This window comes from Emys orbicularis, chromosome 6, assembly GCF_028017835.1.
Source record: "Emys orbicularis isolate rEmyOrb1 chromosome 6, rEmyOrb1.hap1, whole genome shotgun sequence".
Classification (NCBI taxonomy): domain Eukaryota; kingdom Metazoa; phylum Chordata; order Testudines; family Emydidae; genus Emys; species Emys orbicularis.
This window is the reverse complement of record NC_088688.1, coordinates 135,484,420-135,765,481: the sequence shown is the minus strand read 5'-3', so window position 1 is coordinate 135,765,481 and position 281,062 is coordinate 135,484,420. Positions and strand designations below refer to the sequence as shown.

The 281,062-nt window shown below is 48.0% G+C and overlaps 4 protein-coding genes across 4 annotated transcripts; 2 read left to right on the top strand and 2 right to left on the bottom strand.

The window, feature by feature from the left end:
• The first annotated feature begins 53,250 nt into the window (after positions 1-53,250).
• TMOD1 (tropomodulin 1) lies at positions 53,251-130,833 on the top strand. Its single transcript, XM_065406330.1, has 9 exons — positions 53,251-53,370; positions 73,831-73,987; positions 87,736-87,855; positions 104,704-104,793; positions 123,845-123,975; positions 126,388-126,495; positions 126,830-126,973; positions 127,361-127,505; positions 130,769-130,833. Exons 1-9 carry the CDS (start codon positions 53,251-53,253, stop codon positions 130,831-130,833), a joined length of 1,080 nt encoding a protein of 359 aa, XP_065262402.1.
• A 5,334-nt stretch (positions 130,834-136,167) lies between these two features.
• On the bottom strand, positions 136,168-165,039 carry TSTD2 (thiosulfate sulfurtransferase like domain containing 2). The gene is made up of 10 exons (XM_065406328.1): positions 164,752-165,039; positions 164,302-164,510; positions 158,770-159,098; positions 157,582-157,690; positions 155,049-155,174; positions 153,766-153,871; positions 147,801-147,919; positions 146,980-147,138; positions 138,553-138,691; positions 136,168-136,420 (listed from the first exon to the last, which is right to left on the bottom strand). The coding sequence occupies exons 2-10, from the start codon at positions 164,467-164,469 to the stop codon at positions 136,194-136,196; spliced, it is 1,482 nt and encodes a 493-aa protein (XP_065262400.1). The 5' UTR covers positions 164,470-164,510; positions 164,752-165,039; the 3' UTR covers positions 136,168-136,193.
• Positions 165,040-167,625: 2,586 nt separating this feature from the next.
• NCBP1 (nuclear cap binding protein subunit 1) lies at positions 167,626-212,258 on the top strand. Its single transcript, XM_065406327.1, has 23 exons — positions 167,626-167,659; positions 170,798-170,886; positions 172,239-172,339; positions 174,322-174,478; positions 174,959-175,066; positions 178,331-178,452; positions 179,234-179,303; positions 181,543-181,758; positions 184,698-184,795; positions 185,854-185,917; positions 190,125-190,235; positions 191,847-191,911; positions 193,448-193,510; positions 194,023-194,097; positions 196,005-196,108; positions 198,985-199,107; positions 200,959-201,061; positions 204,114-204,207; positions 205,293-205,396; positions 206,610-206,724; positions 209,874-210,017; positions 210,448-210,561; positions 211,551-212,258. Exons 1-23 carry the CDS (start codon positions 167,626-167,628, stop codon positions 211,662-211,664), a joined length of 2,388 nt encoding a protein of 795 aa, XP_065262399.1. The 3' UTR covers positions 211,665-212,258.
• A 23,293-nt stretch (positions 212,259-235,551) lies between these two features.
• Positions 235,552-251,367, bottom strand: XPA (XPA, DNA damage recognition and repair factor). The gene is made up of 7 exons (XM_065406214.1): positions 251,297-251,367; positions 250,875-251,026; positions 245,009-245,119; positions 241,125-241,230; positions 239,593-239,758; positions 237,329-237,446; positions 235,552-235,783 (listed from the first exon to the last, which is right to left on the bottom strand). Exons 2-7 carry the CDS (start codon positions 251,014-251,016, stop codon positions 235,635-235,637), a joined length of 792 nt encoding a protein of 263 aa, XP_065262286.1. The 5' UTR covers positions 251,017-251,026; positions 251,297-251,367; the 3' UTR covers positions 235,552-235,634.
• Between the last annotated feature and the right edge of the window lie 29,695 nt (positions 251,368-281,062).

Sequence of the window (281,062 nt, the reverse complement as noted above, 5' to 3'; positions counted from 1 at the left end):
AATATTGCCATCGTTATTACTGTGTGCTCCATAATATCTGTGAGAGTAAGGGGCAGACGTTTATGGCGGGGTGGGAGGTTGAGGCAAATTGCCTGGCTGCTGATTACGCGCAGCCAGAACCAGGGCAGTTAGAAGAGCACAGCAGGGTGTGGTGCGCATCAGAGAAGCTTTGAAAACCAGTTTCTTGACTGGCCAGGCTACGGTGTGAAAGTTCTTTGTTTCTCCTTGATGAAAACCCGCCCCCTTGGTTCACTCTACTTTCCTGTAAACCAACTGCCCTCCCCTCCCCCCTTTGATCTCCGCTTGCAGAGGCAATAAAGTCATTGTTGTTTCAAATTCATGCATTCTTTATTAATTCGTCACACAAATGGGGGGATAACTGCCAAGATAGCCTGGGAGGGTGGGGGAGGAGGGAAGCACAGGGGTGGGGTAGTTGTAGGGGCACCCCCTAGAATGGCATGCAGCTCATCATCGAAGCGGGATGTCTGGGGCTCTGACCCAGAGCGGCCGTTTGCCTCTCTGGTTCTTTGGTAGGCCTCACGCGGCACTGCTGCGGGTCCCTGTTATAACCTCTGTCCTTCATGCCCTTGGAGATTTTTTCAAATATTCTGGTATTTCATCTTTTGGAACAGAGTTTGGCTAGCACGGATTCGTCTCCCCATACAACGATCAGATCCCATACCTCCCATTCGGTCCATGCTGGAGCTCTTTTACGACTCTGGGACTCCATCATGGTCACCTCTGCTGATGAGATCTGCACTCACCTGCACCTTGCCATGCTGGCCAAACAGGAAATGAGATTCAAAAGTTCGCGGGCCTTTTCCTGTCTACCTGGCCAGTGCATCTGAGTTGAGAGTGCTGTCCAGAGCGGTCATAATGGAGCACTCTGGGATAGCTCCTAGAGGCCAATACCATCGAATTGCGTCCACACTACCCCAAATTCGACCCAGTAGGGTCGATTTCAGCGCTAATCCCCTCATTGGGGAGGAGTACAGAAATTGATTTTAAGAGCCCTTTAAGTTGACAAAAATGGCTTCATCGTGTGGACGGGTGCAGGGTAAAATTGATCTAACGCTGCTAAATTCGACCTAAACTCGGAGTGTAGACCAGGGCTCAGTACAGCTGAAATGCGGCGCTCTGCCCGACCCACAGGCTGCAATGCTGCCGTGGTAGCCACAGCGCTGATTTGATGGATGCCTTCTCAGCGGGTGCTGTTGCCACTTTCTTACACTTGAAACGTGCTTAAAGGGACAGGGAGGTGTTGAGGGGGGCCTGGGCTGGGCTCACTGCCTTAAACTGCTGCTAGGCTCCCTCCTCTGATCCTGAAAAGGAGTCAGCAGAAAACTGCCCATCACCCCCTTCCTAACCTGGGCAGGAACGCAGCGCTGCTGCTTCTGCACACAACAGTTCCAGCAGGGCCGCTGGGTGCTCCCTTGCCACACTACATCTGGGGGGATCCCCCTGGGCTCCCTAGCTGCTGCGATTGGGGGTGGGAATCCCCAGCTCCCCAGCCGCATCCTGCAGGGAGGGAATCCACAGCCGCTCAACAGGCGCTGGGGGGATCAACGTTGCCAGTCAAAGGAAGCCCCAGCTTAAGAACAGCCCTGATTAAAGGAGCCGCCCCCCACACATGCAAGACGCATCCCACACTGCCCCACACAAAAGAGCAGCCTTAGCCTAGCAGAGGGTTCACAACAACAGCCACCTTGAAATGACATATGCCAGGCTCCTGACTGGGCCTTGAAATACCATAATGGAGCAGAGCCTGTTTCCAGGGCAAATCCTGGTGCTCCCAGCCAGGCAGGGGAAGGGAATCATTGATGCCTTCTCGCTGCAATTCCAACCTCAGACAGGGGAGGGACAGTGCCTCTGCCTTCCCAAAGAACATCCAATCACTTCCTGGGGTGCTCAGCAAGGAGAGCGTGTGGCTGGGATAGTTATTACGTGGGCAGTTGTGTGTTTGTACCATGGTGAGCTGTCCGTGTGGGACCGTCACAACCAGCGTGTCAGCGCTAGTGTACCTGGGATACCTGTTGGTGCTAATGGACTGGGGTTTGCACACCGTGCACACATGCAGGGTACATGACTGGCCAGGAGAGGTGGGTGTGTAAGGAACAGAGGCCAGGCCCAGGGGCAGCAGGTTTGTATAATTTTTGCTGGTGCCCAGAACGGGTTCAAGTCCTCCCCCCACCCCCACCTGCCTAAGGCTTTGGGAGGTAGTTTGGGTGCAGACTCTGGGCTGGGGCAGGGGCTTGGGGTGCAGAAAGGGGTGCAGGGGCAGGCTCTGGGGGGGATTTGGGTGTAGGAGGGGGTGCGGGCTCTGGGAGGGAGTTTGGGTGCGGGCTCGGTGCTGGGGCAGGGAGTTGGGATGCAGAAAGGGGTCCAGGGGCAGGCTTTGGGAGGGAGTTTGGGTGCAGGCTTGGGGCTGGAGCAGGGGATTGGGGTGCAGAAGGTGGTACGGGGCAGGCTCTGGGAGGGAGTTTGGGTGCAGGCTCTGGGCTGGAGCAGGGAGTTGGGGTGCGGGAGAGGGTGAGAAGTGCAGCACTTACCTTGGGTGGCTCCCGAAAGCGACCCGCACCCCCATCTGGCAGCAGCTCCTAGGCGGGGGGCCAGAGGGGTCTCTGCGCACCGCTGCCCGCAGGCACTGCCCCTGCAGCTCCCAATGGCGCTCGGGGGAGGGGCAGCATGCGGAGACACATATCCCCGGGCCACAGGGACGTGTCGTCCACTTCCGGAAGCAGAGCGGATGGGCAGGAAGCTGCCTTAGCCCCGTTGCACTGCTGGTGGCGGTGGGGGCCCCAGGCCCTTTTAAATTGCAGGGGCGGCAGGCGGGGCCGGGCGGATGCTGAGAGGGATGCTCCGGGGGTGGCAGGTGGGGTCAGGGGAGAGACCTGGCCCCAAACTTTGGTGGAGCCGGGCCCCCATGCTCTCATGTTGGTGGAGCACGGGCACCACGGGCCCATACAACTCGCCGCCCCTGGCCAGGCCTACAATAGGAGCACTTAGCTAGAAGCTAGAGCACTGCTCTACTGTACGGCCGAGTGTTCTTAGCCAAGCTAGCTTATCCCAGCCCAATCGCGCTTCTATCAGTATCTTATCCAGCGCCTCCGAGCAAAATACGCTCTACTGGCAAACCCCACATTTTCCTCCCTCCCTCTCCCAGCCCCACTCCTATCCCTCTGCTCTGCAGGATCGCCGCTTTCCTTCCTCTTCCCTAGGAGCCTGGCTCCCCATCCCCCTGCCCCCCACAATCCACCTTCCATTCTCTAACCCTACTCCCTATCTAACCTCCCCCTGTTCAAAGCTTCAGCAAAGCCAGTTTTCCTGTGGAGTTGATTTGGGCTTCTTTAAAATGTGGCGTGTGCTGGAGTTTTTTCTTCCTGCAATGGGGCGGATAGGAAGTGGACACAATATCCCCTGAACCTCCCCCTGCACAACAAACCAGGACACCCTTCTTTCCCCTTTCACAGAGCCCCAGGAGAGAACGGCACTGGGACTCTAGTGATCATGATGTGGTGTCATAGCTGTTCACATTTCTTTGGTTTTACACATCACCAGCAGGGAGAAGGGCCATTGCAATGACCATGCAGAGCGAGCGAGGGGCTGGATGGACAGGTCTCAGCTGAGCTCCTTTGGGCACTAGAAGACATGTTGATACCATAGGCAACTTTGTCATTTGCTAGGAAGTGCCTTCTCCTCCTGCCCCATTACCTTTGGGTTACGGCTGCCCCTTCCCCGTGCTGTTGGCTCCTCTGTCTCCTGCTGCTTCTCATCCACTTATCCCCCAGTTTTTGCTACTCCTTCTTGCCACCCCTCTACTTTTCATCCTTCCTGCTGCTGCCTCAACCCCAGTTTGGTATTCCCGCCTCTTTTATCCACCCCACCCCTGCCCTTTCATCCTTTTGCTGTTACTTCCTCCCACTCTTTGCTGCCCCCGCCATCAATTCGCCTCCTGCTGCTGCTATCCCTGGCCGTTGCCTCCTCCCCTCCCGACTACCTGGTGATCTTGTTCAGGAAGACTGCCTGGAGGCTGAGTTTGAACAGCCAGAGACCAGAGCTATTAGAGGGGCACAGCATGGGGCCATAAGAATCAGGGATGCCTTGAGGCAGCGATTTGAAGCTGAAAGCCACTAATATTTGTTGCTATGCTCGGGATTGCAGTGCTTGCAATGCTAGGAGGTGATTGGTGCACATGATGCAAGAAGGGGCCTTAACATAATTGTATGTTGCTTTGCAGTGCTCTTTTTGCTTTCATTTAATAGAATAAAGATTGCTTTCAAACAAACACAATTCTTTTATTCAAAGACAACAATCAGAGGAGAGAGTCAAACAAAAAAATTCATCATCAGGGAGGGGGATGGGGGAATGGAAGGTCTCAAGAGGAGGAGGGGTCCCGGGATGGCTACAGATTTGTGTATGTCCAGGGATCATACCCAACCTTCTCCTTTGGAGTACGATGCGGCGGGTGCTGTACTTCAGCAGGGCCAGACTGCAGAGGGCTGGGTGTTGAGTGCAGTGGGTAGTGGGAGGCCACACTGCTGGACTGTGAGGAGGGAGGAGTGGAATGCTGCGGGTAGAGAGTGGAGCCAGGAGGTTGATAACAGTGCGTTGGCAGGGGGGAGGGGGCAGCGCATGGGAAAGAGTTTTGCGACAGCGGCAGCAGGGGAGGGCGGGCGCAGAGCTGCTCGGTTTGAAGAGCTAGTATCACCTGGATCGTGTCTGCTTGGCGCTCCATAACTGTTAAGAGCCGCTCTGTGGCTTCTTTCTGGTGTGCTGCACTCTCCTTTCGGTCCCTCTTCTCGCTGTCCCGCCACTCCTTCAATTCCTGTTCCTCGGCGGTGGAGAGCATCATAACCTCACGCAGAAAGTCGTCCTTAGTTCTTCATGGTCACTTTCTAATTGTGCGCAGCCGTTCTGCCGCCGATAAGGGAGGCTGGGCTCCCAAGGTCATCTCTGTGAAGTTTAAATGCTACATTTTACAGAAGCAGTATTGTTTGCAACACAGACAACACTGATTCAGTGCTTTAAAACACAGCCAGTACTCACACACCTGTCACTAACTGGCTGACGCCAGGCAAGCACACATAAGCCACAAGACCCCCACAATGGTGAGTAGCCGTAGGGGCAGGGGAAATCACTGTCCCCGGACCCTGCTGTACACTGGGCACGTGGCTCTTGGGCACTTGGGGAGAGCCAGCACTGTAGGGTGGGCTTGATAATTATTCCTGTCCCCATACTTTCCACAGGATGTGTTCATTATGGAAGATATCACGCTGCTGAGGGTGAGCAGGGAATCAAGGGAGGGTCTTCTCCAAGCCTGTGGCTTCCGCCCTGGCCCCATGCGGCTAGCCTGTGTGCAGCAATGGTCCCCCCCACTCCAACCCGTGACGGCACAGTGGCACAGGAAAGTTACCGTTAATGGGGCAAGAAACAAAGCAGCTCTGCCGAGGAACCTGCGGCAGCGGATTGCCCAGTATCTCCACGAGAGTTTCCTGGAGATCTCTGGGGGACATTCCCATGAAGTGAGGGAGTCTATCAACAGCCTGTTCTGTTGCTCATACTAGGCATGAGGTGGGAGACAAGCCTGATTTCTGCAACCCTCCTGCCCCCAACAACTCGCTTCAGCAATTCCCAAAATCAGATCCACTTACCAGGGGCCTCCTCTCCTGTTTGCGCTTCGCCAAGCTCCGACTGCTGTGACTGGCTAGGCTCCTCCGGGGTAGAGAAGAGCTCCTGACTGCATGCATCTCTGACCTCCGAGCCATCCTCTGCCTCTGGGTCCCCCTCCCCCTCTTCGTCCAAGATTGTCTCCTCCTGGCTCGGTCCACTCTCGACTGGCAACGAAGCCAACAAAGTATGGTGAGAACAGGCATTGTGGGACACCTCCCAGAGGCCAATCGCAGCGCTGTAATCACCACGGTGTCTACACTGGCAGAGCAGCGCTGTAGCCCCAGCGCAGAAAGCTCTACGCCTGGTTTTTCTGCGCACAAAGTGGCTTGGCAGTGTGTAACCCCAGGAGTTACAGCACTCAAAACTGCTTTACTGCGCACAAACTTGCCAGTGTAGATGGGGCCTTAGTCTGCTGCAAAGTCAGAATCAATACCAAAAAAATCTACCGTAGCAAAGCTACCAGTTGCCCTCAGATTGACATCCGCCAAAATAAAGAAGTAGAAAGATGCAGATTATTCAATGAAGAAGTTGTGAAAGTAAGTTTCCCTAAGAACTCAGCCACCAAGGCTTGGGAAAGCTTAAAAACTACCATGTATAAGGCTGCTGTTAACAGTGTTTGGCAAAAAATGCAAGAAAAACACAGACTGGTTTGAAGAGCATTCTGAAATCCTTCTACCACTGGTTGAGAACAAAAGGACAGTGTGAACCATCTACAAAAAATCTCCCAACACCATAACACTGAAAAATGAGAAAGGCTTGAAGAGAAATACAAAAGGAGGCCAGGAGGTGTGCTCAAGATTTTTGGCTGAAACTCTGTGATGATATTCAGAAAGCAGCTGATGCAGGTGATAGTTGTGGAATGTACGAAAGCATCAAACGAGCAATTGGTCCAAGCAAGAAGAAAACAGCTCCGCTGAAAGATTTAAATGGAAATATCATTATTGATAAATGAAAACAACTTATAGAATGCTATATTCCAGTGAGACTGAAATCAAACATGAGGAGCTCGAAGGATTAGCACACTTCGAAGTTATGATCAATTTGGACAACAAGGCTCCATTAGAAGATTTGCAGAAAGCCATTACATGGATTCCTGGGAATAAGGCATCCGGCAACAACTGGTCTCCTGCTGAAATTTACAAACGTGCCAACGATGAGCTACTCCAAGGGCGCTGTAAAGTTATACTTCTCTGTTGGAAAGAGGACGTGGTACCACAAGATTTCTAAGATGCTCGGTTTGTACAATTATACAAAGACAAGGGGGGATAGAAGCAACTGTGATGACTATGGAAGAACCTCCCTGTTGAACATCATCAGAAAAGTTATCACTCGCACAATGCGCCCTAGGCTGCAATCTGTAGGTGAAAGAATCCATCTTGAGAGTCAATGTGGTTTTTGCTCAGGATTCTCCACCACTGATATGATATTTTCAGTTAAAGCAACTACAAGAAAAGTGTAGAGAAAAACAAATACCACTGTACATAGCCTTCATCAATCTGCCGGAGGGATAGCTCAGTGGTTTGAGCATTGGCCTGCTAAACCCAGGGTTGTGAGCTCAATCCTTGAGGGGGCCACTTAGGGATCTGGGGCAAAATCAGTACTTGGTCCTGCTAGTGAATGCAGGGGGCTGGTATATCTCCAGATATTATTATTACTCAACAGACAGGGCTTTTTTATTGTTCTGAAGAAACTGTTTCCCCTCTCTCCCCCCCCCCCCCCACAAATTGTAGAACATCATTCGTTCATTACATCAAGAAATGAGGGCAACTGTACCGTATGGAAACAGAATCAAACACCTTTGACATAAGTAACAGAGTGAAACGGGTGTGTCTTTGCCCCCATGATCTTTAACATCTACTTTTCAGTCTTGCTTTTACATGCATTTAAGGACAGCAATGATGGTGTTTTATCTTCAAACCAGACTAGATGGAGTCTTGTGCAACATCACAAGGCTTAGAGCAGAGAGCCAGGTGAAAGAGCTGGTTCTGGTTCCTGTTTGCGGATGACGCCGCTTAGTTGCCCACAGTGAATCTTCCCTGCAAAATCTCTTAGGTAGATATTCCATGTCTTGCAAGAGCTTCGGGCTGACAATTAGTTTCAAGAAGACTGTGATCATGTACCCAAAGGTGGAAGAGCCAATGCCTGACATCACCCTGGTTTCATCGACAGGTTTTGTACTTGGGTTCTACAACATTCAGAATGAACTGACTAACAGAATCAGAAAAGCAGCGAAGAATTTCAGGCTATTACAGAAATGTGCACGGAATAACTGAAAACTATCGATCAAGGTGAAGATGCAAATCTATGAGACTTGTGTGTTGTCATCCTTGCTTCATGGTTGAGAAACGTGGACTACATATGCCAGGCACCTCAGGAGGCTGAACAGCTTCCACATGAGATGCCTGGGCAAGATCCTGAAAATCAAGTGGGAAGACAAAATACCAAAGACGGAGGTGCTGTAGTGCGCAGGACTGACACTTAGAAACCACGCTGAAGAGGAGGTTGCGATGGCTCAGTCATGTCAGGAGAATGGGAAGAGACCGTATCCCCAAGAATATTTTGTACAGCGAGATTCGAGATGGCTCTAGAAAGAAGGGTCGCCCTTTATGGCAGTACCATGACGTGTGCAAGAACGATATGAAGTCGTTCAACATCACTGTAGAAAGCTGGGAGGAGCACGTCGAGTCCTGTCCAATCTGGAGGGAGTACTGGGTTCAGCTCAGCACGATCCAGGGGAGGGAAGCAAAGCAAGAAAGAAGAAAGCAGCGTGCTGTAATCTTGGATTTTAACTCCGATAACACATGGAGCTGTGAAATTTGTGACAAGCTGTGTGGCTCCTGAATTGGGCTTGTCAGCCACAAGCAGATTCATCAGGCACCTGACTAGACCTCTTATATATACACCTGATAATCCGTGGATTGACTGTTGTCTATATATATACACACACAGACATCGGACAAGCCATTGTGGACAAAAGACTTTGCTGATTGCTTCCCTCACACCCCGGAAGAGGGTATGTGCACAAGCCCTCTTCCCATTGCAGCTTGAATGCTGGAGGAAGGGAATAAAATGCCCGTTAAGGAGAACTTGGGATCTTTCTGCTGTCTGGACTCTGAGGGGCAAAGATTTCTAAACATAAGCAAGAGATCCCCATGCTGCTTGGGGTGGGTTAGCCCCAAAGGACATGAAAGCTTGCTTGTTATGGAAGCTTCTATTACCTTTTAAATTAAAGATTGTACCTCATTGGTGTGAGTATGTTACCTGCTTTAACCTTGTAAATAACTCGTTTCTTTTTCCTAGTTAATAAACCTTGAGTTAGTTTATTACAGGATTGGCTAAAAGTGTTGTCTTTGGTCTGAGATGTGAGTACAACTGACCTCGGGTAAGTGACTGCTCCTTTGGGACTGGGAGCAACCTTAATATTGTGATTTTTGGTGCAAGGGACCATCACAGAGGCAGGCTTGCCTGGGCGGCAAGATAGATTGGCATACCCAAGGGGACTGTCTGTTCCCGGTTGAGGTTGTTATAGTGCCTGAGGGTATGTCTACACTACGAAATTAGGTTGAATTAATAGAAGCCGGTTTTATAGAAATCGGTTGTATACAGCTGATTGTGTGTGTCCCCACATAAAATGCTCTAAGTGCTCTAGTCGGCGGACCGCGTCCACAGTACCGAGGCTAGCGTCGACTTCCGGAGCATTGCACTACGGGTAGCTATCCCACAGTTCCCGCAGTCTCCGCCGCCCATTGGAATTCTGGGTTGAGATCCCAATGCCCGAATGATGCAAAACAGTGTCGCGGGGGGGGTTCTGGGTACATGTCGTCAGGCCCCTCCCCCTCCGTCAGAGCAACGGCAGACAATAGATTCGCGCCTTTTTACCTGGGTTACCTGTGCAGACAACATACCACGGCAAGCATGGAGCCCGCTCAGCTCAGCTCACCGTCACCATATGTCATCTGGGTGCCGGCAGACGTGGGACTGCATTGCTACACAGCAGCAGCAGCTAACTGCCTTTTGGCGGTAGACGGTGCAGCATGACTGGTAGCCTTCATCGGCGATCTGGGTGCTGGCAGCTGTGGGGCTGGCAGCCGTAGTGCTGCATTGCACCAGCCCTTGCCTTTTGCCAGTAGATGGTTTATTACGACTGGTAACCGTCCTCGTCGTACAGCAGTGGCTGGAACTCCGTATGTCCCCCAGTCCCCCATCCCCCCAGTCATATTCTGCTGCCTTCACAATGATGATGATGGCTATCAGTCGTAGTATGCCATTTTCTGCCAAGCGCCCTGTTGGATCATTGCACATTAGCAGAGTCTTACCTGAGCAGCAGATCGTGCAATAGGCCTGAAGGCCATCATCATCATAACTGCCAAGCGCCCAGTATTTGCTGCCAAGCACCCAGAAGATGCCGAGGGCTATCAGTCATGCTGCACCGTCATCTTAAGATGTAAAAAATAGATTTGTTCTGTATTCATTTGCTTCCCCCCTCCCTCTGTGAAATCAACGGCCTGCTAAACCCAGGCTTTTGAGTTCAATCGTTGGGGGGGGCCATTCTGTGTGACAGTTGTTTGTGTTTCTCCCTGATGCACAGCCACCTTTGTTGATTTTAATTCCCTGTACCTGTACGCCATGTCGTCACTCGCCCCTCCCTCCCTCCCTCCTTCCCCTGGTCCGTCAGATACTAGTTTCGCGCCTTTTTTCAGACCAGACGCCATAGCTAGCACTGGGATCATGGAGCCCACTCAGATCACCGCGGCAATTATGAGCACTATGAACACCACGCGCGTTGTCCTGGAGTATATGCAGAGCCAGGACATGCCAAAGCAAAACCAGTACCAGCCGAGGAGGCGATTGCAGCGCGGCCACGAGAGTGATGAGGAAATGGACATGGACATAGACCTCTCACAAGGCACAGGCCCCAGCAATTTGGAAATCATGGTGTTCCTGGGGCAGGTTGATGCCGTGGAATGCCGATTCTGGGCCCAGGAAACAAGCACAGACTGGTGGGACCGCATCGTGCTGCAGGTGTGGGACGATTCCCAGTGGCTGCGAAACTTTCGCATGCGTAAGGGCACTTTCATGGAACTTTGTGACTTGCTTTCCCCTGCCCTGAAGCGCCAGAATACCAGGATGAGAGCAGCCCTCACAGTTGAGAAGCGAGTGGCGATAGCCCTGTGGAAGCTTGCAACGCCAGACAGCTACCGGTCAGTCGGGAATCAATTTGGAGTGGGCAAATCTACTGTGGGGGCTGCTGTGATCCAAGTTGCCAGGGCAATGAGAGACCTGGTGATATCAAGGGTAGTGACTCTGGGAAACGTGCAGGCCATAGTGGATGGCTTTGCTGCAATGGGATTCCCAAACTGTGGTGGGGCCATAGACGGAACCCATATCCCTATCTTGGCACCGGAGCACCAAGCCACCGAGTACATAAACCGCAAGGGGTACTTTTCAATGCTGCTGCAAGCCCTGGTGGATCACAAGGAACGTTTCACCAACATCAACGTGGGCTGGCCGGGAAGGGTACATGATGCTCGCGTCTTCAGGCACTCTGCTCTGTTTCGAAAGCTGGAGGAAGGGACTTTCTTCCCGGACCAGAAAATAACCGTTGGGGATGTTGAAATGCCTATCGTGATCCTTGGGGACCCAGCCTACCCCTTAATGCCATGGCTCATGAAGCCGTACACAGGCAGCCTGGACAGGAGTCAGGACCTGTTCAACTACAGGCTGAGCAAGTGCCGAATGGTGGTGGAATGTGCATTTGGGCGTTTAAAAGCGCGCTGGCGCAGCTTACTGACTCGCTCAGACCTTAGCGAAAAGAATATCCCCATTGTTATTGCTGCTTGCTGTGCGCTCCACAATATCTGTGAGAGTAAGGGGGAGACATTTATGGCGGGGTGGGAGGTTGAGGCAAATCGCCTGGCCGCTGATTACGCGCAGCCAGACACCAGGGCGGTTAGAGGAGCACAGCATGGCGCGGTGCGGTGCGCATCAGAGAAGCTTTGAAAACGAGTTTTGTGACTGGCCAGGCTACGGTGTGAAACTTCTGTTTGTTTCTCCTTGAAGAACCCTCCGCCCCTCCCCCCCCCACCCGGTTAACTCTACTTCCCTGTAAACCAACCACCCCACCCTCCCCTACCCTCCCCCCTTCGAGCACCACTTGCAGAGGCAATAAAGTCATTGTTACTTCACATTCATGCATTCTTTATTAATTCATCACACAACTAGGGGGATCATTGCAAAGGTAGCCCGGGATGGGTGGGGGAGGAGGGAAGGAAAAGGACACACTGCAGTTTAAAACTTTAACTCTTATTGAAGGCAAGCCTTCTGATGCTAGGGCAATCATCTGGGGTGGAGTGACTGGGTGGCCGGAGGCCCCCCCACCGTGTTCTTGGGCGTCTGGGTGAGGAGGCTATGGAACTTGGGGAGGAGGGCTGTTGGTTACACAGGGGCTGTAGCGGCGGTCTCTGCTCCTGCTGCCTTTCCTGCAGCTCAACCATACGCTGGAGCATATCAGTTTGATGCTCCAGCAGCCGGAGCATCGACTCTTGCCTTCTGTCTGCAAGCTGACGCCACCTATCATCTTCAGCCCGCAACTTGCTCTGTTCATCCCGCGATTCAGCACGCCACCTCTCCTCTCGTTCATATTGGGCTTTTCTATAATCAGTCATTGACTGCCGCCACGCATTCTGCTGTGCTCTGTCAGCGTGGGAGGACATCTGTAGTTCTGTAAACATGTCATCACGTGTCCTTCGCTTTCTCCTTCTAATCTTCACTAGCCTCTGTGAAGGAGAAACATTTGCAGCTGGTGGAGGAGAAGGGAGAGGTGGTTAAAAAAGACACATTTTAGAGAATAGGTACACTCTTTCACGTTAAATTTTGCTGTTCACATTACACAGCACATGTGCTTTCGTTACAAGGTCGCATTTTTCCTCTTATATTGAGGGCCTGCCGGTTTGGTGTGAGAGATCACTCACGCAGTGCCAGGCCACAGATTTCGGCTTGCAGGCAGCCATGGTAAGACACAGTCTTTTGGCTTTTTTAACCTTCTTAACATGTGGGAATGGTTTCAAACAGTAGTGCTCTCATTTCCCATACCAAGCACCCGTTGGGTTGGGCATTTAAAATGGGTTTGCAGCGTAAAAGGAGGGGCTGCGGTTTCAGGGTTAACATGCAGCACAAACCCAACTAATTCCCCTCCCCCACACCCAATTCTCTGGGATGATCACTTCACCCCTCCCCCCACCGCGTGGCTAACAGCGGGGAATATTTCTGTTCAGCAGAGCAGGAACGGGCACCTCTGAATGTCCCCTTAATAAAATTGCCCCATTTCAACCAGGTGAACGTGAATGATATCACTCTCCTGAGGATAACAAAGAGCGATCAGGAATGGATGTTGTCTGCATGCCAGCAAACACCAGGACCATACGCTGCCATGCTTTGTTATGCAATGATTCCAGACTACGTGCTACTGGCCTGGCGTGGTAAAGTGTCCTACCATGGCGGACGGGATAAGGCAGCCCTCCCCAGAAACCTTTTGCAAAGGCTTTGGGAGTACATGAAGGAGAGCTTTCTGGAGATGTCCCTGGAGGATTTCCGCTCCATCCCCATATACGTTAACAGACTTTTCCAGTAGCTGTACTGGCCGCGATTGCCAGGGCAAATTAATCATTAATCATTAAACACGCTTGCTTTTAAACCATGTGTAATATTTACAAAGGTACACTCACCAGAGGTCCCCTGTGTGCCCTCAGGGTCTTCGGTGAGTTCGGGGGTTACTGGTTCCAGGTCCAGGGTGACAAACATATCCTGGCTTTTGGGGAAACAGGTTTCTCCGCTTCCTTGCGGCTGTGAGCTATCTCCTCCATCCTCCTCTTCCGAATCCTCTTCCCTGTGTGTTTCTCCAGTGAGGGAGTCATAGCACACGGTTGGGGTAGTGGTGGCTGCACCCCCTAGAATGGCATGCAGCTCCGCGTAGAAGCGGCATGTTTGCAGCTCAGCCCCGGACCGTCCGTTTGCTTCTCTGGCTTTGTGGTAGGCTTGCCTTAGCTCCTTAATTTTCACGCGGCACTGCTGTGCGTCCCTGTTATGGCCTCTTTCCTTCATGGCCTTGGAGACCTTTTCTAATATTTTGCCATTTCGTTTACTGCTTCGGAGTTCGGCCAGCACTGATTCATCTCCCCATATGGCGAGCAGATCCCGTACCTCCCGTTCTGTCCATGATGGAGCTCTTTTGCGATCCTGGAACTCCATCACGGTTACCTGTGCTGATGAGCTCTGCGTGGTCACCTGTGCTCTCCACGCTGAGCAAACAGGAAATGAAATTCAAACGTTCACGGGGCTTTTCCTGTCTACCTGACCAGTGCATCTGAGTTGAGAGTGCTGTCCAGAGCGGTCACAATGAAGCACTGTGGGATAGCTCCCGGAGGCCAATAACGTCGAATTCCGTCCACACTACCCCAATTCCGACCCCCCAAGGCCGATTTTATCGCTAATCCCCTCGTCGGAGGTGGAGTACAGAAACCGGTTTAAAGGGCCCTTTAAATCGAAAGAAAGGGCTTTGTTGTGTGAACGTGTCCAGGCTTAATTCGATTTAACGCGGCTAAAGTCGACCTAAACTCGTAGTGTAGACCAGGCCTGAGGAGTTCACACTTGTTACTTGGTTGGTGAAATTGCAGCAGCAGTTTTGAGACAATATTTACCATTTGTAACCCTAGATACCCTGTATTCACACTCTACACACCACTGCAATAATATGTGTACAAAGTATGACTTGTGGGGTATCATAGGGAAACTAATAACATGCTGGTTATTAACATTGTAAAATGCATGTGACATTATGAATTCCCTCTATAAGAGGATGAAAGCGTAGCTATATAAAGGTGATAAACAGGTTGGTTGTAGACAAAGGAATGTGGGTTACCTCCATTTACATATTAGCCATAACAAAGCGCTCAAGCTAAGCCAGTAGGGATGAGCTTGAGCCTGACCTCAAGAGACAGAGAATTCGCTCGGCTCCTGCACCCCAGAGACACGGGAGACTGACTCGCCAGGAGGCCTCGCTGCCTTGGAAGACAGAAACGATCCCTTTGGGAATATACGGAACACAGAAAGACTCCTCCTGCAGCCTTCACCTTATGGCAAAAAATAAACCCAGAGATTTGATCTCTTTGATGGTCTTGGCCAGGGTGGGAAGGAGACTGGGTGAGAGAAAAGCCACCCTGAACAAAGACAAAAACAAGTGGTTTTTTTCTTTCTTTCTAGCTGTCGGGTTAAGTTAGGTTAAGCAGAAAGGCTAGGATGACAGAAAGTGACGTCCAGAAAAAACTGGAATTAGCCAGATTTGAAGCTGAGGAAAGAATAAAAGAACATGATAGACAGCTGGCCAGGGAAGAAGCTGCCCACAAGAGAGCTATGGAGGCAGAAAATCCAGGATGGAGGCAGAAAAAGCCAGGAGAGAAACTGCCCACAAGAGAGCTGTGGAGGCAGAGGAAACTGCCCACAAGAGGGCTAGGGAGGCCCAGAAGCATGAACTGGAGTTAGAGAGGGCAAGGGCTAAGCAGAATACACCAGACAACCCTAGCAATCCTTCTCCAGGTACCGCTTCCCATCCCAGAAAGTTCCCCACCTACAAGGGAGGCAATGATACAGAGGCCTTCTTAGAAAATTTCGAAAGGGCCTGCCTTGGGTACAGCATCTCTACAGATCAGTATATGGTGGAGCTGAGACAGCAGCTCAGTGGACCCTTAGCAGAGGTGGCGGCTGAAATGCCTAAGGAACACATGAACAGTTATGAACTTTTTAAAAACAAGGCCAGAATTAGAATGGGGCTAACACCTGAGCATGCCCGTCGGTGGTTCAGAGCCCTGAAATGGAAACCAGACATGGCATTTTTCCGACACGCCTACCACATTGTAAGAAATTGGGATGCCTGGATATCAGGAGCAAGTGTTAAATCTCTGGAAGATCTGTCTCTACTAATGCAAATGGAGCAGTTCTTAGAGGGTGTTCCTGAGAAATAGAAAGGTACATCCTAGGTGGGAAGCCCAAAACTGTAACTGAGGCGGGGGAGATTGGAGCCAAATGGGTGGAGGTGGCAAAAAAGAAAAAAAACTAGTAGCAGTTGGAGCGAATATCAGAAGGGGCAACCTGAAAGAAAACTCTATCACCGGGGCCAACCCAAGGCCCCCACCTACATCCCAAGGAAAACCCCAAACCCCTTATTGTCCCACCACACCAGTCTCCAGCAACCCACCTTGCCCCAGTGATCAGTCAGCTGGGCGATGTTTTAAATGTAATGAGCTGGGGGATGTGAAGGCCAACTGCCCCAAGAACCCCAACAGACTGCAGTTCATTACACCAGAATCACATCAAAGGTCCCCAGATGCCTCCGAGATACCCTCAGAGCAAAGAGAAACTGTGAGAGTGGGAGGGAAGGAGGTTATCGGGTGGAGGGACACTGGAGCACAAGTGTCAGTTATCCACCAATCCTTAGTGGACCCCAAATTCATCGACCCAGAGACCCAAGTGACAATTCAACCCTTTAAGTCAAACTCTTTAAACTTGCCTACAGCCAAGTTACCTGTCCAGTACAAGGGCTGGTCAGGAATGTGGACTTTTGCAGTCTATGATGATTATCCCATTCCCATGCTGCTGGGGGAAGACTTGGCCAACCATCTGAAGCTAGCGAAGAGGGTGGGAATGGTCACCCGCAGCCAGACTAAGCAAACCTTCACACCTAGCTCCATTCCTGCACCTTCTACAAGGGCCCCGTCTGTGTTACCAGAGACCCAGACTGAGGTGGTGGAACTGGACCCCATGCCCATGTCTGTGACAGCAGTAGTGGATCCAGTCACAGAGACCCAGACAGAGCCAGGCCCAGAACCGGAACTGGCGAAGCAAACAGCACCAGAACTATTGCCAGCACTGAATCCAGCACTTGCAACCCCATCTACAACTCCAACGCCAGAGGGCACCAGCGAGCCTGCACTGGCAGAAGCAGCAGATAACCCTACCCAAGAGGCTCAGCCAGAGCCTGAAATACCACATAGTGCACCAGCAGAGGGCGGTTCACAGTCAACGGAAACAGCCCCATCACCTACATCACTTCCAGAGGGACCAAGCCCAGGTCCATAATTCAATGAGGAACTGATGTCTCCAGCATCAAGGGAACAGTTCCAGGCCGAGCAGGACTGCAGCACGGAGCAACCCACCGCCTCTCAGCTCTTCTAACTGATCCCGGTTTGTTGTAGAACAAGGACTTTTATACAAGGAAACTCTTTCTGGTGGACACCAGGAAGACTGGCATCCTCAAAGACAGTTGGAGTTCCAACTAAGTACCGGGTAAAGCCCACGATCATCCTAGTGGCCATGCTGGGGTGAACAGGACCAAAGACCATTTGGGGAAGTCATTCCACTGGGAGGGAATGGGCAAGGACATTTCTACTTATGTCCGGTCTTGTGAGGTGTGCCAAAAAGTGGGAAAACCCCAAGACCAGGTCAAAGCACCTCTCCAGCCACTCCCCATAATCGAGGTCCCATTTCAGCGAGTACCTCTCTGGTCACTCGATTACAGACCTCAAAGTCGCAATACTCCAACAAAAAAACTTAAAAAACAGACTCCAATGAGAAACTGCAGAACTGGAATTAATTTGTAAACTTGACACCATTAAATTAGGTTTGAATAAAGACTGGGAGAGGATGGGTCATTACACAATGTAAAACCTATTTCCCCATGCTAATTTTTCCCCCTACTGTTACTCACACCTTTTTGTCAACTGTTGGAAATGGGCCATCCTGATTATCACTACAAAGGTTTTTTCCCCCCTCCTGCTAATAATAGCCCACCTTAACTGATTACCCTCATTACAATTGGTATGGCAACACCCATTTTTTCATGTCCTCTGAGTGTGTGTATGTGTGTGTATATATATATATATATATATATTATATATATATATATCTTCCTACTGTATTTTCCACTGCATGCATCCGATGAAGTGGGTTTTAGCCACGAAAGCTTATGCTCAAATAAATGTTAGTCTCTAAGGTGCCACAAGTACTCCTGTTCTTTTTGCTGATACAGGCTGACACAGCTACCACTCTGAAACCAGTCTAATCATTCTCTTGGATAGAAGCTGTATCAGAGAGCCAAGTTCCTGATAATGTAGCAGTGTTGATTCTGAGTCTAATCAAGTGGTGGTTTAGCAGTGCTGTTTTCAGAAGTCAGAGTCCAGATCGACTCCTAGGCTCAACGTCCGAACATGCCGATACGCGAGTCACTTTATTTCATTTCAGCCAGGATCGACGGGGGGGGGGGGGGGGGGGGAGGGGGAAAGGCATGACAAGTGTTTTGGCCCCCCTTTTCTAGGGCCTCCCTAAAGAGCTAAGCAGGCAACCCTGCATAGGGCTGTTTGGAGGCCTTGGCAGCTGCCTCAAGCTCCAGATGCCCTGACAAAATCCTGCAACCCTCACACCCCGACCTTCACTGCATACGCCTGGGCAGCAGTATGGGATGTGCCTCGGGTCACTAGCAACGTCCCCCAAGGAGTCTCTACATGTGGATTTGACTCTCTAACAATGGCTACAATGACCAGCATGCCCCCTGCTAGTGGCAAGCCATAGTTTGAAAGTGAATCTACTTGTTTAAAGGGGGAAACAGTTATCATTGTTACCGATCAGGTTAGGCTTGGTTGAAATAATTGCTTAGTTCTAAGTGACCACGTGTAATAATCAGGCTGTACGTGACAGAACACAGCCTGCTCCACTGCAGCACTGCCACACTACTGCCATGAATCTGCTGGGGTGGCACAAAGCCACGCTAAAGCCTGATCCTGCAAACGCGCCCCAGTGAACGTTCCTTAGCTCAGGAACCCCCTGAATTCTCTGAGGCTCTGACACCCCGCTGTGAAGTTGCACCCTATATGATTTTATGAAAATATGCTGATGAGTGTGAATATAATGTAATGTGACAAAGTTCCTCCTCTACCTTGGTGGGTCCTGCGCTTATTGGCGGATTTGCTCCCTTCACAGATTCACCCTGTGGGTCAGGAAACAGTCCAGAGACCTTCCCCTCTGGTAGAAGCTAAAGTCCAGGTCACTTCCTCCTGTGTTTGATCAGGAGTTGGGAGGTATGGGGGGAACCCGGGCCCGCCCTCTACTCTGGGTTCCAGCCCAGGGCCCTGTGGACTGCAGCTGTTTAGAGTGCCTCTTGGTACAGTTGCACGACACTTACAATTCCCTGGGCTACTTCCCCATGGCCTCCTCCCAACACCTTCTTTGTCCTTGTCATAACTATAAAGGGAAGGGTGACAGCTCTCCTGTGTACAGTGCTATGGAATCCCTCCTAGCCAGAGACTCCAAATCCTTTTACCTGTAAAGGGTTAAGAAGCTCGGGTAACCTGGCTGACACCTGACCCCAAGGACCAATAAGGGGACAAGATACTTTCAAATCTTGGGGGGGGGAAAGGTTTTTGTGTGTGTCCTGTGTTTAAGTTGTTGTTCGCTCTTGGGACTGAGAGGGACCAGACATCAATCCAGGTTCTCCCCATCTTTCTAAACAAGTCTCTCTTATTTCAAAATTGTAAGTAAAAGCCAGGCAAGGCGTCTTAGATTTACTTTGTTTTCTCAACTTGTAAATGTACCTTTTACTAAAGTGCTTATCTTGTTTGCTATACTTTGAACCTAAGACAGAGGGGATTCCTCTGAGCTCTTTAAGTTTGATTACCCTGTAAAGTTATTTTCCATACTGATTTTGCAGAGATGATTTTTACCTTTTGCTTTAATTAAAAGCCTTCTTTTTTAAAACCTGATTGATTTCTCCTTCTTTTAAGATCCAAAGGGGGTTTGGATCTGTATTCACCAGGAGTTGGTGAAAGGAAGGAGGGGGGAAGGGTCAATTTCTCCTTGTTTTAAGATCCAAAGGGGGTTTGGATCTGTATTCACCAGGAAATTGGTGAAAGGTTTCTCAAGGCTTCCCAGGGAGGGAATTCTTAAGATGGTGGCAGCGGACCAGAGCTAAGCTGGTAGATAAGCTTAGAAGTTTTCATGCAGGCCCCTACATTTGTACCCTAAAGTTCAAAGTAGGGATACAGCCTTGACATGGTGGTAGCGGTGGGATCGTTTTAAACCCAAAAGCCAGTAAGAGATTTTTTTTTCCTTCTAGCTGCTTGGAGAGCAGAGCTGAAGGTAGATGCGTATCTTATCTCTCCTTGCCTGAAGGCAGAGGTGTTAAGTTTTTTTTAACAAGGTCCTTTGTTAAGAGAAGGGTTCAATTAATGAGCAAACGACTGGTAAAAGGAATTTACAAGCTGAATTGTTTTTTTTTTCTTTTTACATCCTCGTGAGTAGCTAGTTAGAAAGTCTCTGTTAACTCAGCAGCAGCCAGAGCTGAGTACATCCCAGTTTCAGTCAACTGCAGAGGGGTGTGGCCCAGCACAGGAAAGCAGGAAAATGACTACCAGTGAAGCAGCTAGCAAACTAGAACTGGCCAGACTAGAAGCAGAAGAAAATGAGAAAAAACATCAGAGACTACTTCAAATTAAAAAACTCGAGAAAGAAGCCAAAGAGGAGGCCCACAAGAGAGAGATGGAGCTGGAAAAAGCCAAACATGACAGAGAAGAGAAAGCCAAACAGGAGGCCCATGAAAGAGAAGAGAAAGCCAAACAGGAGGCCCATAAAAGAGAGATGGAGCTGAAAGAAAAAGAGATGGAACTGGAAGCAGCAAGGACTAGGCAGGGTGCATCAGACCATCCTAACAACTCCTCTCCAGGTACCACTTCCCATCCCAGGAAATTCCCCACCTACAAGGCAGGCGATGATACTGAGGCCTTCTTAGAAAATTTTGAAAGGGCCTGCCTTGGATACAACATCCCTCCAACCCAGTACATGGTAGAGCTGAGGCCGCAGCTCAGTGGACCCTTAGCAGAGGTGGCGGCTGAAATGCCTAAGGAACACATGAACAGTTATGAACTTTTTAAAAACAAGGCCAGAATCAGAATGGGGCTAACACCTGAGCATGCCCGTCGGCGGTTCAGAGCCCTAAGGTGGAAACCTGATGTGTCATTTACCCGACATGCCTACCACATTGGGAAAAATTGGGATGCCTGGATATCAGGAGCAAATGTTAAATCTACGGAAGAGTTGCCCTTCCTATTGCAAATGGAGCAGTTTTTAGAGGGTGTTCCTGAGGAAATAGAAAGGTACATCCTAGATGGGAAGCCCAAAACTGTAACCGAGGCGGGGGAGATTGGAGCCAAATGGGTGGAGGTGACAGAAAAGAAAAAAGCTAGTAGCAGTTGGAGCGAATATCAGAAGGGGCAAGCCGAAACAAAACCTTATCACCGGGGACAACCCAAGGCCCCACCCACATCCCAAGGGAAACCCCAGATGCCTTCTCACCCCACCACACCAGTCTCCATCAACCAACATCGCCCCGGTGATACCTTAGCAGGGCGATGTTTTAAATGTAATGAACTGGGGCATATAAAGGCTCACTGCCCCAAGAACCCCAACCGATTACAGTTCATTACACCCCAATCACACCAAAGAACCCCAGACCCAGATGCCTCTCTCATACCCTCGGAGCGAAGGGAAACCTTGAGAGTGGGCGGAAAGAAGGTTATCGCTTGGAGGGACACTGGGGCACAAGTGTCAACTATCCACCAATCCCTAGTGGACCCCAAACTCATCAACCCTGAGGCTACAGTGACAATTCAACCCTTCGTGTCACAGTCGGTAACCTTGCCTACAGCCCAGTTGCATGTCCAGTACAAGGGCTGGTCAGGAATGTTGACTTTTGCAGTCTATGACAATTATCCCATTCCCATGCTGCTGGGGGAAGACTTGGCCAACCATGTGAAGCTAGCCAAGAGGGTGGGAATAGTCACCCGCAGCCAGGCTAAGCAAGCTTTCACCCCCATCCCTGTTCCTGAGCCGTCCACCAGGGCCCCGTCTGTGTTACCGGAGACCCAAACACAGGTGGTGGAACCGGATCCCCTGCCAACGACTGCAACAGCCGTAGTGGATCCAATCCCAGAGACCCAGCCAAAGCCAGTCCCAGAACCGGAACTGGCAACGCAACCAGCACCAGAACCATTGCCAGCACTGAGTCCAGCGCTTGCAACCCTGTCTACAACTCCAATGCCAGAGGGCACCAGCGAGCCTAAACTGGCGGAAGCAGCAGATAACCCTACCCAAGAGGCTCAGCCAGAGCCTGAAATACCACATAGTGCACCAGCGGACAGCGGTTCACAGTCAATGGAAAAAGCCCCAGCACCTGCATCGCTTCCAGAGGGACCAAGCCCCAGTCCACAGTCCAAGGAGGAACTGATGTCTCCAGCATCAAGGGAACAGTTCCAGGCCGAGCAGGAAGCAGATGACAGCCATCAAAAAGCTTGGGCAGCGGCACGGAGCACCCCACCGCCTCTCAGCTCTTCTAACCGATCCCGGTTTGTTGTAGAAAAAGGACTTTTATACAAGGAGACTCTTTCTGGTGGGCACCAGGAAGACTGGCATCCTCAAAGACAGCTGGTAGTTCCCACTAAGTATCGGGTAAAGCTCTTAAGCTTAGCCCATGATCATCCCAGTGGCCATTCTGGGGTGAACAGAACCAAAGACCGGTTGGGGAAGTCCTTCCACTGGGAGGGAATGGGCAAGGACGTTGCTAATTATGTCCGGTCTTGTGAGGTGTGCCAACGAGTGGGAAAGCCCCAAGACCAGGTTAAAGCCCCTCTCCAGCCACTACCCATAATTGAGGTCCCATTTCAGCGAGTAGCTGTGGATATTCTGGGTCCTTTCCCAAAGAAGACACCCAGAGGAAAGCAGTACGTACTGACTTTCATGGATTTTGCTACCCGATGGCCGGAAGCTGTACCCTTAAGCAACACCAAGGCTAAAAGTGTGTGCCAGGCATTAGCAGACATTTTTGCCAGGGTAGGGTGGCCCTCCGACATACTTACAGATTCGGGAACTAATTTCCTGGCAGGGAACATGAAAAACCTGTGGAAAGCTCATGGGGTGAATCACTTGGTTGCCACCCCTCATCACCATCAAACCAATGGTCTGGTGGAGAGGTTTAATGGAACTTTGGGGGCCATGATACGTAAATTCGTAAATGAACACTCCAATGATTGGGACCTAGTGTTGCAGCAGTTGCTTTTTGCCTACAGGGCTGTACCACATCCCAGTTTAGGGTTTTCACCATTTGAACTTGTGTATGGCCGCGAGGTTAAGGGGCCATTACAGTTGGTGAAGCATTACGCCTTCTCCAGGAACTAACATTCTAGACTTTGTAAGCAACCTACAAAACACCCTCCGACACTCTTTAGCCCTTGCTAAAGAAAACCTAAAGGATGCTCAGGAAGAGCAAAAGGCCTGGTATGATAAACATTCCAGAGAACGGTCCTTCAAAGTAGGAGACCAAGTCATGGTCTTAAAGGCGCTCCAGGCCCATAAAATGGAAGCGTCGTGGGAAGGACCATTCACGGTCCAGGAGCGCCTAGGAGCTGTTAACTATCTCATAGCCTCCCCCACCTCCAACATAAAGCCTAAGGTATACCATGTTAATTCTTTTAAGCCCTTTTATTCTAGAGAATTAAACGTTTGCCAGTTTACAGCCCAGGAAACTGATGACGCGGAGTGGCCTGCAGGTGTGTACTATGAAGGAAAAAGGAATGGTGGCGTGGAAGAGGTGAACCTCTCCACGACCCTGGGACGTCTGCAGCGACAGCAGATAAAGGAGCTGTGCACAAGCTTTGCACCGATTTTCTCAGCCACTCCAGGACGGACCGAACGGGCATACCACTCCATTGACACAGGTAATGCTCACCCAATTAGAACCCCACCCTATCGGGAGTCACCTCATGCCCAAGCGGCTATACAAAGGGAGATCCAGGACATGCTACAGATGGGTATAATCCGCCCCTCTACCAGTGCATGGGCATCTCCAGTGGTTCTAGTTCCCAAACCAGATGGGGAAATACGCTTTTGCGTGGACTACCGTAAGCTAAATGCTGTAACTCGTCCTGACAACTATCCAATGCCACGCACAGATGAGCTATTGGAAAAATTGGGACATGCCCAATTCATCTCTACTTTAGACTTAACCAAAGGGTACTGGCAAGTACCACTAGATGAACCCGCTAAGGAAAGGTCAGCCTTCGTCACCCAGGCAGGGGTGTATGAATTCAATGTACTCCCTTTCGGGTTGCGAAATGCACCCGCCACCTTCCAAAGACTTGTAGATGGTCTCCTAGCAGGATTGGGAGAATCTGCAGTTGCCTACCTCGATGATGTGGCCATTTTTTCTGATTCATGGACAGAACACCTGGAGCAACTGAAAAAAGTCTTCGAGCGCATCCGGCAGGCAGGACTAACTGTTAAGGCTAAAAAGTGTCAAATAGGCCAAAACAGAGTGACGTACCTGGGGCACCAGGTGGGTCAAGGAACTATAAATCCCCTACAGGCCAAAGTGGATGCTATCCAAAAGTGGCTGGTTCCAAAGTCAAAGAAACAGGTCCAATCCTTCTTAGGCTTGGCCGGATATTATAGGCGATTTGTACCACACTACAGCCAAATCGCCGCCCCGCTGACAGACCTAACCAGAAAGAAACAGCCAAATGCAGTTCAGTGGACTGATAAGTGTCAAAAGGCCTTTAACCAGCTTAAGGCAACACTCATGTCTGACCCTGTGCTAAGGGCCCCAGACTTTGACAAACCGTTCCTAGTAACCACAGATGCGTCCGAGCGAGGCGTGGGAGCAGTTTTAATGTAGGAAGGACCGGATCAAGAATTCCATCCTGTCGTGTTTCTCAGCAAGAAACTGTCTGAGAGGGAAAGCCACTGGTCAATCAGCGAAAAGGAATGCTACGCCATTGTGTACGCGCTGGAAAAGCTACGCCCATATGTTTGGGGACGGCGGTTCCAACTACAAACAGACCATGCTGCGCTACAGTGGCTTCATACCGCCAAGGGAAATAACAAAAAACTTCTTCGGTGGAGTTTAGCTCTCCAAGATTTTGATTTTGAAATACAACACATTTCGGGAGCTTCTAACAAAGTGGCTGATGCAGTCTCCCGGGAACGTTTCCCAGAGTTAACTGGTTAACAATTGTTTTTGGAATGAAACATACTGTTAGTTTTTATATAATCAGTAGTATGTCTAAAGGTACGTGTGTCTTATTAACTCTGGTTTCTCCTAGAGCTCCAGGAAAGAAATCACAGCCAGTGTGGAACCAAACGTCCAACACTATCTGTGATTTGGGGGGCGTGTCATAACTATAAAAGGAAGGGTAACAGCTCTCTGTGTACAGTACTAAAATCCCTCCTGGTCAGAGACTCCAAAATCCTTTTACCTGTAAAGGGTTAAGAAGCTCGGGTAACCTGGCTGACACCTGACCCCAAGGACCAATAAGGGGACAAGATACTTTCAAATCTTGGGGGGGGAAAGGTTTTTGTGTGTGTCCTTTGTTTAAGTTGTTGTTCGCTCTTGGGACTGAGAGGGACCAGACATCAATCCAGGTTCTCCCCATCTTTCTAAACAAGTCTCTCTTATTTCAAAATTGTAAGTAAAAGCCAGGCAAGGCGTCTTAGATTTACTTTGTTTTCTCAACTTGTAAATGTACCTTTTACTAAAGTGCTTATCTTGTTTGCTATACTTTGAACCTAAGACAGAGGGGATTCCTCTGAGCTCTTTAAGTTTGATTACCCTGTAAAGTTATTTTCCATACTGATTTTGCAGAGATGATTTTTACCTTTTGCTTTAATTAAAAGCCTTCTTTTTTAAAACCTGATTGATTTCTCCTTCTTTTAAGATCCAAAGGGGGTTTGGATCTGTATTCACCAGGAGTTGGTGAAAGGAAGGAGGGGGGAAGGGTCAATTTCTCCTTGTTTTAAGATCCAAAGGGGGTTTGGATCTGTATTCACCAGGAGTTGGTGAAAGGAAGGAGGGGGGAAGGGTCAATTTCTCCTTGTTTAAAATCCAAGGAGTTTGGATCTGTATTCACCAGGGAATTGGTGAAAGGTTTCTCAAGGCTTCCCAGGGAGGGAATTCTTAAGATGGTGGCAGCGGACCAGAGCTAAGCTGGTAGATAAGCTTAGAAGTTTTCATGCAGGCCCCTACATTTGTACCCTAAAGTTCAAAGTAGGGATACAGCCTTGACAGTCCTCACTACCGGACCTTCCTCCTGATGTCTGATAATGCTTGTACTTCTCAGTCCTCCAGCAGTACGCCTACTCACTCTCAGCTTCTTGCACTCCTCTTGCTCCCAGTTCCTCACACACACTTCCTCTCCTCTGGCTCCCCCTGGCTTGACTGGAGTGAGCCCTTTTATAGCATCAGAGGGGCCTTAATTAGAGTCAGGTGCTTAACTGCCTCACCTGACTCTTAGCAGGTTAATTGGAGTCAGGTGGTCTATTAGCCTGGAGCAGCCCCTGCTCTGGTCACTCAGGGAACAGAAAACTACTTATCCAGTGGCCAGTATATCTCCCTTCTGCTACTCTGCTGTTCCCAACTGGTCTGGGTCTATCACATATCCCTCCCCCCTGCTCAACACCAAGGGGTTGGGCAGCTTGGGACGCCAGACAGTCTACACGTGATAAGCCCTCAGCGTTGCCATGGCAACTCCCTGCTCTGTGCTGTATGCAGAACTGGAAAGGTTGGAGGGATAAGAACCACCTGGTTACCCTTGTGTTCTTTTCCTTGTTCCATTGCATCCATTGAAGAGGGGCATGGTCGGTCACGAGGACAAATCTGCGCCCCAGCAGGTAGTAACGCAGCATTTCCATGGCCCATTTTACGGCGAGGCATTCTCTCTCTACCACTGCGTATTTTTGTTCCCTCGGAAGGAGTTTCCTGCTGAGGTAGAGAATTGGGTGTTCCTCTTCCCCAGCCATCTGCGACAGGACAGCCCCTAACCCCACCTCGGATGCATCTGTCTGAAGGATGAATTCCTTGGTGAAATCCGGGGCTATCAATACGGGGTTACTGCAGAGGGCAGTCCGTAGGTCTGCAAATGCCGTCTCTGCTGCGTTGGACCATCTGACTGGATCCGGACCACGGGCCTTCACTAAGTCGTTAGGGGACTTGCCCTTGTGGCAAAATGGGGAATGAAACGCCGGTAATACCCCACCACCCCTAGGAATGCTCGGACCTGCTTCTTGCTACTTGGTTGTGGCCAATTTTGGATGGCCTCTAACTTGTTCAGTTGAGGTTTCACCAGACCTTTTCCTACCACGTAGCCAAGATATTTGGCCTCTGTGAACCCCACAGCACACTTAACAGGGTTTGCCGTAAGGCCAGCTCGCCTGAAGGTATCAAGGACCGCCCCAACCTTCAAGTGGGTTTCCCAGTCTGGGGTATGAATCACCACGTCATCCAAGTAGGCCGCAGCATAGCTGGCATGGGGGCGTAATAACTTGTCCATGAGGCGCTGAAAGGTAGCTGGGGCCCCATGTAATCCAAAAGGAAGGACCGTATACTGGAAAAGACCCTCTGGTGTAGAGAACGCCATCTTCTCCTTTGCATCTTCAGCTGGGGGAATCTGCCAGTACCCCTTTGTCAAGTCTAGGGTCGTTAAGTACCGGGCATTCCCCAGATGGTCTACTAATTCGTCTATGCGGGGTATAGGGTAGGCATCAAACTGGGATATCTCATTTAGTCGCCGGAAGTCATTGCAGAACCTCGTGGTGCCATCAGGTTTGGGCACCAACACTATTGGGCTGGACCACTGACTGGGAGATTCTTCCCATCTCCAGCATTTTCCTGACTTCTGCTTTTATTTCCTCCCTTTTGGCTGCTGACACCCGGTAGGGCCTCATTGTTACTCTGGCCCCAGGGTTCGTGACGATGTGATGATATGTCCCAGTTGTGCGACCCGGCTTTGTTGAGAATACGTCTTGATATTGGGCGATCATCTCAGTTACCTCTTTCATCTGGGCTGTCGTTAGATCGGGAGACACCCTCACCTGTCCAGGGTTTTTGTTCCCTGGGTGTAGGTCTTCCCGAACCACTGTGCATGCCTCTCGGGTATGCCAGGGTTTCAGAAGGTTGACATGATATATCTGTTCTAGTTGTCAACGTCCCGGTTGTCGCACCTTGTAATTTACTTCCCCTACGGGTTCAACTATTTCGTAGGGGCCTTGCCACTGGGCCAACAGCTTACTTTCGGCCGTGGGTACCAGTACCATTACTTGGTCACCGGGTTGAAACTGACGAACCTTGGCTTGATGATTGTAGTAGGTTTGCTGGGCCTCTTGGGCCTTTTCTAGGTGCTCCCTCACTATGGGAGTGACCCGGGCTATCCGGTCCCTCATCTGTAGCACATGCTCTATTATGTTCTTCCCCTCACTGGGTTCCTCCTCCCAAATTTCCTTGGCTATATCCAGGATGCCTCGGGGGTTGCGCCCATATAATAACTCAAAGGGGGAAAACCCAGTTGAGGCCTGAGGTACCTCCCGGATAGCGAACATAAGGTAGGGTCCCAATCCTTCCCGTCCCGACTTACCACCTTCCTTATCATAGCCTTGAGGGTTCGGTTAAACCTTTCTACCAACCCATCAGTCTGCGGATGGTAGACCGAAGTTCTCAGGGTATGTATATGGAGAAGTGTACAGAGGTCCTTCATTAGCTTTGACATAAATGGGGTTCCTTGGTTAGTTAATATCTCCTTCGGTAGCCCCATTCGGGCAAAGATCCCCACCAGCTCTTTGGCTATAGTTTTAGGGGCCGTGTTCCGCAGGGGGACGGCTTCTGGGTAGCGAGTAGCATAGTCCAAAACAACAAGTATATATTGGTGGCCCCGAGCCATCTTCTCCAGGGGTCCCACTAGGTCCATGGCTATTCGCTCGAAGGGGACCTCTATGATGGGAAGGGGTACTAAGGGTGCCCTCAAGTGGGGATGGGGACTGTGCAGCTGACACTCCGGGCAGGACGCACAGTACCTCCGCACTTCTTCATGTACTCCGGGCCAGAAGAACCGTCGTAGGACCCTGGCCAAGGTCTTCTCTACCCCCCAAATGTCCCCCAAAAAGAGGAGCATGGGCAAGTTTTAATACAGCATTCTGGTGTTTTTGAGGTACTAGGATCTGCTGTACCTTCTGCCCCTGTACTGGTGCAACCCAATATAAGAGATCCTTCTTCATTATGAAGTAGGGTCCTGGTCCCTGGGTTTTCCCTTCCACGGGGACCCCATCTATTTCAGTCACCTCCTTCCTAATGTTGTCGTACCTTGGGTCTTCCGCCTGGTCCCGTCCAAAATTTCCTCTCCTGGGGCTAATCTGCCCAAGATCTAGGGGGCCAGTCTCTGTTGCCTCTACTGATTCAGAAGTGTTAGGGTAGGGGTCAGACTCAGGTGCTTCTCCCTCCTGCGTGGCCTCCTTTTCAGCTGCGCGGGTCCGCCTACCTACAAGAGCGACCCTCTGGCTTTGGGTCAGTATTCGGGTTCCCAAGGCCTTAGCTGCCCTTCTTTCCCTTTTTGTCTTTCTACCCTGTCTGGGAGTGGAGAACAAATCTGGGGATATTTCAGAGAAGATTGGGGGTTGACAGTCTGCTGTGGATGCCTCATCAATTTTAGGGTCCCCATCTTTCTCCAATCCCCCTACTGGGAGTAAGTTTCCAAACCCTGGGAAGTCCCTCCCTATGAGCACTGGGTATGGGAGTTTAGGGACTACACCTGCTGCTACCTCAGTAGTGTTCCCCTGAATCTCGATTTTTACTGGGATGGTAGCGTAATAACTAACTGTCCCATGGACACAGGTTATCCCCGTATGCTTAGCCCACAGCAGCTGACTATGCTTCACGAGCTTCCCCGAGACAAGCGTGTTAGCACTCCCCGAATCGACCAGTGCTGTGGTCTCTACCCCATTTAGTTTCACTGGTCTGGTATACATATGTGGGGTTAGTGAGACCCCCACAAGGTGGATTAGGGAGCATGGATCTGCCCAGTTCCCCAGGTTACACTGCATAGGCTCCTCAGCACTGGGACACTGTGCAGCTATGTGTCCCCATTCCCCGCAGGCATAACATCTGTATGGAGCCCTAGGCGTTCCCCGGTCTCTTGGTTTGGGCAGTCTAACATCCTGATCCTCTTCTCCCACAGTGCGCCGACTCTTTGTGGCCTCTAGTGGGCCTTCAGCCCCTCTCTTTTTCCACCTGGGCCCTCTTGGTGGCCCAGTCACCCGAGCTTTGGGGCTTGGTGCTGCTAATTTAACCCGGGGTGCCTCTTCCTTAACTGGTCGGGTCAGCTCCCTTGCCATCCTTCGCCTCTCTACCAATGCGATGACCTCGTCATAGGTGCAGGGTTCGTTCTGGCTTACCCAGGCGCGAAGGTCTGGCGGTAGTCCCCTCATGTATTGGTCAATGACCAGAACCTCTAATATCTCTTCCGGATTCCGGGACTCAGTTCGCAACCACTTTCGTGCGAGATGGATGAGGTCATACAATTGGGACCGCGGGGTTTTGTTTTCCTGGTACCTCCACTCGTGATACCGCTGGGCCCGCACTGCAGTCATTACCCCAAATCTGGCCAGGATCTCTGCTTTCAGCTGGGGGTAGTCTGCTGCAGCCTCTTCAGGCAGATCATAGTAGGCCTTCTGGGCCTCCACACACAGGAATGGGGCAAGGATGCCAGACCACTGATCTCGAGGCCAGGCCTCCCATAGGGCTGTCCTCTCAAAGGCCAGAAGATATGCCTCTACATCATCCTCCCGCGTCATTTTCTGCAGCCAATGGCTGGCCCGTATGAGCCGCATCCCATCATGGCCACGGTTCAGCTCTGTAAGGGTCTTTACCTGGCTTACCAGTTCTCGCAACATAGCTCAGTCTTGAGCAGCCTGGTCCATCAGCAGGCGATTAGTCTCTTGCTGCAGCCGCACTGCCTCCTGTTGGGTGGCTGCCTGGACACGGGTAGCCTCCTGATGGGCCGCCGTAGCTTGTATCAGTGCCCGCACTACGTCATCCATTGTGGTGAAAAAATAAATAAACCCTCTCCTTTTTTTTTTTTTTTTTTAAATCACCCTCCTTCTTCCGCCGTGCTGTGCACCCCAAATCCCACTCCTGACACCAGTTGTGACAAAGTTCCTCCTCTACCTTGGTGGGACCTGCGCTTATTGGCGGATTTGCTCCCTTCACAGATTCACCCTGTGGGTCAGGAAACAGTCCAGAGACCTTCCCCTCTGGTAGAAGCTAAAGTCCAGGTCACTTCCTCCTGTGTTTGATCAGGAGTTGGGAGGTATGTGGGAAACCCGGGCCCGCCCTCTACTCCGGGTTCCAGCCCAGGGCCCTGTGGACTGCAGCTGTTTAGAGTGCCTCTTGGTACAGTTGCACGACACTTACAATTCCCTGGGCTATTTCCCCATGGCCTCCTCCCAACACCTTCTTTGTCCTCACTACCGGACCTTCCTCCTGATGTCTGATAATGCTTGTACTTCTCAGTCCTCCAGCAGTACGCCTACTCACTCTCAGCTTCTTGCACTCCTCTTGCTCCCAGTTCCTCACACACTTCCTCTCCTCTGGCTCCCCCTGGCTTGACTGGAGTGAGCCCTTTTATAGCATCAGAGGGGCCTTAATTAGAGTCAGGTGCTTAACTGCCTCACCTGACTCTTAGCAGGTTAATTGGAGTCAGGTGGTCTATTAGCCTGGAGCAGCCCCTGCTCTGGTCACTCAGGGAACAGAAAACTACTTATCCAGTGGCCAGTATATCTCCCTTCTGCTACTCTGCTGTTCCCAACTGGTCTGGGTCTATCACAGGAACTAAAATAGGCTTCATGCAAAAGGTCTCTTGTAAGGTATCATTACAAAGCTTATTATCCTATTTGTATGTATGTATCATTCTTGTATCTGAAACTAGAAATATAACTCTGAGGCCTATTGTAATTATGCAAAGTGTGAGCCATTAATGGTGATTTGGATTCTTGATAGCGCCCATTAACCAGGACAATTGTCTGCAGATGGCTGTGTTTTACCTGTAAGTCTTCCTGTATACGTGTATGCTGGCATGTGAGTAATGAAGTCTTACAGTGACATGTGATCATGTCACCTGAACTAGAATCCATCTTTAACCTGGTGCTTTTCCATTGAGAAGGAGGGGTGGGAACCCAGAGAGGGACAAAGGATTCCCACCTTGTGCAAAAGATATATAAATGGGTGGAACAGAACAAAAGGAGAAGCCATCAAGAGGAATCCCCTAGCTACCACCTGAGCTGGAACAAAGGCTGTACCAGGGGGAAAGGATTGTGTCCAGACTAGGAAGGTGTCCAGTCTGTGATAGAAACTTATTGAAACATCTCTGAGGGTGAGACTTTATCTGTATTCGGTTTTCTTACTGTATTAGGCTTAGACTTGCGTGTTTTATTTTATTTTGCTTGGTAATTCACTTTGTTCTGTCTGTTATTACTTGGAACCACTTAAATCCTACTTTCTGTATTTAATAAAATCACTTTTTACTTATTAATTAATCCAGCGTATGTATTAATACCTGGGGGAGCAAACAGCTGTGCATATCTCTCTATCAGTGTTATAGAGGGCGAACAATTTATGAGTTTACCCTGTATAAGCTTTATACAGGGTAAAATGGATTTATTTGGGGGTTAGACCCCATTGGGAGTTGGGCATCTGAGTGTTAAAGACAGGAACACTTTTTAAGTTGCTTTCAGTTAAGTCTGCAGCTTTGGGGCAAGTAATTCAGACCCTGGGTCTGTGTTGGAGCAGACGGGCGTGTCTGGCTCAGCAAGACAGGGTGCTGGAGTCCCAAGCTGACAGGGAAAGCAGGGGCAGAAGTAGGCTTAGCACATCAGTTGGCAGCCCCAAGGGGGTTTCCGTGATCCAACCCGTCAACACCTGCTCTTTGGTGGTGGACTCCGGTATCACCACTGCTGCCATTTGGGACAGGAGCCTGGCCGATATGTCTCTCAGCTGACAGCAGCAAACATGGGCCTAGGATAATGCACCCAGGTGTTCCCGCCACAGACTGGCACTGCAGGGTTGTTGCAGTGAATGCCCTTCTCCAGTGCCCTGTGCCCCGTCAGCCTGCTGCTGTGGCACAAGAAAAAATGGAACCACGTGGGGAGTTATTTTTATTACTAGGGGAAATCTGGCAATTAGCGTGCAAAGCCTCCAGGCCCAGAGTGCTCCCACCGGCAGGGCACAGCTGGCTCATAAGCAAAACCAACAGTTTGCTTTTTCCTGGAGCACCACAGGCAGCAAGCCACAAATGCCATTGACATAGTCACACCTGCAACGCTGCAAGTCAGGAGTGCTGCGGGGGGATGGGCTGGGTAACAATGTGGGGGTGGGGAAGGGGTTGGAGTGGGGGGCTGTAGTTGGGCATTGGAGAGGGTGGGCGGGTGGGATTGGGTTTGAGAAGTGGGGGATTGGAGTGTGGGATTAGGGGTGGTGGCAGAGGAGGGTGGGAATGGAGGCTGGGGGAAAGGACTGGGGCAGTGGGGGTTGGAGGTTGGAAGTACGAGTAGGGTCTGGGGTGGAGAAGATAAATGGTGGGATTAGGGGATGGGGAGGGTGATGGGGGTGCTGGAGAGAGTGTTTAGGGTCCAGTGAGGTGAACTGGGGTGGGCGGGTTGGAAATTGGGATTAGGGATAGGGGTAAAGGAGGGTGGGGTTAGGGTCGGGAATGGGGACTGTGGGCATTGGGCAGTCGGCAGGTGGGATGAGGGTTTTGGAAAGGGGATTAGAGCAGGGGGCTGGAGGTGACTATTTAGGGGCTCAGGAAGGGGATGTGGGACAGTGGGGTGGGAATAGGGTCTGAGGAGGGAGACTGGAGGGTGGCATTTGAGATTGAGGATTGGAGATGTGGGGAGTTTGAGGGGGATTAGGGTCTACAGAAGGGAATAATGGGCGGTGGGGGGTTTAGTGGGTGGGATATGGGGTCTGGATTGGATGCTGGGTGTTGGGGTGGTAGGAAGGCTGGATTAGGATTGGTGAGGGGGATGGAGTAGTGAGATTAGGTTGGGGGAAGGGGATTAGAAGCAGTGGGGGTTTTGAGGGTGGGACAAAGGTTGGAAAGGGATTTGGGGTGGCAGGGGGCTGGAGAGTGGCATGAGGGGCTGGGGGATTTGGCACAGTATGGTGGCTGTGGTGTGGGATTATTGTCTGGGGTGGGGATTAGGGGCTGTGGGATGGGGCAGTGGGGTTGGAGGGCAAGAGTAGGGTATGGAGAGGGGAACTGGGTAGTTGGGGGGTTGGAAGTTGGTATTCGGGTTGGGGGGTAGTAGATGAGATTAGGGCCTGGGGAGGGGGACTACAGCCAGTGTGTGGGGGGGTTAGTGAGTGGGATTATGGGCTGGCTATGTGGATTGGGGCGGTGGGGTTTGATGGATGGGGAATGGGATTGGGGCCTGGGTGCTGGGAAAGAGGCTGGAAGGTTGCTAGGGGCGGCTGGGGTAGGATTAGGTCTGGGGTGGGCATGAAAGGTCGGTGGGGGCGGGATTAGGGTTGGGGAGGGGGTGGAAGGTAGATTGGGGCGGGTGGAGGGGATTAGGTCTGGGGTGGAAGTGGAAGGTAGATTGGGGCGGGTGGGGGGATTGGGGCTGGGGTGGAGGGGGAAGGGAGGGTGGGGGGATTGAGGGTGTGGAAGGGCGGGATTGGGGCTGGGGCGGTTTGGGGGCTTGTTCTCCCCACGCCACCCGGGGTCCCTGTAACGCAGCCGTGGCCAGCGCCCGGCGCCCCCGCGTGGGCTCGCTGCGCTCCCGGAGCCCGGCCCCCCGCTTGAGTGGCAGCCGCGGGAGGCTGCGGCGCGCCCGGGTTCGGAGCCGCCTCCCCGGCAGGACGCGGCGCAAATCAGCGCATCTCGCAGCCTCCGGCAGGACGCGGCCGCCGCAGCCCGTGCGCCCCTGGCCGTGCGCCCCGAGCCCGGTAAGCGCCGCGCCCGCGTGTCCCGGCCCCCAGCGCGCCCCGCGCCCCCCGCCCGGCGCCCCGCAGCCCTAGCCCATATCTGGGCAAAATATTCGGCTGTCACCAAGCGGGACCGAGCGGCAGCGCAGCGGCTCTATAAATAGCCCCCGGCTGGCGCTGCTAGCGAGGCGCCGCTGCAGGGCCGGGCCGGGAACGGGGCACAGGGGCTGGAAGCCGAGGAGCTGCCCGGGAACCACAAGCGGGGTCGGGGTCCTGCCCTTCCTGCCCACCTGTCAGGGCTGCGCGGACCTGGGGGGTGTCCCGCTTTGCCAGGGGCGCGGGGACTGTAAGTGATGGGCCCCTGGGCAGTGCCAGACTGGAGCCCATGGCTGGATCATCGATCCCAGTCCCATGCCTCCCCCAGATGCTTGAAAGGGGAGTAGGAGACTCCGTGCAGTTCTGGGCTAGCCTGGCCTAGGGAGAAGCTCCTCCGAGCCCCAAAGCAGGCGGTTAGAGCCTTTAACAAGCTCTGGTTATTGGTTTAACTTTTACCACTGAACTTTACCAGCAAGTGCTCAACGCTGTTCTGAACCCTGCTGAGCTCACGCCCCGCCCGACAGTTTATTTTCTATTTGTTTCACTTGGTATAACACGTTGGATCCTCAGCCCTGGCAAATGCCCTAAAGAATGAGCCTGACAACAATTTAATGAGGCACAAATTAAATTATACCCGCACTTCCAGAGAACCTGATAGCCACAGTGAAGAGGGACTTTCATGAACATTGATTGGCATCGGTTCCAAATATCCATGAAACACACAGATCCCCAGCTCTGCCCTTTCTGTACATGAGGTGCCTAGTTTATTTGTTCCGTTATTTCTGTAAAGCGCAGCTGTTCCCTGGACTTAATCTTTGCCGTTGATATAATCGTCACTCCCAATCTTGATTCAGGGCTTGCTGCCTGTGGATAGTGTGACACATGACACATCCATTTTCTGCTTACAACTCTTCCACAGAACTTCCCCAGGAATAGTATTCGGATCTACTTGATCAAAAAAATCAATCTGTTAAAATGATGTAATTTGTGAGCCTGTCCTTGTACTTTTGGGCATTGTGAGTGGTGTTTTGTTAGTAAATGGCTTGCAGAAAGAGGACTCTTCTTCATGTTTAGTGTGTTGAAAGTATTTATAAGTGTAGAGCACTTAGTGAGGATTGATGCCACTTCCCCTCCCACATCTTTGGGAATGTTAGGAGCCAGGTCCTAACACCCCACAAAGTAGTGCATTGTGATTTGTTACCCATTATTTCTTGAGCACTTGTTTTGATCTGTTTCACAGTATTCATATCAAAGGCAGTCTGACATAATTTTTCAAGTAAGGTGTCATGAATCACTGTGTTGCAATCACCCTATTCTCTGCTTCTGCTAAATTTGTAATTCCTTCCCCAAAAGCAATTCTTTGTGATTTATCCTTTGTAAATCCATTGCCGGTTTATTGTCCATGATTTCATTCTCTTCCAAGCACTTGCATATTTTTTAACTCAACCTGTATTTCATTATTATAGTTTGAATTAATGATTTAGCTTAATTAAATATTATAGGCCAGATTTTCTACTCATTACACCAGTTTTCTGCTGGTGCAATTCCCGTTATTTCATGGAGCTATGCTGGTATGGAACCAGTGTAACAGAATGGAGAATCGGGCCCTGTACTTAATTACTTACAAGCTATTTTAGTACAAAGAATTTTAATTTTAGCTCTGCAGTTCACCTGTAATTAGAATGTGTGCTGCTGCAATGCCATAATCCGTGTTACTTTTCAGTTAAGATCAGACATAGCAGTAGGCGTTTAAGGACCCCAGTAATTAATCTCTGAGGTGCATTCGCTTCAACAGTTTCTATCTATACACATGGATCTTATATACATATATTCCATTTTAATGAAATGTGTTCCAGTGGAATGTGCCATTTGACAGCCCCTCTCTTAATCCAGAGAACAGGCATGGACATTCAGCATTAATGTGCTGGGTCAGATCCTCATCTGCTGTAGTGCCACTGACGTCGACTGGCTTGGAGCAACACCAAGTTACACCAGCTGAGGATCTGCCTCTTTACCTTTGCAGTTCACCCTATGGTGCAGTTCTAGTCTGAAAAGTGACATCACCTTAGTGTGTAAACTTGGGCCTGTGTATATTCAGATTCCTGTACACTTATGTTCCTGGCTAACAAAAGTTTTTATCCCTGTAACCCTTCTTCCAAGTGGTGTTGGCAGCAAGAAGAGCCAGGTTCAATAACAGGGGGGCTTAGCATTACAAAACAGAACCATCTCGAGCCCCCTCCCAGAAATCTGGGAAAACTAAACACCACCTCTGGGTGCTTCTAAAGCTACATCTACTCTAGAGGCTGGGGTTCTGGTTCCCAGCTGGAACAGACATACTCTACTCCTGGGGGAATTCTACACCAACAAATTAAAAATTCTGCACACAATATTTTAAAATTCTGCAAAATTCTGAATATTTGTCAAAATCACACAATATAAGCACAATATAAGTTTCAATTATTTTGGCAATTTATTTCAAAATACCTGTCAACAAGTATGTCTGCAACAATACAGACAACAAAAAAAGATTCAGGAAGTGATTTTTGACAAATAGATTCCTTACTAGGCATATTAATACAGAACTCTGAATAATAACTGCAGCACCTCTCCAGCAGAATGCATTTTCTATGGGGGAGAAAAAATCTGCGGGGGACCTGAATTCTGCATGTGTGTAGCGGCGCAGAATTCCCCCAGAAGTAATACTCGCGCTAGGTCTCATTGAGCAGCAAGGTCTACAGCAGGGGTCGGCAACCTTTCAGAAACGGTGTGTCGAGTCTTTCATTTATTCACTCTAATTTAAGGTTTCGGGTGCCGGTAATACATTTAAACATTTTTTAGAAGGTCTCTCTCTGTCTATATTATATAACTAAACTATTGTCGTATGCAAAGTAAACAAGGTTTTCAAAATGTTTAAGAAGCTTCATTTAAAATTAAATTAAAATGCTGACCTTACGCCGCCAGCCCGCTCAGTCCGCTGCTGGCCTGGGGTTCCGTTCACCTAGGCCGGCAGCGGGCGCTGAGTGGGACCGGAGGCCGGGACCCCGGCTGGCAAGGGGCCAGCAGCCAGAACCCCAGACTGGCAGCGGGGCCAGCGGCTGGGACCCCAGACAGGCAGTGGGCTGAACGGCTCAGCCCGCTGCTGCTCAGCCCGCTGCCGGTCTGGGGTCCCAGCCCTGCCCACATAGAGTGGGTACCTACCTTCTCCCTGTTTTAGCCCATTCTCTTCCTCTCTCTCTGCACTGAGGGTGGGAGTGCACTGAGCACAGGGCTGGGGGTGAAGGAGCAGGCTGGGGGTTGGGGTGTAGGGTCTGGTGTCTGACGCTCGGGGGAGGAATGCTGGGAGCGAGGATTCTGGATTCCTAGGTTTCCAGCTGGGCTCTAGTTGTTCGAGGGGGTGGGGGGCAGACGGAGACTAGGGCTCCGGACTCCTGGGTTCTGCCCTCAGTGCCAGAGGGGAGCGGGGTCCAGTGACCTGGGGTGGCGAAAGAGGCGTGACCCAGCTGTTCCCAGAGTCCAGCAGGCAGTGAGCCGCAGCCCCCGGGCTCAGGTTCGTGCTGTGGGATGCGGCCTGCCCCAATACAGAGACACCAGCCCCTTCCCGGAGCCCAGGAGTCCCAACTCCCACCCCGCTCCCCGCCCTGCCCCAGTACAGAGCCGAGCTCATCCCGGCACCGGGGCTCCAACCCTGGGGCATCCTGCCTGAGTCCAGGGAGCGGGGCCGGCCATGCTCAGGGCGGCCGGGCGCATGGCGCAGCTGGGACCCAAGACCCTTCCCCACTTACAGGCCTCGCGGGCGCTGCGACTCCTGTGGGGCCGGGTCCCTCTTCTTACCCCTGCCGGTGGTGCCGCTTCCCGGACACGCTAACCCGGAAACACAACCTCCCACTGGAAGTGACAGAGGTCAGCAAAGCATGTGCAAATGCCGGCGGGAGGGGCGGAGAAGAGCGGGCCGGGCCGGATTTTTAATGGCACGCTGCTGCCTGCTGGGGTCCCGGCCACCGGCCCCGCTCAGCCTGCAGCAGGCTGAGCGGGGCCAGCGGCTGGGACCCTGGCAGGCAGCAGCGTGCCATTAAAAATTGGCTCATGTGCCATCTTTGGCACGCGTGCCATAGGTTGCCTGGTCTACAGCATGGGCTAGCCGCCCCGACTACAAACCCACCTGAATCTGATGGTTATGAACTCTGGGCAACTAGCCCATGCCACTGCTGCCTGTGCTACCATGGCTACACTACTGTTGTTGGCACACTAGCTCAGCTGAGATCTAGCGTGAGTGTATCTATGCGAGCTGGGAATCGCATCCTTAGTTTGCAGTGTAGATAGTGTAACTGTAGATTAAGAGGCAATACTGCCCCCTCACAGCACTGAGTCATGTATAACTAGTGAGAACTTTTAGTAAGGGGAGAGGGAACACCTCAGGCCGCCTCAGTTCGCCTTATGGTAAGGCCAGCCCAGCACAACAGTGACCCAAAGTACCTCCTCCTTAGTGACTAAGGTTCCAGTTAGGATGACCCCTCTAAATTAAGGCACAATAAATAAATTAAAATAGGCATATTAAGTATAGGTCTGCTGCCCTTTCCTCATACAATAATGATAACATCATTTCATTACCCCTGCATGAAAGACTTAAGTGAATTTTAACCCCAAACAGCCAAATTGATCACTTTGGCAAAGCATGTGTGCAAATACGATCTGCTCCTGAGGTCTCTTCCCCCAGTTCCTCAATGGAAGGCAGGGGAGAGCTCAGTCAGACCTCTGCTCACACTCCTGTTAGAAGAGCAGACAAGAGCTGAGGCACTTCTGGGGAGCTGGGTTCTGTTCTGGCCCATGCATCGTACAAGAGGAAAGGAAAGTACAACGTGAGTCAGTAGGAGCCCTTGGTTTGCATGCAGGGCTGGCAGTTAAGAAATTAACAATGGATCTAGAATAGCTAGCCTGCCCCTTTGGTTTCTTACCAGTCTTGGAGCCCAGTCCATCTGCAGTGTTCCCGTGGCATTCAGTGGGAGTTTCAAAGGGGCAGCAATGTCAGGATTGGTCTCACAACCTGACCACAACAGTGAGAGTCACTCTCCCCATCTGAGCAGTGAGAAACCATAGAAATGTGAGCCCACGAGGCTTTCCCCAGCTCCAGCCATTGGATCTCCTGGGGGTCTAATGTTTGCTACGTTTTCATCGAGACTGCCGAAAAGGCAGCCACAAGTGTGCCAAGAACCCAGAGCACCGACACGCAAGAACTTCCAAGAACTACTTTGCAAAGCAAAATGTACTCTGGGGCCTACCTGCTGAGCTAGCCGTTATCAAAATACAATCCTGGCACCTTCCCAATGTAGCTATGATGCAATTAGCTCAGCCTGGGTGCAGATCAAACAAAATCTCTCTTCCTGAGCACCTTCTCCATCCCCACTGCCTCTGTGCTTGCCATATTTACACTCACCCGTGGGATCAGTTGGTTTTTGTAATTGGCGGGAGCTGAACTAGGAAGGTGCACAAAGACGGGCAGCAGCAGTGAGTGAATCAACAGCATAAATAAATAGGGGCAGAAGATGTGTGCCCATTCTTGAAATGTAAGGGATCAGACTCTGTCCTGACTTCCACCCTGTGTAATCCCATGTGCTCCTATATGGTCACACAAGGAAGCTTGGATAGGGCAGAATATAGCTCTCCGTTCTGCAAAGGATGCGTTATTTAGTGGTATTTTTGCAGTGAGTCTCTCTGTAGCTTTGTCTCAGCCTCCTGTGTGTTAGAGGCAGAAGTGTGGACTTAAATTATAATAATATATGGAGATATACCTATCTCATAGAGCTGGCAGGGACCCTGAGAGGTCATCGAGTCCAGCCCCCTGCCTTCACTAGCAGGACGAAGTACTGATTTTTGCCCTGTATTCCTAAGTGGCCCCCTCAAGGATTGAGCTCTCAACCGTGGCATTAGCAGGCCAATGCTCAAACCACTGAGCTATCCCTCCTCCGCTTCTCTGGAGCAGAGAAGGGGTGTTTGGCACAGTCGCCAGGGTCCATATTTCTCACTTGTTAAAAAGGTACTTTCCTTTCTGACTAAGAGAACGAAATCAGCCAGAAAACAAATCAGCGCACACATGTCAGAAAGCAGCCCCGTAAAAGGACGGGTCTTAGATATTTATTCTTGCTCTCCAGACCAAAGACTTGACACTTGGTAATAGTAAAAAATATTCACATCTCAGTAAGCACGCTTCATTTAAAGCTAGTGCCTGAAATTAACTGCTCCACAGCCCAAGTGGGGAGCATGGTCTAGGGCACTGCTCATGGGACTGGGAGACAGAGAGCATAATTCTCCAGGGCCCTGCTCCTTGTGTCGTTGTTAGCACCTACGCAACGTGCATGTAAATGGTCCCGGATCAGAATGGCTACATTTTACACTCATCAGCACAGGTGTAAGTGACAACACGAGGTGCAAGGCAGGAAAGAAACATGATCAGAGAAGCCTATTTCTGAATATGCTTACACCAGTGTAAACTCTCTAGATTTCCTCCTGATTCAAACCAGTACCAATGAGATCAAGCAAGGATCCTCCTGAGTTCTAGACCTGACACTGCCACTGATTTGCTGTAAGTCCTTGGGCAAGTCGCCTGGGCCCAAATTTTCAGAAGGATTCACTAAGAACCTGATCCAATGTCTGCTGGAGTCAATCGGTGTCTTTCCCTGCCTATGTCTCCAGTGGGTAATGGATCAGCCCCTAATTCTGGGCACTTCTGCTTGAGACACTGAGGTCCTGGTGTTCCCAAAATGTGGAGTGCTCACAACTCTAACAGAAGTCACTGGGATCTGTGAGAGATCAGGCTTCCTGGGATCCATGATCTAAGGGTCCAAAATTAGAACATTTAAGGCCCTAATCTCTCTGTCTCTTCAGTGTAACCCCCTGCCCCCTCAGTTTGTGCCTTAGATATAACCTGCCCCAGCCCATGCAATTAACACTACATGTAGTCACAGAATGTTTGGTTATCATTAACTTATAATGATTGGGCACCTACTGTGTATCCAATGTATCTCTTGTTTATCTCGCAAATCATACTACGGGCCAAAGAAAAAGCAAAAATGTTTGCCACAGCTGCAAAGAGGGTGATTTATGTGAAGTTTATATAATTTAAAAATAATGGTTCTGACTTATGACTCAGCTTTTACTTCACTCCTGCAAAGGGATCATATAAACCAAAACACTGCACACGCCCATGAGGAATGGTCCTAGACCTAGGGCAATCCAGAGCAAGCCTTGCACAACCCACTAGTGAAATTTAAAAACAAGGCTGAATTTAGAACGTAGAGCATTTTGCTGCACTTCTCTCTGAAAGTTGGCAGCTTGTCCTGTCATCATCGATGCTTTTACTTATAAGGACTTAGTCAACTGGTGTCACATTAGGGAAAAAGCTCCCTTGTTTGCTTCTCCATCTGTAAACCTGGGAGATATTTTCCTATAGATTTTTGGCTTTTGTCAGGCAAGCAGTTATTTGTATCCCTCTATTTCCAATCTGGAGTGGTAGCTCACACTGCTCTGATCCGTTTACCTGTTGCTTTAGGATGTATTCAGTGATTGCCATGGCTCTGGCAGTAATAATACCTAGCAGTTACCTAGCTCATCTCATCCGCACAGTGCAAAATGCTTTGCAAAGGTCAGAATCTTTATCCCCATTTTACAGACGGGGAAACTGAGGCATAGGGTGACCATGACAGTTCTCATTTGTCCTATGGATATCTGTGCTTCTCCTGGTTCATGTCATCTTCTTTACCACAGCAAACACTGAAATCTGCATGGCAGCTCAGGTTGACAATAAGATTTATCAGAGGGACAGCTGTATGAGTACTCGATCTAGGCTACGATCAGTCGTGACTGATCAATTACACAGGAGCAGAAAGAAGCCTGCCAAGATGAGGTGTTTACAGTCTCAAGATCACAACTCTTTGTTTCCTCTTAGCACTTTCGTGTAACTAGAATCCAGATGACCTCTGAATGGTATATGTGCTGCTGTTCTGTAAGTGATGTACAGCGTGAGACCACCAGGGAGTGAAAATGAATGGGGCTGGTTACCAAGCATGAGACAAAATTGTCAGTACTATAATGGAGCATCTTCAAGGGCTATAAATCATTCCTGGTTCTGAGGGTCGTTTTGTGTTTAAATTTGTATGACTATGTGCTCTTGTGTGTGATCAAAACCAATTCTTAAACACAAAACCAACCAAGGGATTTAAATGTAAAATATTTAACCAAGGTTGGGTTATAGCTGAGATTTCAAAGGCCCAAACGTCTGGGAATTCAGGGTTAGGGTTCCAATAACAGCCCGAGCTTGGCTACACTTCAGAATACATTGCAAAGACTGGAAATAAGGTGCAAATGTTTAACTGACGGTTTAATTAACCAGTGGAACAGCTCACACAAGGGCATGGGAGATTCTCCATCACTCGGAGTCATTAAATCCAGCTAGAGTCTCTTTATCAAAGAAATGCTCTAGCTCAAACAGAAATGATCAATTTGATACAGGAATCGCTGAGTAAAATTCTCTGGTGTTTGTTATGTGAGAGGCCATTGGGGGAGGAGTGTGGTTGAATTTCCTGACATTTGTGGATTTAGAGCCACATCCCTAGTATGGCACTAGCGTGGTTAATTCTTTTTGTGATTAAAATATGTGAGTGAAGTTAGCGGGATCCTCTCTGGATGCCCATGGGACCAGGTGCCGTTCGGGCAGACTCTGTCAGTGCCCTGGCTGGTGGTTCAGTGTGAGAGAGTAGGGAGGGACCAGGGGCTGCAAAGGGGAGATTCGCAGAAGGTGGGTGCCTTGCACTGTTGGGAAATCCAGCCGTGAAGGGCCGCACCTGGCTCTGGTGGAGAGTAGACTGACCAGCTCCTCTGGGCTTGTTCCACACTAGCGAGGCAGACCTGTAAGGGTGGCTCTGCGAGGAGGGGGGTGCTTAGAAAGGGGAACCTACCACAGAAAGGGGTGGAGAACAAGGTGAAGACTGCTCCACCTCAGGGATGGCTGACCACAGACTGGTCAGCCAGGCCTCACCGCCCCAAAGCTGCATGGCCCAGTGGGAAAGCAGGGTGTCCCAAGAGGAGGGGCTGGAGGTGGACCATGGACCCTAACTGAAGACAGTAGACCAGCTGATCAACGAAGCCCCCAGGGCTGGTCCCAGACAGACGGCTTAAGAGACAGGGCACCTTTGCCTTTCTTTTCTTTTTCTTTGACCCCCTCTCACAAGGAGAGCGAGGGAAAGGGACCTTTCTTGTCTTTGGTTGGAGAACCCTTTGTGTACTACAAACAGGGAGGTCATTATAAATAACTTGAATTGGGGACTGTGGGGACACAGAGGTGCCCCAGCCCCACACAAGGCCCCTGCTGCGTGTCTCACATTGGGCACCCATAATCCCCCATCACCTTCACCAGTGTTGGCCATTTGCCTAGGGGTCGGAGAGGTGGTTTCCTGAGGGACAGGCTGTTGGCTCTCGCACGGGGCCATCTTGCTCCACTTAGGCGGTCTATCCCCAAACCAAACCTCATACTTCCCTGTTATACTGCTAGTGCCCCAGGCATGTTCTCTGTGGTCATAAACACTGGCCCTTCACTTCCACTACGCTAGCAAATACTTCAGTCGGCCGGGAGAGACTTCCTCACACATTGCTCGGCCTCTGGGGATAGCAGCTCGGGTGCTCACACCTGTCCTGGGCAGTCACAGCTGCGAACTTTGCTCTGTGCTGCTGGCCTCAGATCACTCCCTCGCGGATGCTTTTGAGACCTGTAGGAGTCTGACACCGAACTCTGAGACACGCTTTCCAGCAGCAACGTCCCAGGCTGCTGTCTGCAATCAAACCCTTCCCCCGCCTTTGTCTCCCTCTCAGTGTGGGTGAGGTAAAGGTTAGATTGCTGCAGAGTCACTTGCTTTGCTGGTCTCTGTCTGTCTTGTGCTAGGTGTGGAGCCACATCCTTTTGTTACGGAGACAGGAACCACATCAGAGTTAAGGTTGCAACCAACATAGGCATTGCCACCCTGGGTCAGTGCAGGCCGTCAGGCACAGGAAGTGATTTCGAACCATGACGCGGATGTCAGCGTATCAAATGAGCTAATTCAGTCTGTTTCTCTTGAGTTATTCTACTTTCACAGTAATTAAAATAGGCACAGCATAAAACAGGAGCCAGTCCTGAGACATGCACAGTGCCCTCAGTTCCTATTGACTCAGCACTTTCATAGAAACATAGAATCATAGAATATCAGGGTTGGAAGAGACCTCAGGAGGTCATCTAGTCCAACCCCCTGCTCAAAGCAGGACCTAATCCCAACTAAATCATCCCAGCCAGGGCTTTGTCAAGCCTGACCTTAAAAACCTCTAAGGATGGAGATTCCACCACCTCCCTAGGTAACCCATTCCAGTGCTTCACCACCCTCCTAGTGAAATAATGTTTCCTAATATCCAACCTAGACCTCCCCCACTGCAACTTGAGACCATTACTCCTTGTTCTGTCATCTGCCACCACTGAGAACAGCCTAGCTCCATCCTCTTTGGAACCCACCTTCAGGTAATTGAAGGCTGCTATCAAATCCCCCCTCAGTCTTCTCTTCTGCAGACTAAATAATCCCAGTTCCCTCAGCCTCTCCTCGTAAGTCATGTGCTCCAGCCTCCTAATAATTTTTGTTGCCCTCCTCTGGACTCTCTCCAATTTGTCCACATCCTTCTTGTAGTGGGGGGAACAAAACTGGATGCAGTACTCCGGGTGTGGCCTCACCAATGCCGAATAGAGGGGAATAATCACTTCCCTCGATCTGCTGGCAATGCTCCTACTAATACAGCCCAATATGCCATTAGCCTTCTTGGCTACAAGTGCACACTGCTGACTCATATCCAGCTTCTGATCCACTGTAATCCCCAGGTCCTTTTCTGCAGAACTGCTGCTTAGCCAGTCGGTCCCCAGCCATGGGATTCTTCCTTCCTAAGTGCAGGACTCTGCACTTGTCCTTGTTGAACCTCATCAGATTTCTTTTGGCCCAATCCTCCAATTTGTCTAGGTCCCTCTGGACCCTATCCCTACCCTCCAGTGTATCTACCTCTCCCCCCATCTTAGTGTCACCTGCAAACTTGCTGAGGGAGCAAATTCATCCCCTCATCCAAATAATTAATAAAGATGTTGAACAAAACCGGCCCCAGGACTGACCCCTGGGGCACTCCGCTTGATACGGTCTGCCAACTAGACATCGAGCCGTTGATCACTACCCGTTGATCCCGACAATCTAGCCAGCTTTCTATCCACCTTAGAGTCCATTCATCCAATCCATACTACTTTAACTTGCCGGCAAGAATACTGTGGGAGACTGTATCAAAAGCTTTGGTAAAGTCAAGATATATCACATCCGCCACTTTCCCCATATCCGCAGAGCCAGTTATCTCATCATAGAAGGCAATCAGGTTGGTCAGGCATGACTTGTCCTTGGTGAATCCATGTTGACTGTTCCTGATCACCTTCCTCTCCTCCAAGTGCTTCAAAATGGATTCCTTTGATACTTTGCAGGATTGGGCCCAGGGCTGCCCAGAGGATTCAGGGGCCTGGGGTCTTCGGTGGCGGGGGGCCTCCGCTGCCGAATTGCCGCCGAAGACCCGGCACTTCGGCGGCAGGTCCCGGGGCGGAAGGACCCCCTGCCGCCGAATAGCCGCCGAAGACCCGGAGCAGAAGCTCTGGGAGCCCGGGCCCCGCGAGAGTTTTCTGGGGCCCCCGGAGCGAGTGAAGGACCTCGCTCCAGGGGCCCCGAAAAACCCCTGTGGGGGCCCCTGTGGGGCCAGGGCAAATTGCCCCACTTGCCCGCCCCCCCCGGGCGGCCCTGATTGGGTCCAGCCTGCCGCATTAGGACCATCCAAACTAGACATTAACATGAAAATAACAATGAGAATCTCCTCCCATTCAGTCACCCCCAAAGCCTATCCCTTTCTCTGAAACCCAGCAGAGGGGGTCTGCTTTGCAGCTGGCCCAGAAGGCTAACCAGTCTGGAGTTGGGAACAAGGGCCCTGCATGAATGACAGACACCCTTCCACCCTCCCTGCTCAGCAGCACTGGCCTGGGTGAGAGATGTCTGAGCACTTTGACGCTGCAAATCTACTTAAGCAACATTGGCGATTAGGAGTACTGGAATCCAAAGCTGTTCCGTTCGTCCAAGTGCCAGATCCGGGAAATGCAAATACAATTGGTGCTTCCTTCTCCGGACTCCCGGGTAATATTATTCCTGCCCTCGATATGCCTGGCCCCAATTTAGCAATTTAAAACAGATGAGTCCTGCTAGTGGCTCATCCCTACTGTATCAATCCTGAGCTGATGTCGTCATGCCTGGAAAATTGTGACTGCTTTTGAATGGGATTGTGTAAAGGGTGTGATTCTGCAGTGCATAGGGCACACAGACTTCGAGCACAGGAAATGAATGTTATATTTGAATTATGATCACAAACGTGGGAAGCAAAGTATTTGACCAGCTGACTGCCTTAAACTTAACACCATGCTGTCAAATTTTGCATGTTTAATGTTCACTTTTGTGACCAGTGTAAAGATTATTTTTCTAATTAGAATAGCAGTTGTGATACAGGAAGTTCTTAGTTAATGAAAATTAGTGGGGAAGTAAAATATATCCTAAAAGTGCATAATTTGCTTTGGATTGGTTTGGGAAAAGCTAGAGAAGTCTGGCTAGGACTGTGAAGCACAAAAGAACTCAGAGAAAGTGAAGAAGCTAAAATCAAAAAGGCAAAATGGTCATTTATGGAGATAGGGAAAAATTCCAGTTTAATGAAAAGGAGGCAGTATTTGAAACATATGGGCTCATACATCATCCTCTTCCAGATGCTACAGAAGACAATGGCAAGAAAAGATTCTCCCCCCCCCCCCCGCCCCTTGAAATTGATAGGATAGGTGATGTTTGTAATGTGTTTAAAGACATCTAATTTCCACAGGACCTACGTGAAGGGACTTAAGTGCTTTGAAAACTTTATGTATTGAAAGCAAACTTTCCGCTGAAAAATATAAGTAAATATATTTTTAGCTATGCCTGGGTGCATATACGTGTTTGTATTAGCTATTATTTCAGGTTGTTATAATACATTTTTAAATATCTAGAGTTTTAAAAGAACTAAATCTTAACAGCTAAGGCCTTGTCTACACTACGAGAGTACTTCGATTTTAGTTAATTCGACTATGTGGAATCGATATTACTAAGTCGAACGTGTGTGTCCACACTAAGGACAGTAATTCGACTTTGTGAGACTTTGTGAGTCCACACTAACGGAGCAAGCGTCGACATTGGAAGCGGTGCACTGTGGGCAGCTATCCCACAGTTCCCGCAGTCCCCGCTGCCCATTGGAATTCTGGGTCGAGCCCCAAATGCCTTCTGGGTAAAAAAATGTGTCGAGGGTGCTTTTGGGCGCCTGTCGTCATCCGTCCGTCACTCACGCCCTCCCTCCCTCCCTCCCTGAAAGCGCCGGTGGGAAATCAGTTCGCGCGCTTTTCTGATTACTGACAGCGCGGACGCCACAGCAGTGCGAGCATGGATCCCGCTGCGACCATCGCTGCAGTTGTGGCAGTTCTCAACGCCTCGCAGCTTCTCCTCCACCTGTACCAGAGGCAGCTGCAGATCAATCATGAGAGGAGGCTACGGCACCACCGTGACGGCATGAAGTCGGACACTAGCTCCGACCTCTCTGAGAACATGAGACCCAGCGCCCAGGACATCTCGCTGTCACTGGGTCTTGTTGATACTGTTGAACGGCGATTCTGGGCCCGTGAAACAAGCACAGAATGGTGGGACCACATAGTGCTGCAGGTCTGGGATGAATCCCAGTGGCTGCGCAACTTTCGCATGCGGAAGGGGACTTTCCTCGAACTGTGTGAGTTGCTGTCCCCTGCCCTGAAGCGAAAGGACACCCGGATGCGGGCAGCCCTGACTGTCCAGAAGCGAGTGGCCATAGCCCTCTGGAAGCTCGCAACGCCAGACAGCTACCGGTCCGTCGCTAACCACTTTGGTGTGGGCAAGTCTACCGTGGGGGTTGCTGTTATGCAAGTAGCCAGGGCAATCGTCAAGCTACTGCTATCTAAGGTAGTGACCCTGGGAAACGTGGAGCTCATCAGAGATGGCTTTGCCGAGATGGGATTCCCAAACTGCGGTGGGGCTATAGATGGGACTCACATCCCTATCCTGGCACCGGACCAACAGGCCAGCCAGTACATCAACAGAAAGGGGTACTTTTCCATGGTGCTGCAAGCACTGGTGGACCATCGGGGACGTTTTACCAATATCTACGTTGGATGGCCTGGCAAGGTTCATGACGCTAGGGTGTTCAGGAACTCTGGTCTGTATAGACGGCTGCAGGAAGGTCTTTACTTCCCGGACCACAAAGTAACTGTTGGGGATGTGGAGATGCCTACAGTCATCCTCGGGGACCCTGCATACCCGCTAATGCCCTGGCTCATGAAGCCCTACACTGGCGCACTGGACTCAGGGAAAGAACTATTCAACTACCGGCTCAGCAAGTGCAGAATGGTGGTGGAGTGTGCTTTTGGCCGTCTCAAGGGGAGATGGAGAAGCCTACTCACTCGCTGTGATCTCAGCGAGACCAATATCCCCATTGTGATAGCTGCTTGCTGTGTGCTCCACAATTTGTGTGAGAGCAAGGGGGAGACCTTTATGGCGGGGTGGGAGCTTGAGGCAAATAGCCTGGCTTCTGATTACGTCCAGCCAGACAGCCGGGCGATTAGAAGATCCCAGCGGGACGCGCTGTGCATCAGGGAGGCTTTGAAAGCCAGGTTCCTGACTGAGCAGGGTCTCCAGTGACTGTTCACTTTGTGGACACAGATACTGAACCTGCCCCCGTTTCTTTACCCAGTTACTGTTGACTATCCTTCCAAGTTACATACCCCCTTCCCCACCTTCCCAACAAATAAAATCTGTTCCATTTTGTTACTGAACAAGGTTCTCTTTCTTACTGTTTTCGCGGGAATGTTTTAAACCGGGGACGCAGACTGTGGCGGGGGGCTGGTTTATTGTTTTGATGCAAATGATGCTTCTAAACTCCGGGAATGACAGGCTCCGCAGTGCTGGATTGGTTGTTTCAACGCAGCCTGCCAGCAGTCCTGGGCGGGACTGCATGTATGTGTCGGCCAAGTGACTTTCTGGCAGGGGGCGGAGGGTAACAGATCCCCTGCTGCGTGGCTCTGTGATCCAGGATAAGGACCGCGGCAGAAGATCTGTAACTGCCCTCCCCCGCCACAAAGTCACAGATCAACCCCCTCGCACCCCAGAACATGAAAACCGCCTCCCAGACTGACCAGGGTAACTGGTGACTGTACTGTGTATGTGTCCTGATGCTGGACCTGCCCCCGCCTCTGTAGCCTGCTACAGGTGACTGTCCTGTCCAAGTAACAAACCCCTTCCCCCCCTTCAGACAGAATCCCCTCTAAAAGACACTCTCGGAAACAGTACTTAACAGAAACAGATGTTTTATTATGAACCGCACATGAAAAGGGGGGGAGGAAACTTGGACGTGGGCTATTGTGAGATGGGTAGGAAAGGGCTTTTCAAACTTTGGAACGAGAGCCTTCCATTGCTGCAGCAGTGTGCAGGGGCCGACTGAAAGTTTTAACGGCCCTTGCCGCCCCTCCTTCTTTGGACTTTTGGTGAGGGGGGTGTGGGACTTGGTGGCGGGGGAGGGCGGTTAGAGATAGACAGCAGCAGGGCTCTGTCCTCCTGCCTCCGGTCTTGCAGAACATCCACTAGGCGCCGGAGCGTCTCCGTTTGCTCCCTCATTAGTCCAAGCAGGGTTCGAGTAGCCTGCTGGTCCTCCTGGCGCCACCTCTCCTCCCGTTCCATGACTGCTCTGTGCATTTGTGACAAGTTCTCCCTCCACTGTGTCGTCTGGGCTGCCTGCTCTCGTGAGCACTCCATAAGTTCATAAAACATGTCTTCACGCGTCTTTCTCTTCCTTCTCCTAATCTGCGCTAGCCTCTGGGAGTGTGATGCCAGGCTGGGTTGGGAGACAGTCGCAGATGTGTCTGTGGGAATGGGAAAAAGGGAGTAAATTCCTGAGACAGATAAATGAAGTTGCTAACAAAGAACATAGTCTTTCTCTGTGAACAACACCATGCACTGGACCTTTCACATGCGCACACAGGACAAGGTCGAATTTTCGGCCCTCGCCTTCAGTGCCTGGGGTCTTGCAGTTGCGATCAGAGAAGCGTGGCAGGACACCTCTACTTTTGTTGCAGGAAAACATGGTAAGCCGTAGACTTGTGGCAGCTTAAAAATGTAATAGTAGCACTGGGCTCCTTTCGCACTGAATGCAAGGCCACTCTCTGCTGGCAGCAATCAGGGAAGCATGAGCTCTGCCCCTGTCCCACCACCTCGCGGCTGTCCCCGGGAAAGATCACTGTATGCTGCCCCTCTGCCGCCTCCACCGCGTGGCTGTAAAGCAGTCCCAATACTAACATTCCCCTCCCTAATTTAAAGCAGGGCGTCATGTGCGATATAACTCTAATGAGGATCTCGGAGAGCGAGAGGGGAAGAATGCTTCGGGAGACCATGCAGAGGCCAGGGCCGTATGCCGCCATGCTGTGCCGTGCCATGATCCCAGACTACTTACTGGACTCATGGCGTGGGAACGTGTGTTACCACGGTGGACCAGTTATGTTAAAATTACATGTTTAGATGTTTAAAGCACTCACTGCTTGATCCTTCCCCTGATTCGGTGTCCGGGGTAACGGCTGTGGATGGTTGGTAGGGGATCTCGGTAAGGGTGATGAAGAGCTCCTGGCTGTCGGGGAAATCAGTGGTGCAAGCGCTGTCGACTGCCTCGTCCTCCTCATCTCCTTCCTCATCTTCCCCGTCCGCTAACATTTCCGACGAGGAACCGGCCGTGGACAGTATCCCATCCTCTGAGTCCACGGTCACTGGTGGGGTAGTGGTGGCGGCCGCACCTAGGATGGAATGCAGTGCCTCGTAGAAACGTGATGTGTGGGGCTGGGATCCGGAGCGTCGGTTTGCCTCTTTGGTTTTTTGGTAGCCTTGTCTCAGCTCCTTGATTTTCACGCGGCACTGCGTTGCATCCCGGCTGTATCCTCTCTCTGCCATGGCTTTAGAGATCTTCTCGTAGATCTTTGCATTCCTTCTTTTGGAGCGCAGCTCTGAAAGCACGGACTCATCGCCCCACACAGCGATGAGATCCAAGACTTCCCGATCAGTCCATGCTGGGGCCCTCTTTCTATTAGATTGCACGGCCATCTCTGCTGGAGAGCTCTGCATCGTTGCCAGTGCTGCTGAGCTCTCCACGCTGTCCAAACAGAAAATGAGATTCAAACTGCCCAGACAGGAAAAGGAATTCAAATTTTCCCGGGGCTTTTCCTGTGTGGCTGGTCAGAGCATCCGAGCTCGAAGTGCTGTCCAGAGCGTCAACAGAGTGGTGCACTGTGGGATAGCTCCCGGAGCTATTACCGTCGATTTCCATCCACACCTAGCCTAATTCGATATTGCCATTTCGAATTTAGCGCTACTCCTCTCGTTTTCGAGGAGTACAGAAGTCGAATTTAAGACAGCTCTATGTCGAATTAAATAGCTTCGTGGTGTGGACGGGTGCGGGGTTAATTCGATGTAACGGCGCTAAATTCGATATAAACTCCTAGTGTAGACCAGGCCTAAGTCTCCATTATTGGCTATTTTGTTAATTCCATTTAAATGTATCAATTACTGCACTGAGAGGTGATAGCATCTCCTCTCTCTATATATATATCTCATTATTTTATATTAAGTACATGAGAAAAAGCCTGGCTCATAATTGACAAATCATATGGTCAGTTAGTAAGTTTCCATTGTTTAACTTCTCAGAGGTAAATAATATTAAAGTGTAGAACTACATTAACCGATCAGTTCACATATGCAGATAAATGCATCACGATGACATGCATCATTTCAGCAAAGCTTACTGAACTTTGATGAGCCCCTGAGTTACATATGCTGTCTATCTGCTTCCTGATTGGATCAGGAGTAAATGATAGCATCTTCCGGACTTCTCTCTTCACCTCCCATTTAGAAAGTTATTTAAAAGGAAAACTGCTGCCCTTCTGAGACTCATGGCCTTAGTCCAGATTTTCAGAGATTCTGAATGTGTGCAGAAATGCATAGAGCACCAGATTCCGCCACACTTCTGATCTCGACCATTGCTTTTCAGTAGGGCTAGCCACAGGGGAAAGTATTACTCAGTTTGAGTAAGGTTACCAGAATTAGATCCCATGGGGAGTTTTTGTTTTGGTGAAAGTAGTGATTTATTGTCCCTCCAGGAAAAAATATGGACCAAGGTAAAATTTGGTCAATATATTTTTCTCTGCTCAGTCAGTGCTGACGTTCACCTTAACAGAAGTAAATTTCTAGTAATGCTAGTAATGCTCAGAATGCTAAGTACTTCCGCACAGCTGCACTGTGAGACTAGAACTCAGAATGTGAGCTCATGCTGCCCTTCTACTTGCTTCTTATACATCTGCTGTTACACAGTTGAAGAATATCTTGCATTCTAATAACAGTAGTGGTGCGAGCTCAGTTTTCACTTTGCCTTTTTTTTTATTATAGGTCACACTTCAGCAAAAAACGTGAGACTTTAAAAACTGAGATTTCTCTAAAATGTCGTACAGACAGGAATTGGAGAAATACCGCGATCTGGATGAGGATAAGATCCTTAGTGCATTGACAGAAGAAGAGCTCAGGACACTGGAGAATGAACTGGAAGAACTAGACCCTGATGTAAGTAGATTTTAAATGACCTCTAGATGGTAAATTCTGAGCAACAGTGGCACAAACCTTTATATCTTTTGGGGTGGATCTATCAGTATTTACTTCTTTAATCTGCTAAACTCTCTGTCCATCTCCTGAAACTGTAGTTTATATGGTCTGAATTCATGACTTTGTGTGTTCTTTTTATTTCATTTAATGAGTTATGTGAGAAATTTAATACCTAAGCAATGTAATTGCTCCTCTGAAAAATACAGGCCATTCATGCTGTTACACAAGGTCTTACTCCAGTTTCTCAGTGCTCCTGTGAATACAATAGCAGGTGAAGCCAAGCAAAATCTGGAACTGGAGCAGAGGTCTGGGGGGAGGGATAGCTCAGTGGTTTGAGCATTGGCCTGCTAAACCCAGGGTTGTGAGTTCAATCCTTGAGGGGGCCACTTAGGGATCTGGGGCAAAATCAGTACTTGGTCCTGCTAGTGAAGGCAGGGGGCTGGACTCAATGACCTTTCAAGGTCCCTTCCAATTCTAGGAGATAGGATATCTCCATTAAAGTGCAGTGTTACTGAACCAGCTCTTTTCTGCTGTGATGGGTAAAGTGCCAGCTTAGACGGAGGGCCAGAGTCTGCTAACTTTAGTGACATCGAGCAGTTTCTTATTATGCTAGCAGTCCCATTGATTTCAGTGGGATCACTCAGAGCCCCTATTCGGTGTAAGGATGGCGGAATTGGGCCGTACGTTTGCATCCTGTTTAAAAACCCTCCCAGCCCTGTCCCTGTCTGTAGAACTCACGCCCACAAGATCCAGATCCCAAAGAACCTACAGTATGTGTGCTATCCCACTGACTTAGCTAGGTGATAATTCATTGTTCTTCCTGCAACACTGTCTAGAACAGCAGCTGCTGCCACTGCCACTGAGCCTGGGCAGAGAGTTCAGAACATTAGCATCCCTGGGCAGAAGCACTCCTGCTGATCCCAGCTCCTCGGAGCCTGTTTAAAAATACCCTGGCTCCAAGGAAATGGTGAATATTCCACCTACTCTGCATCAAGCTTTCTTGGAGATGGCACAACGGACTTGGACCCTCATCCTGCAAACCTGTACACACATGAGTAGCCCCGTAAGTTCATGGGAATTGTGCAGGTGTGTAAAAGAAAGCAACTCACGTGCATAAGCGTTTGCAGGGTCCAGGTCTTAGTGAGGACTCAGTAGTTTGCCTAGTTCTAAGAAAACATTTGCCTGCTGAGCACATGCTGTTCAATGTTTGGATGGCATAACTCTGGGCTGTCGAGCCTGTAGGGAGGACAGGGCTGGATTCCATCTTTGTTTATAGTCCATGAGTTGGGATATAAATTCAGGACCTCGTAGTCCCCTCAATCCACAGTGGATCCCCCACTGCTGTCAAGGGGAGGTTACACACCGAACATAGGGAGAGTGTGCCCTCCAGGCAGTCTACCCTCTCGTGTTTATTGTTTATTCAGTCCCTTATTGTGACATTCAGCATCACGCTGAGAGAATTTAGGCTCCCTTTAAGCCCTGCTACTGCTGCTCTTTATCCTTCTGCATAGCCTGCCCTCCTTTCTCTGCATCTCCTCCCTTCTTTCACCCACATTTCCTCCTTCCCGGCAGCAACTCCCACTTCTCCCGGGTTTCGCTCCCACCCCGTCACTTCCCCTCCCTGTGTCCATTTCTGTGTCTGGGAACTAGGGGTAATGATACTGACCTCCTTTGTGAAGCTCTTTGAGATCTAGGGCCAGGAAGTTCTGTATAAAAGCTAGGTGTTCCTGTTGCTCCCTGTCCACCCACTAACACGATCAGCAATAGAATAGTTAACGTTGACACTGACGTGTCATCCCTCGGCTTTAGAATGGGTAATGCAATGAGGTGAATAGGGACTGGGAGTTTGCCCTTTTGAGTCACTGTTCCAGGCTCTCTGCAGATTCTGGCAGATGTTGCTGCGTGGCTTACACTTGGGCCACATTTGGAAGCTAATCTCTGCAGGCATGAGGGCTAGAAACTTACTTCTGTAAATGAAAATGGAGATTCTGCAGAGACAGGTGCACTACACAAGTCCATGCTAATGTGATGCAGGAGACCCTCTACCAGCACTTTGCCACTGCAGCAACCGCAATGGGAATACATTGCTTGGTCTCCAGTGCAGTGCATAAGAATGTACAGTGGAATCTCAGTTTTACAAACACCAATTTTACAAACAACCTGTCTACAAGCCATTTTTCCTGAGAGAAAATACAGTAATCACATAACAAAAGTGATGTCACTGAAGAACAAGTCAACATCCTTTCACATTCCAGTGCCTTCAATGCATTGGAAATCGCTTTGCCGAGGTCTGAAGGACAAGAAGAAGACGTCGCGGTGCACCTACTGTCCTCTGCAGATGATCCATTTTATAAACGTTTTGATTTTATTAACTGCACAATCACCAATTAGTGTGTAAAACGGGGGTTCTACTGCAGGCTGACTGATTTGAGTCACTAGCTTCCTGATACAGTAGAACTCCTATTTTGATTATTTTCCCCCCATGGGGAACAATGGTTTGTATAACTGGTCGTTCGTAAGACTGGTGCTCATCAAATCGAGGTTCTAGTGTGTGGAGTAATGCGTGAGGCGGGGCTGCAGGAGAGAATAGGAGTGACTCTGTCAGATCATGGGTTCTGTCGTATACCTCTCCCATGTGACATTCATGGTAGCATGGCAGGTGGGCACTCACTTGTACATGATCGATAAAAAGGCAGGCCCCTTTAATAGCAAACTGGGGTTTAGGGAAGGCAACAGCGTGCAGGTTCATAGAGTGGAGCTCTGTGGCGACTAGGGTGACCAGACAGCAAATGTGAAAAATCGGGACAGGGGGTGGGGGGTAATAGGAGCCTATATAAGAAAAAGACCCAAAAATCGGGACATCTGGTCACCCTAGTGGCGACCAGCCCTTGCAGACAGTCCAGCAGACATGGGGTATGAGGAAGGTGTGGGGAGCATCGCCCCACTACACTCTACTGTGGACCTGTCGCTGGTGCAAGCTAGTGCCAGGCTGCTGGCCTGACTGCTCCTGGGCACTTTCCTTATGGCAGCTTGCAAACCCTCCATGATTTGTCTTAAGAGCTGGGCCTGGCTTGCTATCTTCATTGCCTGGTACATTGCAGGCCCCGGGTGTGTGTAGTTCCATCCGCAGCCTCAGTCTGTCATCATCCTACAGCTGCCTCTTCATCCAGTTTCTCCTGCATTGCTTCACATGCTGCCACTATCTCACTGCGTCACCAGGAACATTTCACTTTCGACAAGCTGGGCAGAAGCAGCAGCCGGAGCAGCCATGGTGATCTGCAGGGCCCCTTTGTGTTCACTCTAGACTGGCATTGAGGCAAGTGTATTGTTCTGCCATGCTTGCTCCTGTTGAGTAGTGCGGTAACTCCACAATTCGTCCTGCTGATTTCAAAGGGAACAGAGCCCGGAGTCAGCATGTGGTTAACTCCCACTAAGCTTGATCACATACTTAACTTCAAACACACGTTTAAGTGCTCTGGACCATGGGTTACTGATTGCGGGTAAACGTTAGAGAACCTAGTCTGAGGTGTGTAGAGTGATGCTCGTTGGAGTCAGGAAAAGCACAGGAAGGCAGAAGGAGTGGCAGGTCTGAGAATGTGCGAGGGAAGTTGACAGTCCTTCTAGGTGGCATGACATCAACATCACAGTTAAGCAGCTGGGCAAGAGGTTATCCCTCCAGGCGCAAGGTGAATGGAAGAGAGATTACAAGTGGAGTGGCCCAGGAGCACGTTGTAAAAAGTTATCCTGATGTACGGGACAGTTCCAGAGAGAAGGACACGTATTTACCTCATTGTTCACTTCTGCTCCCAATCTGTCTGCACCCAACTGGGGTCTCAGTCTGTGCCCCAAAGGGTGGCCAGACTAAGACAATCTTTTTGTCCTGTGTCTATACAGTGCCAAGCACGGTGGGGTCCTGGTGCACGACTGGGACTCCTAGGCACTACAGCAGTACAAATAATGATTTATGTGGATCCTAATGTATCATCTGTATGTGGCAATAGAAAGATCCCTCTTCTGCTATAGTGTCTGCGATTGTTCATTGAGAGAAGGCCGGCGCGACTGGGGATGTGCCCAGTAAAGGGCAGTTTGGTTGTGACAGAGAACGAAGCTGCTGCGGGGTAGGTGCACCCTGTCATGGAGGCATTCTGAGTGTGTTCAGGCTGCAGGGTCCTGACCATCAGAGCTGGCTGAAAAATTTTGATGACACTTTTTTCCAGTCGAAAAATGCTGTTTTCTTGGAACCAAAATGTTTCATGGGAATGTATCAATTCAACAAAAATTACCTCGGGAAGAGGGGAACAGCCCCGCCCCTCCCCCTCCCGAATAGCCAGTAGCCCTGTGATTAGCGCACTCACCGGGTATGTGGGAGACCCTGGTTCAAGTCCCTGCTCAGCTTGAGTCTAACTGCTGGGCTATAGAGCTGGTCTCTGTCAATGTCCACTGCAGTAGAAGGGGGCCAGTCTCCTTGGGGACAGGCTGGCTCGAGTGGCCAGGAGGGAGTTCAACTAACAGCAATAGGGGAGGGTAAAAAGAGGGAAGACCTGAGCACTCAGCACAAAATTGAGATTTGAGAATAAAATTAATCAAGGAACCAAAGGCACGAAGAGAACAAATTCTTGAATAGCCTAGACAGCAGCGCTGTGAACCTGGGGCACAAACAACAGAATTGCTCATTTATTATTAAAACCTAGTGGGAGCGCCACCCCTCTCCGCTCCTAGCGTCTGCCCCGGCTGCTGGCTCTGTGCCTGGGAATCCGGCTGCTGGCCCCATACCTGGGGATCCAGCTCTGCTTCCGGCCGCGGCTGACAGCCCCGCGCCTGGGGCACCGGCTGCCAGCCGAGGCTCCGCTCCAACCCCCACCCACAGCTATGGCCCCAGCCTTGGCTCCCTTACCCCTGTCTGCGTCCCCTGGCTCCAAGGGGCGGTGTGGGGGTTGCAGACAGGGGTAAGCGGGGGTGCGCAAGGTAAATTTAGGGACCACTGCCGTATTGGTTAAAAAACTGGGTTAGAAGGGAAGTGAAGGCAGTTATAAAAATATATATATTCTAGAAAATTGATAAAGGAAGCAAAGGGACACAAGGAGAATCTATGGCTAGCAGAGTTAAGGACAGGAAGGAGTTTTTAAAGTATTTTAGGAACAAAAAGAATCCTGACAATGGTTTTCATAGAATCATAGAACTGGAAGGGACCTCGAGAGATCATCTAGTCCAGTCCCCTGCACTCAAGGCGTGATTAAGTATTATCTAGACCATCCCTGACAGGTGTTTGTCTAACCTGCTCTTAAAAATCTCCAATGATGGAGATTCCACAACCTCCCTAGGCAATTTATTCCAGTGCTTAACCATCCTGACAGTTAGGAATTTTTCCTAATGTCCAACCTAAACCTCCCTTGCTGCAATTTAAGCCCATTGCTTCTTGTCCTATCTTCGGAGGTTCAGAAGAACAATTTTTCTCCCTCCTCCTTGTAACAACCTTTTATGTACTTGAAAACTGTTATCATGTCCCCTCTCAGTCTTCTCTTCTCCAGACTAAACAAACCCAATTTTTTCAATCTTCCCTCATAGGTCATGTTTTCTAGACCTTTAATCATTTTTGTTGCTCTTCTCTGGACTTTCTCCAATTTGTCCACATCTTTCCTGAAATGTGGCACCCAGAACTGGACACACTACTCCACTTGAGGCCTAACCAGCGTGGAGTAGAGTGGAAGAATTACTTCTTATGTCTTGTTTACAGCATTCCTGCTAATACCTCCCAGAATGTTCGCTTTTTTTGCAACAGTGTTACACTGTTGACTCAAATTTAGCTTGTGATCCACTATGATCCCCAAATCCCTTTCCGCAATACTCCTTCCTAGGCAGTCATTTCCCGTTTTGTGTGTGTGCGCAACTGATTGTTCCTTCCTAAGTGGAGAACTTTGCATTTGTCCTTATTGAATTTCAACCTATTTACTTCAGACCATTTCTCCAGTTTGTCCAGATCATTTTGAATTTTAATCCTATCCTCCAAAGCACTTGCAGCCCCCCCCAGCTTGGTATCGTCCACAAACTTTATAAGTGTACTCTCTATGCCAGTGGTCCCCAACCTTTTTCAGACGACGAGCCACGGAGGACCGTGGCGGCGGACAAGCATCCGCCGAAATGCCACCAAGAAGCGGCAACGTCAATAGGCGTCGCCGCCGAAATGCCGCTGACAAGCAGCAGCATCCAGAGGCATCGCCGCCAAAATGCTGCCAAAAATCGGTGGCGACGCCTCTGGATGACGCTGCTTGTTGGCGGCATTTTGGCGGATGCTCGTCCGCCGGCCCGTATGCAGGCGCACTTAGATGCCCCGGTGGGCACCGCGTTGGGGACCACTGCTCTATGCCATTATCTAAATCATTGATTAAGGTATTGAACAGAACCAATCCCTGTGGGACCCCACTCATTATGCCCTTCCAGCATGACTGTGAACTACTCTGTGGGAACGATTTTCCAACCAGTTATGCACCCACCGTATAGTAGCTCCATCTATGTTGTATTTCCCTACTTTGTTTATGAGAAAGTCATGCGAGACAGTATCAAAAGGCTTACTAAAGTCAAGATATATCACATCTACCGCTTTCCCCCATCCTGTTACCCTGTCAAAGAAAGCTATCAGGTTGGTTTGACACAATTTGTTCTTGACAAATCCATGCTGACTGTTATTTATCACTTTATTATCTTCTAGGTGTTTGCAAATTGATTGCTTAATTATTTGCTCCATTATCTTTCCAGGTACAGAAGTTAAGCTGACTGGTCTGTAATTCCCTGGGTTGTCCTTATTTCCCTTTTTATAGATGGGCACTATATTTGCCCTTTTCCAGTCTTCTGGAATGTCTCCCGTTTTCCATGACTTTTCAAAGATAATTGCTAATGGCTCAGATATCGCCTCAGTCAACTCCTTGACTATTCTAGGATGCATTTCATCAGGCCCTGGTGATTTGAAGACATCTAACTTGTCTAAGTAATTTTTGACTTGTTCTTTCCCTATTTTAGACTCTGATCCTACCTCATTTTCACTGGCATTCACTATGTTAGGCATCCAATCGCCACCAGTCTTCTTGGTGAAAACCAAAACAAAGAAGTCATTAAGCACCTCTGCCATTTCCACATTTTCTGTTATTGTCTTTCCCCCCCTCATTGAGTAACAGGCCTACTCTGTCCTTGGTCTTCCTCTTGCTTCTAATGTATTTGTAGAATGTTTCCTTTTATGTCCCTAGCTAGTTTGATCTCGTTTTGTGCATTGGCTTTTCTAATTTTGTCCCTACATACTTGTGTTATTTGTTTATATTCATCCTTTGTAATTTGACCGAGTTTCCACTTTTTGTAGGACTCTTTTTTGAGTTTTAGATCATTGAAGATCTCCTGGTTAAGCCAGGGTGGTCTCTTGCCATATTTCCTATCTTTTCTACGCAGTGGGATAGTTTGCTCTTGTGCATTTTTGTCCATTACTAGATGAAAATGGTAGAATAATCAATAATAATGCAGAAAAGGCAGACATATTCAATATGTATTTCTATTCTGTATTTCAGGGGAAGAAGCAGGTGAAGTCATATCATATGATAGCACTCTCTTCATTCCACTAGTAGCTTAGGAGGATGTTAAACAACAACTGCTAAAGTTAGACATTTTTAAATCAGCAGGGCTAGATAACTCAGATCCAAGAATTTTAAAAGAGCTGGCTGAGGAGCTCACTGGACTGTTAATGTTGATTTTTCAAGTATCAGGGGTAGCCGTGCTAGTCTGTATCTACAAAAACAACAAGGAGTCTGGTGGCACCTTAAAGACTAACAGATTTATTTGGGCATAAGCTTTCGTGGGTAAAAACCTCACTTCTTCGGATGCATCCGAAGAAGTGAGGTTTTTACCCACGAAAGCTTATGCCCAAATAAATCTGTTAGTCTTTAAGGTGCCACCAGACTCCTTATTGAAAAATCAACAACAAGAAGTTTTGTGGAACTGTGGAAGTTCCAGAAGACTGGAAGAAAGTTAATGCTGTGCCAATATTTAAAAACGGTAAATGAGATGAGCCTGTCAGTATGACATCAATCCCAGGCTAGAAAATGGAGTAGCTGATACAGGACTTGATTAATAAAGAATCATAATGAGGGCAATATGATTAATGCCAATCAACATGGGTTTATGGAAAATAGATCCTGTCAAACTAACTTGTTACCTTTTTTGATCAGATTACACTTTGGTTGATAAAGGTAACGGTGTTGATGCAATATACTTAAACTTCTGTAAGGTATTTGTCTTGGTACCAGATGACATTTTGATTAAAAAACTGGAAAGAAATACATTTAACATGGCACACATTAAATGGATTAAAAGCTGTTTAACTGATTGGTCTAAAAATGTCATTGTGAACAGAGAATCATCATCGAACTGGTGAGTTTCTATTGGGGTCCAACAGGGGTCTGTTCTTGGCCCTCCGCTATTTAACATTGTTATGAATGACCTGGAAGAAAACATAAAATCATCATAAAGTTTTCATATAAACCCAGAATTGGAGAGTGGTAAATAATGAAGAGGGCAGGCCACCACTATAGAGCGATCTCAATTGCTTGGCAAGCTTCGCACAAACTAACAAGATGTGTTTTAACCTGGCTACATGTCACTGGATACCTCCAGGAACAAAGAGTGCAGGCCGTACTGACAGGCTGGGGAGCGTGTCCTAGAAAGCAGTGATTCTGAAAAAGATTTTGGGGTTGTGGTGATGGATAATCAGGTGAACATGAGCTGCCAGTACGACGTTGTGGCCAAAAGGGCTAGTGAGATCCTGAGATGCATAAACAGGGGACTCTCAAGTGGCTGTAGAGAGGTTATTTTATCTCTATTTGGCATTGGTGCATTAATGCTGTGTCCAGTTCTGGTGCTCACAATTCAAGAGGGATGTTGATAAATTGGGGAGGGTTCAGAGAAGAGCCACGAGAATGATTCAAAAACCTGCTTTGTCGGGTATGTCTACACTGCAAAGAAAATGTCAGGGCGCCGAGTCACAGAGCCAGAGTCAATTGACTTGAGCTAAGGCTGCAGAAAATAGCAGTGCATACGCTCCCACTTGTGCTGGAGCCTGGCTCTGAGGCCCTCCCCCTCCCTGGGTTTCAGAACCGGGGTCCAGCCCGAGTGGGGATGTCTCCACTGCTGTTTTTAGTCCCACAACCTGAACCCCACAAGCCTGCATCATTTGACCCGGCTCTGAGTCTCAGTGCTATGGGGTTTTCTTATAGATTCATAGATTCTAGGACTGGAAGGGACCTCGAGAGGTCATCGAGTTCAGTCCCCTGCCCTCATGGCAGGACCAAATACTACGGCACGCGAGCCGATTCTGAATGGCACGCTGCCTGCCCGGTGAGAGGAGAAGGAGGAGGAGGGGCGGAGGGGCCGGAAAGCGCCATGTTGGGGGAAGAAGGGGGAGGAGGGAAGCTTGGCTGCCGCAGGACCAAGCTTCTGCCTCCTGCCCCCGCAGGGGAGAGCGGTGGGGTGGGGGGGTCCCGGCCCCCCGCCCCACTCAGCCCCCCCGCCCACCGCTCTCCCCTGCGGGGGCAGGAGGCAGAAGCTTGGTCCTGCGACAGCCACGCTCCCGCCCCATTTCTTCCCACAACGTGGTGCATTCCGGCCCCTCCTCCTCCCCCGTCTCCCTGCCGGCGACGGCCCTTGCGAGGGGCAGGGGGAGCGGAGCAGAGCCGAGTGGCAGCGTGCTAGCTGCTCCGTAGATCAGGCAGAGAGAGGTAGGGACGGGCCTTGGGGAAGGGGGTGGAACAGGGCATATCCCTCCCAGCCCCCTGCCGTGAGCCGCTCAGGGCAGGGGGCTGGGAGCACCCCCACGAGCCAAGCACCCTAGCCCTCTGCCCTGCACCTCCACACACCCTCCAGCCCTCTGCACTGACCTCCCCCCAACACCCAGCCTTCTGCCCTGCACCCCCACAGCCCCCAGCCTTCTGCCCTGACCTCCCCCCAACACCCAGCCTTCTGCCCTGCACCCCCACAGCCCCCAGCCTTCTGCCCTGACCTCCCCCCAACACCCAGCTTCTGCCCTGCACCCCCACAGCCCCCAGCCTTCTGCCCTGACCTCCCCCCAACACCCAGCCTTCTGCCCTGCACCCCCCACACACCCTCCAGCCCTCTGCCTTGACCTCCCCCCAACACCCAGCCTTCTGCCCTGCACCCCCCACACACCCTCCAGCCCTCTGCCTTGACCTCCCCCCAACACCCAGCCTTCTGCCCTGCACCCCCACAGCCCCCAGCCTTCTGCCCTGACCTCCCCCCAACACCCAGCCTTCTGCCCTGCACCCCCACAGCCCCCAGCCTTCTGCCCTGACCTCCCCCCAACACCCAGCCTTCTGCCCTGCACCCCCACAGCCCCCAGCCTTCTGCCCTGACCTCCCCCCAACACCCAGCCTTCTGCCCTGCACCCCCACAGCCCCCAGCCTTCTGCCCTGACCTCCCCCCAACACCCAGCCTTCTGCCCTGCACCCCCACAGCCCCCAGCCTTCTGCCCTGACCTCCCCCCAACACCCAGCTTCTGCCCTGCACCCCCACAGCCCACAGCCTTCTGCCCTGACCTCCCCCCAACACCCAGCCTTCTGCCCTGCACCCCCCACACACCCTCCAGCCCTCTGCCTTGACCTCCCCCCAACACCCAGCCTTCTGCCCTGCACCCCCCACACACCCTCCAGCCCTCTGCCTTGACCTCCCCCCAACACCCAGCCTTCTGCCCTGCACCCCCCACAGCCCCCAGCCTTCTGCCCTGACCTCCCCCCAACACCCAGCCTTCTGCCCTGCACCCCCACAGCCCCCAGCCTTCTGCCCTGACCTCCCCCCAACACCCAGCCTTCTGCCCTGCACCCCCACAGCCCCCAGCCTTCTGCCCTGACCTCCCCCCAACACCCAGCCTTCTGCCCTGCACCCCCACAGCCCCCAGCCTTCTGCCCTGACCTCCCCCCAACACCCAGCTTCTGCCCTGCACCCCCACAGCCCACAGCCTTCTGCCCTGACCTCCCCCCAACACCCAGCCTTCTGCCCTGCACCCCCCACACACCCTCCAGCCCTCTGCCTTGACCTCCCCCCAACACCCAGCCTTCTGCCCTGCACCCCCCACACACCCTCCAGCCCTCTGCCTTGACCTCCCCCCAACACCCAGCCTTCTGCCCTGCACCCCCCACAGCCCCCAGCCTTCTGCCTTGACCTCCCCCCAACACCCAGCCTTCTGCCCTGCACCCCCCACACACCCTCCAGCCCTCTGCACTGACCTCCCCCCAACACCCAGCCTTCTGCCCTGCACCCCCACAGCCCCCAGCCTTCTGCCCTGACCTCCCCCCAACACCCAGCCTTCTGCCCTGCACCCCCACAGCCCCCAGCCTTCTGCCCTGACCTCCCCCCAACACCCAGCTTCTGCCCTGCACCCCCACAGCCCCCAGCCTTCTGCCCTGACCTCCCCCCAACACCCAGCCTTCTGCCCTGCACCCCCCACACACCCTCCAGCCCTCTGCCTTGACCTCCCCCCAACACCCAGCCTTCTGCCCTGCACCCCCCACACACCCTCCAGCCCTCTGCCTTGACCTCCCCCCAACACCCAGCCTTCTGCCCTGCACCCCCACAGCCCCCAGCCTTCTGCCCTGACCTCCCCCCAACACCCAGCCTTCTGCCCTGCACCCCCACAGCCCCCAGCCTTCTGCCCTGACCTCCCCCCAACACCCAGCCTTCTGCCCTGCACCCCCACAGCCCCCAGCCTTCTGCCCTGACCTCCCCCCAACACCCAGCCTTCTGCCCTGCACCCCCACAGCCCCCAGCCTTCTGCCCTGACCTCCCCCCAACACCCAGCCTTCTGCCCTGCACCCCCACAGCCCCCAGCCTTCTGCCCTGACCTCCCCCCAACACCCAGCTTCTGCCCTGCACCCCCACAGCCCACAGCCTTCTGCCCTGACCTCCCCCCAACACCCAGCCTTCTGCCCTGCACCCCCCACACACCCTCCAGCCCTCTGCCTTGACCTCCCCCCAACACCCAGCGTTCTGCCCTGCACCCCCCACACACCCTCCAGCCCTCTGCCTTGACCTCCCCCCAACACCCAGCCTTCTGCCCTGCACCCCCCACACACCCTCCATCCCTCTGCCTTGACCTCCCCCCAACACCCAGCTTCTGCCCTGCACCCCCACAGCCCCCAGCCTTCTGCCCTGACCTCCCCCCAACACCCAGCCTTCTGCCCTGCACCCCCCACAGCCCCCAGCCTTCTGCCTTGACCTCCCCCCAACACCCAGCCTTCTGCCCTGCACCCCCCACACACCCTCCAGCCCTCTGCCTTGACCTCCCCCCAACACCCAGCCTTCTGCCCTGCACCCCCCACACACCCTCCAGCCCTCTGCCTTGACCTCCCCCCAACACCCAGCCTTGTGCCCTGCACCTCCACACACACCCCAGCCCTCTGCCCTGATCCTCCCCCCCAACACCCAGCCTTCTGCCCTGCACCTCCACCCCTCCCCACACCCAGCCTTGTGCCCTGCACCTCCACACACACCCCAGCCCTCTGCCCTGATCCTCCCCACACACACACCCAGCCTTCTGTCCTGCACCCCCACACACCCCCAGCCCTCTGCCCTGCACCTCCCCCCAATACCCAGCCTTCTGCCCTGCACCTCCACACCCCCCCAGCCCTCTGCCCTGCACCTCCACACCCCCCCAGCCCTCTGCCCTGAACCCCCCCCCACACCCAGTCTTGTGCCCTGCACCTCCACACACACCCAGGCCTCTGCCCTGATCCTCCTCACACACACCCAGCCTTCTGCCCTGCACCTCCACACACCCCCAGCCCTCTGCCCTGAACCCCCCCAACACCCAGCCATCTGCCCTGCACCCCCACACACCCTCCATCCCTCTGCCCTGACCTCCCCCCAACACCCAGCCCTCTGCCCTGCACCTCCACACACACCCCAGCCCTCTGCCCTGACCTCCCCCCAACACCCAGCCTTCTGCCCTGCACCTCCACAAACCCCCCAGCCCTCTGCCCTGACCTCGAGTCGCCCCGCTCAGCCCGCTGCAGGCCTAGGTGAACAGAACCCCAGGCTGGAAGTGGGCTGAGCATGCTGGCGGCGTAAGATCAGCATTTTAATTTAATTTTAAAGGAAGCTTCTTAAACATTTTGAAAACCTTGTTTACTTTACATACAACAATAGTTTAGTTATATAATATAGACTTATAGAGAGAGACCTTCTAAAAACCGTTAACATGTATTACCGGCACGTGAAACCTTAAATTAAAGTGAATAAATGAAGACTCGGCATACCACTTCTGAAAGGTTGCCTATCCCTGGTCTAGACCATCCCTGATAGACATTTATCTAACCTACTCTTAAATATCTCCAGAGATGGAGATTCCACAACCTCCCTAGGCAATTTATTCCAGTGTTTAACCACCCTGACAGTTAGGAACTTTTTCCTAATGTCCAACCTAAACCTCCCTTGCTGCAGTTTAAGCCCATTGCTGCTTCTTCTATCCTTAGTAAGGTGAACAAGTTTTCTCCCTCCTCCTTATGACACCCTTTTAGATACTGACCCTGCCAGCAGGTAGGGGATCTTGGGGGACAACTACTGCACTGGTGGGGTGCAAAATAAACTTTATTAAGAAAATGCAAAAACAGGGAAAATTCAATAGTGAGGTGTATGGGGTTTGTTAAGGTAGACAATTGGGGAGGGGTTTCTTTTAGTAAATAGGATAGGGGGTTTCAATAGTGGGGTACAATACAGTGGGGTACAATACAGTGGGGTACAATACAGTTGGGTACAATACAGTTGGTAACCAATTAACACTGAAGTATAAATGTAACAGATAGCTAACAGTTTCTATGTAAAGGGTGTGTCACAGCAGCATATAACCAACTAACAGTTATGGGTAAAATGTGTTAAATAACCAACAACTCTAGGTAAAAATATGTCACAGTGGTGTAAATGTAAAATGTGAGGTGTGTTAGAAAGAAAAAGGGAAACCAATGGGGGTTTATGCTAGACTTTAGTAATACAATTGAGGTTTGGCAGCAGTAGGAGCGGGGTGAGCACGTGGGGGAAGGGATTAAAAGAGAGAGAGAGAAAGGCAGTGGTAGAGGAATGAGGTTGGGGGATGGGGGAAGAGGAGCACGTGGTGGAGCAGAGACCAAAGGCAGAGGCGCTGCGGAGGAGATTTAAACTCAGGGAGACACAGAGAGCAGACAGGCTGCAAGTTTAAACAGCAGAGAGACTGCAACGAGTGACTGGGGAGCTCGGGGGGAGACACGGGCAAGCTCGGGGGGGGGGGGGTAGCAGGAAGACAGACTTAACCACAATTATACAGAACACAGCAAAATCTTATCTATGATCTAACTTAACCAAGACTACACAAATTAGCAAGTAACAGAACACAATGCAACAATTTTTTAAACCTAATTTACAGAGCACAATACAAACAATTCTTTAAACCTAACTTAACCACAGCTATGCAAAATGAAATTACAACTTATCTGGACTAAGAACCTGATTCTAATAGGTGCACCTTACACTCCCTGCCACTTCTTTGATCGGGAGGGGGAGCAGTTCCAGAGGGCAGAGTGGTGTGTGCCCAGGGTACAACCCGAGAGGGGGGGTAAACTAGTGGTGGCCGCAGCAGTGGGGTGGCTGTAAGCCGGCAGCCCAGGATACAGTCCAGGAAGGCACAGCCTAGCAGCGGCACAGGCTTATTTCTAGCAGCAAAGGTGCTGCGGAGCCAGAAACAGATTACAGATACAGACCAAGGGGTTAGCTTGGGTCTGTCTGCTGGGGAAACAAGGCCAGCAGCTAGAACAGGGGGAGTTTGCAAGAGGGAGTTCTTACCATTCCCCAGGACAGCAGCACGCACAGAGACAGGAACGGCAGTAGCATCGGAGGATGGAGAGAGGACTCGATTCGCTTACAATAATCAGGAGATCTCCAGGCACAAATTCGTTGTTCGTGGGAGGGGAGTTTAAAAACGGGGGTACGCTCAAGAACAAACGAGAGCGGGGAGAGGGCCCCCCAAAGACCCCTAGCTGATCAGACCAGGTGGCAAAGCAAGGACCTTCTCCGAGGTCTGATCAGAAAATGTCCGGCTTTAAAGGCAAACTCAGGCAGTTTCCCACCAGTACTTTTGATTGGCTCCTCTTGATACAGGGGAGGAGAGAAGGCAGGGAAAGGCTGCAGGTAAGCATAGGCATGCCTGGGCATGTTCTGAGCCACAGGTATGACTCATATGCTTAGTTAGTTGGCCACTTCAGGTCTTGCATTTCTGGGCAGCGCCCCCCACACCGAGCCCGGGTCTGAACAAAGGAACCAAACAAAGAAGCAAGAAGCCCCCTCCCTAGGCAGAGCAATGGCTCCAGTTAGTCTGTACAAGCCATTCCTATGAATAGGGCTGTGACTTTAGTTAGCACAATGGCCGGGAGGGGCGGCCACACAGGACAAACAGAAAGGGGGGGGGAAGGAATGCAGCAGGGGGACAGCTGTAACAGACATGCCCCCCTGGCCGACCCTCACGGGCTGTGAGGGGGTTGCCCCGTGCAAAGACCAAGGCCAGAGGGGTTACAGGTCCTCACTATCTAAGTAATCTAGGGGTGATGGTTCGCTGCTGTTAAGGGGAATGGAGGAGTACCTTGCCTGCAAGGGCAGGGCTGACACCACCCTGTGAATTAGCTGCTTGACCACTGCTATCCCCAACAGAAAGGCCACAAGAATAATAGCCACAGTAATAAGCCACTGCTTAATGGACTGCGCCCAGGATCCCAGCCCCCAGCTGGACCACTGGGCTTGCCACCAATTCCACTGCTCACGCTCCTTACGAATTTGGACGGCGAAGGAGGATAGTTGGTTAGCCAGGGCTGAGATGTTGTTCCACCCGGGCTGAAGGCGCAGGCAACATTGTCCCTTAAAGCGAGGATCAAGGTCCTCCAAGGCAACACAAAAGTCCTTCTGTAGGATGGTCTGGATCAGAAGACGGTTCTGCTCGGCGTAGTTGGCCAGGATTGTGAGAGCGTCGCTGGTTCGACGAAGCCCTTCGGCTGTGATGTTGGTGAGGGCCTCCAGACCAAGCGACAGTCCCCAGATTTGCTGTAAAGTTAAACTGTAGGAGAGGGGGTTAAACCGTACATAGCTCCCTATGACCATCTCGGTGGCCAACTTAAGCCGCTTCCATGCGGTGGCTGCTCGTCGTTTGCGTGGTGAGGAGAAGAGGGGACGACGGTGGTGAAAGAGTCCCCCTCCCTTTATGACAAGTTGTCCGATGGCACATACCCCCTTTGGGGAGGGTGGTAGGGCAGTTCGGGCGATGTTGTTCCCACAGAGCCACACTTGCCCTGGGGGAGAGGGTAGAAACTGTTTGTGGCATTGGGGGGCTCCTGGCCAGGGGGTGTATCAATCTTCATCCACAATAAGTGAGCGGCTCTGACCTGTCTTAGTTCTGTGTGGGTTAGAGCTGTGGATGAGTACTGGGTGAGGTTGAACGCTATACTTGTTGGAAAATGGCTAACAAATTTGGTAAACTCAGTTCGGTACCTCGGACTTCCTTTTTGGGGGTTTAGGTTGGGACGGGGTCCTGTGAACCACTGTGTGCAATTGGGGTAATGCCCCAATGGGGTAGGGTTGGGGAAGCCGAAGAACACGATGCAGGGGGCCGCTGGCAGTGGTTCTGTTACTGGAATAGGGGCGAATGAGTTGTGTTTCCGGTCGTCACTGGTGGTGTTGCACGTGAATAGGGGTCAATGGACCCAGTTTGTGGTGTTGCAGGCTGAGGCTGGATACTGTGGAGTTAGGTTAGTGAGAGGGAGGAACTTCCAGAGGAAAGGGGATCCTCCCTCTGAGGCCTCCCGTCTTGTGCAGGCGACACAATCATGTGATGAGGGGACATCTGACAGGTTCCCGATGAGGACCTCCTGCAGGGCGTAGGCTTTTACCCAGGCAACCAGGGGGTTTTCTTGAGGCGGGGTGGCAATCATGGCGGTGATTCCTGTGAAGACATAAAAGAGAGGTTGCCCGTCTAGGGCCTGTTACGACCGTGCACTAAGCCAGTTGTGATGGGCCAGGTCAGGCTTGACCCGTTTATCTATTTGAATGTGGTAGGTGTTGGGGAACCGGCCAGGGGTGATGATGGTAGCTGGTTGAGGGGTGCAGGTCCCTTGAGCATTGGGGATAGAGACCCACACCGGCTGAGAGATACTGTAGGCTGGTTTCCAGGGCTCCCGTGGTTTGGGAGCGATTTCTGGCCATCGGCTGTATGCTGCATTAAGGGAGATGAGGGCTTGAGACAGGACCCGGTCCCAGCCCTTATAGTCAGGGGTGCCAAGTATGGCCCGAATTTGGGTCTTCAGCATTCCAATATGTCTTTCCACAACCCCGCTGCTTTGGGGGTGGTATGGCAGAGTGCGGCGCGGCTGATAGGGTGGCTGGGCCCGATTGAGCCGCTCCCATTGGCCTCCAGCAGCCAGAGCCCCTCCCCCGCTCCCCCCTCCCCCTGCCTCAGCATTCTGTGGGGGAGGGGTTGTTGGCTCGGCGGCATGGTGGTAAGGGGAGTCCCGGGGGGCAGTCAGGGAGCAGGGAGAGGTTTTGATGAGTCGGGAGTTATGGGGGGGCTGTCAGGGGGCGGGGGTGTGGAGAGGGATTGGGGCAGTCGGGACAGGGAGCAGGGGGGGTTGGATGGGTCGGGGGTTCTGTGGGGGGGCTGTCAGGGGGCAGGGGTGTGGAGAGGGATTGGGGCAGTCAGGGGACAGGCAGCGGTTGGATAGGCGTGGGAGTCCCGGGGATCTGGCGGGGGCAGGGGGGTGGATAGGAGTCAGAACAATCAGGGGACAGGTAGGGAGTGGGGTCCTAGGGGGGCAGTTAGGGTGGGGGGGGTCTCAGGAGGGGGCAGTCGGGGACAAGGACAAGGGAGGCTTAGATGGGGGTGGGGTCCCGGGGGTGGTTAGGGGCAGAGGTCCCGGGAGGGAGCGATCAGGGGACAAGGAGCAGGGGGGGTTGGATGGGTTGGGGGTTCTGTAGGGGGCGGGAAGTGGGAGGGAGTGGCTAGGGGGTGGGGCTACCCCCCCCCCCGGAGTGTCCTCTCTTTTTTTGAAAGTTCAAATATGGTAACCCTAAATTTACCAAGGATTGTGGTGGAATCTCCATCACCAGCTGTTTTTAAAGCAGGATAGGGTGTTTTTTCTGACAGATTTGCTCAAGGAATTATTTGGGGGCAGTTCCTTAGCCTGTGTTACACAGGAGGTCAGGCTAGATGATCACAATGGTCCTTTCTGGCCTTGGGAACAGAGAGTCCTGTGGCACCTTTAAGACTAACAGATGTATTGGAGCATAAGCTTTCGTGGGTGAATGCCCACTTCGTCAGACTTTCTGGCCTTGGCATCTATCAATGTTTCCTGTTGGAGCGTCTCCACTTTGTAGACATAATTAAGTACTCATTGGGCCATAGAGAGAGAGAGACTCTAGAACCTAGTGGCTGGGGTACCGACACCCCATGTTAGTGCCCTCACCACCGGCTACTGGCTGCTCTGGGGAAGAGGGTGTCTCTCTTGCGCTTTTTGCAAAACATTTAAAAAAGGTCTTGTTTTCATTCCACATTGGAATGGAAACACACATCGAAACCTTGACAGTTTTCATTAGCCAGACTTCTTGTTTTCTGGGGAGCCCCGCTGACCGTCCCAGCAGTTGCATGTCAGAGCTGCCACTAGAATCTAGAGAAGTCCCACATGTGCAAATGATGGGGTGGTTGGGTGCAGGGAGTTAAATGAAGCCATCTACCTGGGACAGTATTTTATACCCACACTAAGACCTGCACAGAGCCAGCTGGCAGGCAAACAGATTGTTCCAATACTAGGGTGGGTGACGCCAAGTGCAGTGGGAGGAGGACTCTCCCTGTAATATCCCATGGGAAAGCAGTGGGTTGTGCAGATTACCCTGGGGATTAAAAGTGCCAGTGACATGATACAGACAAAGAATAATCAGACATTCAGTGATCTTCCTGGATTATACTTATTGCTTCCCCAACGAGGCCGAGCCAGAGAGTGTCCTGGGAAAGCTAATGATCCAAGAAAACATCACTCAAAGACACAGTGCGGAGCAGCTAAGGTAAAGTATATGGGTCGTGACCTCTCAGGGTATCAGGCCTGAGAAAGCCAAGGGCAGAGCTATTCCAAAGCATTCAGATTAGTGCGTTGCAGTTCAGCATGGTTCTCTGCATGGTCAGCTAGTGGTGACTGAATCTGCCTGGTTTGTAGCTTTTTGTATTTTGAATCAATTAGCAACTAATGATTTCATTTATTAGGCAGACATTGGGAAAAGCAACTTCTTGCTCCCAGGTCATGAGACTTCGTAATATGTACATTTTAGCCCTGTTCCAACAAAGCACTCAAGTGCGTGTTTCATTTCAAGCAGGCAGTAATCCTGTTGACTTCAACGGGATTATCCTATGCTTAAATGTAAGCATGTGCTTAAGTGCGTTGCTATGTCAGGCCATTGCTGCCTACCCACCACGGCTACAATGGCTGCATACTATGTAGTTACTATTAAAAAGGCATAAGGTCTATAACATTTTTATTCTGCAGTAAGATAATAGACACAATATTTCTAAAATGACCTTCCCCACAAAGCTTTGCAGGTAACTGGCTCTCTCTCAGAGCTATGCAAAACATTGGGGAGGGGAAAATGTGTGTGAAACCTCATTGTACATTTGTCATGTCATTTCCTTTCAGGTGATTTTATATTCCTGATGCTCTTTTTCTGTTGTTCCATGTAATTCACCGACATGGCTGTTTTCAAACTGGAAATGTGTCAAACCCCAAATTTGCACATTTTCTGGGCCAAGCCAACTTGGCTCAAAAATAGGCCTCTGACAGATGCAAGCCCCAGTCTACATGGGCTCCAGATCTCCATACTGTCCCCCTTAACTCCCTCTGAGCAGCAGGTTCCTTCTGGTGTGGTCCTGTTCTCTTCACTCCTCAGGCTGAGCAAGGAACTGACACACGAGGATAGGGGGGAATCAAAGCTTGCTTGCTTCCCTCGCATGAGTCAAGTGAGAGCAGGATTTGGCCCTTGATGGATAAATAGATCAAGGTAGTAAACTGGGAGTAGAGGTCAGGCAAAGACCATTATAACCTAAAGGGAGGGGGGAGAGAGAACTTCTGGTCTGCACTCAGTAGCAATAGCAAGTCCAAGTTCAGCGACTGGGTGCTCTGGCAGAGAGCCGAGAGGATAAATGTACATAAATTGTGTTGGAACTATACAATTGTGGAGTTCAACAATGAATTCATTTTCCCATTTGCAAGACAAGTTGGTTGATGTGCCCAAAGAAAACAATTCAATAAAAGAGAGAGAAAAGATGATGGAGTCGTTTGTTTTAATCTGAATAGCTAATCTTGGTGTCCTGCTCTTTGAATCCAGAATGACCTGCTGCCTGTGGGACTCAGACAGAGGGACCAGACCAAAAAGACACCGACTGGCCCATTCAAAAGGGACGAGCTTCTGGACCACCTAGAAAAGCAGGCGAAAGATATGAAAGATCGAGAAGACCTGGTCCCTTTCACAGGGGAAAAGAGAGGTATGGCTGCATGTGGCTTTGGTTGTAACACGTGTTGTAGTGCAGAGGATCCCGGGGGCACACAGAGATCTTCGGGTGAGGGCTGCTGTGTGGCGTGAGTCAGTCCAGAGGAGGACGAGCGTGACCCATGTACACGACGGAAACGGCTGGGGCTGAGATCTGGATGTAGAGTGTAGCAGCCTCCAAGCTGCTGGTGCTGATCCCACCGGCGTGACAGCTGTTCTCAACACCAGCTGGTGGCAGAGGCAGATGCCAGACTGGCACCCGGAGCCAGATTTGGTCACGTAGACCAAGCCAAGGCTCTTGGAAGCAGTTGTGTGTGGGTGAGAGATTGCAGCACACACAGGAAAATTACAGCTCTACCCTCCCTGACTCCTGTGTGAGAGCATTGCTCACTCCTTCCTTGTCCTCCCTCAGCTCGCATGACTGCTCTTCGCTCCTCCTACCCCGACTGCTTCCTTGGTGGGTCCTCTTCCCTTCTCCCACTACCTGTGGGACTTGCACAGTTCTGGGGCCTCGTCCCCAATGTGCCCTGTCCCTGGCTGGTCGACCCCACTTGTATAGTTTCAAGCAGTCTCTGTGCTGATGACTCGGAGATGTTCCCCTCCACTCTTGACCCTGGCTGACCAGTCCCACATGCCAGGCTCTCGCTCTGTCATCTCCCCCGAACACCGAACCTGCAGCTTAGCACAATATGGCTAAAACGGCACTCCTTATTTTTCCTATTGAGCCTTCTGTTTCCCCCGTCCAATGCCACTGGTGAAAATGCCCCCAATTCCCCCATCCCCGAGCCCTTGATGTGGGGATCAGCTTTTCCTTCCTCCACCTCTAGACTGTCCAAGTCCTGCCAGTTCTTCCTCTACCACGTATCAAGGTCCTCAAAGCTCTTCCCTCTTCCTGTCAGCGTCCTGAGTGTTGCATGGGCTTGGCTCCAGCCAGCCACCCATTGGCGCTAGGCACAGAGCGAGCCGAGGGATGGCGTCTTTACACTTGTTGGGAAGGAGACCTGGAGCTGGCTGTCATCTGCATACTGCTGGCACATGGGCCTGTATTGGCTCATCAGCTGTCCCAATGGCTTTGGGAACACGATTGAGCCTTGCAGGACGCCGTAGGTGAGGGCCTTGCTGGCAGAGAAACAGATGCCCATAATGATTCATTCTGAGAGGACGGGATATGGGTTTAGAAGCCTAACTCTAGGTGCCCGTTTAGGAGAACGTTGGCCTCTGTCTGCTGGCCTCTGGAGTGACGGCACGTGGAATAACGTACCCAGTTCCAGGTGCCGTGTCTCCAGGGGGATCCTCACAAATTGGAGGGAGTTCAACAAAACAACAGACTGGTTCTGGGTCTATGGGAATGTATTGGGGAGGGAAGATTAAATGAGCTTATTACGTGCAGCTTGGCTAAGGGAACACTAAAGGGGATCGTGATAACTGCCTGCAAATACATGAAGGGTGGAAGCACAAGGCTGCAACAACATGCTGTGGTGCAACCGAGGGGTTATAACTAGGATCAGTGGGATGAAACGAAGAGGGAATATCACTATAAACGTCTCCACAATGGGATTTATTCGCCTGTGGAATAAGCCCCCAAAGGACGAGGCGGAAGGCCCTTCATTTGGCACGTTCAGCCCTGGACTGCCCGAGCACCAGTTAATACTCCCACACCAAACCTCCGTCAGGAACATCACTGTGGTTCATTTCCTAGCAGTGCATTCACTAAACCCCAGAAATCACCAGCTAGCTCAGTAGCCATGTCCACACAAGCCTCCTCCGGCATGCCTTCCCTCCCAGCACCCAGCCTCCTCAGAAAATGCCCTTTCAGAGCCATCTGGCAGCCAGCCACTGTGCACTCAATGCCCAACCTTCACTTGATATCAGCTGTAAATTACAGAGACACGTGCGCTGGCAGAGCCTAGGACTGGGGTACTTGTAGAAGGAGCAGTAAGATGCTGGGGTAAAGGGGATGCGGGGAGCAGGGCTGTATTGAGGGGTTATGGGTAGGGCAGAAAGGCTATGTGGGCATTATGGAAGAAAGAGAGCAGGGTTTCTGGTTAGTGGGCACGGGTTGGGGAAGTGGTGGTGAACAGCTTTCCTCTGCTGACCCTTAGGAAGCCCATTGGAGCTCAGCTCCTCTGTGGTTGCATGTCCCCTCTCCTGCCCCATAACCTCACTGAACATCCCCCTCTGCCCCGGCCCAGTCCCATTCTGCCCATACTCCCCCATGGCTCTGATGAATTCCCTGTGGCTCCTCAGCATGCAGCTCTTCTCTGGTCTCACTTCTCCCTCCAAACCATGGCCCCATCCAGCAGAAACCCCTTTCAGCTCCCACCACTCCCTCCCCACAGCATCTAGTCAGTGGGCATGTCTGTGGGAATGCAGCTGGGGAGTTGGGGGTTGGCTGGGCAGTGCTGGTGGATCTGAGCAGTTTGTCAGCTTTCCCCTGCGCTGGCTCTGAAAGCTGCCCTATTCCTGTGCTCTGGCGCTGATCTGTGTGCATTAGAGGGCTCAGGCCTCTTTCCTCTGCCATAGTCAGTACATTTTAGTGAAAAAATACCATGGAAAATGCCGTTGTCCTTGGCAGAGGTATGATGATAAATGGAAAGACTAAATTCAATGGCTATGGTGTAAAATAGAAGGATTAAAATGCTTTAAGTATCAAGTCACAGCACAACCTTAACTAGCCAACATGCCTCCATAAGACAATAGGGAACACTATTACAGTGGTGCAGGGGGAATGTATTATAGGTATTTAGCATTTCCAGAGTCTGAGGTATTAGGAATTATAATTCCTTCCAATGATCTTTACAGCTAGTTAAACTATTTATAACACTCTGGGGAGGTAGATATGTATTTATATTCCATTTAGACACAGAGATGTTAAGTGACTTTCCCAAGGTGACAGAACCAGGAATAGAACCCAAAAGTTGCATGCACTTGCTGGACAATCCTGACTTTAGTTCTCTGCTCTAACCAGGGAACTATAAGTCAGATGGCAGATGAAATTCAACGTTGATAAGTGCAAAATTATGCACAGTGGGAAACATAATTCTAACTATACATACAGAATGATGGGATCTAAATTAGCTGTTACTACTCAAGAAAGATCTTAGAGTCGTGGATAGTTCTCTGAAAACATCCACTCAATGTGCAGCCACAATTGAAAAAGTGAACAGAATGTTGGGAACCATTAGGAAGGGCTAGATATTGAGACAGTAAATATCATATTGCCTTTATATAAATCCATGGTACGCCCACACCTTGAATACGGTGTGCAAATCTGGTTGCCTCATCTCCAAAAAGATATATTGGAATTGGAAAAGGTTCAGAAAAGGGCAACAAAAATGATCGGGGGTATTGAACAGCTTCTGGATGAGGAGAGTGTGACGGGTTGGATCACAGAAACTTGCTTGGGAACTGCCACCTGATGTGCTGAGACTACCTCTGAGCCCGTTTTCCCTGCCAGCTTGGGACTTCAGTGCCCTGCCTGGTTGTGCCAGACACTCTAGCCTGCTACAAACACAGACCCAGGACTGAATCACGACCCCCAAAAGCTGCAGGCTTAACTGAAAACAGCTTAAGAAGTGTTCCTGTCTCCAACACTCAGGTACCCAACTCCCATTGGGGTCCAAACCCCAAATAAATCTGTTTTACCCTGTATAAAGCTTATACAAGATAAACTCATAAATTGTTTGCCCTTTATAACACTGATAGAGAGATATGCACAGCTGTATGTCCCCCCCACCCCCCCTCAGGTATTAATACATACTCTAGGTTAATTAATAAGTAAAAAGTGATTTTATTAAATACAAAAAATAGGATTTAAGTGGTTCCAAGTAATAACAGACAGAACAAAGTGAATTACCAAGCAAAATAAAATAAAACACGCAAGTCTAAGCCTAATAGAGTAAGAAAGTGATTACAGATGAAATCTCACCCTCAGAGATGTTCCAATAAGCTTCTTTTACACACTAGATGCCTTCCTAGTCTGGGCCCAATCTTTCTCCTGGTTCAGTCCTTGTTCCAGCTCAGGTGGTAGCTAAGGGATTTCTCATGATTGCAGTCTCCTTTGTTCTGTTCCATCCCCTTATATATCTTTTGCACAAGGCGGGAATCCTTTGTCCCTCTCTGGGTTCCCACCCCCCTTCTAAATGGAAAAGCAGCAGGTTAAAGATGGATTCCAGTTCAGGCGACATGATCACATGTCACTGTAAGACTTCATTGCCCACTTGCCAGCACACAAGTATACAGGAAGTCTTACAAGTAAACAGAGGCATCTACAGTCAATTGTCCGGGTTAATGGGAGTCATCAAAATTCCACACCGCCATTAATGGCCCACACTTTGCATAATTACAATAGGCCCTCAGAGTTATATTTCATATTTCTAGTTTCAGATACAAGAATGATACATACATACAAATAGAATAACCACACTCAGTAAATTATAAGCTTTGTAATGATACCTTAAAAGAAACCTTTTGCATGAAGCATATTCCAGTTACATTATATTCACACGCATTAGCATATTTTCATAAAATCATACAGAGTGCAACGTCACAGAGGGGAGATTAAAAGGACTGGGACTTTTCACCTTGGAAAAGAGACAATGAGCGGGGGGGGAATGATAGATGTCTATAAAATTGTGACTGGTGCGGAGAAAGTGAATGAGGAGGTATTATTTACTCCTTCACATAGCACAAGAACCGCTGTTACCCAGGTTTGCTGGAACAATGTGTATAGTGGGGGTGCTGAGAGCCACTGAACCAAACTGTAAACCCTGCATATGAATGGAAACCACTTCAAGCCAGGGGGTGTGGCAGCACCCACAGCACCCCTAGTTCCAGCACCTATGGGGTCACCAATGAAATCAATAGGCAGCAGGTTTAAAACAAACAAAAGGAAGTGCTTCTTCATACAACGGACAGTCAACCTGTGGAACTCTTTGCCAGAGGATGTTGTGAAGGCCAAAATTATAACAGGGTACAAAAAAGAACTAGATAAGTTCATGGAGGATAGGTCCATCAATGGCTATTAGCCAGGATGGACAGGAATGTAACCCCATGCTCTGAGAGTGTCCCTAGCCTCTGACGGCCAGAAGCTGGGAATGGGCGACAGGGGATGGATCACTTGATGGTTACCTGTTCTGTTCATTCCCTCTGGAGTGCCTGGCATTGGCCACTGTCAGAAGACAGGATACTGGGCTGGATGGACCTTTGGTCTGACCCAGTGTGGCCGTTCTTATGTTCAATCACTAGACATGCTCCCTTCCCATGGTACTGAAAAGGATACTAGCAACAGGCACTGAAAAGCTAGTGTTGTCCTAGACAAGTTTAAATAGATCCATGAGTAGAGTGTGTGTGTGTGTGTGTGTGTGTGTGTGTGTGTGCATGTGCGTGTGCGTGTGAGAAGAATTGAGATTGGAACAAACCTGAACATTTTGAAGTTCTATGCAAAGGAAAATTCCTAAACAAATTTGTTTCCTGTCAGTCAAAACATTCGGTTTCTATTTTGCCTTTAACATTTTATATTATAGTACAAAATAAACAACATAAAAAATGGAAATGAGATGTTTTGACATTGTCAGAACACTTTTCTCCCTGGTTTTCTTCAAAAATGAAATTCCGGCAAAAATTATTCAATTTTGTGTGACAAGGTGGGTGAGGTAATATCTTTTATTGGACCAACTTCTGCTGGTGAGAGAGATGAAATTTTTAGCTTACACAGCGCTCTTCTTGAAATCTGGGAAACGTACTCAGAGGTTGCAGCTAAATTTGAGGTGAAACAGAAGTTGGTCCAATAAAAGATATTACCTCACCCATCTTGTCTCTCTCATATCCTGGGACCAGCATGGCGACAACAACACTGCATATGTCAGTTTTGGGAAGCATTTTGATAGAACTGCATATTCTGACAGAATGTTATCCCATCGGAATGTTTTTGAACAGCTGTAATTTCCTTGTTAAATAAGAGTACTGTGCATGATTGCTAAGGCTAAGATTATGTCAGTGAAGTCACAGAAGTCACGGAATCCATGACTTCTGTGACCTCCGTGACATTTTCCACTTCAGTCTCGGTGCAGGGGGCTGGAGCTGTCAGCTGACTGAGGCCCTGAAGCTCTGAGCTGCCATGAGCAGTGGGGCCCCCCGCAGCTCCCAGCCACCATGGTCCGGAGGTCCAAGCTGCCATGGGTGAGGGTGGGGTCCTTGCAGCTCCTAGACACGATGGGAGGACCCGGAGCTCCCAGCCACTGTGAGCAGCAGGGCGACCCAGAGCTCCAGGCAGCAGGGTCCCCTGAGCTCTCAGCAGCCACAAGCAGCCAGGGGAACCAGAGCTCCAAGCCACTGCGGGCAGCTGAGGGAGTCCAGAGCTCCTAGCCGCTGTGAGCAGCAGGGCGACCCAGAGCTCCAGGCAGCAGGGTCCCCTGAGCGGGCAGCTGAGGGAGTCCAGAGCTCCCAGCCGCAGTAGCAGCGAGTGCTGGACTCCCCCCTCCTTTCCCCTCCTGCAGCGGGGCTGGGGCTCAGCCCCATTTTGTCACTATTATTGTTAATAAAAGTCAGGGACAGGTCATGGGCTTTGTATGGTTCCAACACAATTTATGTATATTTATCCTCTCGGCTCAATGCTGGCAAGAAATCAGACTTCTAGTGGAAAAAGAAAACAGTGATGCAGTTTTAATTGTATATATCAGCTCAGAGCTGAGATTGTCAATCACTCAATGCCTTCCAGCCATTTTAATCTAAAATGCTCCTAAACCAAAGTGCTATTACGAGAACAGACAAGACACTTTATTTTTGCCAGAGCGGCTACAGTAGCCCAGTAAAACTCCTTCCCCTTGTTTCAGTGTAATCACACATGGAATGGAAAGTGAAAACGGGCCGTTCCATGAAGTACCATGCATAGCACCTTGTGGCTTTCCATTTCATCTTGAGAGACAGCACAACGTAGTTGCTTCTTTGTGCAGCCTAAATATAGCCACATTCAGGCTGTGCTCTGCTTCTTAACAGCTGTGGCAGCGCAGTCTTTGTTCTCCTTTTCAGTTAGTGTAGCATTGCTGACCCTGCCTTCAGACAGAGGACAGAAATAGTGCTGGGTGACATTCCATGCTGAGAGCTCGGTGCGTGCGATCTCCTTTGCCAGGCCCGTTTTCCAAACGCGTCCTGGTTCTCTGTGTGCTGTGCGTGACTTCTCCCCTTGCACTACCGCCCTGCGACCCTCTGGCCACAAGATCCTCCAGCACAAGAGCTGAAACAAACCCCTCCCTGCAGCAGCATTTTGAAAGTCTGCCCCTTTATCTTCTCGGTTGACACTAGCTGTATAATGCTGAAAGCACGGCTGCTCCGGGGTGACTGACCCTTCTGGCCAGTGAGAGCAGGGCCAGCTCTGACTTTTTGGCCGCCCAAGCAAAAAAAAAAATGGGCGGCCAGAACGGCAAAGCAAAAAACAAAACAAAACCCTGCAGCGCGGCAGATGTGCCCGGGGGGTGAGGGGGAGGGAGCGGTGGGGGAGAGAGAGAAGGGGGGCGGCCAGGACTTCAGCAGGGCGCTGCCACGCGGCCCCTCCCGCCGCGCTGCCTGCCGGGTGGCCTCCATGCCGCTCCGGTCGGCTGGGAGGGAAGGAAGAGGACAAAAAAAAAAAAAGCGGCCGTGCCGCCCTAGGATTGGGCGGAATGCCGCCTTGTACAAGCTGCCGTCCCAAGCACCAGCTTGCTCGGCTGATGCCTGGAGCCGGCCCTGAGTGAGAGAAGTCCCTGATCTCCCTATGCATTACGGGGAGGGGGACGATCTCCCCTCGAGGTGCAGGGCAGGCCTCTGGACTCCTGCTCTCACTGCTCAGGAGGACAGACTGGGGACTCTCTCGCTGGCAAGAGATGACAACCTCCCGACAGGCCCAGCTTCCCCAGCAGCATAGGTGCTGGAACTAGGGGTGCTGGGAGGCTGCTGCACCCCCTGGCTTGATGCGGTTTCCATCCTATGCAGGGTTTACAGTTTGGTTCAATGGCTCTTAGCCCCCCCACTATATACCAGCCCCCCTGCACAGCAGGCATGTAGCCAGGCAGGCAGACCGGGACAGGATGCGGGGAGCCCTCCCTCAGGAAATGCTGAGATGTTCCCCTACGCTCCGAAAACTCAGGCACTGCCACCCCTCTCCCCCACTCACAGACCCATCGGTCGCCTGGCCGCTGCTCTGGTTCCAGCTGCGCTCCAGGGTTCTGGGAACGCCAGGGTCTCACTCCCCCTGCCAGCAGGATGGGCAGCCCTGGCGCCCCATTGCCCTGGCGTAAGAGGAGGAGCAGCCCTGGGATGGGTGGCGGGAGGCGTCAGGATGGCGGAACTGACAAGGGAGGTGGTGGGTAGCTGATGGGGAGGCTGCCCCTCCCTGCAGCCACAGACCTGCCCCCGAAGATAGGGATGGCAGAGGAGTCTGGGGCAGAGGCGCCAACTTCCCAAGTTCCCAGGGGTGCTCGACCCTGCTCTGCCCCAGGCCCCACCCCACCCCACCCCTTCCCCCAAGCCCTCACCCCACCCCACCTCTTCCTGCCCCTGTGGCATGGGAGTTCATCATTACAGTAGCACTAGAGATCCCCACCATGATCAGGGCCCCCTTGTGTTAAGCATTGTACAGACATAGTCTGAGATTATTCCTGTCCCAAAGAGCTTGCAGTCTAACAGAGCAAAGGTGGGAGGGGAAACTGAGATGCAGAAAGGGGAGTCCCTACCCACTGGACCTCCGGGGGATTTCAGGGGACCTGGAGTAATGAGTGGTTGTGGGCCTGAGGCAGCAGGAAGCTCAAGGATTGCAATGGGAGAGCGCTCTCTGCCTGTATTACCAAACTATCACCTGGTAGGCTAAGATGACCTGACCGTCACAGGGGGGGAAACAAAGAACAAATCCAGCGAATTCACGGGAATAGTTCTTCAAGGGTGTCAGCGCTCTGTTTATCACCTACGCCGAAAGTGTCTTGTTCCTTTTCCCCAGAGATTTCTTACCTCTACAGCAAGTCGTCAGTTTCCTGGGGCAAGCCCCAGCTGGTGCCCCGCTCTCCCCAAACACAGTGCCTGCCCCACAGGTGTTCGGCTCGGTGCAAGCTGTTTCTGGCCTAGGTACGGCTTCTGGCTTCCAGAGCAGGGGTTTTCAACTGTTTCATTTGCAGACCTCTTGGAAAATGTCAAATGGAGGTGCAGCCCCCTTTGGAAATCTATTGTCTGTACATAGAGTTGAATTCTGTTCGATCTAATTATTTCGCAGACCCCTTAGATATAGTCCGTGGACCTCAGGTTGAGAACCATTGTTCCAGAGCACGGTCGCGTCCTTCTCTCTCCTCCCTTGCAATGAGCTGGGGCTGCCCCACCACGCCACGGGGGGCCCCACGAAGCTAAGATACATCATAGCTACAAAAAGCAACAGAGGGTCCTGTGGCACCTTTAAGAAGTATTGGGAGCATAAGCTTTCGTGGGTAAGAACCTCACTGGTTCTTACCCACGAAAGCTTATGCTCCCAATACTTCTGTTAGTCTTAAAGGTGCCACAGGACCCTCTGTTGCTTTTTACAGATTCAGACTAACACGGCTACCCCTCTGATACTTGACATCATAGCTACAAAGTCTCTGTGGGTAAATGTCATGCGAGTATGACAGTAATTTCATCTCTATAGTGGAAATAAATCACACTAACGCAGAGGTGTGCAAACTGTGGGGCCCCCAGACAGGGTTCCCACCTTGCCGGGATTTGATCGGCCTGGCTGGTTTTTTTATGGATTTGCCGGTTGCCAGAAAAACAATTTAATCTGCTGGTTTTTTACGTGGGTCTAAAGATTTGCATTATTCTCCCAATACACTGGGATGGTGAAAGTTTCTGTGTTGAGCGACAACAGATCAGAACTGTTGAAAACACAGTAGCTGTCTGCCCGCCCCCCCCCTCCCCCCGCCCAGCCAGCACGGGCCGAGAGAGCAGCCTGAGGAGCTGGATGATATCAACCTTATCTGCCTGTGTGCGCTCTCCAGCTCCTGTCAGTGGCTGGTGGGGGGGTTGCGGAGTTGCCTCGTGGAGTGGGGGTTGCTGGATTTTTGCATTTCAAAGGTGGTAACCCTAGCCCTAGGGGGTGCAGAGGAATGTTCAGGGAGGGAAGCCATGACGCCAGGCGGTGGGGCTCAGGCTTCAGCTTCTAAGGAGGCATGGTGGGGGCCCACTGCTTAGTTTCTGCCTTGTGCCCCAGCAAGTCTAACCCCAGCTGTGGGTCTGCTCAGGGCCGGCTCCAGGCACCAGCTAAAGAAGCAGGTGCTTGGGGCGGCCAATACCAAGGGGCGGCACTCTGTCCACTATTGGGGCGGCACATCCGGGTCTTCGGTGGCAATTCGGCGGCGGGTCCCTCAGTCCCTCCTCTCGGAGCGAAGGAACCACCGCCGAATTGCCGCCGAAGAGTGGAGCGGCGCGATTGCGCTGCCACGGCTTTTTTTTTTTTTTTTTTTTTTTTTGCCGCTTGTGGCGGCAGAAAACCTGGAGCCGGCCCTGGGTCTGCTTATCCAGGCCCAGACCCCTCCCATGCCCAGCAGCCTCTGAGAGGACTGCATAATTGGAGTGTCCCATGTGACAGGTCACTCTGTCGCAGCCTGGTTCTCCTGCAGTGCGGCCCCTGGAGGTCATGCTGTGGGCTCTGCCCTGGGTGCTGCTGGGCGCTAGAGGAAATCCAGTTGGCTCTGCTGACCTGTGCTCTCCCCATCACTCTCGCTGCTGCTTTGCTCCTGCTTTTCCTTTGGCCGGGCGCTTTTGAGTTCGGCCTGCAGTAGTGATTTGCTCAGTCGATGTGAGCTGTGTTGCTCACCAGGTGTCTGCACGTGTTTGGAAGCTGCACATATTTGATGCTGCATTTGGAGTTTGAGCAAATGTTGTTAGAAAAGGCCACACAGGGTAAGACCCATTTATTTCTCCTGGGTCCCTGCTTGGCTAAGTCTCCCCTATGTGACCTAGAGAAGCTGTTTCAGTTGGCTTCCCAGAGAAAGGTAGCTGAGCTCTCTGATCCAGATGGCAAATCAGAGCAAACAAACATTTTCTCCCAGCCCCTGCCCCTGTCTTCCTTCCATCAGCTGGGGAAAGGCAGCTGTGCTGGTGGGCAGCTGCACTCCAGCAGACACACAGCCTGGTTATAGCTTGTCCAGGAAAAGGGTACCTGGCTCCAAGCAGTCAGGCAGGAAGCGTCCCCAGTGCCTCGAGGAAGAAGAATGATCTCTAGCCGGACTCAGGGCCGGAGCTGGACTTCCCACTCTGCCATGATGCAAAGCCTATGGCTGCCTCTGACCCTGGGCAAGTCACCTCAACTTTCGGAGCCTCTGTAGCCCCTCGAGTGAGGTAGAGGGCGACATGTGTCAAGGGGACGTTCAGGAAAGTCTGTAAAGTGCTTTGAGATTTTTGGATGGCAGCTGCTGTAGACCCATAATGATTAGGGTTCTGCACTAGCTGGGCACACCCCACACCCCTCTTTTGGGACCACTGTCTTTCCTGATACCACAGCGCTGTCTGCACCCTTCCCTGCCCTCTCTTTTGTCCGTAGGTATTAGCCCGTCTCTGTGGTCTTCACTCAGACACTTCCTCGGACTCCAGTTTTTTTCTCTCTACGACTTGGTATCCCCTGCACCACCAGACTCTAGAGTACACTGGTGCCCTGTTAATCTGCAGGGTAAGACTTGCCCCTCCTAGTGCCATTTCCCCTGACGATGCACATCTGCTCCCCACATTCTGTGGCTTCTCTCCCTCTTGCTGCAATACTTCTACCCATGCCCCCTGATTTGCCTTAACTACCTCTGCCCTCCTCTCTGCTCTCCTCTCTCCCACAGTTATTTTGAGAAGTGTGCCTGTGAATGTGTGTGGTTGCTCTTTCCTGTCTGTATCATAGAATCATAGAATATCAGGGTTGGAAGGGACCTCAGGAGGTCATCTAGTCCAACCCCCTGCTCAAAGCAGGACCTAATCCCAACTAAATCATCCCAGCCAGGGCTTTGTCAAGCCTGACCTTAAAAACCTCTAAGGAAGGAGATTCCACCACCTCCCTAGATAACCCATTCCAGTGCTTCACCACCCTCCTAGTGAAATAGCTTTTCCTAATATCCAACCTAAACCTCCCCCACTACAACTTGAGACCATTGCTCCTTGTTCTGTCATCTGCTACCACTGAGAACAGTCTAGAGCCATCCTCTTTGGAACCACCTTTCAGGTAGTTGAAAGCAGCAATCAAATCCCCCCTCATTCTTCTCTTCTGGAGACTAAACAATCCCAGTTCCCTCAGCCTCTCCTCATAACTCATGTGCTCCAGCCCCCTAATAATTTTTGTTGCCCTCCGCTGGACTCTTTCCAATTTTTCCACATCCTTGTAGTGTGGGGCCCAAAACTGGACACAGTACTCCAGGTGAGGCCTCACCAATGTCGAATAGAGGGGAACGATCACGTCCCTCGATCTGCTGGCAATGCCCCTACTCATACAGCCCAAAATGCCGTTAGCCTTCTTGGCAACAAGGGCACACTGTTGACTCATAGGCACACACCAGCTAGATAGTTGGTGAAAAGGCAGTGCTCAGACCCAGATTAGGTCTAGGGGAGGCTTTGGGTTTGGATTAGACAGTCCAAGTCCTTGTGAATTGGTTTTCTGAGATTTTTGATCCCGAGTGGTGGAAATCTCATGAGATCAGTGATTCTCACCAGACTTCTCCTGCCTTGGAACTAAATCCAGATTGGATGTGGAAAACTCAAACTCAGAACCACAGGGGTTGGTTTGGATCTGGGCTTTCTAGTCTGAACCATCAACAACCACCACTCCAGAAACCTGGGGAGGGAGCTTGGAGTCCCAGTTGAGACCTGTCTTTACTCCTACGTAAGCCACAGTGATATTTTCCAGTATGGCCAGTGGTCGCAGTGAGCCTGCAATGCCCTGACTGTGTGTGAATCCAAACTTGGCCTGGGGTTCACAGTAACACGGGAGAACTGGGTTATTGGTTACCCAAGCCCTTTTGAACTTGAGGCCTCTCCTTCCCTAGGTTACCCATGAGCGGAGGTCTCTTGGAGAGATGCTGTGGTGCTATGTTTCCAAGGTCAGTGGAAGGGCAGGACCTGCCTCTGGAACTTGCTCCCCCGACTGCCCTTCAGATCAGAGCTTGAGCCAGCTCCAGATCAGGCTGCTAGGCTTTTGGCTAAATGTTGTTGTCTGTTTTTCTGTTGTGCATTTGCTGTGGTCTGTCCTGGTCTAGTTAGCTGGATGCCTTCGGCCAGGCATATTTCTGCGAAGGGCGGGACATGTATGAGCTCTGAGCGCTGTGTTTTTGATAAATGTTGTTCAGTTTGTAGGTACTGTTGTTATAGAGAGGCCAGTAAATATATAAAATCCCCAGGCCTAAGAAGTCAGGCAAGTCACTTCTGACCCAGCCAGTTGCAGGAGCCCATTTGGAATAAATCTGAGATGGATTTGCAGAGCTCTGGAGTCTGCTCGCCTGTGCCTTCCTAATTCTGGTGAGGGTTTCTTTGCTCACTGCTCTAGGATCCATAACTCATCCTCCGGGTAAAGCTAGTCAGAGGGCAGAACACACTGCATGCAGAGGGTCAGCAGCAGGACTAAGCACCGTATACGTCCTTCTGCCAGCCTTCTGCACTCCAGGGAATTTCACCTAGAGTTCTTTGGAAGTGAATCTGTGCACCAAGTAAATCTGACTCAGTGATCGCTAAACAGGAGCCAGCAGCCAGAATGCCATTGACATCACTTTGTATTTATAGGAAAAGTCTGGGTCCCCAAGCAGAAGCCAATTGATCCTGTTTTGGAACGAGTAACACTGGAGCCAGAGCTGGAGGAAGCCCTGGCTAATGCGTCTGATGCAGAACTCTGCGATATTGCTGGTAAGATCCAGTTCCAGGGGGGAGAGTCTTACAGACTTGTCTACTATTAATCCTCCTTATTTGTGGTGTGGAACAGGTTACTGCCTTCTTCACAAATGCTGCTTTCTGCTTTTCATTGTAATGCTGTTGCTTAAGATTTGGTTACAAAGTCTACCCTGCACAGGTAAAGGGTTTGGTAGGATTTACTTAGTGACTACAAAGGAATTATAGAATAAAGTCTGCCCATCTGTCTGTTCCAAACCGGAGGCCAGATTGATCTAGGGGTGGGGAGGGTGTTAAAGTATCTACTCAAAAAAAGAGGAAATATTTTCTGCTTTTTCTTCTTTCTCTTTCTGAGTCTCTGCATTTATTCCCAGTACACGCAGCTTCTGCACATGAATGCACATCCTATGCGAGTGTGTCCTTTAAACGAAGCACATAGAACCTAGTCTGACTCTCGTCCATGATGGGTTTGGTTTGTTTGGGCACCGATCTGAGAGTTGGTGGATTAGAGCTGTAGCAGGGAGGGGGCCAGTTTCTAAAGAGACCCTTTCTGAGCATTGGAAAGGTTTGTTTCATTGCAATTCTTTCTGATAGTCAAATTTTGCTGTTAGCTGCAGAAGAGGGTGAATCTGAATGTCGGAGTGTTGCCCTCTATCTAGCACCCTAGGATTCACTAGGGAATGTCAAGAAGATCAAAAGGTGACTTTCTTACAGATACTAAAGGGCTGTTTAATTTAGCAGAGAAAGGCATGACAACTACCCATGGCTGAAAGTTAAAGCAAGACAAATTCAAATTAGAAATAAGGCACAAATTTGTAACAGTAGGATGATCTCCTTTCATATGCATCGCAAGTCGATCTCTACTTGTTTGGCCATCTAATGGCTGCATCATCACGGGTAGTCAGGAGTTACAGCCCACCCTCCAGTCTTCGAACTGAGTTCTCCTCCACCACGTTGACTGTCTTCATTGCTGCCCCACACTCACACTGTGAAGATGGGGCTAACCCCAAGTTTCTGCATGGTGGCAGCCACTTTGGCCGTTCCAGTCACCAGCCAGTTAAGCCTAGTCCAGGATCTGCGTCCCAGGTTGCAAACATGTGGACGTAAGTTAGGGCTTCTGAAATTCATTGGCATACCTGTCTCTCTAGCCCAGAGTTGCTGCCACACTACAAGGACGTAGCTGTCAGCCCTGGTATGCTGTTGTCAGCCGAGATTGGCACTGGGCCAGCAGTGCTGTGGCGGTGCATGAACTACCGCCACAAAAGGATCTTGTGAAGTCAGTCATGGCAAGTCAGCAGCAACTGCAGGTGTAGGTGTTTTCTTCTGAAGCTGGGTGGCTCTTTTGGGAAGTGCACATTGCTCATTTGCATCTATTGGAACCATTGTCAGCCTTGTGTGCAGCAGGCTGCACATTATTCTCAATACCACCGCCAGGACCGAGGTTCATAGAACATTTGCCTCTGCTCCCCAGGAGGTTCCCGCTAGCTTCTGTATCACAGCAGTGCTGGAGGTGATCATTTTCTTTACATGCTCTAGGGGGCGCTTTATTAGAATGTGGCCCAGTTTGGCTCCTAAGTAAAGACAACTGGCTGGAAAGGGAGAGGATGATCCTCAACACAGATTGTAAGGGGTTGATTGGTCAGGGGATCCTTCAGCTGGAAGGTTGTGGCCACTGTCTTAGACACACTTACCTTTGTCAGTGGAGACTTACATTCTGTGTCCAGAGCATTCATGTCCTGGCTGAGTGACCCTTTGCTATCATGTACATCGTCACCCACGTCAGCAAGACAGATGTCATCTGCACATACGTACTTATCGGCCTTTCTTGTGAGTAGGTCGTAAGTAGGTATGTTGAAGAGGAGAGCAGCTAGAACGGATCCTTGTGGGAGTCTGTTACAGAGCTGTCTAAGCCAGCTGATTTTGTCTCCAGCTGATTTTGCCTCCACCCAGGGAGTGTTCAACACCCCCCTCCACAGCTTTTCCGCAGCGTGCAGGAGGCGCTGGGAGGGAGGGGGAGGAGTTGATCGGTGGGGCCGCCAGAGGGCAGGAGGCACTGGGGGAAGGGGAGAGCTTGGCTGCCAGTGGGTGCTAAGCACCCGCTAATTTCTTTCCGTGGGTGCTCGAGCCCTGGAGCACCCACAGAGTCGGCACCTATGCTCCAGCTGGCAAGATGAAGCTCTGATTTGTTATCATTTCCATGATAAAGCACATCATGGGCTTACAGGGAAACATCTGCAACAACTTAGTGGTCAGCCCCACATGCCAGACGGTATCATCTGCAGCTGACAGATCCTCCAGAACATCACCAGCTTTCTTGCTCTTCTCAAAGGCATCTTCAGTGTCTTCTATTAAGTGAGTGACTTGGTTTTGGGTATAGCATCCTCGTCTGAAGCCAGCCTGAACAAAGGGACAAGCACTGAGGATGGTGCCCAGGGGAGTGATGGGTTCTCCATCTCTTGGTCTTCAGATCATGGCTGGATGCCTTTCTGGAAGATCTGCTTTCCCCCTTCTCACCATGCATCATACCTTGGCTGGTGTCGGTGCAGGCACTAGCCAATGCTGCTGTGCTTCCAGCTGAAGAGCACAGATGTGCTAGAGGTGGCAGGATTTCAGTAGAGCATTTGCTTTTGCTCAGGCGGCACAAAGGGAGCAGAGACCAGCCACCAGTCCCCAGTGCCCACCCAACAGCTCTTCTGCAGCCCTGCTTGTGGGTGGAGAGGGAGTGTTGAGCTGCAGCTGACCCCATCTGGCAGGTGGTTCCTTGGGGACCATTACCAGGTGGCATAGTGTAAATCAGCCCCCAGGCTCCTCCAAATTGTGCCAGGGATGGCCCAGATCTGGCTAGAGAAACGGGAAACAAGCATCAAGCTCCCAGACAGGCTGCCTGTAGTGCAGGCCTGCACAACATGCGGCCCGCGTGGGCTCCCTGTGCGGCCCTTGGGCGAGCGGCGGGGGGAGCTGCCGGCTTCGCCCCCTGCCCGGGGACAGAGCCGACCTCACAGCCCCGCGCGTGCGCGCCACGCTACGACCAGCCGGCCAGCCGGTGAGAAGCGCAGCTGCCGACTTCGACCCCTGCCCGGAGGGGGGGCAACCTCACAGCCCCGCATGCGCGTGCCGTGCTCTGACCGCCTGGACGGTCAGCAGCGCGGCGGCCGGGGGCCCGCGCGCGCCGCGCTCCAACCGCCCGAACGGCCAGAAGCGCGCACACGCGTGCACGTGTCTCCGTCTCCCGCTCCCCCCGCCTGGCATACAACGGGTGCGTCACTTCCGGGGCCTGCTGAGGCGGGAAGCGCTGGGCATGAGGCAGAGACGGTAAGTGTGAGCGAGGGGGGGCGCCCGGCCTGGGCTCGAGCCGCAGCTGGGGGGGACTGGGCCGAGACCCCCCCCCAAACCCCCTCTTCGGTTGGCTACTGCGCTGGTTGCTCCCAGGGTGGCCTCTGTAGTGATGGGGGGGGGGGTTGAACTGTCTGTGGGCAGCCAGGAAATCCCGGGGGGGAGGAGGGAGAGAGAGAGAGAGTGTGTGTGTGTGTGTGCAGGGCCGGCTTTAGGCCGATTCAACCGAGTCCCCTGAATCGGGCCCCGCGCCCAAGCCCCAGTATGGCATACCGGGGTGGCCCGGCTTCCCCAGGGGGCAGTTTAAAGGGCCTGGGGCTTTGGAGCCCCAGGCCCTTTAAATAGCCCCCAGAGCCCTGGGATAGCTGGGGGCTCGGGGGCTATTTAAAGGGCTGGGGCTCCAGCTGCCTTTACTGCACCCCCTGCCCGCACCAGCCCTGCACCCCCTGCCCTGCCCGCAGCCAGCCCCTCTCTCCAGCCAGCCCTGCACCCCCTGCCCGCAGCCAGCCCCTGCTGCACCCCCTGCCCTGCCTGCAGCCAGCCCTGCTGCACCCCCTGCCCACAGCCAGCCCCTGCCCCACCCTCTGCCCTGTCTCCAGCCAACCCCTGCCGCACCCCCCTGCGGCCCTGCCCGAAGCCAGCCAGCCCCACACACACCTCTGCCCGCCCCAGCCCCGCACCCCCTGCCCTGCCCGCAGCCAGCCCCTGTCTCCAGCCAGCCCCACACCCCCTGCCCGCAGCCAGCCCCTGCTCTACCCCCTGCCCTGCCTCCAGCCCCACAGCCCTGCCCTGCCCGCACCAGCCCGTCTCCAGCCAGCCCCGCACCCCCTGCCCTGCCTGCAGCCAGTTCTGCACCCCCTGCCCACAGCCAGCCCCTGCCCACAGCCAACCCCTGCCGCACCCCCTGCCCTGTCTCCAGCCAACCCCTGCCGCACCCCCCTGCGGCCCTGCCCGAAGCCAGCCAGCCCCACACACACCCCTGCCCGCCCCAGGCCTGCACCCCCTGCCCTGTCTCCAGCAAACCCCTGCCGCACATCCCTGCCTGAAGCCAGCCAGTCCCGCACTCCTCTGTCTCCAGCCCTGCCAACCCCTGCCCTACCCCCCTGCGGCCCTGCCTGAAGCCAGCCAGCCCGCCCGCCCCATACCCCCCTGTCTCCAGCCAGCCCCGCACCCCTTGCCCTGCCTGCAGCCAGCCCCTACCTCCAGTCAGCCCCTGCCCTGCCTCCAGCCAGCACCATGTCCCGTGGTGCCCTGCAGTTCCCAGGGCAGTAACCCTGCACACCTGCTTCAATGAGGGGGCAGGGAGCAACTGGGACCCACACATGTGCACACCACTAGGGTGACCAGACAGCAAGTGTGAAAAATCGGGACAGGGGGTGGGGGGTAATAGGAGCCTATATAAGAAAAAGACCCAAAAATTGGGACTGTCCCTATAAAATCGGGACCTCTGGTCACCCTAGGACACCCTCAGGGAGTGGCGGGGACCCACACATGTGAAATGGAGCTCATTAATAACCGATCAACAGCATATATAACACAATGTACATAATATTTAATTTTATTATTTATATAGTTATGGAAAGTAAATAATACATGGAAGAAATGAAAGGCTTTTTTTTACGTTTTTTTTTTCTAGTCATCCCTGCTGGGGCCCCGCCGAAAATGTTCGAATTGGGCCCCGCACTTCCTAAAGCCGGCCCTGTGTGTGTGTGTGTTTTGCACCTGCCCTGCCCTGACTGCTGCCCCCTTCCCTGGTCCAGGGACCTTATCCCTTCCCAACCCCTATCACACTGCCGCCCCCCCGGGCTCCCTGCGGCCCCTGTGTTTGTGTGTGGGACAGTCACATCCAATCCCTTCACACTGCTCCCCTTCCCCCTCCCCGGCTTAGTTCATACCCCCAGAAAATCCCTTCAAACTGTCCCCCTTTTCCCCTCCCCTTATTTCATGGGGGGATGACGAACCGAGCGGGCGGGTGGGCAGGTAGTGGCGGCGAGGCTTTATACTTGGGGGGGGGGTGAGGAGGTGAGCGGCGAGTCGGTGGCTGGAGGGAGGCATCAATTTTCAGTATTTTAATTTTTGGTACTGCTGTGTGCAGTAATATAGTGACCCCTGGGGGTTAAAGAGGGGTGTAATGGTGGGGCCGAGCAGGGAGGGGGCGGGTCCTATTTTACTGCTGTGATCTGGTTACCCTATGCGTGCCGTTTCTTTCCCCCTCTACAGGCTTCCACACACTGTCAGTGCCTTGCTAGTGTGCCACGCGCCGTTAGATATCTCTTCTCTTTGTGTGTGACTGTGAGTGTTTCCCTTGTGTGTGAATTTATTCAACAAAATCTTGAGTTTCATAATGGCTACCATGAGTGAAAAGAAAAAGAGAAAAATAGAATCAGAGCAGAGTTTTCAACACTGAATGGACAAATAAATACTTATGTACTGTTTCCAAAGACAAAATACTGTGCCTCGTGTGTCGCGAAACGTTAGCCGTTCCGAAAGAATACAACCTTCGGCGGCACTTTGAAACTAAACATCCCAATCTCGCCAAATTGAACCCAAATGAAAAAATAATTAAAGCAGCCAGTTTAGTGAAAAACCTTAGTGGAGAACAGCAAATTTTCAAGAAAATGAGCACTGAGAACGATACGGTTACTAAAGTAAGCTTTCAAATTTCTAAGGAAATTGCTGCTGCTGGGAAATGCTTCACAGAAGGCGAGTTTTTAAAAAAGTGTATGTTGATTGCTGTATCTGAGTTATGTCCAGAAAAGAGGGGAATATTTGAGAATATCAGTCTATCACGCATGACTGTACAGAGAAGAATAGCCGACATTTCTACCAATCTAAGTGATCAGTTAAAGCAGAGAGTCAGTGAATTCTGCTTTTACTCCCTAGCTATGGATGAAAGCACTGATTTAAAAGACACCGCCCAACTTCTTATTTTTATTAGAGGTATTGATAAAAACTTTGAAATTACTGAAGAACTTGTTGGCATGTGCTCCATGATGGGTCGCACAACTGGAAAAGAAATCTCCAGTGAAGTGATAAAGTGCATGAATGATAAGTTGGGAGTAGATTTCACAAACTTGGTGGCCATTTGTACTGATGGTGCTCCAGCTATGTGTGGAAAAAATGTTGGAGCAGTTACTCTTCTTGAAGAATTTATCGGGAGACAAATAACCAAACATCACTGCATTATACATCAGCAGGTTTTGTGTAGCAAAGTCTTAAAATTTGAGCATGTAATGTCAGTGGTAGTTTCCATTGTAAACTACATCCATTCTAGAGGACTAAAACATAGGACATTTCGAGCCTTTCTTGAAGGGGAAGACGCCGAGTGCAGTGACTTAATTTACCATACGGAAGTGAGGTGGTTGAGTCGAGGAAGAGTGCTACAGCGTTTCGTTGCTTTGAAAGAGGAGATAGCAAAATTCCTAGAAAATGGGCCAATAAAATTCCCAGAGCTTGAAAATGAGTCCTGGAATCAAGATCTCTTTTTCTTTTGTGATAATTACAGCACACCTGAATGATCTCAACATTCAACTTCAGGGAAAAAATCAACTTATATTTCAAATGTGTGCAGCAGTGAAAGCTTTCAAAATGAAATTGAAACTTTTCAGAAGTCAACTGTCAAAAGGTGAAATGTGTCACTTTCCCACTTGTGCACAGCGTATCCCTCAGCACAGACACGCCGAGTTAGGAGAAAAATACGCAAAGCACATCAATCTTTTGATTGAAGAATTTGACAGAAGACTTACTTTGTCTAAAGATGATGACATCCAGTTGAAGCTGATTGAAGATCCCTTTTCTGTGGATCCAGAGGAAGTGCCACAAGATTTGCAGTTGGAGGTTATTGAACTTCAGTGTTCGCAAGTTTACTGAAATAAGCACAGAGAAAGCAGCCTGTGGGACTTCTACAAAAGTCTGGACGATGAAAAATACAAGAATCTTATCGAAGTTGCACTGAAAACGTTCAGCATTTTTGGAAGCACTTACATATGTGAACAAACATTTTCCATCATGAACATGAATAAAAACAAGCAACGTTCTTCTCTGGAAGACATTATGAAAATATCCACTTCAAATATGACCCCCGAATACGACAAGCATGTTGCCGAAAAGAGATGTAATATCTCTCATTAAATTTGCAAGATAATTATGAAAAGTACAAATGTTTTCTTTCAATGTTTTCATTTTTCCATGATTCATAAAAAAAATTAAAATAATTTGAAAAATTGCTTTAATTGAAAAATTCTTAATAAAGTATCACCCTCCCCCCTCCCCCCCAAACCCTTCCTTTTCGGCCCACAGCTGTTTCGGCGGGGCGGCGCTGGGGAACGAGGGTTTGTTTCCGCGGTGCGGGCAGCGCTGGGGTGGGGGATGTGTTTCGGGGGGTGTAGCAGAGTGGTTACCCCGCTCCTGCCCTGAAGGGCTTAAAACAGCCCTGGGGGAGGGCTGTGGCAGGGGAAAAGCTGAGCTGATTGGGGAAGCCGCTGCAGCTGGGCCATGCCACAATCAGGCCCCAGCTGGCCTGTATAAAAAGGCTGTGAGCCAGAGGCCCAGAGGAAGTCTCTCTCTCTGCTTGTAGAGAGAGAAGGGTCTGGCTGCTAGGGAGCTGAGCAGGGTACTGGGAGTGGAGCAGGGCTGGGGAAGGCTAGAGGAGCTGGGGAACTCCAGCCTGGAAAACCCCCAAGCTGCGGACCTAGCTAAGGGCCTAAGACCAGTACCAGGGCTGCAGAGGGGCAGCCCAGCTATAGAGGGAGGCAGCAGGTCCAAACCCAACCTTGCCTCTGATGAGTGGCTGATATACTGCAGTCTGCCCCAGGGCGCGGGGGCTAGTTGGTGACTGGCAGTAGCCCTATACTGAGGTGAGGTGGGGATTAGAGGATTGGGGGTTCCCCAGAGAGAGGAGATCTAGAGCCAGAGTGTGGGGGTATTGCCAGGGGGCAGCACCCCAGATCAAAGGGCACCGGGGTCCAGGAGGGACACAGAGCCAGCGGCAGTGGGACACCGGCCTGCAGAGGGCACTCCAACGGCTGGATGAGCTAATTCCCGAGAAGACCAGCAGGAGGCGCCGCCGGGGTGAGTCCTGCTTGCTTACACGGGGGCTGGGCGGCGCTGGGGGGGGCGGGGTTCGGCAGGGCTAGGCGGTGCTGGGGGGGGGGGGTGTTTCAGCATGGCCGGGGGGTTTCAGCCCTCAGCTGTTTTCTTTGGAGTAATATGGCCCTCGCCACTTTACAAGTTGTGCAGGCCTGCTGTAGTGGATACTAAACTGTATTACACATTCAGCCACTACGTGGCACTGTGTGTAACAGATTTTATTTAAGCTAAGCCCAGTCATACCTGTCTCTGTCCCCCTCCTCCAAGGTCACAGGCACAGCACCTTCAAAGGGCGAGCCTGGGAGCTTAAATCCATAACTCTGCTGGACACGAAAATCACGGTCTTCATAAAGACGCTGGATTTATGGCTTATTACCAGAATCTGTAACCCATTTAGCCCCCCTTTTTGTCCTATGACTGCAGGGGTGTTAACAGGCCACTCTACCTCGAATGGTCCCTTAGAATATCTATTCCACCAGGCACTTAGCTGTGATGCTCCGTGTATGTTTCCCAGGCCTGAAGAAGAGCTCCGTGTAACTTGAAAGCCTGGCTCTTTCCCCCACAGAAGTTGGTCCAATAAAAGATGTTACCTCACCGGCCTTGTCTCTCTCATATCCAGGGACCGACACGGCTACAACGACACTGCAAGCAACAATGGAAGTTATTTGGTGATTGTCTGTAAAACAATTCCCCCCAACTATACAGCCTGGGGAATGCCATAGCACATTAGGGTCACGTCTGCTTGAGGCCCTATTATATCTTTGTGGTGGATGACAGTAAATTCAGTCTCTATTTTAATTTCTCCATGACCCATCATATTTGAGATAATGAATATAAATGTTTGTGGGACCCCTTTTTTTTCTTAACCATAAAAATGAAGAATTAAAAAGACTAACTGACATTTTTTAGTAGTTTTAGTGGGCATCCTTCAGTCTCAAGAGACCATGGGTATGTGCCCCTGAGAGATAAAGCAATTACTCAGTTGGTTTTATGGCAGCCACAGCCATGGCTGAAGAGACCCACTCGAGAGAGACAATCTCTGCCGCATCTGTCACATTTAAAGGTGGTGTTTCAACCCTTTGGACTCTGCCTTCTGCAAGCTCTTTTCTCCTCTGCTAAGCTGGACAGCTTCCTCTCGTAACTCTGGAGACCTCTGTTAAGCTCTTGTTTCCAAAGGCTGCAGTCCTGAGTGTGATCTTCCCAGTTGTCCACATCCATGTCCATTTCTTTGAGGTCTCGCTTGCACACATCCTTGAAACGCTGTGTTGGGCATCCTTTGGGTCTTTTTCCAGATGCCAATTCACCGTAGAGGGTGTCCTTTGAGATGCACCCATCATTCATTCGGCACACATGCCCAAGCCAGCGGAGGCGTCTCTGTTGGACAAGTGTTTGCATGCTGGGTATTGCTGGCCTGTTTGAGCACCTCAGTGTTGGTGACTCTGTCCCTCCAGGAGATTCCAAAGATTCGACGAAGGCAATGCACATGAAAGCTGTTGAACCTCTTTTCCTGATGAGAGTATAAGGTCCCTGTCTTGCTCCCATACAAAAATGTGCTGATAACACGTGCACAGATCTTTGTGTGTTCTGTTAGTTTGTTGTTTTGCCAGACCCTCTTGTTGAGTCTAGACATTGTTGTGGTGGCTTTTCCAATGTGGATGTTGAGTTCTGTTTCATGTGAAAGGTTGACTCTAATAGTGGACCCCAGGTATGTGATCTTGTTCACCACTTCAAGTTCATAGTTGTTGATCTTGAGGGAGGGTGCTTCCTCAACTCCTTGGGACGTTAGGTTTGTCTTTTTTAGGCTTATAGTAAGGCCAAAGTCTTGGCAGGCTTTGGGAAAACTGTCCATGAGGTTTTGGAGATGGGCTTCTGTGTGGGGTGCCACTGCTGCGTCGTCAGCAAAGAGAAGGTGTTGGATGAAGGCCTCCTGAGTCTTGGTTTTAGATCTGAGCCTTGCAAGATTGAACAGCTTTCCATCAGATCTTGTGTGCAAGTAGATTCCCTCTGTTGAGGAACCAAAAGCTTGTTTCAGTAGCAGGGAGAAGATCCCAAACAGTCTTGGGGCAAGTACACGGCCTTGCTTAACTCTGCTACGATTCTGGAAAGCCTCAGACACTGAGCTGTACGTGTATTGGACTGTGCTGTACATGTTTTCATGGAAGGATTGAATCATACTTAAGAGCTTGGGGGGACATCCAATCTTTTCTAGAAGCACGAATAGTCCACTTCTACTGACAAGGTCAAAAGCCTTTGTGAGATTGGTGAAGGCTATGTAGAGGGGCTTCTTTTGTTCTCTGCATTTCTCTTGTAGTTGTTTCAGCGAGAAGATCATGTCGATAGTAGACCTTTCAGCTCTGAAGCCGCACTGTGATTCAGCATAGATTCTGTCTACAAGGGTCTAAAGTCTATTCAGGACAACTCAGGCGAAGGCTTTTTCCATAATACTTAGGGTACGTCTTCACTTACATCCGGGTCCGGATGTAAGCAATCGGTTTTCTGAGTTCGATTTATCGCGTCTGGTTAAGACGCGATAAATCGATCCCGGATCGATCCCGGAAGTGCCCCGGATCGATCGCTGGTACTCCAGCTCGGCGAGCGGAGTACGCAGCATCGACGGGGGAGCCTTCCTGCCGCGTCTGGACCGCGGTAACTTCGGACTAAGGTACTTTGAATTCAGCTACGTTATTAACGTAGCTGAATTTGCGTACCTTAGTCCGAAGTGGGGGGGTTAGTGTAGACCAGGCCTAAGAAGGGAAATGCCACAGTAGTTGTTACAGTCGCTCCTGTCACCCTTGTTTTTATAGAGTGGTGATGTTGGTGTCTCTCATTTCTTGTGGTACTTCGCCTTCTTTCCAGCACAGGCAGAGCAACTCATTTTATAACCTCTGACAGTATGCAGTCTTTTCCAGGGCCATCTATGGCAAGGCTAAGCTCCTCAACTGTTGGTTCATTGTCGAGTTGGTTCATAACAGGTAGACTTTCGATGGCATTGATGGCTGCGTCCAGAACACTATTTTCACAAGAGTAAAGCTCAGAGGAGTGTTCTACCCAGCGATCCATCTGCTTGGTGCAGTCGCTGATTGTTTCCCCTGTTGTTTATTTCAGTAGGGCTGTCTTCTTTGAAGTTGGATCCAAGGCTTTCTTGATCCCATCATACATGTTTCTGATGTTGCTTGCATCAGCTGCTACTTGGATGCTTTTGCATAAGTGCAGCCAATAGTCATTGGCGCAGCATCAAGCAGTTTGTTGTACCTTGGTTCTTGCTGCTCTCAACACAAGGTTTTTTATTTGGGCCTCTCTTATAGTTGGTTTGGGCTGGGCATTTGGCCTCTATGACTGGTATCAATTCATTGGAATATGCATCAAACCAGTTGTTAGTCTTGCTTTCCTTCTTCCCAAAGACTAACAGAGCTGCATCGTAGATTGTGTTCTTCAGTTGCTCCCACTTCAGGTGGACGCTTTTGGCACAATCACTGGAGTCAAGGACCCTGAGAGCGAAGGGCTATGAGGTGCAGATGGACGCCCTGATTGTCGGAGCCGTGGGCGCCTGGGACCCCTGCAACGAGCGTGTGCTGCAGGATCGGTCGACGCTACGCATGGCTCATGCGGTGCCTCATGGTCTCAGACGCCATCCGATGGTTCAGGGACATCTACATCGAGCACATCACCCGCCACCGACCGTACCAGGAGGCGTGAGCCAGAGTGACATCGTTCTCCCACTACGAGAAAGGGACCAAGTGACCTTCTCTGTTGGATCATATGAACTGGAACCATAAACTCCCTGAACATTAAATCTCACCAAATGAGGGTCAATCCATCCTCATCATCATATCCACTCATTATACTCCACACCCGAACATAGCTACTCTATGAACTTCATACCCTCATATCTCAATGCCTGTACTTTGACCCATCAACCTTTTACTCCCAATCGAGGATACTGCAGATTATGTATTCCTCCTGCCACCTGATCTTGAACCAAACTTTGCACCCTCGATAATCTGTATGTTATTCCCTGATAACCAGAAACTTCTATGCTCAAACTGTGTTCACTATTTTTTTTAACATCATCTTAATAAAATGTTCTTGTACTGCTGTGACTTTTCTTGGTCCGCTAAGGCAGTGGTTTTCAAACTTTTTTTCTGGCAACCCAGTTGAAGAAAATTGTTGATGCCCATGACCCAACAGAGGTGGGGATGAGGGGTTCGGGGTGTGGAGGGGCTCAGGGCTGGGGCAGAGGGTTGGGGTGTGGGAGGGGGTCAGGGCTCTGGGCTGAGGGTGCAGGCACTGGGGTGGGGCTGGGGATGAAGAGTTTGGGGTTGAGGAAGGGGCTCTGGGTTGGGGGGGGCTCAGGGCTGGGGCAGGGGATTGGGGCACGGGCCTGGGGTGCAGGCTTACCTGCAGTGGCTCCCGGTCAGTGGCACAGCCGGGGTGCAGAGGCAGGCTTCCCGCCTGCCCTGGCACCACGGACCATGCTGTGCCTGAAGCGACCAGCAGCAGGTCCAGCTCCTAGGCAGAGGCACGCAAGTGGCTCCACGCGGCTCTCGCCCACAGGCACCGCCCCCCCCCAGCTCCCATTGGCCGGAGCACGGAGCCAGTGCTTGGGGTGGGGGCAGCACGCGGAGCCCCGTGCCCCACCCCCCCACTTAGCAGCCAGACCTGCTACTGGCCGCTTCCAGGGTGCAGCGCGGTGTCGGAACAGGTAGGGACTAGTCTGCGTTAGCTGGTCAGCACCGACAATGGGACTTTTAACATCCCAGTGGGCGGTGCTGACCAGAGCCGCTGTGACCCAGTGCCTTCCATTCCACGACCCAGTTCTGTCGCGACCCACGGTTTGAAAACCACTGTGCTAAAGTACTGATGTTAATACGAGGACGTCCTTTTACTTTAGATCTGTTTATTTTCTTTGGTTTAAGTCTGACCTTGCTGCATACCAGAGAGTGGCCTGTGTCTCAGTGAGCACTTTGATAACTGCGGGTAATGAGGACGCTGTTAAGGTTGGTACACCTTGTGATGATAAGATCCAGCTGGTGCCAATGGCCAGATCTGGGATGTTTCCAAGACACTTTGTGTTGCGGCTTTGTCTGGAAGAATGAGTTTGTTACACAGAGGTCGTAATAGGAACAAACTTTTAGCAGTCTCTGACCGTTTCCATTCTTTTATCAGTTCCGTGTTGGGCAAGACTATGCTTCATGATCAGCTCCCACTCTTGCATATTTGTGCTTCGGAATCCTGCTGATGGTGGTGTTCAACTGGTCGTAGAACTGGTCCTTGATGTCAGAAGATGAGGAGAGTGTTGGGGCAAACACACTCACAAGGTTGACTGGGCCCTCAGATGAGAACAACCATAGTGCCAAAATTCTCTCTGATGCAGTTGTAGGTGGCTCAGTCATCCCCAGAAGTGAGTTCTTGATGGCAAATCCCTCTCTGTGCTCTTGCGTTTCTTTAGCGTTTTTCCCCTGCCAGAAAAATGTGTAGACTTTTCCCCTGAGAGATCCACTTGATGCTAGCCGTGTTTCTTGGAGGATTACAATATCCACATTGAGTCGTTTCAGCTTGTCATTGATCATGGCAGTTTTACGTGCATTGTTCATTTGCTGAAGGTCCTCAGATAATCCAGTTGTCATGGTGCGAACGTTCCAGCACCCTATCTTTAAGGATGTTTTCTTTTTTTACTTGATTTGCCTGGTGCATTGGTCACAGTCCACTTGTCAAGTTTTGAAACTCTAAAATCCAAGCACCAATTGAAGCAGGCAGACTGTGGTGGGACAACACCCTATTGTCCGGGGGCCACCCAGTTTTATGGTGGGTGGTGGCTGTCCAGTGAGATACAATGATCTGTCCCACCGTCAGAGACAGCTCTTGGCGCTCAACTCTACGCCAATAGAGTAGGAGCTTAGAACCAGTGACTGCTGCCTCCCATGTTGTGTTGAGGCTTGAGGTGAAGATGGAGTACCTCTCCAGGGCGCAAACCTGGGCAGATGATATGGAGGCCCTGAATTGCCCATGCATCAGGACCCCCATCTCAGCATCAACAGTAAAACCCAGAGGAGAGGAAAAAACAATACATCTGGTACCCGATCCACTGCAGGAGTTGCCAGAAAGATACTAAGATGTTAGGACCTGACCGCCTTTGGGGCTCCACTCCAGATTTTCTGTCTGAGTTTACGCTCATAGCCTTACATTCTCCCGAATTCACCCACAAGGCAGTGAGGCTTTTCTGTCAGGGGTTGCTCCCTTAGCCTTATGCCCTTCCGGGCTACCCACAAGGCAGTGGGTTTGATGAGCCGCAGGTAGTACCGTCTACTCTCATTACAGTAACAGGCATAGCCTGACCTGACATCAAACTGACATTAATTCAAAATTAACAACAAAATCGTCCTAGAAGTAAATTAACCCTTTCCATTCCCTCCCCTCTACTTCTTCTTCTTATGCACCCCATGCCCTGGAAGAACTTCTCTGCAGGCCTGTGTGTGCTTGTCTTCCTGCTGCCCAATACAGGAGCAGACAAGCAGAAGACAAGGAAGTGGGTACTCGTGTGGGAATTGTGAAGCTCTTTTTCATGTGTCTCTGTACAATATGAGCCAGACATTGAGACCAGGGGCCTCCCTGTCTGCAGGTACCAATTGTGGGCATAAATAATCACAGGTGTAATCCCACATCTATAGCTATTTGCACCTGCAGCACAGGTCTCTTGGATGACCGAGAGTCTGATTTGTGGGTTGAAGCAGGAATTTACGTGTCTGAGGGAACTAGATAGTGGGTGCCAGTAATTGTAGGTGTGCAATTATTTGTCCCGGCAGTTTTTCACCTGGTAGGTCCCTAGCAAGAACCACCCTTCTCATGACAGTCCCAGCACTCTGCAGCCAAAACTCCACATGGGCAGGGAAGTTCTGGCAATTTCTGCTTCTGGTGCCAGCCAAACCCTGGAAGAACAGTTTGTGGAAAAACTAAGAGAAAACAGCTGTTGGGACCTTGAAGAAGGTCTGTTCTGTGTGAAGTTTAGAGGAATTTTTGTTCTTAGTTTGTTTGATATGATTTGCCCATCCCTAATAAACATATGTTTACACATGTCTGTTTATACACACATGCACACGTGTAACATTCTATATCGAACCACATGAGAATGGACAATTCGTTGCTACAGGGCTTTTTCCAAAATGAATTTTCTGAGAGCAGCAGGATTTCTTTTTTTAAATGTTACGTTTGGTCTGTGGGCTTTGTGCTGCCTACTCTGGTAGGTGCCAGACTGCTGAGGTTATGGAACAGACACAGATTGAGGCTGTCTCTACACTTAAGCCGCTACAATGGCACAGTTGCAACATCAGTGCAGCCACTCGCTGCGGCGACGGGCGGGGATCTGCCAACACTGTAGGTGATCCATCTCCACGAGAGGCAGCAGCTAGAACAACGGAAGAATTCTTCCGTCAGCTTAGTGCTGTCTTACGCCAGGGTTAGGTCAGCTTAACTGCCTCGCTCAGGGGTATGGATTTTCACGCGACGGAGCTGGGTCGACTTAACTTAGTTTTTAGTGTAGACCGGGCCTCTGTGTGTGTGTGTGTGTGTGTGTGTGGTTTTAGAAAATTAGAGACTGAAATGCATTAGTTATCTGAAACCTGTGTTCTGTGTTCTGTTTATACGACTCATGTTTCTGTCTTCACCACGTCACCACGGACCCCAGCACTGCTTCAGGTTTTTGTGACCTGTTAAAAAGTGCAAAGCTCAGGTTAAAGCTGCCGTTCGTTGGTGTTGGGTATAAACAGAACGCCCGTTGCCAGAGCACTTCTGCTGGGATCTATACACTGTTTCGTAGTTTACTGGATGAGAACGTCTCATTCTGCTGCTGAGTGTGCCGGGCACACTGTTGATGCTATTGTCTTATACAAGTGTGGAGAGCCCCTCCCCCCAGGCGAGTGGCGGGTGGAAGGCACATGGTACACGGCAGGGTCAGGCGTGAGATTAGTAACTACTAATGGCTGTTTCTATGTTTTGTGATATTTATTCTTCCTCTCACGTTTTTTTATGTTTGGCTCCAACCCAGACACTCCATTCAGCTTGATCATTGGGAAACTGTTCCCACGTCTGTGCTTCCTCCATTTAATATCTTTTGGCATTAACGTGCAGCCCTGACCCTTGCTGCCCGCAATGCACATACCTTTCCCTGCACAAATCATGCTACTCTTTAGTGGAGAGAAAATGGCCATAGCCTCAGGGTGCTGTCAGTACCTGCTGTCACTCAGCACAGTGGGACTCAAGCTGCGGGCTCATGGGTGCCATCTTTCTAGCTTTTCTACGTTCGCACAAAAGCACATTTCTTACTGTGGAGGCCCACATTTCAGGTCACTTCTGGGATGCTGTGTGCTCCCGAGGCTAGCCAGATTCCATCTTTTCTCCGCATAAGGGGCTGCATTAACTCGGTTTTGTTTTCCTTCCTTTTTAATGTAGCAATCCTTGGCATGCATACGCTGATGAGTAACCAGCAGTACTATGAGGCACTCGGGAGCACCACCATAGTTAACAAGGAAGGCCTGAACAGTAAGTATGATTTACAGCTGTTCTGGAGTATTTGGTTGAAAGACTCAAAGCTGCTAGTGGGCTATTGACTGTGATTATTTTTTAATAATATTTTCTAACCTGATTTTTCTCATTATGTCAAATTCCCCTAAGAGGTATGAACCAACACAGGACCCACTTATATTGCCAGAATTGTAAAAGTGTGAAATCTGGTGCATCTGGAATGGGCGAAGGGGAAAGCATGTGGCTTTCATTGCTCGATAGCGCCTCCTGATGCTCACCTAATAGAATGGGACTGACAGTGACCTTACAGGAGATGGTACGTTCTCTCTAGAGCTAGTCCGAGAATCAACATTTTTCTCACAAGGAATTTCAAACAAGTCCTTGGTTTGGAAGTTTCAGTTTTCCCATTGGAAGCTTTAAAACAAAAGGTTTGTTTTGACCTGGAATTTCAATTTAAATGTAATTTTATTTTCTTTAAACCAAAAAAACAAAGCGACATTTAAAAAAAAATGAAAATGTTTGTTTAGATGTTTTCCTGTGGCAGAATGAAATTGTGTTTTTTGGCCGAGAAAGAACTTTCTGCATGAACAATGTGGAACAGCTTTAGTTCTGTGCTCAGAGTCCAAGCCTGTGAGGGCCGGTTCCTGGCATGGGGGCAGACCGGTGGCCCCAGATCTCATTTCAAACAGACAAATAGCAGAATGCAGTCAGAGCAAATCCTGAAATGGCTGAAGCATTTAGGTTGTGACTTGTTTGACTCTTAGTGCATATTGCTTCCTCCTCTCCCCACCCTTATAGTATCCATGTACTCTAGTCTACTACAGGGAAACCAGTGGGTCAGAACTTCCGCTGGTGTCAATCAGTGTGGTGCCACTGAAGTTTAATGGAGAGATGCTGATTTGTAGCAGTTGAGGATCTGGCCCCATATATGAATTATAGAAATGTCATTGACTGAGGAACAAACTGGTGACATGTTACTGTGTATTAGAATATGGCTTTGTCCATAGCGACATTCTGATTGGCCTTTGTGATGATGCCAGCTACCAACAATGTTCTTGTTGTAGCTGGGACCTCATTGTTAAAAAGAAATAAAAGGAAGATCCTCCCTCAGCCCCAGTTGTTAACATTTTATAAAGAAAAAATACACAGGAAGATTTTTACTCTTTTTACTGTATTTCCCTTCCACCTGCATTTAACACAATGGCTACAGGGAATTTCCTCAGAAAATTATGACTCCTTCTCAGAGAAGTTGTCACTGTGGGTGCCCCACGGGAGGTGTGCGCCTGTCCGTGCACTTTGAACAGGGCAGCCCTTATGGCAGATCCACCCTTCACGGTTTTTTACTGGGACAAGGTGACTCCATCCACATTCTCCTTTCCGGCCCAAGGACTCATCGGACTTCCACGTAAACCAGGACATTTAGTTTCCAGACTAGCACAGACTTCACACTTCAAGGGAAGAAGCTAGTTTTCATGCTCCAGATGTGAGACGAGCCCTTGCATTCTACCTCAAGAGAATTAACCGTTTTTGCCCAGTCACCCAGTTTTATGAGATCCCTTTGTAACTCTTCACAGTCTGCTTGCGACTTAACTGTCTTGAATAGTTTTGTACCATCTGCAAATTTTGCCGCCTCACACTTTACCCCTTTTTCCAGATCATTTATGAATATGTTAAATAGTACTGGTCCCAGTACAGACTCCTGGGGACACCCCTATTTACCTCTCTCCATTCTGAAAACTGACCATTTATTCCTACCCTTTGTTTCCTATCTTTTAACCAGTTACTGATCCATGAAAAGGCCTTTCCTCTTATCCCATGAGAGCTTACTTTGCTTAAGAGCCTATGGTGAGGGACCTTGTCAAATCTTTCTGAAAATCTAAGTACGCTATATACACTGGATCACCCTTGTCCACAAGCTTCTTGACCCCCTCAAAGAATTCTAGTAGATTGGTGAGGCATGATTTTCATTTACAAAAAACATGTTGACTCTTCCCCAACAAATCATGTTCATCGGTGTGTCTGACAATTTTGTTCTTTACTATAGTTTCAACCAGTTTTCCTGGTACTGAAGTTAGGATTACCGGCCTGTAATTGCCAGGATCGCCTCTGGAACCTTTTTTAAAAATTGGCATCACATTAGCTATCCTCCAGTCATCTGGTACAGAAGCTGATTTAAATGATAGGTTACATACCATAATTAGTAGTTCTTCATTTTCACATTTGAGTTCCTTCAGAAATCTTGGGTGAATACCACTGAGTCCTGGTGACTTCTTATTGTTTAATTTATCAATTTGTTCTAAATTGCCTTCTTTCTTAGGCCTTTTCAGAGTTTCATCAAAAAAAGTTATGTCGACGACCAAAAAGCACTATAATAACATTGCTATTGCATGTTCACTCTATGCTAGGGTTACCATACGTCCGGATTTTCCCGGACATGTCCGGCTTTTTGGTCCTCAAATCCCCGTCCGGGGGGAAATTCCAAAAAGCCGGACATGTCCGGGAAAATAGGGAGGGGTCGTGGGGCTTGGATCCGCGCTGGGGCCGGAGCCAGAGCTGCTGGGGCTGGCGGTGCTCGGCCGCCGGCCGGCGCCGCTCGCCCAGGGCCGGTGCCGGACGGGCCGGTGCCACGGGGCTCGATCCGAGCTGGAGTCGCCAGGGCCGGAGCCGCTCGGCCGGTGCCCCGGGGCCGGAGCCGCTTGGCTGGGGCCGGTGCCTGTGCCCCGGGGCCCGAGCCGAGCTGGAGCCGCCCGGGCCAGGGCGGGCGGGAGCCAGCGCCCCAGGGCCCGAGCTGGGCCGGAGATGCCGGGGCCAGAGTCGCTCGGCCGGGGGGGCCGGACTGGGCCGCGTCTCCTTGCGCCCCCGCCCCAGCTTACCTGCTGCCTGCCTGTTTCAGGCTTCCCGCGAACATTTGATTCGCGGGAAGCAGGGGAGGGGGAGGAGCAGGTGGCGGAGCGTTCAGGGGAGGGGGCGGAGTTGGGGCGGGGACTTTGGGAAAGGGGCGGAGTTGGGGTGGGGGCGGGGCGGAGTTGGGGGCGGGGCCCCTTGGAGTGTCCTCCTTTTGTTATTTTAAAATATGGTAACCCTACACTATGCTCCTTCTGTCAGCGTCCATACTTGGTGCTCTAGCATGGACAGTGAGAGTAGTGCATTGTGGGTAACTATCCCACAGTGCTACTCACCACCTTATGCTGCTAGGACTTGTGGGTTGGTGGAATGGATTACAGCGCATCATGCATGTGGGCTTAACGTCCCATGATGTATTGTTTTCTGTCCCAGCATTCCATGGGCTTCTGGCTTTGGTTCACAGCTTTTTTCAGTGGCCTTTGCTGTCTGCCTGCCATCTCTGTGTGAAAGGATAGATCCTGCATTGCTCTCTGCTGCTCTGTTAAATGTCATTAACACATCACGGATGGCAGTGCATTTAAAGTTCCTAACTGAACAGGATTCAGACTTGCCTTGTGACATGGATGGGAGCAACGTACGATTACTTTTGGTATTCACGGAGCAGCTGCACACAGTGGACCATCGCTTTTGGGCTTGTGAAACTAGCACTGAGTGGTGGGATCATATCGTCATGCAGGTCTGGGATGATGAGCAGTGGCTGCAGAACTTTCGGATGTGGAAAGCCACCTTCCTGGAACTGTGTGTGGAGCTCACCCCCGCCCTGCGGTGCAAGGACACCAGAATGAGAGCTGCCCTTTTGGTGGAGAAGTGTGTGGCAATTGCAGTGTGGAAGCTGGTGACTCCAGACTGCTACTGGTCAGTCACTGTAACAAGGTCGGGAGCCACCCCCGCGGCGCCTCCTACTGGTTACTCCGGGAATTAGCTCAGTCCAGTGGAGCGTCCCCTCTCGGTGGTATCCCGCCCGTTGTCTTGCCCTTGGTTGGCTTTTGAGCCCATGTCGCTCACCAACTCGCGGCGTCCTCTTCAGGACCACTGCCCTCCGGCAGTGCCCCTTAGTCCTTCCACACCCTCTTCCGGGGGGAGGGGGGGTGTCAATCAGCAGTCTCTATGTCTAGCCACCGTAGTCAACCACACCCCCCAAAGTCTAATCCCTCCTGTCAGGGATCTGGCGTGGTCTGTAATGGCCGCTCCCTACGGCCAATGGCTGGGTGTACTGCAAGGGGGGGACCCAGGCCCGCCCTCTACTCTGGGTCCCGACCCAGGGACCCTCTGGCGGAAGCCTCGCTGTCCTCCTTCTCTCCCCTCGTCTGTCCGCTTCCCTGGGCCGCTTGCACCCGCTATGCCCTTCCCTTCAGGGCCTGCAGCCTGGCAGGCCTCAGGCTAGAGCTCCCCTCTGCTCCCTGAGCCTGGCCAGCACTGCACTGTCCGCGATGCTGATCTCCCTGCTCTGGAGACAGACCTTCCCCTGTTAAAGGCCTGGGACAGACTGACTGCTCTCTCCCTGAGCAGCCTTTTTATAGGGCTGAGCCGGGCCCTGATTGGCTGTCTCCAACCTGGGCCCTGATTGGCTCCCAGTAAGCTCTTCTCCTATTGGCTGTGCGTCTGCGCAGGCCCACTGGCCTGCCGCAGCCCATACTCTCAGGGAGTGGGGCAGCCACCCCACTACACACCCTCCCCCTTAAGAACCCTCTCAGGGGGAATTCCCTATCGCCCCTGTGCTCCTCGCAGCTGGGCCCTCAGGGAATCTCTCATATCGCAGGCCCTCCACTAACTGGAGCCACCTGCCTCCTACCTCTATTGTCTGAGTCCCCCCCGTAGACCTCTCTGGTCCTACGTGGGTTCCCACTTCCATTTGGGTTCCCACATCGACCCTCCCGGCCCCTATGTGGGTTCCCCAGTTAAGGTGGGGCCTCTCTACCCCAGCGCCCTTCTCTTTGGGGGCCTCGACCTGGACTACCACCCCTTGTTGGCTAGCCCCATACCGAGCCTCTTTCTCAGGCATTCCCCCTTTCTGCCTCAGGGGACAATGCCTTTTTATGTGGCCCTTGGTGTGGCAGTGGAAGCACCCTCGGCACCTTTCCCCTGCCACGGCCTTAGTCCTGCTTGTCTGGGCCCTAGCCCTTTCCTCTGGGCTGGCCCGGGCCTTGGGAGCTCTGTAGGGGCACTCCCTCTTTAGGTGTCCCTGCTCCCCACAGACCCAACAAGCCGGAGGCCCCCCTGTTACTCTCACAGGGGGCGCCTTGTCTGGGTGAGGCCTCTCTGCCCCCTCCCAGTAGGGACACTCCCTCCTGAAGTGACCCTTTCGCCCACAGGCATAACAGTTCTTGAGCCCAGGCCCTGGCCTCTCGCCCTTGGTGCCTGGTCTTCTATACGGTTTGGGTGCCCACCCCCGCAGCAGCCAGAGCATCTCGCTCTGCTGCTCAGCAAGCCGAGCCACCCAGGCCCTCCAGTAAAAGTTCCTTTTCTCCACCATTTTGTCTCTTTCTCTCAGTCTTTTCTCTTAGTCTCGCAATGTGGCACAAACTGCCTAGTCCTTGTGTCAGGGGCGGACCACTATGCCCACATTCTCCACCAAATGTAACAGGGTTGGGACTCACCACCGCGGCGCCTCCTACTGGTTACTCCGGGAATTAGCTCAGTCCAGTGGAGCATCCCCTCTCAGTGGTATCCCGCCCGTTGTCCTGCCCTCGGTTGGCTTCTGAGCCCACGTCGCTCACCAACTTGTGGCATCCTCTTCAGGACCACTGCCCTTCGGCAGTGCCCCTTAGTCCTTCCACACCCCCTTCCAGGGGGGGGCTGTCAATCAGCAGTCTCTATGTCCAGCCACCGTAGTCAACCACCCCCCCCAAAGTCTAATCCCTCCTGTCAGGGATCTGGCGTGGTCTGTAATGGCCGCTCCCTATGGCCAATGGCTGGGTGTACTGCAAGGGGGGAAGGGGGGGACCCAGGCCCGCCCTCTACTCTGGGTCCCGACCCAGGGACCCTCTGGCGGCAGCCTCGCTGTCCTCCTTCTCTCCCCTCGTCTGTCCGCTTCCCTGGGCCGCTTCCCCTACGGCCCCTTGCACCCGCTAGGCCCTTCCCTTCAGGGCCTGCAGCCTGGCAGCCCTCAGGCTAGAGCTCCTGTCAAGGCTGCTTCCCCACTCTGAACTTTAGGGTACAGATGTGGGGGCCTGCATGAAAACTTCTAAGCTTAACTACCAGCTTAGATCTGGTCCGCTGCCACCACTCTTGAGGCTAATTCTCTTCCCTGGGTAGCCTTGAGAGACTCTTCACCAATTCCCTGGTGAATACAGATCCAAACCCCTTGGATCTTAAAACAAGGAGAAATTAACCATCCCCCCTCCTCCCTTCCACCAACTCCTGGTGGATCAAGATCCAACCCCCTTGGATCTAAAAACAAGGAAAATCAATCAGGTTCTTAAAAAGAAGGCTTTTAATTAAAGAAAAAGGTCAAAATCATCTCTGTAAAATCAGGATGGAAAATAACTTTACAGGGTAATCAAACTTAAAGAGCCCAGAGGACCCCCCTCTAGCCTTAGGTTCAAAGTTACAGCAAACAGAGGTAAACACCCTAGTAAAAGGTACATTTACAAGTTGAGAAAACAAAGGTAAACTAACACGCCTTGCCTGGCTGTTTACTTACAAGTTTGAAATATGAGAGACTTGTTCAGAAAGATGTGGAGAGCCTGGATTGATGTCTGGTCCCTCTTAGTCCCAAGAGCGAACAACCCCCAAAACAAAGAGCACAAACAAAAGCCTTCCTCCCCCCCCAAGATTTGAAAGTATCTTGTCCCCTTATTGGTCCTTTGGGTCAGGTGTCAGCCAGGTTACCTGAGCTTCTTAACCCTTTACAGGTAAAAGGATTTTGGAGTCTCTGGCCAGGAGGGATTTTATAGTACTGTACACAGGAGAGCTGTTACCCTTCCCTTTATAGTTATGACAGCTCCCCTCTGCTCCCTGAGCCTGGCCAGCACTGCACTGTCCGCGCTGCTGGTCTTCCTGCTCTGGAGACAGACCTTCCCCTGTCGAAGGCCTGGGACAGACTGACTGCGCTCTCCCTGAGCAGCCTTTTTATAGGGCTGAGCCGGGCCCTGATTGTCTGTCTCCAACGTGGGCCCTGATTGGCTCCCAGTAAGCTCTTCTCCTATTGGCTGTGCATCTGCGCAGGCCCACTGGCCTGCCGCAGCCCATACTCTCAGGGAGTGGGGCAGCCGCCCCACTACAGTCACAAATCAGTTTGGAGTTGGGAAGTCGACTGTTGGGGCTGCGTTAACACAACTGTGCAGGGCCATTAATCGCATCCTGCTGCGAAGGACTGTGACTCCTGGCAATGTGCGTGAAATAGTGGACGGCTTTTCAGAAATGAATTTCCCTAACTGCGGAGGGGCGATAGATGGCACACATAACCCAATTTTGGCACCAGACCTTGCAACGGAGTACAACACTAGAAAGGGGTATTTCTCCATGGTATTGCAGGCTCTTGTGGATCACCTGGGAAGGTGCATGATGCACATATTTTCAGGAACACCAGTGTCAGGGATCCCCCTCTCACTCTGAACTCTGGGGTACAGATGTGGGGACCCGCATGAAAGACCCCCTAAGCTTATATTCTACCAGCTTAGGTTAAAACTTCCCTAAGGGACAAATTCCTTTCCTTGTCCTTGGACGGTATTGCTGCCACCACCAAGTGATTTACACAGAAATTCAGGGAAGGGTCACTTGGAATCCCTATTCCCCAAAAATATTCCCCCAAGCCCCTTCATCCCCTTTCCTGGGGAGCCTTGAGAATAATATACCAACCCGTTCCCTTAGCAATGTGAGCCCAGACCAGACCCTTTGTCTTCAAGACACTGAAAATCAATCAGGTTATTAAAAGAACAACTTTGTTTAAAAAGAAAAAAGTAAAAGAATCACACCTGCAAAATCAGGATGGAAGGTAACTTTACAGGGTAAATAAAAGATTTAAAACACAGAGGATTCCCCTCTGGCTCAGCTTCACAGTTACAAAAACAGGAATAAAACTACCTCTGTAGCATAGGAAAATTCACAAGCTAAAACAAAAGATAACCTAACGCATTTCCTTGTCTACTTACAATTTCTGTGGTTTTAGATCTATTATTCCAGGTATATTTTCAGGAGATGTTGTACCTGCTTGGTCTCTCCCTCCATCCAGAGAGGGAACAAAACAAAGAGAGAGCAAACAAAACTTTCCCCTCCCAGATTTGAAAGTATCTTCTTTTCTCATTGGTCCTTCTGGTCAGGTGCCAACTAGGTTATTTGACTTACTTAACCCCTTACAGGTAAGGCGATTCAGTACAGCTGCCAAGGAGGGATTTTATGCTACCCTTCTCTCTATATTTATGACACCCCCCCCCAAATCACAGACAGTGCTGGACAGCCTGTTTCACACTGGCTGTGATTTCTTCCTGGAGCACTAGGAGAAAACGGAGTTAATAAGACACATGCCCCTATAGACATACTACTGATTATATAAAGAACTAACAGTATTTTCCACATTTTAAAGATGATTTTAACCAGGTGATTCTGGGAAACTTTCACGGGAGAGTGCATCAGCCACTTTGTTAGAAGCTCCTGAAATGTGTTGTATTTCAAAATCAAAATCTTGGAGAGCTAAACTCCACCGAAGAAGTTTCTTGTTATTTTCCTTGACGGTATGAAGCCACTTTAGTGCAGCATGGTCGGTCTGCAGGTGGAAACATATGGGCGTAGCTTCTCCAGAGCGTACACAATGGCATAACATTCCTTCTATGTGATTGACCAGTGGCTTTCCCTCTCAGACAGTTTTTTGCTGAGAAACACGACAGGATGGAATTCTTGATCCGGTCCTTCCTGCATTAAAACTGCTCCCACACCACGCTCGGACACATCTGTGGTTACTAGGAACGGTTTGTCAAAGTCTGGGGCCCTTAGCACAGGGTCAGACATGAGCGTCGCCTTAAGCTGGTTAAAGGCCTTCTGACACTCTTCAGTCCACTGAACTGCATTTGGCTGTTTCTTTCTGGTCAGGTCTGTCAGTGGGGCAGCGATTTGGCTGTAGTTCGGTACAAATCGCCTGTAATATCCGGCCAAGCCTAAGAAGGATTGGACCTGTTTCTTTGACTTTGGGACCGGACACTTTTGGATAGCATTCACTTTAGCCTGTAGGGGGGTGATAGTTCCTTGACCCACCTGGTGTCCAAGGTAAGTCACTCTGTTTAGGCCTATTTGACACTTTTTAGCCTTAAAAGTTAGTCCTGCCTCCCTTATGTGCTCGAAGACTTTTCGTAGATGCTCCAGTTGTTCTGCCCATGAATCAGAAAATATGGCCACATCATCAAGGTAGGCGACTGCAGATTCTCCCAGTCCTGCTAGGAGACTATCTACAAGTTTCTGGCGGGTGCATTTCGCAGCCCGAAAGGGAGCACATTAAATTCATACAGCCCCTTATGGGTGATGAAGGCTGACCTTTCCTTGGCGGATTCATCTAACGGTATTTGCCAGTAACCCTTGGTTAAGTCTAAGGTACAGATGAACTGGGCATGTCCCAGTTTCTCCAGTAGCTCATCTGTGCGTGGCATTGGATAGTTGTCTGGGCGAGTTACAGCATTTAGCTTACAGTAGTCCACACAAAAGTTTATTTCCCCATCTGGCTTAGGAACCAGAACCACTGGAGATGCCCATGCACTCTCAGAGAGGCGGATTACACCCGGATCATAGAATCATAGAATATCAGGGTTGGAAGGGACCTCAGGAGATCATCTAGTCCAACCCGCTGCTCAAAGCAGGACCTAATCCCAACTAAATCATCCCAGCCAGGGCTTTGTCAAGCCTGACCTTAAAAACCTCTAAGGAAGCAGATTCCACCACCTCCCTAGGTAACCCATTCCAGTGCTTCACCACTCTCCTAGTGAAAAAGTTTTTCCTAATATCCAATCTAAACCTCCCCCACTGCAACTTGAGACCATTACTCCTTGTTCTGTCATCTGCTACCACTGAGAACAGTCTAGATCCATCCTCTTTGGAACCCCCTTTCAGGTAGTTGAAAGCAGCTATCAAATCCCCCCTCATTCTTCTCTTCTGCAGACTAAACAATCCCAGTTCCCTCAGCCTCTCCTCATAAGTCATGTGCTCCAGCCCCCTAATCATTTTTGTTGCCCTCCGCTGGACTCTTTCCAATTTTTCCACATCCTTCTTGTAGTGTGGGGCCCAAAACTGGACACAGTACTCCAGGTGAGGCCTCACCAATGTTGAATAGAGGGGAACGATCACATCCCTCAATCTGCTGGCAATGCCCCTACTTATACAGCCCAAAACGCCGTTAGCCTTCTTGGCAACAAGGGCACACTGTTGACTTATATCCAGCTTCTCGTCCACTGTAACCCCTAGGTCCTTTTCTGCAGAACTGCTGCCTAGCCACTCGGTCCCTAGTCTGTAACAGTGAATGGGATTCTTCCGTCCTAAGTGCAGGACTCTGCACTTGTCCTTGTTGAACCTCATCAGGTTTCTTTTGGCCCAATCCTCTAATTTGTCTAGGTCCCTCTGTATCCTATCCCTACCCTCCAGCATATCTACCACTCCTCCCAGTTTAGTGTCATCTGCAAACTTGCTGAGAGTGCAGTCCACGCCATCCTCCAGATCATTAATGAAGATATTGAACAAAACCGGCCCCAGAACCGACCCTTGGGGCACTCCGCTTGAAACCGGCTGCCAACTAGACATGGAGCCGTTGATCACTACCCGTTGATCCCGACAATCTAGCCAGCTTTCTATCCACCTTAGTGTCCATTCATCCAGCCCACACTTCTTTAACTTGCTGGCAAGAATACTGTGGGAGACCGTATCAAAAGCTTTGCTAAAGTCAAGGAATAACACATCCACTGCTAATAACACATCCACTGCTAATAACACATCTCCCGTTCTATAGCAGTTTTGGCTTGAGGAGCCACGTGGTAAGGTTGGGCTCTAATTGGGCAAGCGTTACCTGTGTCAATGGAGTGGTATGCCCGTTCAGTCCATCCTGGGGTGGCTGAGAACATCGGTGTGAAGCTAGTGCACAGCTCCTTGATCGGCTGTCGCTGCATACGTCCGAGGGTCATGAAGAGGTTCACCTCTTCCACGCCACCATCACTTTTTCCTTCGTAGTAGACACCTTCAGGCCACTCTGTGTCATCTCCTCCCTGGGCTGTAAACTGAAAAACCTTTAATTCTCTGGAATAAAAGGGCTTTAGAGAATTAACATGGTACACTTTAAGCTTTAGGTTTGAGGTTGGGGACGCTATGAGATAGTTAACAGCTCCCAGGTGCTCTTGGACCGTGAATGGCCCTTCCCACGACCCTTCCATCTTATGGGTCTGGAGCGCCTTCAAGACCATGACCTGGCCCCCTACTTTGAAGGAATGCTCTCTGGCATGTTTATCATACCAGGCCTTTTTCTCTTCCTGAGCATCTTTTAGGTTTTCTTTAGCAAGGGCTAAAGAGTGTCAGAGGGTGTTTTGTAGGTTGTTTACAAAGTCCAGAATGTTAGTCCCTGAAGAAGGTGTAAACCCCTCCCATTGCTGCTTCACCAACTGTAATGGCCCCTTAACCTCATGGCCATATACAAGTTCAACTGGTGAAAAGCCCAAACTGGGATGTGGCACAACCCTGTCGGCAAAGAGGAACTGCTGCAACACTAGGTCCCAATCATTGGAGTCAGGGCCTGCTTTAGGCTGATTCCCCGGAATCCGGCCCCGCGCCTTAGGCACCATTTTAATTTTTTATTTTTTTGTACTCACCCGGAGGAGGTCTGCTTTGGGTCTTCGGCGGCATTTCGGCAGTGGGGGGTGGGGGGGGGCCTTCAGTGCCGCGGAAGACCCGGAACCGAGTGAAGGACCCCCTGCCACCGAAGTGCCGCCGAAGACCCGGACTGCCGCCTGGTATTCGAATCGGGCCCCACGGGTCCTAAAACCGGCCCTGATTGGAGTGCTCATTTATGAATTTACGTATCGTGAACCAAAGTTCCATTAAACTTCTCCACCAGGCCATTTGTTTGATGGTGGTAAGGGGTGGCAACCAAGTGGTTCACCCCATGAGCTTTCCCAAAGACTTTTCATGGTCTCTGCCAAGAAATTAGTTCCCGAATCCATAAGGATGTCGGAGGGCCAACCTACCCTGGCAAAAATGTCTGTTAATGCCTGGCACACACTTTTAGCCCTGGTGTTGCTTAGAGCTACTGCTTCTGGCCATCCGGTGGAAAAATCCATGGAAGTCAGTATGTACTGCTTTCCTCTGGGTGTCTTTTTAGGGAAAGGACCCAGAATATCGACAGCTACTCACTGAAATGGAACCTCAATTATGGGGAGTGGCTGGAGAGGGGCTTTGACCTGGTCTTTCCCACTCTTTGGCACACCTCACAAGACCGGACATAGGTAGAAACGTCCTTGCCCATTTCCCTCCCAGTGGAATGACTTCCCCAAACGGTCTTTGGCCCCAGCATGGCCACTAGGATGATCATGGGCTAAGCTCAAAAGCTTTACCCGGTACCTAGTTGGAACTACCAACTGTTTTTGAGGATGCCAGTCCTCCTGATGCCCACCAGAAAGAGTTTCCTTGTATAAAAGTCTTCTTTCTACAACAAACCGGGACCTATTAGAAGAGCTGAGAGGCGGTGGGTTGCTCCGTGCTGCCGTCCAAGCTCCCTTGAGGCTCTCATTTGCTTCCTGCTTGGTCTGGAACTGCTCCCTTGACGCTGGAGACATCAGTTCCTCACTGGATTGTGGACTTGGGCTTGGTCCCTCTGGAAGTGATGTAGGTGATGGGGTTGTTTCTGTTGACTGTGAACCACTCTCCGCTGGTACATTAGGATGTATTTCAGGCTTTGGCTGAGCCTCTTGTGCAGGTTTAGCTGCTGCTGCCAGTGCTGGCTCGGTGATGCCCTCTGGCGTTGGAGTTGCAGACGGGGTTGCAAGCGCTGGATTCAGTGCTGGCAATGGTTCGGGTGCTGGTTGCTCTGCCAGTTCCGGTTCTGGGACTGGCTCTGTCTGGGTCTCTGGGACTGGATCCACTACTGCTGTCGCAGATGTTGGCATGGGGTCCAGTTCCACCACCTCAGTCTGGGTCTCTGGTAACACAAACAGGGCTCTTGTAGAAGGCGAAGGAATGGAGCTAGGTGTGAAGGCTTGCTTAGCCTGGCTGCAGGTGACAATTCCCACCCTCTTGGCTAGCTTCACATGGTTGGCCAAGTCTTCCCCCAGCAGCATGGGAATGGGATAATCATCATAGACTGCAAAAGTCCACATTCCTGACCAGCCCTTGTACTGGACAGGCAACTTGGCTGTAGGCAAGTTAAAAGAGTTTGACATGAAGGGTTGAATCATCACTTGGGCCTCTGGGTTGATGAATTTGGGGTCCACTAAGGATTGGTGGATAGCTGACACCTGTGCACCAGTGTCCCTCCACACGATAACCTTTCCGCCCACACTCACAGTTTCCCTTCGCTCTGAGGGTATGTGGGAGGCATCTGGCCTGAGGACCTTTGTTGTGACCCTGGTGCAATGAACTGCAATCTGTTGGGGTTTTTGGGGCAGTTGGCCTTCACATGCCCCAGTTTGTTACATTTAAAACATCACCAAGCTGACTGGTCAGTGGGGCGAGGTGGGTTGCTGGAGAATGGTGTGGTGGGACGATAAGGTGTCTGGGGTTTTCCTTGGGGTGTAGGTCGGGCCTTGGACTGCCCCCGGTGGTAGGGTATTGGTTCGGGGTGTCCCTTCTGATATCGTCCCAAACTGCGACCAGGGTTGTTCCTCTCTGCTACATCCACCTGTCTTGTTGCGATTTGCCCCGCCTCTCTGATGGTCTGGGACTGCTTGTATTGATCAGCATGAGAAGCAAGACTTTCTGCTGAGTTCATTTTCTTATCCCACAAACACTGTTTTACATCATCATTGGACATAGTCAGGAACTGCTCCTGTACAACCAAATCACACATTCCTTCAAAGCTAGTTACACCTCTTCCTTTCACCCATTTATCTAACAGATCCTTCATCTGGTTTCATAAGCCACATTACTTAGTCCAGACCCTCTCTTAAGAGTTCTAAATTTTACTCTGCAAGTTTCAGGTGTAATTTGAAATTGTTTCAAAACCAAATCCTTGGATTTACCATAGTCAGAAGCATCCTCAATAGGCATCTTGTTGACTATGTCCAGAGTTCTTCCAGTCAATTTTGCCATTAACATAGTCATTTTTTGATCATCAGGAATTGCATGGAGGGTGCACAGTCTCTCAAAGGTGATGAAATATTCAGCAGTGTCACTGGATTCATCATACTGCAGACATAGTCGCTCCCATTTGTGGATTTTTGGGGAAGTGGAGCCAGCTGCTGAAGGGTTCCGTCTCTTCCACTCCATCACCTCCAGTTCATGCTTCCTCTCTCTTTCCTTCTCCTCCTGAGCATGCTGCCTCTCTCTTTCCCTCTCCTCCTGAGCAGCTTTTTCTCTGGCTACTTGTGCATCAATCTCCATTTGTTTGAATTCCATTTGTCTTTCATGTTCCTTCTTTTTCTCTTCAGCCTCCAACCTGGCTAATTCCAATTTCTTCTGGACCTCACTTTCCGTCATTTTTGCTAACCTTCCTGCCCTTACTGTAGCCTAGCCCGAGAGCTGGAAAAAAAGGCGTGTTGGTGATGCCTTTCTGGCAGGTTAGATCTGAATGAGGAGAATATTCCCATGGTCATAGCCGCCTATTGTACGCTGAATAATATTTGTGAGGGTAAGGGTGAAAGGTTTGCTCAGGGGTGGACTGCTGATGCACTGCGCCTGGCAGCTGATTTTGAGCAGCCTGATACCAGGGCTATTAGAGGGGCACAATTGGGGGGGGGGGGGGACAATTCGAGTCAAGGAAACTTTGAGACAACACTTTGAGAATGAGAACCAATAATGTATATTTCTAGGCTGCAAACTGCAATGATTTATTAAATCAAGTTTTCTTAGGAAGCACTTGTGATAATTCATGGTCTAGGATTTCAGTAAGCAAAGGATTAAACTGCCTGTGTATGTCTTGCTGCTGCCTGCTATCTCAATTTGTAGGACATAACTAAAGAGCAGTTATCTTTCAGATTCTTTGTTTTTACTAAACAAACAATCAACACACACACAAACGCTTAGTGGGAAAAGAAGGGACCACGGAAGAGCTGTGCATAGGTCCAGCTATCATTTTGAAAGCTGTTTGAGGGGGTGGGATGAATGGAAAACGGAGATGTTCCAGAAAGCGTAAGAGAATGTATGGGTGGAGTTGGGAGGGGCATGGAAAACAGTTCTGAATGTGCTGCAGGGGAGGGAAGGCACGCATCTGCTGTGACTGCAGTATTATGAGAAACTTATGCATCTCTGTTTTTATCATCTGCTTAGTGACATCCAAGAAAAAGTTCTGATTTTCTTTTCTGTCCTGCCGTTCAATTTCTCTCCACTCCCTGCGTTCCTTTTTTACTGCATCAGAGTAAGGACCTCCTAGAACATGTCTCCTGGCTCCATCTTAGCTGCTTTCTTATCTGGCGGAAGCGCTCCCCTGGTGTGTAGGGGGCTCCCCTGAAGGCCATATCTGCAGCAGCATAAGAAACAATACACAGAAGCATGATTGTTAGTTCATGCACAACATTGAATCATTGCAGTTTAGCACCACCCCTTGTAACATACCAAGCACTTTCTCACTGCCCTTGGCAAGCACACATCTCGTTGAACACACCAGGCACAGTGAGATTAGTCCAAGGGGGGAGGGGCATTCTACCTGGGGTAAACAGCAGTGGTGCTTATGAAAGGGTTGTAGTGCAGGTGACTAGGGACAATATTGTAAATGCTCCAACACTTTTCCACAGGCGGAGGTCATTGAAGCAGATATCTCACTCCTGAGGGTAACCAAGGAAGCAAGGCTGCAACTGCTGCATGCTTGCGGCTTCCGACCTGGTCCCTGTGCTGCTCGCCTGTGTGCAGCTTTGGTTTGCACAAGTGATTGCTGAGTGGCATGGGAAAGTGTCATTCAATGGGGGAAGGAACAAAGCAGCTCTGCCAAGGAACCTCCGACAAAGGACTACCAAGTACCTCTAGGAAAGTTTCCTAGAGATCTCTCTGGAAGAGTCCTGTGAAATCTCAGTGTGCATCTGAGTATTCCACGGCACTGCTTAGCTGCACAGGAAAATGTCCAGCACACAGAAACACAGCCAGACTTGTACATTTCTATCCTTTCACCTACTTCTGCAGTACACGAAGCAAATGAGTACCATCAACTCAAAAAAACCACTTACCAGGGGTCTCCTCTCCTGCTTCTTGCATGCCAGAGTGGGAGTGCTGGGACTGGCTAGACCATTCCAGCGTGGAGAACAGTTCTTGACTGGCCAGCCCACCTGGCAAACCTGCCGTGGGAGCCACATAATTCCCTAACTCCACCTCCTCGTCCATGACTCCATCCTCTGAGTTAGATCACCTTTCCACCGCCTCCAGCCCCACCAAAGCATCCGTGGGGCTCTTGGCAATGGAGGTGGGGTCGTCGCCGAGGATAGCGTCCAACCATAGGCGTCAACTTCTGTTCCCACTGGTGGGTGCTTGACCCCACCTCTGCCCCGCCCCCACCCTGCCTCTTCCCACCCCGTTCCGCCTCCACCCTGCCCCCATTCCACCCTCTTCCCCAAGTCCCCACCCCGCCCTGCCTCTTCCCACCCGTTCTGCCTCCACCCAACCCTCATTCCACCCCTTTTCCCAAGTCCCCACCCCCGCCCTGCCTCTTCCCACCCGTCCTGCCTCCACCCCACCCTCATTCCACCCCCTTCCCCAAGTCCCCACCCCGCCTCTTCCCCGCCTCCTTCCTTGAGCGCGCTGTGTCCCCACTCCTCCCCCTCCCTCCTGGAGCACCGCCAAACAGCTGTTTTGTCACCAAAAGTGGCACTGCAGTGTGCACACCTCCACTGTTTTGCTGCCAAAAGCTGCCTTTTGCTAACAAAACTCTGTAGTGTAGACAAGGCCTGAGTTTTCCAAGACTGGGGTTTTCTTTTTAGTTTCAAGTTAACTGAATTCTAATGGTCCACCATTGTCTTTTCTTGGCTGGACAACGGGTGGATACTTGAAGTGAGCCTACACTACATGATTTTGTCAGCAACAGGCAGCTTTTGCTGACAAAACAGTGGAGGTGTGGTGTACACACTACTTTTGGTGGCAAAACTGCTGTTTTGCCGACAAAATAAAACCACCTCGACGAGAGGCATGGAGCTTTTTGCAGCAAAATTAAAGTGACAAAGCATCAGTGTAGATGCTGCCATTCGTTATGTCGACATAACTGGCCTCCCCCAGTATCCCACAATGCCCACTGTGACCACTCTGCTCACTGTTTTGAACTCGGCTGCCCTGCATCTAGCTACCTCCCCTTGCAAAGCTCTCTGAAGCTTTGACATTCCTCAGCGGTGAGAGCGGAGTCTGTGGGAGAACTTGGAGGGAATCACAGAACCATTAATGTGGAATCGGCGGCAGGCAGAGCGGGCTGCTGCATGTGGGGAAGAGACGGCTGTGCTGTGCAGAGCCGGGGGCAGATGTGGGAGGGTGTCCCTCTCCCCCAGGATTGGTTGCTCAGGCTGCTGTCTGAACTTACAGAGACAGCTTGCCGACACACTGTCCCCCAACACACACACTTCCTCAACACACACTGTGTCTCTCTCTCACATATATACTCCCCCTGCAATCTCTCACACACTTCCCCAACACACACACACACACACACACTGTTTCTGTCACTCCACTCTCACACACACACACACACACACACACACACACACACACACACACACACTCCCTGTCACAGACTCACCCCCTCCTCTCCCCACCACACACTTGGGGTGAAAAGCAGCTGGCAATCTAGTTGGATGCCCATGGAACAATGGGATTGAGAAACCTGCATCATGTGACGCTGTACCTGCCCCATGAGGCATTGCAAACGCTTCCCAAAGCACTTTGCAACCAGTTACACAGTGGATAGCTACCACAATGCACTGCTCTCTGTGTCGATGCAAGAGCTGCTAGTGTGGATGTACTCTGCCAACACAAAGAGCATAGTGTGGACATGCAACAGTGGTTTAATTAAAGCGGCGTAACTTTTATCGACAAAACACTGTAGTGTAGACAAGGCCTAAGCTTCGTGTGAACAGCTAGCTAGGGAGGATCCGCTCCCTGCTGTGAGGCGTACTTGGCGTCGCAGTGCCGGCCATGAGCATACTATGCTATAGACAGAAATACATACAGAACCCCAGGCTGTGTACAAGTCTCATAATGATCATCAAGTTCAGACCGTTTCATAAAAGACTTTACTTGATACACTTTTACAGTTGCATAAAACCAGTTGATTCAACAGCTTATTCTTTGGGGTTCAGACCCTGTTCTCCCCTTGGGGTGTCAGGACCCTGATTGTCACATGCAGTTACTGGAGTTCTTTGAGATGCTTTCTCTGTATGAGTGCTCTGCTATCTGCCCTCCTTCCCCTCTACTTTGGAGTCCTTGCTTCTGGCCAGGTTTCGTGGGTGAGAAGGAACTGGAGCAGCGGAGGGACTGTCCTTCCCATATGGCCTCAGATTGGGGCACTAGGATATATAGAGCGTAGGTACGGACCCCACACACTGCTACCACAAATCTCCTATCAAAAGCACACAGGTGCATGCACACCTAAAGTGAAGCTGTAGAGAGAGAACGTCTCAAAGAACTCCAGTTACTATACAAGTAAGTAACCTCTCCTTATGTTACAGCCAAGATCCAACTGAGATCAGGGTCCCTTTGGGCCAGGCACTGTACGTATTTAACCCACTGGTGTGTGTGTGTTGTAGGGTGTCATCTGTGCCAATTCTCAGAGGATGTGAGTTGTTACTGCCCCTAGATGCAGAGGGGCTGTAGTAGCTTTTAGCGATGGGGGTCCCATCCCAATACATACACTGTAAGAGCTAGTCCCTGCCTTGACAAATTTACAGTCTAAACAGACAAGACAGACGAAGGTTACTTACGTGACCTGATATCTTCAGTTAGAACCTTCATCAACCAGTTGATTCCTCCTTTCCTCGTGTCCTTTTTATGACAGGAAAAAACCAGCCCAAAACTGAGAGTGGCCTAAAGAAAGTGTCTTTCCACCCCATCTGATTTTTTTCATGTTGCTTTTTAATTGCAGGTGTGATTAAGCCCACGCAATATAAACCAGTTCCCGATGAAGAACCCAATTCAACAGATGTAGAAGAAACTTTGGAACGAGTAAAGAACAATGACCCTAAACTCGAGGAAGTCAACCTTAATAATATTAGGGTATTCAGCTTCCCCTTCCTACTGCAATTAACACTTCACAGGGAGACAGGATGTGTGCTATCTAGAGGACAAAGGCCAAGCACACCTTGCTGTGCAGGAGAATAGGTTATTGTCACAGCAGCCTGTGTTGGCCACTATTGGCAAAAGGACAAGTTATGGTTAGATTCTGAACTCCTTGCTTATGTAGAAATCGACAGGGCTGCTTGCAGAATAAGGCATTGCTCAACAGAAGTTAGGCATCAGAATCTGGCTTTGGGTTGTTTTAGGATGTTTTTGAGGGGGTTTCACAGTCTGTCATTAGAGCCTGCCTACAGTCAGAAAAAATACTGTGCTTTGGGTTTGCATTGTATTTACAGGGAAACCTAACACTGCATGTGGCTAGATGTCATGTACAAACACGGTGCAAGACTGGCAGAGCAAGGAGCTTTCAAAATAATACACACAGTCCCTAGGTCAATGTTAGCTGCTTCACTGCAGGAATTTATTAGTAAAACTCTGTGCAGAAAAATTACACTGATGTAACACTAAGGCTGGTAATTTAATTACACAAAAGACAGTGTTTCGCATTGCCCTCTTGTGCTAATGATACTGTATTGTCTGCCAAAGGCTGTGTGGTACTGAACAATGTGGTATGGCTTGTAATGAAAGAGCTCATGTAGGCATCTGTGCATGGCTGTGAAGTTAAAAGTGCTGTGAGAAACCACCATTCTACATTACCTGACATGGCTCATTAAAATCTAGGCTTTTCTCTGGGCTTTTCTTGTTAAAGGTGACGTGCAAAGGACAAGAAATTGTGCTTGTATACGCTTATATTTCTCCTTAAACCTGCTAAAGAAGAGGGAAAGGAGTTCTAGTCAGGCTGTTAAAAACTTGGTTTCTGTTAACTTCTCTTTAACTCCTGTGCATGGGCAACGTGCCTTCATTGCTGTTTTCGTTTGGCGGCTGGGAAAGCACCCATTACTGTTTTCTAGTCCAGTCCAACCATGGAAGGTAAAACCAAATACTCAAGTTAAAACAAGCAGAACTACCCACTCTTCCCTACCAGCTCTTTCTTTTTTCCACAGACCTCCCATAAAGAAGCAAATCAGGGCACATGCACAGCTTTGCAGGTCACCTTTTAAATGCACACACAGCACCAAATACATACACGCCAGCTGAATGATAATGGCTTCAGCTCCCTTCCTTGCCAGCCTACGCCCTCTGTATGTGTTTGAGTGATTATGTATTCAGATAAATGCAGATGAGGTTCCTGTGTGTGCAGTTAGCAATGCTGGTGCCATTAACTGCATGCGCACAGTCCTTAAAACCCTGGCACGTGTGCACATCCAGCCAGTTGCAACGTTCCATAGATAAAGGATTGCATTTTCAAAAGTGACTTGTGACTTGGGGGTGCAACTTGAGACCCCTGGAATGGAGCCTGACTCACAGGTGGCAGGGGCTCTCGAGGCATCTCTAGTTGGACTAATGATCTGAAGTGCCACTTTTGAAAACATGGGCCAAAGATCCATGACTGCACTATTCACAGATGGGCATACGAGTAGTCGTGTTAAAGCCATAGCACGCCAGTGATCCCGGGGAAGCACTCCTCATTGAGGACTATGGAAATGGTCAGTTTTAAATTTTAAAGAGTCACTTGGAAGTTATCAGTGTCTGAAAAGGGTTTGTAAAGTATTGAACGGGAAAGAAATACTCTTAGCTTGTGAGAGCTCGGAACGGGCACACAGATACTTGCCAAACTCTCCTAGTTCTCCCCCGAAAGTCACCAGTGACAGAGGGAGGGAGAAGAGTGGGCCTGATTCTGAGAGTTGAGGATACACTGCCCCTCCACGAGCTGCTTAACTGTCAGGGTCAGGCTGTGATCCTGCAAGTGGAGCCTTCCGGCATAAACACCATGCAGGTCGCTTGCTGGATCCAGGCCTGAGAAGGGCGATTATTTCCCAGCCATGACTTGGCGGTGGCTGGTGCAGTGTGATAGCAATATTAGAACTCGTGTACACCCCGTGCTTTACCTACTCAAAGCACTCTGTAAACCTTAGCTACATAAAGCCCCACAATGCCCAGGGAGGTGAGCCGGTGACTATTGGCCCCATCTGACAAGTGGGGAACCCAAAATGTGGTGAGGTGACTTGCCCAAATCCAGGCAGTGAGTGAGTGGCAGAGCTGGGATCAGAGGGGAGGCATTCCTGTGCTGCTTGGGCCATGCTGACCATTGCTGGACTACAAGCACTACTTTTACGATCTAGGTTTAGCTTTCTGCCTCTTCCTAAATAATCCAGTTGTGCCATTTCCACTATAAAGAAAGCTTGTTGTATTTCATACACCTAGTGCACGCTCCTTTTTAAAATATTTGTTTAAGGAGTGTACCGGGAATCTGAATAAAGATGACTGCCTTTCTGGGCCTTCTTTTCACAGAATATTCCCATACCGACTTTAAAAGCATATGCTGAAGCACTGAAGAATAATTCCTATGTAAAGAAGTTAAGCATAGTAGGAACAAGAAGCAATGACCCGGTAGCCTATGTAAGTACTAGACCATGCTGTGTGTGATGACAGGCTAATTGCTGTGGGAAGGTTGTTAGTGGAATTGTTGTCTTGCAAGGGCAATTGTTTAAAGAAACCTTCAAAGGGGAAAAAAATCTTGGTGCCCTTTTTTGTACCTTTATATAGTATGAAAAATGCCAGAGATGGGAAACTGAGGCACAGAGAGACTAAGTGACTTGCCCAAGGTGTCACAGGCAGTCTGTGGAGAAGCAGGGGCTTGAACTCGGGTCTCCAGAGTCCCAGGCTAGTGCACTGGGCCACTCATCCTATTATTTATTATTCAATACCAATGCTCTCCCCTTTGTGACTGCAGGCACTGGCTGAGATGTTAAAAGCCAACGGTGTATTGAAGAGCTTGAATGTGGAATCCAACTTCATTTCTGGGTCCGGGATCCTGGCTCTGATCGAAGCCCTCCAGCACAATACTTCACTGATCGAGCTCAAAATTGACAACCAGGTAAAACAAACCCGAACTGGACCTCTTAGATTGAATAAAAAATATTCTGTTGGGGGGCCTTGTATCAGAAAATGTGGGGTTTGGCTCACCTGATGTTTTCTGGACAATCACTCTAAAAAACCAACAACTGGTGGTGGTGGATAGTATGTGTAGATGGCTTGACAAGTGGCTAGTCCACATAGAGGATTACTGCCAGCTAATGGAGTAACTCCCTGAGGCTGAGCGGTAGAGCGCTGTGCTTAAGGTTCTGGCCAGGCAGTGTGTGGGGAGGCCCCGTGCACTGTGAGATGTACTGTAGCGTCAGCAGGAGGCGGTCAGGGGATCAAAGACCAAAATAACAGGGCAGCCCTCAGTTGTAACCTGCTTTTCCGTTCTCTTTTAATAAAGAGCCAGCCGCTGGGCAACAAGGTGGAAATGGAGATTGCAAACATGTTAGAAAAAAATAGCTCCCTTTTGAAGTTCGGGTATCACTTTACACAGCAAGGTCCCCGGCTTCGTGCATCTAACGCCATGATGAACAACAACGACCTTGGTGAGTCTGCCTACACGCCTGCTTGCGTGCATTCTTCCATGCTCCCCATAGTCCGTGGTGCTGGCGCTCCCCAGAGGTGTGCTTCTCGGCAATTCCCATCAGCTGTGAATGTAGCTGGTGCATGTTTCCCCTCCTGCTCTCTGGCGGGCACACTGACCGAGAATCTATGGAAATAAACAAGTCAGGTGAAATTTCACCCGCTTGAATCGGAAGGGGCTGGTGCTTGCTAGGGGAGAGCCTGATTCTCTTCCTGCTTTCTCCTGCTGAGAGGTACCGGCTCCACCAGCCGTTCCACTTGGTCATTGGGCTGGTGGTGGAGTAAAGCGCTACTCAGCGTGAGTAAGGCAATCGGCTTCTGGCCCAGAGTAAGATGTTGTGCAGGGCAATGGTGGCAGAATCTGGCCTTAACCAAACAGGGTCTCCAGTGATACTCAGAGGCAGTGAGCTCTAGTGCTGGGGAGTTTGGCATTTCCATGTGCTTTGTTTAGCCGTAGTTGGCAGGGTTAGTGCTGGGAAACCCGGGCGGCTGCTGCCCTGAACTGGATTAGCAGAGCCCTTCGCTTTCCTGGGCTGCCACCCTTCCACAAACACTGCTTCCATCCCCGCTTTAATGGGGAAAGGGCAAGCAGAAGAGTCAAGCTCTGAAGACTGACAAGTTTGGCACATTCTTTTGAACATATCAGGTGTGTTTAGGGGTACAAGGCCAAATTCTGTTCCCAGTTCGATCTGGGCACCCCAATTGAAGTTAAAGAACTGCATGCGATGACAGTACTTCCCCATCATTTCTCACTGATCTGGGCAGTGCTGTGGGCACTAGCTGACTGACAGTTGCTTGGCGACAGCCTCACATGCTGAACTGGAAGAGTACCCAGTGGAGCCTGTTGGAACACAAGTAAAAGAACCGACCTCATTTCTAGTGAGCTTACACAAGGATGAAATTAACATACAGCTCCCTAGACAGACTGGCTAAGAGGAGGTGCCTGGGAAAAGATTTACCATATAAATGTCTGCCCCGAATAAACAGCAATAAACTGTTAATTTTAACATAGTTCACCAGCATAGTCTAACCATTTTGTGTCCTTTACGACGTGAGTCTACTTCAATTTAAAAAGCTACTGAATTCGAGTACACCTCTACCCCGATATAACGCGACCCGATATAACATGAATTTGGATATAACGCGGTAAAGCAGCGCTCTGGGGGGGGGCGGGGGCAGGGCTGCGCACTCCGGTGGATCAAAGCAAGTTCAATATAATGCAGTTTCACCTATAACGCAGTAAGATTTTTTGGCTCCCAAGGACAGCGTTATATCGAGGTAGAGGTGTACCTCTAAATGAGACTAAGGACTGCTGTGCTGAAAAGCACTGACTTATGACTTGGTGCTCTCTGTTCCATGCAGATTTCTGTATATTACTTTGTGTATGTCTTCAACCTGTTGAGGTTTTTAAACAAATGGACTGGATTTTGTCTCCAGCTAGTCTGCTGTTCGCAGGGCAGTGTAATACTCCTGGGGGGATTCTGCACCAAAAAATGGAAAATTTGGCGCACAGTATTTTAAAATTCTGTAAAATTTTGCATATTTTATTTGTCAAAATAACCCAATATAATCACATCCGTTTCAATTATTTTGGTAATTTTTTTCAAAATACCTGTCAACAATTATGTCTGTGACAATACAGACAACAAAAAAGATTGAGGATTTTTTTTTTTTTTTTTACAAATAGATTCCTTACTAGGAACTAGTAAATGGATAAAAGCCACATGTGCAACCAGAAATTCACTGCTCCCTGACTCTCAGATCAGAGCTGGTTTTCATAAACTTGGAATGTATGCGCATCACCATGTTAATCAGAAAAAAGGAACTACATTTTATTTTTCACTCCTGCTTCTTTTTGGTTGATAAGTTGGTGACTTTGCCTGTCATGCAGCTGTTGTATATTTTGCCTCCTTGATCATGAGAACTGTACAGAAGATCTCTGATTTGGTTCTTGTTTGCAGCTCGTATACATCGCTCTGATGGCCCCTGGCATAACTTCTCAGCTCTGCAACTGGACGATGTCTAAGTACAGACAGAATTTTTTCCCTACTGGCAATAGCTCTCTCTCTGTGCTCCACTACTTGTGCTCTCCTCTGCCACCACCTGGCTCAACTCAAACTTGGTTTTACTCTCTCTAGCTTCTGTTTTACTGCTCTTGGCTCAGCTGCAGGCACTCTTGTTCTTCAGGGTACTTTGTACGATCTAGCATGCTAGAGGGAGGGAAGGCTTTTTACATTCATCCTATGAGCTAATTTCTGCAATCTCCCTTTTCTGGCTGCTTTTTCTTTTCCTCTGTATTTATTTCAAATATATAAACTGTGTATGTATCCACTTTAAAACCTTCTCTGAAAATGCTCATTAATGTGTGGAGAGGAGCAGAAAAATGTAGCTCAGAGATTAATGAGGGAAAGCCTGTTTTGGCAGGGACACTTTCTCTGAGGTAGGAAGGCCTGTATTAAGCTATAAGGAAGCAGTAAAAGATAAGGACTGGATAAGAAGCCATACTCCCCTTGTGCAGCTGCAGGCATTCACCAGCTATTCTGTCCCTGCCTCTTATATGCTGATCACTACCTGACCTGAAGCAATCAGGGAGAGATGTAACTGAGCTAGCAAACTCTTGTTTAACAGAACCCTATGAACTCTGTCCCCATTAGAAGTCGATGATAGTTACTTCAATTTTGGGGCTCTTTTTTTAAACAACGTAGATTTTTAAACTGATGTTAAAGACCCTGGTCTGTGTTCTCAAGGTCACACATCAACTTTAATAGAAGAGATGAGGCTAAATCCTCTGGACTGCTTTGAAAATCTCAACCCTGAATCAATGGATGGCAGCTGAAGCCAGACGCATTCAAATTAAAAATTAGGCACAAATTTTTAATGAGGGTGATTAACCACTGGAACAGACACCCAAGAGAAGTGGTGGATTTTCCATCTCTTGATGTCTTCTGATCAAGACTCGATACCTTTCTGGAAGAGATGCTTTAGCCTAACACACGTTATTGGGCTCAATGCCAGCGTAACTGGGTGAAATTCTCTGGCTTGTGCTATACAGGAGGTCAGGTTAGATGATCTAGTTGTCCCTTCTGGCCTTAAAATCTATGGAACCCACCCCCAAACTTTTCGCATCACATGAGTTTTGTTCTGGTTTTAAACTGTCTGTGGATACACCTGCTATCCACGTGTGCAGCGTCTGCCTTGACTGACCCTTGTTCCTGTTTTTTTTCAGTGAGGAAGAGGAGACTTGCAGACTTGAATGGGCCTTTCTATCCCAAGTGCCGAATTGGGGTGTAGTTCCCGGCTGTGAAGATCGTGCCTGGTGGTTTGTGCTATACCCTGGAAATCCGAAGGCAAAGTGCTTGCACAAAATATCTGTGGTGCCTCAGTTCTGTGTTGCATAATTATGCACTAAAGGTTTAAATTAACTAGCGATTGTAGGTGACGATTTGATCAAATATCACTAATGATGTTTTCTTTAGAGTCAAGCCGAGTCAATCCAGTTACAAGTTGCCAATTTTAAGCAGTCTTGGTTTAGAATACATCACAGCACAAAAGTGACTGTTAATTCACCCATGACTTAATTTCTCTTAGGATTTCCTGTGTGGTGTTTCAGATATATTTAGGATGTGTTATGCATGAGTGGAAAAAATTACTGCTCTACACAAGTTGCATAAGTATTTAAAAAAATACTTTATTTTTTCAACTTGCTTATCTGTTTGACAAGCATTTCTACTCTCCCACCACAATGCTATCCCATCCCTTTCGAGGACTTGTAAATTACAATTAATTACCAACATTTGCTGACTTTATTTGCAGACAGGATGTTAAAAGCACCCATATTTTTCCCCCAAAAGAATTCGTCTTTTTTATTCCCCCCCCCCCAATGAAAAGAACGTAAGGCCACTGATTATAAAGTAATGGCTCCATAAAAACAGAGCAGTAGGTATTAGATGGGACGTTAAAATCTTCCTGTCTCCTTTCGCATGGATATGTAAAACCATTGCTTTAAGAGATTGGGAATGAAATCCTGACTCCACTGAAGTCAGGCGCAAACTCTCATTGACTTCAATAGGGGCAGGATTTCCCCCTGGATTTTCTCTGGAAATGTGCCTCCTGTGCTTTTACTGGGTCGTGCTGGAGCCCTGACTCGTAATTCTGGGTTTCTGGCTGGATGACCGTTTTATTTATCTGTAAAACTTCTTGTTCTGCTAGAGATTTTATTTTACCAACATCCCAAATTTCTGAATAGTGCACCCTAATAAAGAAATGACTTGCAAATACCCTGCCTGTGAATCCATGTAGTCCAGGATGCCATTTGAGTGGAGTTGGATAAACACACCAGGCAATTGAGTTTGTGTGGTGATAAAAACCCCACTGCCTTTCTAGGGAGGAATTTCCAGCAGACACATGCAGCCTCTGAGCATGCAGTGGGTTCCATTAACCCACCCAACTCCCACTGACTCCAGGGGGAGCCTGGGCTGCACAGCAAGAAGTCTGCCCCTGCAGAGCCATTGCCAGATGGTGGCCTTTGTTTATACACTAAAGAATCCATCCTAACAATCTAATACACAACCTTGTGCCTGCTGCTGTTCCCAGTGGAGTTCTGCAGTCTGTGCCTTGGGGTACAGCAAAACTGCCACTCATTTCAACAGAATTTTTGCATGAATCAGGATTGCAGGCTTTGGCCCTGATTTGCTATATCACTTTAACCTTGAGTGGGAAATACAAACGTGTTTGATTGTTGCTCTTCAAATGGTAATAAATGTGTCCGAAATCACAAATAAAATGCTTCAGTGCAGTATTTTGTAAAACCCCACACAAAAGATTAGAGAATATTGCAAAACCAGAAAGCGGCACGATAAGCCCAATGCCAGCTGGACAGCCCTAGTCCCACCAGACACCTCCCAAAGGCTTTAGAAAAATCAATGAAAACATCAGGCCAGATGCCACTCGATAGCTAGCGGCAGAGTTGCCTGCTCAGATTTGCACAGAACTAACCCAGCATCAGTGTCTGCTCTCCCACTGACTCAGGGGAATGGAAATTGTTCTCCCCCGGATGGTAAATGCTGCTCGCCCTGATGCTCAGGGGGAATCTGGGTGTGTGGGGACAGTGCAGAATGCGCTAAGAGGGACCCTGCCCTGCAGACCTGAGAGGAGGATTTTAAGCAATAACCTTTCCCTTTTCCAGGCTGTAGTAGCATCTAAACTCCCCTGGCAGTTGAAACATATTGTGGGAGGACTCTGGGCTTGTGTGTGACAGGCATACTCATGCTGGTGACTGTGCTGGAATTACATGGGTAAGTGAGCAAGCGCTTACCAAGCAGAGCAAGGCGTTGCACAGTTGCCTGGGGAAAAGCATCAGGCTCTGTACCAGCTGTGCTGTCGAGCAGTAATGATGGACACTAGCTCTTGAGGAAAAGGGGATCCCTCCCTACAGCGAGCACCATGCCTGCTAGTGCGCAGACTCTCCTGCTTGGACCTGCCGAGCCAGGGAGCTAAGGTACCGTCTCAGAGGAGTCACAGCAGTTGTGCTGAGTCAGCTAAACAGCGAGTCAGCGTTTCAAGTTGTGTCAGTGGTTCTTTAGATGTAGCTAACAAAGACCAGCACACAGCCAGACCCCAGGGGTTGCCTATGCACTAACCCTTAGAATATGGAGGACATGGAATGTACTTGCCTTCTATGCTGGAGATGAGTGAAACAGTCATGGAGGCAGCTGCTCCCTCTTACCTCCTGCTCCCTCCCGCTCCAGAATAGCAACCCCCCCAGTCTCCTGCTCCTCCCGCACAAAGCACTGGAACCACCTCACCCCCTGCATAAAGGAGCCTATTGCTTCTCCTGCCTTGTAGCAGGTCTGGGCCTACGTCCTACTCAGCACTGGTCCAGCCTCCTTTGCCAGCGCCTGACCCACCTGGCCATCTCACCCCTGGCATGGGTAATGGGGAGACTTTCTCAACACTGGGGGGCAGGACGCAGTGTGGTTTGGGGGCAGAGCCCCTCCTAGGGGCCAGAAACCCTCCAGACCAGCACCTGGTTAGCAGGCTGCTTGCTTAGGAATGAGTGGAAGCCCAGCTGCCATTCACAGGTTTCCAAAGGGATAAGAGCAGCCTGCGCACAGATGAAGAGTGTTCGTACAGCTCTATGGCAGCGCCAAGGATGATGGGTCCCCCTGGCAGTTTTAGAAATTCACGCTAATATACTGTTGACACCGTTTCCCATTTGTACTGAAAACGGACCCGGGCAGGGCCTCTTGCGGGAGTTACAGGATGGTCATCTAGCCGGTAGGTTTGTCAGCTGGTCAGGGGTTTTTAAACAGAACACCTGAAAAATACCACAGTGCAACATACCAGTTGTGGGCTCCTGTTCCCAACCACAGCTAGCGGCAATGATGTAGGCTGGGAATGCAACTTGTGCCTGAGGGCAGGACACTGCACCTAGGCCAGCACACCAACGCACCTGGGAAAGGTGCTGTAAGCAAACAAGCATCGACCCAGGGCTGGGGACACCAGCTGCCTAAGGAAATAGGGGCCTTCCAAAAGCCAGTGTTGTCAGTGGGCCTCGTTAGTCACATCGGAGGCTTGGTCTCAGCCCCTGCATTATCATCACCACCTAATATCAGCTCTGGGGAAGGGTCCCACAGTGGAGCTTAAAGCAGGTTTGAAAGCCCAGCTTGGAGAACACAAAGCAGCACCCCGGCAGTTGTTGAACAGGTAGTCATGGGAACAATGTCAGAGAAGTCAGGCCTTGCTGTGGGATTTAACACAACCAGTGCATTAAATTAACATCAAATCTAAGTCTGCTGCAATGCCTTCCTCCCCCCGCTCTGGAAAGGGAGAAGGTCCCTTTACAACCTGCATGGAAAATAAAATGGCTGTAACTGACAATAAGCAACTGTAGAAACGGAGTGTGATGGGGCAGCCCCCCACACTAGCATGGATGGGGTCAAGTGGCAAGAGAGGCCAAGGAGCCTTAGGCTGCACCTGCTGGGGAGCTACGGGGCAGTGAGCCTGGTGGAGATCACAGCTCACCCAGGCAGGAACAGGTAGGGGAGGAGGGGGTTGCAGGGAGGTGAGCCTGCAGGCACCCTCCCTGGTACAAGTGGGACAGTAGGCGCGTGACAAAGGCAGGCTTGGACACAGCCCAGGGAAGGAGGAGCAGTAAAGGGTGACAGGGACAGACCTGACGTGCTGGGCTGAGGGTCCCTGGCTTGGAGGCTGGTGTAGAGGGCAGGCCTAGGTTCCCCTACCAGCCCGTGCAGGAGTGGCGCAGGCAGTGCACTGGAGATGGAGACGGCCTGAGCCTTTGAGGAAGGGAGACTGAGTGACCTGACCAGAGGGCTAAGCCATGAAGGCTGCAGTGAAAGTGACAGAGGCAACAGGCTGAACGACCGCCAGACAGTGGCGAACTAGTTCCCCAGATGAGCCACAAGGAGGCGCTGCCGAGCAGTGAGTAGCAGACCCTGTGACACTGAGCAAAGGGTTTTTTAAAAGCCATTGTCAGGACCTAGCCACTGACTGACTTTACCGGTACAGATGGGGGCATACGTTTCAAAGGGGAAACAGCAGCAGCAGAACTACACAGTCTATGCCAATAAGTGTAGCAGTACCACTCTGGATCCATGGAAATGCATTTAACCCCCTCGGGCTACACGGCTCTTGTGTGTCCATTGCGCACAATCACGTGGGGACTCCACACACCACCACTCCTACTCCTACGGTGCTCGTTACTATTTACATCATGCCCCTGTGCTTTCCTCAGCAAATGGCTGCATTTCAATGCATTTCAGAACCCCGCCAGTTTTCTGCAGCACACACAGCACAATGCAAGTCCTGGGCTCAGGGTTGGATCTTGGACATTTAAAAACTCAGTCACGTGAATTCCCTTCTGCATGGTAGGACATGGACACTGACTGCCACGAGAGAGGGGCAGTGAGTGGGTTATACTTCTCCCTCTTCCCACACAACATGCCCCGCCAGATGAACATGCCTGAGGTTGTACATGGCCATTGAGTGTCGCCAGCTTTTGCTCTGATGAAGTCGTGGGTCCAGCTTCTGGTCTCACACCTGCTGGTCGCTAGTGTAAACCCAGGGACTTGTGTAGCTAGCCTGACTTACACTGGTGTAAGGGAGAGAAGACTCTGGCTGCTGGTGTTTATGTGGAAAATAGCCTCAACCACAGTCTGCTTGTGTTCCCAGTGATTAAAAACCTGCTGCCTCCATCTCCCTAGCCGGTGCAGAGTCTGTGGGGTGGGCCCAGGACACACACACGGCTCAATGATGCTGGCAAAGCCAGCACAGACCTTACTTGTTCCTTCACCTTCTGGCTCCTGCTTGGTTGTGAGTGGCCGAATCCCATGGCATGTGCTGTAATCATCAAGTTCTCTCTGGCGCCCATCACATTGTGGGAGGCAGAACAGTAACTTTGCTGCAGTGGGAGGAATCCTGTAGCACCACTGTGGTGTTTGACGCTCTATTAATTTACACTTGGCCGGGGGTAGTTCATGGTTCACTGTCAAGTGCTAAAGAGACACTGGGGCTGAGCGATTCAAAGCCCCCTCAGGGGTCTCAATGTACAAATCCAATGAAAATAACTGGGAAGCGGGCACCCACATTCGGAAGCCCCATGCCCTAGAATGTGAGTGTATATTATTGAATGTTTAACATTTTCCTGGGACCCGCTGCCGTCTGTCCGTGCATTCACATTCCTCCTTGACCATCCATCCAGAAGGGTTTGAAGCCAGCTTGAGCCCTTTCTCCTGACAAACGGGGCAGCAAGCCGTGAATCCCTTCGCTCGACAGCTTGGGCAGGTCAGGACAAGCTGCCGGCAGTGCAGGCTGGAGCACAGTTTGTACTGATCCCAGAGCGTCCCGCAGTACCTGCATTCTGGGGAGAGGAGAAGTGGAGTTAAAACCCATCCTGCCCTGTTTATCCCACTTGCACTGGGGCACTGTGCTCTCCTGCTAGGCAATCTGGCTCTGCCTTGAGAATGTCCTGCAGTCTGGGCTGAATGGGCTGCCAAAATTCATTCAAATGGTGACCCTTCATCTTCCAGGGTATTGCAGTCTCGCTCTGGCCCTGCTTCCCTGCCCTTCCTCGTCAGAATGAGAACTAGCCCCTGCCCACAAAAGGGGCTTTTTACTTTGATTTCGATGCTAACAAGCTTAAGGCAAACTCCTTCCTGCCATCCAGGGCCCCATGCGCAGGAGCTGGCTGTCCCTAGGCAGTGGCCCGTGCCTCCCTGTGGCTATCGTGTGCAAACAGGAATGGTAGGGCTGCATTTGGAATCTGCGCTCAGGCTTTGGGGGACAGAGTCCTAAGGCTACACATCCCTAAACAACCCAGCGCACAACTTGTCCTTTACTGAGCAGCTTTCCTCCCGACTCCGCTGCACTGCTGGGAGCTAACCCTGACTAGTCCAGCGGGTAGCTGCTCACTGAGCCGTGCCGCTTCCCCTTCAGTCCCTCTTGAGCACGGCCAGGGCTTCAGAAGGACATTTGATTCCCAGCACTGAGCCTGTCACCTTCCAGATGGATCAACTTATGGCAAATGAATAAGTTGAGTCAGCTGCGATTGAGCTCAAAGTGGTTCTCCATCTAGAGACAGCAGCACCATCCTCTGAGCATAAGAAAGCCCTGACTCCTCTTCAGATGTAGCCGAAAAGCCCAAGTCCTTTGCTGGTCACCTCTCACCAGCAAGCTGGAGCCGAACAGCTGAAGCGCAACCCAGCTGGAAAGCCAGGGTGTGTTCACCCATCTTCAACTTTTACTAGCGTGAAATACAATTCTCTGGGCTGCATAAGCCTTGAAAGCCAGGAACAGCCAAGCGCCCCGTGGGCTGTTGCTACCAGGTTTTCTGGTTAGTGGAGCCGACTCCGAGTAGTGGCTCGGTCTCTAGTACTGTGCTGGCTCAGAATGGTTTGATCAGTGTCAAGGGGCTAGTCGTGCTAGCGACCTACATTACTAGCGGCTCCTCCCCGTGGGACAGTGTGCTGTGCTGTCCATGACGTCACAGAAACATTATCTCGTGGCCCCTGCCCTTCCAGCCCTGCGTGCAGACAACCTCCCCCTCACTCCTGATCACAGAGATCCCTGGGCTATTGGCGGTCAGAAACGCAGTATTAGGAAAGCATTTGTAGCGGGGTGGTTACCCGCTCCTGGCCTGAAAGGGTTAAAAGCCAGCCCTTGGAGAGGGCTGGGGCTGGGAGCCTTAGGCTGGGCTCATTGAGAGGCAGCCTCAGCTGTGGCCATGCCCCAAACAGACTCAGCTGGCCCTATAAAGGCAGGGAAGCCAGGGGCAGACAGACAGTCTCTCTCTAGTGGTAGAGAGAGAAGGGCCTGGCTGCAGGGAGCTTAACTAAGTGCCTAGAGTGGAGCAGGGCTGGGGAAAGGCCAAGGGAGCTGGGGAGCTCCAGCCTAGGAAAGCCCCAGGCTGCAGGCCTAGGGTAAGGCCAAAGGGGCACTTGGGTTGCAGGAGGCAGCCCATGGGTAGGCAGAGGCAGGTCCGAACCCCTTTGCCTGTGATGAGTGGCTGATACTGCAGTGTGCCCCAGTGAACGGGGCTAGATGGAGACTGGGCAGTAGCCAAGACTGAGGCGAAGTGGGGATAGTGGGTGGGGGTTCCCCTGGGAGGGGGAGACCCAGAACTGTGGGGGTACTGCCGGGGGCAGCACCCAGAGAAAGGGGCACCGGGGTCCTGGGAGGGACACGGGGCCAGTGGCAAGGCGGATCACCAGCCTGCAGAGGGCGCTCCAAGGCTGGGAGAGCTAATTCCTGAGGACAACCAGCAGGACGCGCCGCAGGGGTGAGTCCCACACTTCTACAGCATTCCATGGATTTTTATCTGTCCTTAAAGCAATTCAGTAGCTGGAAACAAGGCAGCAAGGCCAGCACCCCTGAGCCCAGCCTGCTCTCTGCTGCGGGTGCTCCCCAGGCCACAGTGTGCGAGCCTCTGTCCTAGAGGGCTCTGGGGTGACTCTGACAGCTCTCGTTCTGTGATCCGAGACGTGATGGCCCTACCTGCAATGACATCTTCATTGGCAGAGATGGTGTAACGTTGGTCAAACACAAACAGCTTCCCCCGGTAGAACCCATCGGGAAACTCTTCCAGGTACTTGTGGATGCCACCCTTGAGCTGGTAAACCTCCCTGCATGCAGCCTGTTGAAAACAAAGCACCAAAAACCTAGCTTAGGCTGTCCCAGCCGGCTGTGCCAGACTGCCCAGTGCACACACAGGGAACTAGACGCCTAGGAAAAGGAGCAATATCCTGGTGACAGCCATAAGACCTATGTGCCCATGGTCAGTCCCTACTGGGTATTTCTGTGGCTGCCAATATTGAATAGTGGCTGATTGACACGGGGCCAAAGGGTCACTGCGTCTGCGGTTACTGAACGGTGTTTGTGGTCTGGATTCTGAAAGAAATCCAGACCAGCTCCAGGCCCAAGAGGACACTGGGTTGAAGAACGGTCGCTGCATTATACAGTAACAGCTCTTAGGGCCAGATTCGCCCATTACTTACACCAGTTTTACACCAGTGTAATTCTAGGGACTTCAGTGGATTTCCTCTGAGTTTACACTGGTGTAAATGGATCACGCCTCATATCTCCAGAGAAAGTTTATCTGGACTGATCTCTTGCTCTCTCTGGGCAGGGGATAAGGAATAGAGATGTGAGAGAGGGAGGCTGGTCAGGCGGATGGGGTGCTAGACTAGGACCTGGGAGATCTAGACTCCATGTCCAGCTCTGCCACTGATCCATTCTGACACCTCAGGCCAGTCACTTAATCTATCTAGTGCCGCAGTTCCCTGTCTGTGAAAGAGGATAAGCCTTCAGAGCTTCCCAGGAGTCTTGTGAGGATCATGACTGTGAGGTGCTCCGATACTGGGGTGATGAGCGCATGGCACAGGGCAGCTGGCCCCGAAGGCAGTCAGCTCCCAGCCTACCTGTGCCAGGCTCTGCTGAAGAGGAGCCAGCCCAGACCCATCTGGGAATAACCAACAACCTAAGCAGCTGGGCAGTAGTTAATCAGTTAAGGAAAACCTAGGCCTTATGAAGGATGGCGTGGGCTCAGGCAGGAAGTACCCAGGGAATGAACTCCTCAGGGGAGCTGGCTAGGCAGCTGCTCCCAGAGGGCTCTCCCTAGACAACATAGACTTTGGGGAAGAGAAACGGTCCCCAGAACACAGAAAGAGAATGCTCTCAATGGGAAAACTTCTCAGGGGAGCTGGTGAGGGGGGTCACCGGGAAAGGAAACGTGCTCCTGAGTGGGAGAGGCTCTGAAAGGGAGGATGGATGCCACGTCTCAGTGAAACCTGATCCCAATGGAAGGACTTCACCAGGAAGCAGCAGGAGCCCCAGATCAGAGGAATTAATGTTCTTCTGAGAAAGGGCTGTCATAGAATCATAGGACTGGAAGGGACCTCAAGAGGTCATCTAGTCCGGTCCCCTGCACTCATGGCAGGACTAAGTATTATCTGGACCATTCCTGACAGGTGTTTGTCTAACCTGCTCTTAAAAATCTCCAATGATGGAGATTCCACCATCTCCCTAGGCAATTTATTCCAGTGCTTAACCACCCTGACAGGAAGTTTTTCCTAATGACCAAACCTCCCTTGCTGCAATTTAAGCCCATTGCTTCTTGTCCTATCCTCAGAGAATAAGAAGAACAATTTTTCTCCCTCCTCCTTGTAACAACCTTTTATGTACTTGAAAACTGTTATCACGTCCCCTCTCAGTCTTCTCTTTTCCAGATAAACAAACCCATTTTTCCCCCCAATCTTCCCTTATAGGTCATGTTTTCTAGACCTTTAATCATGTTTGTTGCTCTTCTCTGGACTTTCTTCAATTTGTCCACATCTTTCCTAAAATGTGGCGCCCGGAACTGGACACAATACTCCAGTTGAGGTCTAATCAGCGTGGAGTAGAGCGGAAGGATTACTTCTCGTGTCTTGCTTACAATACTCTGCTAATACATCCCAGAATGATGTTTGCTTTTTTTGCAACGGTGTTACACTGTTGACTCATATTTAGCTTGTGGTCCACTATGACCCCCCAGATCCCTTTCCGCAGTTCTCCTTCCTAGGCAGTCATTTCCCATTTTGTATGTGTGCAACTGATTGTTCCTTCCTAAGTGGAGTACTTTGCATTTGTCCTTATTGAATTTCATCCTATTTCCTTCAGACCATTTCTCCAGATCATTTTGAATTTTAATCCTATCCTCCAAAGCACTTGCAACTCCTCCCAGCTTGGTATCATCCGCAAACTGTATAAGTGTACTCTGTATGCCATTATCTTAATCACTGATGAAGATATTGAACAGAACCGGACCCAGAACTGATCCCTGCGGGACCCCACTCGTTACGCCCTTCCAGCATGGCTGTGAACCGCTGATAACGACTCTCTGGGAATGGTTTTCCAACCAGTTTTGCACCCACCTTATAGTAGCTCCATCTAGGTTGCATTTCCCTAGTTTGTTTTTTTCTGGTTTGACCTCTAGGGGGACCTAGACCCAAGAGGAGAGAGACCCTACCCTGGCTCCAGAAGAGAGTTCCGGAGTGCAGAAGGCCTCGCTGGTACAGGACCTGGACATAAGCGGATTTTATGGACTAAGGTTTACACAGCCCCTTCCCCATCCAGCAAGGATGCTGGGGTGGAGGCCGTTTGTGTAATATTCCACCTTTGGGTTACGTAAACTAGACCCGGCAGGGGCATTCTTCAAGATACATAAGCCTCACTGGACTGGCACAGGAGCCAGCAAACAGAGCTGTAAACAGGGGAGTTTGAGTGGGAGTTTGCAGGGGGAGTTTGGGGGAAGACTAAGAGAGGCAGGCAGAGGATCAGACAAGCTAGTGAAGGGAGGGTGCAGTGTTCTAGCAGTGTTTTGGTGCTTGTTGGGGGTTTGTTGTGCTGTGGGTGGTGGTGTTTTGGTTTGTGTTTCCCAGATTCATAGGATTTAGGTGAGAAGGCTATGACAGATACAGAGGCAGCAGCGGTAGTGACCCAAGCAGTAGCAGTAGAAGACACAATGAAGATGACTGGATGTGGAACCTGCGGCATGTACATGATCCTGGAGGGGGTACCTGATAAGAGTTTCGTCTGCATGAAGTGCTGCTTGATGGAGCTGATGGAAGAAAAGATCCGAGGATTGGAGATGCAGGTGGAAACTCTGGTTGAGTTTAGAAGGGGGTTCGAGCGGATGATGGAGCAAAAACCTGAGGAGTCTGAATGGAAAAGCTCAGACTTGCAGATGGAAGCAGGACCAAAGAACTCTGAGGGGAGAGTGCTGGGTGAGGAAAGTGGACAGTGGAAGCATGTGACTAAGAGAACCAGGCAGAGGAAAAGACGGGCTAGTGAAGGAGAAATAGAGCTCAGGAACAGGTTTGCGGAGTTGGAAAATGAAGAAGGGGCACAGCAGGTGGTCGCTGAAGGTGAGAGGGCAAGGAAGAAGAGAAGAGCAGCTAGTCCTATAAAAAGAGGGGAAGAGTCAATGGAGATAACAACACCAAACATGAGCCCCAAGAGGATACGGGATGGGTTGCGGAGGATTGCAAGGGTGAATAGGAATCGAGAGGACTTGCAGCCAGAGGGAAAGGGGATAGACCAGAGAATCACACCGTCACCAGGAAAAGGCAGGTCTACGTGATTGGGGACTCCTTACTGAGAAGAATAGACAGGCCTGTAACCAGAGCTGATCCGGAGAACAGAAGGGTGTGCTGTCTGCCGGGTGCTAAGATATGGGATGTGGACCTGAGGCTGAAGAGGATCCTAACGGAAGCGGGAAAGAATCCACTGATTGTCCTTCACGTGGGAACGAATGATACAGCTAGATTCTCGCTGGAACGTATCAAGGGAGACTATGCCAGGCTGGGGAAGTCGCTTAAGGAAATCGAGGCTCAGGTGATCTTCAGTGGGATTCTGCCTGTTCCTAGAGAAGGGCAACAAAGGTTTGACAAGATTATGACGATCAACAGATGGCTCAGGCAGTAGTGCTATAAGGAAGGCTTTGGGATGTATGGCCACTGGGAGGCATTCATGGACAGAGGACTGTTCTCTCGGGATGGATTTCACGTTAGTAGAGAGGGAAATAGACTTCTAGGATTAAGAGAGCTTTAAACTAGGAATTGGAGGGAGATGGTTGGGAGATGTCCAGGTAATCTCCACGCCGGAATTTAACATTGAGAAGGAAGAAAACAAAGTAAGAAAGGATACAGCCGTGGGTATGAGAATGGACGTAAGGAGGAAGGGTTGTGTAGATACCAGTCTAATAGGTGACACTGGCGGTAGAATGTCTGTCCCTAATCGGGTAAAGAATGTGAGCGAAGCCAAACAGCAAGAATTAAGATGTTTGTACACCAATGCGAGGAGCCTAGGTAACAAAATGGAGGAACTAGAGTTACTGGTGCAGGAAGTGAAACCAGATATTATAGGGATAACAGAAACATGGTGGAATAGTAGTCATGACTGGAGTACAGGTATTGAAGGGTATGTGCTGTTTAGGAAAGACAGAAATAAAGGCAAAGGAGGTGGAGTAGCATTGTATATCAATGATGAGGTAGACTGTAAAGAAATAAGAAGGGATGGAATAGATAAGACAGAGTCTGTCTGGGCAAAAATCACATTGGGGAAGAAAGCTACTAGAGCCTCCCCTGGGATAGTGCTTGGGGTGTGCTATAGACCACCGGGATCTGATTTGGATATGGATAGAGACCTTTTTAATGTTTTTAATGAAGTAAATACTAATAGGAATTGTGTGATCATGGGAGACTTTAACTTCCCAGATATAGACTGGAGGACAAGTGCTAGTAATAATAATAGGGCTCAGATTATCCTGGATGTGATAGCTGATGGATTCCTTCACCAAGCAGTTGCTGAACCAACAAGAGGGGATGCCATTTTAGATTTGTTTTTGGTAAGTAGTGAAGACCTCATAGAAGAAATGGTTGTAGGGGACAACCCTGGTTCGAGCGATCATGAGCTAATTCAGTTTAAACTAAATGGAAGGATAAACAAAAAGAGATCTGTGACTAGGGTTTTTGATTTCAAAAGGGCTAACTTTAAAAAATTAAGGAAATTAGTTAGGGAAGTGGATTGGACTGAAGAACTTGGGGATCTAAAGGTGGAGGAGGCCTGGAATTACTTCAAGTCAAAGTTGCAGAAACTATCAGAAGCCTGCATCCCAAGAAAGGGGGGGAAATTCATAGGCAGGAGTTGTAGACCAAGCTGGATGAGCAAGCATCTCAGAGAGGTGATTAAGAAAGAGCAGAAAGCCTACAAGGAATGGAAGATGGGAGTGATCAGCAAGGAAAGCTACCTTATTGAGGTCAGAACATGTAGGGATAAAGTGAGAAAGGCCAAAAGCCATGTAGAGTTGGACCTTGCAAAGGGAATTAAAACCAATAGTAAAAGGCTCTATAGCCATATAAATAAGAAGAAAACGAAGAAAGAAGTGGGACCGCTAAACACTGAGGATGGAGTGGAGGTTAAGGATAATCTAGGCATGGCCCAATATCTAAACAAATACTTTGCCTCAGGCTTTGTCTTCACTACCCGCCGATCCGGCGGGTAGCAATCGGTCTATCGGGGATCGACTTACCGCATCTAGTGAAGACGCAGTAAAATCGATCCCTGATCGCTCTGCCGTCGACTCCGGAAATCCACCTCGGCAAGAGGCGGCAGCGGAGTCGGCGGCAGCGCGGCAGCGGTCGACTTTCCCGCGTCCTCACCGCCAGGTAAGCCGACCTAAAATACGCAACTTCAGCTACGGTATTCACGTAGCTGAAGTTGCGTATCTTAGGTCGGACCCCCGCTGTAGTGTAGACCTCGCCTCAGTCTTTAATGAGGAGCTTAGGGATAATGGTAGGATGACAAATGGGAATGAGGATATGGAGGTAGATATTACCACATCCGAAGTAGAAGCCAAACTCGAACAGCTTAATGGGACTAAATCGGGGGGCCCAGATAATCTTCATCCAAGAATATTAAAGGAACTGGCACATGAAATTGCAAGCCCAATAGCAAGGATTTTTAATGAATCTGTAAACTCAGGGGTTGTACCGTATGACTGGAGAATTGCTAACATAGTTCCTATCTTTAAGAAAGGGAAAAAAGGTGATCCGGGCAACTACAGGCCTGTTAGTTTGACATCTGTAGTATGCAAGGTTTTGGAAAAAATTTTGAAGGAGAAAGTAGTTACGGACATTGAGGTCAACGGTAATTGGGACAAATTACAACATGGTTTTACAAAAGGTAGATTGTGCCAAACCAACCTGATCTCCTTCTTTGAGAAGGTAACAGATTTTTTTAGACAAAGGAAACGCAGTGGATCTAATTTACCTCGATTTCAGTAAGGCATTCGATATGGTTCCACATGGGAAATTATTAGCTAAATTGGAAAAGATGGGGATCGATATGAAAATTGAAAGGTGGATAAGGAACTGGTTAAAGGGGAGACTACAACGAGTCGTACTGAAAGGTGAACTGTCAGGCTGGAGAGAGGTTACTAGTGGAGTTCCTCAGGGATCGGTTTTGGGACCAATCTTATTTAATCTTTTTATTACTGACCTTGGCACAAAAAGTGGGAATGTGCTAATAAAGTTTGCGGATGACACAAAGCTGGGAGGCATTGCCAATACAGAGAAGGACTGGGATATCCTACAGGAAGATCTGGATGACCTTGTAAACTAATAGGATGAAATTTAATAGTGAAAAGTGCAAGGTCATGCATTTAGGGATTAATAACAAGAATTATTGTTATAAGCTGCAGACGCATCAGTTGGAAGTAACAGAGGAGGAGAAGGACCTCGGAGTATTGGTTGATCACAGGATGACTATGAGCCGCCAATGTGATATGGCTGTGAAAAAAGCTAATGCGGTCTTGGGATGCATCAGGCGAGGTATTTCCAGTAGAGATAAGGAGGTGTTAGTACCGTTATACAAGGCACTGGTGAGACCTCATCTGGAATACTGTGTGCAGTTCTGGTCTCCCATGTTTAAGAAGGATGAATTCATACTGGAACAGGTGCAGAGAAGGGCCACTAGGATGATTCGAGGAATGGAAAACCTGTCTTATGAAAGGAGACTCAAAGAGCCTAACCAAAAGCAGGCTGAGGGGGGATATGATTGCTCTCTATAAATATATCGGAGGGATAAATACCAGGGAGGGAGAGGAATTATTTAAGCTCAGTACCAATGTGGACACAAGAACAAATGGATATAAACTGGCTATCAGGAAGTTTAGACTTGAAATTAGACGAAGGTTTCTAACCATTAGAGGAGTGAAGTTCTGGAACAGCCTTCTAAGGGGAGTAGTAGGGCAAAAGACATCTGGCTTCAAGACTAAGCTTGATAAGTTTATGGAGGGGATGGTATGATGGGATAGCCTAATTTTGGCAATTAATTGATCTTTGATTATTAGCGGTAAATATGCCCAATGGTCTGTGATGGGATGTTAGATGGGGTGGGATCTGAGTTACTACAGAGAATTCTTTCCTGGGTGTCTGGCTGGTGAGTCTTGCCCACATGCTCAGGGTTTAGCTGATTGCCATATTTGGGGTCAGGAAGGAATTTTCCTCCAGGGCAGATTGGCAGAGGCCCTGGGGGTTTTTCGCCTTCCTCTGCAGCGTCACTTGCTGGAAGATTCTCTGCACTTGAAGTCTTTAAACCATGATTTGAGGACTTCAATGGCTCAGACACAGGTTTGATACAGAAGTGGGTGGGTGAGATTCTGTGGCCTGCGTTCTGCAGGAGGTCAGACTAGATGATCATAATGGTCCCTTCTGACCTTAAAGTCTATGATTCTATGATTCTACTGAAAGCCCACTAGGGGAAAGTGAGGCCGAGACGTAATTGTGACACTGCACCAGGCTGCCATGGGGTGCTCCAGGGGCAAGGGGACCCCTGTTACAGGGCAGTGTAAGCGTATGAATATACATTTGTGGCCAAGAGAACGAAGCAACACAACAGGAAGGGGGAAGGTTACCTACACTTTGAGCCTGGGCCTCAAGCTTCTCTTCCCAGAAAACAGGATCCTGGAAGTACCTGAGTCTGTCCTCAGCTGCAGGAGGTGCATGTGTGTATATGACATGCCTCTCTACCCAAGCAGGAAGTACACGGAGTTACCCAGCATTCCTTGCACAACAAACCCAGGCTCTACATAGGTCAGACTGTAAAAGGAGAGGTGGGGGGGGCTGAAAATTGAGATGCCCCCCCATTGCGATTCTCATTGGACAGGGGGCTCCAACCTGGAATGGGTGTTTTGGGCACAAGCCTTCTGCCCTTCTTCTGATTCCCACCAGACATACAAACACGATGGGCCTGACACTCCATCCACCCTATAGAACACAACTTCACCAACCAGCAACAGAAAAAGCCACCCCATATAGTCCTTCCCGGGCTGGGCAATGACTGCCCCAAGCCCCTGACCCACGTGCCCCCAGAATGGCCCCTCACCTTGGTCCTGAGGTAGGCGGAGCCGCGCTCACAGCGGATCCCTCCTGTACAGTACATCAATATGCGCTTGTTTTTAAAAAGCTCGAGATTGTCGTCTACGTAGCTGGGGAAGTAGCTGAACTTCCTGATGTCTGGAGCCAGGCAGCCCTGGAAATGACCCTGTAACAAGAAGAGATGGCTGTGTGATCGACAGCGCTGGAGAAAGGGGAGAGAACCCTTTGGGCCTGACCCTCCAGGTCACTGCAGCTACTTTGGCTCCTCTAAGGGTATTTAGGCACCTAACTTCCACTGATTTCAATGGGAATTAGTTAAGCGCCTAAATACCTTTGTGCCTCACAGCAGCTGGAATCTGGTCCTATAGCCAAGACATCCTACCCTGTCACCCCAGTGTGAAGGGATCCACCGAGACTCCTCCCTGCAGCTGGAGGATGGGGACTTGGTCAGGATGTCTCTCTGCTGCACTATGGCCAAGGCAGGGTGGGCTTTGGCTGGCTCAGCTAGATTTCAATGGCTTTTCTCTGTTGTTAAAGCTTTGGCGTCCCCCGTCTGTTTCACGTCAGACTACACATGCTGCTCCATGCTGCAGGACAGTGTGCTGTGCGCTGCGCTGTAGGACCACCCCTCAGCACGGCCCTGAGAAGCCAGGCAGGTCCTTTGCTGCTTGGGGCGACGTACCATTCGTGAACTGGCACCAGGAGAGAGCTGCAAGGTAGCATGGCAATCCCTTCCCCTCAGTCACATCACCCACACGTGCGGACAGGGTGAAATGATCCCCCCAGCCACCACCACCACCCCGCAGGGAGCAAATGCACAGCACTTACTATTTTACTTTCATAAAAGTTCCTGCAGTCCAGTAAAATGGTGTCGCTTTGTGCTTGAGGAGCCTGAGATAAATATTTTTCTACTTCTTGATGAAATTCCTCAGGGGATAAATGGATTCCTAGAAATAAAACACCACATGGAACGAAGCTCTTAAAAGCTGAGCTGATTTGCAATTCCGCTTGGCCTCCCCTCTAACCCAGCAGTGACCCATGTGTATGACAAGCTTCTCTGGGAAGTGAGCGCTACTGAAATGTCAGCTGGTCTCAGCCCAAACATACTGGGCACATTTATCTGTGACATCACTCCACAGGCTCAGTGAATGAACAAATGCATCACAGCAGGAGTCAAGGGCACTAAGGATGCCAAGCTGTCATCTGTCTTAGAGTGGGCTGGGTGGAACAGCAGTGCTGATCCTCTGCTGCCTTGCCCAGTCATTTACACCCCTCGTGTGCAAAACACTGGCCTGCTGACTGGTGGCCTTTTACACTCACTCCACCGGGGGTAAATGGTGACACAAGGTGCAGGGCTGGGGAGGATCAGGCCCTGAATGGTCTGGGCCAGCAGGGTCTGAACAAAGGTCGCACAAAGGTATCCCCACCTGCCACCTCTACACTAATGAGCCTGTCCTAGAGGAGGTATCAAGAAGTGGCTCACGCAGAGCCAAGCTGCTCTGTTAGGTCAATGTAAGCCCAGACGAACTCCACTGCTCTCCACAGCATCTCCGAGCAACAACACCCCTGGGGGTCATTTGTCTTTGTAGAGGGCCCCGTCACATCTAAGGGAACAGGCTGGCTCGCCTGCCCGATGGCGCCAAAGACTGGATAACAATGCCATGTTTACAGAAAGCTACCTTGGGGGGCAGCACACGTGCTCATGAAAGGTGTTGCATTGTCAGCCTTGGAGAATGAAGCAGATCAGGCTGGCTCAGCAATCAGTGGCTTGGCTTAGTGAGCAGCTCTGTAGCTTTATTTGTAATGTAGATGTTTATAGTGATTCAAGTCTACAGACTACTGGGGCCATTGTCCGCAGGCAGCGCCTTATGCTTTTCGGACATGTCGCAAGGATGCCACGAACACCATTCTCCGGGTGGCTTGTAACATCCGGGATAAAATTCCACCAACCGAGGGGTGGAGGCGGCCCAGAGGCAGACCCCCATTGGCAGCTGGTATCAAGCAGAGTGCCCCAAGGGTCAGCCCTGGGGCCGATTTTCTTCATTAATGATCTGGAGGATAGCGTGGATTGCACCCTCAGCAAGTTGGCAGATGACACTAAACTGGGAGGAGTGGTAGATATGCTGGAGGGTAGGGATCGGATACAGAGGGACCTAGACAAATTAGAGGATTGGGCCAAAAGAAATCTGATGAGGTTCAACAAGGACAAGTGCAGAGTCCTGCACTTAGGACGGAAGAATCCCCTGCACTGCTACAGACTAGGGACCGAGTGGATAGGCAGCAGTTCTGCAGAGAAGGACCTAGGAGTTACAATGGACGAGAAGCTGGATACGAGTCAACAGTGTGCCCTTGTTGGCAAGAAGGCTAACGGCATTTTGGGCTGTATAAGTAGGGGCATTGCCAGCAGATCGAGGGACGTGATCATTCCCCTCTATTTGACATTGGTGAGGCCTCATCTGGAGTACTGTGTCCAGTTTTGGGCCCCACACTACAAGAAGGATGTGGAAAAATTGGAAAGAGTCCAGCGGAGGGCAACAAAAATGATTAGGGGTCTGGAGCACATGACTTATGAGGAGAGACTGAGGGACATGGTCTGCAGAAGAGAAGAATGAGGAGGGATTTGATAGCTGCTTTCAACTACCTGAAGGGGGGTTCCAAAGAGGATCTAGACTGTTCTCAGTGGTAGCAGATGACAGAACAAGGAGTAATGGTCTCAAGTTGCAGTGGGGGAGGTTTAGGTTGGATATTAGGAAAACTTTTTCACTAGGAGGGTGGTGAAGCACTGGAATGGGTTACCTAGGGAGGTGGTGGAATCTCCTTCCTTAGGCTTGACAAAGCCCTGGCTGGGATGATTTAGTTGGGGATTGGTCCTGCTCTGAGCAGGGGGTTGGACTAGATGACCTCCTGAGGTCCCTTCCAACCCTGATATTCTATGTGTGATTCCTGCACACCCACTTCAGGCCCTGCTGAGACACACCAATTAAGTACCAAATAGCTGCTGCACAGGATGGAACTCCTGTGCAGTGAATGGGGGAAGCCTGCCCTGAAAGAAAAAGGATGGTTCTGTGCCTAAGGTACTGGACTGGCTATGGCACTACCTGACTTTGCCACACACTTCCTGTGTGAGCTACTGTTCTACTGCTGGAGAACAGGAAACACAGAGGTTACGTTTATTCCATGCTCCTGCTACCTCAAGCTGATTAGTGTAAACCGTGGCCCTGCTCTTACACTGGGATCTTCTAGCACAGACTCCTGCACCTGGGCAGAGCCCCAGTGAAACAAATGCAACTCAGTGGGACATTCAGACCCTGATCTGCAGAATCCCAGTGAAATAAACAAGGGACACCAGACATATAGGGCTGTATTAGCAAGTCATGGTGCAGGATCGGGACCTAAATGTTCTTTTGCGTCCCATTTCTTTCACTGTCCCTCGCCGCAGGTACAGAGTGTGACAGTCTGTAGCCCTATGTCCACCTCATTTTCAAGACCATGATACATTATGTACAAACTATGCCTTGTAAGGTATCATCTGAAAACTCAGCAAAGAGTCCTGTGGCACCTTATGGACTAACAGACGTATTGGAGCATGAGCTTTCGTGGGTGAATACCCACTTCTTTGGATGCATCCGAAGAAGTGGGTATTCACCCACGAAAGCTCATGCTCCAATATGTCTGTTAGTCTATAAGGTGCCACAGGACTCTTTGCTGCTTTTACAGATCCAGACTAACACGGCTACCCCTTTGATATCTGAAAACTCATGATTTGTTGATCTTTATTGTCATGGTAAAATATATGTGGCAACATTGCATGTAAAGTTGTAAGATTCTGCTATATGATATTACGAAGACATATTTCAAATCTGGGAAAGTAGCCACAAAGCAGTTCCTCAGAGACAAAAGGCAAAGTGATGTCTCAGCCAGGTGTCAATGAAATCAAATGGACCATCATCTGGGAAAGCAGCCATTTTTGGGCAGGAAAAAGGGTGTGAGCAAGAAATTTACATCTTGGAAAAGAAACAGCTGGACGTTCCCATCCCTACAGACTTCCTGTCTCCTGAACCCCAGCTGGAGATGATTCTCCAAGAAAAGGAAGGGATAAGAATGGGGGAAGATGCCCTCAAAGATGTCTCCCTTCATCTCTAGTCATGGCATTGACAACACTTGAAGGACGAAGGAAGCATCACTGGACTGGGGAGAGATCCTGGCTGAGAGGAATTCAGCCAGCAAGGCTGGTATAACAGGTGAGGAGAGAGACTTTTGCTTTGAATTCACTTAGCTTGTTAAGTTGGGTGTTAGTTTGTGTTTTACCTTTTATTTCCTTATAATCAATTTTGACTTTCATGCCTCATTACTTGTAATTGCTTAACATCTCTCTTTCTGTCGTTAATACATTTGTTTTACTGTTTCATCTAAACCAGTGTGCTTGGATTGAAGTGCTTGGGAAACTCCATGTGAGGTAACAGGATTTGTGCAAATCATTTTCTATTAATAAAATGACGGACTTTATATGAGCTTGTGTTGTGCAGGAGGGAGCTGAGCAGTACAAGATGCACATTTCTGAGGGAAAGTCTGGGACTGGGAGTTTTCTGCTGTTGCCCTGCAGTACAGTCCAAGAGTGGCTGGCCATGGGACTCGTACAGTATAGCTGGGAGTAATTTACATGCTGGAGGCTGTGTGTGGGCAGACCAGGAGTGGTTGTTCTCTCAGCCAGGCAGTGTAAAAAGCACCCCAGGTTGGAGAACTGAGGATGCAGTTTAACAGTCCAGATTGTACCCTGGGTAATGTCACACAGGGGCCTAGGCTAGAAGATCCCAGTGCAGGAGTGGGGCCATAATTTGCACTAATCAGCTTGTGGTAAAGACAGCACAAAATAGAAGATCATATTGATACGTGAAGTCTACAGCAGTATAACAGCAGAACTCACAGTTAGGGCCTGATCCTGCTCCACTGAAATCAATGGGAGCTTTGCCATTAGCTTCACCCAGAGCCAGACTAGGGCCTTAGGTCCCAGTTTAACAAAGCACTTAAGCACATGCTTAAAGCTAAGCACAGGCTTAAGTGCTTTGCTGAAGTGGGATGTTAGGATCTGTTCCAAAACCTAACAACACCAATTGAGGGTCTCCCATTAACCCCAATGGGCTTTGGATTAGGCCCTTCATGTAGAGCAGGGGTCGGCAATCTTTCAGAAGTTGTGTGCCGAGTCTTCACTTATTCACTTTAATTTAAGGTTTCACGTGCCAGTAATACATTTTAACGTTTTTTAGAAGGTCTCTCTCTATAAGTCTATATTATATAACTAAACTATTGTTGTATGTAAAGTAAACAAGGTTTTCAAAATGTTTAAGAAGCTTAATTTAAAATCAAATTAAAATGCTGATCTTATGCCGCCGGCCCACTCAGCCCGCTGCCGGTCTGGGGTTCCGTTCACCTAGTTTGGCAGCGGGCTGAGCGGGGCTTGCGGGACCCCGGCTGGCAAGGGGCCGGCAGCCAGGACCCAAGACCGGCAGCGGGCTGAGCGGGGCCGACGGCTGGGACCCCAGACCGGGGGTGCAGGTGGGAATGTGGGGGGGGGGGGTGCAGGAGCTCCCGTTTGGTGCTCAGGGTGGGGGTGAGGATGTGGGGGGGGTGCAAGAGTCAGGGCATGGAGTGGGGGGGCTGGGTATGTGGGGGGGTGCAGGAGTCAGAACGGGGGTGTGTGAGGGGTGCTGGGTCAGGGCAGAGGGCTGGGTGTGTGTGTGAGGGGGTTCAGGGGTCAGGGCAGAGGGCTGGGTGTGGGGGGTGTTCAGGGGGTCAGGGCAGAGGGCTGGAGGGGATATGCCCCGTGCCCACCTCTTCTCCCAGGGCCCCGTGCCCACCTCTTCTCTGCCTCCTCCCTGGAGCAGCGAGCATGCTGTGGCTCCGCTCCCCCTCCCCCTCGCAAGGGCGATCAGCTGATCGGCGGCAGGGAGTGGGAGTGGGAGGGGCAGGGAAGCACCACGCTGGGGGAAGAAGCGGGGGAGGGGGAAGCTTTGCTGCCGGCAAGACCAAGCTTCTGCCTCCTGCCTCCGCAGGAGAGAACGGTGGGCGGGGGGGCTGAGTGGGGCCGGGACCCCGGCAGGCGGCAGGGTGCCATTAAAAATCGGCTTGCGTGCCGTCTTTGGCACGTGTGCCGCAGGTTGCCGACCCCTGATGTAGAGTTTGGATCTGAGGAATTAACAGGCTATCTGCAGTAATTATTGGCTCTTTGTGAAATACCAAATGCAGCAGCAATACTTACACCGCAATCTCTACTGGGCTTACAGTATTTGTGCTGTAAAGGCAATTTCACAGCTGTCTGACATATCCACATCTCATGCATATTTAAAGCAATTATAAATATTTCTTGTGCTCAAAAACTCCTCCAAATCATTGCATTATTAATTATATATAGTTTCTCCTTACATCCTCTCTTACCCAGGATGACTTTTCAAGTGTTATGTGGTTCATTCTCAAAACTATGGGCAAGACTCAATGACCTTAACTACTACTAATTTGGTGGAATGAAATGGACAGCTTAATCTTGAGCTGTCAAAGCAGCTAAATATTGTGCAAATCAATGACCTGATCCAGCAGTTTCCCTATGAAGGGAACCCCCATTGCAGGCACAGCAGCTTCCCTGGACGTTTTCTAACAATGCTATCTATGCTTTTGTCATATCCTGGTTACTGTGCAAAGATGGTGTTCTGGTGACAGTGCGTTACTCTATCATTTGCCTTACAGTTCAGTTCCAATCTCTGTTATCAACAAGTTGTTATTGGTCATAAAATTAATGTACCGGTTTCTTTATAGGAGACTTTGTTTGGATTGATGCCCATGGGTACAATCTCTTCAAATACGCCAACTCGAAGGTCTGGGAAACAGTGAGCTCCTCCAGCACTGCTCTGGGAAATTAAAAATGAGGTCATGCCACCACATTAAAGACACACCAACAGATGAACAGATCCCTTGCTGAAACTCCACTGTATTTCGAGTTTCTAAATTCATGTGAGATGTCAATATAAGCAAGTCGCTTTGGGGGACTGGATGGCACGGGGGATTGGTGATGGCTTCTCCCCTTTCATGGTTGCCTCTCTGAATCCACCAGAGAGTGGTGGTGGTTCCAGTCCAGTTCCCAGTGGACAGTTATTCAAATCACTTTAAAAAAGTCAACTGGCCACTAATGGAGAGATGCCAAGGGCTGAGTGGGCCAGGGACACGGAGCCAGCCACTCTCTGCTAGCAGTGGTTCCTCTTGGGCAGGAACAAGACCTGTTAGCAGGCAGTATGGGGAGGCCTGCCCTGCCACTGAATGTGCGAAGTCTATTTTGCTGATTAAAGAAAGGTTTCGTTATCTGGGGCTGGCAAGCTGGGACCATTCACCAACGCTAAATTCACGTCAAATTTAAAAGAATAAATAAAATTCCCTTCTGATCTCTGGCTCTGCTGGTGTCGGTGTGGTTCATTGCGATCTCCAGTCAGAATGATCCCTGACACAGAACACCGTTTGTCCTGGTGTGACTGTATGTAATGGCAATCTGCAGTGATCCATGAGGCTCGCTGGACCCTAGTGTAATGCATGAGGGACTAGCCAGATTCAGGGTTTTACTAACAGCAGCGTGTATGCAGGAGGAGCTCTGTGTGGGCAGGTGTGAGAACATGCCAATTGCACATGCTGGTGTTTGAGCTGGGAGAATGTGATGCAGGAGTGCACATGTGCAAGTTCGCACATACACAGGTGAAGGCTTTGCTAGGGCCCTAATGAAAAAAGATTAAATCCGCACTAGAATTTTATAAAGGACTTTTAGTTTCATGATGCTCAATGATTCCATCTGATTAACTTATTTACAACATACAAAAGTTTTCTCACTGGAGACAAAACTATCCACAGGACAGTAAATAATAATGAAACAAAACCATTTATCCCCAAATAAACTGTTCCTTGGGCCAATACTGCAGGAGCTGAATTCCTTGGGTTCAATGTGGATTTTTAGTGCAGTAACATTTATTTCTAAAAGAAATTCTGAGGATGAAAACAAACATTTGAATAAATAATAACTGTATGTGGGTCCCTTTCTCTTACCTTGAAATCCTCTCTGCACAAAATCGTTTTGAACAGAGGGTGGGAAAGCATTGCCTCTATATAAAGACTGGTAGCTACTTTGCTTCCACCAACTGTCCCATTAATGCCTTCTGAAGCAATGCGCACCTAGAAGCCAGAAAGGAAAGCTAGATTAAGATCTAGTCAATGCAAACCAATCAAAATGAAATTAATGAACCAGGACCAGCTGGGAATGAGAGGAGAGTTGTAGAAAAGTGTTCAGGAAAAGAAAAAAAGTGGGGGGAAAACTATAGTGATCCTGAATGAGAGAGGAGAAGTGCAGCAAAAGAAACTGCAAGAGGTAGGAATTGTTCTATGGCCGGTTTTGCTCTGTACTCATAAAAAGGATAATGAGGAAGGCAGAAAACCTTGTGCAGGAGCAGAAAAAACAATTACAAGGAAGGGGCAAATTCTGCAGTAATTAGTCAGACAGAACCTCCAATGGGAGTTTTAACCGAGTGAGGACTGTGGTATTAGTCCCAATAAAGCAGGTAGAAAGAAAGGGTGAAAGTGCCCGTGTTACAATGAAATCTCTCCAACTCAGATGCATTATAGCTAGACCAATAGAGAATTTTTTTTTAAAGTGAAGACAATCTCAGAACGGATGGAAGCAAATTTTGACTAAATCAAGAGCGAGAGGAAAAGTATGCAGCTGACAAGGGCAAATGTAACGCCTGTCTTTGAGAAGGAAGGACTGAGAAACTACCAAGTAAAATATATGAGCAAAGAAGGGGAAATGAATGTGTCAGGGCATTTCACTGTGGTATCTAGGAGCTGCATAAAAAAAACAGCAAGAATATAAAGGTGCTTTTTCTCTTTCCTCCTGGATAGAGGAGCATGACTTTGTCTATAAAGGGCTTTGAGGTTTATTCGGTTTTAAACACCATCAGTTCTGGGAAGCATTTCATAGGCCAGACATAGGCTGGTTTGTGAGCTCAGAATACTGTGCTGTTCTGGTCCCCAACCCCTAAGGATACAGAAAAGCTAAAGAAAATACAAAGAGGGGCAACAAAAATGATGCACAGAGTGGGGATGAGAGACAGAATGACAGACTGAGAGAAAAGGACATACAGTAGAATCTCAGCTACGAACACCTCGGGAATGGAGGTTGTTCGTAACTCTGAAATGTTCGTAACGCTGAACAAAACGTTATGGTTGTTCTTTCAAAAGTTTACAACTGAACATTGGCTTAATACAGCTTTGAAACTTTACTATGCAGAAGAAAAGTGCTGCTTTTAGCCATCTTACTTTAAATGAAACAAGCACAGAAACAGTTTCCTTACCTTGCCAAATCTTTTTTTAGCTTTCCCTTTATTTATATTTTTTTTGGTAGTTTACATTTAGCAAAGTACTGTACTGTATTTGCTTTTTTTTTTGTCTCTGCTGCTGCCTGATTGCTTACTTCTGGTTCCAAATGAGGTGTGTGGTTGGCTGGTCAGTTCGTAACTCTGGTGTTCATAACTCTGAGGTTCTACTGTAGTCCATCAAAAAAGTGTCAGGGGTTACGGACCCAGTTCATGAATAATTTCAAGGGAGCTAGACTACAAATGTCTGAAAAGGAACTATTTGTACTCTAGGAAGATAGTAGGACAAGAAGCAAAGATCTGAAGCTAAGGAAGGAAAAGTTTAGGGTAGGCACTGGGGAAAAGACGGTAGGAGCAATGGAGCAGCAGAACAGAGTAGCAAGGCAGGTAGTCAGGGCACCATCACTGCAGATGTTCAGGAAAGGCTGGAGATGTTCATGGTGCTATGTACTGTCGTATAGTGACTAATCCTACACAATGCAGGGAATCAGGCTGGATGAGCCAAACCCCACCCAGACTTGGAAGGGTTAAATGTGCTGCTGTGAACTAAATCAGTCCCACCTGTTGCACTGGTCGGACGGGAAGGGCTGAAGCGGGGAGAGCCTGCTCAGCTGGGGGAGGAACACAGATGGACGCCCTTCATGTGGCGAGAAAAGCTGGGCTAGGACTGATGGAACCGCCCTGGCACAGGACTATTTGGAGGTACCTGGGACCTGGCAGGGCGTGTCTCACCTGAAGGGGCAGTACAGCGCTTGAGAGCTGAGCGCAGAGGGTGGATGGATGAGTAACTTTAAAGGGGCTGAGAACTCTCCTTTATTTTGTGGTTGTGACTCTGGACTCTGCTAGCCCAGAAGGGGATTGAGCTTTTGTAGCGACCTGGTTGGAGGGCTGAGACACAAACCACCAGAGTGGGCAGGAAACAGTAGTTGAAGAAACTGAGGTAGAGGCCGGCCTGCAGTACCATGCCTCACCATGAGGTGATGGACTGGGGCCCCTAATGTCTGTGAAGTTGTGAGCCACAAAACCATGCCTGACAAACAATCCTCCCCCTTATGCGGCTCTCCATTGTGCAGTTCGATGTAACTCGTTAAACACTCTGCTCTCTCCCTCCATGCAATAGTGCGATTACAGCCTGGCTCTCCTGGGCCACCGTTTCTCGCTAAACAGAGACAAATATGGGGAGGGGAAACAGCCGCTCCTTAAAGACTTACCTTGCCAGTGAGATGAAGGTGCTGGCACAGAGACCTCTGCCAAGCACAGAGCCTCACTGGGTCTTTCACCTCCCGGTAACAGTAATATAACAGCACTTCTCCCATTCCACTGCCACAAGCGCCGCGCAGGAGAACAAATAGGAAGAGTATTTTAGATTCAGCAGCACACAAGACTATGCAGTTAATACTGTGATTGGTGACAGACAGGGAATTCATCCTTAGAGAACTGGACAGTTTCCTCCAGGCTGTTGTCAAAAGGTTTTGTGGGGCTATGTTGTTTGTTTTCATTTACTTCAAGAAGTGGAAATAAGTCAGAGATGGTGCAGATCTCTATATCCCTATACTGGCCTTGCCAATGTTGACAAAAAAACTAACTAGCCCTGCATGGCATTTCATTGCCAGTAGCTCATATCTCATTTGCATTTGAGAACCAGATTTCTTTAAACACATGCAACGCGAGGACTTGTGTTTTCCAGACATGTCAGAGGCTCCTTGAGGACTAAGGCTGAAGTTTGAAAACTAAACTTAAATTTGAATTAGCCAAGTGCAAAAAACATCCACTTTTTTTAAAGGGCCAATCAATCAGGGGCCAAATTCTGAGGTGGTGTAAGCTGGGCTCTTACACTCAGACAAATGGTATAACCCACACGCTGGAGAGCCAGGAGAGGGTGACAGTAGAGGGTAGTTGCATATTCTCACCCTCTCCTGCTAGCTGCTTTCCTTGAGAGAAGCCTTTTTATGGCCTCTGAGTGTGTGAGTTCCTCCACCCCAGCCCTTCTTTGACTCGGTGGGAAAAATACAGAGATGGGGCCTGATTCTCCACCGCCTTGCATGGTGTGCAGTCATTTACACCAGTGTAAAGTGGGGGTGAAATGCTCCCAGATCAGCATGGTGGGACTTCACACTCCCTTCGCACAGGTCAGAACGGCTGCACAAGGTGAATTTAGTAAGTGGGAATGAGTCCAGGGGGCTCTAGGTTACTAGGGGGTCTAGAGGGATCAGACAAAGGTGGGAAGTTGCATCAACTAAGGCCTTGTCATACACAAAAGTTGCAACAGTTTAATTAAAACTAACTTTAAATGGCTGTAGTTAAACTGGTGCAAACAGTGACATGGATGCCTTTGCATTGGCTCACCCCAGGCTTACAGTGAGAAACACAGTTTTCATATTGTTGAGGCAATTTCTTACCTTGTCAGTTCATCAAAACTAATGTGGCTTGTGTCTGGGAGCCTATCAGAGAGCTCCTGGCTGTTACAGGTGGGACCGCTTCGCCTATCTGCCTCGTCTGCAGAAGCTGGGTTACTTGAGGTGCTGGCTTCAGCAGCCAACTGCTTTAGAATCACACCTGTCTGCTGCCGGATGTCACTGGAATGCTGCGTGGCGACGTGTATGTGAATGCCGGTGAGGTCGTTAAAGGTTTGTCTGCAGCATTTCCAGCCCAGTCCCGCTCTGCACATAGATGGAGGGCAGCTAGCTGTGACCTGCACTTCCTTTGCTTTGACAAAGAGGGCAAATGCCTGCAATGCATTACAAACACTGTCAGTCAGGCTTTGGTTTCTTCCTAGATCCTGTCACACGACTCGAGACTGGATGAAGGACAAATCCCAGTGATGTGGTGCTTTTAAACAGGCTGCCCAGTTCCTGGGCACGGTGTTAGGGTAAGTACACACCCTGGGATCCCTCAGCAATGCCATTTCTCGTGATGCTGTCGCTCTGCCCTGCCAAGGCTCTTGGTTTCATTACAAACAGCTGCCACATTAACCAGCTGGAGAGTTATTCTCTGGGCCCAGCCTAGGGTGCCATATTGGGAAGCTTTGCAGTACTAGGCCCCAAACCACGACAGAAACACAAGCACTTCCTCTTCTTTTGGGAACACTGTTCCAGTGCTGCCACAGCACCCCCATCAGTCCCCACAACCTGCACCTGCAGCCCCCCGACAGAACCCCCACTGCCTGCTTCACGGAAACATGCTGCTGCCCAGGACGCTGTCGTGGAACGATATTTCCATGCATTCCAGTGACCTCAGCATTAACACTCCGATTTGTCATATAATCACAGTAAGTGGATACACCAATCAGCAACAACTCGGCAGTTTCCAGCCCCATCGACCCACTGTTGGGGTAATTAAGTCTTGTTTTAAATATAACCATGCTCTCCTGTTCATGGGCAAGCCCCTCAAGTACCCTGTGGTTCTTGGGACATCACACATTTGGAGGGTGGGTCCCACCATCTTGCCACATCCCTAGAATGTCCCACATCTTCTGCCCCCACCGACCTCTTGCCTGAGTGCATGCAGCTGCCTACCGCTGAGTCCAGTTAACTCCACTGCCAGGGTGGCTGTGTCTGCCCTCCCTGCTGCCTGGCCCCTGTCTGAGATGTGCACTTCCACCAGCAGCCCCCTGCCTGAGCCCAGGCAGCAAGGGAAACACCTGCTTAGTGGGCTCTCCAGCATCACCCAAAGGAGGACAGGGAGGTGGGATATGCGGCAGACTGAGGGAGGATGGGAAAATGGCTTGATAGGGGCTTAGACTGCAGAGGAAAGGGAAGCAGAGTGAGGTGTCACTTCAGGAGTCACAACCCTCTCTGCCTCCTATTTTGGGGGGCTCTGCAACACACGGCCGTTTGGGAAGATGTGTACATAGATATGTACATTCAGCAACCCCATGTGTCTGAGTAAGTGTAGCAGATGGTATCAGAAGATAGCCTGCAGTGCATGTCCTTGTGTCTGAGCAGAGCTGAGCCGACCGCTGGGAGCCTTAAATATCCCCCTGTAGCTTCTAAATCAGGGGTTCTCAAACTGGGGGCCAGGACTCCTCTTTGGAACCCCCCTTTCAGGTAGTTGAAAGCAGCTATCAAATCCCCCTCACTCTTCTCTTCTGCAGACTAAACAATCCCAGTTCCCTCAGCCTCTCCTCATAAGTCAAAAACCTCATTCTTCGCTGTGAGCAGGATTACCGAGGCAGTCTCTGCACACTTAGATTTTCAGCACTGTTCAGTTTTACTGTAGCAGAGCGATGCAATACATTTGGTTTAGCCTTGGAAATGTAGTGAGCATCCTTGCAGGGCATCTTGAAAATTTCCTTTCACATACAAATACCAGGTTTTAGGTACAAAAGTGGGGAATAACATTATTAAAATAAAACGATCCCTTTAATATGTCATATTTCTGTCTGATAAGGAGTGTCTTTCCCACCCATGATTGTTGCATGCAACCCAGTTGTTCAGTGTGGCCGGGTGCCGACTCACCGGCGCAGCGCCTCCTGCTGGTTGTCCAGGGAATTAGATCTTTTCCAGCTCCGGAGCGCCCTCTTCCGGCTGATGTCTCGCCTGCCGCTGCCTCCCCCCGTGTCCCTCCCGGACTCTTTGCCCAGGGGTTCTGCCCACCACATTACCCCCTCACACTGGGTCTCCCCTCCCAGGGGAACCCCCAGCCCCCTATCCCCACCTAGCCTCAGTGGCTACTGCCAGTCTCCATCTAGCCCCCGCTCACTGGGGCAGACGGCAGTCTGTAAACCCCTCAACATCAGCGAGGGGGGGTTGGACCAGCTGCCTCTGCCTATTCCTGGGCTGCCCCTCTGCAGCCCTAGCACCCTTTTGTGGGCCCTTAACTCGGCCTGTAGCCTGGGGCTTTGCTAGGCTGGAGCTCCCCGGCTCCCTCTGCCCTTCCCCAGCACCGCTCCACCCTAGGAACCCTTCTCAGCTTCCCAGGCAGCCAGGGCCTTCTCTCTCAAGAGACGAGAGACTCTTTCCTTCTGGCCCCCTGCCCTCTTATGAGGGCCAGCTGGGACCTGATTGCACTAGCTACAGCTGTGGCTGCTTCCCAATCAGCCCAGCTTTTCCTCTGCCACAGCCCTCTCCCGGGCTGCTTTAAGCCCTTCAGGGCAGGAGCGGGGTGACCACCCTGCTACATTAGGATATAGATATTTAGGCCTGTCTGCAAAGGCCTATACTTTAAGAATTTAGGTGTACTCGTATTATTTAGCTAGTTATAGAGGTATAAAAGAAAGAATTAAAATCACTGTCTGCCTGTGTAAGAGCCTTCTCCTACTGTCTGAGGCCTTGTTCTTAAGCTAAGGCCTGTGGCTAAGCAGCAGAGGCAACCATAAGCTGGGAAGCCAACGGTCACGCCCTCGCCAGTCACACTGAATTAAGGCAGTTTTGGGCTGTTAAAAAGGTGATTCAATCTATCACCTCCAGAGAAAGGGAAAAGCCTAGAAGATTTAAAGAAAACTCAGGGCATGGCTACACTTGCAGACGTAGAGCGCTTTGAGTTAAACCCGCCTTCGTAGCGTGCAGCAGGGAAAGTGCTGCAGTCTGTCCACACTGACAGCTGACAGCGCACTGGCATGGCCACATTAGCAGCTCTTGCAATGGCCACAGAGAGCAGTGCATTGTGGTAGCTATCCCAGCATGCAAGTGGCTGCAACGTGCTTTTCAAATGGGGGGGTGGGGTGGAGTGTGACAGGGAGTGTGTTGTGTGTATGGGGGGGGAGAGAGAGTGGGTTTTTGGGGGGCTGAGAGCATGTCAGCATGCTGTCCTGTAAGTTCAGACAGCAGCAGACCCCCCCCCCTCCCACCGCCTCTCTCGCTCACACAGCATTCCACAGTAATGGTTGCTTTGTCTCGGAGCAGATAAGCAGCCGGCTGTCAAACGGAGCTTTCAAAGGGCATATCCAAAACAATGCCAAGAGTGGCCACTTGACTTAAGGGGATTATGGGACGTTTCCGGAGGCCGATCAGAGCGCAGTAATGCAACACCTCGTTCACACTGATGCTGGGGCGCTCCAGCGGGGGCGCAGCAAACGTTATTTCACTCACCGAGGTGGAGTACCAGGAGCGCTCTAGCCACAGAGTCAGAGCACTCTACGTGCCTTGCCAGTGTGGACGGGTCGTGAGCTAGTGCGCCCCGGGGCTCCTTTAATGCGCTGTAACTCGCAAGTGTAGCCAAGCCCTCAGTCTGATAGCATCCTGTCTGGCAAGAACTCACTTATCAATAGCTGGGATGTGAAATCCTCATTTCTTTGTTGTTCTATCACTGTAATCCCCATTTCCCTATTGTTTGTCTGTATAATCTCTGTCTGGTTCTGTGATTGTTTCTGTCTGCTGTATAATTAATTTTGCTGGGTGTAAACTAATTAAGGTGGTGGGATATAATTAATTAGATAATCATGTTACAATATGTTAGGATTAGTTAATTAAATTTCAGTAAAACGATTGGTTAAGGTATAGCTGAGCAGAACTCAAGTTTTACTACATAGTCTGCAGTCAATCAGGAAGTAAGGGGTGGGTTGGAAATTGGAATCATGTTTTGCTAAGGGGGGGAATGGGAACAGGGACATAGGCAAGGCTCTGTGGTGTCAGAGCTGGGAAGGGGGACACTGAGGAAGGAAACTGGAATCATGCTTGCTGGAAGTTCACCCCAATAAACATCGAATTGTTTGCACCTTTGAACTTCGGGTATTGTTGCTCTCTGTTCATGCGAGAAGGACCAGGGAAGTGAGAGGATGAAGGAATAAGCCCTCTAATACCAGTGATTTGTCAGTGTATTTGACAGTACTCGGTGAAACAGTCTGTTTCACTATAATCAGTTGCTATTGTTGTTTACTACAGAGAGGCAGAATCACTGTATGTAAAGTGTGTTTCACTGTTGCACCAGAGGACACCTGACCACAGTGAATGTGTGAGTCTTTCATATAGCAACATTAAAATGGGAATTTTTTTAAATAAGAAAATATTGCTCCACACCTGCAAAAATTGGCAGGAGGAAGAGGCAGATTTCGGATTGGAAACTTTTAATCAATTTTTTTCTTTAAACTGACTAGATTTCAAGTGGGGAGTGTCTCTTTAAACATTGGTTTCTCTGTGTTTGAATTCTATGTTTCAGATTCACCTTTTCATTTATCCCACAGCAGCAAACCATTGACAATACTTTAATGCACTAACATCCTCTCTTAGGCCCAATTCCACAAACAGCTTAAGCATAGCTAAACTTTAAGCAAGTGTTTAAAATCCCTACCTATTCAGCAAAGCACTTAAATTTAAGCACATACTTAAGTGCTTTGTTGAATCAGGTCATTACATCCCCATTTGCCTTAAAGCAGTGGTTCTCAACCAGGGGTATGCGTAACTCTGGGAATACGCAGAGGTCTTCCCGGAGGTACAACAACTCATCTAGATATTTGCCTAGTTTTACAACAGGCTACATAAAAAGCACTAGCAAAGTCAGTAGAAACTAAAATTTCATACAATGACGTGTTTATGCTGCTCTATATACTATACACTGAAATGTAAGTATAATATTTATATCCCAATTTATTTATTTTATAATTCTATGGTAACAATGAGAATGTAAGCCATTTTTCAGTAATAGTGTGCTGTGATACTTTTGTATTTTTATGTCTGATTTTGTAAGCCAGTAGTTTTTAAGTGAGGTGAAACTTGGGGGTACACAAGACAAATCATACTCCTGACAGGGGTACAGTAATCTGGAAAGGTTGAGATCCACTGCTTTAAAGGTAGTAATTGCAGACTCCTTTCATTTAAATATGATACTAATGGAGCCAAATTATTTTTAACTTATTACTATAACAAGAATTAAGGGTGTAGCAGGAATGAGATAGGAACTCTGTAAAGCAAGTTCTTACAAGATAACAAAGAAATTGTGCAATTGCATAATCTGCATTATGAACATATGCAATGAAGTACTATACTAAAATGTACCTTCTTCTTTGCAAATGCATACTTCTTTCTGACACTGGTATCTAATTCCGCTTTGAGATTGTTTTTGGCTGTCAAAGGAAGAGGATCTTTCAAGTCCAGATCTGGAAATCTTAAAATACTGCACTCCACTTCATCTCCTCCATCCAGCAGCACAGAAGAAGATATCATTGCTGTGTCACTGCAGTTAGGAATAAATCCTGTTCTGTGATCTAGGGAAGATGCAGGCAAAACAGATTTGTCTATATTCTGATCAAACATACACAGCAAATAATGTATTATCAATACTATACATTCAAAACAATAAAAGCACACTGCAGACAGACATTGCTAAAGGCAGTCTTTGTCTTCGCAGCCTTTGTCACTGCCCTACAACAGCAAAAAAGTCAACCAGCAGCAAGCCTTAACCTTTTAAGAATTTAAGACCATAAAAACAGTGTTCACAGAAGTTACCAGATAGCTGTCTGGAGATCTTTATGCCAGGCTTTCAGAGACAGAAATTGTCAACTAAGCTCAGAACAGTAAGTCCCCATGATCTCTTCCTATCTCACAAGTTTTGCTGGATGGGGTATCCCGAAATAATCATGGTTTCAAAAACCCTGACCAGTTCATTGGAAAGTGTGACTGATCCGTATGCTAAATACTGCATAGCAGGCTATGGATTTTGTGGTTCCCTCTTCTCTCTCTCTTCTCTCTGCCTTCTCTGGAAGGTAGATGGTTCTGCTCTCTCTCTACTGGAGGAAGCATGTCTCATCTCACATCTCCTTCCTGGAAACACTTCACCTCAGGGACAACTCACAATTCACAACCTTTTTACAATAACTATACTGACAAAATAACAGTTATGGACTGCTCATCTTGATGGTGTTACTATTCGTACAAGTAAACCAGAACCATGTAAAACTGCTACAACGAGAGAGAGAGAGAGAGAGAGAAATGTGTCGTATCTGTGACACCAACATGCACTTCTTGTGTCTCTAGCCTCCTTGTGTCCATCTTGCTCCTCTTCCAGAGCTTTCTACTGGAGTGCAAGAGGAATTCAAGTCTTGCCCTGCCAGGGAATGTTCTGTACCATAGGGGACTTTCACGACACACACAGTATGAAATGCATTCAGTAGAGCTGGCCAGAAAAAGGAATTTCTATCCTGCAGGAAATGCCAACATTCTGAAATTTATTTTGGAACAAAAAGTTGAGTTTTTGAACATTTTCACAGAATGGAAATTCCAACATTTTTTGATTCGGAACATTTTGTTTTGATAATGTTGAAACACAACAGTAAAATCTAAAATGTGAAATATAATATAGAAATATATTTAACATATAATGTCAAAACGAAATATAACAGAACAAGGAAGTCATTATGAAATATTTTTACATTATCGAAGCAAAATGTTTTGACATAAAATCAAGAAAGCCAAAATAATTTGACACTTTGCTGTTGAAAATTTACATGTTCCTCCAAAATGTTTTTAGACAAAACTGCGTTTTCCAATGGAGAACTGTTATGTGGGGGGAAAGTTCAACCAGCTCTATTTTTTTCAGTGAATAACATACATTGAACAGATTGTGAGACAGTTTTACATTTGTAATTCCATTTGCAGTATGAAATCCAACAGGCAACTCCCTGAATAGTGTGAACACTTTAAGGCAGGGGTAGTCAATAAGTAAATAAAAAGATGTTGGGGTCTGTTTGAAAGCAACTGGTGGTCTGGATTTGGCCCGCGGTCCACCTGTTGACTACACCTGCGTTAAGGTACCATCTGGTTCCTGGTACAATTCCTTGTTTGATTTTTACATTGGAGTGGCGTGTGCCACATTCTAACAGGCAATTGACTTTTCCTGGTCCCTTGGAGAGCTAAGTAAAGATTTACAAAGCCTAGAGAAAAAACAATGAGGAGTCCTTGTGGCACCTTAGAGACTACCAAATTTATTTGGGCATAAGCTTTCGTGGGCTAGAAACCACTTCATCAGATGCATGAAGTGAAAAATACAGGAGCCGGTATAAATACATGAAGCCTAGAGAGTCTCCCATATGGATGCATTTGCATGATTGCGCCCAAACTAGTAACAATGGCCCAGCTCCTCAAAGGCATTTAGGAGCCCAGCTTCCAATCATTTCAGTCAGGAACCGAAATACCTGTGATAGTATTTCACTCGCTGAGCGTGTTGCTTGGTGGTGTGGGTGTACCGCCCACCCGTGGCCAAGGCCAGCGCAGGAGCCAAACAGCGCTCGGGGTGTCTAGACACAGGAATCACCCCGCTGCACCCAGCCCCGTGGGCAACAGTAACAGAAGTGCTCACACCAAACACTGTAAGGCATGGGGGGAACCCGGTGGTTTAGTAGGGTTGCCAACTCTGACTGAAGCTATTCCGGGAGATTTCCCCCCAACATGACATAATGTCATTGTCTTAAAATCTCCTATTAAAATCTCCTGAATTGCTTTCAGTGGTCACCGGGACATGGATGCCGACTCCAGGAGACGCCAGGCCAATCCTGGAGGGTTGTCAACCCTATGGTTTAGTCTGTCCAGCCACTGGTACCGTGAGCCTGGGCCTGACCGATGGGGCCATGCCCCCAGCAGTGCCCCCTGCACAAGGCCCAGGTGTGTGCTGCGCTGGCTGCACACAGGGCTGCGCCACCCGCTCTGGGGAAAGCTTCTGCCATTGCCGGCAGCCCTGGGCTCCCATCGCCACACGCCCATCCCGCTCCTCGGCCTGTCAGCGCTGGCCTGGCTGGGCACTGGCAGCTGCAGGGGCTCAGAATCGGGCCCACTGGAGCCAGCAGTGGCTAAGACACTGACTCCACTGAGGGCAGGATCGGGCCCGTGCGGCGCTGGGTGGGGGGGGACCTCAGGATCGGGCCCATTGGTGCCCCCTGTGCTAGAACATTGGCTTCACTTCGAGGAGGATCGGGCACTAAGAGCGCCACAGGATCGGGCCGGTGGGAGCTGGGGGCGTCACGGGCCCGGGCAGGATCGGGCCCTTACTCGGGCCCCTTTTCCTGGGATGGGTTGCTTTTTCGCCTCCCAGGGACTCTGATAATTTCGTGACTGTCCCTTGCCCGCCCCGGAAGTCATCCCCCGCCGTACCATAGAGCGGCAGATAGAGCGGCGCTCAGTGCTCGCAAGGAAAGGGGCGGGGCGTAGTGGCAACTCTCCCGCCGCCCTTTGCCCCGGAAGTAGCTCGCGGGCGCGGCTGGACGGAAGCTGGATTGGGAGGGGGCGGCCGGAGGGAAACGCTTCTAGGCGCCGCCAGGGCCCCTGCTCCGCGCCGCCTGCCTCGCGCCGCTCCCGCCCCCGCAGCCCGCGCCCCGCCTGGCCGCCAGCATGTCGCGGCGGCGGCACAGCGACGAGAACGATGGTGAGCGGGGAGGGGCTGGCGGGGAGGGGAGCGCGGCGGCGGGGCCCTGCGGTGGCCCGAGGGGCTAGGGGGAAACGCGCGAGCCGAGCGGCCGCACAGCGCGAATCCCGGGGGCCGGGGCGGGGGCCCGGCTCGCTCGCTCTCCCGCGCCCCCGCGTCTCTCCGGTGTCAGGCGGACAAAGGCCGGCGGGGGCGGGGCCGTGTCCGTGTCCGGGGAGCGGAGCGGAGCTTGTCGCGCTGCCTGTAGCGATGCGAACCGGAGCCCGGCGCTGGCGCTGCGGGAGTTCAGCGCCGCTCCGAGCCGGGCTCCGGCCAGTCTGCGCTGTGCACGTGCTGTGCTTTGGGCAGGCGAGTAACCCTCTGGTTCCCGGCCACTTTGATCACTTGAGTAACGCTACGTGTAGCATGGCGTGTTTGCAGGTCAGGCGGTAGTTCTGTCCTGTATGTAGTGTGTGAAGATGCCCTGAGCACTCAGCATAAAGGTCCCTGCCCCCTCACCCAAGGGTCTCCCAGTATATACTAGGTGTGTCTTTCCTTTGATTTCTTTGGTGAATATCTAGAGCGTATCTCCCCAAAATGAAAACATACCCGTAACAGTGCAAGGTGCTTTGGGAGAGCGTATTCGTTCATTGCCTCTCACCCTGGTATAATAAATTGAGTTCATGTTTCTGTTTGAGGAGAATTAATTTGTGATCTTTAATGTTCTGGAAGGCCTTTGCCTGTTATATTGTCTTGATTTATAAAATACTGTAGTACACACAATCTAGATGCCAAGAAGTTTTGCTAATCTGTTTCACTTAATGGCAGTAGCAACAGCAACTTTATATAGCATTCGGGGGAGGGATAGCTCAGTGGTATGAGCATTGGCCTGCTAAACCCAGGGTTCTGAGTTCTATCCTTGAAGGGGCCATTTAGGGATGGGGGCAAAAATCTGTCTGGGGATTGGTCCTGCCTTGAGCAGGGGGTTGGACTAGATGATCTCCTGAAGTCCCTTCCAACCCTGATATTCTGTGATTCTATGCCCTTTTAAAAACATTTTAAACTATATCTACCCCCACCTGCTTGCTGAGTGTGGCCTAGTATTCTACTGTGCAGAGCCCATCTGATTGCAATGGGGGGGTGTATAGGTGCCTGCGAGCATGCTAGCAGATTGTCACTCAGGAGTTGAAAATATTGTGAATCATCATTGTATAGTAGTCTCAACCATCAATATGCTGGCCCCAAATGTCCCCTTCCTCCCCATCACCACATAGATCTCCTTGGTTTTTTGACAACCTGCATTAGATGGAGAGAAAGTGGAAAACAAAGGCTGAAACAAAGAATTTCTGCCAGCCTACGCTGAGGCTGTATTACAGGCCACAAGAACCTTCCTATCAATCTCTGCTGAACCTGTCAAATCATGTCTTAAGGAGCTAAACCACCTGTACCGAGTGCCTACAGCCCACACCAGCGCTAAGCACTGGGAAGAACTAGCATTCTACTTCACTGGAAAGGAATGCACACTTAGGAAGGCTTCCCAAACAGCATGGATTTGTGTCATGCCTGCCAACAAACAGGCCACCTCGGTTTCCCCAGTTCAGTTGTACATGCAGCCACTAGGTAAATTGGTGAGATGACTGGATTCAGGTGCCAGCAATATACAGATGACAACCACCGCTACCTATTCGTCACTGCATACAGCCCTGCCACTATCACCAAGATAGTCCAGTGCTTGGATGGTATCAGTTGATATGTGAACAGCTGGCTGAAGCTGAACTCAAGCAAGACAGATTATGGTGGTTGCTTTGGAGAATTTGCAGCCATGGGGCAGTCTTTTTATTAAAGGTATGTACACACCCACAACTGATCAGACTGTCCGTCTGTAGGTTAGCAACGCTCCTGGATTCCTTGCTGGCACTAATACTAATGTGATATACCTGGACATAAATCCGTCAGTCCACCTAGTACAGAACGCTACAACACAGGTTACTGGGAGCACATTGAACTTGTCCTGCACTCTACACTGGCTTCTTAGAGAATCACATCAAGGTCTCAGTCCTTTATCCTGAAGGTGCTCAATGACCTGGGCCCAACATGTCTAAAAGATCAGCTAAAAAGCTCTGGCATGAGGACTGTGGTCGACAGCTTCACTCCCTTGGCACAATAGAATTTACTACCATAAGGAGAAGGTTCATCTGCGCAGGATGCAGACTCTCAGTGGCCAGTTCCAGGCTGGTCACAGCTCCTATGGGAGTTCGAAGGACCATTACCAACTTCGCCACCATTGCTCCAGCTGCAAGGGGCACAATTTCCACCTTGCCTTCTTTACCACCTATTCAGCAGTGTGCAGCTTTTAAAACAGATGAAACTCTACTAAAACGAAGTACACAGTATGTACAGTTCTACCCTGGGGAGATGGTGAGAAAATGAACCACATGTGATATCCATCAGTCATGTCACTTAATGCCCTGGTGATGACAGTGTGATAAGATCATGTATAGACTAGATGCAGCTTTTGGGGCATATATAGTTAACTTGATGCAATCGTACAGACAGAGACTCTACTACTTTTGCTAGCAACATTTTCAGCTCTTACTGAGCATTGAGTTTAACTAATATCAACTCTAAAAGGTCTTTAGTGATTGTTTAGTCTTCTTTCCAAAATAAAAAAACCTGATAAGTAAAAGGCTACATGAGCATTCTTGCTTAGGCATGTTCTCATGTTATCTTTGGTGCCAGATAATCCCAAATGGTACTTCAGATGAGCAGTATTTAGGTACTGCTAACTCTATAACATGTGCTTAACTTATTCTGCATGTACCACTGATACAGTATCTTGCCACTTAAGCGGAAATGCACTTCCAAAAACTTCTTTCAAATAAGAGGGTGAAAAGGACTTGATTAGCTGTGAATAAAATCCTAGAGAGTAAAATGGCTACAGAAACTGGATATGTTTTAATTAATACTTTAGCTTTGTATTCATGTTTGTTGGGTCTGTCTTAAATAGTAGCAACACCTGAATGTCTTGTGGGTAATTTTTATTATAGTACAGAACTGGAACGTGAGCTGAGGCTGACAGAATTGTTCAGAAATTTTTTTTTAAAGCAGTCAAGGAATTATTTAACTGGTGTTCTTGGTTTCATGAATGTATTGAAACAGGAGGACAACCTCATAAAAGGAGGAGAACATCTGAGCCATCTGAAATTGAAGAGAGACTGGAATCTTTAATATGCAGAGTGGGAGAGAAGGTATGAGTAGCAATTTCTTCTGACAAGTTGAGCTATTGGTTTTGAATCCTTGGATGTAAGAGTTTAGGCTTCTGAGAGAGCTCTGTCTAGTACATGAATTGAGACTTTTGTATCAGTGGTTAGTAGTGTAATCCTCAATCTAGTGAGTGGGTGTTGGAGGGGGAAAAGGATACTGATGGAATAAATTCAAAAAGAGAAGTGCAGGGTTTTTATTGAGGGATTTTGATGGAGGAAGGGATAAACAAAATATAGAGTAAGAGGAAGATCCCAAATGCAGGGGATACTGCTATGGATGGGAATCAAAAAGTGAGGGTGGACAGGGAGAGAAGGGGAAAACAGGAAATACACTGAAGACAGCTCCAGAAAAAGACCAGTCTATTATAGAGAAGAAAAAATGGCATGAAGCCAGGTAACAAAAGAAGGTATAAAATAAGTAGTAAGTAGGACTGACTGGTTAGTGTTTGTAAATACTAACTTAATTTTAATTTCACCCAGTTTTCCATAAATACTTTAGTCATATTCTGCTAGCTCTAACTCAGTGGGTCTCAAACTTCATTACTGGCTACCCCTTTCACATCGCAAGCCTCTGAGTGCGACACCCCCCCCCCCCCCCAATAAATTAAACACACTGTTTAATATATTTAATACCATTATAAATGCTGGAGGCAAGCAGGGTTTGGGGTGGAGGTTGACAGCTCATGACCCCCCCATGTAATGACATCACGGCTCCTTGAGGGGTCCCGACCCCCAGTTTGAGAACCCCTGCTCTAACTGGATACTACTCTGTGGATATATTGCTTGTTGAACACTGGCGAAATTAATTGAATAGTATGCTCACTAACTTTTCCTGCTGTCCAGATTGCTAAAATAGTAAAAACCTTAGCTTTCCACAAAGGCATTTCTAATTGGCAATGTTTCAATTAAATACAGTACACAACTGTTCTAATTCTTTAAATTTCAGGGGGCATGGCAGCACAGGTATCTCACTTGGATGGTAGGCCCTGTATGTTTCACAATCCAGGCTATAGATACTTAAGGGATTGTTTTAGTTCTCTTTTTAAAAACATTTAAATGAGATTAAGATGGTCCTCCCCCTTAATATATTTGCAGTAGATTGAGAGTAACAAAGAAATAAAAATGGACTGCCTTCAACAGTTGTGTGTGGAATTCAGGAGGTATTGCATCACTCCCACTAAAAAACAAAATGCAAAATTTTATTCTTACCCAGATTTATCTTTTATCAATAGGAGCACAATAAAATAGTCTTCTATTCAAACAGGCTTGTTACTGAAGGATTGGCTGGCTATCTCTTGATTTGGTTGTGATGGGTTTCTAATTATCTCCTTTCTTAGAGTACTTCTTCTTTGGAGAGCAACTTGGAAGGCCTAGCTGGTGTCTTGGAGGCTGATCTGCCGAACTACAAAAGCAAGATATTAAGAATTCTTTGTACAGTGTATGTATGCCAAAGATTTGTGGAGCCAGGTGATGATGTATTATCTACACTAAATGCTTTTCAAACATACATGACATATTTAAAATGTTCCTATGAACAGCTCGTACATTACTGACACTTTAAGTTTACTTTTAGCCAAGGAAATTGGCAACAGTAACAACTGGAGGAAAAACTAACATACACACTGCATTCTCTTAAGGCAGGGGTGGGCAAACTACGGCCCTCCAGACATTTTAACCCGGCCCTCGAGCTGCAGCTAGGGAGCGGGGTCTGGGGCTTGCCCCGCTCCGGTGCTCCAGCCGAGGAGCAGGGTCAAGGGCTTGCCCTGCTCTATGTGGCTCCTGGAAGCAGTGGCATGCCTTTACCCCCCCTCCACCCCCCTGGCTCCTATGCGTAGGGGCAGCCATGGGGCTCCACACACTGCCCCCGCCCCAAGCACCTCCCCTGCAGCTCTCATTGGCCAGAAACCGCGGCTAATGGGAGCTGCAGGGGCGTCGCACAGAGCTTCCTGGCCGCACCTCTGCATAGGAGCCGGAATGGGGACATACCTCAAGCAGCTCCCAGAAGCAGCGTCAAGCGCTGCCGGGAGCCTGCACCCCTGCCCTCCTCTCACACCTCAACCCCCTGCCCCAGACCTGATCCCACTCCCCGAACTCCTCGGTCCCAGCCTGGAGTACCCTCCTGCATCCCCCAACCTCTCATTCGCAGCCCTCACCCCCCCCCCCCAGAGCCCTCACCCCCAGCTGGAGCCTTCACCCCCTCCCGCACCCCAACCCCCAATTTCATGAGCATTCATGGCCCGCCATACAATTTCCATACCCAGATGTGGCCCTCGAGCCAAAAAGTTTGCCCACCCCGTCTTAAGGACTTAATCTGCTCCAAGAGCAGTTAAGCAGACAGAGGGTCCCAGATCTACTCCCCACCATTGCAAGCCATCTTTCATTATTGGTAGTGTGGGTCTGCAGGGGAGGGCCTTGATGCTGAGCCACCTCAGATGAAGCTGTCAACTGGTGGCATTTCTTCTGGCCCTTGGTGTTGCATTTTTATACTTTCTGTATCTTGTGTAAGATGAGGTGCTAAGCTCCAGGGTAAGTGAAATTAGAATTGAATGCACGGTCAAATGATATTATAGCCACGCTTTTCTGACAATTGTAATGCAAGTTACAATCTTAGTCAAGCAGTTAATTTGTTTCCCACAACAGTAATGCAAGTGTCAAGATATAAAAGTACACATGAATACAAAACATAGTTAAGGAGATGACCTAAAATTATCATCGGAACAATCCCTTTGAATTTCTTAAGCACTTTCCATTTAAAATCAGTCATGTTGATGCAATAGTCTTTTTGTGTTTAAATTTTAACATTTTTATATGCAATGCAAAATGCACCTCATCTTACACAAGATACAGAAAGTATAGAGTCTCTTATGTATTCCTGATGTTTCACTGTATTTAAAGGAATTACACAAGGGCAAACAAAAAGTACTAGTTTAGTAGGGCATAAAAATCTTCACAGCCTTTAGCTCTTGAACGGCTTAGTCATATTCATATAAAAATATATATGAAATGGATGAGAAAAGAGGGTGTGAGAATCATTATTTCTACTCTAGTTTAGTTTTTTTTAAAAAACCTACAAAAATTCAGTTTTAGGACTCTGTGATCCTAAAATCTACTTTGACCCTTTCAAGTTCAGCTGCTGGTTCACTAAAATTAAATTGAGTCTTCTGTAAAATGATGCTGTCTTGTGGCTTTTAAACTTCAAAGCCTCTTTATAAAATAGTTCTCAAAACACCTCTATAAAGTGTTTAAAATTTCCAATTAATGCCATTCTAGGCTCTTATGCCATTTTTATTGTCAATAACAACTTCTATCAAATTCACATTAACTTCAATGTGAGACAGAGGCTACCACTGACGGATATTAATGCATATGACACAGATTAACATCTGATGCAATATTTTGTCTTTTTTGTATTTCAATCAGTGCACGTCTGTTACCAGAAAAGCTTACCGTTTACACAACACTAGTTGGGTTGCTGAACGCCAGGAACTACAATTTTGGTGGGGAATTTGTAGAAGCTATGATTCGTCAGCTCAAAGAATGTTTGAAAGCCAATATGTATAATGAAGCTGTGTATTTAGTAAGTAGTATTTTTTTTCACCTCTTATGCTCCTTTCCCCTTAACCTGATGTGCTGTCCCTGTTACACCTGTGAGAAGTAGGGTGTCTCTAATTGTGATCCTGGAGAAACTGGTCTGTTCTAAAGTCAACATGCAGTATTCCATAGGTGTACTAGAAGAAGATGTGAGGTGTGCAAGAGATTTTTCCTCCCAAAAGAAATAATTGTAATTCATTCTTTTAGAGAGCGACTATTATGACATAGTTTAAGGGGCAGGGCTTAAAGTATGCATTGTTCAGGGAGGGACTCTTTTTACACTGCATGCTTCCTTCGTGCTACTAGGCAACTGCTAGTAACTTTTTTGTCCTAGTAGTTTGTTTTAGTAGCTGAATGAATATTTATATTTGTTGTCAGGTCTCAGACTTGCAATTACTTCAGCAAGTTTGTAGTAAGAGAATAGTTTAAAAATGTATAACATCAGAACTTTTCTTTACCTTATTAGGTTCGTTTTCTATCTGACCTTGTGAATTGTCATGTAATAGCTGCACCTTCAATGGTAGCCATGTTTGAGAACTTTGTGAGTGTGACTCAAGAGGAAGACGTGCCTCAGGTAAGCAAAGGAGTTTTTACTTTGTGGATGACTTGCTATTCCATCAGGAATTTTTCACAGCCAAGCACTTACAGTACCAGCAATGTAAGGGGTTAAAATGGGCTGGCGCAATGGTAAATTCCCTAAATGGGTTGCTGACTATAGTTCCATAGTATGGCTAGAAGGTAGCAGTGGCAATTGGAGAAAAAATAAAGTAAGTACTTGGCCCTTATACAGTCAGTTGGCTCAGATGGCTTTCTTTACGTTCAAATTTGGCGCATACATAATCCTCAGACTCTGCCAAGTTTGTGTCTGTAACTTTAAAATACTGATCTAATCTGAAAAATGACTCTAAAAATGGCTTTTGTCACTCAGTGACTTTCAAATTAATTACGACCCAATTTTATTTTCTAACAGCCGGCCATGCAAATCCACCATGGTCTCTGAGAATCAGATTGTGCACTTTGCTTCTTCTGCGTCATCATCAGTAGTGTAAAGATTCTGAAGGCCAGATGAGGGCCTCAGGGACACCCATGCAATTCCATTGTCTTCAAGTGATTTAGACAAAGAATCAGGGAAAGGACCACTTGGAGTCCTATTCCCCCAAGCCCTACACCCATTTCCTGGGGAAGGCTTGAGAATAATATCCTCACCAATTGGTACAGGTGAACACAGACCCAAACGCTTGGATCTTAAGAACAATGAAAAATCAATCGGGTTCTTAAAAGAAGAATTGTAATTAAAGAAAAGGTAAAAGAATCACCTCTGTAAAATCAGGATGGTAAGTACTTTACAGAATAACAAAAGATTCAAAAACACAGTAAAACTTTACAGTTACAAAAACAGGGATAAACCTCCCTCTTAGCACAGGGAAAATTCACAAGCTAAAACAAAAGATAACCTAATGCATTTCTTTCCCGTTACTTACTATTTCTGCAATACTAGATGCTTAGTCCAGGTACGCTTAAGGAGATGTATTTTTCCTTCCCTGGTTCCTTGCTGACTCGAAGAGAACAAAAACAAAGACACAAACAAAAACCTTCCCCCACAGATTTGAAAGTATCTTCTCCCCTTATTGGTCCTTTTGGTCAGGTGCCAACCAGGTTATCTGAGCTTCTTTACCCTGTAAAGGGTTAATTCCTCTTTTACCTGTAAACGGTTAAGAGGGATTTTATGCTACCCTTAGCTGTATGTTTATGACAGTCTTCAAACAGACTTTTCACATAGAACTGAAAGTTAGAAAACAATTGTATTCATAGAATCCTAGAATATCAGGGTTGGAAGGGACCTCAGGAGGTCATCTAGTCCAACCCCCTGCTCAAAGCAGGACCAATTCCCAACTAAATCATCCCAGCCAGGGCTTTGTCAAGCCTGACCTTAAAAACCTCTAAGGAAGGAGATTCCATCACCTCCCTAGGTAACCCATTCCAGTGCTTCTCCACCTTCCTAGTGAAAAAGTTTTTTCCTAATATCCAACCTAAACCTCCCCCACTGCAACTTGAGACCATTACTCCTTGTTCTGTCATCAGGTATCACTGAGAACAGTCTAGATCCATCCTCTTTGGAACCTCCTTTCAGGTAGTTGAAAGCAGCTATCAAATCCCCCCTCATTCTTCTCTTCTGCAGACTAAACAATCCCAGTTCCCTCAGCCTCTCCTCATAAGTCATGTGCTCCAGCCCCCTAATCATTTTTGTTGCCCTCTGCTGTACTCTTTCCAATTTTTCCACATCCATCTTGTAGTGTGGGGCCCAAAACTGGACACAGTACTCCAGATGAGGCTCACCAATGTCGAATAGAGGGGAATGATCACGTCCCTCGATCTGCTGGCAATGCCCCTACTTATACAGCCCAAAATGCCGTTAGCCTTCTTGGCAACAAGGACACACTGTTGACTCATATGCAGCTTCTCGTCCACTGTAACCACTAGGTCCTTTTCTGCAGAACTGCTTCCTAGCCATTCGGTCTCTAGTCTGTAACAGTGAATGGGATTCTTCCGTCCTAAGTGCAGGACTCTGCACCTGTCCTTTTTGAAACTCATCAGATTTCTTTTGGCCCAATCCTCTAATTTGTCTAGGTCCCTCTGTATCCTATCCCTACCCTCCAGCGTATCTACCACTCCTCCCAGTTCAGTGTCATCTGCAAACTTGCTGAGAGTGCAGTCCACGCCATCCTCCAGATCATTAATGAAGATATTGAACAAAACCGGCCCCAGGAACGACCCTTGGGGCACTCCGCTTGAAACCGGCTGCCAACTAGACATAGAGCCGTTGATCACTGCCCAATGATCTAGCCAGCTTTCTATCCACCTTATAGTCCATTCATCCAGCCCATACTTCTTTAACTTGCCGGCAAGAATACTGTGGGGATACAGAAGTCATAATTGCATACAGGACTTGTCTTTATGAAAGTTGGCAGATATGCTTTTGAATACACTCGTAGGGGAGAACTCATGACGAAAGAGGCCGTTTTTACAGACTATTCCTTTAAAGCATAGTTCTATTTTGAAAAGCAATTGTCAACTTCAATTTGAACCAAAATTTTAATGTTGTTAAAAACTACATTTTTTTTTTTTTTTTTTTTTTATAGTGAGAACCTGAGACTGTTAAAAACAGACAATGGAATTTTATTATGCTTTCCTGCAGTGTTTGAAACAAAACCTGTATGTTAGTGATTGGTTTCATTGGCCAAAGAGCACACATAGTGGCAAGTAAATTGGTTTTGTTTTTTTTAATATTTACTGCTTCTAATCTAAAATATTGATGAGATAAAGATTCCTTTATCTCTAAGTTGACTGCTAAATCATTACAATTAATATTGCCAATGCACAATATTTTTACCTTACCAACTTAAGTATATATGCGGTGTAGTTGTAGTCATTGTCAGTCCCAGGATATTAGAAAGACAAGGTGAGTGAGGTAATATCTTTCTTCTAATTCTTTTAAGAAGTTAGTCCAATTAAAAGATACTACCTCGACCACTTTGTCTTATCTGGATAACCACACTTAAGTTACTTAATGTCATGAACATGCATATATCTGAGATCCATACATTGAAATACATTCACGCTTTCAAACGCAGAGCTGCTGAACACATCTTTGGGTTCTGGTGGCTCTGTGAACTAGCATTGAAGTATAGCTGCACTTCTAAAGTAATGGTTATTTCTTTGATTCTAGGTGATTTTTTCCATAGTATTCAAAGGAACTTATTCTCTCTAATCCTTGCCAAGTAAAATGGGATGCTTCTTGAGAAATTCCTTAATTTTTTTTGGTCCTTGTTCTCTGCAGGTGCGATGTGACTGGTATGTGTTTGCATTTCTGTCATCTCTGCCCTGGGTTGGAAAAGAACTGTATGAGAAAAAGGACGCTGAGATGGACCGCATTTTGTCCCAGACTGAAAGCTATTTGAAGTAAGACTACAGCCAACATCAATCCCCTCTTCCCTGATACCTGGTGAAATGTAGAATAAATAGCTTTGTTTATTGGTCATTCAAAAGAAATCTAAAATTGTAAAACTTGATAATTCTCAGAAGTCTGACACAGTGAAATGGCATAGATTGTGAGATTTTTTAACACTAAACGATTTAAGCACCTCTTTCATACTAGTAGATGTTCCTAGTTCTTTCCAGTTGTCCAAAACTTGTTTAACTTTTATAATTGTGATGCAGAAACGCTAGAACTCTGTTAATTTTGGATTGTTCCTTTAACAGCAGCTCATTAAAGATATAGGACTTGTCTTTACTGCAGTGTTGGTTTGTGTGGTGCCCCAACCCAACTCCTGTCCACATACAGATCTATAGCTTAAGTTAAATAGTGCTTTAAACTTGAGCTCGCTGGCCAGTTGGGCTATGGGTTGAAGCTTGAGTGCTGCTAACACTCAAGCTAAGAATGTGGTGGGGGTTCAACTTCTCTGTGTTTCTTTTCAAACACTGGATGCTGCTAATAGTCACTCTGTGCTGCGAAATGTCCACTATACCTGGATGAGTTAACTCAACACTGTAGATAACTCAACACTGCAGCGAGGACAACCCATAGTAGCACTTTAAATAATACCTGACAGATTAGTAAATGTTAGTTTACTACAAAGCTACTCCGCTGAAGAGCTCAAATGCTGTACATGCACAATACAAAACATTACTTTGTCTAGATTACAGTTTTAAAATGGATAGCTTTTCTTTCTATATGTAATAGACGGCGTCAGAAGATCCATGTACCCATGTTGCAAGTTTGGTCTGCTGACAAACCACATCCACAAGAAGAGGTAAATGGATTTTATTTGCTATGTAGTAACAAAAGTAGAAAAATCTGGGGCTAAAGGACTTTTTTTTCTTTTAAAAAAGTTACCTTGTTGAAGCAAATATTTCTCCCTTTCCCCATGTTTTCTGTTATCCCCAGTAGGTTCTAGGTCCAGCTGTCTTCAATTTCTCAGGTCTAAACCTATGCAAAACTTGGTCATTCTACAGGGAGACACTTGTTTTCTGGCACCCCACTTAGGAAAACACTTGCTGCTCAATTGAGCAGTGGTTGCAGACTGAGATCACTGAAGGAAGAGTTCTGTGAGGCTCCCTTTTTTGGGTATCATGATGGAACTAGTTATCTAGTCACCATTTGGGAGAGTTATTGTGTTGAAAACAACACTGACCTTGACAGAAAGGGAACCTGCACTGTTTGCCCTTCTGTGACCTCATTCTTTGCAGCTGTCTTGTGTTCACCAGTAGGTTTGATTTCTGAGTGGCCTTTTGTCTCCTTCACGCTCGAAAGGACCCCACCTGCTGTCGTGTGGCAAGAAGCACAGGCAGTACTCCCACTCCTCCCCCCTAGAAGACATGTATGAAGAGTTGCATTGATAGTGGTGGCCAGGGATCCCAGCTTGGCCGCCTCATGTGGGAAATCAAAGGAACTGTTTTCCTGAGAAATGCAGGACTATTAGCATAGTTCAGCCCCTCTGTAACATAGCAGGCAATGGAGCAGCACAAGGGGCTCAGAGAAAGATGCTCCCCCTTCAGCGAATGTGTTCAGTACTCTTGACCCCTCCCACTCAAGATTGTAGCATCTCCTTAGGCTCTGAAGCTTGATGTGTCTCTGAAGCTCACAGGAAAAGCTCTGTCACAGAGTAAGCATAGACTCTGAGTAAGAGCCAGGGATGACGGATTCTGCTTAAAAGTGGGGGGGTCACGAGGCCCCGGTCAAGCCAGAAGCTGGGATGGGGGCCCCAAGAGCAGACCCCGGTCCATGCTGCGTGACCCCCCCCCCCCCGCCACCCCGGGCAGGTGGAGGCTCCACAGCTGCCCACGTGGCTCATACCCCACTCCGGCTTCCAGCCTGGCAGTGGGGCCGAAGAGCTGGAGCTGGGCCAATGTAAGAGCTGCTCAGGCAGCTGTGGGGAGCCACGCACCCTCCACCCGCCCTGGGTGGGGCGGGGGGGTCTGGGGGCGGGGACCTGAGCCAGGGGCTGCTCTTGGTGGGGAGAGGGGAGAGACCCTCCCACCCCAGGTAGGTGGATGGTCCATGCTCCCCACAGCTTCTCAGGGCCACTCTTACCTGGGACAGGATTCATTTGTGGCCTGCCCAACAGGCGTGGCCTGCCCAACAGGCAGGGCCTTGGGGGGGAAGAGGAGGGGCAGGGGGCCGAGTCTGTGGCAAAAAGTGGATGGGCCAGGCCTCGGGGGGGGGGGCGTCCTGGTGCCCCTGGTAAGAGGTACTGTGATCCAGTCGATATGGACTTCTGGGTGTGCTAGATTCTGCACTGAAGGCTCATCAAGCAAAGAGGGAATACAACTCCTCACCCCCTGTCCTCATGGGAACGTGCTGCCACCAGGATATTGAGAAGCTACAGGCAAGATGCAAAATGTTTAGGGATGTAGCATGTTTAAAAGTGCTGATTACTGAGTCAAAGTATCGATCAATTTCTGAAAGATTCTCTAACAAAGTTTTAATTTTGTTTTCTAAAGTCAAAAAATACAGCAAATAAGAATTATAGCTTCTGTTGACCCGAAACATAGAAAACTGCACTTAGAAGCAATTGTCTCTTGTCTCAGTATTTCCCTTATTTTCTCTCATTTGTGACTTAGGGAATAATTTGCTGCTGCTGCTCCTGCTTATGTTGAATGTATCATAGGCTTATATGCGCCCCATCACTAACAATAGTAGAGCACTGGGGTATTTTATTAGTAGTAGAATTTTAAAAGTGACAACACTTGTGAATATGTGGAACTATGAAGGCTACTTTCTTCTGTGTATAAAATTACTAAATTTAACCAAACATCAGTCTTTCCATCCTAAATGAATAGATGGTTGCTAATAAGCAGCCTAGCCAGATGCTTTGCTTTTCTGAGTGTGTGAGCGATAGAGTTCGGTAATGAAGAAATCCTTTTTCGGAAAATGCCTGGCGGTCTGAAGGGCTTTCTGGAGTGGCTGATGGAGAAACTAAGAATATAGAATTTTGTAATTCCTGAGATACTGTATCTGATATTTAAAAATATTTCCTGTCTTGTTTTCAGTATTTAGACTGCCTTTGGGCTCAGATTCAGAAGTTGAAAAAAGATCGCTGGCAGGAAAGACACATTCTGAGGCCCTATCTTGCCTTTGACAGCATCCTCTGTGAAGCACTGCAGCACAATCTGCCTCCTTTTACTCCACCACCTCACACTGAAGATTCAGTTTACCCTATGCCGAGAGTCATCTTTAGAATGTTTGACTACACAGATGATCCTGAGGTATGTGATCTTCAGGAGGTGGAGGAAAGCGAGGGTTTTGCATACTGACATCTAAATCTAAAGCAAGGGTCACAAAGCTGGTGGAAACCCAGGCCAGTGCAGGGTGAGACTTCCCCTTTTTATGGAGTGTGAAGATCAGCAGTAATGCTGTATGTTTTGATGCCACTGGGAAGACACCAACATGAAAAATTTACTTTGGCAGTTCATGTAATCATACGTCAGCTTTGTTTGACAGTTGAAAATTGCCTGAGTTAATATCTTAACATATACAAACATTTATAATATGTCATAACGTATGTGTAAGATATATGATAAATGAATTTAAAGTGCACCTTTAGCTACCTCACTGTCTCACTGAGATGACTTCTGATGTTCCAAATCCCTGAGTAGCTTCAAACAGCTGAGTGGGTTTTTTAAAAAGTCTGCCAGAAAAACCTTCCCCCAAATACAGAATGTCCTTGTCTCCCCTCCACCAAAATGTACCTGGGCCCAAAGGGGGCAATGTTCTGTCCTAGAACATTAATAACTTTTCTTCAAAAAAATCAAAGCATTCAAGTCTGTTGTTACACTACCTTGCTGAGCTAGAAACAGGATCCTTATGCTGTTGAAAATGGGAGAATCTCTGCTTCTGATGAGACCTAGTGCTTGAAATAACCGACTTTGAATTGTGGCACTTTCAGGTGTAGTAAAATTACTGGATCACCTGCAGAGCCCTGTACATTTAGGGTGCATGGTAACTATTGCGCTTGGCTTAACAGGCAGAAATACATTAAAAAAACCTCCATGAAGCTTTTAGATTTTATAAAATAATTGTAGAAGTTATTCAGTAATATGTGGTATGCATAGCACATGATACCATGGTTTAAATGTTTTATTGGTACTCATTTGGGATGGTTGGCCTAGCTCTTGGCTTTTGCAGTTTGTGAGTAGTGCAGTGTTATGCCAGACTCTCATCAATAAAACCATTGTACCATGTTGTCATGTATTCTCTGTTTTAAAACTTTTTAAACAGTGCCAAATACTACACACAATAATTTTAACCTCCTGTGTATTCAAAAATGTTTTATAAATCTCCCTGTGAACAGGAGCTGGTATCCTAATCATTATGGGAAGAGCAAGTAACCTTCTCACTGCCATTGATTGCCTTTCAAGGACCATTGGTATAATCTGAGAATGCATTACCATTAAATAGCGATACATTTAGTGAGCTACTCCTGTCTATTTTAGTATATTTATGTAACCCTTTACTATATCTGGAAACATGAAAAGCCTGCCCGGTGTGGGAAGTGAGAAGTCAACTTTGCTTGCTATAAATGTGGGAAGGGGGTGCTTCGAATCTTGTTTCATCTGGTTGATATGAATGACATAGTCTGACCTTCCTTGTGGTAGCTGAAAAGGTTGCAGTATCAATGTGCCTATTGATGTGGTCCTTATGTGTAGAGTAACTCTTATTATGAATTGTAGCCATTTTGTGTAATGTTCAGAAGCAGTTGGGGTAAAGGTGGTGTACGGGGCAGTGAGGAATATGATAGGATGAAATTGTACAGAAGAGCTGAATATATTCTTGGAAGCTCAGGTTAAAAACAACGTTGAGTGCTGAAAATGACCAGTAACTGGTCAAAACAGGCGCAGCTGAAATTGTAGCTGGGTATTAGAAGTTTAATATGATTGACCTGTGGTCTCATCTACAAACAAGACAACCTGATACAAAAACCTAGATATGAGTTCTAGTGCTGTCTGTGTTTTGTTTGAAATTGTCTTTAAAGATGTCCTTTTATTTGAAACAAGCCCTTTGTATTTTAGCAGTTTAAAACACTTGATGAAACAGATTGCTGTTGGGTATAAAAACTTCCTCTAAGCAAACAAAGTGTTAAATCCCTGTGAATAATTATCAGAACTACAAAAACAACGAGGAGTCCGGTGGCACCTTAAAGACTAACAGATTTATTGGGGCATAAGCTTTCGTGGGTAAAAAACCCACTTCTTCAGATGCATGGAGTGAAAATTACAGATGCAGGCATAAATATACTGGCACATGAAGAGAAGGGAGTTACCTTACAAGTGGAGAACCAGTGTAGACAAGGCCAATTCAGTCAGGGTGGATGTGGTCCACTCCCAATAATTGATGAGGAGGTGTCAATACCAAGAGAGGGAAAATTGCTTTTGTAGTGAGCCAGCCACTCCCGGTCCCTATTCAAGCCCAACTTAATGGTGTTAAATTTGCAAATGAATTGTAGCTCTGCAGTTTCTCTTTGAAGTCTGTTTTTGAAGTGTTTTTTGTTCAAGGATGGCTACTTTTAAATCTGTTGTTGAATGTCAGGAAGATTTGAAGTGTTCTCCTACTGGCTTTTGTATGTTACCATTCCTGATGTCTGATTTGTGTCCATTTATCCTTTTACGTAGAGACTGTCCGGTTTGGCCAATGTACATGACAGAGGGGCATTGCTGGCACATGATGGCATATATCACATTGGTAGATGTGCAGGTGAATGAGCCCTTGATGGTGTGGCTGATGTGGTTGGGTCCTCTGATGTCGCTAGAGTATATATGGGGACAGAGTAGGCAACGGGGTTTGTTACAGGGATTGGTTCCTGGGTTAGTGTTTCTGTGGTGTAGTGTGTAGTTGCTGATGAGTATTTGCTTCAGGTTGGGGGTCTGTCTGTAAGCAAGGACTGGCCTGCCTCCCAAGGTCTGTGAGAGTGAGGGATCGTATTCCAGGATAGGCTGTAGATCGATGATGTGCTGGAGAGGTTTTAGCTGGGGGCTGTACGTGATGGCTAGTGGTGTTCTGTTATTTTCCTTGTTGGGCCTGTCCTGTAGTAGGTGACTTCTGGGTACCCGTCTCACTCTGTCATTCTGTTTCCTCACTTCCCCAGAACGAGTCACTTTTCTAACTTGTAACAGTGACTTTTCATATATCTTAATTCTTTTTTTAATAGGGTCCTGTTATGCCTGGCAGTCATTCAGTTGAGAGATTTGTAATAGAAGAGAATCTTCACTGCATCATCAAATCCCACTGGAAAGAGAGAAAAACGTGGTAAGAAGTCTTTTTACTGAGTGAATAAAGGAAAAGTGATATGATACCACAATACCCCTTCCTGAATTTTTTTAGCTTTCTGTCCTGAGCATCGTGACTTTCACGGGAGACCTTTAAAATCCTGAAATGACTGTTGCCCAAAAGCTTGAGATGAAGAAGTTAGGAAGTTAGAAAAACAGGCATTCCACTAAGATTTTAAATTTAAAATTACTTCCAAAAAAGAGCCAGTAGCCTTAGTGATAAACAGGCAGGATTTGTGTTTGTGGCAAGGGGTCTTGCACAATGACTGGTACAGCTTTCTGATTCCACAGAAACTAGAAATCCTGTGTTCTTGTGAAGACTGACCGTTACAATTAACGGGAGGATTCCTGTCTTAATTTCCACAAGGGAAGTGGAAAGACTATCTAGAGGTAGTTATAAATTAGTGCAAGTAGACTAGGCTTAGAATAATTGAAGAGTAGCATTATTTTCCTTTGGGACAAATGCTGGCTAATGAAGCGTTCATTAAACGATACTGCAAAAGTCAGAAGGCTTCTTGTATTTTCCATTAGCTCGTCCTATATTCAAATATCAATGGTAAAATAAGGGCCATGGGGAGGTGGCTCAGCAGGCACTTGCTAATGAGATAGACTCTTCATTTTGGTTCATGAATCAAATCCAGGCAAGGCAAGTGGTGACTGACAGGTTTTTGTCTGGCTTATATGAGCTGAGTTTGGTTTCAGTCCAGTTTTCAGGTGGGCAGGTACCAACATTATGCAGACTAACACAAAACTTATACTAGATGGTATCTTTGTTAGTAGTTTGAGTATTCAAGAATTGCATATGCATGGAAATGAACATGTCCCTCCAGGTTATGGTTCAGGCGTATCTGTGGATAAGCTTGCACTGATGCTTGTGTTGCACCTGTTGTGTGTGTAAATAGTTGACTTCAGTCTTCAGATCTGTCAATCTGACAGCCTTCATGCAAAAAAATGAACTATTCCCTAAATCATCATTTCTTGGTACCTAGACCATATCTAATGTGTTGCATTCTAACTTGCATATATTTATTTTTGCAGTGCTGCACAGCTACTGAGCTATCCAGGAAATAACAAGATCCCTTTGAACTATCACATAGTTGAGGTATGCATTTTACACACTGCATCTTGTACACATACTTGATACCTTTACTTCCTAAATAATAGACTCCAAACCATTGTAGTCCATTCTTTGGGTATCAGAGTGGCCTGAAGGCTAGGGTGTAGTTTCTCACTGACTTAAATTATCGTCCTGCAGTTTTAATGCGTGGATCAAGTTCAGTTACCACTATTGCAATAGAATTTCAAATAACGGCATTTCCAAAGTTTTACCTGTGTTTTTTCGTAGCTGGCCAATGTACTGATAGATCCATCTCAGAGATGATTGGCCTTTCTTTAAGATTTTTAGAGCTGAAAACTTAGTTAAAGGTTTTTGGGGTTTTTTTTTGGTTTGTCTCTTACTACTTTTCTGAGTTGCTTAGAGCACTGTATGTCACGTCCCAAAAGGTTTTAGCTTTTAATTTGAAGTCAATTTCTGGCTGTTTAGTGATGTTTCTTTTTCCATAGTCACTTCTCCAGGTGGAGGGATTTTTAATGACTACAGATATGAGTGGGAAGACAAATGTAGGTTCTCAGTCAGCTCCTCTATTCAGAGAACTCTCAAAGCCTGATGCAGCCATGCAGAACTTTGTACGTTAAACTGGACATAAGGTTGAATGTGGTGACTTGAGTGTTAACTGCAATTTGTTTTGCAAGGCCTCTATTAAAAAGCAAACATTAAGAACTAGGAAGTTCAGTTAAACTTACAAGCAGGTGGTAATCTTGTGGGTGAATGGCTAAGCAAAATCACTCCGGGAATTAAAGGTTTACAATCCAAAATCCCCACATATTTTAAAAACCAGGAATCTCATATTTTAAGGCTAACCAAACCACCTCGTCTCTACCCCTATTCAGGCCAAAGAAACATCAGAAATGGAGATTGCTTTATCTCTCCATAACAGTTTTATCTCATTAGTGGCTACAAATCCTAAACTGCCTTTAGTGTTAATCAGAGAGTGGTTGTACAGAATCTGGCATTGTGCTGGCTGTACAAAATCTCCAAAAGAAATAATTTACCATTCCCAATTAAAGACTGCTTAAAGGCCTTCAAAAAATTCCAAATCAGAAACATACGTAGGGGCCTCCTCTTCAATCACTTATCTGAGTAGGATATGAAAGGAATAAGGTTTGTAGGTAAGAAGGTAACAAGGGGAAAGGGAAAGTGGGTATTACAGGTTGCTTAACCGTGACTGTTAACCTTCCTGTCTATGAATGTGTCTTTAACAAAACTACAATGTTCTTAGGTTTCTTCTGTCTGAGAAACTGGAAAATTCAGTGTTAGCAAAAAAACAAAACTGCTATGCTCTTGTAAGATCTCTAACATTCAAGTCAGTGAAGCAACCTTAACGCTAGTTCAAGTAATGCTTTTGTCTGGGGAATTTCCCTTCTTTTCAAAAAGTCATTTGAATAATAGAAATAATGTGAACTAACCAATAGAAAAGGAAAATGCCATTTAAGCTTCGATACATGTGTACTTCTGCCTCTGATGGAGGGCTAAGGTGCTCCATCTTTCCTCAAAGTGCCATGCAAACCATGCCCAGTTATGCTAGGTGCTTAAAGGATTCATGCCCTAGGGTTTAGCTCACTTCATCCCATAAAGTTTCTGAAGGCAGGCCCAGAACTCTTCCTTCCTCATTACAACTAGCTGTAAAAAAATCCAGGTTAGCCCCTTAGATGTGGGGCTCCTGTCCTGCAGTTGGTCTCTGATGAACAGTCCAGGTATCTAGCACTCAGTGCCTTGATGCATTTAGTACCCTGTCAACCCACATACTTGAGTGTCTTGTGCTAAGTGATGGCCCAGTGTGCCTTACTGTGTGCTGGATGAGATGATGGTGGAGTGGAATCATCAGTCTGAACTTGGTAGAGATCATCAGTGCCCTGATCGTCCTGTGGTTCCTTGGGGTACTGATGGTACCATTGGCGCCAACTTTCCAATGTGCCAGGGGGTGCTCACTGCTCAACCCCTGGCTCTGCCACAGGCCCTGCCCCCCCCCCCCGAGCCTGCAGTGTCCTCGCTTCTCCTTCTCCCCTCCCCCCCGCCTCCTGCATGCCACGTGATCGGGAGGCGCTGGGAGCGGGGTGGAGCTGGTGTGGGGGCTGCTGACGTATTACTGTGGCTCTTTGGCAATGTACATTGGTAAATTCTGGCTCCTTCTCAGGCCCAGGTTGGTCATCCCTGTGCTAGAACGTCTCAGTGAAATGGTTACGAATTTTTAAAATTTGGATAAAACATATTTTTTCAAACTTCATTCTGTGAAAGGGCTGAACCATTTGCTGCAATTTTCTCCCAAAAATCAACTTGATGCAGATCCAAACACCTGTTGTGGAGAGTTTCAGACCAAGCAATTTAATTTTGTCAAAATGTTAATCAACTGAAAACAGGGTGTTAAAACAAGTGTTTGGCATCCTGAACTGTAGGCATCACTACCTGTGCTACTTACATCAATACAGATTGGATCTAATACAAATGTACATAGTGTAAGGTTTATAATACAGTGCAATTTTCAGACTTAGTTTGATTTTTTTTTTTAAATCTCATAGAAACTTGCAAAATAAGACAAGCTTAAAGAAAATTACTTCAGTAGCATTAATATTTAAAGCCACCTAGTTGAAACTTTGTTTTGCAGTATAGTTTGGAATGCTCCTAACTACTGAACTTTCTTTTTTTCAAATATAACTTAATTTATAGATTTTTGCAATATCTTAGGACAACATCAACTTAAATGTATTTTAACTGATTTCCTTAACCCCTTTAAATAAAAACTAAATGTTTTATTTTCCCCTTTTTGCTGTTTTACTTCTGTAACTTCTCTAGTTTGGGTCATGAAACGTAACTGACTACTTTTGTTTATGGTTTCACATTCAGGTTCTCACTGGTGCAATATTTTGATTGTAGACAATGCAGGAGAATAACTCAGTTTAAAAAAATGTTTTAATTGATAGTTTTACAAGACTCTTTTGTTTACAAGCCAATAGGGAGTCAAACTTAAGATGTCTCTCTCAAAATCAAGCCCACTTGGAAGATTGTACAGTAAGCTACTGTAGGGTGTTGAGTGAGTGGGAGAGTGGCATTTAAGGTGGTGGGTTTTTAGTGTCTCACTGTGTTGAGCGGGGGTCTCAAACTCCCAGCCCGTGAACCTCCCCAATGTGGCCCGTGGGGCTCCAGCAGTTTTGGGGCCGGGTCTCTGCCTTGGCCCCATCTGCCGCTCCCCTGCCCCCAGGTGACTTACAATGGCCTAGGGCTCCGGCAGTGCAGCGGAGCTGAGCGGCGTCTGCCTGCTCACTCCATGAGTCTGCCGGCCCCTCCCTGCGGCGGCGGGGCGGGGCTGTGCCTCCGTGCTGCCCCCGCCTCGAGTGCCCCTGTGGCCAATGGGAAGCTGCAGGGATTGTGCCTGGGGGCAGCAGCGCACGGAGGCCCCCCCTAGCCTGCCCTGCCTTGGAGCCCCAGGTAAGCGCTGCGCTCCCCTCCCAGAGCCTGTACCCCTCCCCCTTCTCCCTCCCAGAGCCTGCAACCCCACCCCTTTCCCACACCCCCCCTCCTGCCCCCAAACTCCCTCCCAGAGCCTGCACCCCCACCCCCTCCTCCTGCAGCCCCACCCCCTGGCCCAGCCCAGAGCCTGCACCCAAACTCAGCCCAGAGCCTGCACTCCAGACCCTCTCCCCCACCCAAATGCCCTCCCAGAGCCCAACCTCACCCCTTCTGCACCCAAACTTCCTCCCAGAGCCTGCACCCTAATCCCCTACCCCAGACCTCCTCCCCCACCCAAACTCACTCCCAAAGCCTTGGGGGGGGGGGTGTTTTCTGGGCGGCATGAGTGATATTATTGGCCCGCTGGGAGGATTTGAGGACTGGCACTGGCCCTAAGGTAAATTGAGTTTGAGACCCCTGGTGTTGAGGGTCCTGAATGGATCTTGCGGTAGTTCTTGTTGCAAAAACTTTTAAAAGGCTGCAGATGAATAGTATATGCATGTGTTCTCAGTAAGAGAGGCATTCTTTTCAAGCTATCCATTTTATATAAACACCTTATACTCCTCATAGCAAGAGTTTAACAGATAAAACGTGCCTTATTTGTGGTACATAGTCGCATGATACTGTTGTTCGTCAGAATTGTGCAGACTCGGACATGATGATGGAAATGTGTGCATGTGGCTAGACTGGGCTCTGATAACATGTTTTTTTTTCCTCCTCCTCTTCCCCACCCCCCACCCCCCAGGTAGTATTTGCAGAACTGTTTCAGCTTCCAGTTCCACCACACATTGAGGTCATGTACACAACACTTCTGATTGAATTGTGCAAACTTCAACCTGGCTCTTTACCACAAGTTGTATCCTTCCTTGTTAAGGAGCATGATAGCTTTGAATGCTTTTTCCTTTGTTCTCTGGAAAACTGAGTATTGGCATGAATTTTAGCAGTGACTCTATTTCCTTCTCCCTTTATTCAATTGAATAAAACAAGCAAATATTTTGACCATCAGTACTGCATATGTGAAAGAACAGTGCAGACAAATAGCCGTTGTTCTGTTATCCTAGTGTCAAAGTGATGGGAAAAATCTCCAGTGTTTTAAGCACTAATTTTAAAAATAAATCCCAAATGCTAGACTAGCAATAACTGTAATTATGCTGTATCATTGAATCATAATGCAGGAAACAGATTGTCTGTCAGTAAACCTGGCATATGCACCTTGGTTTCTCAGTTACAATGTCTCTGCATATTAACTCTTCGTTAATATCAGGTTCTAAAATTAGATTACAAATAGCAGCAGCATTTGTGTAAGTTGTACCACTAGGAATTTCGCTTGTAAGTGAATAGAGGTTCTAAGGCTTGTTAATGTTGAGATCACTTCATGACCAACAGCAAAATGTATGTTTTATAAATAAACTTTAAAAAGTAAATTGTTAGACTATATTCTCCTTACTTACCTGCAAAGACTCAGGTAGAGATCTTTGTCCTGCAAGAGACAAGGACATCACTTAAACAGTGCAGGTAGTTTAAAAAGTCCTTATGGTTTAAGACTTCTGAAATATCAAGTTTCAGATCCTATCAAAGTTTGTGTTTTACAGCTCAGATAAAGTCCCTGAAATTTAGAGTTAAGTCTTTGGCACACTTGTTATATATCAGTGGTGTCATAATCTGAAATGAACCAGCTTTAAAGGCTCACTCTGGCTTCTAGAAGATCAGTGTTATAAAAAATGTAAAATTGACTGTGGATGACTTGATTGGGTGAACATTTTCAGTCTGTTTCTAACTCAACTCCGATTAATAGATTTAGCATATACATTTATGCAACAAGTTTGTCACTGAAATAGCTGCTGCAGTTTTTTCTTGCTGTATCGTAGCGGGGATGTCTTCCCCTTGCCATCTTACATTGTCCCATAGCTTTAAAAATATTAGCAATTAAGAATCATGGAGGACTGTCATCCATTTTTGAGCTGCCTTCTGTTTAAATTCTTCCCCCAAAATCTCTGCTAACCGTAGTGGTGAAAACAATGTGGCAAAACAAATGCAGTATTCAGAGAAATGAAGATTAAAATGCATGAAGGTGGCTTGTTCTTGTTGCTTCTTACTGAGTTTGTTAGTGTGTTAGACTGCATCCTCTCCAAATAGCGCTGTCTCTTCAGAAGCCAGAGTGCTGCGGTCACTGAGGTGCTGGGTCTCCATAATGAGCTGGATGGCAGCAAGTATCACTAGGTGTGCAGCTTCCGTTGTCTTATAAAGTACTCTCTTTATGAGCAGAGACAAGAGTCTACCTAGTGGGCAAACTGCAGTTGCCCTGTTTTCCATGAAATTACTAGGACTTACCCTAGCGTGGGATAGTTGAAAAGTGAGATGTTACAGGGGGGGAACATCCTTCTGCAAACCCTCCGTAGAAAGTGGAAAGAGTTAGTATAAGCTCTGATTTATCAGACTCCTCTTTGCCTTAATTAGACACTTGTAGCTTGCACAAGCCACAGAAATGCTGTACATGCGTTTGGATACAATGAACACTACGTGTATAGACCGGTAAGTGCTTGTGCATTTCAGGAACACCAGAATGTTTTCCTCATTGTACACTGATGGATTGAAAATGGGTCACATGAAGTTCTTCTTACTACCTATTGGCTCCATAAAAACCCAACTGTAAATCCTAAGTAGAGTGTTAACGTTTGAGCTCTAGTCTTGAGCCTTCTAAACTGAAGGATGGGCGTCTACTTAGCACTTGCTCACCCTTCTCTGCTGTGTGCTGAGACCCTTCTCTCCCTTCTCTCAGAAGGACAGTTGCCTTATACTGCTAACCCACTGCCCTCCAGATCACTGCTCTGCCTACGAGCATGGTGCAGTTATGAGCTCAGTCCACACTCTGCTCTGCTGACGCATGCCACTTCCATCCTCTGGCCTGAGGGAGGGGTTGAGAGTTGGTTTACAGTGGGATAGCAGGCAAAGAGGTGACAGTTCATTGTTCTAAGGGGTACGTGAAGCTTGTGCAACATGTAAGAATTGCAGTTGCTATGGAGAAAATCATTAAGACAATCTACATATTTGCAGTCCGCTATCTTTGCTTATGTTAATAAATAGATAGAATGGGACCAATGTGGTGAATCTGACAGAGCATGAGACTATCTCCATTCTGTCTCAAAAAGGCCAAAGTGACTCTCACCTGGAACCAAATAACACAGTTTTGACGTTATTTTGGTGGGAGCTTAGGTAGTGGGCTAAAACTGCAGAGTTGTCACTTTTCATTCTTCCTTGTTTGATGCTTCATGGACTTCATGTGAATTTTTTTTAAATGTTGCAGGCTAGTAATTGCTCTAAAACCTTACATTGTGACCTGATTAATCAGTGGCTTCTAGTAGTTGAGAGAGAAGCTGTACCTTACAAAGGACTGTGTAAAGACAGTTATCTGCCAAATAAGAGAAACTACTCTGCATGCCTGAATCATATTTTAGCTGATAAAATAGTGATGAGAATGAAAAAGAAAAATCTAATAACCCCCTTTTGAAATTGCCTGTTGCACTTTTCTATGAATATGACCAAAGACCTCTGTAGATAGACTTATACACTTGACAAACTTGGCTTAATTTGGAGTTCAATGCTTAGCAAGTATTGGTGGTGGGGGAGACTGTGTAAGGGATAAATTTCTAAAGTGTCGAGGGGACTTAGGAACACAGTCTCACTTATTTGCAGAGGAAATCCCAAGTCTCTTATGCACTGCTGAAAATAACCCACTTAACTTGGGCGCCTAAAGCAAAGAAGCTAAACATTGTTGACCTTAGTTTAGCAGTGTGTTTCCGTTCTGTTATAAACGGTGCTTTAACATCAACATACCAGACCATTAGTATGCCTTTTAACCTGAATGGGTGACTCCCTAATGACTTACTATGTGACTTTTTTCTGTTCATCATTTTTGGAACACATTTTTCTCGACTTGAAATGACTCTAAGCTTGCCTTTGAAAAGTATAATTGAAACTCTCATCTGATTTTTTGTTTGTTTGTTTGTTTGTTTTGTTCTGTGAGTTGTTGCATGCTTAATAGAACTATAACATTTCCCTCTTTTAAAGGTTCATGAACTGGTTTTCCCACCATCTGAGTAACTTTCAGTTCCGTTGGAGCTGGGAAGATTGGTAAGTTTCTGTTGGGGTCCCCATTTGAGCCATTTGTATTGCGTACAACTTTCGAACGTATCCAGAACTTGCCAGTGGTGCTGCTAATAGTTGTCCCTAGCTATCTGTAGTTAACATCTCTCAAAAGCACTAATCACCATAGAATTATCACCACAGTGCCTTTACTTTATAACCATTTAAATTTAGACAGGATGCAAAATACTGTTATTGTGTAACTAATATATCACAACCTGCTAAATAGTGTTAACAGTTTTTACTGTAATTAGAAATCACTTATTTCAATATGTATTTGTGAAGATGAGACTCCATGTTGGCAGTTCATAGATTCTAATACCATTATGTGTTAGTACCGCATCTCAAAATTGCTGAGACCCGTAGAGAACGGGAAAGAGCATTGTAGATTAACTGTGCTTAACCTGTGAACACTTTGTACAGCACTGAGCCAATCTAAGAGCAGATTAAGAAGCAAATACAATGCTTGTTAAATGCTATCAAATTTTGCACTTTGATAGGTCAGATTGTCTTACTCACGACCTTGACAAGCCCAAACCCAAGTTTGTAAGAGAAGTCTTGGAAAAATGCATGAGGTAAGTGAAGCTTTTGAACACACCACTTTAGGAGCTTGGTATTTACTATGAAGTTTGTCTGATCGTTGTTTACTTTTAGATCCTATTAACCAGATTCCTTTCAATTTTGTGCCTGTATATGTACTTATGAACTCTTTCCCATGCAGCACATTCTATTAATTCATGTTTTCAGTAGATGTCCATCGGTTCTGTTGTCTTGGCTGACAGGACTCTTGGAAATAATGGGACACTCCCACTCTCCTAATAGATTGGAGAAGTGATGTCTTTAAATAGGAGGTGAAATATCCACACCTACATTTCACTTTTAGATGCAAGGCCAGAGGGTTAGACACTCCCTTTACTTGGACTTATGTGATGGACGTTGATTGTGGGGGCGGCAGAGGAAGTAATGTTGCTGGAAAGTATTGGTTATTCATAAACTAAATGCAGGAAGGAACGTACTTTTGAGTTCTACCTTATTAATGGCTTGCAAGTAACACAGGGCCTAATTTTGATTGGTTATGAGGATCCAGGATTCTCATTGACTTAAAAAGAAGTTGTCGGTGCTCAGGATTGGTCCAGCAACTGGTGATAGGGAGGGAATAAGGGAAAAACTTTTCAAAGTGCTTAAGTGACATGGGCTTGGTTTACAGTACAGTTAGGTTGATGTAAGGCAGCTTATGTCAACCTAACTATGGTAGTGTCTACGCTACAGCCTTGCTCCCACCAATGTAAGTGCCCTATTACACCGACATCCTAGGCGTAGGGCTTATGTCAGTGTAGTTAGGGCAACCGTGTCCATGTAAACACTGCATTACTTACATTTATAGTTGGCTAAAATTCTTGTCAATTTCATGGCTCTGTGCTGGATCCATAAAATTGACAAGAAAGGTGGGTAGATTTCCCTGCTGTGAACTCTGTACCTGGCTCACAGCTCGAGCTGTCACCCTGGGGTGGGGGGGTCCAGCTGGCCCCCGAGCTCCCAGCTACCTGCTCCAAGCAGGCTGGTGCCCAGGCTCCCCGCTCTGAGCCCAGCTGCCATGCACTGAGCACCTGGGCTCCCAGCTCCCCATGGAGCTCCCAGAGCTGTCAAAGCCTGGCTGCTCTGAGCAAAGACAATAGCAATGTGAAATTGATAAGAACGTCAGTTTCTTTGCTGGTAGGCTCTGTGCTGGGAAATTGAGCCCTGTGGGGCTGTCAGTGCCCCCCAATGCCCCACTCCAGTTGGTGCAAGCGCACCAGGTGAGGAAGCGCTCCACCTGCAGAAGGAGAGTAGTGTGGACACAAAGAGCCTAAACTAAGTCGACCTAATTTATAGTGTAGACAAGCCCTTAGAATCCCAATTGAAAACTGTTTTCACTTGCTCCTTTTTGAGTCAGGAAGCCTAGAAGGAGTAAAAGCACTGACTGGCAAAAGAGAAATATTTTGTCTGTGGATCCCTTCCATCTCACCTCAAATGGTGGTAGGCTAATTCTTAAATGTTTATAAAGGTTGGATGGAACTGAGGGTTAAAATGGAGAAGTCAAGGTGACTTTATTTCATTGATTTTTAAATTGTAGCACCAGTATCTTGCCTGTGATCCACATAGCATGTGCAGTGTTTGAATAAAATGTGGCCCTGACTGACGGTTCCTCTTAACCTTTCAGTATGAGCAAAGTTAAGTATGTGAAGTTGAGAATATAACTTTTTTTTTAAGTTATTCAAATCTAAAATGTCCATGGAAGATTAATGCATAAACTGGTTTCATTGACTCTTAATGTCTGGAAGGAACTATCCTCAATAAAATGTAGTAATAATCAGACTTCTTGGTTTTTGTTCTGGCAAAATTAAAACATAATAAAATAAGAGCATCTTTAAGGCAACACCATGGGGTATCCCTCAAAATATTCCACTGGTAATTCTATTACAACTGAAATTTTCTCTTGCAGGCTTTCATACCATCAGCGAATAATAGATATTGTTCCTGCTACATTCTCTGTCCTTAGTCCTGCAAACCCATCGTGTATTTATAAATATGGAGATGAAGGCAATAGTAAGTATAAAAGCTACTTAGAAGGCGTTCGCATTTTGAAGAAAAGGTTATCAAAATATTATCTGTTTTGAGATCTGATCAGGCAAGGAAACCTCTAGTTTCTGAGTTAAATTAGTTATCTTTATAGAAGAAAATTCACACTGGAAATAAAAAGTCTGACTTTTGACCTGGAAACATTGCCTGAGAGGGGCACAGTAATATAGTTTAGGTCTAAAACTTTGATTTGGGACAGGTTGGGAGGGAATTCACTAAAAAGGGTTCCTAAAAACTTTAAAATGTCAATGTAAGCACCTTGGTTTGAAGTTAATTACCCTGCAGTGTTTGCAGCCTGAACACTGCAGCCTTGTGCTAGTTGCAAGAAAGCCTACAAGTCAATCTGGCTTCTGTTTTCAGTGTCTGAGCTGAGTGTGCAAAAGTTGAACAGCATAGTGAAGATAACTTACTATAAATACTTTGAGAAAGTAACAGATTTTTTAGATAAAGGAAATGCGGTGGATCTAACATACCTCGATTTCAGTAAAGCGTTTGATACGGTACCGCATGAGGAATTATTGGTTAAATTGGAAAAGATGGGGATCGATATGAAAATCCAGAGGTGGATAAAGAACTGGTTAAAGGGGAGACTGCAGCGGGTCGTACTGAAAGGTGAACTGTCAGGTTGGAGGGAGGTTACCAGTGGAGTTCCTCAAGGTTCGGTTTTGGGTCCGATTTTATTTAACCTATTTATTACTGACCTCGGAACCGAATGTAGAAGTGGGCTGATAAAGTTTGCGGATGACACAAAGTTGGGAGGTATTGCCAATTCGGAGAAGGATCGGGATATCCTGCAGGGAGACTTGGATGACCTGGTAAACTGGAATAATAGTAATAGGATGAAATTTAATAGTGAGAAGTGTAAGGTGATGCATTTAGGGATGACTAACAAGAATTTTAGTTATAAGCTGGGGACGCATCGGTTGGAAGTGACGGCGAGGAGAAGGACCTCGGAGTCCTGGTTGATCGCAGGATGACTATGAGTCGGCAATGTGACGTGGCCGTGAAAAAAGCTAATGCGGTCTTGGGATGCATTAGGCGAGGTATTTCTAGTAGGGATAAGGAGGTGCTGCTTCCGTTATACAAGGCGCTGGTGAGACCTCATTTGGAGTACTGTGTGCAGTTCTGGTCTCCCATGTTTAAAAAGGATGAACTCAAACTGGAACGGGTACAGGGAAGGGCCACTAGGATGATCAGAGGAATGGAAAACCTGTCGTATGAAAGGAGACTCGAGGAGCTCGGTTTGTTTAGCCTAACCAAAAGAAGGCTGAGGGGGGATATGATTGCTCTCTTTAAATATATCAAAGGGATAAATACCAGGGAGGGAGAGGAATTATTTCAGCTCAGTACTAATGTGGACACGAGAACAAATGGATATAAACTGGCCGTGGGGAAGTTTAGGCTTGAAATTAGACGAAGGTTTCTAACCGTCAGAGGGGTGAAATTTTGGAACCACCTTCTGAGGGAAACGGTGGGGGCGAAAGACCTCTCTGGCTTCAAGATTAGGCTAGATAAGTTTATGGAGGGAATGGTTTGATGGGATAACGTGATTTTAGTCAATTAGGCAATAACGTGCCATCGCTGGTAAAATGAGGGTCCGGCTGGAGAGTCTTGCCTGTATGCTCGGGGTTCTACTGATCACCATATTTGGGGTCGGGAAGGAATTTTCCTCCAGGGTAGATTGGCAGAGATCCTGGAGGTTTTTCGCCTTCCTCCGCAGCATGGGGCAGGGGTCGCTTGCTGGAGGATTCTCTGTGACTTAAAGTCTTTAAATCATGATTTGGGGACTTCAACAGCTGAGTCAAGGGAGAGAATTATTCCAGGAGTGGGTGGGTCAGATTTTGTGGCCTGCATCATGCGGGAGGTCAGACTAGATGATCATAATGGTCCCTTCTGACCTTAAAGTCTATGAGTCTACTATTCTTTGAGTGCCACATTTGTTTCAGAAACAAACGAAAGAGCTCTTGGTAAGCTCCAAAGAAGAACTCTGTCTAATAAGTGAAGCAAGCAAACAGACAGGAGTAAGACAATAGTTAAGGTGAAAAGTGATATGGAGAGATTATTTGTGAAGAAAAAACGGATGAGTGCCATAAGTATAAGGAGTGTCACAATTGAAGGCACAAAGGTGAGCGGGAGAAGGAAATGAAGAGACTCTTCAAAATAGGAAGAAATTGGAGCACAGATGTAGGCAAAGGAACGGCTATGTAAACCCTCTAAAGTTGAGGCCAAGGGGGGATTGAATTTGATGTAGCAGATAGGAAGGAAGGATTCTCTGGGGCTGCTGATGTGGACAGTGACGTGAGGAGCAGGGTGGTAGCAGCAAGATTTTGGGTAGATCCAAAAGGGGAGTGTTGAAAGGCAGAAAAGATTAGACGTATCTAGGTGTGGATAACTTTTTGCTGCTGGAATAGAGGAAAGGGTGGACTTGGGAGGAAGAAAGGACTGTACTGGTTTTGCAAAGCTTTTATGTGGGGAGGTGCTGCCACAGCTCTTAATGTCCTCGCTGCCTGGAATTGTGGATGCGGTTTGAAGTGTCATTACATAATTTAACTATTCACTGAATATTAAAATAAGTTCACATCTTGAGAGAAATTGGAGATTTGTGAGTTGGCTGCATGTGGTCCAGACATCGCATGAGAGCCTGCAGCTTGCTGCAAAATCCCATTTCCAGCATGCCAAAATCTCAGTTCTATTAATACAAAGCAGTAATTGTTGATTTTTTTTTTTTAGTTGTTCAAGGAAAAGTGTATGCTTTTCTGAAAAATGCACAAGCTGACATAAAAGTAACCCTTATTCATTGCAACTAATTTTGAAGATGATCAGACCTTTTGTCTTCTGTTTAGAGTCTCTTCCGGGATACACTGTTGCACTCTGTTTGACCATTGCCATTAAAAATAAGACAAGTAATGATGAAATCTTCGGCATCTTAAAAGATGTGCCCAATCCTAACCAGGATGATGATGACGGTAAGGATATCTGACATTGGGCATTAAAGGTCATTTCTTCTGTGTTCAAAACTACTTTCACCATCCTATCGAAGTAGGAATTGTGCCTGGTACGTTGCCTCATGACTTGTACACTTTCTCCATTTAGCATCACTTAACAGAAAACGGAACCAATATAAAACGTTGAGTGTATTTTTGTTTCTCTTGCCCCACAGACAGGACCCATTCTTATCAATGGGATAGTGGTAGGAAGGAGTAAACTGGTATGGGATGTACTATTGGGTGGCTGTTGCTGACAAGGATAGTATGAAAGAATGAAATAGTCCCTCAAACTTCACCATCGGGATGCAGTTCTTGGCATTAGTAGAAAATTTAACATGCTTTGTGTCCTAAGTATGAGAGAGATTGCCTCTTTATAGATTACCTTAGCAGTTGAGAACAGCTAAGAGCTCCAGCTGCCATTCCCCTGGTCTAAACAAAATAGACATTCTTGTAAGGGGGCCTTGACTTGAGCTCGCTTCCCAGCCTCACCCATGCTCTAAACATCCAGCGTCTTTCTGGCCAGGGCTTATCTGTTCTCAGATGTCTTAGAAGAGAGGTTTGAGAAGTCGCATCTAAAGTTGGTAGCTTGGGTGAAAAAGAACTTGAATAATTCAGTAATATGTGAGATTGTACAGGCACCTATTTTAATCTATAAAAATCAAACTACATGGAGATAATAAAGTGGTGTAGGAGTGTCCCAAGTCAGGGGAAAAATGGGTTAGAGCAGAGGTTCTCAAACTGTGGAGAGTTCCCTCTAAGGTGCGCGCCTGGGCGGCCGCACACAAGAGAACAAAGGGCTGCCCACCTAGTTAGTGGAGCCGTGCAGGCGTGGCTCCACTAATTAGGTGCCTGGACCCTGGAGAAGATGCACATGTAAGGCGAGGTGGTGGCCTTGGGGGGGAATAGGGGGTAGGTGGGAGGGGGCAGTGGGGTGAGGTGGGGGAAATAGGAGGTAGTTGGGGAGGCAGTGGGGTGAGAAGAGGGGATGGGGGGGAATTTGGGACGTGCAGGGCTGCAGTGGTCAGAGAAAGAGGCGACTTTCTCCAGCTCCAGGGCTGCGGCTGCCGGGGAGAGAACCCCCTCCTTCCCAGCCCCAGCTCGGAGGCTACTGTGGCAGGGGAGAGAGGGAGAGACTACTGATATTAAAATATGAGTTGTGTGCTTTTATTTGTAGAACAAAAACACATTGTTTATTATTTAGGTTTTTTTTATATAGCCCTGTTATCCAAAGCGCTTTACAATAGTTAGCTAACAGTACAAACAACATTTGGAAAGATCATTAAGTGGTCCGTCAAGACCCTCAGCAATTTTCAAATGATCCGCGGGGGGAAAAAAGTTTGAGAACCACTGGGTTATAGGAATCCTAAAGGGATTAAACTGCTGTTTATCCTCTGAAAAGAAAGATGTTGATATGAGTGCTTTTGAAAGTCAGCAGTAGATTTTTTGCTAGGTTTGATAAAACTTTCAAATGGGTGTGGAGTCTTCCCTGCTGGTACGAAACAAGAGTTTGAGGATCGCCTCCTATAGAGGATAAGGGAGTAATGTAGTGTAGTCCTAAATGTACTCCAGTAGCTGCGTGTCAGCGAGGTAAGACTATCTCTGCGTGGCGGCACCTGGCAGTCTGAGGGAGTTGCTGATAAAACTGCAGCTTTTAGAAAGCATTGACTGATTCCCTGTTCAGGCTGCAAAGCTCAAGTGCTAAATCTTAAGTTTTGCAAAATAAAGAAACCATGAATTATCTTCAGTGCTTTGTTTGCAGGGTTAGATTTTGATAAATACTTATAATATTGATTTTAATTTAACCCACTGTTTCAATTTGAAAACTTTCAGATGAAGGATTCACCTTTAACCCCTTGAAAATAGAAGTTTTTGTACAGACTCTGCTCCATTTAGCTGCCAAGTCGTTCAGCCACTCATTCAGTGCTCTGGCAAAGTAAGTGATAAATGCATTATTTCTGGGTTTATGGAACACATTTTGATTAGAACAGTGACTTGCTTGGTAGAGCTATTCTTCCACAAGCTTCAGTGTTTTGTATGTTGCACAGTGTAATGTGAAAGTAAGGAAGGAGAGAAGAGCTGATAGCTCTTTTTTTTTTTTTTTATTAAATTAAAGGGGGTGGTAGTGTGAATCTTACTATCCAAGCAGAGATCATAATGTGTATTTTACTCCATGTGGATAGGTCAAGATTCTGCATGTTCTGAGATATGCCTTAGCTTGTTGCTCACCTGGAAGTGTGCAGCAATAGGTAGCACACTTCCCAGTGCCCACAGTGAGCCCAGAGGGACACAGCAGCAAATTTGTGCATCCTTTTGCCCACGCCACACCTGCCCGGACCAGTGCACTTTAAGTGGGCATGGCATGGGTACATGTTTTAATGCCCACATGTGAACCCTGCTAGAGTCCTGGGGGACTCGTAAAAGAACTGGAGAGTCTTTTGGTCCCATCAGAGTATGGCTAAGGACGGAAGTAGGTCTGACAACATCATTTATATATTGGTATTAGACACTGCAAGCTCTTCCGTAGTTAAGATACAAGATGGGTTCAGTTGTGATAGTTGGAGTGGTATCGAAATGGAGGCTGTAACAGAAAGCTATCTGTCTGAAATATCATAGCTGACCTTCTACCAGCGTGCTATAATCTTCTAGGAAAATTGGAGGTAAGCTCACCCAAGCATGGGAGAAGTGCCCGCTCAGAAAGGGGTTATCTGATGTATCAAACACCGTCCTAGTCATTTTCCCTGCTCATAACTGATGTAGCATGGTCTAAAAATTCCATATTTTTCTTTTGGCAGTTGTACTGAGTGAGGCTTGGTGTCTCTCACTAATTTAGGTTTTCTTGATGAAACTTAGACTAGTTCTGCATATGGGATTATATGCTGCAAGGGCATGTCCACACTAGGGCACTCAGATACGTTAAGGCAAATCAACAAAAGGTATAAAGTATCAGAGGGGTAGCCGTGTTAGCCTGAATCTGTAAAAAGCAACAGAGGGTCCTGTGGCACCTTTAAGACTAACAGAAGTATTGGGAGCATAAGCTTTCGTGGGTAAGAACCTCACTACTTCAGATGCAAGAAGTGAGGTTCTTACCCACGAAAGCTTATGCTCCCAATACTTCTGTTAGTCTTAAAGGTGCCACAGGACCCTCTGTTGCTTTTTAAAGGTGTAAAGTCAATGTTCATATGTTAAATCTATGCGTGGCTGCTCTCATTCAGGAGAAAAGTGGCAATACTTCGCTGTAGACTAAATTCCATTAAGGGCTTGTCTACATGAACAATTAGACTGCATCCAGCCGGGGTCTGAATTACTCCACACTAGCCTGCTGTGGTCGAACTCAGGGCACCCTGATGACTCACTGTAACAGTTTGTTAGAATGCTTTAACATGTGTCATCAGGGCATGCACAGACCAAGAGACCACAGCAGGCTAGTGTGGGGAAGATTCACACCCTGGCTTGCCGCAGCCTAATTGTTCTGCTTTACTCCAAATTGAGATCATCCACATGGAGGACTTAACCCTCATCGGTTTCAAACTAATAGTTCATATGCCTTAACTTTCCGAAGTGTTCCTGTGTAGACATGGCCTATTAGAGAATTGCCATGAATTGGTCACAGTGACAGGTTTCAGAGTGGTAGCTGTGGTAGCCTGTATCAGCAAAAACAACGAGGAGTCCTTGTGGCACCTTAGAGACTAACAAATTTATTTGGGCATAAGCTTCCGTGGGCTAGAACCCACTTCATCAGATGCATGAAGTGAAAAATACAGGAGCAGGTATAAATACACAAAAGGATGGGGGTTGCTTTACCAAGTGTGAGGTCAGTCTAACGAGATAAATCAATTAACAGCAGGGTACCAAGGGAGGAAAAATCTCCTTTGAAGTGGTAAGAGAGTGGCCCATTACAGACAGTTGACAAGAAGGTGTGAGTAATAGAAAGGAGAAATTAGTAATGGGGAAATCAGGTTCAGGTTTTGCAATGACCCAACCACTCCCAGTCTTTATTCAGGCCTAATCTGATGGTATCCAGTTTGCAAATTAATTCCAGTTCTGCAGTTTCACATTGGAGTCTGTTTTTGAAGTTTTTTGTTGTTGAAGAATTGTCACTTTTAGGTCTATTATTGAGTGACCAGAGAGGTTGAAGTGTTCTCCTCTTGGTTTTTGAATGTTATGATTCCTGATGTCAGATTTGTGTCCATTAATTCTTTTGCGTAGAGACTGTCCGGTTTGGCCAATGTCCATGGCAGAGGGGCATTGCTGGCACATGATGGCATATATCACATTGGTAGATGTGCAGGTGACCAAGCCCCAGATGGTGTGGCTAATGTGGTTAGGTCCTATGATGGTGTCCCTTGAATAGATATGTGGACAGAGTTGGCACTGGGGTTTTGTAGCAGGGTTTGGTTCCTGGGTTGGTGTTTTTGTTGTGTGGTGTGTAGTTGCTGGTGAGTATTTGTTTCAGGTTGGGGGGCTGTCTGTAGGCGAGGACTGGTCTGTCTCCCAAGGTCTGTGAGAGTGAGGGATCGTCCTTCAGGATAGGTTGTAGATCCTTGATGATGCACTGGAGAGGTTTTAGCTGGGGGCTGTAGGTGACAGCTAGTGGTGTCTGTTACTTTCTTTGTTGGGCCTGTCCTGTAGTAGGTGACTTCTCGGTACTCTTGAGTATGTCTACACAGCCTGTAGCAGTGAGGCTCCCAGCCCGGGCCCATGGACTCAGGCTTGCGGGGTTCATATTACTGTGCTAAAAATAGCTGCATAGACAGTGCTTTGAAGTTGCAGTTTGGCCTCTGAACCTGCCCTCCTCCCTAGCTCTAGCCTGAGCCGCAATGTCTACACGGCTATTGTTAGTGCTGTAGTACAGGCCCAGGTCTGTTGACTTGGACTGGGAGGCTCACTGCCATAGGCTGCATAGGCACACTCTCTACCAAACTTTTACTGGACCACTTCAACTACTTGCTGTGCATCCACTGAGCGCTTTTCTTTCTTATAATAAGGTTTCATGAAGTCTTCAAAACCCTCGCTGAAAGTGATGAGGGGAAGCTCCATGTGCTGAGGGTTGTGTATGAGGTCTGGAAGAACCATCCACAGGTAAGAGGGGTGGTTTCAGATGTTTATTGAAGCTTACATTCTCACGATCATGGGAAACAACAGAATGAACGCTGAAAAGCCTAGAAACTGAATTGTTTGCAAAGACAAAGTTGCAATTTATTCTCACTTTAATAAAAAAAAAAAAAAAGAGGCCTGGCCACTGTTTACTTAAATTGTATATTAGAAAGAATTCAAAATGTATTTACTGGTGTTACTGACAGCATCTTAGATTAGATATCAAATTTTTATCTGTTTCTCACTATGCTACCTCCTTTCAGCATTTATTTCAATTGATGGCAATTTGATGTTTGGGTTGCTAACCCTGCAAGAGAATGTCTCTTATTAAAACTGCCATTTCCATTGGGGGGGTAACATTATGGAATCATTTCTCTTGGTCTTAAGTTTTGTAAGAGTTTGTTTTACAAAATCTAAACTTGGGCAAATGCTTCAAAGTGAGAAATAGAAGTCTATCACTTAGAACTTGCTCTGAATGCAGATATTACTTGAAATAAAAAATAAAAAGTGGTTACGATAAACATGGGCTCAAGGCAATGTGCTTGTAGAATTGACTGGATCAACTAATCTGGCAGACTGGTTTTGTGATGTGGCTGTTACTTAATTGAGGTAAATATAACCTTAATTCTTTGGCTGTGTGATTCAGCAGTAGCTAGTGTTCACTTCAAAGCAGTGCACCAATTGAACTAAATGTAGATACAGATTTAGTTAAATTGTTGCAGGTCTTCTAGTGTGAACACTGTGTGTGGACAATCTTAAAACTAGTTCAGTGTGACAGTCACACCAGCTTACCCATATCTGGTTAAAATTGCACCTTTAGTTAAACTCATCTACACACACTGTTGCAGCAGGCTTCTAGAGAAGCAGCTGCCTTTACAGAGGGCATTCATGCTACACTAGCTAATGACAGCTGTTGAGAGCGGAGGGGTCACTGGGGTATTTTTACCTGTTGCATCCTATGTTTCACACCAGCAATGAACAGGTAGGATTGAATATTTCTTATTACCATAGGTATCGTAATGCTATAATATAGTAAACAGATTTTTTTTCTTTTTTCCCCCACAATGCAGATGATTGCTGTGCTTGTGGATAAGATGATTCGGACGCAGATAGTTGATTGTGCTGCCGTAGCAAACTGGATCTTCTCTCCAGAGCTTGCTCATGATTTTACTAGGTAACAAAATCAATTCTCTGTTGAAACTAACATTCAGTTGGGTTAGACATATTTTCACTTTGTGGATAATGTACACTGAATACTAGTTTTTTACTTGGCTTTATTATGGTAAGCAATCAATTAAAAAAAAAAAAAAAAATTACCTTTGCACTTCATACACAACCTATGTGTCAACCCCTCCAAAAGGATATTTGTCATTCAACATTCTCCATTTAGAGTTGAGGTGCAGGTTTACAATGAACCCAAAAATCCATCTCGTCTAGTTTCTGGACAATGACTTATAACTTCAATGTGCCTCTGAGGAAGGTACACCTCTACAGTCACCATGCAAACTGCTCATTGGCACAGGGACTGTCTTGTTCTGCACTAGTTTAGCACCTTAGCACAATGGGGACATGGTATATGGCTGAGGTTCCTAGGTGCTGCTGCAATACAAATAATAATTAATTGAGAGTGGGGAGGATGTCCCAGACACAGACTGTGGTTCATGTAACTATCTTCTATAATTGCAAGTACTATTGTTGCTAGTACCTTTTGTGAATTATACTTATCACTCACAGTTCTATAAGTTAATAGTACATTGTATTCAGATAATTACTTTTTTAAAAGTCAATTTATTTGTTCATATAGTTATAGTTACAGTGAGTATCCAAACCATTAAAGAATCTCTTAAAGTAAACAAGGCTTGAGAGAAAAGGATACCACATGGCAGTATCCTAAGGAGACTCTAGCATCTTGACATTTTTTAACTCCCTTGACGTAAAACATTCTAACAAAACAGATCCATGATGTGCCTCATGCATTCCTGAATGAATTCAAAATAAAACACCACTAATATTTCAAGGTAAAATAGAGGAAAGATCCCACTGTTTGTAATAGGAAGCCACACCTGTTTAAGTGTACTCCCCTACTACTACTATTTGTACTTCATGTGCATAAGTTGCATAAATTGCAAAGGAATTCAGGTTATAGTTGAAACTTTGGAAAATTCTTCCTGGACATGTATTTCTATAATAAAGTATGTACACTTAATACATTCTGGTAACACTTGAAACCTGTATTGTTGCTGTTAGTCTGAGTAAGAAGGTTGAGGCTAAAATACAGCTAAAATTTTAGACGTGTGATTTTTTTTTTTCTCTCTGCTCTTTATCAGTTTACTGTGTTTTGTATTTTGTTATCGGCTACAGTAAGGTTATAATTGGTTCTCTGCTAGGTTCTATATCTGGGAGATCTTACACTCCACGATTCGTAAGATGAACAAGCACGTAGTGAAGATACAAAAGGAGCTAGAGGAGACTAAAGCAAGATTAGCCAGGCAGCACAAACGAGTATGTATCTTGTTTTGTATCTTGTAAATATATTAGCTTGAAGTAAAGCCATGTACTTTTCACATTTACTGCATTTCAGACTAAATCCTACTTTTTCTGTGGCAAGATGCATGTCGGCTGATGAGAGACTTGCTCTGTGAGAGACAAAATAAATATGCTGTTAATGTTTCTACAACATCAGTGGCACTTAGATATTGACTTGGATTCCACAGGGATTGTGATACTAAGGCCTGGTCCACACTAACCCCCCACTTCGAACTAAGGTACGCAAATTCAACGTAGCTGAATTCGAAGTACCTTAGTTCGAACTTACCGCGGGTCCAGACGCGACAGGCAGGCTACCCCGTCGATGCCGCGTACTCCTCTTGCCGAGCTGGAGTACCGGCGTCGACGGCGAGCACTTCCGGGATTGATTTATCGCGTCTAGACAAGACGCGATAAATCGATCCCAGAAGATCGATTGCTTACGGCCGGACCAGGAAGTAAGTGTAGACCTGCCCTAACATGATCTTCAGATACAGCTGTGTAAAGGCTGTTACAGCCAAGAAGTCAAAGTAAATGGAGCTCAGTTTACATTCCTTTACTACTTTTTTGGTCTTTCTCATAAGTTAACTACAAAAGAACACTAATTTTTTGTTGCCAATTATAGATGCTTCAGTGACAGCTACCTCTCACCTAACTCAATCTTGTTTTCTGTTACAATTTCCATTGCTACACAAGAATGTATTTTCAGTATTTCAGCTTTACTGTAGTTGCAGATCTCCAGTCAACAGGTTAATCATTAATATTTGGAGGATTTTCTTGCCATGCTGTATTAGGAGGAGAACATCACCAGACAAACATTTAAATTGTTTTATTTAACTAAAACAACAACATTATGCATTCTGAATTTTTTTCTTCAACAGCAAACATACAATATTTTTAAAAAAAAGCATATGTCCTTCGCTTCTCACATTTATCTCCAGACTTCTTCTCCCTGTCCAGATCTATTCCACCCCCAACAATCTTCTATTCATTGAACTTTTTGAAACTTTGCACTTTTAGAGAGAGGTAAGGGATTGACTCTGTGTACACAAATTTGCAGAGGGACAATACAGTTGAGCTCTGTTATTTCTCACCTCTATATATTATATATTTATTTAAAAACATTTTTGCTGTTAACAAGCATGTTATCTCTGGAGACACAAATCCACAGTTTAAGAACTGCAAAACTAAGCATCTCTGATGGTATCTTTTAGACTGAGCACTGAGTCCAATTGGGTAGATAGAAAGATTAACCTAAATAATCTATACAGAAGCCCCTGGAACCCCATAAAATTGAGTCCCTAATCCATGAACTGTTGGAACTCATTTATAAAACTTTTCTTAAACATTACATGAATATATTCTCATACTATAGAATTAGAATTTATAATCCCTATTCCATGATGAGATGCATTATAGCTCAAAGATATCTTAATTAAAATAGGTCTTTTCCTCAAAAAGCATTTTATCAAAAAAATCCAATTTTTTTTAAATCATTGATTTTTATCCACCCTGATTTTGAATGCTCATGTGTGACTGTACCCCCAAAAGTTCCTATATGAGAAGGTAAGTCTTTAAACGCTACATTTTGGTTCCAAGGATAACTGAATACCAAAATAGATTAAATGGGAAAGCTGATAATGTCTGAAGAAACTGATTGATTGATTTCTGACATCCCAAACTATACTTGTGGAAAAAATTGAGTCTTGCCCCTCCACGCAAAGTCTGTATGTGCATTAGAAGCACTTAGTACCTTGAATGTCTTCTCCATTTATCTTCAGCATAATTAGTTTTATTTAATGCACTTCCAATTATGCTGAAATTCAGTTCTGAACAATATTGTAGGCTGTGTTGTGTGAACAATGCTCCCCTGCACTACATCCTTAGAGGACTGGACCTTTAATGTTGTAATGCTGATATCCGCCATTTTAAGAAAGGTTACGTCTGGAGCTGCAGAGGAAGAAAAGTACTTGCTTGTCAGTTTTTATGCAGGCAATCACACCTCTTTTATTACTTCACACAGGGCCCTAGTTTTGTCATCCTAAATTATTTTTGCATATAGTATTTCTACAAATATTTGAAGTTTATAGCTGTTAATTTATGGACAGATTTGCAGGAAAACAATCTTTTGTGAGACTAACAAAGCAAATAATACCTGCAATCAAAACCTTAATCTGCCCAATTCCTTATTTCCTACTAAACTGCATTTAGTTTTGTATAACTTCCCTTAACTGACTCATGGCTAGTTGCTAAGAGGTTCTGAAGATGTTGTGTTTTTTTTTAAAATAGATTAGGGACAGACAGTAACTGTTATCTAAATTTTTCTTTGCTAAGGAGCATCACAATGAGCCCATGTCACAATTACAAAGGCTAACTGCACCTCTGTCCCCTTCCTGGTGTCAGAGTGCACCCTCTCCAGTGTCGGGCCTCGTGCCTTTACCTCTCCCGGGGTACTCTTAGACCAGGCCCAGCACCCAGGCTATTAACTGTGCACACCCACCAGATTCTACTGAGTTCTGGCACCTGCTGTTCTTCCATTCAGGAGTCTGTGACCAGTGGTGTGTGCATTGACCAGACAGCCTTTCTACACCAAGATGGTTTTTTTTAGCAGTAGAAACAAAGATTTTAAAACAACCGTACCGTCCCTGGCAGGTAAATGAAGCCGGCCTAACTTCTTCAGACATCCCCACTGAGTGTGGGCGTGTGTCTGGTTCCACCGGACAACTCCCCACCTCTTGGGCGGGGGGGGGAGGAGGAGGAGGAATCTTCCTTTTTAAACCTGTCGCAGTTCTTTTGCTCTCCTGGTTCCCAGGCCTTGTCCTGTCCTGGCGGTGTCTCTTCTCAGTGCAAGTCTTTGCTCAAAAGTGGTCTGTCTTGAGCTATTCCTCTTCCCTTCCAGCCCCATGTAAACTAAAGCAGCACATTCATATAGCAAACAGCCCACGAATGCAGTCAATGTACGGTAGTGATAAATGATTACAGAGCAGCTCCACTTCCATCAAGCCTCATTAGGCAAGGTGCGAGCAGCCATGCACGTGCCTCGTACTATGGGCACTACCCGGATCTCACTAGCCGAACTTTACCAAGGTTGGCTGCGTCAGTAACTTCATTACTTTCACTTCCAGCGAGACAGTGATGATGACGACGATGACGATGACCGAAGCAGCGATAGGGAAGATGGACCCTTGGAAGAGCAGATAGAACGCTTGCAGGAGAAAGTAGAGTCTGCTCAGAGTGAACAAAAGAATCTCTTCCTTGTTATATTCCAGGTAACGGTGTGGGATTTCATCCCTCTGGCAACTGTCAACTTTTAAGGGGACTAGAATTTGGAAGGTGTGGGGAAGGATGAATAGCTTTACTATGGAAGCTAGTAATGTGGTCTAGCCACTCCAGAGCAAGAAACTTCTAGGTTTCCCCTAGAGAGGACTTGTTCAACTTCAAAGTGTTTGCATAAAGGAGTTCTTATACTGGATTGCGCCTTTCTTGAACAAGCAAAAGGCAGTGTTTGTCTAAATGCAGTGTTTAGTATCTCTCAATTTAAATGAATTATTCAGACTTGACTGTTCATAACTTCTGTAGAATATCTCATGGATTATTTTGTTCAGAATAATACATACTTATCTAAAATGAGTGAGTTTCCTTCATGTTCCAAGACCTGCTTAACCAGTACTTCATTTAAAACTATTCTTTTTTTTTTAGCGTTTCATTATGATATTAACAGAGCATTTAGTGCGGTGTGAAACTGGTGGGATTGATGTAATTACGCCTTGGTACAAGAACTGTATAGAGAGACTGCAGCAGATCTTCTTACAGGTTGGTCTCATTCAGCAGGTAGATAATGCTTCGTGATTTGAAAATCAGTCCTATTCATCTAGCCTCATCCACTTCAGTTCATTAAAATACAGCTGGCTGGGGCAGGGTTGTCCTAATTGGTTAGCACAGGGGATTGTGCGCAGGTCTCCTTGCTTCTAATCCCAGGTTTGCCAGTGACTGTTACTGTAGGTACACGATTTGTTAACTTTCCCTCCATTGTAAAATGGATGTAAATACAAAGCGGAAGGGATATATCAAGACTTGATGCTTGTAAAGGCACTTTCAGATCCACTAAGAGGTGCTATTATATGTAAGTGCCAAGAATTGATTGAGAGGGTAGTTGTAACATATCTATGAAATGACTGCAGCCCTGGGAGGGAATGTTTAAAGACCCCTATTAAACCACAAGAATTTTGGAACTCTGCTGTCTCTTTTTAAAATCTGGTAACCTGTGTAAAAAGATAAAAGTTTGAGATGACTTGGCTGAAAGTGACAGGCCAAGAAATTGAAAGTGTTCCTTTCTGTGAATACTGGTTGGTGACTGCACAGGATGTGGTATGTAATTCTTCACGTGGATTCCTCTCCCATATGTGTAAATAAAGTTTACATGGCCTCCTAGTGTGTATTTGGGCCCAAGCCTACAGTTACCTCCATGCATGTGCAGAGACCCCCCCCCCCCCAAACTCACTTCAGGATCAGACTGTAGAGTCACCATTGCTAGCATCTTCCAGCTTGTTTTGCACAGGGAGAGTACAAGCACTTAGCAATACAAGATATAAACGCAAATGCAGTTCCTACATCCTGTCATCTCTCCAGGCTACACCTTCCTTGCAGCTGGTAGAAATTACGTGCAGCCTAGCCCAGCACCCGTGTAGCCCTAAGTTTTGGCCAAAAATTTGGCTGCTGTGTTTGATGCATGTTCTGTTGTCTGCATGTTTTGGTACATAAAGGCAAATAAGAGTAATAAAGGTGTCTGTCTCTATCTGCAGCATCATCAGATAATCCAGCAGTACATGCTGACCTTGGAGAACCTTCTGTTTACAGCTGAATTGGACCATCACATATTGGCTGTATTTCAGCAATTCTGTGCTCTGCAGGCCTGAGAATTTTTCACATGCTGAGTCTTATCTACAGGACTTAAACTGATTTCATATTTTTAAACAAAAAGGGGAAAACTTGACATGGGGAAGGAAGAAGCTTTGAATTCAAGATGGCTTACCATGTTCTTCTGTGTAAACGATACAGTACTGTAACAGACATCAACTGTTTTAGCGACATAGGCCTTTGTTATGACTGATAGAGGACTGGTGTGGAATAATTATGAATTCTTTTAATTTGTCCTTTAATTTTAAATGGTTTGAATGTTGGCTTCATCATAGCATTTGTTTTTTGTTTCTCCCCTCTGTCGTTTATATAAAAATAAATAGGGAAAATATTAGAGAATTGGTTACCTCTGCCTAATCCTTAAACCAAACAAATCCCCGAATTACCATAATGTGAAGCAGGTCATAGAGCGTCTTGTGAATGTGACAGACATGCAACTCTTCAGTGAGCAACTTGATAAATTCTCTTTAGTTAGGCAGAGGAAAAGTATCTTAACTTCAGGCATGTGAAACGCTGAGTCAAGCTTACAAAGTAGTCTAGAGCATATGGGTTTATTACCAAACTGAATAGATTTTTCACAGTTTGAAAGAGAATGTGGTTGAAATACAGTTGAAATATGTTTTTTAAATCTGTTGTCTGGTGTCTTTTTTTATTACAGTAATTACAAACATTATGCTGCTCATAAACATAACTGTTCATTACAAAAGATTTTTGTAGGAAGTGTTAACAATTGGAAGCTTCATGCTGACATCTTCTGAGGAATATATTGCTACTTTCCAACACCCTAAAAAGATGAGTTACCACCTTACAGTGCCTGTCAAAATATCTAAATCATTCAGATAATAGAAGCACATGCAGGGTGTTTCCCCTTCAAATTAGATTCTCCTTGGATGCTCTCTGAATCAGGCAGTTCCCATTTGAACACCGTGGACAGTGTGCCATCCTTAAATGCTAACCTCTCTCCCAAGAAGAGACTGAATACAAAATGTAAATAGGTTAATCTTTTATCATTGATTGTAACTTTTCCACCAACAGTCTTGTGGTCACCTAAGGACTTAAGAACGGCCACACTGGGTCAGACCAGTGGTCCATCTAGCCCAGTATCCTGTCTTCTGACAGTGACTGATGCCAGATGCTTCAGAGGGAATGAACAGAACAGGGAATCATCCAGTGATCCATCCCGTCACCCTGTCCCAGCATCTCTTAGCGGTTTAGGGATACCCAGAGCATGGGGTTGTCCCTGACTACGTTGGCTAATAGCCATTGATTCTATCTAATTCTTTTTTGAACCCAGTTATAGTCTTGGCCTTCACAACGTCCCCAGCAATGAGTTCCACAGGTTGACTGTGTGTTGTGTGAAGCAATACTTCCTTTTGTTTGTTTTAAACCTGCTGCCTGTTAATTTCATTGGGGGACCCTGGTTTTTGTGTTATGCGCAGGGGTAAATAACACTTCCTTATTTTTCCACACCAATAATGATTTTGTAGATCTCAATCATATCCCCCCTTAGTTGTCTTTTTTCCCAGCTGAAAAGTCCCAGTCTTTTTAATCTCTCTCCATACAGAAACTGTTCCACACTGTAATCATTTTTGTTGCCCTTATGTGTTCTTTTTATACGTCTAATACATCTTTTTTGAGATGGGGCGACCAGAGCTGCATGCAGTATTCAAGGTATAGGACGTACCATGGATTTATATAGAGGTATTATATTTTCTATTTTATTATCTCTCTCTCCTAATGGTTCCTAACATTGTTCGCTTTTTTGACTGCTGCTGCACATTGGATGGATGTTTTCAGAGAACTATCCACAATGACTCCAAGATCTCTTTCTTGAATGGTAACAGCTAATTTAGACCCCATTGCTTTGTATGTATTGGGATTATGTTTTTCCAATGTTCATTATTTTGCATTTATCAACATGGAATTTTATTTACCATTTTATTGCCGAGTCACCCAGTTTTGTGAAATCCCTTTAACTCTTCACAGTCTGCTTTGGACTTTACTGTCTTGAGTAATTTTGTATCATCTACAAATTTTGCCACCTCACTATTTACCCCCTTTTCCACATCATTTATGAATATGTTGAACAGCACCTGTCCCAGAACAGATCCCTGGGGGACTCTATTTACCCCTCTCCGTTCTGAAAACCGACCATTTGTTCCTACACTTTGTGTTCTGTCTCTTAACCAGTTACTGATCCATGAGAGAACGTTACATCTTACACCATGACCGCTTACTTTGCTTAAGAGCCTTTGAGGGACCTTGTCAAAGGTTTTCCAAAAGTCCATGTACACTATATCACCCTTGTCCACATTGGTTGACCCTCTCAAAGAATTCTAATAATTGGTGAGGCATGATTTCCCTTTACAAAAGCTGTGTTGACTCTTCCCCAACATCGTATTTACTTGTGTGTGATGATTTTGTTCTTTATGTAGTTTCAACCAGTTTGCCCGGTGCTGAAGTTAGGCTTACTGGCCTGTAATTACCCAGATCGCCTCTGGAGCCTTTCTTAAAAATTGGTGTCACACTAGCTATCCTCAAGTCATCTGGTACAGAGGCTGATTTAAGCGATAGGTTACATACCACAGTTAGTAGTTCTGCAGTTTCATATTTGAGATCCTTCAGAACTCTTGGGTGAGTACCATCTGGTCCTGGTGACTTACTATATAATTAATTTTTGTTCCAAAACCACCTCTATTGACACCTCAGTCTGAGACTGTTCCTCAGATATGTCACATAATAAGAATGGTTCAGGTGTAGGAATCTTCCTCAATCCTCTGCAGTGAAGGCCAATGCAAAGAATTCATTTAGCTTCTCTGCTACAGCCTTGTCTTCCCTGAGTGCTCCATTAGCACCTCAGCTGTCCAGTGGCCCCACTGATTGTTTGGCAGCCTTCCTGCTTCTGATGTACTTACATATTTTTGCTGTTAATTTTTATCTTTTGCTAGTTCTTTGGATTTTTTTTGGCCTGCTTATTATACTTTTGACTTGCCAGGGTTTATGCTCCTTTCTATTTTCTTCAGAAGGATTTGACTTCCAATTTTTAAAAGATGCTTTTTTTTCCTGCAACTGCCTCTTTTACTCTGTTTAGCCACTCTCATTTTTTGGTCCTCTTACTGGGTTTTTTTGTTTTGTTTTTTGTATTTGAGATAAACATTTAATTTTAGCCTGTATTAAAAATTAAAAAGTTTCCATGTAGCTGGCAGGCATTTCACGGTCTCCCAGTCATAGCTGGATTTGCTATCTATATTGCTAATGATTGAATCCCCCATTACTATTACCTGTCTCCCCCTAATAATGGGGGTCCCCTCCCTCGGAGGGGTATCCTCAGTGCAAGAGGACACCATGACATCAGCTGGAAGGAGGGTCCCAACTATGGGATCATTTCCCTTCATTCCAGTTTGATGATCTCCTTTCCCAAGATATTCCTCCTCCTCCTCCTCCTCCTCCTCAACAGCACAGCGGCTCTCAGGGCAGGTCTACACAACAGCCTGGATGGACGCTCTGAGATCGATCCACCAGCAGTCGATTTAGCAGGTCTAGTGAAGACCTGCCAGATCGACGGCAGATCGCTCTCCAGTCGATCCCTGTACTCTACCCTGGATGAGAAGAGTAAGGGAAGTTGACTGGAGAGTTTCTCCCGTTGACCCCCGCAGTGTCGACCTAAAGTACGTCTCATAGGCCTGGTCCACACTAACCCCCCACTTCGGACTAAGGTACACAAATTCAGCTACGTTAATAACGTAGCTGAATTCGAAGTACCTTAGTCCGAACTTACCGCGGGTCCAGACGCGGCAGGCAGGCTCCCCCGTCGATGCCGTGTACTCCTCTCGCTGAGCTGGAGTACCGGCGTCGACGGCAAGCACTTCCGGGATTGATCCGGGATCGATTTATCGCGTCTAGACAAGACGCGATAAATCGATCCCAGAAGATCGATCGCTTACATCCGGACCAGGAAGTAAGTATAGACGTACCCATAGACTCATAGACTTTAAGGTCAGAAGGGACCAATATGGTCATCTAGTCTGACCTCCCGCATGATGCAGGCCACAAAAGCTGACCCACCCACTTTCCCTTAACTCAGCTGTTGAAGTCTCCAGATCGTGATTTAAAGACTTCAAGTCGCAGAGAATCCTCCAGCTTACGACCCCTGCCCTATGCTGCGGAGGAAGGCGAAAAACCTCCAGGATCTCTGCCAATCTACCCTGGAGGAAAATTCCTTCCTGACCCCAAATATGGCGATCAGTAGAACCCCGAGCATACAGGCAAGATTCTCCAGCCGGACCCTCATTTTACCAGCGATGGCACGTTATTGCCTAATTGACTAAAATCACGTTATCCCATCAAACCATTCCCTCCATAAACTTATCTAGCCTAATCTTGAAGCCAGAGAGGTCTTTCGCCCCCACCGTTTCCCTCAGAAGGCTGTTCCAAAATTTCACCCCTCTGACGGTTAGAAACCTTCGTCTAATTTCAAGCCTAAACTTCCCCACGGCCAGTTTATATCCATTTGTTCTCGTGTCCACATTAGTACTGAGCTGAAATAATTCCTCTCCCTCCCTGGTATTTATCCCTTTGATATATTTAAAGAGAGCAATCATATCCCCCCTCAGCCTTCTTTTGGTTAGGCTAAACAAACCGAGCTCCTCGAGTCTCCTTTCATAGGAAAGGTTTTCCATTCCTCGGATCATCCTAGTGGCCCTTCTCTGTACCCGTTCCAGTTTGAGTTCATCCTTTTTAAACATGGGAGACCAGAACTGCTCACAGTACTCCAAATGAGGTCTCACCAGCGCCTTGTATAACGGAAGCAGCACCTCCTTGTCCCTACTAGAAATACCTCGCCTAACGCATCCCAAGATCGCATTAGCTTTTTTCACAGCCACGTCACATTGCCGACTCATAGTCATCCTGCGATCAACCAGGACTCCGAGGTCCTTCTCCTCGCCGTCACTTCCAACCGATGCATCCCCAGCTTATAACTAAAATTCTTGTTAGTCATCCCTAAATGCATCACCTTACACTTCTCACTATTAAATCTCATCCTATTATTATTACTCCAATTTACAACGTCATCCAAGTCTCCCTGCAGAATATCCCAATCCTTCTCCGAATTGGCAATACCTCCCAACTTTGTGTCATCCGCAAACTTTATCAGCCCACTCCTACATTCGGTTCCGAGGTCAGTAATGAATAGATTAAATAAAATCGGACCCAAAACCGAACCTTGAGGAACCCCACTGGTGACCTCCCTCCAACCTGACAGTTCACCTTTCAGTACTACCCGCTGCAGTCTCCCCTTTAACCAGTTCTTTATCCACCTCTGGATTTTCATATCGATCCCCATCTTTTCCAATTTAACCAATAATTCCTCATGCGGTACAGTATCAAACGCTTTACTAAAATCGAGGTATATTAGATCCACCGCATTTCCTTTATCTAGAAGGTCTGTTACTTTCTCAAAGAAGGAGATCAGGTTGGTTTGGCACGCTCTGCCTTTCGTAAACCCATGTTGTAATTTGTCCCAATTGCCATTCACCTCAAGGTCCTTAACTACTTTCTCCTTCAAAATTTTTTCCAAGACCTTGCATACTACAGAAGTTAAACTAACAGGCCTGTAGTTACCCAGGTCACTTTTTTTCCCCTTCTTGAAAATAGGAACCACATTCGCTATTTTCCAGTCCAACGGTACCACCCCCGAGTTTACAGATTCATTAAAAATTATTAAGGGGCTTGCAATTTCTTGCGCCAGTTCCTTCAATATTCTAGGATGAAGATCATCCGGTCCACCCGATTTAGTCCCGTTTAGCTGGTCAAGTTTGGCTTCCACCTCTGATACTGTAATGTCAATCCCCCCTCCTTTATTCCCCTCTGTCCTGCTCCCTCTATTCCTAAACCCTTCATTAGCCTTATTAAAGACCGATGCAAAATATTCATTTAGATATTGTGCCATGCCTAGATTATCCTTAATCTCCACTCCATCTACATTCTTCAGCGGTCCCACTTCCTCTTTCTTTGTTTTCTTCCTATTTATATGGCTATAAAACCTCTTACTATTGGATTTAGTCCCCTCACGAGGTCCAACTCTACACGGCTTTTGGCCTTTCTCACTGCATCCCTACATGCTCTGACCTCAATAAGGTAGGTTTCCTTGCTGATCCCTCCCCTTTTCCACTCTTTGTACGCTTTCTGTTTTTTCTTAATCGCCCCTTTGAGACACCCGCTCATCCAGCTAGGTCTAAATCTCCTGCCTACTAACCGTTTTCCCTTTCTCGGGATACAGGCCTCGGACAGCTCATGCAACTTCAGCTTGAAATAATCCCAGGCGTCATCTGCCTTTAGATCCCTAAGTATGTTAGCCCAATCCACTTCCCTAAGTAGTTGCCTTAATTTATTAAAGTTGGCCTTTTTGAAATCGTAAACCTTAGTTACAGTTTTATTTCTGTTAATCCTTCCATTTAGTTTAAAGTGAATTAGCTCATGGTCACTCGAGCCAAGGTTGTCCCCTACAACCATTTCCTCAACGAAGTCCTCACTACTCACCAGCACCAAATCTAAAATGGCATCCCCCCTCGTTTGGTTCAGTTACTACTTGATGAAGGAATTCATCTGCTAGCACGTCTAGGAACATCTGAGCCCTATTATTGTTACTAGCATTTGTTCCCCAATCTATATCTGGGAAGTTAAAGTCCCCCATGATTACACAGTTCTTATCAGTTTTTACTTCCCTAAAAACATTAAATAGTTCTCTGTCAGCATCCAGGCTAGATCCCGGCGGTCTATAGCACACCCCAAGCACTATCTCAGGGGAGGCTCTAGTAGTTCTTTTACCCAGTGTAATTATTGCCCATACAGACTCCGTCTTATCCATTCCATCACTTATTATTTCTTTACATTTTAGCTCATTATTGACATACAATGCCACTCCCCCACCTTTACCTTTTTTCCGGTCATTCCTAAACAGCACATACCCTTCCATACCTGTACTCCAGTCATGACTACCGTTCCACCACGTTTCGGTTATTCCTACGATATCAGGTTTCATTTTTTGGACCAGGAGCTCCAATTCCTCCATTTTGTTACCTAGGCTTCTCACGTTGGTGTATAAACATCTTACTGTATGCTGTCTATCCTTTCTCCCATTAGTTATGCAATTTGGTACGGACCCCGTAGTGTCCATCCTCCCCCTCCTCCTTATGTCCAATTCCCTACCCCTACCTATATCTGTGCTTATCTCTTCGCCCTCTTTTTCAGTGTTGGAATCTGGCGTGGAGATTAACTGGACATCTCCCAACCGTCTTCCCCCGAATTCCTAGTTTAAAGCCCTTTTGATGAGATGAGCCAGCCTCCCTCCCAGAAGTCTATTTCCTTCCCTACTCAGGTGAAGTCCATCCCGTGAGAACAGCTGTCTGTCCCTGAAAGCCTCCCAGTGGCCATACATCCCAAAGCCCTCCTTATAGCACCACTCCCTTAGCCAGCTATTTATCCTCACAATTCTGTCAGCCCTTTGTTGTCCTTCTCTAGGAACAGGCAGAATCCCACTGAAGATAATCTGAGCCTCGACTTCCTTAAGCGTCTTCCCCAGCCTGGCGTAATCTCCCTTGATTCTCTCTAGCGAGAACCTAGCCGTGTCATTTGTTCCTACGTGAAGGATGATCAAGGGGTTCTTACCTGCTCCTTTTAGGATCCTTTTCAACCGCAGGTCCACATCCCGTATCTTAGCGCCCGGTAGACAGCACACCCTTCTGTTCTCTGGGTCCGCCCTGGTCACAGGCCTGTCTAACCTCCTCAGTAAGGAGTCTCCAATCACATAAACCTGCCTTTGCCTGGTGACAGTGCGATCTACTAATCTATCCCCTGTTCCCTGTAGTTGTAACTCCTGTCTGTTTCTATTTTCCCTTATAGTCCCCCTAGTGCCATCCTGTATCCTCCTGGGGCTGAGTATTGATGCTGTCTCCATCAACTCCTCCCCTCTCTCTATTGGACTAGCTGCGCTTCTTTTCTTCCTCTGCCTCCCACCATCAGTTATCACCTGCTGCATCCCCTCCTCGTTATCCAAACACCCAAACCTGTTCCTGAGTTCTATTTCCCCCTCACTAGCCCTCCTTTTCCTTGGCCTGCTTCTCACGGTCACATGCTTCCACTGCTCTTGTTCTCCCCCCGACATTCCCCCATCACAGACCATAGCCCCTGCTTCCACCTGCACCCCTGAGCCTTCCCCTTCCGCCACTCCCTGCCTTTGCTCCAGTAGCTGCTCGAATCCCCTTCTAAACTCTACCAGGGTCTCTACCTGCATCTCCAACCCGCAGACCTTTTCCTCTAACAGGCTAATTAGGCGACATTTCATACAGACATACCTCTGTTCAGGCACCCCTGCTAGGACCATGTACATACCACAGCTGCCGCATGCAATCATCTGCATAGTGTCTCCAGCTGCTAGGCTCATGGCTGCTATGGTCTCTGCCTGCTGCTTCTGGGGAACAAGAGCACACCGAACACCACGCCCTCCTGCCTCCCCTTCCACCTCCCCCTGTAAACTCCCACTTAAACTCCCCTGTCGACTCCAGCTATGTTATTCACAGAGCTGGAGCTGCGTAGCGTAGGTCGACTTGCCGCAGTAGTGTAGACCTAGCCTCAGATTGAGGGCAGGACCACGCTACTCTGTTCCTCTCTGTCTCCCAATTCAGCCGCTCTGGTCTCCAGAGCTCATACTCAGTCTCTGAAGGCCATGAGCTGCTTGCAGCAAATGCACACGTTCGCCACCCGCCCACAAGGCGGGTACTTGAATGTGCTGTATTCAGTGCAATAAATTGGATAGCCCCACTCTGCTGCTGGACTTCTGCCTGCATTCTTTTTGGTCCTTCAGCTTTGTTAATCAGGTGTATCTGGCTTTCACGCTCCCTCTCTCCCCTCCCTCACAAAACTCCCCTCTTTGCTGGCTCTGTGTGTTCACTGGCCCATCTGGTCACTTACAAGCTGGCTTTTTAAATCCCTGTTCATCCTTAATTAGCCCTGCCCCCTTGTCAAGGGACCCTAAAGGGAGTAGGGATCAAAGGGCAGGGCTCGAGCCCCGTTAGGAAGTTCTCAGCCTTGCCTAGCAGGTAACTAGGCTCAGCACACAGCCCCCCCCAGTTGACCAGTGGTTTTCAATCCGTGGGTCACAACCCAGTACTGAGTCGCAGAATGGAAGGCACTGGGTCACAGCAGCTCTGGTCAGCACCGCTGATCGGCCCGTTAAAAGTCCCCTTGGCGATGCTGCCCGGCTAATGAGAAAATGGGTAAAGGGAAAGGGGGCTGAGGATTTGAATCTATTTTTGGTCCCTAGATGAGGTTAGGAATATATTCTGGGATAAATCTTGAGATTCCATTCAAGCAATGGCCACTCTGCCTGATTTCTTTGTGCAAGCCCAGGCCACAGAATGAAGGGTACAAACCCAGTGTAAAGGGGGAGATTGTTCTTCCCCTGGGAAGAAAGGGTAGCTGGGAGCTTAAGCACTCATACCCCTGCCTCTGGATCATTCTATTCCTAGAAATCCCTCTCACAAGCCTCCTGCAAAGGAAGAGGGTCCAAGAAGGTGCTTCCAGTGTAACTCTACTGAGAACCTGAGAAATCAGGGCCGTGAGCTAAAAGAATCTAACCCATATTCATGCAGCTGTCCTTAACACAAAGCCCCAGCGGTCCCTACAGTTATAGAATCATAGAATATCAGGGTTGGAAGGGACTTCAGGAGGTCATCTAGTCCAACCCCCTGCTCAAAGCAGGACCAATCCCCAGACAGATTTTTACCCCAGTTCCCTAAGTGGCCCTCTCAAGGATTGAACTCACAACCCTGGGTTTAGCAGGCCAATGCTCAAACCACTGAGCTATCCCTCCCCCCGTCACCAGTTCACCTGGTGCGTCTTGTGAGGACTGACCCTAAGAGGGTAGATATGGAATTTATTAAGGTTACCAAAGTAGAGACCAAGCAGTGGCACCGGAGCCCAACTCTCTCTGCTCAAGGGAAGTATACTCCAAAAGACTGTCTTGTTACCTGACCAGGAAGTGGAGTTTCTGGCAGTGGGTGGACATAAGATTCCTGTGTCTTTAGCCAAGGTGCATGTGGGACAGGGAAGTGTTTAGAAGGTGGCTGGAGTGTGGGGGTGCCGGGTAATATCCCTGTTGAAATTCTGACTGGGGGTGCTATTTTACTTATGTCTCCAGCTAGTAGTGGGGTAACCCCCAGCCAAAGGGAATATGGTGCTGGAGTCCTGCAGGGGAGCGGGAAAGTCCCAGACCCTGCTGAGGGGGGAAGGGAAGGTCTTTTGCTCTTCTGAGTAGAAGCAACCTCTGTTTCCAGCTGTGGGAGAAACTGAGGCTGGCTCTTGCACAGCAGGGGCTCTTCACCCACCTGAACTCAAGAAGGCCTGCTTGTGCTTTCTTGGCCATGTACCTGATCCCCCTGCTGGCCAATGCCCTAAGCAAACTAGATCCTGGTCTTCACACCCCCAAGTATTTCTCCGGCCTGGATGTGTTACACGGACATCTCTGTCCCACCATTGCTGCACCAGCTCCTTGCCCAGCACAAACCCAGCTCTTGTGTGGGGTGTATGGTGCAAATGTTTCTCTCCCTCTCCTGGGGGCCACGGGAGCGCGTGCTTCTGACTGTCATGGCGTTCAGGCGCTAGATGGTCATCTGCAACCCCCTGCACTGCCCCTTTGTCATGAATAGGAGACTGCATGCAGGGTGCTGGATAACTGGTGCCAGCAACTTGCTGGCACAGCCAGCAACCTGCAGTTGCCCTTCTGTGGGCAAAACATCCTCAACCGCTTTGCATGTGAGATCCTGGCCATGCTGCAGCTGGTGGGTGTGGACCTGTCTCAATGAAGTGACCATGGTGGTCTGCAGCCTCTTCCTCCTGCTTGCTCCTCTGCTGCTCATCTTTGTTTCCTGTGTTTTCATTCTTTCCATCAGCCCGAGGCTGCACTTGACCGGGGGCAGGCACAAGGCCTACTCTCCCTGCCCAGCACACCTGGCTGTGGAGGTCCCCTACTGCTGGGCCACCCTTTTCACCTATAGATGGCCCCAGTCAAAGCCTTGCTGGCCTTGGCCAAGCTGGGGTCCCTTTCTGTGGTGTGGTGACAGCTGCAGCCTCAGGCCCAAGGAGGTGAAAGGGGCCCTGGCCAAAGCCTGGAGGGGAAGGCATGCTCCTAGAGGTGCAGGAATCACAGAGCAGGGGCACCCTGTATGGAGCAGGAGGGGAAGGTATGCTGTTAGAGGTGCTGGCACCACGGGGGATCACAGAGCCGGGGCACCCCATACGGAGCGGGAGGGGAAGGTATGCTGTTAGAGGTGCTGGCACCACGGGGGATCACAGAGCCGGGGCACCCCGTACGGAGCGGGAGGGGAAGGCATGCTGTTAGAGGTGCTGGCACCACGGGGGATCACAGAGCCGGGGCGCCCCATATGGAGCGGGAGGGGAAGGCATGCTGCTAGAGGTGCTCACACCACGGGGATCACAGATCCGGGGCACCCTATATGGAGCAGGAGGGGAAGGCATGCTGCTAGAGGTGCTGGGATCACGGGATCACAGATCCGGGGCACCCTGTACGGAGCGGGAGGGGAAGGCATGCTGCTAGAGGTGCTGACACCACAGGGATCACAGATCCGGGGCACCCTGTATGGAGCGGGAGGGGAAGGCATGCTGCTAGAGGTGCTGACACCACGGGGATCACAGATCCGGGGCACCCCATACGGAGCGGGAGGGGAAGGCATGCTGCTAGAGGTGCTGGGATCACAGGGGATCACAGAGCAGGGGCGCCCCATACGGAGCGGGAGGGGAAGGCATGCTGCTAGAGGTGCTGGGATCACAGGGGATCACAGAGCAGGGGCGCCCCGTACGGAGCAGGAGGGGAAGGCATGCTGCTAGAGGTGCTGGGATCACAGGGGATCACAGAGCAGGGGCGCCCCGTACGGAGCGGGAGGGGAAGGCATGCTGCTAGAGGTGCTGGGATCACAGAGCAGGGGCGCCCCGTACGGAGCGGGAGGGGAAGGCATGGTGCTAGAGGTGCTGACACCACGGAGATCACAGAGCAGGGGTGCCCTGTATGGAGCGGGAGGGGAAGGCATGGTGCTAGAGGTGCTGGGATCACAGGGGATCACAGAGCAGGGGCGCCCCATACGGAGCGGGAGGGGAAGGCATGCTGCTAGAGGTGCTGGGATCACAGATCCGGGGCACCCCGTACGGAGCGGGAGGGGAAGGCATGCTGCTAGAGGTGCTGGGATCACAGGGGATCACAGATCCGGGGTACCCCGTACGGAGCGGGAGGGGAAGGCATGGTGCTAGAGGTGCTGACACCACGGAGATCACAGAGCAGGGGCGCCCCGTACGGAGCGGGAGGGGAAGGCATGCTGCTAGAGGTGCTGGGATCACAGGGGATCACAGAGCAGGGGCGCCCCGTACGGAGTGGGAGGGGAAGGCATGCTGCTAGAGGTGCTGGGATCACAGAGCAGGGGCGCCCCGTACGGAGCGGGAGGGGAAGGCATGCTGCTAGAGGTGCTGGGATCACAGGGGATCACAGAGCAGGGGCGCCCCGTACGGAGTGGGAGGGGAAGGCAGGCTGCTAGAGGTGCTGGGATCACAGGGGATCACAGAGCAGGGGCGCCCCGTACGGAGTGGGAGGGTAAGGCAGGCTGCTAGAGGTGCTGGGATCACAGGGGATCACAGAGCAGGGGCGCCCCGTATGGAGTGGGAGGGGAAGGCATGCTGCTAGAGGTGCTGGCACCACGGGGGATCACAGAGCAGGGGCGCCCCGTACGGAGTGGGAGGGGAAGGCATGCTGCTAGAGGTGCTGGGATCACAGGGGATCACAGATCCGGGGTACCCCGTACGGAGCGGGAGGGGAAGGCATGGTGCTAGAGGTGCTGACACCACGGAGATCACAGAGCAGGGGCGCCCCGTACGGAGCGGGAGGGGAAGGCATGCTGCTAGAGGTGCTGGGATCACAGGGGATCACAGAGCAGGGGCGCCCCGTACGGAGTGGGAGGGGAAGGCATGCTGCTAGAGGTGCTGGGATCACAGGGGATCACAGATCCGGGGTACCCCGTACGGAGCGGGAGGGGAAGGCATGGTGCTAGAGGTGCTGACACCACGGAGATCACAGAGCAGGGGCGCCCCATACGGAGCGGGAGGGGAAGGCATGCTGCTAGAGGTGCTGGGATCACAGAGCAGGGGCGCCCCGTACGGAGCGGGAGGGGAAGGCATGCTGCTAGAGGTGCTGGGATCACAGGGGATCACAGAGCAGGGGCGCCCCATACGGAGCAGGAGGGGAAGGCATGCTGCTAGAGGTGCTGGGATCACAGAGCAGGGGCGCCCCGTACGGAGCGGGAGGGGAAGGCATGCTGCTAGAGGTGCTGGGATCACAGGGGATCACAGAGCAGGGGTGCCCCGTACGGAGTGGGAGGGGAAGGCATGCTGCTAGAGGTGCTGACACCACGGAGATCACAGAGCTGGGGCGCCCCGTACGGAGTGGGAGGGGAAGGCATGCTGCTAGAGGTGCTGGGATCACAGAGCTGGGGCGCCCCGTACGGAGTGGGAGGGGAAGGCATGCTGCTAGAGGTGCTGGGATCACAGATCCGGGGCACCCCGTACGGAGCGGGAGGGGAAGGCATGCTGCTAGAGGTGCTGGGATCACAGAACTGGGGCACCCCGTACGGAGCCGGTGGGAAAGCTCTTGGGGCTAATCCACACAGGGCATTGCAAAGCTCAGCGTTGCAGCACCTGACTGCAAGCTGCCCTGCTGCCCAGGGGAATTCTCAGGCCTGAGTTCGGTGCCCAGGTTCCCCTTACAATGCAGGGAGAGTGAGGTACCCAAGTTTGGGCTGCACAGAAGCCTAAGCTAGCCAGTAGGAAACGCCAAGGAGTGGGGTGGGGCTGGGCTACACTCCACTCTCAGCTCTAGGTAGGCGCCTCGCTCAGCTCTGAATTCACAGCCAGGAACCCTCTCCTGGAGGCTCGGCCTTTTCTTGTGACAAACCAGCGTGGGGTTTCCCATCCCGTTACAGCCCATAACCTGGTGGTTAGGGCTCCTGGGACATGGGCGACCCATCCTCAGGTGTCTGCTCTGGAACAGGGACTTGAACACATGTCTTACAGCCCTGGGGTGTGCGTCACCCACTGGGGGGTTGGGTATTCTGGGGGGGGCCTTTCTGTCTTGCCTGGGGGAGGGGTTCCACTCTTTGAGTAATTAATTATTGATTAGAGCCAAGGCTTGGGTCTCCCACATCCCAGGGGAGTGCCCAAGCCACCAGGCTGTAGCGGAATCTCTCTCTCTGGCCCAATGAATATTTCATTTATTCAAAGTAGAATAGTGTCAGTAGGAGAGATTGAGGGGCCCTACCCCAAACTAGCTAGTAGCCTGGAGGATAGGGCATTCAGCTGGGAGGTGGGAGACCCAAGTTTAAGTCCCTGCTCCAAATCAGACAGAGAAGAGATTTGAGAACAGGTCCCCTGCGTTCTGGGTAACGCCTGACCCACTGAGCTATGGGCTCTTCTATGCGCACTGCTGGCACTCCAATCTGCTGGCTGGCTGCTGCCCTTGGTGTGGGGCCAGGCCTGGCAGGCCTGCTCTGAGAACACCTGACATCAGGCTTGGCAGGGGAATGCCAAGTTTGAGAATCCCAGCAGGGTTCAGGCATGAGCTAGGTGCTGAGCTGCTCAGCGGCTTTAGGGTTTAGAGGTAGTTTTGGATGTGCCCACCAGCGGAGATTTAGGTGCCTAAGGAATTGAGGCACCTACAAGCTTAGCTGGCAGCTGAGTAGGGGTTTTGAGGATCTCAGTGGCACTTAAAATGTCCGTTAGGCACCTGAGTCTCTTGTGGCTCTAGCCGTTACCCAGAGGGCTCAGAAAAGGACTCACTCTCATTGGCCAAATGTTCCAGAGGGTAAGGTTTGTGCCTCTGCTTGCTGCACCTGCCAAGACAGCCCGTGGACATGTCCGTGTGAGGTGAGTGTGTGTGAGCAATGGGTAATTGCTTACATCAGCGCTGGACCCATTCGAGCATCCAATTCCCCCCGTGTCACGCTCATCACAAACAAACATGTACGTGAATTGGGTGCAGCAATTCATCTGTTTCCTCCCTAGCCATATTTCTGTTCACCATAAAAGTTTATTCAACGGGGTTTCTTTTGTCCTCCTCCTCCCCCTTCCTAACTGAAATACATTAACGGAAATAAATGCTCAAAGGTCAGGAGACTTAGGGTTAATACTGAATGGGAAACATATTCTGATGCAAAGAACCTAGCACTTCATCTCCTTCCTTTCCAAAAGGAATTACATTTTTCAATGGGAATATTATTCTTACTCCTCAAATACTTATTCATCCTGGATAAGGATTAGCCTCTGCTATTGGCTCCCACTCTACCATGGGTGCATTTTAGCTATACTCCATACTCGTAGCCCCGTTCTGATATCCACTGTTTCTACAGAAATATAAAAAACCCTGCTAACTGGGAGTGGTTATAACTGATCACTGGTATCAAAACTTGTTCATTTATTGTATATATTGTAATATAAATGATATAAACAAGCCACTGTATATTTTATACATATCATATTATATGCAACTAATGTTAATGCACTGCTAAGTATGAGATTTTAATTCAATGAAAATTAGGAAATTCAAGCTGGATCTAAATAGGGCAAATTTATCCTAAAGAAAAACATTCCCCAATGGTTGCCTACATCATAAAATCTCATTATTCAAAAATTGCCCAGGGGAATACAGAAGCCCTTCCAAAAATGTACAGCCACTGTCCACAAACACAGGCAATTTTAAATATCCCAACATTGTGACCCAGCACAGCCCATTCATATAACTGTACTGTACCTCATCGTTCTTTTTTGTATTACAGCATCACCCTGTATGTGCTGCCCTGACAAGGTTACAAGCTGTGGCCCTGATTATTCACTTATTCACAATCATGCTTAATTTTAAGCAGGAAAGTCCTATTGAAGTCAATGGGACTAATCACCTGCTTAAAGTTAAGCACATGTGAAGGTCATTGCAGGATGGGTTCCTGCCTTTGTATGTTTAGCTAGGGTGCAGTTCTTTTCTGTTATGTTACACTGTGTCTTTGGCTGTGCTTCTATGTCACATTGACCAGTCTTGTGTGATTGTGGAATGAAAGACCCTGGTATAACTGTATGAGCACACAGAGAATGTCAAAGAGTTGGTTTATTTGATCGACCTTTGATGTCTGTAATGCAGCCATTGGACAGAAGTTACAGGATGTATGTCTGCTGTGAGCTTCTGGTCTGCAGCAGGAAGTGCAGCAAAAGCTTGAGAAATCACCTTCTGATGCAGGGCCGGCTCCAGGCACCAGCCGACCAAGCACGTGCTTGGGGCGGCACCGTATAAGGGGCGGCCAATGTTGGGGTGGCGGGAGGCGCTCGCGGTGTTTTTGTGTGAGGGGCGGCACTCGAGGGTTTTTTTTTTTTTCGGTGGCGCGGCGCTGGGGGGGGGGCGGGAGCTTCGGCGGCGCGGCGCTGGGGGGGCGGGGGTTTGGGTGGCCCGGCCCGGCCCGGCGCAGCGCTCGGGGGTTTGGGTGGCCGGCGTGGCGCTCCGGGGGGGCGGGGGTTTGGGCAGCCCGACATGGTGCTCGGGGGTTTGGGCGGCCGGGCCCGGCGGGGGGCGGGGGTTTGGGCGGCGTGGCACGGCGCTCCGGGGGTTTGGGCGGCCTGGCCCGGCGCTGGGCGGGGGGCGGGGGTTTGGGCGGCGTGTCGCGGCACTCCGGGGGTTTGGGCGGCCCGGCGCGGCACTCCAAGGGTTTGGGCGGCCCGGCGAGGCGCTCAGGTGGGTTCGGCGGCCCGGCGCGGCGCTCGGTGGCCCGGCGCCCTGGGGGTTTTGGGCAACCCGGCGCGGCAATCGGGGGGGTGGTTTCGGCGGCCCGGCGTGGGGGTGTTACGGCAGGGTGGCGCTCTTCTTTTTTGCCTGGGGCGGCAAAAAAGTTAGAGCTGGCCCTGTTCTGATGGGGGGAAGTGCTCCCGGGAAAAGCTGGTAGTCACTTTCACAAAGGCAAAGGAGAATACAATCATCCTTTATTACCTGCTGTCTACCACTTAGGAAGCCAGCCATACAGCAAGGCTCATCTTTGTTCAAAGATGCCCATTGATCCCAGAATGGTGGTTTTACTGTAATCAGCTCCCAAACGGTAAAAATCATTAGTGTCCAGAGTAGGTAACCAGTCTACCAGTTCCCCTCCTGGAGGATTTCTCCACCAGAAGAATGTTAACAGCCTTCTATTCCTGACAGCCCCTAACTACCTCAGGCACATCGTTCCTCAACAGGGCAGAGTATGGGGGTTTGGGTCAATCTGATGAATTTTCCCAGCGTATTATTCTGTAGCCTTGTCAAATGATAAGAAACCATATGTAATCAAAATTAGAAATCTGCTGTTTAATCCAGCAAAGAGATCTACAACACAAGCCAAGTTTGAGAAAATCACTTCAGTATTTTTAATTTGTGTGTGCCGGGATCCCCGCGGTGCAGTCTGGAACTGTGGGACTGCTGTGCCCCCTTAACTCTCCAGCCTGGGCTGTCTCTCACAATGCTTTGCTAGTGACAACCAGCAAACCCCTCCAGGTGCTGTTACCACTCAGCACAACCACATGTGGAGCCCCACACCCAGCTAGATTGCATGACTGCTCCCAGAGCCACTCACGAATCATACAGAGGAAGGCACCAGCCACATTTCCCCCCTCACCCCCCACCCAGCCTTGTACCTCAGGAATATACTGTCTTGCACTGCTCAAGATAAGCATTGCAAATTTATTAATTGGGTCACCACTTCATCAATTGAAAGTGGATATACACCGGCCTTTGCAAATCTGAGCAGATTTGCCCCATACTTCAGGCAAACTCACTGGTAAAGATAAACAGTAAAAGAAGTTTATTGACTTTATTGACAAAATATTGACTTTTTGCCTATCACTTAAAATCTGAGTGGTTACCAACAGAAAATAAAATATAAGCATGCAGTCTAAACTTTCAACCCTATTAGATTGGGCAACATCTAGATTAAGCAGTTTTTCTCACCCCACTGGATACTGCAGTTCATAGTACACAGGTTTCACCCTTGAAACCTGGGCCAGTCTCCTCTGTTAGAGTCTTAAGTTTTCTCAGTGTCCTTGTTGCTTGCAGCATAGGTAGGGGCAGGAGAAAGGTGAAGTGTGGGCCCCATGTTCTGTTTTATACCCTTAGTCCACGTGCTTGGAGAACACAAGTCCAGGCATGTCTGTGGGGCATTGCTGAGTCCCCAGGCAAGGTTGAGCAATTCCCCTGGTGTGGCCTCATGCAGGTGAGTCATTGCATTGTAGCTCCCTTGCTGGACCATGGCTGTTGGTGGTGGTTTGACACCCGCCCGGGCGTTGGTTACTTTCCTTGCTGTTGTCTCTGGGGAGCTAATATTTGTCTGATTCCCCGACTTACAGCATGTTTTAGTGACAACCATACAACACAATTCTCATAACTTCATATGCACTAAAGCTATACATATTTAGCTAGAACAGTGACTTTCAGCCGATCATAACCTTTTCCCAGAGACCTCACATGGCATGCTTTATATGCAATATCACAATTATATACAGATGAGGAATATGGGGGTTACAAGATGCCCCCCAAGGCATAGTATGTCACATTATGAACTTCTGAAGTTAAACAGCTTGGATGTGACAGGCTGGTGTTTGAGATGAGTTCAACTTTGTGATGATTTCCAAAATGAGACAATCCTATTAGAGCTGTCCCAGAGATTCAGACAACCCAACACTCTGAATGCCACTAGCTTAAAAATCAATCCAAAAAAAGCTTTACCTGACTGATTTTAAACATCTGTAACATTTAAACCACTGAACAAACTTCCTGCAAACTTGCATTACTGTAGACCTTGACAACACTTAAAACTCAAACCAAGGCTGAAGGCTACAAACTGTACAGGAACTTACTCTATGAAAGGTTGAATAAGAAATTCTGATTGTATTATATATTGTGTTAACTGAAATAATAATACATATCAAGAAAGACCATATTTTAAGACATACATAAAATGAGAATTCAGATTGAGTGTCCAGCGTTAATGCTGCATTTCCTAACTGCTGAGCCCTTGATTTTTCAGTTTTACATGGCTGATAGAAATACCATCAGTAGTATCCCTTCCCCGATGCTGCAGGGGAACTTCCTCTATAGCTCCTGAAGTGTGCAGAGGCTGGAGCTGCTGAAGGAGAAGTGACTTGTGAGAGAGGTCCCTGAAAAGGGGTGGGGTAGTGGGGCAGCAAGGGGGCATAGACAGAAGTTGAATGGCAGAACCCAATCCCACAGTGCCTAAGACCCATTTTTCTGTGGTTATTGTTTCCCAAGCCCTGTAGAAGTGAGACTGCCTGTCCCCCAGTGAGAGAGAGATGGTTGGGGAGTTCACAACTGGAATGCTGCTCTTGATATGCAAGTCAAAATGGGTGCTTGCTCGAAGTTGGCAGAGGACAGGCTGGCTGGTTAAAACTGGACCCAGAAGGCTGTAACTTGTGTCCCTTCCTGGAGTAGTCTTGCTGCCTAGCATAGTAGGACAACTACTGGCACCATCACTGCAAGCAGTATTGCTGCTGTTGTTGCAGACTTCCATAATGACGTCTCTTTACAGTTGGGGTATAAACCCCCAATGAATGCAAAGTAGCACGGGAGTCCTTAAAAGAATGTAGTGTCTTGTCAGCGCTCTCGGAAATTCAAGCCCAACCATTGAAAACTCTATGGCCCTCAGGGAGTTCTGCAACCGCAAAGCCCTTCTCATAATTACAGTTGAGGCCAAGTCTGCCACATTCAGTGCTGATTGCAACAATGTCTTTGCCATGAGATGACCTTCTGCAATTAACCCCTTATATTTTACCCTGGAGGATTCTGGGAACTTATCAGTAAATCTGGGCATAGCTCCCCACTTTATGAGGTCATATTTAGATAACAGCACCTGCTGATTCACAATGCACATTTGCAATGATGAGGTTGAATACATTTTTCTCCCCATCGAATTAACCTCTTAGGCTATGCCTACACTGGCAGAGTTTTTTCACCAAAAGTTTGGTCAATGATCAAAAAGCGTTTAAAGGATATCGTTGCATGTTCACACTGTCTTCCTCTGTCGGCATAGCGCGTCCACACGTGGGGCGGTCGCATCAACAGTGAGAGCAATACGCTCTGGGTAGCTATCCCACAGTTCAGCTCTCCACCTTGCGCTGCTAGGTGTTGTGGGAAGGCGGAGCAGATCGCAGCGCATCATGGGTCTAGGCTCATTGTCCCATGATGCATTGCTTTCCGTCCAGCATTCCATGTGCTTCCATCTTCAGCTCGTGGCATTTTTCAATGTCCCTTGTTTTCTGCTCGCCTCGCCATCTCTGTCTGCAGGAATGGATCCTGCGCTGCTCTCCACTGCGCTGCTAGTTGTCAGGAGCACATCACCAATGGCAGTGGAGTTAATCTTGAAGCTGCGAAGGCAACAGGAGTTACAGTTGCCTGATGCGCTGTCCGACATGGATAGAAGCAACATTAGATTGCTTTTGGCATTCATGAAACAGCTGCACACGGTGGAACGTCGCTTCTGGGCTCAGGAAACTAGCATTGAGCGGTGGGATTGCATCGTTCTGCAGGTCTAGGATGACGAGCAGTGTCTGCAGAACTTTCGGATGCGGAAAGTCACCTTCCTGGAACTATGTGCTGAGCTCGCCCCAGACCTGCAGCGCAAGGACACCAAGATGAGAGCTGCCCTCTCGAGGGAGAAGCACATGGTGATCGCAGTGTGGAAGCTGGCAACTCCAGACTGCTACTAGCTGGTCACGAATCAGTTTGGAGTCAGGAAGTCAACCGTTGGGGCTGCGTTAAGGAAAGTGTGCAGGGCCATTAATTGCATCCTGCTGTGAAAAACCGTGACTCTTGGCAATGTGCGTGAAATTGTGTATGGCTTTGCAGAAATGGATTTGCCTAACTGTGGAGGGGCGATAGATGGCACGTGTATTCCAATTTTGGACCTGGACTATCTTGTGATGGAGTACATCAAACAGAAGAGGTACTTCTCCATGGTTTTGCAGGTGCTTGTCGATCACCGCGGACGTTTCACTGACATCAATGCAGGGTGGTCTGGAAAAGTGCATGATGCATGAATCTTTAGGAACACCAGCCTTTACAGAAAGCTGCAAGCAGGGACTTTCTTTCCAGACTAGATCACCACCATAGGGAATGTTGAAATGCCCATAGTGATCCTGGGAGACCCAGTGTACCCCTTAAAGCCATGGCTCATGGAACTGTACACAGGAAACCCAGATAGCAGTAAGGAGCGGTTCAACAATAGGCTGAGTAGGTGCAGGATGACCACGGAATGTGCATGTGGCAGATTAAAGGTGTGCTGGTGATGCCTTTATGGCAGATTAGGCCTCAAGGAGGAAAATATTCCCATGGTCATAGCCACGTGTTGCACATTGCATAATATTTTAAGTGCAATCTCAACATAACCCTTCATTATGGAAGCACTGCTGTCCCTCATATACTTCAGGAAAACCTAATACGTTATAAATTTTAGCATAATTCACCAGGGAGAAAATCATGGCTCCACTGCATTGTCAATGGCAAAACTCCCATTGACTTCAGTGGAACAAAGAGTTCACCTGTTATCTTTAATTAAAGCTCTAACAAGCATTTATTCTTTACTATTTTCAATTTAGTGTGAATTTCTTCATTTTATTTTTTTCTGCAGATTGTTTACTTTTCCAGTTCAGCTTACTTTAATGTTTCCCTGTCAAGTTTGTTCTCCAAAGAAATGAAACTGGTTTATTTAGAAAAAACAAAAACCCACCCACCAGCAATTTGAGTGAAAGAAGCTCCCCAAATTACAAGAATTGCATCAAAGAACTATTTCCCCTATTATATTTAGGGTTAGTTTTCAAGAAAGACTCCTGCCAACTTTTAATCGGTGAAGCCACCAAAAGGCTTTTCCAAAATCAGATAGGGCCAGTTTAAATAAGTAAATAAATAAAAAGCTTATGAGAAATATTTCAAGAAGAAAGTTCCACAGTAGCAATCTCAACATACCCCTGAGAGTTTTATCAATGTGCAATTTAAAAAATAATTCAGAGAATCAGAGAAAGGGAAAAACCCAGTTCCCTCTTTCCCACCAGGTACAGATAAAGCCAAATTTCAGAAGCATATTGATTATAAGTAGGACTGTACAGAGATGAAGCTTTCCCAAAAACAGACAAGACTAAGTATGCATGGTCCTGTGACCTCACCTTCATTGGCAAGGCATGGGGCATAAATGGGCTCAGGCTCAGAATAAGCCATGCTGGTTTTGGGAAGTGTTTGGGAAAAAGAATTGCTAAGTTACAGAAACTTTGAATGTAATTAATTTAATCAAAGTTTGATAGCAAAATGCGACTTCCCTTTTGCCACTCTCCCACCTTCACCCCACTTGCCTTTTGTGATAAATGAAGTGTGTGTGTGGAGGGGTAGCTCCCTTTGATGGACACCCAGCCAGCCAGTTAGCTGTAAAATCCCTCTTGGTAGCTGTTCTCTACTTGCTTTACCTGTAAAGGGTTAAAAAGTCCCCCAGGTAAAGAAAAGAAAAAAAAAAGTGGGCACTTGACCAAAAGAGCCAGTGGGAAGGTAGAACTTTTAAAACTGGGAAAGAAACTTTCCCTTTGTCTGTTGCCCTCTCTGGGCTGAAGAGACAGGCAGCAGGAATGCTGTGTCAAGTTTGAACCAGATATAAAAACCATCGGATTACATCTAGAACTACTTTTAACAACTCAAATATGTAAGTAAATTAGGAATGTTTAGGAAGACGCGATTAGGTTTATTTCTGTTTATTTTTTAAGGCTCGTGAACTCCTCTGTGCGAACCCCGGATGATTTTGTTTGCTTGTAACCTTTAAGCTGAACCCCCAAGAAGCTATTTTGGGTGCTTAATTTTTGGAATTGCTCTTTTAAAATCTAGCATCTAGTTCCAGATGTATTTTCTTCCTTTTTGTTTTTAATAAAATTTACCTTTAAGAACAGGATTGGATTTTTGATGTCCTAAGAAGTTTGTGCATGTTGTTTGATTAGCTGGTAGCAACAGCTAATTTCCTTTGTTTTCTTTCTCAGTTCTTCCCCGGAGGGGGGGTGAAAGGGCTTGAGGGTACCCCACAGGGAACCAATTCCTATTCCCAAGTGCTCCTTCCTGGGTCCAAAGGGGTTTTTTGCATTTGGGTGGTGGCAGAGTTTACCAAGCCAAGGTCAGAGAAAAGCTGTAACCTTGGGAGTTTAATAAAAGCCTGGAGTGGCAAGTATTAATTTTTAAAATCCTTGCGGGCCCCCACCTTCTGCACTCAAAATGACAGAGTGGGGATTCAGCCTTGACACCTTTATTGTAATATTATACCTGCCAAGAGCTTCGCTAGAGAAGACAGTGAGCTGGGACTCATTTCTTCTAATCCCAACTCTTCGCTACACTACAGGGATGGGAACTTACTGTATGTCTACACTGCAATTAAAAATCCGCAGCTGGCCCCTGGCAGTTGACTTGAACTTGCAGGGCTTGGGCTAAGGGACTGTTGCAGTGTAAACATGCAGGCTGGGGCTACAGCCTGAGCCAAAACATCTACACCATAATTAAACAGTCCCTTAGCACGAGCCCTGCAAGCCCGAGTCAGCTGGCATGGGCCAGCCACGGGTTTTTAATTGCAGTGTAGACATACCCTTAAATTACAGCCCCAACAGCCAGATGACCACTCATCAAACCCCCTTGATTTAAGCCATGGGTTTTGTCACAAATCACCCATTTTGTCTAAAAGATCCCTCTGTGGTTGAAGAGTACTGTTTTCTCTGCAATCCCACACAAAGATTTACTCTCAATCATTTTTATTTTACTTGATACAAAATATTAACATTACAAAAGGTGCATTTTATGTAAAATCAATCAAGGGCTATTACATTTTCTCATATGTTAATTCATGGCCACATATAGTACATGTCTTTTTGTATGTATCTTCTTCAATGTTTTCTTCGGGTCCGTACTCATGCTCGTGGGAACTTGTTCCTCTTTTCCACACACTGCTCCTAACAGCTCGACGGAGCTCTGATGAAAAATGTAAACAAAGTCTATGGTAAGTAAATGGTAGTTATTTTAAAAAAAGAGTCAGCACTAAGGATAAACACCTTTGGGAAGAGAACAAACAAAGGGGAGGGATAGCTCAGCAGTTTGAGCATTGGCCTGCTAAACCCAGGGTTGTGAGTTCAATCCTTGAGGGGGCTATTTAGGGAACTGGGGCAAAAATCTGTCTGGGGATTGGTCCTGCTTTGAGCAGGGGGTTAGACTAGATGACCTCCTGAGGTCCCTTCCAACCCTGATATTCTATGATTTCACAACAGATTAAGGGACAAGAAACTCAGTATTTAGGGAGACTCACATTACTTATGTATTCTGAGAGAATGTCTGTTGTTTCTGAAACATATCTAGAGCCAAATTCTGATTGCCTTATTCATGCAAGTATTGCCATTCAAGCCACACGGACTACTTGTATGAAGAGACTACAATAGCTCTGAAAGAGCATTCGGGTTAGTTATTCTTCCAAGTTTATTATTGAGGCTGTGTGGTATTTTTTTTGTAATAAAATAGGTGAGGCTATGTGAAACTAAACATAGGAGTCCTCAAAGCTGCCAGGTGCCCAGGGTTTAATTTTGACTTTTTTGATTTACAAAACCAAGATGTGATCTCATATGCCAGACTTTGTTGTGAGTATTTGAGGCCCCATTACCTACCTATAAAGTTTGTTCCTGGAATTACTTAATTTGGTAAATTGGAGTTAAAAGGAGTAATTTTGTAAAATTCCTCATCACTCCTCAGTCCTGGCCTATAATACCTCTTATCCACCTCAGGACCTCTGCATAAAGCCTCAAAATTAGAGATACTGTAAAGGAAACCCAAACATGCCAGTATAGCCTTTTTCTTATTATACTGCTATTAAGAAGCCTACATCACTATGGTCTCATTAAAATATATTTTCAAACTGGATCTCTGTTATTAACATCTTTCCCCTCGATATTAAACTGCAAGGTATTCAATTTATTTATCTAGAAAGACAATGCAGCCGAGTAAAAACTGCAGAGCTGAATGTTCTAAATATAGGGAAGGAAAGGTATGTTGTACCTTACAGATTAAGTTCAGCTTTCATATACAATCAATTCCCACTGATATTGCTGCATGCATATAAGTAATGGCAAAAATAGGCTCCTGGAGACAAAATACATGTTCTCATTCAAACAAAGTGAGGAAAAAGTTATTTGGATAGGCAGCTTTATGATATATTGTGGGTGTACATCAGGGAACATAAACAAGACAACAGTGGTACCAAACTATCAAAGTTGTGTCCATATTTCTAATGGTTATGAAAATTTTCATCTGGCCATATTATTAAAGTGTCAGTTTCCCACTACATCACTAGATGTGGAAATAAATATGAATACAGACAGACACTACTCTAGCTGAAGCTGTAGTAAAAAATTATTTACACTAACTCTCCATGTCCAGAAGCAAACAATTACTACCTGGTTTTATTTGATGGCCTATAAAAAATAAACCTTAAAAAAAAAAAAAATCTTAGTTTAAATTCTAATCATTTACCTTTAACTTTTTTATCAAACTTTTTCTGTTTCATCTTTTCTCTATTATCTTGGCGGGTTTCTCTTGCTTCTTGAAACGCTTCTTCACTACCCCAAACTTCAAGCGAACGTTTTATTACCTACGGGATAGACCACAAGTGTATTCCTTTTTACCCTGAAATGATAAAGATAAACTGCTCTAGTTTAGAATGGAACTCTCCTTTACACAATTTTATTGTGTTGCTATATCCCACCAACAATCCCTCTTCCACTACCTGGCTAGCTCCCTCTTTGCCTGTGACCCTTGTGATGGCAGTGTGTGGAGTGCACCCCCTGAAAGAGCTGAATTAGGCCAAGTGGGCCCAATCATCCAATTAAGCTGCACAGAGGGGAGACTTAGGCTATGTAGAGCAGGGGTGGGCAAACTACGTCCCGTGGGCTGGATTCGGCCCGCCAGCCGTTTTAAGCCGGCCCTTGAGCTCCCGCTGGGGAGCGGCATCTGGGGCTTGCCCTGCTCCAGTGCTCCAGCCAGGGAGCAGGGTCGGGGGCCGCTCCACGTGGCTCCCGAAAGCTGCGGCATGGCCCCCCTCCAGCTCCTACGTGCTCCAATGGGAGCTGCAGGGGCGGTGCCTGCCTGGCCGTGCCTCAGCATAGGAGCTGGAGAAGGGATGTGCCGCTGCTTTTGGGAGCCGCTTGTGGTAAGCGCCGCCCCGAGCCTCTCCTCATGCCCCAACCCTGATCCCCCTCCCGCTCTCCGAACCCCTCGGTCCCAGCCCAGAGCACCCTCCTACATCCCAATCTCCTTATTCCCAGCCCCAGCCCAGAGCCCGCACCCCCAACCACAGCCCTCACCCCCTCACCCCACCCCAGCCCAGAGACCTCTTCTGCACCCTGAACACCTCATTTCTGGCCCCACCTCTGAGCCCGCACCCCCCAACCAGAGCCCTCATCCCTTCCCGCACCCCAACCCCAATTTCGTGAGCATTCATGGCCTGCCATACAATTTCTATTCCCAGATGTGGCCCTCGGGCCAGAAAGTTTGCCCACCCCTGATGTAGAGGGTGCTAATTAGAAGGAAGCTCACCTATAAAGCCAGGAGACTGGCAACAGGGAGGAACCCTGCAGTCGCTCTCCCTGCGGTAAGGGAGAAGGAAGGGGGAACAGGAATCTGTGAGGAAGGGTTTATCGAGTAGGCCTGAGAGAGATGGGTCGGACTAGAAGGCTGGGGGGAAAAAGAGTTTAAAGAAACATGGTAGGAAGTAGTTTAGGGAAGAGAGCAGTAGGCTTGGTGACGACCCAGACCTTAACTGCTTGCTATAGGGCCCTGGAATGAAACTCAGAATAGAGGGTGGGCCTGGGTTCCCATACCATCCACTGCGGATTGGTATTGCTAAAAGCAGTGAAGGGGAAGACTGCCTGAATCACTGTGGGAGTGACATAGTCAGGGAAGCATGCATGAGGGCTGCCTGATGCTGAATGTACAGAGAGATTTTTGAAAAACTCCTGTGGAAGGGGAAATCACAGTGTGACCTGACTGGAGGGCTGAGTCATGAAGCAGCTGTACTGTGACTCCATGAGCGGGAGGAGAGCAACAATAGTGGAAGACTGGAAAGGGGGCGCTGAACCTGGTGGAGCTAATCCCAGAATTGCCAGAAAGGGATGCCACCCAGCTGTGAGTAGAGCACCCTGTGACACTCCCACACATTAATAAAGCTTCCTTATAAAACAAAAGAGAGGTTACTTTGTTTGAAATGGATTTTCATGCATGGAAAACTAGTGTTACCTACTAATTAAGGGCCTAATCCAACTCTAATTGATTTCTCACACATCCACATTTAAGAATATTAAGGCATGAATTATATTTCTAAGGGAATCAAAATATTGATCCAACATATTTCAAGACAGTTGTTTTCTTCTAAGATGTACATGTCTTTAAGCAACTTGATATTTTTCAAATGGGTTGCAAATGTCTTTACTCAAAGAACAGATCCATACAGATTCTGTGTCAGTAAAGAAAAGTTATTTTTTCCTCTGCAACATACTAGTTCAGTCAACAACTTATCACTAAACAACTTCCTTACTGAATAGGAGAAACTCAACCTTTCCCATTTATTTCAGGGGCAATTGAAATTCTATCGCATGTACTGTACAACGTATTTAGTTTTGTTAAATGGTAAAGATTCTGGGTTCAGTACCACAATGATTAAATTATGGATGTTAGTGATAATGTCATGAAAATGCAAAAAAGGACCATATATTTTGAAAAATGTACAAACATTTTCATACCTGTAATTTTAAATAAAGCTTCATGTCACCCCACTGTGAATTATGAGGGTTTTTCTTCAAAATAAATTTGAGCACCGGTTCTCTCTTATCTAAGTCACAGTCTTTAAGAAGGTACTCTTGCTTTGCCTCAGTCCTTGTTATAAGCTTATGCTTACCTTCAACATCTCTGAAACAGATTTTTTTTTAAAAGAGACAGGTGAAAAGCATTATGTAACAGGCTAATATTAAAGTTCAGTTATGTACTGTACAATGCACCTTACATCCCTACTGTAATGTGGGCCTTGATCTTGCAAACTTAAGTCATGCGAGTAGTCCTCCTGAACTCCAGTATCAACACACTAATTTAGAAACCCCTCTGGTTTGTTTGTTTTTGGGGTTTTTTGGGGGTGGGGGGGGGAAAAGGAGAATGGGCTCCTACCAGAATCACCTCAAAGCTTCTACCTGAGTTTGTCTCCTACCACAGGTTTTTCCTACAAGAGGGGATAATTGGATACTATATTTTCAAATCTTCATTGTTTCAAATACAAATTATACAGCCAAAGCAGTTTTCAAATGCAAGACATTTGGCATGCACAAGGAATAATAAAATAAAGCAAAAGGTTTAATAAAAAAGTGTTCATTTTTTATTGGATAAGTAATGAGACAATTGAACATTCTGGTTACACAAGGTACTAGTGAGCATCTGAAAAATTTATTTCACTTGTCTTGATCCAAAGTATCACATGAATCTCTTTATCATATGCCCAAATGATTACATAAATTAAATCCTTATCAGGGAGATAATTTTAATATATTCCCCAATTTGCTACAAATATATAGATATATTGAAATTTTAAAAATTGCCATATGTCAGTGGGAAAAAAAACAGTGGATTCAGTCAGATTCAATCAGGTGATGTCTACATGATCCAATAAATAAATAAACACATCAAAAAGTATTTATTCAATATTCAGTTTTCAACATTTAAAAGACATACTTAGGGCTAACTCAGTTGACCATCCCCATCACAGATCTACTCCAACTTACAGAAGCTATAAAAAGTCTTGTTTAATTTGACTATTTAAATAGCTCAACATTTTTTCTACCACAGTGTTTTTTTAAAAATAGATCTTTGCATGGCTGATCTGTTATTTACTAATTTCACTTCTTTGAACATATGTAATAATCTTGATGGGATAATAATCTCCATTACCATATTTAAACAATGCAATATGAATGCTGTAAAGTAAAGAGACTAAACATTTCTAACATACTATGTATTTTTTTCACATCATGCACTAAGAGGCATGTGTGAAAGATGTGGTTCTTTTGCACTTCCACTGTGAAAAACACAAACTTATTCAATTCTATTCATATAATTTTCCAACTGACAATATCTTATTCAACAACATTCCTCTGATAGCTCTTTAATGTAAATGTGTTTTTACAACAGAACTGTATAAATTATTAAAATCAAATTTTTATTCTAGTAAAATAATAGTTAAGTTAATTTAATAATTTACCAAACAGTTTTTGCCCATTATTTACAATACCTGCAATTATCGCATGTTGCCCAATCAAAGTGCTGCATGAGATATGAGTCCATGAATTGTTTGCCACATTCTTCACAAATAAGGTAATCAAATTCTAGTACAGGTCCTAATGGAAGGGAACAAATAATTTGAGTTAGGTAAAGTATTTGGGGTTGATCTTACTAGAGCTTAACATTAATTTACAATGTGGCTTTTATATCGTATATTTAATATGCACTATTCATGTTTTCCCTTCTGAAGAGTTTTCTAAAATTCTGTAGTACAAACTAAGGCTATGATCTTGCAATTGGATCCTTGCAGATGGACCTCTGTCTGTCTGGAGTCCCACTGAAGCCATTTTATCTTTCAAAATAACAAGTAACAGATCCCAAAAATAAAAGTTCTAAAAAGGAGTTCTCCGATTTCAACATTCGAAGTGTATGCATGTGTGCACGTGCACACTCACAGCTTGCAAGAAGGGGTTCTGGTTTAGATTGTTACAGATAGGTCAGATATGGGAAGTGTTCCCTTAACATGGCACCAGGTTAGAGTGGGAGAACATAAAGTTAACCATACAGTAATTTCAATACATTTCTATTTGCTTCAGGCCAAATGAGGAGCTTTATATTTTAGATTTTTTTTTTTAAACCCTAGAAGTGTTGACATTCAAGTATCAGACAATTCTAATTATAGACTCAGATCTATAGCAGACCTAACCTGGCAAAAATTAAATGTTATCCCAATTTACATTTTATATTGGAAAGTGTAGGTGCTCAGCATGTCTCAAAATCAAGTTCTAGCATTAGGCTGTGTAATTATTAAACCATACTCCCACTAATTAGTAACAGTATAAAGCTATTTTTATTAGGACAATAATACAATGAAGTTACCAGTGGTTGAACAGCAATGGCGGAAGTGTAGATGCCCATATCCTAATGATTGAAATTTTAAATATTGGAGCATCTGGGGCAGCATGACTGACAGCTGAGATTCAGTGGCAAAGCCCTGCAGGTGATTACTTGCCCTGCAGCTGATTCAGAATGGAATGAAGCAAGAAGAGATAACAAAGGAAGAAGTTGGTTTTGCTGGAGGTTTTTATTCATTAATTTAGATGTGGGGAGGGAGAAAATGCAGGTAGGGCTGAAGGACATGCATGGGATCCTCCCCAGAAAAGTGTGGGGAAATGATGCAATCTGGAAGCATTTTAACAGCCAAGAAAATAGCACCCATCCCACCCTTCTTCACTTTTGTCATTTAGTTTGATTCCCCGCCCGTTAGCCTACCTTCTATCGGGGGACTTGGCCCTTCCCTATTGCTCCTGCCACTTCCTCATGCCTGAATCCATCATTCTTGAGACAGCTCCCTTTCTGTGACTGACAAGAAGTGCTGGTAACTATGTAATGGGACACAAGGCTGACTTCACTCCTAAGCAAGTACTCCCACAAGTATCAACTGCCAGAATGGTACTACTGGACACCATGGATCAGATCGTCAGCTGTAATAAATTGGTACAGCCCCATTGTTGACTAATATATGCTGGTTAGTATATAAATATTATTGAGATTATGTATTAATTGCACCATATATATATTAGTATGCAAGACACACCAATAACATTAAGCACAAATATTATAACAGTGATATTACCTAAACTGGCCTATACCATAATCCTCTTCACTTATGTAAGTATCCCATAACACCTTGCATTAGCTGAAGTAAGCCTTGGCTTGAGTAAATAGGAAAACTGTTAGTATCTGGACATACAATTATTTCCTCATAGCAGCAGGAAAGGAGTTACCCACACAAACCTAAGAGGTGTCTTTATGCCCCTTAGTACCTGGAATGCATACGGTCAGAACAAAAGATAAAAGGCTACACCATGGTACCAGAAACAAACAAGGTAGAAAGCTAATTAATTAAATCCAGTTTCAAATACTGTACATGGTACCTTTTGTGATGTGTCATTCCTTATTCTTTATGAAAATATGCTTATGATGTGACTATGACATAACAGATATACTTTATGCAAGATGGCTCATGTGAGATATCACTGGAAAGGTTATGATTTACTGAATGTGATTATCCTATTTGTATGCATTAGTTTGTACAGAGTCAGGTGGTCTTGTCACCTGATGCTAAAACACTACCAGGGACTTCTTGTAACTTTCCACTGTAAGGGAAGGGGGGTCAAACTAGGAAACAAAGGACTCCCGCTTTATGCAAATCCTATTTAAGGGTGGGGAGTGAGGTAATTGAGGTAGTCAGTTCTCCCCTGCTACCCAACCCGAGATGACTGCTGGAAACAACTAAAACTGAACTGGGGGAAAGAACTGGGCCCAGGCTGGAAGGGTGTCTGGCCTGTGAAGAATATTATTAGAACCACATTTAGGGTGAGAACTTACATGTAATCAGTTTCTTTAGTGTATTAAGCTTAGTTTGCGTGCTCTGTTTTATTTTCTTAGTAATCTGCCTTGTTCTGTCTGCTACCACCTTAACTATTTAAAATATACCTGTTATAGTTAATACATTTATTTCTGGTTTATAATATAACCCAGTTTATGTGATTTCTATCCGGGGGGGGAGGGGAGAGGGGAGAGGGAATTGTGCATACCCTCTTCCACATTGAGGGAAGAGGCGAATAGAATATATCTTTGGGTCTGTACTCCAAGGGAGGGGGACATCTGAGTGCTGGCGCAAGTCCCTTAAACGTAGAGCTTGTCTTCACTACCCGCCGATCCGGCGGGTAGCAATCGGTCTATCGGGGATCGACTCACCGCGTCTAGTGAAGACGCGATAAAATCGATCCCTGATCGCTCTGCCGTCGACTCCGGAAATCCACCACGGCAAGAGGCGGCAGCGGAGTCGGCGGCAGCGGTCGACTTTCCCCCGTCCTCACAGCCAGGTAAGCCGACCTAAAATACGCAACTTCAGCTACGGTATTCACGTAGCTGAAGTTGCGTATCTTAGGTCGGACCCCCGCTGTAGTGTAGACCTAGCCTGAGTCTTCCCAGAGCTGATCTGCAGCTGGGTGTGGCCCTGCCTGTGTGTCTGTTAGAGGAGGTTTTAAGAGCCTGGCTCAGCAAGACAGGGTAAAGGGGGCCCATGCTGGCAGAACAGGTAGACTCAGTGGTATCTCAGCACATCAGGTGACTTCCCAAGGGGTCCAACCCGTCACACCTTTTACTGATCAACAATTTAGTATATAAAAGGATTGCTTTAGAGGTGTAACTTTGGGGAGCACACCGTAACATTGCTGCACAAGTCTGCTCTTTGGAGACTGGCATCATATAGAACCTTTTTCCTGTACCGTATTAATTAAGCCTGTCTGACGGTTATTTGGTCTCAAGTATATTTCTTAACAAAATAACAAACCAAAGTGTGGTCAAGCAATTGACTGTACTGTTTATCAATGCCATTGAAATCAATGGAGATGTTGATTTGCACCAGTTCAGGATCTGGTCCAGTGTGTTCAAACCTTTTATACAGCAGGGGACTGTTGCATCAGTATTTGTTACTAGAGAATGAGGAATCAGAATATACTAGGTAAAAATTGTAAGCACCCAGAAGAGTATAGACTGTACAGATTCTGTTACTTAGGATCCTCACCTTCCCCCATCAGACATTTATTTATCTTAAATTAAGTGTCTGGTTAATTATTGAAAAATACATGACCATTTTCACTACCAACAAGTAGCTTTCCATACATTATGTATAACGCTTACGTATAATAAGCCACATTTTTCACACAAATGTATTTCAGGTTTCTCTGAAGCCATTGCTGACTTTTCATAATTCCTGTTCAGCTAGCGTGCCACAAAATGGAGCAGCTTATTCATTTTAGTAGTGTGTTCATATTAACTATAAATGACCAGTATAGCCATTTTCTGCAAAATTAATCATGTTACCTGGCTGATGGACAATTTTCTCAACTTTGTGTTCCTCCTCTTCCTCCTCTTCCAAAAAGAACCCTCCCCCTGTGTCAATTATCTTTGGAGGTGCTTTAACTTTAGCACTTCCTGAAAAGACAAACAAGAGAAGTCAACATATTTAAAGGCTAAAAGAATTGCATGCATCAATGTAAATGCAAAATTATTTGCAAAACTAATTTACAAAATGTGGCCTTCACATCCAACATTCATGAGCTAGCATGGAGATCTTTCTGCTTTCAAAATACACTGTCAGTACTACTCCTAGATCTAGGAGACCAGGACATGCAGGGTACGTGGAGAATCATTCAACTCCAAGGGCAGGTTTCTAACAACTGAAGGGAATTCATTAGTTGTACAAAGGAAAATACACGTGCATAGGTTGCACTATATCTGTTACTGCAGAGCAAGGAAAGCAACAAAAGAACCAAACTTGGTGGAAGACTGTTCTTGAAAGCTATACCTAAGGCTAAGATTATGGCATGAAGGTCACAATTTCTGTGACTTCCAGAGATCTGTGACATTTTCCGCTTCAGCCCTCCCCCGCAGTTCCCAGCCACCGGGGTCGGCGAGGGAACCCCGGAGCTCCAAAGCCACCAAACCTGCAGCTCTGAGCCACCACAGGTGGCAGGGGTTCCTTGCAGCTGAGCCACCATGGACAGCAGTTGCTGGCAGGGTGGATTTGATTTAAATCACTAGTCAGGAAGACTCAATTTAATCATGGATTTCTACATAAAAGTGCATTCTTGTTGGTTGTTATAACCTTAATACATATTCTTCGCTACTCAGAGGTAGATGTAGGTTTCATTTTTAGAAGGTACACACTATACATTTTTGAAGTGATTTATTTTGAAAACTTTTCAGATTAGTTTTACAGCTATATCAGGAAATGAATGATTGTTTGGTTATTTCATTTACCAAAGGTAATTGAAACAGATATTTATGAAGTCATTGGGAGGTGAATTATCTCCAATTCAACAGGTTAATCATTAATATTTGGAGGATTTTCTTGCCATGCTGTATTAGGAGGAGAACATCACCAGACAGACATTTAAATTGTTTTATTTAACTAAAACAACAACGTTATGTATTCTGGATTTTTTTCTTCAACAGCAAACATATAATATTTTAACAAAACAAACATATGAATTTTTGAATTTAGTTAAACATTCAAGTTTTTTAAAATCAGGATTGCTTTTGTAAAAATTGTTTTTAACTAAAATAGTTAAATGAAATATTTAAAAAAAACCACAAAAATTAAATCGACTATGTCAGCCAGGTCAACATGAGAAACTTAAAATATTGGCTTCTGCAGCTAACTCAGTCGTCTTCACCTTCATTTTCCTGTTTGTTCATAATCTGGAAAAGAAAAACAAGCTGTCCTGCTTTTTCAGGTCCCAAATGATTTCTCAATTTGGAATGAATTAGTCCAAAGGAAGAAAATATTCTTTCTACACCAGCAGAAGCTACTGCTGTTAAAAGTGAGATTATCACTTCAACAGTCTCTGAATCCAAGTGCTTAAGTGAATTCCGCCAGTTCACTGGTGTCACTTTCTTTAAAACATCATCAGCAAACATATATTTCTTGAATGGTTCACCCTTAGCTTTGAAGTTTATTATAGTTGACATTCTGGAGGGATGATTGCTGGATGTCCATGTCATAGCCTACTCCTCTTCTTCAGCAGTTAAGGTTTGACCCTGGTACCGAGTATTGAGAATATTTGCAAGAAAATGAGCTGGAGGTATTGCTTGTCCCATTCATTTTTTTAATGCTTGTAATTTAACTCTGTCATTGCATATTTCTCTTTTTAAGATCTCACTCTGTTCCTTCCAAATTTCAACAGCATCAGCAATAAAACAGCTATTTCCCTGCCTTTTGTTCAAGGCTGCAGAAATAGACTTCAGGGTACTCAGCATGCGTTGAACATTTCTCTTAAGCCCAATGTTGAGAATTTTGGCTGTGACAGTGCCATCTATTTTTTCACAATTTTGTTCACAAACTGTCATCAGATTAGGCCAGTTCTTGATATACAGCCCACTTCTGAGTTCCATCGCACGTCTTGTGGGAGAGTTAGCTTGGTTCCTCCCACTTTTTTCAGAGCAGCTGCTGCAAAGTGGTTGTTATGGAAGTATTTTGCAATTTCAACAACATTAGCCTTTATTTCTGGAACACTGAAGTCTTTGGCTAGGAAGTGCATCAAATGAGCACTGCAACCATATGTTATTAGCTTGGGACTCTCTTCGAAATCATCTTTTTATTATCTTGGATACATTTGCAGCATTGTCTGTGACCAAGCTGCGTACTAGACATTTGAATTTTTGTTCACAGTTTGTTATAGCTTTTACTGCTACGTCTTGTAAGTATTCTGTTGTGTGTACATTTCCTGATGTATCAATTGTTTCTGTAAGGAAGACATTCCCTTCTTCTGTTGTCACACAAGCACATACAACAGGATCATTGTGGACATTGCTCCACCCATCAAGACTCAGTTAACAATTTCACCCTCTAGACCTTTTGCACACTGCTCAATTTCTCTTTCATACACTTTATCCAGCAATTTGCCTGCGACATCTGCTCTGTTGGGTGGACTGTGTCCTGGTCTTAATGACTGAACCATGTTAATGAAGTGTGGGTTCTCAATCATACAGAAAGGAAAGTTTGTTGCATAAACAAACCGGGTAATTTTTTCATCAATTACCTTTTTTTGTAATCTGCTGGTTCTTATCACAAACTTATCTATGGTTGTTTTTGGATGATGGAGATTTTTTTTTTCTTTTTGCTACAGGTGATATACTGTGGCTATGTGACATACGTGATGTGACTGAAACACTATCATTGGCAGATAACTCTGAAACTATAGAAAATGATGGTGATCTTGAAGGTAGATAGTCTTCAGAATGCTGTATGTTGAGGATGGATTCTCCTAAACAAAATAAGTCAGTGCAGTTATTTAATTATTATTACCATACCGCTCATTTAGTATTACTCATTGCATTCACTGAAACTCAGCACTACTTTAAAGGTGACATTATAAAAGGAAGTTCTGCCTATTTCAGCTACTTATTTTTTATCACAACTGCATCTGAAATGATAGTACCATAGAGTAACAACTATATTTTTGCTCAAACATAAGAATTCAAGAATAGTCCAGAAGGAAGACAGGCAGTCCTTAAGAAAGAAATATGAAATAAAAAAAAGTTTACCAACCTGAAGATCCTGCATGTTCAGACATGTTCCTTTCATCATCTTTAACGCAGCTCCCTCCTGAGAAGGAACACTTCTCATGATGTTATTTCATTCGGGCAACCAGGCCTTGTATTTCTTTGTTGCACTGTTTGCATTTTGCACATATGCCTATCTTACCCAACCAGAGGAACTTCATTCAAATATTCCCAAACTGGGACTCTTTTACGGCCTGCTGCCATTACAGGTTTTCCCTTCTAGTGAGAGAATGGTATGGTAGATCTCAAACCTCAAGACTTATGGAATATGCTGCTCAAACAGTTTCACTTTTGTTTCTACTGCCTGTCCCTCCTTTCTCACATTTATCCCCAGACTTCTTCTCCTTGTCCAGATCTATTCCGCCCCCAACAATCTTCTATTCATTGAACTTTTTGAAACTTCGCACCTTTAGAGAGAGGTAAGGGATTGACTCTGTGTACACAAATTTGCAGAGGGACAATAGAGTTGAGGTCTGTTATTTCTTACCTCTATATATTATTTATGTATTTAAAAACGTTTTTGCTGTTAACAAGCATGTTATCTCTGGAGACACAAATCCACAGTTTAAGAACTGCAAAACTAAGCATCTCTGATGGTATCTTTTAGACTGAGCACTGAGTTCAATTGGGTAGATAGAAAGATTAACCTAAATAATCTATACAGAAGCCCCTGGAACCCCTTAAAATTGAGTCCCTAATCCATGAACTATTGGAACTCATTTACAAAACTTTTCTTAAACATTACATGAATATATTGTCTCATACTATAGAATTAGAATTTATAATCCCTATTCCATGATGAGATATCTTTGAGCTATAAAGTATCTTAATTAAAACTATCTTTATATAGGTTTTTTCCTCAAAAAGCATTTTATCAAAAAAATCCGATTTAAATAAAAAAAATCCGATTTTTTTTTTTAAATCATTGATTTTTATCCACCCTGGTTGCTGGACCTCCCTCTTCCCTCCTGCAGCTGGGCTAGGGCTCTCATACACCATCAGCCCCATTTTGTCACGGTTATTTTTAGTAAAAGTCAGGGACAGGTCAAGGGCTTCTGTGAATTTTTGTTTACTGCCCGTGACCAGTCCCTGACTTTTACTAAAAATAATCGTGACAAAATCTTAACCTTAGCTATACCTAATGCCTGTGACGCATGGGTCCAGAGATTATAAAATGCATGCTTTTACCTAAATTAAATGAAACAAACAGAGAGGTGTGTGTTAGAAAGCAGAAATCTAATAAAGCACTTTTCTATACTTGGGAGCCAGAGTGCAAAAGCTTTAGAACAAGGTGAAACTGAAAAGCCTTTTGAAATAAGTCAATTCTACAGCAAAATAAATGCACGTTGAACTATGTGATCATATAAGAAAATTTAACATTTGCCAGATGGACTTTTCCTATTTGTCAACTATACAACAGAAAACCCATGAAGTTCATAAAGCACAAGTTGCCACAACAAATGAATGTCTGGGCTTTTTAAAAAACAAATGAACAAATGAACAAAAAAACCAACAACAAAAAACCAACAAACTGGACACCTTTGTTCTCCAAAACATTTTAAGTTAGTGTAAATTATGCCTGTAAATTCTTGTTGTATTCTGTGATCCAAATAAAAAGATAATGCTACTTTTAAAAATATATTTTAAATGACATGGTAAACTCATATTTCTGAAGTCTTTTCACAAATGGGAAAAAACAGATTACGAAAGGTTCATAGAATGAGTATGAATAATCAGTTTTATCCAGGCTTGGCCATAATAAGATAATCATTTTTATTCATTTTTCTTAGTTTTAATCAATTAAATTCTCAGTCGTAAGCATTACTTTCTTAGAAGCCTGTTTGCCCTGCCAACTTTGGCCTTTTCCATTTGTCAACCATTCGTATTTCCCGTCCCATGATTCATTGCTTCTTAGAATAGAAGCCAATATGACTCAGTACTACTAACATCTATATCAGTTGGCTTTAACTTGCAGGTTGTTTTAACATAAGAATGGCCATACTGGGTCAGACCAAAGGTCCATCTAGCCCAGTATCCTGTCGTCCAACAGTGGCCAGGGCCGTGGCCAGGGCCGTGGCCAGGTGCCCCAGAGGGAACGAACAAAATAGGGATAAGGGATAGCTCAGTGGTTTGAGGATTGGCCTGCTAAACCCAGAGTTGAGAGTTCAATCCTTAAGAGGGCCATTTAGGGATCTGGGGCAAAAATCTGTCTGGGGATTGGTCCTGTTTTGAGCAGGGGGTTGGACTAGATGACCTGAGGTCCCTTCCAACCCTAATATTCTATGAATCACCAAGTGATTCATCAAGTTTTGTTTAACTACACAATGCACTAACTTGTTATTCTGGGCAGGCCCGAGAGCTTCCAGCATATGCCATGCACCATTCAGATCAGAGTGGAGACTACCAGGATGGAGCAAGGCATGCTGGGACCCAGCTGGTGCCTTTGCAGTGGCTACGGTAACCATTTTCATTTACACAGTACAAGGACCTGCGCTTGGTGACTGTGGTGCACTCCAGGTGACGCTGCCTACTGTGGGCCAACACCACAGGCACCAGGACAGTCTGGCCCTCAGTTCACACAGCCTGGAAACAAGCCAAGAAGAGGTCAGGGGTCAGAGCAAACCTTCACTGGGGGCGGCAGGGTAGGGCCGGGTGGCCAACCGGGCCTGTCGCAGCATCAGCGCCCGCTGGCGATTCCGCTCGATCTTTGCCCGCATTGCCGCAGAGAGGGGAGGCGTCTCCCCAGCAGGCCCTGTGCCCTCCATGGCCAGTGACCTACAGTCAGGAAAGGGGAGACGTCAGCGCCTACCACCAGCCACCCACAGAGCCCTGGCCCTCCCTGGGGGGCCTCCTCACCCAATGGCCCCAGGACACCCCTCCTTCAGCCCCCCTCATGCCCAGCAGCCCCCTCCTCTCCGCTCCAGTCCCAACAGCCCCCTCCCCATCGCTCCCCGTCCCAGCAGCCCCCTCCCCTCCCCACTCCCCGGGCCGCCCATCCCTCCAGAGTCCCCGCCCCACAACACTCGACCAGCTCGCGCACATCACCTGGCGGGGGGGCAGGGAGCGCGCACCCCCCGGGCTCAGGCCGCGGCCGCCAACAGCACCGTCCCCAAAGCGACGAGCCGCTGCTGCGCATGCGCCAAAAGGAAGGGGGCGGGCAATGCCCGGCGCGCGCAGCGCTAGTGCCGGGCAGCCGAGAGGCGCGCGGCGTCTTCTTCTCTTGGCGGCCTTCGCCTCAGTCGGCGTCAGGCGGCACGGGAGAGGCCTCGCTCCCCCTCCTGCCTGCGGGCTCCCTGCCTCTCACTCTCCCCCCGTCCGGGGAACCCCTCCCGGCCCCGCTTCCCTCCCAGACACCACTTGGGGAGACCTACCTCCAGCCCCCCCTTCCGTCTCCCCTCAACCGCGCAGCGAGCCACCCCCACCCCGCTTTCTCCTCCCCTACTGCTCCGTGGGGCCCTCCCACCTTCCCCACAGCACACACTTCCTACTACCCCCCGTGGCCCCCTCCCCCACACCACACATGGAGACCCCACCCCCTTCCTACTACCCCCCGGTCCCCTCCCCCACACCACACAGGGAGACCCCACCCCCTTCCTACTATCCCCCTGGCCCCCTCCCCCACACCACACATGGAGACCCCACCCCCTTCCTACTTCCCCCCCGGCCCCCTCCCCCACACCTCACATGGAGACCCCACCCCCTTCCTACTATCCCCCTGGCCCCCTCCCCCACACCACACAGGGAGTCCCTATCCCCTTCCTACTACCCCCCCCGGCCCCCTCCCCCACACCACATGGAGACCCCACCCCCTTCCTACTTCCCCCCCGGCCCCCTCCCCCACACCACACAGGGAGTCCCTATCCCCTTCCTACTACCCCCCCGGCCCCCTCCCCCACACCTCACATGGAGACCCCACCCCCTTCCTACTTCCCCCCCGGCCCCCTCCCCCACACCACACAGGGAGACCCCACCCCCTTCCTACTTCCCCCCCGGCCCCCTCCCCCACACCACACAGGGAGATCCCCACCCCCTTCCTACTACCCCCCGGCCCCCTCCCCCACACCACACAGGGAGTCCCTATCCCCTTCCTACTACCCCCTCGGCCCCCTCCCCCACACCACACAGGGAGTCCCTATCCCCTTCCTACTACCCCCCCGGCCCCCTCCCCCACACCTCACATGGAGACCCCCCCCTTCCTACTATCCCCCTGGCCCCCTCCCCCACACCACACAGGGAGTCCCTCTCCCCTTCCTACTACAACCCCGGCCCCCTCCCCCACACCACACAGGGAGACCCCACCCCCTTCCTACTACCCCCCGGCCCCCTCCCCCACACCACACAGGGAGACCCCACCCTTCTTCCTCTGAGGCTCCTCCCCCACTGCCCCATGGAGAATCCCTCTTTGGCCCCTCCCACCTCCCCCACACCTCACAGGGAGCCACCCCTTCCCCCTCCCCCACTGCCCCATGGAGAATCCCTCCACAGGGAGACCACACCCCCTTCCTCCTCCCCTACTGCCCTGTGGGAAACCCCACCCTGGCCCCCTCACACCTCCCCCACACCATACAGGGAGACCCCACCCCCTTCCTCTGAGGCTCCTCCCCCACTGCCCCATGGAGAATCCCTCCATGATCCCCTCCCACACACCACATAGGGAGACCTAGGGTGACCAGATGACAAGAACAAAATATCGGGACACATGGGGGGACCGCCGCCGAAGCCAAAACAACAACAACAAAATGCCGGAGTGCTGCCGCCGAAGCAAAATATCAGGACAAATTGTGTCCTGACCATACGTCGGTCGGGACGCAGGACAAATGACTAAATATTGGGACAGTCCCAATTTTATCGGGACATCTGGTCACTCTAGGGAGACCAGACCTTGGCCCCCTTCCTCCTCCCCCACTGACCCAAGGGGAATCCCTCTCTGGCCCCTCCCACCTCCTCACAGAGAGACCCCTGGCCTCCTTCCTCCTCCCCTCCACTGCACAGAGTGGCTCCCTGGCCCTGTTCCCACCACTGCATGAGGGATGTTGGATGTTATCCCACAAGGGATTCCCCTCATCTCACTTCCATCTTCCTCCTCGTCACCATATGACACGGTTCTCATCTCTGGCACCTCGACATTTCATATTGTATCAGGATCCACTCAGATGTATGGTGCCAGCCTTAGGTATTAAAGACGAGTTTGTTCAGGAAAACAGTGTCAATTGGTGGATATCCTCCATCCCTCAGCTCCTGGGAGAGTCACCCTCCCTGTAAATGAAGTAGTATGAGAGCCTGCTAAATCCCCTGGCTTCATTAATGCCCATAGCAAAATGCAGTGACAAAAGATATTCTGTACCCTTGCAGGTTTTCAAATGTTTTATCTCTCATCCAGTTCCGAATTCCCAGATTAGAATAATAGAATATCAGGGTTGGAAGGGACCTCAGGACGTCATCTAGTCCAATCCCCTGCTCAAAGCAGGACCAATCCCCAAATAAATCATCCCAGCCAGAGCTTTGTCAAGCCTGACCTTAAAAACCTCTAAGGAAGGAGATCCCACCACCTCCCTAGGTAACCCATTCCAGTGCTTCACCAACCTCCTAGTCAAAAAGTTTTTCCTAATATCCAACCTAAACCTCCCCCACTGCAACTTGAGACCATTGCTCCTTGTTCTGTCATCTGGTACCACTGAGAACAGCCTAGATCCATCCTCTTTGGAACCCCCTTTCAGGTAGTTGAAAGCAGCTATCAAATCCCCCCTCATTCGTCTCTTCTGCAGACTAAACAATCCCAGTTCCTTCAGCCTCTCCTCATAAGTCATGTGCTCCAGCTCCCTAATTATTTTTGTTGCCTTCCATTGGACTCTTTCCAATTTTTCCACATCCTTCCTGTAGTGTGGGGCCCAAAACTGGACACAGTACTCCAGATGAGGCTCGCCAATGCCGAATAGAGGGGAATGATCGCATCCCTCTATCTGCTGGCAATGCTCCTACTTATACAGCCCAAAATGCCGTTAGCCTTCTTGCCAACAAGGGCACACTGTTGACTCATATCCAGCTTCTCATCCACTGTAACCCCTACGTCCTTTTCTGCAGAACTGCTGCCTAGCCACTAGGTCCCTAGTCTGTAGCAGTGCAGGGGATTCTTCTGTCCTAAGTGCAGGACTCTGCACTTGTCCTTGTTGAACCTCATTAGATTTCTTTTGGCCCAATCCTCTAATTTCTCTAGGTCCCTCTGTATTCTATCCCTACCCTCCAGCGTATCTACCACTCCTCCCAGTTTAGTGTCATCTGCAAACTTGCTGAGGGTGCAGTCCTTCAGATCAGTAATGAAGATATTGAACGAAACCGGCCCCAGGACCGACCCTTGGAGCACTCCACTTGATACTGGTTACCAAGTAGACATGGAGCCATTGATCACTACCCATTGAGCCTGATGATCTAGCCACCTTTCTATCCACCTTATAGTCCATTCATCCAGCCCATACTTCTTTAACTTACCAGCAAGAATACTGTAGGAGACCGTATGAAAAGCTTTGCTAAAGTCAAGGAATAACACGTCTACTGCTTTCCCCTCATCCTCAGAGCCAGTTATCTGGTCATAGAAGGCAATTAGGTTAGTCAGGCATGACTTGCCCTTGGTGAATCCATGCTGACTGTTCCTGATCACTTTCCTCTCCTCTTCAGAATTGATTCCTTGAGGACCTGCTCCATGATTTTTCCAGGGACTGAGGTGAGGCTGACTGGCCTGTAGTTCCCCGGATCCTCCTTCTTCCCTTTTTTAAAGATGGGCACTACATTAGCCTTTTCCCAGTCATCTGGGATCTCCCCCGATCACCATGAGTTTTCAAAGATAATGGCCAATGGCTCTGCAATCACAACCGCCAACTCATTTAGCACCCTCGGATGCAGTGCATCTGGCCTCATGGATCTGTGCTCATCCAGCTTTTGTAATTGGTCCCGAACCACTTCTTTCTCCACAGAGGGCTGGTCACCTCCTCCCCATGCTGTGCTGCCCAGTGCAGTAGTCTGGGAGCTGACCTTGTTTGTGAAGACAGAGGCAAAAAAATCATTGAGCACATTAGCTTTTTCCACATCCTCTGTCACTGGGTTGCCTCCCTCATTCAGTAAGGGGCCCACACTTTCCTTGACTTTCTTCTTGTTGCTAACATACCTGAAGAAACCCTTCTTGTTACTCTTAACATCTCTTGCTAGCTGCAACTCCAAGTGTGATTTGGCCTTCCTGATTTCACTCCTGCGTGCCTGAGCAATATTTTTATACTCCTCCCTGGTCATTTGTCCAATCTTCCACTTCTTGTAAGCTTCTTTTTTGTGTTTAAGATCAGCAAGGATTTCACTGTTAAGCCAAGCTGGTTGCCTGCCATATTTACTATTCTTTCTACACATCGGGATGGTTTGTTCCTGCAACCTCAATAAGGATTCTTTAAAATACAACCAGCTCTCCTGGACTCCTTTCCCCCCCATGTTATTCTCCCAGGGGATCCTGCCCATCAGTTCCCTGAGGGAGTCAAAGTCTGCTTTTCTGAAGTCCAGGGTCCATATTCTGCTGCTCTCCTTTCTTCCTTGTGTCAGGATCCTGAACTCGACCATCTCATGGTCACTGCCTCCCAGGTTCCCATCCATTTTTGCTTCCCCTACTAATTCTTCCCTGTTTGTGAGCAGCAGGTCAAGAAGAGCTCTGCCCCTAGTTGGTTCCTCCAGCACTTGCACCAGGAAATTGTCCCCTACATGCTCCAAAAACTTCCTGGATTGTCTGTGCACTGCTGTATTGCTCTCCCAGCAAATATCGGGGTGATTGAAGTCCCCCATGAGAACCACGGCCTGCGATCTAGTAACTTCTGTTAGTTGCTGGAAGAAAGCCTCGTCCACCTCATCCCCCTGGTCTGTTGGTCTATAGCAGACTCCCACCACGACATCACCCTTGTTGCTCACACTTCTCAACTTTATCCAGAGACTCTCAGGTTTTTCTGCAGTTTCATATTGGAGCTCCGAGCAGTCTGAGCAGTATTGCTCTCTTACATACAATACAACTCCCCCACCTTTTCTGCCCTGCCTGTCCTTCCTGACCAGTTTATATCCATCCATGACAGTACTCCAGTCATGTGAGTTATCCCACCAAGTCTCTGGTGACAGCAAATGAGTGACTGAAACAGGGAAAATATATCTGTGCCTAAAGAAAAAGAGTTGAAAAGGCTTGATTTGATGAGGAGGAAGATCTACTTGACTTCCTCCTTGCAGATGCTTATTGCCAACCAGCAAGCTCTGCTGTTGAAGTATGATTTTGTGAACTGGGATGGTATGTTTAAATTTGTGGATAAGTTACCAGAATCCTCCAGAGAGGGGTTCAAGGCCATTGTTACAGAAGGCTGTTTAGTGGTCAAGACATCCTTACAGTCAGCCCTAGATATAACAGATGCTTTAGCCAGGATGGGTAAGGAATGGTGTCCCTAGCCTCTGTCAGAGGGGGGTGGTGGATGGCAGGAGAGAGATCACTTGATCATTACCTGTTAGATTCACTCCCTCTGGGGCACCTGGCATTGGCCACTGTCGGCAGACAGGATACTGGGCTGGATGGACCTTTGGTCTGACCCAGTATGGCCATTCTTATGTTCTTTGTCCAGGCATGTCCTCAGCTGAAATAATGAGAAGAATCTCATGGTTACAAAACTCCGGCATAGCTCCTGAGATCCAGCCGAGCATAGAGGAATTGCAGTTTGTTATTTGCCTTCTGTTCTTGGAGAAAACTGACAAGACATTACATTTTTTTAAAGCCCCCTGGGTTATCCCCATTGATATTTCCTTCAGTCCTCCAAGCCTGCAAGGCAGCAGTATTTCCCCAGAAAGGGGCATAAATCACATTAGACCTTCTGGGTCTAATTTTAGCCAAATGGCCCATTCTTTCCCATGTTTGACTAGACAGCCTATTTGACTTGTGTTTCAAGAGCATCACTCCAGTTGTGAACATCGTATCCCTGTCCCATCTATAGAGAGACAGGCTGTCTCGCTTCTGCAGTGCTAGGGAGACCATAACTATGGATAGATGGCTCCTGAGCACTGTGGAATTGGGTTATGCCATTCATTTCCTATCCACCCCTGCCCCGTCCTTTGTCAGGGACCCACCTCACGAGTCACTGCTTTTGCAGCAGGTACAACCCTGTGTGCTCTGGGAGCTATAGAGGAGGTCGCAGAAAGGGGTTTTATTCTCGGTACTGTCTGATCCCCAAGGAAGGAATGAGACGTATCCTCGATCTCTGTGGACTCAACAAATTGATCAAGTACATAAGATTCCATGTGGTTATTCTGGCTGCTACTATGCCCGCTCTCAATCACAATGACTGGTTTGCTGCTCTCAGTCTCCAAAATGCCTGTTTTTGTGTGGTGGTCTTCAATACCACAGGAGTTTCCTCATCCCCAGCCAACACTACCAGTACATTGTTCTCTCCTTTTGCCTGTCATCAAATGCGTGGTGGCGGCGGCGGTGGCCTTTCTCAGAAGAAGGGGAGTTCACGTATACCTGTGCTTGGACGATTGGCGAGAGGTGCATCCAGGGAACAGGTCCTCATTCATGTCCAGTGCTTTAACTAGAGTTAACAATCACTTCAGTTCAAACACAGCACTGGATTGGTTTAGATTGTTAATAAACTCGTTTTACTTTAAACGAAAGAGGGGTTTTAAGGGATAAAGACAAAATGGTTACAGGGTAATAAAAAGAAAATATGTCTTCTAGTGGCTAAGACTTAACTCAAGAAGATACAGCCTTGGTTCAAGGTAGATTTCTTACCAATCCTTTATAGCCATGGCTGACTTTCTGTACATCGTGGATATACTAGCGATGGAGTCGAGGAAATTCATCTGTGCGGATGACATTGCCCTAGCTGTTCAGCATACAAGCCTTCACACCATCAGCTGCACCCTAACCCAAGATCTTAGCCCAATGGCTGATTATTTCCAACGCTGGAAACTCAGGCCTAACCTGAAAAACCCATGGTAACCGCTTTCCTGCTGAACAATAAAATAGCTAATACCAAACTTGATGTGCAGTTCTGCAGTGAGAGCGTCAGCCATGAGGCTAATCCAAAGTATCTTGGCGTTAGACTGGACTGGAATTAGACCTTTTGAGAACACCTTGAGAACACCCGTGATAAGGTCAGGTCTCATGTCGCGCTTATCAGAAAATTGGCCGGAACATCATGGGGCGCCAGTCCACAGACCTTACGAACTGCAACAATTGCCTTGGTATATTCTGCAGCTGAATATCGTGTGCCAGTGTGGTCTCAAAGCTGTCAAACTAAACTCCTTGACACTCAATAACACTGTGCGCAGAGTGTCGGGGACGTTCAAATCGACTCCAGTCGACTGGCTCCCGGTCTTATCACACATCCAGCCTCCGCAGATTAGAAGAGCTGTTCAGCCATCTCACTTAACCATGTCAATGCAAACGCGAGGATCCTACTGCACAATGACCTGCAGAACTTGCCAAAAACGAGATTAAAATCCCACAACCCTTTATGGAACCGCATCAAGACCCTTACACCCAAATCTACAGCTCTATATAATTTCACAGACAAAAACTAAATTTAAATGGAGTTAAGGTTAAGTGTAAAAATATTATAGGAATGTTGTAATTATCACAAAAACAAGCATTATAAAACTAGGAAATTCAGAGTTAGGGTTAAACTGAAAAGAAATGCCGATATAAACAAATGAAATGCCACTAATCAGTCTTAACTCTGCCCTGTAGTGATGCCATGCAATAACCATATGATTACGGTTAATGCATAATGGTGTTTATAGTCTTATTAGATGAGACTGATTTTTAAAAAGACATTAGATTTTTGATCTTTTTTCTTCATGGTGTCACATAGAGCAGTGGTTTTCAAACTTTTTTTCTGGGGACCCAGTTGAAGAAAATTGTTGATGCCTGCCACCCAACGGAGCTGGGGCTGAGGGGTTTGGGGTGTAGGAGGGGCTCAGGGCTGGGGCAGTGGATTGGGGTGTAGAGGGGGTCAGGGCTCTGGGCTGGGGTGCAGGCTCTGGGGTGAGGCTGGGGATGAGGGGTTTGGGATGCAGGAAGGGGTTCTGGGTTTGGGGGGGGGCTCAGGGGATTGGGGCATGGGCTTACCTCTGGTGGCTCCTGGTCAGTGGCAAAGCTGAGGTGCAGAGGCAGGCTTCCCGCCTGTCCTGGCACCACAGACCGTGCTTCACCTCAGAAGCGGCCAGCAGCAGATCTGGCTCCTAGGTGGAGGTGCACAAGTGGCTCCGCGCAGCTCTCACCTGCAAGCACCACCCCCCCAGCTCCCATTGGCCGGGAACCAGCCAATGGGAGTGCAGAGCCAGTGCTCGGGGCGCGGGCAGTGTGAGGAGCCCCGTGGCCCCCCTGCCTAGAAGCTGGATTCGCTGCTGGCCGCTTCTGGGGTGCAGCATGGTGTCGGAACAGGTCGGCACTAGCCTGCCTTAGCTGGGCAGCACCGCTAACGGGACTTTTAACATCCTAGTCGGCGGTGCTGACCAGAGCCGCTAGGGTCCTTGGGTGCTGAGCAAGGCGACACCCAGTGCCTTACATGCCGTGACCCAGTACTGGGTCACAACCCAAACTTTGAAAAACACTGACATGCTGTTAACATGGAACGATGTTCCTCCTGTGAATACGATCATATCAGAAGAGTCCAAACATAGAATTACTATCCTATCATAATCATAGGAAAGATTTAAAGGCTAGTATTTCATTCAGGGGTGGGCAAACTTTTTGGCCTGAGGGACACATCTAGGTATGGAAATTATATGGAGGGCAGGCTGGGGCAGGGGATTGGGGTGCACAGGGTGGGGGTGAGGGCTCCGGCTGGAGGTGCAGACTCTGGGGTGGGGCTGGGGATGAGGGGTTTGGGGTGCAGGAGGGTGCTCCAGGCTGGGATCAAAGGGTTTGGAGGGTGATCAGGGCTGGGGCAGGCGGTTGGGGCGCGGGAGAGAGGGGGGCTCAGGGGTGCAGGATCCGGGTGGCCCTTACCTGAAGTGGCTTCTGGAATCAGCAGCCCGTCCCCACTCCGGCTCCCATGCAGAGGCGGGGGCCATGCTGCTCTGCACACTGCCCCATCCGCAGGCACTGCTCCCGCAGCTCCCATTGGCCGCAGTTCCCAGCCAATGGGAGTTGCAGAGCTGGCGCTTAGGGCGGGGGCAGCATGTGGAACTCCCTGGCTGCCCCTGCTTCCAGGAGCTGTGCGGAGCTGCTGCATGCGCGAAGCGGAGCAAGGTAAGCCCCCAACCCTGCTGCCCGGCTGGAACACCAGAGGAGGGAAAAGTCCCAACCCTGCTCCCTGGCGGGAGCTCAAGGGCCAGATTAAAAGGTCCGACAGGCTGGATACAGCCTGCAGGCTGTAGTTTGCCCACCCCTGATTTAGTTGTTTGTAAATGCATTTTCAGGAGCTTAAATACAGTCTGGAAATCATCAAAATACAGCACCAAAACCAAACTCAAGATTTATCAGAGCTGCGTACTTTCAACACTACTTTATAGTGCAGAATGCTGGGGAATGAGAAAGTATGACATGTCCAAACTATCTTCATTCCATACAACCTGCCTCAGAAAAATCCTCCCTATCTTTTGGCCCAGAACAATCTCAAACCAAGATCTATTGACACAGTGCAGCCAAGAGGATCTGAGCACCATCATTGCCAGGAGCCATTGGCGATGGATTGGTCATAGAATCATAGAAGATTAGGGTGGGAAGAGACCTCAGGAGGTCATATGCTTCGGATGGAAACTGATTCGGATTGAAACTGACCATTGAAAGACTTGCCAGAAACAGACAGGAGTGGAGGAGCTTCATCACTGCCCTAAATGCCAGAGGCATAATAGGAATATGATGATGATGATGATGAAATGCAAGTTCAATTTTTAAATTAATGTTTATGTTTTGAATCTTTAAACATTTAGTACCTTGAAATGAAATGTGTTTTCATTGGTGCTGGAGAAATATCAAATGCATTGTATAAACAGATTACAATGTTTAAGATTTTATTTCTAATTACTGAGTAACTTAATAGGAAAAGAAAACACATTGCCATTGGAAAAAGTGATAAAATTTTTATATACTGGAAATACACCTTCAGGTGTGTCAGAGCTAGTAGGAAACCCATGTTGGCCAATCGATTGTAGTATATTCTTTCCAATTATCATTTTAAAAGCTTTTCATCTTTCCTTTTTTTTAAGCCAGAGCCAAAACAAATCTGTTCTCTAATTTGTTAGTTATTCCATATTTTAGAAGAATGTTTGAGGGGAAACTCAACTACTTCAGACTTTATAACTTTTTAATGAGAAATGAGATATACAAATTAAGAGTGCATATATTTGCTTGCTTATAGTTTCCCAGAAGGTAATATAAATGCAAATAAAATAGGTATGTGGATTGTCAGAAACATACAGCTAAGGGTAGCATAAAATCCCTCCTTTACCTGTAAGGGGTTAAGAAGCTCACATAACCTGGTTGGCACCTGACCAAAAGGACCAATAAGAAAAGAAGATACTTTCAAATCTGGGGGGAGGGGGAGGTTTTGTTTGTGCTGCTTTTTGTTTGTTCTCTCTCTGGATGAGAGGGACCAGGCAGGAAAAAAATCTCCTAAAAACATACCTGAAATGAGCATCTAAGATTACAAAAATTGTAAGTAATAGCAAGGAAATGTGTTAGATTATCTTTTGTTTTAGCTTGTGAATTTTCCCTATGCTAAGAGGGAGTTTTATTCCTGTTTTTTGTAACTTTGAAGCTAAGCCTAAAGGGGAATCCTCTGTGTTTTAAATCTTTTTATTTATCCTGTAAAGTTACCCCTGATTTTACAGGTGTGATTCTTTCACTTTTTTTTTTTTAAATAAAATTCTTCTTTTAAGAACCTGATTGATTTTCAGTGTCCTAAAAACCCAGGTGTTTGGTCTGTGCTCACATTGTACCAATTGGTGAGGATATTATTCTCAAGCCTCGCCAGGAAAGGGCGTGAAGGGTCTTGGGGGAATATTTTGGGGAAACAGGGACTCCAAGTGGCCCTTTTTCCTGGATGTTTATCTAAATCACTTGGTGATGGCAGCAATACCATCTAAGGACAAGCAAAGGATTTGTGCCTTGGGGAGTTTTAATCTAAGCTGGTAGAAATAAGCTTAGGGGGTCTTTCAGACAGGTCCCACATCTGTACCCCAGAGTTCAGAGTGGGGAGGGAACCCTGAAATGGATATTTGAGGGTGATTGGTGTGATGTTGTAAGGACAGTGATACTGAGCAAATATTCTGCATGAATTTTATTTATCGGTTAAAGTTCTTGTATTAAGGCTCCAAAACTGATATAGGACAGTAAATGCAAAGTAATGCAAATTGCAAAACATGATCCCAACTAGACAAAATGATGGGGTCTAAATTAGCATTACCACTCAAGAAAGAGATCTTGGAATCATTGTAGATAGTTCTCTGAAAACATCTGCTCAATGTGCAGTGGCAGTCAAAAAAGCTAACAAAATATTAGGAACCATTAGGAAAGAGAGAGAGAGACATTATGATATTTTCTGTGTTGTTATCTATATAAATTCATGGTATACCCACATCTTGAATATTGTGTGCATATCTGGTTGCCCCATCTCAAACAAGATATATCGGAATAGGAAAAGGTACAGAGAAGGGCAACAAAAATGATTAGGGATATGGAACAGCTCCTGTATGAGGAGAGATTAAAAAGACTGGGACTTTTCAGCCCGGAAAAGAGGCGACTAAAGGGGGATTATGATAGAGGTCCATAAAATTTTGACTGGTGTGGAGAAAATGAATAACAAAATGTTATTTACTCCTTCACATAACACAAGAACTAGGGGTCACCCAATGAAATTAATAGGGTTAGGGTTAGGTATGGGGGGAGGGATAGCTCAGTGGTTTGAGCATTGGTCTCCTAAACTCAGGGTTGTGAGTTCAATCCTTGAGGGGGCCATTTAGGGATCTGCAGCAAAAATCTGTCTGGGAGATTGGTCCTGCTTTGAGCAGGGGGTTGGACTAGATGACCTCCTAAGGTCCCTTCCAACCCTGATATTCTATGAAAGCAGGTTTAAAAAAACAAAAGGAAGTACTACTTCACACCCTGCACAGTCAACCTGTGGAACTGGTTGCCAGGGGAGATTGTGAAGGCCAAAAGTATAATGGGGTTAAAAAAAGAACTAGATAAGTTCATGGAGGATAGGTCCATCAATGGCTATCATCCAGGATGGGATGTAACCCATGCGCTGTGTCCCTATTCTTTGTTTGCCAGAAGCTGGGAGTGGATGACAGAGGATGGATCACTCGGTGATTGCCTGTTCTATTCATTCCATCTGAAGCACCTGGCATTGGCAACTGTTGGAAGAGAGGATACTGGGCTAGATGGACCCTTGGTCTGACCCAGTATGGCCATTCTTATGATACCTCAAGTATTGGGATTAGTAATATCTTGCTTTATTCTCTCCTGATTGTTCTAAACTTACATATAAACTTAAATATGACTTTAATTGGTATTTGTATATGTTTTTGTCTGTCTTTATATAGGAATTAGATACAGTCCTCCTGTCAGCTAATTTCTAAGTTATCTGCAAAAAAACCTACAGTTTTCAGGTGCCTAAGTAGCCCATGGAATCATGGTTAAAGTTGCCCCCCCCCCAAATCTGAAATGGCGCCCCTGGGCTCTTACCACGGCCTGGCTCCAGCTTCCAGGCTGGCCAGGGGTGGGGCATTGAGGGGAAGAGGAGGAGCATGGGGCAGGGCCCTGTGGCGAGGGGGGCTCAGCCCTGCACTGGGAAGAGGCTGCCGTCGCCACTCAGCACCACGCTACTATGCCCATGTTAAAAAGTGAGCGGGCACTTTTAAAAGTGTGTGTGTGTGGGGCATAGCCCCCTTGGCCCCTCTGGTTGCAGTGACCCTAGCCCCTGGGATGGGGCCAAATGTTCTTTGTGCCCAGGGCCCTAGTAAATCTTAATCCGCTTCTGCTCCCACTAGCAATCACATACTAGCTGGAGGTCATACACTAGTAGTACTCATAAAAGTAGCCATGCTTTAGCTAGTATTCACTACTGATAGCTGTCTGCTAACTGGTACTTGACAACTGGTCTAACCACTAACTAGTGCTCAACTTCTGAAGCCAGTACTAATACTAATCTACTGGCAGCTGCACACTAGTAGCTATGCATTAATTAATACTCAACTACTGCCATGCACTAAATGCTAGCTGTGTACTAACTAGTTCTCAGTGCAGTAGCCATACACTAGCTGGTAACAGCGCACTAACTAGTATGTTTTTGGAGTAGCACTTTGACAGACAAATTGATTTCCTTTTTTAAAGCTTTATATGCATAGTCCTTGAGATAGCTCCTCTATCAATATTTTTTGGTTTGTCATGCATATTTTCTACTTTTGCCATTATTAAATGTGTTTTTATTTGAGGTAAAATATCTCTAGATTATTGGTGAAAAATAAACACAGAGTTTATGCAAAATAAAATGAATTGATTTACTAATACAAAAAGAGTGCACCTGTTCCACTTTGCAAGTCCTCTTTACAAGTTAGCCTACAGCGTACGCCACGCATCAGAGATTGATGCGGTGAGTCATCTCACTATGACACAGAATGGGAACTGCCAAGGTAATTATAATTCTCATTTGCCCACTGCCGGTGGGAGTGGATCTTCTCAGTAGTTTGACCTGTCTTTCTGCTTCATTTATTATCCCCCAGTTATTGTCTCCAATCTTGACTGATAGGTAATTAAAGAAACGTGTAAAGTGATGAAAGCCACAGCACCAGATTTGAAAAGAACAGGTATGTAGGAAGTGAAGTGTAAATGTGCAATGGACAAAAATTGGCATAGAATCATAGACTTTAAGATCAGAAGGGACCATTATGATCATCTAGTCTGACCTCCTGCACAATGCAGGCCACAGAATCTCACCCACCCACTCCTGTATCAAACCCCTAACCTGTGTCTGAGCTATTGACGTCCTCAAATCGTGGTTTAAAGACTTCAAGGTGCAGAGAATCCTCCAGCAAGTGACCCGTGCCCCACACTGCAGAGGAAGGCGAACCCCCCCCCCCCCCGGGCCTCTGCCAATCTGCCCTGGAGGAAAATTCCTTCCCGACCCCAAATATGGCGATCAGCTAAACCCTGAGCATGTGGGCAAGACTCACCAGCCAGACACCCATCCTTCCCTGACAGGAGATTTTAATGCAAGTTTGTTGTTGTTGTTATTCTTGTCATGGTGTCTGGAGTGGTTCATGACCAAGAGTGCCAACCTCAGAGCAGACTGTCAAAAGCAGGGCAGACACCCCAAACGAGTGGTATATTCTATCATTAGATTTCACGAGTCCAGTAACAAATATAAACTTGCAGATCACCAGTCTTACCATAGAGTCACAGACAGTTCCCTTGGGCTCACCCGTCTATCTTGCCATGCAGGCAAGCTGGACTTAGTGATAAATGGTCACTTACACAAAAATCACAAAAGATTCAGGTTGTTTCCAGTCCCAAGGGCAGGGCCGTCCTTAGGCATACGCAGCATATGCGGCTGCGTAGGGCATCTGAAAATTTGGGGCACCGCTGGGTCTTAGTGTCCACCCTCCCGCCTCTTCCTATCCCTGTTCTGACCCTTCCTGCAGGCTCCCACAGCTGGCTGCTGGAGCCTGGTGACTCTTACTATGGAGGGGATCTAGTAACTTAAAAGTGAAAAAGCCTCCAGCCTGCCAGCCCTATTAGCACAACACTGAAACTGTTAAAGAGCCATTCAAGTGGTAATGAAGCCATTTAACAGGCATTTGCCAACCCCCAGGTATATACTGTCCGTTTCTGAATTTACTGACAAAACCAGTTGTGCATCACTGTAATATTTACTCAGAACGTGTCAGTCTATAGGACCTTAGTTTAAAATTTGCTTTAAAAATATTTCATCAGTGAGTTAGTGAAGATTATAAAATCACATCTCTAAAAAATCCTTGCATAGATTTTTAGAGGCACAATCAACTTTAGCCTTAAATGCTTGGACCTTCAGACATATGGTTTTTTAAATAAATCTTTCAAAAGACCACCCTTATCTAAAATACACATTTTAATTACTATAGTAAAAAAAACTTGCTTCCAAAGTCTTCCTGTCCTTTCTGTCCTTCCCTTTCTCCCTTCACCCCCCTCCTCTCTCCCATTGAAGAGAGCCCTTAAAGGGACAACACCCCTTTCCTTCCAGATAGCTGGACAGAGTCAGAAGTAAAGAAAGGGAAACTATCTGATGAACTAGTTTTAAGAGAACCCTCCAGCAAAATCAGTACCTAACAAGATATAAAAGCCTTTGTTATGCCTAAAATCTTTGGAAACATATTTTTTAAAGTTGGTGAAATTTCATAAACCTGTCTATTGTTATGGAGATCACACAAAGTAAATTAGTGTTCCCTTTTTCAAAAAGCAATGAATATTGTTATGAACACACTAACCCCCTGTGACTGATTAATTTAAAATAATGTCTTTGTTTCAGTGGGTTAGATATGTAGTAATCTGGAATGATTATTTTATGAAGGCTTAAGAGTACATTTAAAATATAAAATCAGCTTAGAAATACTGATTAAGAAAATGTAAAACAGAGAAGAGCTGCATCATGTATTCCATAATATTTAATGTTGTATTCAGCAAGACAGCTGACTCGTCCTTACTACAAAGTTTTTGCAAATAAATCTCTGACAAACTTCAGGGCATATCAAAAAACCTGTGACAGATATTTTTTATTCCCAAGTTTAGTGCTTTTAATTAGGTACCTTCTGCATGTCCAGTCTTCACCATCTGGCATGCAGTGGAAAACATGCCCCATTTCTTTAGAAAGAAATTGCAGAAGAGTGTTTTTTTCAAATGTCATTTGCTTTATTTGGGTTCAGGGATTTGGCTGAAAGGAGGTGAGCAGGGAGGGGGAGGGAAGAGAGGAGGGAGACAGTGGGGAGCGGGTGGGGCCTGGGCAGAGGGGGAGGCGGGCCCTGGGCAGAGCAGGGATGGAGTATGGGTGGGGCCACAGGCAGAATAGGTGGGCTGGGGAGCTAGCCTCCCCAAGGGGCAGCTTCACCCACCGCCCATGACAGCAGGTAAGAGCGGGTCGGCTCCCGCACACCCAGCACGCACTGCAGTCTGCTTAGGCAGGGGGCATATTCACAGAGCCGAATGCACCAGTGCAGCGTATTCTGCGTGAGGGAGAGGGTACAGGGGTCTCTGCAGGGAACTGTGACTCTCCACCGCCATGAGGTGGGCCGGGCGTCTCGGTATCCTTTGCTTCCTCGTCTCCCCCCACCCCCCCGGGCTGTGAGCCTGGGCTGCACTTGGGTATAGGGCCACCAGTTTAATAATACTGTGTGGGGCCCCATAAATCCTAAGGACGGCCCTTCCCAAGGGACCAGTCACTTTCCCCAGATCAATTTATACCTTAGATCTCACACGAAAGTCAACCCCTATAGCCAATCCTGTAATAAACTAACTAAAGGTTTATTAACTAGGAAAAAAATAAGAGAGTTATTTACAGGTTAAAGCAAACAAGCATATATGCACAAATGAGTTTGTCTGTGATTCAAAAGGTAACAGATGTAGTAAACCGTCAGCATTGAATGTCTTTTAGGGCTTAACCCATGTCGACCCTGAGGCTCTCTGCTTTTTGTTTCTTAGCTCCAACCTTTGTGAAAATCTAAACAGCAAAGAGATGAAAAATCTTCATATTAATGTTAGATGTTCAGCTGTGTGTGTGTTCTCCCTGTGTACTGTCCTAGCTCTCCACAGACAGTTGGCACAGCAGACCTCTAACGAACCGCCCAATGACCACAAGATCCGTTAAGGTACAAAGTCACCCAGTCAGGTTTATTGTCGATGAAGCACGGTAATAGCACCTGGCAGACTCTATGAGAATACTAAGACATGTATGCCTGTGACAATGGATGCAGCTCAGTCAGTGGTGGGACTTTCCACTGCCCCCTAGGCTGGCAAAAGATACTCCCTCTGAAATACCCAGATATAAACAAGTTATGTACTGTTATCCTGACATCTTTTAGGAGGGGTCAGTGTGTTTCTGTTATCATTGAGGAATGTTTTTGTACCATCTTTGATACTACGACGTTATTATACCACTTGATGTCAGGGTGTTTGCGTGAGCACTCTGTGCCTAGCACTTCTTAGGAATGTGTATTTCTGCAATATCAGTCCTGTTCTTGCCAGATTCTGTGAGCAGGTCATGCAGGTCATGCCTCATACCAGGCCTCTGATACAAGAGCTTATGTCTCAGGCTCTCTTCCTACCACAGTTAGCTATTTGTATTTCCCTCTTCCAGCATTCAAACCAATGGAATGAGGTTTTCTGCACGAACTTGTCCATGGGGTAATTAACAAAGCTTTGGTACTATGATGTCCCACTTAATTTTGATAGTCCTCCTGGATGGGTGGGGGAGAACCACTCTTCCCATCTGAGATCATATGTTCCGAGCAGGCATTTTTACTATTATAAAACAAACATATTTTACCTTGTAGCATGGAATACAGACATTACAAGTAAGATTAATGCATACAGCAATTTACGCATAGGCATGGGAACTAGGGGTGCAGTGTGTGCTGCAGCACCCCCAGGTTTCACCCATAGAAAGTCTCACTGATTTAACATTTGTGAACAGGAAATACCAGGTTGTGACATATATAAAAGTTGATTTTCCTGGTACTGAGATTGCTATCACGCTACTCATCACTTTTGTTGTCAGTCAGTATTCCAGGAAATGAAAAACTTTTCCACTGTGATTTACAAGTCAAATCCTCTTGTTCTGGAAGAGCAGCTTTCAGCCTTCCTGCACAAAAAGAGTTGAGAATTGTGGCAAAATACCACACATATGTTGCAGCAGGGCATACCAGCCATTTAATGACAGTATCTTCAATGCAAAAGCCGGATAGAGCATATGATCATTCTTTCTGAACATAAAGGACTTGGCAGGAGGGCTATCCCATCAGTGAGTGGCTGGCTTAAGGGACTTGTAATGCAGTGGTTTCCAAACTTTTCAAGGTTGCACCTCCCCTTACCCCTGTCCATGCCCCTTCCCCACACACCCCGAGCTGGGGCCGGGAGTGGGGCTGCGGTTCTGGGGGTGGGGGGCACGGACGGGAGTAAGGGGGTCAAGGCTGGGGCTCGGTCTGCGGCCAGAGCAGGATCAGGGCTGGGAACGGGGCGGGGCTGGGAGCAGAGCTGCAAACTATTAAACGTCACAAGAGTGCTGGCTATAAGTAAGGAGAGGAAGAGCAATAACACTGAAGGGACAAAAAGAACCACTATGGTTGACTCTCACTTGGGCCAAGGGCTGTATTAAGATCATCAGTTGCCTTGGGTAAGCCATGAAACAAGGCTTCCTGTGGCCCTCCTCCTCCCCCCAGCCCTTGTTGCCTTCCTTCGCCACCACTGGAACCCATGTGCTAAGTGTCTGACGGTCTGTCCCGGATTATCTGCAGCCTGTCTGTTGTACATGCCTGAGATGCAGCTGCTCTCACTCTCGCTGTCCTCTGGCAGCTCTCTCCATGGATCACACTAAGATGGATGCAATAGTGGGCACTCCACAAAGTGAGCAGAGAGATCCATGTGCAGCTCCCTCGCTGTTAGTTGTTCCCAACCCTTTGGCCAGTTCCCTGCTGCAATATCTCCTTTGGAGACCATTTGAACCCCATGGGTTGGCCCAGGGAATCATGGATAAGTCCCATCTCTGCTCTGCAGTAAGTGCACACAGCTGGGAGATGAGGAAGGCCAGGAACTAGCAACAGCCATCTGCCAATGGTATGTCTACACTACGGGATTAATCCGAATTTATATAATTCGAATTTGGGAAACAGATTGTATAAAGTCGAATGTATGCGGCCACACTAAGCACATTAATTCGGCGGTGTGCGTCCATGTACCGGGGCTAGCGTCGATTTCTGGAGCGTTGCACTGTGGGTAGCTATCCCATAGCTCCCGCAGTCTCCTCCGCCCATTGGAATTCTGGGTTGAGATCCCAATGCCTGATGGGGCCAAAAACATTGTCGCGGGTGGTTCTGGGTATATCCTCCCCCCTCTCCAGGGAAGCAACGGCAGACAACCGTTTCGCGCCTTTTTCCTGGGTGAACAGTGCAGACGCCATACCACGGCAAGCATGGAGCCCGCTCAGCTCAAGACAGCAGTCATGAACATTGTAAATACCTCGCGCCTTATCGTGCAGTTTATGCTGAACCAGAACCTGCAAAACCAGGCGGCGAGGAGCAGGCTACGGCAGCGCGGCGGCGAGAGTGATGAGGATATGGACATGGAATTCTATCGAACCGCGGGACCTGGTGCTTTGGAGATCATGCTGTTAATGGGGCAGGTTATAGCCGTGGAACGCCGATTCTGGGCCCGGGAAACAAGCACAGACTGGTGGGACCGCATAGTGTTGCAGGTGTGGGATGATTCCCAGTGGCTGCGAAACTTTCGCATGCGTAAGGGCACTTTCTTGGAACTTTGTGACTTGCTTTCCCCTGCCCTGAAGCGCCAGAATACCAAGATGAGAGCAGCCCTCACAGTTGAGAAGCGAGTGGCCATAGCCCTGTGGAAGCTTGCAATGCCAGACAGCTACCGGTCAGTCGGGAATCAATTTGGAGTGGGCAAATCTACTGTGGGGGCTGCTGTGATGCAAGTAGCCAAAGCAATCACTGAGGTGCTGCTACAAAAGCTAGTGACTCTGGGAGATGTGCAGGTCATAGTGGATGGCTTTGCTGCAATGGGATTCCCTAACTGTGGTGGGGTGATAGATGGAACCCACATCCCTATCTTGGCACTGGAGCACCAGGGTACTCAGTACATAAACCGCAAGGGTTACTTTTCAATGGTGCTGCAAGCACTTGTGGATCACAAGGGACGTTTCACCAACATCAACGTGGGCTGGCCGGGAAGGGTTCATGATGCTCGCGTCTTCAGGAACACTACTCTGTTTAAAGGGCTGCAGCAAGGGACTTACTTCCCGGACCACAAAATAACCGTTGGGGATGTTGAAATGCCAATAGTTATTCTTGGGGACCCAGCCTACCCCTTAATGCCATGGCTCATGAAGCCATACACAGGCAGCCTGGACAGGAGTCAGGAGCTGTTCAACTACAGGCTGAGCAAGTGCAGAATGGTGGTAGAATGTGCATTTGGCCGTTTAAAAGGTCGCTGGCGATCGCTACTGACTCGCTCAGACCTTAGCCAAACCAATCTCCCCATTGTTATTTCTGCTTGCTGTGTGCTCCACAATCTCTGTGAAAGTAAGGGGGAGACCTTTATGGCAGGGTGGGAGGCTGAGGCAAATCGCCTGGCTGCTGATTACACGCAGCCAGACACCAGGGCGATTAGAAGAGCACACCAGGAAGCGCTGTGCATCAGAGAAGCTTTGAAAACCAGTTTCATGACTGGCCAGGCTACAGTGTGAAATTTCTGTTTGTTTCTCCTTCATGAAAACCCGCCCCCTTTATTGACTCATTCTCTGTAAGGAACCCACCCTCCCCGTTCCCCCAGCTTGCTTTCAAAGGAAATAAAGTCACTATCGTTTAAAAATCATGTATTCTTTATTAAGTGATTATAAACATAGGGAGAGAACCAACAAGGTAATCTGGGCGAGGTTTGGGAGGAGGATAGGAGGGAAGTAAAAGGCTACTGAAAAAATTCAATATAATGACAGCCTTTTGGTTGGGCTGTCCACTGGGGTGGAGTGGGAGGGTGCACGGAGCCTCCCCCCCCGCGTTCTTACACGTCTGGGTGAGGAGGATATGGAACATGGTGAGGGGGGAGGGAGGTTATACAGCGGTTGCAGCGGCAGTCTGTTATCCTGCTGCCGTTCCTGAAGCTCCACCAGACGCCGGAGCATGTCCGTTTGATCACGCAGCAGCCCCAGTGTTGCAGCCTGCCACCTCTCATCTCGAGCATCCCTCATGACCTCACGTTCACTGGCATCTTTCCTAAATTTAGATACCGTGTCCTTCCACTCATTCAAATGAGCTCTTTCATTGCGGGTGCATTCCATTATTTCCGTGAACATGTCGTCTCGCGTCCTCTTTCTACGCCGCCTTATCTGAGATAGCCTTCGGGACGGAGGAGGGAGGCTTGAAAAATTTGCAGCTGCTGGAGGGAGGGTTGAAAAAAAGGAGAGAAGTTTTTAAAATGATACATTTTACAGAACAATGCTTATACTCTTTCACGGTGAACAAAACTATTCACATTACATAGCACATGTGATTTCAGTACAAGGTCGCATTTTCCATCTTAATATTGAGTGCCTGTGGCTTTGGTGTTAGAGATCACAGACGCAGGTCCGGGCAACAGAATTCAGCTTGCATGCAGCCATGGTAAGCCATTGTCTTTCGGCTTCTGCGCCCTCCTTTCCCACATACCAAGCAAAGCCCGTTGACTGCTGCGGTTTTCCTGTTAACCTTCAGCAGCAGAAAACAAACTAACCCCCCCCCCCCCATCCAATTCTCTGGGATGATTGCTTTATCCCTCCCCCCACTGCGTGGCAGGTATCAGGGAAGATCCCTGCAGAAACCAAAGTAACCCCCCCGCCCCCCCCCCTCCCGCCATGAATTATCTGGGATGATCGCTGTACCCCTCCCCCCACCGCGTGGCTGGTAACAGGGAAGATCCCTGCTAGCCAAACGCGAAAAGCTCAGGGCCAATTCCTCCCACCCTGCGCTTGGCTAACTGCAGGGAAGGATTTCTTTTCAGCCACAGGCAAACAGCCCAGTAGGAACGGCCACCTCTGTCCCCTTAATTAAGTTCCCGTATTTCAACCAGGTTACCATGAGCGATATCACTCTCTTGAGGATTACACAGCGAGATAAAGAACGGATGTTGCTTGAATGCCAGCAAACACCGGGACCATACGCTGCCAGGCTTTGTCAGGCAATGATACCAGATTACTTGCTGCAAGCATGGCGTGGTCAAGTGTCCTACCATGGAGGACGGAATAAGGCTGCACTGCCCAGAAACCTTGTGGCAAGGCTTTTGGAGTACCTCCAGGAGAGCTTCATGGAGATGTCCCTGGAGGATTTCCGCTCCATCCCCAGACACGTTAACAGACTTTTCCAGTAGCTGTACTGGCCGCGAATGCATTCCAAGTCCTCAGGGCAAAGTAATCATTAAAAAACTCTTGCTTTTAAAACAAGTTTTATATTTTAAAAGGTAAACTCACCTGAGGTCCCTTCCATGGGGTCATGGTCTTGGATACTGGCTTGGGAGGGTTGGGAGGGTACTTCAGTCAGGCTGAGAAAAAGATCCTGGCTCTTGGGGAGAACGGAGTGCTGGGTGCTCTCCGCAAGCTCGTCCTCCTCCTCCTCTTCCCCATCCGCAGAATCCTCAGGTGTAGCTGATGAGATTATCCCCATCCCGGAATCCACGGTCACAGGTGGGGTAGTGGTGGCGGCCCCCCCTAGAATTGCATGCAGCTCGGCGTAGAAGCGGCATGTCCGCGGCTCTGACCCGGAGCGACCGTTTGCCTCCTTTGTTTTTTGATAGGCTTGTCTGAGCTCCTTGACTTTCACGCGGCACTGATCTGAGTCCCTATTGTGGCTTCTCTCCATCATGCCCTTGGAGATTTTTTCAAAAGTTTTGGCATTTCGTCTTTTCGAACGAAGTTCTGCTAGCACTGAATCCTCTCCCCATATCGCAATCAGATCCAGTACCTCCCGTACGGTCCATGCTGGTGCTCTTTTTCAATTATCGGCCTGCATGGTTACCTGTGCTGATGAGCTATCTGTGGTCACCTGTGCTCTCCACGCTGGGCAAACAGGAAATGAAATTCAAATGTTCGCGGAGCTTTTCCTGTCTACCTGGCCAGTGCATCCGAGTTCAGATTGCTGTCCAGAGCGGTCACAACGGTGCACTGTGGGATAGATCCCGGAGGCCAATACCATCGAATTGCGGTCACACTACCCCTAATTCGAAATGACAAAATCGATTTTGGCGCTACTCCGCTCGTCGGGGTGGAGTACAGAAATTGATTTTAAGAGCCCTTTATTTAGAAATAAATGGCTTCGTTGTGTGGATGGGTGCAGGGTTAATTCGATTTAACGCTGCTAAATCCGAATTAAAGTCATAGTGTAGACCAGGCCCAAGTTTGTGATATATTTTCCTGTTCTAGCTCCAGCCCGCTTTCATGATACTTATGTATCCTACATATGCATCTACGCAGCATGGTTTGGCAAAAGGCTATATAGAAATCTTTTAAGCATTTTTGCCACTTTTTCAGTGTTTGGCTTCAGCTTGTTTACTGAAAAATATTATGGAGGTGTCTATAGTGACTCAGTATTTAAGGCTGTACTCAGCTTTTCAATTTCAGTGAGTTTGTAAAGCTTATAAACAGGGCCCCATGTATCCTGTAATACCATGACCATGGAATTCACTCTTGCAGCAGTACTGTGTTCTAAAATCTCATTAAATCTCATTTTTAATTTAATTAAATAATATATATTGAGGCCTTATGATTACAGAGTTAATGCTGTAAACATGAACAATGGGAGTGTTATATTCCTGCATTTGTAGAGAGCCCGAGACCGCAGCTATAAGAGCTGCTCCAAACACCTCAGTCAGGGCATTTTCCCAACACTTCTTGTTATGCAATTCACTGTTTGGCTGCAGCCAGACACCTGACATTATGCTTTGTGTCTCCCTGCCCTGCCAGGACATGGGGGCTGCTTCCTCTTGCTCTGCAGCCTTTGAAAAAAGGGGGAGTTAACTGGATAAAAGGTCACACTCCTTGCACTCTTCCATTCTGTTCCAGAAGTGTAGCTTGGTCAACTGGGCTGATTGGAGAACAGCATTGTAACCAAGGCCTAGAGAGTTGGAGATCTGAGCTGCTGAAGCCAGCAGCTTCCCTAGGGCACATGGTGAGGAGGGAAGTTGCAAACCAGGCTGCCTGAAAATACATGGCATCTGAGGCCTGAGGAGTAGAATTGGGCTACCCAAAGAGCATGGTGAAAACCCCACCTGCTATAACAGTCATTGAACTTTTACATCAATGAGTATTTTCACCTTTGAGCCAGAGTTTTATGTTTATTTAGTTATGGTGGGGATGGGAGTGAAAGGGAATTCTGTGGAGATGGAATATATTAATGTGGCTGCAGAAGGTAGGGGTTTTTGCCATGGAATTTAGTGGTCATTGCAGCAGAATTTAAAGTTGCTTTACCGTGGAATTTGGTCCCATTGTGGATGGGGTATACAGGACACTGCCCTTAAATGCCTCTTCACATTTAATAATTGCGACAGATCTGGTAATTTCCTGCAATATCCTTATTAAACCTTATTGAATTAAGTTTTAGTGTTTTGGAGTCCAGTATTAAATGCAAAAGTTATGTATTATTGTGGACATGGATGACCAAAGAACTATATTGAACAATGTGGCAGACAAGAGTGGACTTTTGAGACAATACAAGTGAAGTGGAATTTCTAGGAAATATCTAGGGGAAGGTGAATGCAAATTCCTCCCCCTTCCTCCCGTCTGCCCTGGTTATGCAAAATTCCAGCCTTTTGAAGATGTGCCCTGAAGAAGGGACCGTTGTCAGCTGATTACCTCTTCTGTGAGTCTCAAGATCAAAAGCCAAAGCTGTATAAAGGAAAGACTAACCTATGCATAGGTGTGCTTGTTCTGAGCTAAGGTTGTTACGAACTTGTAACCACAGAAAAAAACGTTGGAGTGGGGGGGGGGGGGAAGTTTGAAGGACTGACTGTCAGAGCCCTTGCTGGAGTTGGGGAGGGGTTGCCTTTTGGTAAGTTTATTAGCATGTGTGTAGGATTTTTATTGTTTTAATCTGTTTTCTCTGTAATGCTTTCACTTTAAGAATAAATGTGCTTGCTTAGGAGGGGCTGTGTGGTAACATAACTGGACGATTGAGAGCAGGCTGTAGGAACAAACCATCCCAATGTGTAGAAAGAATAGTAAATATGGCAGGTGACCATCTTGGCTTAATAGTGAAATCCTTGCTGATCTTAAACACAAAAAAGAAGCTTACAAGAAGTGGAAGATTGGACAAATGACCAGGGAGGAGTATAAAAATATTGCTTAGGCATGCAAGAGTGAAATCAGGAAGGCCAAAACACACTTGGAGTTGCAGCTAGCAAGAGATGTTAAGTTTCAGAGTAGCAGCCGTGTTAGTCTGTATCCGCAAAAAGAACAGGAGTACTTGTGGCACCTTAGAGACTAACAAATTTATTAGAGCATAAGCTTTCGTGGGCTACAACCCACTTCTTCGGATGCATATAGAGTGAAACATATATTGAGGAGATATATATACACACATACAGAGAGCATGAACAGGTGGGAGTTGTCTTACCAACTCTGAGAGGCCAATTAAGTAAGAGAAAAAAAACTTTTGAAGTGATAATCAAGCTAGCCCAGTACAGACAGTTTGATAAGAAGCAAGTGTGAGAATGCTTACAAGGGGAGATAGATTCAATGTTTGTAATGGCTCAGCCATTCCCAGTCTTTATTTAATCCTGAGTTGATTGTGTCTAGTTTGCTCGTTCACCTGCACATCTACCAATGTGATATATGCCATCATGTGCCAGCAATGCCCCTCTGCCATGTTCATTGGCCAAACCGGACAGTCTCTACGCAAAAGAATTAATGGACACAAATCTGACAACAGGAATCATAATACTCAAAAACCAGTGGGAGAACACTTTAACCTGTCTGGCCATTCTATGACAGTCCTGCGGGTGGCTATCTTAAAACAGAAAAACTTCAAAAACAGACTCCAACGAGAGACTGCTGAGCTGGAATTGATATGCAAACTAGACACAATCAACTCAGGATTAAATAAAGACTGGGAATGGCTGAGCCATTACAAACATTGAATCTATCTCCCCTTGTAAGTATTCTCACACTTGCTTCTTATCAAACTGTCTGTACTGGGCTAGCTTGATTATCACTTCAAAAGTTTTTTTTCTCTTACTTAATTGGCCTCTCAGACTTGGTAAGACAACTCCCATCTGTTCATGCTCTCTGTATGTGTGTATATATATCTCCTCAATATATGTTTCACTCTATATGCATCCGAAGAAGTGGGTTGTAGCCCACGAAAGCTTATGCTCTAATAAATTTGTTAGTCTCTAAGGTGCCAAGAGATGTTAAGAGTAACAAGAAGGGTTTCTTCAGGTATGTTAGCAACAAGAAGAAAGTCATGGAAAGTGTGGGCCCCTTAATGAATGAGGGAGGCAACCCAGTGACAGAGGATATGGAAAAAACTAATGTACTCAATGCTTTTTTTGCCTCTGTCTTCACGAACAAGGTCAACTCCCAGACTGCTGCACTGGGCAGCACAGCATGGGGAGGAGGTGACCAGCCCTCTGTGGAGAAAGAAGTGGTTCAGGACTATTTAGAAAAGCTCGACAAGCACAAGTCCATGGGGCCGCATGCGCTCCATCCGAGGGTGCTAAAGGAGTTGGCGGATGTGATTGCAGAGCCATTGGCCATTATCTTTGAAAACTCATGGCGATCGGGGGAGGTCCCGGATGACTGGAAAAAGGTTAATGTAGTACCCATCTTTAAAAAAGGGAAGAAGGAGGATCCGGGGAACTACAGGCCAGTGAGCCTCACCTCAGTCCCTGGAAAAATCATGGAGCAGGTCCTCAAGGAATCAATTCTGAAGCACTTAGAGGAGAGGAAAGTGATCAGGAACAGTCAGCATGGATTCACCAAGGGCAAGTCATGCCTGACTAACCTAATTGCCTTTTATGAGGAGATAACTGGGTCTGTGGATGAGGGGAAAACAATGGACGTGTTATTCCATGACTTTAGCAAAGCTTTTGATACCGTCTCCCACAGTATTCTTACCAGCAAGTTAAAGAAGTATGGGCTGGATGAATGGACTATAAGGTGGATAGAAAGCTGGCTAGATTGTCGGGCTCAACGGGTAGTGATCAATGGCTCCATGTCTAATTGGCAGCCGGTATCAAGCGGAGTGCCCCAAGGGTTGGTTCTGGGGCTGGTTTTGTTCAATATCTTCATTAATGATCTAGAGGATGGCGTGGACTGCACTCTCAGCAAGTTTGCAGATGACACTAAACTGGGAGGAGTGGTAGATACACTGGAGGGTAGGGATAGGATACAGAGAGACCTAGACAAATTAGAGGACTGGGCCAAAAGAAATCTGATGAGGTTCAACAAGGACAAGTGCAGAGTTCTGCACTTAGGATGGAAGAATCCCATGCACTGCTACAGACTAGGGACCGAATGGCTAGGAACAATTCTGCAGAAAAGGACCTAGGGATTACAGTGGACGAGAAGCTGGATATGAGTCAACAGTGTGCCCTTGTTGCCAAGAAGGCTAACGGCATTTTGGGCTGTATAAGTAGGAGCATTGCCAGCAGATCGAGGGACGTGATCATTCCCCTCTATTCAACATTGGTGAGGCCTCATCTGGAGTACTGTGTCCAGTTTTGGCCCCACACTACAAGCAGGATGTGGAAAAATTGGAAAGAGTCCAGTGGAGGGCAACAAAAATGATTAGGGGGCTGGACCACTTGACTTATGAGGAGAGGCTGAGGGAACTGGAATTGTTTAGTCTGCAGAAGAGAAGAATGAGGGGGGATTTGATAGCTGCTTTCAACTACCTGAGGGGGGGGTTCCAAAGAGGATGGATCTAGACTGTTCTCAGTGGTACAGAACAAGGAGTAATGGTCTCAAGTTGCAGTGGGGGGGGGGGGTTAGGTTGGATATTAGGAAAAACTTTTTCACTAGGAGGGTGGTGAAGCACTAGAATGGGTTACCTAGGGAGCTGGTGGAATCTCCTTCATTAGAGGTTTTTAAGGTCAGTCCTGACAAAGCCCTGGCTGGGATGATTTAGTTGGGGATTGGTCCTGCTTTGAGCAGGGGGTTGGACTAGATACCTCCTGAGGTCCCTTCCAACCCTGATATTCTATGATTCTATGAATTACCTTGTTCATAGCCTATGAGGAGAAGGCAAATGTAATGGGGTGTCCAGCCCACACAAGGCCTGATGTGGTTAAGGTAGCTAGATGGGCCAATTAGTTGCCTAGGCTGCGCCTGGAGGAGGAGCCAGGGAGTAGGGATTAATTGGAGAGGAGTCTCAGCTGGGCAGGAAGAGGAGGGGGCCTGTATAAAGCCCAAGAGCCGAGAGTAGTTGGGGCTGCAGGGAAGTAGCCTGCAGTCACTCCCTGGGGAAAGGAGGTGTGTGGTTTGCAGACTCAGAGAGGGGGAGAGTCAGAAAGGCTTAGGGGGAAAGCAACAAGGCATAGGAGAGTGTGGACCTTGGCTGCTGAAGAGAGGGCCCCTGAGCTTAGAGGGTGGGCCAGGGTTCCCCTACCAGCCACTGGGTCTGGCACAGACCAGGCAATGGAGGACGGACTGCCTGGGACAATTTGCCCCCAAAGACTTTGATACCCTGTAAGAGAAGACCATAGTGACCTGACCAAAGGGCCTAGCCATGAAGAGGAAGCTGCATGAGCTCCTAGAGCGAGAGGGACCGCAGGGTGAGAAAGGATGACTGGTGGGGAGACCGCCAGAGGAAGGCACAGCCCCTGGAAGGAACTAATCCCCACAGTGGACAGGAGGTATGAGCACTGACTGGTGGGACTGTATCATAATGTAGGTTTAGGATGATGAGCACTGGCTGCAGAACTTTTGGGTGCAAAAGGCCACATTCCTGGGGTTGCATGCAGAGCTTGCTCCTGCCCTGCAGCACATGGACACTGAGATGAGAGCTGCGTTGACAGTGGAGAAACAAGTGTTAGGCTACGTCTACACTACGGGGGGATCGATTTCAGATACGCAAATTCAGCTACGGGAATAGCGTAGCTGAATTCGACGTCTCTGATCCGACTTACCCCGCTGTGAGGATGGCAGCAAATCGACCGCTGCGGCTCCCCCGTCGATGGTGCTTACTCCTACCTGGGCTGGTGGAGTACGCGCGTCGATTCGGGGATCGATTATCGCGTCCCGACGAGACGCGATAAATCGATCCCCGAGAGATCGATTTCTACCTGCCGATCCGGGCGGGTAGTGAAGACAAGCCCTTAATCACACTCTGGAAACTTGCAACACTGGATTGCTATCAGTCAGTGGGCAATCATTTTGGAGTTGGACAATCCACAGTTATGATCCAAGTGTGCAGGGCTATTAAACATTTCCTACTATGCAGGACTGTGACTCTCGGCAATGTGCAGGACATAGTGGATGGATTTGCAGTAAGGAGGTGTCTGAACTGCAGTGGGGTGATAGCACACATCCCTATTTTGGCACTAGCCCACCTTACCACAGACTCCATCAACAGAAAGGGATACCTTCCCATGGATATGTAAGTGAGGTGGATCGCTGGGGATGCTCCACTGATATTAACATGGGCTGGTCAAAGAAGGTGCATGACAATTGCATCTTTAGGAACACAGGGCTTTTTCAGAAGCTGCAAGCAGGGACTTCCTTTCCTGACTGGCACGTTACCATTGGTGATGTTGAAATGCCAATAATGATTCTGGGGGACCCACCCTATCCCTTGCTCTCTCCATGCTTCGTCTTTCTCCTTGTTCATATTCTGATGGGCCCTCCAAGCCCTTTGATTACAGTCCTAGGCAATTGTGGCTTGCCTGATCAGGGTCAGGCATTCAGTGGGTGTGGAAGGTGCATCCTATAAGGCCACCACAGCAGAAGCTGCTAATAAAACCAGACAGACAGACTGATATATTGACAGTCACAAAGGAAAGGGAAAGTAAGTCCCCAAACTCCCTGATATTATTCCCGTGTAAACCCTTCATAAGAAATGCTAATTGACACTTTAGCTTTGGAA

Excerpts from the sequence above, each read along its gene's own strand:
- TMOD1 (XM_065406330.1), top strand. The coding sequence starts at position 53,251 with ATGTCGTACAGACAGGAATTGGAGAAATACCGCGATCTGGATGAGGAT. Across the intron at positions 87,856-104,703 it reads AGAACTCTGCGATATTGCTG|CAATCCTTGGCATGCATACG; the intron begins GTAAGATCCAGT and ends TTTTTAATGTAG. Across the intron at positions 126,974-127,360 it reads AGCTCAAAATTGACAACCAG|AGCCAGCCGCTGGGCAACAA; the intron begins GTAAAACAAACC and ends CTTTTAATAAAG.
- TSTD2 (XM_065406328.1), bottom strand. The coding sequence starts at position 164,469 with ATGATATCTTCTTCTGTGCTGCTGGATGGAGGAGATGAAGTGGAGTGC. Across the intron at positions 159,099-164,301 it reads ATGCATTTGCAAAGAAGAAG|GCATTTGCCCTCTTTGTCAA; the intron begins GTACATTTTAGT and ends AATGCATTGCAG. Across the intron at positions 157,691-158,769 it reads AGTTTTGATGAACTGACAAG|TGGAATGGGAGAAGTGCTGT; the intron begins GTAAGAAATTGC and ends CGCTTGTGGCAG.
- NCBP1 (XM_065406327.1), top strand. The coding sequence starts at position 167,626 with ATGTCGCGGCGGCGGCACAGCGACGAGAACGATG. Across the intron at positions 178,453-179,233 it reads CAGACTGAAAGCTATTTGAA|ACGGCGTCAGAAGATCCATG; the intron begins GTAAGACTACAG and ends TATATGTAATAG. Across the intron at positions 210,562-211,550 it reads TGCAGCAGATCTTCTTACAG|CATCATCAGATAATCCAGCA; the intron begins GTTGGTCTCATT and ends CTCTATCTGCAG.
- XPA (XM_065406214.1), bottom strand. The coding sequence starts at position 251,016 with ATGGAGGGCACAGGGCCTGCTGGGGAGACGCCTCCCCTCTCTGCGGCA. Across the intron at positions 245,120-250,874 it reads CCCTGCCGCCCCCAGTGAAG|GAAGTGCTAAAGTTAAAGCA; the intron begins GTTTGCTCTGAC and ends TTGTCTTTTCAG. Across the intron at positions 239,759-241,124 it reads GCAACATGCGATAATTGCAG|AGATGTTGAAGGTAAGCATA; the intron begins GTATTGTAAATA and ends AATCTGTTTCAG.